Below are 288,358 nucleotides of genomic sequence, written 5' to 3' on the forward strand. Positions count from 1 at the left end.
TCATAACATGACGTTGGATTTCATTCATGTATTTAGCTTTATCCATCACCACTATGTTGTCGCCCATGTCCGCTTTTCGAATAACTATTGTGTTATCTTCTTCTAACCTCTTTGAAGATTCCCTCTCTCCCTTGGTCAGATTATTACGGTTTCTAGCATGGAATCCATTCGTGTTTTCCAGTTTGTATAAATCGTCCGAAACCTTTTCGCAAAATAGATCAATATTTTGATATGATCCATTTTGATCTGGGACGCAGACCACTGTCCAAATTGAGATTTTCAACAATATCCAGATCTTTTAATAATATCCCCATCTCCATTTCTGCCCCCTCTTCTATTGATAATAAACACTGAACATTTTGCACATCTGCCACCCTTAATGATGGGGTAGGGTTCACATCGATTCGTTTTGAGGCATTGCAACCTTGAGTACTAAAAAAATCTTTTAACTTCAAAATTCTACCAAACTTAAATAAATCCACATGAACATCAGTTATATCACCCCATTGTGAGGGACAAAAATCCAAACCTTTATTTAACAAGCTTCGTTCATTGGCATCAATAGTTCTTTGCGACAAATTGATAACTTCAACCTCTTTACTCCAGATCACAAGATGTACCGGCCTCCACTGCATCTGTATTACCTGAATTTATGTCTTTTTGGACCTTCTTGCCATCCTCTCCTGATCTGAAGTTCCACCCTTTGTGCTTTTTTTGGTATCTCCTCCCCCCTCTTCTTGTTTTACCTTTGCCTTTCTCTCCTGTTTGCTGCTGATACGTAGCTTCGCTAATTCCTTTTCGCAAGTAGAGGCTCCTTCCCCCAAAGGGGTCTCATTGGTGTTACTACTTGATGCGATACTACTCTTTGAGGAGATTGAGAAACTACTTAGAGATTGGGTCTCATCTACTTCCTCCCTCCCTCTTTTTCTATCCTCCTGTGACTGCACAGAATCATATTTCTTTGCAAAGGTACTGATTCTGCCTTCTTTGTAATCTCTGTCATCCCTCCTTATTTTTCGCATACTGTTGGTGTCCTTCTATAACCTTCTTTAAAATTTCATAATTTTTCTCGATCAAGTCACTAGCATCAATTGCATCTATTTCTTTTTCCACGGCCTCTATCTCAGATAAAAGTTTAGCTCCCTTATCTATTGCATGCCTGATTAATATTTGCATCATTGTCAGCGATGCTCCTTCTAAGTTAGCCTCCCATTTTTTAAGCAGATCAGGACTTAAGTCCTCGAATGTTGGAAATATCAGAATTCTTAAGCCTCTCGGGGTTTTCTTATTATCGATGTATTGTTGGAGTGTAACTCCATCCCACCATCGCCCCAGTTCCTGTTTTTTCAAACGTTCCAACTTAATAAACAGGGCGCGTAATCCCATTGCATCCTGTGTATTTTGAACTGAGGGCATGGAAGTTGAGCTACGTCCAAATAGATCCTGGGCTAGCTGTTCTCGTCCGTTATTGAAGCGTGGCATTTCTAGAATAATACACAGACTTAATGGTCTTCCCTAAACGTCATATTAGCGGCACCATATATTAGTAATTCTTTATAGATGCTGCGTTCTTTTGAAGATAAACTTTGGGCATTTGAATTTATTTGGCCCAGCTGCTAATATGACGTTTACGGAAGACCATTAAGTCTGCTTGTGTAATTTAAATAGGTGAGGTCAATTATTTATTGTTGATTGACTTCTCTTTTCTCTCTCCATCGCCTGAATTCCTTCTTGGTTCTGGGCCTAGTTTGTCTTCACTTTTTGCTTTCTCACTTAAGTTTAGTGGTTTTTAGCAATCGTTCAAGTTTTGAGAACTGGTGACTCTAATTCCCAAAATATAGGAAATGCCCACAGCATAGGCATTATAGTAATAGATATAAGTTATTGTTTTAATATTTAAAAGTTGTAGATGATGTTTGTAAGATCCAATGTTTTATGATAGCATTGTGTGTTTTAGTTATGTCATTTGTAGTACTGTTTGTCTCAGTTATATGATTTGTTGTCTTTGTAGTATGTCTATGATATGTTATTAAGGTGTATTTGTGTCTGTCATGATTGTTTTAGAATGTGTTTTGTCTGATACATGTATTTTGTCACTTTATCTGCAGCCCTAAAGAAGTTCTCTTGGCTACTCGCCGAACTGAATTTAATGCGTTGGCTGCGCCTTTGTTTTAAAATAGTGTGTAAATGTGATAATAAAGGACTGAAAGAAATATGAAAGGACTGTATAAGCTATTTTTGTTCACGTGCACTGCTCTATGTGTAAAAAGATTTTTGGACTCTGTAATCAGTGGCACCAAAAGACAACTGGTGCTGAGAAGTGTGCACGAACCAGTCATCTAACAAGACTGGAGCACAGTGGAGAGTTGCAAGTTGCTTAAAGTCCGTTGCCTAAAGCTTTCGTTGGATTCTGTTCTGTCTTTGGTAAGGTGTAAAAGTACGGGATGACACTGTCAACAATAGTAAGGAAGTCAGCTTCGTGTTTGGAGATGTGCCAATTTGCTTCGGCACACCTCACCACTCTCAATTTTTGCTTTGGGTGTAGGGTCAGTTGATAGTGGGGTGTAGTTCTTGGGGTCATTTAGAAGGCATCTGCATTCAATATCATAGTGGCCTTGTCTAAAATGACCAACCCCCCTCCTTTATCTGCAGGCTTTATAACGATGGTCTCATTATTTTGTAGATTTTGGAGGGCGAGGAACTTGGTAGCACTCAAATTCCTAAATGTGCCAGGGTCTACAAACTTTTCCATATTGTTAAAAACAGCTTGCTCAAAAGTCAAAACCTCTACCTGTACAGTGTGAGGGGGTGGGCAGAATGTGGATTTCAATCTCAAACCGGTTTCGTCCGTGGAGCTCAGAGCTTCTGCTGGCCCTATTTTCTCAAAGTAGGCCCCCCGAGTTTGAGTTTTCCCTCTCTCTCCTGATGTTTACGTATAGTTGTATTTTCACGACAACTTCCCTCCTTGGATAAAATGTAATCGTTCGTAATTGTACCACTCCGCATATGAGCAATATAGAATTTCGAAATAATCTTGATAAACTTTATTAATCAATACCAAGAGTCTGTGATTTATTCAAACAAATGATTAGATAAGTTAGAAATGTCATATCATTGCCATCAACTCTCCAACTAATTGGTCCATCGACCAAGTAGAGGAAAAGTTGAATATTTAAGGTAGATTTAGCTTTAGATGGCAAGTTGACTGTGAAATAATAAACAATATTGTTTTCTGAAATTATTGAAACAAAACTGACCCCTGCGCATCAGGGATACGGGTGAATAATCTCCTACGCCGACGACACTCAGCTGATCCTCTCCCTCACTAAGGATCCCCTCACCGCCAAATCCAACCTCCACCAGGGAATGAAGGCCGTCGCCGACTGGATGGAGGACAGCCGCCTCAAAATGAACACAGACAAAATGGAAATCCTCATCCTCGGATCCAACCCCTCCGCATGGGACGACTCCTGGTGGCCCACATCACTGGGGTCCCCCCCCCGGCCCCCACCAACCACGCACGCAACCTGGGAGTCATCCTCGACTCAAAACTCTCCATGACCAAACAAGTCAGCGCAGTCTCCTCCACCTGTTTCAACACCCTCCGCATGCTCCGCAAGATCTACAAATGGATCCCGACCAACACGAGGAAAACAGTCTCCCAAGCCCTTGTCAGCAGCAGACTCGACTACGGAAACGCCCTCTACGCCGGAGACTCGTCCAAGCTCATCAGCAGACTACAGAGAATCCAGAATGCCTCCACACACCTGATCCTCGACATCCCACGCCACGACCACATCACCCCCCCACCTGAGGAACCTGCACTGGCTCCCCGTCGACAAAAGAATCCCCTTCAAACTCCTGATCCACGCACACAAAGCACTCCACAAAAACGGCCTAGCCGATCTCAACAGTCGACTCTCCTTCTACGTACCCAACAGGAATCTCCGCTCCGCTGACCACGCCCTGGCCACGGTCCCACGCATCTGGAGAACCACTGCCGGAGGCAGGTCCTTCTCCCATCGCGCCGCTGTGAAGTGTAAATCCAAGGAACAACAAGCAATCAAGTAAGTAATGTCCACAAAAGTAATCCTTGGTTAACGCTGAAGTTTATTCTTCAATTCTTCTTGAATGTAAAGGAAGTCTATGGAGCACGTCTGTTGTGGCAGAAATCCAACCGAAGAATAGCATTCTTCAGTTTGGAATACTCCGCCACCACAGAGGCACGACACGAGCTCCACTTGAAAGAAAACCTTCTTTCAAGAAGCGCACGCTACAGAACTAAGAACGTATACAAATGACTGATCACAATGTACAACAGAATCACAATAACAACTTACGTACTCTACATCATCTCCCTTTCTTCACAAAAAACAAAATATTCTACAAAATCTAAGACAAATAAAAATCCTTAAATTTTGCAGGAAATGAACAGTTTCTTATAGGTCTGAATGATGTAGATGTTGTGGGTGTGGGAGAATCATAACTAATCTGTAAATCTAAGTTTTGAGAAATAGATTGAGAATTACAATAAGGATCCACTTGTGAAGATTGTACATGAAAATTGTCTGAAGGTGAACCAATGGGGAAATGTGAACAATAAGAAGAACCAGCGGAATGTTTAGACATCCTTATTCTATCTGCTTGTTCAGTGGAAAGTTTAACTATAGCTCTTTTATTCCACCACCCCTTTCTTTCCAAAAAAACGGATCCCTTGGCAACTTTTAAAACCTGAGTTGGTAAGGAAAATTTTGAAAAACCTTTAGTGACTTTACATGGATTTTTGATCATAAACCAATCACCAACCTGGAATGTATGTTTAACAGCACAATCAAAATTTCTTCTTTGTATCTCCTGTTGCCTCAATACATTACTTCTAAGAATATGTTTATCCTGACAAGCTAAGCAATAACTGTCTTTACTTGAAAGACTTTTTATCCAAGATGGGCAAATGTTTCCATTTGGATTTCTCCTTTTCAGTAATCTAAACGGAGAAATGCCCGTAGTTGAATGAGGGGTAACAATATACGACCAAATCTTCTTCCTTAGAAATTCTTCAACATCTACATTGGTGGAAATAGCAGACTGAATTCCTTCTTTAAAAAATCTATTCATTCTTTCAATAAGACCATTGGAAGAAGGAGAGTACAAAGCAACTCTTAGATGCTTGATATCATGTATCTTGAAATACTCTTGCATTAAGGAAGAACAAAAATGTGACCCATTATCCGTTACCACCTCTCTTGGTGAACCTTCAGTTCTAAAAATTCTATTTAAAAATTTAATGACAGCTTGTGAATTTGGGGTTTCGCAAAATTCAAAATCAACCCATTTTGAATGATAGTCAATGATGGAGATAATAAATTGTTTATGTTGAGGTAAAACAACGAAGGGACCCGCAAAATCCATTGCAAGTTTAGACCAAGGCTCCTCAGGTAAAGGAACACAATGTAAAGGAAGCTGCGAAGTCTTCCAATGTTTATCTGACACTAAACATGTATTGCACTTATTAATCCAATTTGATACGTCCCCATCTAAACCTGGCCACCAAAAATGTTCCTTTAGTTTCCTAGAAGTGGCACCTATCCCTAAATGTCCTTCGTGAGCTGCTTGAAAAAGTTTTTCTCTAAAAATGGATGGAGGAACACATTGGTCTCCACGAAAAATCACCTCATTGACCATAGACAAATCATTCGACACTTGTGCAAATGATTTTAAAGAACCAGGAAGGGAACGTTCTTTTGGCCATCCTGATATAATCATGTTCTTTACAGCAGAAAGAGTTGCATCATCACAATAAGCTTTTACCCAATCTGATTGTGATATACTGAAAGGAGACAGAACTAAATCCTCAATTGACGAAACAACACATTCTACATCATCACAATTCGAATCATATGAATTTTCCTTTAGAGATAATCTAGAAAGACAATCTGCTCTCATATTATGTCCTCCTGAAATGTGTTTTATGGTAAAGTTGAATTCATGCAACCTTGACAAAATTCTGACTAGCCTGGCTGATGCCTTACCAGTGCCATTACCATTTAGGAGATTCAGCAAAGGTTTGTGATCACTTAGGAGAATGAAGTGCGAGCCCCATATATACGTTTTGAATTTCTCTACTGCCCAGGAGCAAGCCAACGCTTCCCTCTCAATAGTGTTATAATTTCTTTCAGCACTACTAAGAGATCTTGACGCAAACCCAACAGTATGTTCTTTTGAACCTATCCATTGACAAAGTACCGCGCCCAATCCATGTTGGCTTGCATCAACAGATATAGTACATTTTGAACCTGGTGTAAAAGATGACAAAACAGGAGCTTCAATTATGACTTTCTTCACCAGATTGAACGCATTTTCAACCTCACTTGACCAAATAAATTTCTCATTTTTCTTGAGAAGGGCACGCAAAGGCTGAACAATTTGGGAGTAACCCTGTATAAATCGAGAATAATACTCCGTTAAACCTAAAAAAGATTTTAGAGAATCTTTATCAGATGGAATGGGAACATTTGATATCGCTTGAGTAAGAGAGAATTTTGGCTTTATTCCACTCTCTGACAGTGAGTGTCCCAAATAATCTACTTCTTTTGCAAAAAATTTGCATTTATCTTTCCCTAATGTCACACCAACCTCCTTGAAGCGAGACAAAACTGCCCTCAAAGTGTGTATGTGATCCTCTTTGTTTTTTGAAAAAATAAGGACATCATCCTGATATGTTTGTACAAATGGTATATCTTTAAGAAGATCATTCATGAACTTCTGGAAAACACTGGCTGCAGAAGCCAATCCAAAAGGAAGTCTTAAATATTTATATTCTCCAGAAAGGAGTGATAAATGTAGTAAGCTCGGATGAGACTGGTGACAAAGGGATTTGATGATAAGCACTACGCAAATCAAGCAAAGTAAAGAATTTTGACCCTGATATACCAGTGAGTAAATCTTGGATTTTAGGGAGGGGATGGCAATCAATAATTATATTCCGATTAAGTGAGCGAAGGTCAGCACATAAACGAATACTAGAGTCCTTCTTCTTAACAATAACTATAGGGCTGACCCATTGTGATGAGGTGGTTGACTCAATTATGCCTTCAGATACCATTCTATCTAATAATTTCCTAAATTCCTCTCTGACATTCAAGGGTATTGTCCTTAATTTGTGTATAACAGGGATTGCACCAGGTTTAAGTCTGATTAAGTGCTCATAGTTCTTAATTTTCCCAACAACCTCTTTGAAAACTTCTGGAAACTCTGAAATAATACTACCTGTTAGATCATTTAAGTCTTCTGACACTAATGAAACAGAAACATCATTAACCTGTACTGGTGAATCTGAACCTGGAACTAGCTTTAGTCCCATTTTTGCAAGATCTTGCCAACCACAATACATTTCCCTTCAATTGCAACATATATTTTCGTAAAAATGCACCTTCCTAGACATTTCACATCCCCCATAAAATAACCCAACATGTCAATGTCTTTACCACCATAACCCTTTGGAACAATATCCATAGGATGTAATTTCATAGAATGAGATGGCCAATGGAGATGAAATAAAATATCAGAAATTATGGTTACAGGTGCACCAGAGTCTGCCATCATGGAGAAGGAAATGTTATTAATCATCACTTCACACGTAGGTTCTTTTGCACGACTATTTTTTGATAACTCCACATCAGTTTCAATTGCCATAATTATCTTTTTCTCCAAAGGTTGTGATGAAATAGTAACAGTGTTAACATCCAAGTTTTGTAAATCCGCTTCCACAGAAGCAATATTTGCATCTGGATATGCTTCCATTGAAGAGACTGCACTAACTTGAACAAATCTTTTGCCCTTACAAACCGTGTAAAAGTGTCCAATTTTTTGACAATTTGAACATTTCTTCCCAAGTGCCTGACAAATTGGACTGTTCCCAAGATGCGTTCTTGAACCACATCTATAGCATGAAGACATCATTCTTCTTTGAAATGGCTTAACAAAAGGTCTTACAAACTTGCTTTTTGCAGCAATGGCATTGACTTGCGACTCATTCTGCGAACTTGTATTGAAGTTCATCTCTTGTGAAATACACTGTGATGACACTATAGATCGTTCAATGCTTTTAGCCATATCTATCACCTCTGACAACGTTGGATCACGACAGCTTAATATTCTTTCTTGTATCTTTTTATGATAACATTTGTAAACAAACTGATCCCTGATGACTATATCAAGATATGCACCAAAATTACATTCTGCTGCTAAATTTCTGAGAGCCGAAATAAACTCTTCCACGGTTTCGTTTGACTCTTGTTTCCTTCTCATAAAATTGTAGCGTTCGAGCATTACATTTGGCTGCTCCAGAAATGTTTTATTTAGTCTCTGGACTGCGTCAGAAAAAACATTCCACCCATCTCCAGTACCGGGAGGGGGAATACCAGGAGGAAGATTGTCAAAAATTTCTCGCCCTGCTTTCCCCAAATGACTATATAAAATTGCCAACTTTCTTTTAGCTGAATAGTCATCTGCATCAATTGCAACCAAGTAGCTTTGAAAACTGCGAAACCAGGTTTTCCATACTTCTTTTGGTTTTCCAGGTAAAGGAAGGAATTGCTCAAGTAATACAACTTGATGATTTGCTGCCATTTTCTTATATATTGTATTATATATTCTTTTTTTTTTTTATATTATGTTTTCAATAACTTGAATTACAAGATAGCGTTATTCACAACATGTATTGTGTAGCTATGAATTTTATAATCCTTTTCCCTTTTTTAAAACATATTCATATCCCTTTTCAGAAGAGAAAACAATAAATAAATTAATTTTAAAGTACCTTTTTTTTTTTTTTTATTTCTTCCTCCTTGAATGACACCTTTCTGTCACCAAATGTATCTTTTTTCCTTCGTTTCAATGTATTTAGCGTGTATATCGCTGAAGTATATACACTTTTTGAACGCTTGTTCAGCTTGTTCAACGTGATCTCCTTTCCGTAAGCCCCGTTGTCATGGAAGCAGGCTTGTTGTAATCCTAAAATGGCCGCTGGTCCGGACTGTGCGTAACGAAGCGCAACGTTGTTTTGTTTTAGATCGTTGCTAAGTAACCGCGTTGGAGCGTGTGGCGTCAGGAGAGTGCGTCTTGAAATCTCGTAAACCACTCAAAATTCCGCCGATTGCTCCCCTGTGCAGCTATTCGTTCACGGGAAGGCACAACCAGAACAACGCATTGTTGCCAATCAACTTGAGCTTTTCTTTGAGCAAAGGAGGGCGTGCAACTTTGGTGAAAACTTCCTTTCTTGAAAATCGTCGCCAAAATGTGAAGTGTAAATCCAAGGAACAACAAGCAATCAAGTAAGTAATGTCCACAAAAGTAATCCTTGGTTAACGCTGAAGTTTATTCTTCAATTCTTCTTGAATGTAAAGGAAGTCACTGGAGCACATCTGTTGTGGCAGAAATCCAACCGAAGAATAGCATTCTTCAGTTTGGAATACTCCGCCACAACAGAGGCACGACACGAGCTCCACTTGAAAGAAAACCTTCTTTCAAGAAGCGCACGCTACAGAACTAAGAACGTATACAAATGACTGATCACAATGTACAACAGAATCACAATAACAACTTACGTACTCTACAGCCGCCAAGACCGGGCACACCCTTCCCCTCTACCTGCGACAGACCGAAGACCTGCTGACCTTCAGGAGACAACTCAAGACCTGGTTCTTCGACCAATAGCAGCAGCAACCCCCCCTTGCCAATCCCCCAGCGCCTTGAAACCCTCACAGGTATGTAGCGCGCTTTACAAATTATGTGATTGATTGTTTGATTGATTGAATGTGTATGGGCCATTATTTGAGATTTTAGGTTGCGCTGGATCATGGTCCTGGCAGGGGTCACCGGGAGGCACACGTGCAGTAGTGGCATCTGAGCGTGTCATGGTCCTGGCAGGGGACACCGGGAAGCACATGCGCAGTAGCCGCCTCTGAGAATGTTGTGGTCCTAGCAGGGGTCACCGGGAGGCACACGCGCAGTAGTGGCATTTGAGCGTGTTCCGGACTGGTCCTGGCAGGGAACTACGGGAGGTGCATGCGCAGTAGCGGCCTCTGAGAACGATGTGGTCCTGGCAGGGGTCACTGGGAGGCGCACGCGCAGTAGTGGCCTCTGAGAATGTTGTGGTCTTGGCAGGGGTCGCGGGGAGGCGCATGCGCACTCCATCCAGACGCCGCATTAGCCGGGACAGGGTGGCGCAGAAGCGCTCGGCTGTGGTCGGAATAGCCCGGGAGACCGCCCTGACGCCCCCGGAGCTGCGGCAGGAAGCTAAGCACGGCGCGGTGAATGTAGGACACGGCTCGCCGGCTCCTATCCAGGCCTCCGGAGCTCGGCCCGCCGCAGCCCTCCTCCGCGGAGCCCTTGCATCTTCCCCCCGGGCCACGGACAGCGCGGCCTGAAGCTGGACGGCTGGGCCTTGCTCCGCCGGCTGGGCTATGATCTGAGCCCGGCGGCCGGGCCGGAGGGGGCCGCCTCCCCCGCGGCGGGCCCGGGTCGCTCCTCCAGGGCCGGCAGGATGCCGCGGGGCCCCTGCTGGAGCCAGCACGAGGTGGGCCGGCTGCTGGCGCAGATCGGCGGCTCCCGCCAGGTGCCGCTGCTCATGGCCTCCACCTCCCGGCCCAACGAGGCGCTGTGGCGGGACATCGCCCGGCGCCTGTCGGCCGAGGGCTACGAGCGCAGCGTGTCCCAGTGCCGGGCCAAGTGGAAGAAGCTCAAGCAGTCCTTCTACTCGGACTGGGCGGCCCGGCGGCGGGGCGGGGGCCCGAGCCTCTGCTCCCCGGGACACTACAAGGTCATGAAGGGGCTCTGGAAGGCGGCCGGCCGGCCCGTGTTCGGGGTGCGCAGGCTGCCAGGTAAGCGACTCGGAACACACCTGGGGACTGCTGGGGCCGCACGGATACATGAAATGAGTATATTTGGGGGAGGGCCGGAGAGAACACCTGCGAGCGCTGCTGGAGTCTGTGTTTACATTTGGCAAGATGACTGGAGGTGTGTCCAGGATCACACGTGATGTCGTAGTAACTTTATTGTGTGTACATCCATCTCTGTCGTGGAACGGTGTGAGCCAGCAGAATCAAGGGCTGTCATCCAACATGAGCTTGTCAGCGGAGGAACCGAGATCTGTATCAACCCCCCCACCCCATATCTTATAGGCTCCATTTATGGCTAGTCTTTGCCGCGTCTCTTTATTCTGGCTCCCTAGATGCTTGGCTTAACATAATGTTTGCGAAATGTGGTGGTGCTACTGAACCGCGTGTGTATACGTTTAATAGAGGTGTTTGGAGGCGTGTCTACGATAACACACTGTTCGTCGCCCGTGTGCCCTGAGAAGTTGTGGAGCTCTGGCAGGCAAGTTCTCTTGGCGCCAGTTGCCTTAAAGTTAGAGAGTTGAGAGTTCGGTGTATACCCGACTCCTCTATTGACACTTTGTGTGGCTTTGGCTATCCGACGGGTCAGCTTTTTTTGCAGTGCACTAACTCCCTCTTCTCTGATGTTCTGAGTACCTGTTTCTGTCAGTGCATGGAGCTGCTTCACCAGATGCATCGTTGTAAACCCTGTGGTACATCAGGTCTGCTCGGCCTGATGCATGTAAACCTCGAAAGTACGTGGGTGGTAAGAAGTTTATATGATTTGGAAGTTACATTTTTTGCTATAGTTGGGATTGAAGCGAAGACTGAACAGCACGTACGTAGGGCTCCCTGGTGTCACACTTGTCCCACATCTTGCATGTTTGGCCGCCTTATTTCATACTTCTAATGTTACTGCACACGCCCTTTTTAGGTCATGCATGCCAGAAAGTGTATGTGCTGTCTGTTCCGAAATGTATTATTGGCTTGCAGTGAGTTTAGAGCCTGCCCATAGCTTACTGTTGGTTGACTTAATTGTTCCTCTAGTATGCTTTGACTTTTCTCTACTGTGTGTGGGCCATGTGTTTGTCCCTTCACCGGAGTATGGATACATTACTGCATCCTTGTTTTTATAGGTCGAGCCTTATTGTCTACTGCTTGTAGCAAAAGTAAACAAGTAGAAAATAAGAGTGGCCCGCCTTTTTTTTCTACTTGTTAACTCTTGTTAGTTTGCTGCACCCCCACTTTACCTTTAAACATTTTATGCTAAAACGCGGGTGCCGTGATTGCTGCAAAAGTAATGAAATAGCAAAACAATCTATTTCTTTACTTTGTCAACAATCTCGGCATCCACGCTTAAACTTAACACATTTAAAGGTAAGGTGGGAGTTGCTGCAAAGAATTGTTTTCTGTATAGTTACCGATCAGAGTTTTAACTAAAATGAAACCAAAGTGTAAATCTTTTTTTAATGAAAACTGGTTGTGGGGGAAGCAACATGCAGCGCATGCTTTCACTTCCAAACATCTGACGTTCACGGAACTAAATGAAATGTAATATCTTACCTTTGGCAGAGACGAGAACCACACTGAGCACTGTAAGCCTTTAATTGTCCCAATATAAACAGTACGTGATCTATGGCCTCTTCACCGTATACTAATACGACATCCCGAGGTGTAGCCCCAGTTAGTGGCATGCCCACAGTGCAAGTGAAAGTAATATAGCAATTTTATTGCGCCTGTTAAATTCTTAAAGGAAATGGGTAATTGGAAAAACAATAAGTTCCTGAGCTATTTTTCTTGTTCCAAAATTGTCCTTTGAACGCCTTTTTTTGTTGAAATGGAACAGAATGCCTACTAGACCATGATTTTTTATCTATTGCTATTTTGGTTTATGAATGAGCCCTTTAAGTCCGTCATACAGCGCATGCACCACAACACCATTTTGTACGTCCTCCATAAACATTTACTTCAATGAATATTCCTGTTAAATTGTCCCTTGAGCCTACAGCTAATATTGTTCATCAGACCAAGCATTACATTGGATATTGCTGTGTTCGAGTGAGCATTAAGCACTGGCAGTTATTTTAACAGTGCAGAAGTGTCCCATGTCTACAAGCCAGCTCTGACTACAGCGTGAAATCTGTTTGTAAAGTTTGGGACCCTCTCTCGGTGTGATTAACAGGTGTTTATTGTTCCCTACTCAGTTGTACTCATTCTATCTTCCTCAGGAAGATTAACAGTCGCTGGTTGCAGTCCTATCCCAAAATAAGTCTGGACTGGCAGGAAGCAGAAACAACACAGTAAAGGGGGGGGGGGGGCGCAGGTCAACTCTAATTTTAGCTGACCGTGCACAAGCCACGGTTCTGAAAGTACAGGGTCTAACTCTATTTCTTATGTAGATTAACAACCCCAAGTGCTCTAACTTTTCACAATGCGAGACCTATTGCGTTACAAATGCTTGTTCTTTTGACCCATGCTGTAGTTGCTTTACAGCATGGGTACTCGCAAACATTTTTCCTGGGGGCCACAAAGTACTGTCTGTGGCCTACCGAGGGCCATGTCGATGCCAGCAGGGCGAGGGTTGGGGTGTTAAAAGGTGAGAGTAGTGGGACGTAAAGCAGATGCACGCTAAAGAGAAGTTGTCTAGGAAACAGTCTTTGCTCTGTACCTTTACCTTTACTTTAATTAACGTGCAACGTTTCACAGCTTTCTGAATGTTCCTGCTCTGTCAAGTGAACAACAGCCCAGGTCTGCTGTTCACCAGGGGGTCGCAATTAAAGGTTAGGAGAGCCGCATGTGGCCCTCGGGCCGTACCTGAGTGTTCTTGCTTTACAGCATATCCAAAAACCATTGGCAAAGCCACTTGATCCCAAATGTGAGACCGATTGGCTTTCAGTACTTGTTTTACAGAGTACTATTAATAGAACCTTACTGTGACCCTTTATGGAATCTCTTAACTTATGTGGCAAAAACTCTGTCTCTTCTGTCTGATCCTGGTAGTCCCAGGCTCTCCTGTCCCACCTGCACAGCTGTGTACATTTGTTTCCTCCTCTGGAACTTTGGGTTCCTGTTCCTATATCCTTATAGCTATGAAATGATCAGCTGCAGAGGTAACCTATTATGAAATGTGTTCTCCTTCAGATCTGAAAGTCCAGGATATGGACTTGTCTGAGTAAAGCCTAGAAATGATTTTAGGAGCAAATAGAAGAAGGCAAATCTCTTAATTTCATAAGTGTGCAGTTGAACGCGATGCAGTGTATAAGGTGATTTCTGTAGCTTGAGATGTACTTGCCCAGTGTTGGTAAAATGACCATGTTCTAACTGTACAAACTGGGAGATAGGCTTACTTTCACCTTTGTAGGCGTTCGATACAAATTTCCTATTCGTCACTAGTCCACCAAATCCTTGTTGCTTTGTATTTTTCTGTGTTCAAAATATGGTAGGAGACTGCCTCTGCAACTTAACCAGCACCGTGATTGGATATTCAAAAATGAGATTGGACACCACTTAATTTCAAATTTTATCATGCATTTGTTCTTTGCAGGTGGGTGAAAGGCAAACTGTGATAGTTTGTCCCAGGGGCTGCGGTGTTCCCTGTTCTCCCTAGTGTGAGAAGTTGGCCTGATATATGCTGTCCACTAGTTATAGTGGGCACCTTGTATCAGTCCAAACAACCCCTTATTGGTTATAGGTTAAAGTCAACCTTTATTGAAAGCTATCCTAGTGGTAGCTATGGAGAGCAGCCTTTAGGCTAAGCCTTGAAGGAATGTAAAGCAGCTTGTTTTACCAGTCTATAATCTCGAGTCACTAAAAGAAAGATTTCCACACCAGGTGTGTGTGTATGTATATATAGTGTATTTATTACTTAACACACCCTCCTAGTCTCTTTAGGTCTCGCCTGAGCCAGCGCATGCACTGTCTCTGCGAGACATTTAGTAAGGGGCTTTTTGGAAGTGCTCCCAAAGGCTTTTGCTGGCCTAGCGCTTGCGTTCACGCGCCATCTGTCTTTCCTCTGTCACGGGTCATTAAGTGCATCGCGATCACTTTCGCGGCCGGTGAAAAGTGATCGCGATGCACTTATACCTCTGTTACTTCTAAACGTAATAGAATTCTCTTTATAAGAGAGCCAGTTCCCATCTCTCCCCCCTACACATGTTTTGGTGATTTAGATTTAATGGGGTTCCCCACAGCTCGGCGTGCAGTTGTCTGCTCTGTTGCTCTTGGCGCCACCGCTCATGTCCTTCCCCCGCGTATTTTCAGAGATGATCTGAAGGTCGTCTGGTCCGGGTGCCTGCAGCTCCTTAACTAATCGTCTTGTACTAACAACTTAACGGGTGACGACGTGAGCATTACTTTCAACTTCTGTGCTCTTCCCGCTGTCAGCGCTTACAAAGTTTGATGTTTCAATTGTTAATGGCCAGTTGCTTTTCTCAGTGTCGGCTTTGCTACGATGCAGCAGCGCGAAGAGACAGCGTGCGAAAATTACTGTGTGCAATTTGCAAGCACAGCGTTATTCCATCTGCACAGAATAATCTTGCTCAGCACCCTTGCTGACGCCCTACTTGGCAGAGAGAGCTCCTTCTCTCTTTTTTTTTTTTTTTTTTACTTTGTGTGGTGTGTGACATGGTTGAGGAAATGTGAGTACTGTGCATCCATTGTTGTGACCGTGATTGATTTTATGTGATTTCTTGCCTGAAATGCTCCTGGAAACGGGTTGTGTTCAATACCCGCCAGGTCACGCTGGTTGAATTATGGAGTAGATCCCGCTTTTCTTTTCAGGAGTCAGTAGACAGCGCCAGGATGTCCTTGGGCATAAGAGCGCTTTATAAGCTTCTAAATAATTAAAATGGATGGGGTAGAACGCACATTACCGCGTTTATGGTACTCTTTAGCATGTGATAACCTTGACAGGCGTCAGGACCAATGTATTCTCAGTGAATTCCTTCTCCTCTTTCACTCTTCTTGGCTTGCTAGCCTGCGAGGAAACGTTCCACGCTTCCCTCTGAGATCTCCACTGCTCATCTGTCACTGTTCTTTAGAGCCAAGTTGATGTATCTGCTTTTCCTCCTGCCTTTCACAAATTCCTAAAGGAGTCACTTAAAGGTTTTTTGAGCACTGTAGTGATGATTAGGTGGTTTGTGGTCAAGTACTCCAGGCAAGGTACAAGATTTAGAGCTGGTTAGCTTTATAGTCCTGTTTGCAGTCAAATAAGAGAAATGTGGCTGTCAGAATTAGTCGGGATCAGTACCACCGTGGAGTGACAGCTTACAAAATAACTCAATCTCATTTAAATATCTGCTCTCCTCCCTCTGTAGATGAGGGATACCAGTAAAAAAGGCAGTATTTACGTTAATGTGAACTCAAAGGCCCTCCGACGTCTCTCATCACACCCCACTTCTTTGAGAAGCCTGTGCCTTCAGAGACCGGGAGTTTTAAAAATTGGACTACTCGCCTTCCGTGAGGGCAACGGCCATCGTTGGGGGAGAAAACACCACAGTGCAGCATCATCGCCGCCGTGAGGGGAACTGCCACCGAAACTACAATCCCCAGCATTCTAAGCCCCGTGCGCTTGCCGGTGACGGATTCTGGCAGCGCCTGGGACATACAAAAGGACCCCAGGTGCCCCGCAGCGCGGGCGAAGCCCGGGCCAAGGGCGGGCCCGTCAGGGGCCGGAGGAGGCCGGGTCGGGCCATCCCCTTAACATCGTTGGCGTCTACCCGTGACGGTCTGGTTATCTGTGTAAAGGTACTGTTGTTTGTGACTTATTCTTTGTTACCTGGACTCCAGAACTAAGGATTTGTAGACCAGGATTCACCCTATAGCCAAGCTTAATAATGGGGCAAAAAACAAAAGAGCCCAGTTCCCCGTCCCGTGACGAGGCAACAGGCAGCAACGGCATTACCCCTCCCCTCGCTCAAGGCCATCGATAAGATGCTACAAAAAACTATTGGGGTAGTGGTTAATGCTATCGAAAACACAGAGCGAAGGTTGTCTATTACTCCTGTGGCACCTTTGGTAGAGCAGGTTGGGGACTATTCAATATCTGTAACAAATCCTCCTGCCGTAAGCTCCTTTCTTACGTCATCATTTGCTGACCTACCCTGTGCCCAGGCTCCCTCGGATATTTTAGCAAGTCATATACCCCCAAGCCTGTCCCCACCTCCCCCAAACACTACTGCAAAAAAAAAAACCCGGGCCCCCGAGGAAAGAAGAGGAGACCTGTTAAGAAGCCGAACAAAAATATATGCCTTAAGTGCGATCCTGTACTAACTACCATCGGCTCCTCCCCAGCAAATATGATAGCTCCGCTGTGGGTTACTAGCTTAATAGCTGATTTTCAGATTCTCCTAGAACAGACCATTGGCAACCATATTAAATCCTTGGCATCTAGGATCGATAGACTAGTTTCCACCCTCAACAATAAGGGCCTGGGAAAATTATCCCCAATGATTCCACACGGGAATTCTGTCTCCAGTGGAGTAGGCTGTAGTGCTCCCCAATCTGAGATTGCCACAGTTGCTGACAGTGTTATAGGGAACAAAGATTTACGATTGATTACCACTAGCAATGAGCCAGCCTCGGAAACAGTTAGCCCTTTTTTAAGTTCATGTATAGTTGCTGACGGTTCCCATGTAGCTCCAATTCCTGTCTTGGCCTCTGTAATCCCAAAAGTCACTTCCAGCGAAGAAAAGACAGAATGTGAAAGATATAGTTTGGCAAGGTGGCCCCCTGCTGTTCCAGCTCCATCAAATTTAAACCCATTTCCTATAGGTACACCATCGGAGCTGCAAACTATTAATCTCCCCCCAGAGTCTTTACCATACGTTGTAGTTCTATCGGTGGTACCATCTTTAACCCAGGGGAAAAACGAAACCCATATTGAGTTAAAAAACAAGTGTGTACAGTGGCTAAGTGCTAATAGACCTCTCCCCTCTTACATCTCTGGGGAAATCCTCTCTGTCAGACGTATAGACTGGATCGGGAAGGGTCCCAAAACTATAGCAGGGAACTGTGTGGTTATAAATTTTAGGGATACTGCTGCCGTAGAGTATATCTGCGGCTTGTCCCCCCTCCAGTTTAAACACCCACATTTTTACTCTTCACCTGTCATACTTCTATCCTGTGACTCATTTGAGATCAGTTTATCTTAAAGGAGCTAAATATGACGAGGGGCGTAATGGCTGTCCTTCTGGAGTGCATCAGGGGCAAGCAAGTTGGGTAGACGTAAACGCCTACAATCCCCCCTGCCATCCTTTGTGCATAGAAATAGGTTCAGTATACTGAACCAGGTCGATTGACGCCCACATGACAAGGAGCTACCCTTGAATAATAACAGTGAAACATCTACTTTTTCAATTACACTGGAGGGAAATACTAAAACCCTCACCTCAGCAGTCACCACACCCCCTGGTGGTCTGGGCAGGGTGGTAGGGTGTGTCGCGGGGATGTGGGGGACGCGGTGTTCCCGCGAGGAGATTCTGTTGCAGGGGGGGAAGCACCTCGTATAGAAGAAATAGAGAAGAAAGCCCATCTAGAGTCTCCTACCTATGTTAGTCTTCCCTCCACGGCAACAGGAAACTTAAAAGTTTCTGGTAATGTAGCCGATGGTACCATAAAAATCCTCTCGTGGAATGTTGCTGGTGTAAAAAATAAATTATCTAATCCTGACTGGGGCTCTTTTATGGCAGTACATGACATCTGCCTGATTCAGGAAACCTGGGCATTAGAGGAAAGTCCAAGTCCAGGCTATGCAACATTTCATACCCTGGCAGTATCTAGTGGTAGAGGCCGCCCATCCGGTGGCCTATCAATTTGGATAGGCACCCACCTGGGCGTCAAAGCTACCCAAATACCAACTAACTCCCCTGATGTTCAATGTGTGTTATTGACACTACTGAATTCACCAAAAATAGCCATAATTAATATCTATTCAAGGCCAGTTAGGCATGGGCAGGAGTCTGATACGAATAAAGTATTAGATCTCTTTATCCAGACACTTGACTCTTCAGTTATAATTATAGTGGGTGGGGATTTCAATTGCCAATTTGAGTCCCTGGTTAACCCTGATTGGGATGAACAGGACGATGAAGACTCATTCTGGTGTATCCCGCAACCAAAGATCCCTCCTGTTAAGGCATGGACACGGCTGGTCCTCCAAATAAAATCATTCTCGCTTGCTACGTCTTTGCGGGCGTGCAATGGGAGACTGGCCCCTGACCAACCGGGAAACTCCACATTTAATAGGGTAGCACAAACATCCACCATTGATTATATTTAGGGCTCCTGGTTTTATGGTATTTATTTTTTTCACATTTCCGTCTGTATTTATCCATATTTATTTTTTGGTAATTTTATCTGTTTTTATCCACATTTATTTTTGACGCAAGAAAAAAACCGCTAAAGCTAGTATTTTTCCACATTTATTTAAGTTGGCATGCACACTTGCACTAGGTTGTTATAGCTGTTTTTTTTAAATGGAGCCTATGCTAAGTGCACTTTACATATTGAGAGAAAATGTCTTCCCTGTCCTCTAAGAAAAGCTGCGTGAATTAGTGATTGTGAGTAGGTCTCATTTGCGCAGCTGTCTTGCAAAATGTCAACGCATTACTACCTATTTTACTCACATTTAATCAGCCATCACAGAGAGTGTCTGCTCGAAGAATATCAGATCATTCTTGGTGTGCATTAGAAGACGACCTACCCCACAAGGCATTGTAAATCGCCCAAATATCTAAAGAATCCTGCATCTTCATCTGTACAGAATAGTGCTTTGATATGGACACTATGGAGAAAATGTAGAGGTGGTGCAGCAGTCATTTCTGTTCTTATTTTTATTTAAGTAGCACTTAAATAAACATTAAATGGAAAAATGAAGTCCTGCTAACTGACTTTCTCACCACTCACTCAGCCTCATTGCCCAACAGCGTGCATAGTCACTGAGAGATGCAGCTAATAGTTGTTGGAGGCATTTCTGCCCCTGTGCCCTGCCACATCAACCTCCTTCACCCTCCCATACAACAACAAGCATTTACAATGCAATAGGTCTCGCAATGACATTATTTTGAGCTATTGGCATTGTAAATGTCATTCGTTTTTTTTCCCTTCGTGAAGAATTCATCAAATGGTGTAATGCAAAATGGCAATAGCTCACTTTGTTGTAATTGTGAAATCTATTGCATTTGTACTAGTGTGAGTTTTATATTGTAAATGGTACTGTCTTTTATTAATGTTTTTTACACCACCAACACCCCCCATACATCACACTAGAATGCCCCACTGTGGCTAATAGCCGGACACAAGGGAGCATTCACAGTGGAAGTAAAGACACATCCACTTTTGATGCCACTACTGTAAAACAGTATTCACTGAGCGGTCACCAAAGGCAGCCCATTCTGTTTTTTACAGGGTCAGTGCTTTAAATGGGCCGGTACGGTCCGGTACTGAATACCAGAACTCTTTTTATTTTGAGGAAGAGTACCTGCACTTCAAAAAAAAAAAAGTAATACTTATAATTGAAGAGTACCAGCACTTCTCAGAAACAAGCAGGTACTCTGTTGCAGAGTATCCACTAAGAATAGGGGTACCCCAATTCTAATATAGGAAGAGCAATAGGGGACAAAGCCAATAACAAGAACAAAAGTTTTGCTCTACCTGTCTAGATAACAATAGATCGAATTCTTGTTTTGAGCATTTGTATATATATATATATATATATATATATATATATATATCAAGAGAATTACTGAACAAAAAATAAATAAAAAATACTATCTTCAATCACAATATATATTTTTCTGTGTGCTCTCTTTCAAATGGTGTAGCTGAAAGCGACCCCTTGGGTTATTTATCAGTGAGATCTATTCGATCTATTGTTATCTAGACAGGTAGAGCAAAACTTTTGTTCTTGTTATTGACTCTGTTTGCAGAGTACCTGCACTTCCATTTTTCCATTTCAAACACTGGGTATGCTCCACTCCGTGCAGATGTCTTTTTCAAAGCATATTCTACCTGTTACAACTCTCTTTTGCAGTTCCAATTTTATATTGGGCAATTCTCTCCCTCTGTGTACATAATACAACAAAACTGTCTCCCAAGATACATTACCACTGCACCTGTCACAAGGCACATCAGCCATGCACCTCTCTTAAGGATCACCAGCCATTTAGCTATCTTTCCAGGCACAGATCTGATTCACAATTTTTTCTAAGGGCATCACTCATTTTCTGCAGCCGTCTCTCTTAAGGCACATCCCACTACTTTTGGGTATCTATCTAGGGTATGTCACAGCCTACAGATATGATTCTCCCACTAAGGATGAATCTCCAAGCTTAGAGATTTCTTAGAGAGCACCAACCCCTGCAGCTCTCTCTCCCAGGTCACGCCTTGCCTCCTGCGTCTTTCGTTTCTAGCGCACGCGCAGCTCGCACCATTCAGATCTCGCTCCCAGGTTGTCTCACCCCTGGAGCTCTATCCCAAGCACATCAACCTTGCAGAATTGTATCTCATCGATGCGTCCACATCTCTTCGGGCCTCTCTCTCTCTCTCCATGGCACCGCACTTCCTCTGCAGCTGTTTCACATTTGGAACAACACTCCCTGAAGCTTTCTCTCCCATTGCACTTCACCCACTGCACCTCTCTCTCCCAAAAACACATCATTGCTTGCAACAAACCCAGCCTCCGGGGACATTCTAGCCAGCAGATGTCTCTACCAAGTCACCTCATACTTGCAGTTCTCTATCTCTGCCCAAATACCAGCAAGCATGTCTCACTCCTCCACTGAGCACAACACCGCCTGCAGCTTTCTCCCATACCAGCCCCTCCACCCTCCCTCAAGGAGCAAATTGCTCTCTCTGAACGACTCCCTCAAACCTATCACTGCTGTTAGCGCTCGCTCTCGTGTCATATTCACCTTGTACAACTCTCTCCAACTATTTAGCACAACAGTGCATATTTCCCAAGACATATTTTGCAAATTGCTCCCAGTGCACATCGCAGTTCCTAAGAATCTTTCCTACGGCATATGTAAACCCCTGTGGATTTTTCTCCCTTGGCACATCACCCCTTGCAGCTCTAGCTCCCAATCTCTGCGTCAAACGGCGATGACCTCACTTTGCTCTTCCCTGCCTCTAGTTCCTATGTGCCCAGGGCCGGCTTTAGTGCTGGTGGCGCCCTGTGCGACAATGTTTGTTGGCGCCCCCCCCCAATGACCACCTCCACCACGGATTCTCTCACTAGCACCCTTTAACAGTGACCAAGTCACCATAACCACACTCTCTCAGATGCATTGAATTAGTTATATAGCGCCACTCATACCAGTGTAGGGTGTCCGAGCACTTTGCATCACACACACATTACACAGAGACAATCAATCATACGAGTGTAAATCAGTGTATAGGAAATGTTACTTAAGCCAAAGGACTGAAAGTGTAGGAGTCACATGTCACCCATACTGGTAGGCAGTATAGTTTAAGAGTGCTTGGTGTGGAGAAGCACAAACGCAGAGTCGAAAAAGAAACACCATAGTTGGGAGTTTTCTTTATTAATAAGAATCGATTTCTAGCCAAATTAACCCTTTTTGCAACATTAATCAATGTTCTAATAATGTATACTTTGCAGTGTGTATGCAGTTCTGGGATGAAAGTTAATAGCTCACTGTTGTATATTAGGACTTTAAGTTATACATTGCAAGTAACAAAAGGATGTCTCTTTTGAAAGCAGTAATCTGCTGACCTGTTTACATCATATGTAATCTACTTGATAGAAGCTCTTTGCAGCAGGCATATTAACCCTCTGCACTAACTTCACCTAAGTCAAAACCTCAACTTTACAAAACACTGATCTCTCTCCAGGAAGATAATTAATCACGCGAGTTTTCTTGACATTTATGTGAGGCCTGGTAATTGCAGGCGGAAAGAAACGCTGCAGCAGGTGCTTCAAAAGCTTAAATTTTCAAACAGGGCGCCCCCAGGAAGCCAGCACCTGGTGCGGTGGCACCGGACGCACCGCCCTAAAGCCGGCCCTGTATGTGCCACGACACTTCGCTTATGTCCCCAGGCCTCCGTTTACACGTGATCCTCCTTTCTTATGTTTAAATGCAGTGCCCCTCCCTAGCTTCAGTTTAGATCACATCGACTACACCCACGGCCACCTCTTTCAAAAAACATCCTGCCTTTCATTAAGCAACCCACCCTTCTCACCGGCCCACTCCGATTTGTGGCAAAATACTCCCAATTCCAGTTGTGCCCTATATCCCCCACACGTGAGACCTAAAAAACAAAAGGTTGCTGGAGCTGCAGCCGATGTCCTGGGGTGTTTTCACACCTCTTAATGGACATCTGCTGCTGCCACTGCTCCAACAATTATCTTGCGTGAACTACCGCTTTGAGGGGGTGCTGGAGTGTCTCTGCAGACACGGAGCTCCCAGTCCCCCTCCCCCCCCCCCACCCCATCTCTGGAGCAGTTTCAGGGCAGCAGTTTCCCCTTTCTTTTGGACGCCCCTGTGCACCTCTGACTCGGATTTTACAGAGGAGCACAGAGGCAGGAGGAGCATTGGTTTTGTTAGTATTTTCCCGTTTTTATATATAAATACAGACAAAAGCTAAAAAGCTTTCCGTCTGTATTTATATGTAAAAATCCATTTAAACGGAAAACCGGGAGCCTTAATTATATTATGTTGGAAGCAAAACATTGGGACAAACTTCTAGAATTCAGAGTGTATCCGAGACACGACAGTGACCACAATGCCCTCGTACTAACACTTAACTCTGGGAGCTTTGGGCTGACCAACCCTGAAGCCGGCTTTACATCTAATAAGAACATGCCACTCATGATCTCGAATAACCGTCGTAGGGTCAACTGGCCTCACTTCCAAAATTCCCCGACTAAGATGCGTGAATTATACCAGCTTGCTATACCATGGTTAGCTGCGATGGCTGACCTGCCACTAAACGGTCATGCTGTAAAAATCCATAGCCAGCTGGCCAGTGTGTTGGGGGATGTTCTTTGCCCATTTCCTAGACCTAGGCGAGGTGGGGCCAAGATGCACCCCTGGTTCAGTGGCACCTGCAGGAAAGCCAAGAAAGATCTCCATATTGCGATTAAAGCCAAGGATAGCTTAAAAACTAGATTATCTCGCTCCCTCTATAAAAAAGATCATTGAGGGAGCCAAGAGGGACTGGGAGGAAGCAAGGTGGGAAGTACTGAGAAATGCACTCCTGACTGGGGACGCAAAGTTGTTTTGGGCTATTGTTAGTTCAGGCTCTAAGGGGGAGGGCAAGCTATTATCCCAAATATTGCGCCCCCAGTGTGGGAGGCTCATTTTGGGGCATTATATGCATGCTTGGAGCACGATGACCCATCCTGGCTGGGTTTAGGTCTAACCTCTGGGTCTAGTCAGGAGGGAAATGTGACATTTGCCCGGCCCCCTGCCCCAGACCCCCGTCAGGAGTATCGACTGACGGGGGGCCTCGGTCGGAGGCTCCGGACTGTGTGTGCATCTGCCTGACCTCCCCGTGAGTATTACCCTGCTATTTCCAGATTGCTCCCTAACAAGGCTCCCGGCCTAGAAAAATTGCCGGGGGATTTGTTTCGAGCCCAGCCGAAAATATGGGCGCCTTACCTAGTCACTCTATTTAACGAGATTCTTAAGGGGTCTGACCCACCGGACACTTGGCTGGGGGCCGAGATTGTTCCCATTCTCAAAAAACGCTGCCCACTTACCCCCTCAAATTATAGGCCCATTAGCCTGCTCGATACAACACAAAAACTAATGGGTAGAATCATTCTAGATAGGATCCAAGCCTGGATGGAGGAACGGGAAATATTGTCTACTCTCCAGGCTGGATTCAGATCCGGTATTTCGACCTTGGACCAAATCTTTCGGCTCCAGGTCCTTTTTTGGAAAACTACAAAGGTTGAGGGTGGCAGCCTCTACCTAGTTTTTGTGGACCTGCGGGCCGCTTTTGATCTGGTCCCAAGGGAAAAACTGTGGGTGGTATTGGCAGACTTGGGCCTCCCGCCCTATTTGCTTAAGATCTTGTCCCGTTTGCACGATGGAAATTATGCTCAGGTTAGGTGTGGGAGACACGGGGCTCTTTCGGACCGCTTCCCTGTTGCCAGGGGCGTCCGGCAGGGGTGTGTTCTGGCCCCTACTCTCTTTAGCCTGTTCATAAATGGTCTTGTCGATAACCTAAATGAAGTCAAGGATAGTGATGCACCTTGGTTAACGTCTGGCCGTGTACCTGCTTTGATGTTCGCGGACGACACTTTGTTGTTGTCTCGAACTTCCTTGGGTATTCAGCGTGTCCTAGATGGTTTCGTGAGCTTTTGCGCCTCGAGGGGTTTGGAGATCAATATGGATAAGACCAAGTTTACAATCTTCAATCCCCCGAGGCGCACGCGCCCGAACCCTCTTTTGAATGGTGTTTCATTGGAGCGAGTTAAAACCTTTGTATACCTTGGAATTACGCTGACGGAGGATTTTAGTTGGGGCCATCAGATTGCCAGATCTGCCCTTAGACTATCACAAATATCTGGTGGTATTGGCAAGCTCCAGAGAGCATCGATATTTAGACCGGTTGCGCCCGCCCTCGAGATCTATAGCCTGCAGGCTCGGTCTGCATCCTTACATGGTGCTGAACTTTGGGGTCACAAGAATGTATCAAGCCTCGTGAGGGTTGAACAGGCCTTTATGAGAAATTTGGTGGGATTACCGACCAGTACACCCCTTATCCCACTGCGAATGGACTTAGGTTTGGAGTCCATTGAGAACCTGGCAGACGTGCGCCCCTTGCTTTACTGGAGGAGGCTCTGGTCAGTACCTGAGTTGGTATCCTTTAGAGCTGAATTCCAGGGGACCTGGGAACAGTTAAAAAGCAAAAATATTCCCTGGCTTTCCTATATCAAGGCCCTCTCTTTAAAAATAGGTTTACCACAACTATGGGGGTCCCCTGAGATGAGCTGTCCGAGGATATCCAGAGCCCAGTTGTTAAACATGGTGAGACAATACAATCTGCATGCTTTACAAAGCTTAACTTCCTATGGCAGGCTTTCTACTGAGTTTCTCGCATTCAAACCAGAAAGGGGCTGGGAGAATTTTTTGGATGAAATTCAACCCCCTCTTGCGAGGAAATTATATGTTCAATTAAGGCATGGCTCTCTACCCATTAGATCATTCACCTCGAAATGGGCAAAAACTGAAAACGAAAACTGCCCATTATGCAACGATGTCAGAGAAGATGTTATCCATGTCTTATTTTTCTGTCCAGCATACAGTAACATACGTAAACATTGGCTCATCCCAATTTGTAGAAACTTGGGTTTTAGACATTGTGTACAGGCGTGCAGAGTCCTCAAGCATGACACGTCTCCACCCATTGTGTTTGCTGTCTCTCGCTTTCTTTACAGCATGTGGCGCCGCAGGCTAAGTCTCAAATCATCTTAAACTACCAAAATAGCCTTGATAACTCATGGTTTAATTCTCCTTTTAAAGAAATGTACCTATTTTTATTATTTTATTGGATGTGCTATGTATGTATGTATTTTATCTGCACTTTTATGGTCTTTGACCGAAATAAAGTTATCAAATGAAATGAATGAATGCAAAGTACAAGACACATACTAAAAATAAAATCAAACAGATTTATTTCTCATGCCTTCACAATCGACACTGTGTGATGTTTATATATTGTTGCCGTTTTCTGTAGCATAGCTCATGGACGTTGCATATACCACAAATACATTACAGAAACTACAGTTGACAAACATTTTTATAATGCAGTTTCAAGAAGAGCAATAGCAAGCATTGGCAGACCATATCATGTGAAATACCATACACGCATTTGCAATGCAATAGGTCTCGCATTTGCGACAGTTTAAGCTATTGGCATTGTAAATGACAATGCCTTTTATTTATGTTTTAAAACCCAACACGTAAATAAAAGGCATTGCCATTTACAATGCCAATCGCCCAAACACTCACAACTGCGAGACCTATTGCATTGCAAATGCTTGTTATGAGACTAGAGGTCAAAACACATAAGTTACACTTCAATAACCACAGTAAAATAGTACAAATACACGTCAGGCCCTAGGGGCGAGCCAAACCATATACTAAAATAGTGGTATAAGAACCATGACTTAACTAGACACAAGGCCTAGAGCCTGTAGAATCGCTGGGACCCCAAGGAACTACCCAAGGTAGTGACACAGGGGACCCACGGGGGCCGTGTGCAGTGTGTGAACACAGCCGGAAGCTCCCTTTAGCTTCTATAAGGGAAAGTCGTGGTTAGATTTTTAAAGATTAGGGACACTTAGAAATGAGTCAGGACCAAACCCTTTTGGACTTAGGAAGTTCTAGGGCTAGTACCCACTGGAGCACCTGAGTACTCGTGTTACCTCACCCAGGAAAGCCGGGTGCATAGGTGTCTTTTGGTGTTGGGTTGCGTCGTCGATTTCAGTGGGAGCTGGCAAAGAAGTGCTGCTGCCGTGAAGATGCGAAGTGTCCGAAGAGATCCAAGCCTGGATCGAAGATGAGAAGAACATGAAAGCAGAGGAGACAGAGTCTGGGTCACTAGCCAGTGACCAGGAAGGCGATGGACAGATGCCCACCGATGTCGGGTGATTTCAGGTAAAAGAGGTGATGCTTGACTCTTCAGCCATGAGGACCAGGAGGCGTCGAGTACGACCAGGAGTTGGATTCGAGCTGTCCCATGACGGATGTCGAGTGCTGCAGCGTCAGTGTCTGGATTGGACACAACAAGTCTTGGCAACCGCAACTCACGCAGAAACGAGAAAGATGCTTCTGTGCAGACCAGTAAGGTCTGTGGAACTCACCATTTGGTAGGGAGTCGGGGCACGTCTGGAGCAACCAGGGAAGCCCAAGGATATTCAAAGTTACCCCCTCAGGGACCCACTAGTCAGCAGACCAGGGATCGCGAAGGGACCTCGAGACGAAACACAAAATGGTGGCCCACGGGTCACTCGGAATGACCAGGCCGACAATCTTCGGTGGATTCAGTGCTCGAGCTGGGGGCTACAAGTCAGCCCAAGCACGACTTCAGGAGACGTCGAGAAGTCAATACACTTGCAGACATGTACAGTGACCAGGAGTTCCGGTTCCACGCTACTCACGAGGGCTGCGGGTCTCGGCTTTGCTGGGGACTCTGGTCGGCCTCTGAGATGTCTGGAAATCCTCTTCCTGGGCTGCAAATACTTTGGAGTCCGGCAGGAGCTTCGATAATGCAGACCGGCAAATTGCTTCGTTGGTGCCTGCCAAGCAGGGGAGTCGCTCCTTGACCCCAAGGGATATTTCTTCAGTCCTCTGGTCTTTAGCAGAGCGTCGAAGGTCCAGGATTCGGCTTCAGCGTTTCGTCCAGGGTAATCTAAAGTTCTATTTACAGAGGTTCCTTACTTATACCTAAGGAAGGGGTTGGACTAGCTCAGGGGACCCACCTATGGAAGAGTTTGGAAAGAGAGGTGGCTACACCCATTTCCTTTGTCCAGTTGCACACCAGAGCAGGGGCTGGAAGCCCCTGAACCGGTCTGAGCTGTACTATGCACAAGGACACCAAATGTGCCCCCAGTGCAGGACTTCAAAGCACTCAGAGAGTGCTCCCACCCAGCCCCAATACACATAATCCTGTCTGGGAGGTGGTTACACCTCCCTGTGACAGGAAACCTATTGTCCAGGACTCCCCTGCCCGAGTTTCGGTCAGCAGTAGGAGGACAGACTTGTGTCTGTGGCTGCAGCAACCATTTTGTGATGCCAGGGCTCTATTAAGTTTCTACCGGGTATACCAGTGCTGTCATGTCTCCCCCTTTAGAAGAGTGGGATCATACTCCCACACCAGTTACTGGTGTGGAGGTACGATTCCACGGTGTTTGACACCAAACCCAACATGTTTCCGTGCAGCCAGTCCAAAGTTAGCATTTACCGTTTGGTTTTAATGCACTTAAGAGTATATGGTCAGGCTGCACTACAAACCGCATCAGAGAAGGGTCTCCGAACACTGCAGAGGGGCTCTGCTCATGCAGGAGCACCCTCTCACATAAGAACCAAGCACTCTGCCTTCAGGATTGATAAGGCCTGCCATAGGAGTAACTTATAGGTATATATATATATATATATATATATATATATATATATATATATATATATATAACCTATATCACAGTAAAGGGTGCATGCACCACCTTACCCAGGCTACAGTAGCAGACTTTTGGTGTCATTTTTGGTGGCTTTCCAGGGGTGGCATAATACATGCTTCAGCCCCTGGTAGGTCTCTGGGGTACCTATGCCCTGGGTACATAGTATACCATACACTAGGGACGTATAAGGGCACCTCAGATCCAATCTGTAATGTACCTAAAGTACATGGAATCATTTTAGAGAGGAAGCGGCTAGGCTGGGGCCCTGATTAACAGGGTCCCAGCCAGACTAAAGTCGAAAAACAGTGAAACACCAGCAAAAAGTGGGGGTAAACATGTGAAGCAGATCCTACTCTCCTACACCTAGTCTGCTGAATAATTAGTAAGAGGTTTCTTGGAAGCAAGATGAGAATACATTGTGTTGTCACTTGCATTGAAGCAAATAATATTGTAGTGGGTGAATTATTGGTCTATGGTTGAAATTAGTCTATTTCTTTCTAAATATATGGATCCCTCCAGGTTTACTTCAGGGACTTAATAGTAGGGAGGGGACTGTGAGCAAATGTTGGAGGGAATGAAAGGCACATAAACTGATAGTGAGAGTAAATCCGACAACTATAGATATAGGTCTGATGGCTCCACTTATGTTGCTCACCAAATGCAGTTCTTCTGAAGGCTTGCCAGTTGCAGCTATTATCTAGTAGGCCATCTACTAGACGCCCATTGTTTCCCCTGGGAGCCAAGGACTGATTCATCACAGATTTTTAATATGCACCAAGTGTGAATTTATCTAGTGTGCAGGAAGCTTCACTTTTGTTGTATCCTTTGGTTTCTTGAATGTGGTGTTGCCTCTGCTGACGAGATGTAAATTATTGATTTCGCCATCTAAACATCGTTGAGACCGTTTTTAGACAGACTTCAGAGGATTCTCATTTCGTCCCTTGTCTTTCTTAAAGCTTTAGATAAATTTCAACCTTTGTTCAATCAAAGCTGTGTTGCCGCCTCCCGCGCCACTTGATGATGCTACATTTACGCCAGGTTTACTATGAGCAGCTTTCTCTGTGAGGTGATTTTTTTGCAAGAACACAGTGACTGCAACAAACCACATTCCTAAGACAAGGCATGGCATGATAATGTTAATGTGTGACAATAAAGGGAGAAACAGGGGGGGAAAAAACAATTCAAAGTAACATATTAACGTGCCACAACCAAATCAATCCAATGTGTGTAAAAGAACCCTCACTCACCAACATAGTTGGTGACATGCTTCATCATAGGGTTCCACCAGGGGTGCCTGCTGCAACACTGGTGTGCTTCAATGCTTTGTTAAGGCGGAGCGCAAAAATCAGACTAGGGGAATTCAAGTGAAAGGTAAGTGCAAAAATGTTTAAAAGATCAAGAATCATCCACAAGCAATTTTAATGGTGACGAAACTGGACCAGATTAAAATTAGTGGAGGATGATTATTGCTGACTTAAATTGGTCAGACGCATCCTATATGGGTCGACATGTTTCAGCTTCTTATCGTAATTTACAAAGCTTTCTTACTACTATTTAGGGGGACCAAGAGTGTGTCTCAACCCTCTCTCTCTTGTTGTTTGCATTTATGATAATGTTAATCACAGTACGCAGCATGTTTGTGCCCTTTAACCTTCCTGTGCCCGGTGCAAAATTTAAAGCCCAATGTGTTTTATATGTTTACGCTTTTGCTACTGTCATTGAACCATCTGAATTAATGATGGATGAACACCACAGCTGGGGTGCATTTGATTTTGACGGTTGGAAACTTGGTGCTAATTTTATGGCCATGGTCAGAGGTTGTGTTTTGAACCATTTATATACAATAACCTATGTAGTATCCTCCTCTTAGGGATGACAGTATGGCAAGGGTGGAAAATAAGTTGCATCTCTGCTCCACCACACTCGGTGATGTGGAACAAGGCAAACTTTTTCTTACAATCCTCACCCACTCTATTAGTGGCATGCTAGCTCCAGACTAACTACAGGCAGAAGGCAGCCCTTTGTGTAAAGGCAAGTCACTGCCTATTCAAGTGTAAATAGGTCTGTGCCCAGCTCCACCCTCCTGTCCTGCCAGTGGTGGCCCATCCAAGTACTCCTAGCCCCTATTGTGTGTGGCTGTCTAGGATGTATACACAAAACCCAACTGTCAGCTACAATCAGTCATGTGACCTAGAGACGGGCCGCAGGCACTAAATGACTAAGGCACGAAAATGCCAACTTTTTAAAAGTAATATTGTAATAATCCAGGAGTCTTCGTATCAGATGAAGCAATCTTTATTCTAGAAACCAGTTCCCACAGACGGGAAAACCGTGCGTGCAAGCACTTAGCAGGCAGTGGCGTAACTGACCACCGTTGGTTTCAACTGTCATCAACAGGCACGGGGTCTCGTGCGCCGCAGGCAGCGCGAGACTTTAAGAATAGCAATGCCCTTGTGCTGGGTTCGCGCGTGGGAACACTACATACATCTCCTTTCCTAAAGGTAAGAAAGAGGAAAGACTAAAGGACCAGAAGAGAGGGATAGAGAGAGAAAAAGAGGGAGGGAGAGAGAGGGAGAGAGAGAAGAGAGAGAGAGCAAGAGAGAGAGAGAAAAGTAGAATGAGTGACAGGAGAGACCCCTGTACCTGGCCGGTAATCTGGCCACTCTGGAACTCCTCCTGGGGAAAACAAGAGGGTTATTTGAAACATCAACATCAGTTTTCAGAAAAAGCATTCCGTGACAAGGCCACATCAGAACTTATACTTTGTCTCCCACAAACCTCCTCATTTACTTTTACAATCTTGTTCATATTCCACCAGCTATGCCCATTGAACTTGGACTCACCCTTTTTAACAAAGACCTGTTTCTTTACTTTCACTTTGTCACCTACAACAAATTTCCGTTTGGAGGTGTGTTTCCTGTTATCAAAATACATTTTTTGCTTAAGTTGTACATCATTAACCTTGTTTCTAACCCTAGTATCTGTCTCATGGAAAGTAGTGCTGGGTTTGAACCACTTTGACATCCATGCTGGTCGGAACTCCGTGGATGGTTTCCTACCTCTAAGTAGTTCGAAAGGGGAGAGACCCGTGGATGATGGGGTGTTGTCCTGTAAAACCATAACATTGTTCTCACACTGGTGGGTATGGCTTTGTTGTGTTTGATGGCCCACCTTATACAATCCCCAATGACTGTTGAGTCTCTCCACCAGCCCATTAGTTTGGGGATGGTAAAGTAAGCTTTTGAGATGAGAGATGGAGGAATCTTTGAAGAAATATTCTACATCTGATGAGACAAACTGTACCCCATTGTGTGAAATTATGGTCTTAGGAAAACCCTCCCTCATGAAAATTTCTTTCATAAATTCAATAATGTCTTTTGAGTCAGCTTAGGATACAAATCTGACTTCAGGCCACTTAGAATAGTAGTCTATTAGAATAATAGCAAACTTAGACTGGTGGGGCAAGGTGTGGAATGGTCCCAATACATCAATAACCAACTTTTTCCATGGAGACTCAAGAAGGGGTATGGGAGTGAGGGGGGATTGGTCGTGCGGAGGTTCTTATCGCAATTCGCACAAATGGTGCACTCTAAAACTAGAGCATCAATGTCTCTATCCATTTTGGGCCACCAAAAGTACTCACGAATTCTACGTTTGGTAAGTGTGGCACGAAGATGGGCCTTGGTTAAGATCGTTTTTCGAACGTTGACAGGAGGAAGTATTTTATCTACTCTGAAGACTAGACCATCTTCTAGCGATAGTTCATCACAAAAGGTTGTACATCAACATTGACATTTCTCTCTTTAGGGCACCCATGGACAATGTAATGTTTAGCAGCTTTCAATGTATCATCCGAGTCCATAGCAGCGTACCAGCTGTTTTCAACTACAGAGCACACATTATGTAACTCTACCCCAGCAATTATGCAATCTTCGTGTTCATCATCAATGTGCTTCTCGCCAAGGACAGACTCGTTGGGAGCAGGAGCGTCCGCTCAGACGTTTTTCCCACCCGCGATGTGTAAGACCTCAAAGTTGAATTGGAGAAGTTCGGAGGCTAGCCGGGCTAGGCGTGGCATGGTGTTGTGGTGCTTGGTGTTCCCCAATATGGCAACTAATGGTTTATGATCTGTTTGTAAAGTAAATTTCCTGCCCCATAAGTAACACTTGAACTTGTCAATGCCCCACCAGCAAGCAAGTAGTTCCTTTTCTATAACTGAATAGTGTGTTTCAGTGTCCCTCAGCACCCTTTAAGCAAACCCAATGGTATGTTCCTGAGGACCCACATCCTGGGTTAGGACTGCACCCAGACCAAAATAACTAGCATCCACTGTCAGGGTGCAAGGTACGGAGGAGGGTTCAAATGGTTTTTAGACTTTAACTGTGCTTAGTTGCTCCTGGAGCCATGAAAATGCTTGTTTACAGTCTTCATCCCACACAAATTCAGTTTGGTGTTTGAGCAATTTTGATATGGGGCGGACTCCGGTGGCATAATCGGGAATAAAACGAGAATAAAACACAGACAGACCTAACAGAGATTTCACACCAGCTTTGTCTTTAGGGGCAGTGGCCTCTACAATGGCTTGGACGAGACTGGGTTTAGGTGTGACACCTACGCTGGAGTTGGTGTGACCTAGATATTCCACAGAGTCTTTAGAGAATACACATTTGTCGCGCTTGAGCACCACTCCATGGTCTTGAAAAATGGTAAGAATCTGCCTCAGGATTTCATCATGTTCTTCCTGGTCAGCAGCATAAATGAGGACATTGTCCTGGAGGATTGCCACATTTTTGATCCCTTTGAGTAGATTTACCATGAGCCGCTGAAAAACTGAAGCTGCCGAGGCCAGACCGAAGGGCATTCAACAGAATTGGAACATGCCAGATGGAGAATTAAATGCAGTTAGATGTTCTACCTGGTGGTATGCTGACACCAGGTCGAGTTTGGAGAATATTTTGGCTCCTGCAACTACACCCAGCATCTCCGATATGTTAGGTAACGGGTGCGAGTCCACCCAGATTACTTTGTTCAAGCTGCGCAAGTCAATGCAGATCATCAAGTCGTTGTTTTTTTTTCGTGCAACGACTAAGGGCGACGTCCAGCCTGAGGATTCAATGGGCTCGATCACTCCTCTCTTGCGCATAGAAACCAGCTCTTTCTCCAAGTCTTCCCTTATACTGAATGGCACACGTCTGAGTTTGTGTTTCACAGGTGTAGCGTCATCTCTAACTTCTATTTTATGTTTGAACCCTTTGATTCTTCCTAATTCTCCCAAAAAGACTTTTGGAAATTTGTTAAGCAATTCTTCCAACATGTGTGGAGTCACGAATGGCCAACATCTGTTCTTTAGCACCAGGACATAGCATCATGTCAAACAAACCTTGATGAAACCACCCTAATATGTTCAAACCGTGTATAGTGACATATCTTACCATATATGTGCCTATTCTTGAACTCCATGACCTCCTCAAAATAGCCTAAGAGATCGATTTTTCATCCTTCATAGGACACAGGAGCGCGATCCGGGAGAAGAAAAGGCCTTCCACTCCAGTTAACATTAAAGAGGGATTCTGTGATCATGGTGATCCGTGCACCTGAGTTTACCAAAAGGCGTAATTTCTTATCACCACCAACTATGCTGGCATAGGGATCAACACAATCATTAGGATCACCAGTCTTATATCGCAGTCCTTCACAACCAGAACCAAGTCTTTCAATTCTCCTAAAGGATCCTCGTTTTCACTGTCACTGGAATCTTTGACACGTGCTATCCGCACATTGTCTTTCTTATGACTGACACACTTTGTCAAAGTGGCCAACTTTTGCCACAGGATCGACATACGTTTTTTGCTTGGCATGGCCTACCATTTTTTGTATGCACTGAGTTGCCACACCTAAAACAAATGTCAGTTCTTCTAAAGAAACTACTTTGTGTGGTTTCTTTCCTTTTCTTGAAATTAGAAATGCGCACAGGAGTGACTGTTTCAGTGTTCTTGTTTTCAAGTTCCTTCACAGATGCTTGTGATGTTTATATACTTTTTGCGATGCCTATAGACTCTTCAAGAGAGGGGTGGTCTAATGACAGGAGTTGTTGTCTGTTGGATCTGTCTGAGCATTGGCTTATGAACTGGTCGCGGACTAACTGTTCACTGAAATTTTCAAACTCGCAGTCAGCGATCATTTTCCTAAGTGCGGTGATGTATGTATCTACATCCTCATCACTCTTTTGTGCACGTTTGAAGAATTTGTGTCTCAACACCACTATGCTAGGTTGGACATCATATCTCTACAAATATGATAAGGAACCTAGCTACCATCTTTTGTGCTGCTATCTTCTTAAACAGACGAAGGGCCAATATGGTTATTTATTTAACCATTACTTCATCATTTCATTGTGCTAATTTTTAATTTCATCACAAACCTCTCTGAACACTGCGGTTAGACTGGTTACAGGTACCAAAAGAAACGTGCACATATCCCCAGTCCTAAAATCCTTTAAATGGCTGTCTTACGAAGCTCAAATTCAGCTAAAGATGGCTTTTCTGGCACACAAAGCTCCTCATTTCAAACCCCCCAGTTACCTAAAGCGAAAACTTGAACTATCTGGGGGTGGTAGACCCTCAAGAAGTGTAAAGTCTTTCCTCCTTGAAACCACAAATCTATAGCAAACCACCGAGCCTTCTCTGGCGCTGCCCCGACGATCTGGAACCCTCTCCCACCAGAAGTACGCAGAATCTCCTCCATGGCTGCTTTCAAACTGGAAGCCAATAGATTCGCAAAGAACAAGTTCTTGCCTTAAATGGGTTATGATAATCCACTCTAAGTCTCTGATCCTACAACTGTTAGACCACCATTTGATGCTACTCTTCTTTACCTCATCTTTTGCCCCCTTCTAAGCCCGCTATGTATTAGCTGTTTCTTATATTTTTATGTCAATATTGCATTTATTACCTTCCTGCCATTCTTTTGTAAAGCGCTCTGATATCCTTTGGGATCTTGTTCGCGCTATATAAAACTTAATAAATAAATAAAATGCTGCTTCATCGGGTTCAGCCTGACTCCTAAAGGTCTGAGTGGGCTCAACCGTATTTTAAGGAGGTCTTTAAAGAATTTTGGGTGGGGTGGGGAGTATACTAATAGATAAAATTATTCATCCAACCCAAGGTATCCCTTTATTGGTGGGGGGGAGGGGGGGAGAAGGATAAAAATATAATTATACGCGGCAAACAGGATGTTGGGGTCCCATGACCCTAATGTTAAAACATCAACATGTTTCTGCCCTATACTACGGGCCTGACATGGGTCCTGGGCATTCCTCAGGGTTAAAGAAGTGAAATGATTCCCCCCGTGGCGCTTTGCTGTAAAGAATTTACAGGTAATGCGTAGTATGCAATGATAAGCTTTCGCATGCATTTAAAAAGTGTGTACTTGCCTTTTTGGAAATACCCTACAGTTAGGTGAAGTATACTCTTCAAGGGGCAGTTGGGGTATGCGCTGTAGTCCTACTATCCTCAAGGTTGCCTGCCCTCAGCGGACCTGTTTGGTGCACCGATTTCCTTGGCTCTTTTTAATGCCTTGACTGCAGACCGCTTAAGCTATCTGCTATTCAGACTTATTGTTTCCGGCTTGGGCCTACGCTGATTTTGCCCTATAGAAAAGCTGGAATCTGCACTATTTTTACCAATTAAAATGTCTTCCGTGGACACTGCTGTGCCATCCATTTTTAGGTTGAGACTAGGCTGCGTGCATGCGCTGTCCCTCGACATGCTGTATTCTCTTTGTGGGGTTTAAGCCAACCCAAAAACATCTCGCAACCTAATGCAATTGTGCAAAACATTCAGAGGAATATTCCTGCTTCTCCTCACTTGTACAGACGCACGTATGCTCTTAAAATGCATGAAACAAACCTTTCCTCCCACCAAGTAGAAAAATAGCAGAGACTGCTTTTCCTGTTAATACAGATATGACGCTAATAAGGCAAGAATAAAAAAACTTTCTAGCATTCGCGCCAATAATATTCTATTAAGCACACAGAGGTGAGGATTAGTGCTTCTCTTTCTTTACGGAAAATTTCAACAGCCAATGAAAAACATTCAAACAAGTTATAAACTACATTTCCCATGATGCTATGTTGTCTACCACTTATCACATTATCTCAGTCCATATAAGTAGGATCCATTTACATATTGTGAGCCTCATTCTTTGCATCAAAACAATACTTAACACCAACATCTGTAACTTCCTACCGTCGACAGCTCTCCTTGTGGCCATCCTTGACTCCAACAATAGCTCAAACATAAACCAGAACACAAAGTGTCAAACTTGACCAGAAACTTGAAACAGTGTCACTGTCCTTTTTTTCCTGAACCTGAAACAAAAATGAAATGAGTGATATCCATGGAAAAACATCCAAAATATAAGGGAGGGTAATACATCATAACAGTCATGATAATAACAGAAAGGGAGGGATAATCCTCGCCTCAGTGTCCTTAATAGAACTGAAAAATCTTGGCACGAATGCTTGCAATTGTTTTATTCTATTAAAGGACCAGAGGTTTCAAATTATTGCTAGTGTCACGCTTATCAGAAACCACAGGGGAAGTACCACAGAGGGAATATCACCCACAGGTTTGTAATAAAACTGTTTAAAGGTAGATATGCTGGAAACAAAGATTCCGTCCCCCGAACTTGCCAAGTTTTTTTCCCCCCAGATCGATTTCAATTCAATTGTGTTGTTCCAATAATGATAGCCTTTAAGGGCTACTTGAGTGACCGACGAACCTGTATATATTAGCTTAGTTTGTGTATGCATGTATTTTTTTCTGTGTGGTAGGTACTAATTTGAAATAATGATATAGGACCTGAAGTGTCATATCCTGAAGAATGCATGAATTTGTCTTTGTATGTTTTAGAACTCTCAGAGGAATCAGACAATGTTCCCATTGTGTATAGTTAAAAGTTTGCATTGGACACTGGCCCTATGCAGGAAATGATGTCCATAATGGTGATAAAAGAACATATCAGCTTAATTAGCAGAGTTGAGGTACAGGTCCTCTGATTCAAAAACAGTGTAATATTTCAATTCTGAGAGCATAGAATTTAGTTTCAACATCTCAATCATCTGAATGTAACCCAGGTACTATTCGATCACCTGTAGAAACTTAGAACACTTATGGTATCGACAGTATCTCCTTAGGGCAAAATATGTCGAACGGTTCAATCTGTTACCGAAACAGTTGAAATATTCACAAGGGACAAGCCTCTTCAATTTATGGGAAGAAGAATGGGGAGCCAACACCCCATCTACCATTTCGTGGCAGAGCGTAGTTGATCAACAGTACGAAAACAATCACAAATCCAATCCACAGGAAAAGAAAGACCAAAAAAAGAGTGATCCAAACATATATCCAAGGTGGGACTAGATAAGTGCGTTTCAACCATGAAAAAAAACACAGATCCTTGCTGGCGGAGTGTGAAAAAACAGAAGAACTGTCTGAAGAAAAATCATCTTGAGCCATATAGTATCCAGAGGCACTTATTTGAAAAGCGGGAGTCTCCGGTTCAGTAAGAGGACTAAAAAAATCCCCAAAAGGTGGATTCTTATAAAGCGGGTCAGCTGGAGACGGCGTAGCAGTAAGAACGGTACGCACTTAAGTTGGACTGGCGAGTATAGACTTATGCCGTCCCTGTGCCCCGCAGCCGGGGAGCAACTGCATCGTTGTTGCTCACTGGCTGTAAAGGGATTTCTTGTGTCGTAGCACAGATATCCTGTGGTCTATTATTTAGAAGCAGTCACATGGTGTAATTTGACATGTTCAGTGGAGGCACAGCACTTGTCTTTAGAACCAGGAATGGTGGCAGGATAACCTTCAGTGTGCCTTGGACATCTAGGACAGGACAGGTAAAAGGGTCCACATTTTTCTTTCTTGATTGCTACATTTTCACGTGCTAGATCTCCAAGTTTAGGGAACCAGCAAGACAGTTCAGGTTTCATGTTGGCACTCGGGGAGGGAGAGTTATGCAGGTGGTCATTTGATTGGGCGTCACAGAACGTTTGTAGATCTTGTAAGACAGCACAATGATTATCTACGCCAAAGGTTGCGATATCCGCACCAGTATCTGAACCGTCCAGGTCAGGAACATACATCTTCATACCAAAATGTACTTCATATGGGGTCCGCCTATCCAGAGATCTTGTAATGAGGTTATTTAGAGCTCTTTGAACCCCATAGAGGTGATGGATCCAACTGCGCCCAGTGCCTAATATCCTAGCAGTTAAGGACTGCTTTAAGTCACAGTTAATAGTCTCAACAACAGAATTGCCCTCAGCCTATATAGAGAGGAATAATGCACCGTAACACCCAGGGGTGCCATAAAATCCCAGTACTCTTTTGATGTGAAAGCCGGACCCTGGTGTAAGTGGAATGTATGGCATGCATTTGTCCTGATAAAGACTTGCAGGTTTTTAATAACAGTTTGAGCTTCAGCCGAATACTGTGGCCAAACCCAGAGGAATCTGGAGCAAGAATCAGCTGTCACCAAAATAAATTTAAACGCAGTGTCTGAATCAGTGGACCACAATGATCCAAGTAAATGCAGCCAAAAAGTGTTTTGGAAATCAATAGGTGTGTTTGCTGTGGACGAGCCACTGTGGAAGGCTTAACTTGCTGACAGATATGACAATACAGGACATATTTTTTTAGTCTGTTGAGATAAACCGTGCCACCAATAACATTGCTGTAGAAGCGAAATTGTGGCTACCACACCAGCATATGCTGATGCAATACCTTCATGTGCAGCTTGCACTAGTGGAAATCTGTTGTCTTTGTTGGGAATCAAACTATCGTCAATCCCTGTAGTTGTTACAAAGTGAATGTTGCATTCGGGTAGCATTTGCCTGCCCTGCTGGGAACCCGATTATGAAGCATGCCACCAACTAGGTTGGTGGGTGAAGGTTCTTCTTAAAAACCCATGCGATTCCTGGCACTCCAATATTTATAGCAGAGTCGTCCTTGTTTAAGGATTCACCAGTGGGTCCGTCCACATTGTTCTTGAGCATTAGCCAAAGGATAGGGGCGTAACCGTTCATAGTCCTCATTCTCTTTTGTTTCTCGCGGAAAATAAATTACACCAATGGAAAAGGAATTAAAATGAGTATGAGCCCACAGAGATTATCACATCTATATCTAGCCGACAATAGTATCCACTAGTAAGGCATCCCAGTGAGTTATAGTGTCTGTTGCAGAGACACAGCAGCTATAAGATTCCAATTTGTGTAAAAAGACCATTTGCAACGCTACAAATACCAGACTGAAAGGCGAGTTAATTAACCAGGCGTGCTGCTGGATAACTCACACGAGACATTGAAAACTAGCGAGCTCTGTTCATCGAATACGGTGAAACGCCTGAAAAGAAGGTGGGATGGGCTATTAGGGCACAGTATGAGAGAGTACAAATAGAGACCATGGTCATGTAAAATCCACCGTCCGCATCTGCTGTGTCTCTGCAGAGATGTTGAAGCAGAGGCCTGTAGGCTGCATTTCAAATCCCTTCATCTTTTATCATTGTGAAATCTCTGCAGTGACTGCTTTAACCTCTTCGATGCCGATGACGGAACGGTTCCGTCATGCACGCCGGTTGGGCTGTGCTTATGACGGAACCGTTCCGTCATGGCCCCGCCCGCGCTCAGATCTTTCAGCACTGCGCGGGAATCCGCGCAGCGCTGAAGAGGTTAAAACATCCCTGAAAAAAGGTTTTGTTTGAGGGTTAAAGGTGGCCTGTCCACTCATGGCACAGATAGTTCCTTTTAAAATAGCACAAGCCTGCTGAAGCTTTGTAGATTGTGCTGCCCCACACCCAGAATCGCTCCTTTGAAATTTAGATGTTCCAGAGTGAGGAAATAATTAAACAAGTATGGACGTCTAGGGCGTGTAAACATTTCGGTGCCATGTTGTGCGACACGTAAAAGATTGGAATACCTTGTGTCTTGCTTCCACTGTTAACCCCTTCGGTGCGCATTATTGCCCCCGGCCGTCATGCGTCACGGTGGGCGTGTGCGGAGAATGGCCGGGGGCCGTCCGAATCCCGCCCACTATTTGAATTGCCCACACAGTAGGAAAATGTGCGCAGCGCCGAAGGGGTTAAGTAACCTGTAGAAAAGTGAAATGGCTCAAATATCAGTCTCTTCTGCAGTAAAACTGCTTGATTTGTCAATGCAGGCTCCTCGATGTTTAATCCAGTCATAGCATTTACACACACCACCTAATTAAACTCCACAACATGCCACTATGCAAAACAATATACTATTCCACATAATTACATTCCACGACACACAATCCCACTCAACATATTTTCAGAACACTCAAAACCACATCATTACTATCCACATAATTCCACTGCACATCATGCCACTTAATTCCACTACACACATCCACTCCACACAATTTCATGCCACACAGTGCCTCAACTAACAATTCCCATCCAACCCACATAATTCCACTCCACACCAAGTCCACTCCATAACACATGGACAAACACATTGCCTTTTACTACGCCCATACCTCTAACTCAATTGGCATTGCCAATGCTTTTTCAACACTGATAGTGGCAGCCTGTTACCTGTTTCCCTAATGTGGGTGCGCTAAAGCAGCATGAGGTAGACGTTCTTGCGACCTTCCACTAACGCGCCAGGAGACTTGTTTAGTTGGTTTAAATACCTGTTTCCTGTCCTTAATGTAGTGGTCCTCTATCTGGGTGTTGGTTCTGAAGAGGGCAGCTGATTCTGGTGACCTGCCACTGACGTTTGTTAGTGTCTTAAGTTCTTGGTTTGCAGTGTGTTTGCTGGTTGTGTGGTTGGAATGAATAGTTGAACAGGTGTGTTCCTTTCCTCATACTTGATGAAGAAAGTAATGGTTGTAGTGTTTCTCCCTTGCGTGGCCCTCGACGAGACCTGATCTGTTATCCCAGATACTATTGACCAAGTCTATGTGACTCAGAATGATGTTGAAAATTGACCGCAATTGCCATCTTGAAACTCCTTTTTCCACGTTGTAAATTAAAATGTTTTGAATGCTACATGGGAGAAGATGGCATTTATAGAAGTATTGGAAAATAATGCAACATCTCTGACCATATTACATATTTTTCAAGCCAGAAACCACTAGAAGCATGACAGCAGAGTACACCATATCTAACAAACCTTGGCAAAGTCAATAGGTCTCGTCTACGGGCGAGCTATTGGCTTGGGCAATCAGTTGGGTTTAAGTAATGGGGGTGAATTAAGGGATGATTTTTAAAAATTGCTGGCCACTTCATATTGATTTTTCCCTGCTGTCTGGAGACTATCGTGAAGAGATGGACGGGCTGGTCAGAGGGAAGAAGAAACCAGGATGGAGAGTAAGTAAAAATAAGCGTTCTGGCGTGGCCAGCCTTGATTGACTGTGTCATAGCGCTTTGTTTCAGAAGAAATAGTACCTGAGTCACAGGGCTAGCAACTGATGGCCAGCAGAGGGACATACATGAGACCTAATCTGTGCTCGGTCTATGGGGCACAGAAAGAAAGGGAAGTGACGTATTGCAAGCACTGACCAATTAGAAGGTAGCAAAAAAGAACGACAATGATGCCAACGAATGGCAAGCGATTGGCGGGTTCCAAGCCCATTACTAAGCACAAGAGTCTTGCAAGCAAGAGCACATGCGCTAGTGCATGCTTACTCAGGCAAGACCTAAAAAGGTGCTTTCCTGCTGTGTGTCTGCAGGTGAGCTGAGATAAAATTAAGATGTGTCTCACTGAAGTTGCCGGGGAGTTGGCATCCTTTGTTTTGTTAATCAGTGAAGTTGCGCTTGTTGGGGTGCGACTCTCTTCACTCGTTAATATTTAAGTCTGGCGAAAGCAGTAATAGTATGATTAAAACTGGCGCCTGCTTTCCCTTATAGTTAACTTTGCTATTTTCCCAAAAAAGAATATTGATATTTTATGCATTATCTTGTCATATTAAATCAATAAGAGATGGTTGGTTTTATTGGATATGGTGCTGTAAATTTGGTCATGAAATAACACCCTTTGTGGTAAAGAAAGTGATATTTTAATCTGGTGTCTGGTTTGCACAATATATAAAGTCCCAACTTCCCACTTGACAGACTGTGAGCACCTTGTTGTAGCTTGTCTGCGGGCTGGCAAGTAATGGAGAGCTGGCTAACTGGGTGCCTCTGGGGGGTAAAGAGGGGAGGAGAGTGCTGATTGTGGCTGACGAAGTGGCGCTAGTAGAAGGGAGGAGAAGTCATCCTATCTGAGGTAGCGTTTCTCGAAGAGGCGAGTTTTTAGGTCTCGCCTGAGCCAGCGTGCATGCGCGGTGAGGCTTTTAGTAAGGGCTATTTAACTCGCATCACACTCATGCGTGTGCTTTTTTCTTTTCATCTCACCTATTGGCCTTTGTATGCGTCTTTCTAAGAAAGACAGCACGCAATTGGCCAAAGGCGGGTACATGGCCCGCCTTCTCTCTGCCCTGGCCTAGGCAGCTCGGGAGCGAGCAGCTGCACCATCTGTTTCCAATTATCTTAATTGGAAACATAAGGTGGCCGTGCTGACCCTGGTGCAAATTCCTTTTAGCGGGCGCGCGCGCACCACTCCCGGGCTTATGTTTCTAATGGCATGAAACCTGTCGGGCAGCTTCTGTGTCTCCAAACTGGCAGAAGCCCTTGTGTGATTCCTTCTTCAGACCTGCCCCTACGGCAAATTCCCAGAGCGCCTCTCACATGCTTTCTAACCTGTTATCTGTGTAATGGAAATACCTGCCCGCCTCCCCTTACTGAATTTACTTCCATTAACCATGATCTGCGAATAAACATAATTTCACCAAAAATGAACCTGAACTGTTGCTGGCCAGGCGTCACCCTCGGGCTATCATGTGGAGGATAAAGAGCTGCACCCTGGGGCTGCAGTGATTGCCGTGTACCTGGTTCAGTTATCTGTGAAGAGAAGTGCTCAGACGCACTGAGCATTTCATGAAGCGCTAGGTAACAAACATGGTGGGGCTTTTCATCCTTCGCTCGGTATTAACTTACTCCCCCCACCCCCCCTTCCATCTGCTCTCACCTCTGCAGCGTTCACATGTTTGGGAATAACAATCCTGCCTATACCTTTTTAGCTTTCATACTTTCTCAGTGGATACATTCTTCATCTCTGTCAGCAGGATTGATGTAGGCAGAGTCACACTTGTTTTGTGTCAGATGCATTGAACGTGACGTTTCATTTCTCAGAGCAGAGTTTGCAGGAGTTCATTGCAGAATGAAAGCTGTGACGGCATCAGACGATCTGCTGAAACCCTAAATTAGTTTCACAGAGAGGTGTGCTACTGATTAGGGCTGGGTTAGAGCGACAACTGGCCGCCAGACCTGCTCGATGCAACAGGCGTGGTGCTAATCACACAGTGCTTATGTTTTGGGATCTGTGGGAGTTCCAGGGATCTCTCTGCTCACAAGGGTGGGGACATGTGGACAACAAGAGACAGAGAGCAAAGGGTTTGTAGCGCATCCTCATTTTGAAATGTTGCTGTGTGTTCACGGATCTGCGGCAATAATCTGTGTGCCATGTGCATGAATCTCTAAATTGGTGTTGCCTAACGGCCTCAGCTGCTGACTTTCGAACGGGGGAACCAGGTTTGAATCCCAGAGTCAGTTCAACATCCTGTGATTGTGGGCAAATCACTTTATCCACTCACCCCCCACCCCCCTCCACCGGGAATCCAGTGCTGAAGCCAGTCTTGAAAATAATGTAAAATATGATAACGAGTCTTTAAAATTCGCTAACGTGAATTTTGTTAACAGTGAGGAACATTTCACCTCAGCAGAATCAGATCATTTATAAAGACTTTATTAAAACCAAGTGCTTTTAAACACTGTCCCCGCCAACAAATTCTACCAGGCGAGTCAGTTGTCACGCGTGACTTAGATGTTGCTTAACTTCTTATTATAGAAGGGGCAATATTCTGTATAAGCTATTAAACACAAGACATTTTTTGTACAGCACTATCCTAAGCTCACGTATGTGAAGGTTCTGTCTTTTCTGATAAAGAACACGAGGGAGGCTTGGGGAAATCGAGCATTTGCCTACGATCACACAGTTTGATCAATTTGCGATTAATACCGAATTTTCCAGTTTCTCACACTGCAACTTCATCAATAGGTGGGTGTCTCTTTCTGGCATCAAAGGGTAATGCTTTATTATTGCTTATTTGAGGATGAGGTTTAGAGTGTGGGTAACAGGCAGACTCCGTGTTTTATTTTGGGCAGTTTTACATAACGGGATCTTGGCAAAGGGCATAACGGCGCTTGACAAAAGACACAGACCACGGTCCATTTTTCAGCACAGGGAGTTTTGCCAGGATTTGAACCTGTGTCCCTATGATATAAGATTAGCCGATGTGGCCACTAAGGTACATCAACTCCCGTGTTGCTGGCGGGGTGGAGCGGGGATGTCCGCCATGCGCCATTCCTGGCATCTGCGCTTCATATTACATGCTGCTCTGCCCGGTTGGGGGCGTCGTTTCTCTCGATTTGATATGGCCTGGGGTGCTGTTGCATAGCCCGGCATTTCCTAGCGAGGACAGCATTTTTTCTTTTACAGATGCGTACATTAGCGACCCCTTCACTCCTCCTCGCACAAATTATCGATGCAGCACAGACCACTCCAGGCGGCCAGATACTAGAAATACAGTGGTCGTTAGAAAAAAGATACAGCGACACCCCTCTCTCCCCCCCTCAATAAAAATATGCTGCCCTCGCTGACCTTTCCGAAGTCGTTCGCCCACCCCCCTCTCTGACAGGATTCACACCTGCTAACTCACGCACATGGTGGTGTGACCCACGATCAGGGCCAGCTTTAGCGCTGGTGGCCCCCCCCCCAATGACCACCTCTGTCACGGATTCCCTCAACACCACCCTTTAAGGTGCACCTCAATTCTCCATAACTACTCTCTCTCAGATGCATGTAATAGTTTTATAGCGCATCACATACCAGTGTAGAGTATCAGAGCACTTTACATCACACGCATTACACAGAGACAATCAATGATACATGTGTAAATCGGTGTATAGGAAACGTTACATAAGACACAGGACTACAATGTGTTGGAGTCACATGTCATCCATACTGGATTCAGTATAGTTTGAGTGCCTGGTCTGGAGAAACTCAGAATTAAAAATGGAACACCATGGTTGGAGGTTCACTTTAACTATAAGAATTGATTTCTACCCAAATAAACCCATTTTGCAACATTAGGATAATGAAAGGTTTGTGAAAAAGCATAACGCTTCAACCTATACCGTGCGGTTTTCATGCAGCTCTTTCAGGATAGTTAATCCCCAGTTATTCTATTTTTATTGTTGGCTGAAAATTGCTGGAGGCAAAGAATGCAGCAGCGGGTGCTTTTATAACCAGTTAGGCGCCCCCACCGGAAGTCAGCTCCCGTGGCACAGGTCCCACCACCCTAGAGTTGGCCCTGTCCCTGATATCAGCTCTTATCACTCTGCACACTCCACATAATACCACTCCGTGTGATATAGTTACACACACCACATAACTACACTCTACTCAATGCAACATAATTACACACCACATAGTGCCACATAATTACACGCCACATAATTTCACTCTACTCAATGCAGCATAAATACACTCCACATAATACCACTCAGTGCCGCATAATTACACGCCACATAATTGCACTCTACTCAATGCAACATAAATACACTCCACATAAATGCACTCTATACCACATACTACCAATCAACATAAATGCACTCCACACCATGACACAATTTCACTAAGCATAATTTCACTCAACACCACAGTTCCAGGACACAGAATTCAACTCCACACATTTCCAATAAACACCACATAATGACACACCAAACATATTTCAACTCCACAATTCATAAAGTATCTCTAATACACACTATATAGTGGCACCACCTGAGCACCAAACATCACTCACCACCACCATTTTGCCTCAGCGCACCACCTATGCTTCACCTAAGCATCACCTAAACATCATCTAAGCATCACGTCAGTCTGCCCTCGGAATTTGGCATCTGTTGATTCTCCCATAGTGTCCGCTCGCTGCTCGTGGTTATAATTAAATTACTGTTTTACAACCTCCACTCCCCCGTTATTTATGTCCTGCTCCCCCATAACACCTTTTTTTTTAAAACTAACAAGCATGAAAACGGGCAGGAAGAAGTTTCCAGCAGTGCACGTACAAGAAAACTAGAAGACATTTTTTATGTTAAAATCTTTTATCCGGTTGTTCAGCTGTATATAATGTCGTCGTGGTTTGTCAAACGGTTACAAAAATGCTTAACACTTTTTATTATAACTTTTCAACATGATGCACAGCAGCCACAATGCTCTACAACATAGCCAAAAGTTCTGGCTAAACACATGAATTGCAAAGGCAAGACCTATTGGCTATGCCAATGCTTGTTACTTTCATACTAACGTAAAGCCACAAGCTGCACAATTTTTGTAACACAATAACACTATTAGAACCTCATTCTAATTGTTGCAGTGTACCTTATTGCCGAAGCGTCTCAAGTTGTGTGTTTCTGGTTTTTGTAGACATTGGCTGATTACTGTGGTGCTTAGACAGGGTAAATAAAGCACGCCTTGATTTTGTAGTGAGGTTGTAAAATAGGTCTACCTGTAGCGGAGGATGTTACAGACCGCATCAGGGGGTATGAAGTGTGAGGACAGAATATTATCACGGTGATTTTCATTTGTAGGAGATAATGTGTCTATAACATGTATCTTGTTGGGCAGGGACGGGTGCTGTAGGTCTCCAGCTCTATGGACAGGGCCACTGGCATTATGCTTCAGGGGAAGACAAAATGATGCGGCAGAGCTGTCTAAATTATGCAGCACGTTTTGTGATAGTATCATTTCATTATGTTGCCATTTTTACATGTTAAAACTGTTTAGCAAAGATTTCACCTCCTAAGTACCAGTTCAACATCCAAATACCGCAATAAACAGAAAGGTGCCCAGTCAACCTTTGCACACAGCCGTCCGTTGTCCAGCAACATATATCTGTGCTTTTATTAGCAACCTTTGGGCCATTTGAGTTCAAACATTTATTTTGTAAAGATCTTCAGATGAAGGATTATATGGCATACGCGGCAAATACATTATTCAGTGGAAATGCAGTGTCCGCAGGATCTCATAATTCCAGGTTACGTAGAAAATATAATTAACCACAGATTGTTTATGTTGAACCGGAACTTCCGTGAACTTATAAGGACTCTTGTTAATTTCTTACCACCTTTTCCTGGTACATTCATGGTTACTGAAAAATTATTGTGCCTCATCTTTGTTAATGAACTAGTATCGTGACTTGTATTGAACTCAAACATTTATTTTAAATTGTGAAAAAATTGCGTCTTTGGTCTCCTATTGCCCTTACAGAACAATTAATATATTTAATTTTCCTTGTAAAGTTTATTCTTTAGGGATGCTTGAGACGAAGGAGGAGGAAGATGACGAGGATGAAGATGAGGTGCTAAGGCCTTCAAGTGCAACCCTGCCTTGGGATATGAGGTCATCTGTGGAACAAGAGGGACTCTCCTGCCCAGGTATTCAAGAAGACCAGTCAAATTATGCCATACACAACACCAGTATTGGAGTCGCTAGGGCAACGGAAGATACATCTTTATTGTTGCTTATATTGTATATCACATAATACACAAACGGTATTTAAATAAGCATGTAGCCTGACATCATGCCTGTTGGTTGAAACACTAAAACCAGTTAATACATATCTACATAAAATGTCTCTTTCCTAAATACCAGTTTCCATTTCTTCGAGGAAAGAACCTAACCATTTTCTTCTGTTGTTCTTCAATTCTTGGCAAATACAAATTAGATGTGTCAAGTTTTCACAGCCTCGCCCACACAGTTCTATACTCTGTCAATTCTTGTTTTCATTCCATGAAACCCTTAGTTAACACACATCCAGCATAAACCTTTTCTTTGAATATGACACTGGAGTTCTTAGTAAATTATGAAGTAAATCTAATGAATCCCTATATTTCACATATTTATCATTATTCGTATGCTAATAAAGGTTGTCTGAGGTACGCTTTAACCTGCTGCCTCCATTTAAGTTCTGAAGGATTTTAATGGACGGAAGACCTGTGTTTGGTGGGTTTTGAGCCTTTCAAAAATACCCAGAAGATGGTGAACTGGAAAGGAACCTTACTGGTTAATCTTGGCCAGAAACAGTCAAAAAGTGATATTTCCTGTTTAAATTCTATCGTAAGTTGTTACAGTGGAACTGAGTAGGGAAGAAAAAATTGTGAAAAACATTACATTCTGTTTTATCAAACCAGCTTAGTAGTCTGCCTGGGGCTAACAAGATCAGTTTTAACAAATATTTATTTATCTGAGGTTTATTCGGACACCATTTTTTAAAAAAGTAGTTCAGATGTTACTAATAATGAAATGCATATTGAGTGGTGTTAGATTCCAGTCCTTAAATCCACCACTAACCAGGGACATTTCTGCAGTAGTCGTTATTAATGATTACGTCAGTACAGTCTTAGGTTGTTGTGTAGCAGTTCCTATGCATATGGTCGTGTAGTGTCAAGTTGCTTTTAATGGCTTTTGTTAACATGGCTCCTTTCCATAGTTTGATATTGTTGTATTAAGTGCCACAAATGCTCGAAGACACTGACATCAGAAAATGTAGATAGCACTGAAAAAGCCTGTCTTGAAGAGAGGCCGAAAAGTTTTTGGACTAATCTCCGGAGGTATTTATAGGCCGTACAAAGTGCCTTAAAAGCCACCCATGTCTTCTTAATCTGGAGCCAGTGAAGATCAACTAACGCTTGTGACACAATAACATTTAGGCATCTTCTTTAAGAGACATGCAGCAGTATTCTGTAAAAGATGGAGTTTATTACGTGTACCTAAATGAAGACCCGCATACAAAGCATTGCAGTAGTCCAGCCTGGACAACACTAATGCAATGAAAAACTGATTTTTGTATTTCAAACGGGAATTTTGCTGATCTGGTATCTAAAAGTAAGGTTGGCATTGAACACCCCTAAATTCTTAACTTTCAGTGGTGGACTAGGGAGAGTACCAAGGGACGAAGGCCACCAAGAAGAGTTACAAAACGAGGTGTCCTTGCCAACGAGGAGAATCTGTTTTGTCGGAATTTAGCTTAAGACCAGCCTCATCCACTTGGCCACCTCACACATACAATCGTTCAAACTCTTGGCGACCTCCTCAACATTATTCAGAATGGACACAATAATTTGTGTGTCGTCTGGGTAAGCAATTGTGGAGAATCCAAAGGATTTAATAAGTTTTACTAAGGGGGCAACATAAATATTAAACCGCATAGTCCTCAGAGATCAGCTCTGGGGGACACTGCAGGGTAACAAAAAGGGTATTGACCTGAAGTCTCCAAGACAGTTCTGCTGTTCCCTGATAGAGAGAAAGAGTCCAAAAGTTCTAAAGCTGAACTGCGAACCCTGATGTGGGCTAACCAATCGATGAGTACACTGCGACTCACCGTATTGAAAGCCGCAGACAAATCTACGTGAATCACAGATGTTTTCCCATCATTATCTGTGCTAGTTGAGATCACTTCTGAAGCTACCACCAAAGCTGTTTCAGTCAATCAATCAGGTGTTTGTTAAGCGCGACTACTCACCCGTAAGGGTCTCAAGGTGCTGGGGGGGGGGAAGGTTCCAGTCCATCAAGGAGGGGGTCTGTCGAAGAGCCAGGTTTTGAGGTTTCTTGCGAAGATTGGGAGCGATGTTATTGTCTGAGGTGGAGCGGAAGGTCTTTCCAGGCTCTGGCCTCGCGCGCGGAAGGAGAAGGAGCAGCCTCCCGATCTAGTCTTTCTGGTGCGGGGGACTACGGCGTAGGAGAGCTGGGCTGATCGTTGCTTCCTTTGGGGTGCGTGGAATTTGAGTCGGCTGTTCAGGTATGCTGGTCCGGTGTCGTGGAGGGCCTTGTGAGCGTGGGTTAGCATCTTGAAGGTGACTCTAGCTTCGATGGGGAGCCAGTGGAGTGTGCGCAGGTGCTGGGAGATGTGGCAGTTTCTTGGCAGGTTGAGGTCAGTCTTGGGGCGGCGTTTTGGATGTTCTGTAACTTGCGGGTGAGGTTTTCGTTTATTCCGGCATAGAGTGCGTTGCCGTGGTCGAGCCTGCTGGTGACCAGAGTGTGAGTGACGGTCTTTCTGTGTTAGACGGGGATTCATTTGAAGGTCTTACATAGGAGGCAAGGGTGTGGAAGCAGGAGGACGAGACTGAGTTGATCTGGCGGTCCATTTTGAGCTTTGAGTCCAGGATGATTCCCAGATTGCGTGCGTGGTCCGTTGGTGTGGGCGGGCTTCCGAGGGCGTGGGGCCACCAGGTGTCTTTCCAGGCGTCTTTCCAGGCATCGGGGTTTGGGCCCATGATGAGTACTTCCATTTTGTTGGTGTTTAGTTATAGGCAGCTATTTTTCATCCATTTGGCGACGGCTTCCATGCCTTCTCGAAAGTTGTGTCTGGCGGTGTTGGGTTCGTTGGATAGGGAGAGGATGAGTTGGGTGTCGTCTGTGTATGACACAATGTTGAGTCCGTAGGTTCCAACGATGGGGGCGAGCGGAGCCATGTAGACGTTGAAGAGCGTAGGGCTGAGGGAGGACCCCTGGGGGACTCGGTAGGTGTAGGGTCTGAGAGGAAAGGGGGGAGTCTGACCTGCTGCGTTCTGCCGGAGAGGAAGGAGCGGATCCAGTCAAGGGCCTTGTCTTGGATCCCTGCATCGTGGAGTCTGCGTATTAGGGTGTGGTGAGAGACTGTGAGGGCTGCTGTTTCTCCTTTGTCCAGTAAGGTATGGATGTAGTCTGTTGCGGCGAGGAGGTCGGTTTCCGTACTGTGGTTTTTTCTGAAGCCGGATTGGGAGGTGTCGAGGATGTTGTGCTCTTCGATGAAAGTGGCGAGTTGGCTGTTCATGGCTTTCTCGACGACTTTCGCTGGGAACGGGAGCAGGGAGATGGGTCTTTAGTTTTTGAGGTCGTGGGGTCCGCTGAGGGTTTCTTCAGGAGGGGGTTGATCTCAGCGTGTTTCAAGTCATCCGGTAATGAGGCGGTTGCCAGGGTGCGCTTCATGGTGTGGGAGAGCATGGGTGCGATGGTGTCGGCAGCTCTGTTGAAAATGTGGTGGGGGCCCCGGAGTGGATTGACTTCGTCTTCAGTGTGTCCTTGGTGGTGAGGGCTGTCCAGTTGTCGATCGCTGGCTTCAGGGTGTCGGGGGTGGTTGGTGAAGGTTCAGTGTGTTGCTTGTCTTCATCAAAGTTGTCGTAGATGCTCTTGATTTTGTGGTGGAAAAGGGTGCTGAGTTTGTCGCAGAGGTCTTGTGAGGGAGGGATGTCGGTGGACTCGCTGGTGGGTTGGGTGAACTCCTTGATGATGTTGAAGAGTTCTTTGCTGTTGTGTTCATGAGTGGCAAATCTGTCTTCATTCGCTTTTTTCCTTGTTTTTTAGGTCTCGCTTAGGCAGCGCATGCGCTGCCTCTACGAGGCATTAAGTAATTTGTATTACTATTCAAACTCCATCCATGGAGTTTCTCTTTGTTTAGTTGCTTGCCGTTGGTGAAATCTGCCATTGCTGTTGTTACTTTGCTTATAATTGGCTGGATGGCTGATGCGTCACTTCAGTTTTGTTCCGTTTCTGGAGGAAGGAGCATCGACCAACTACAATTAACCTACGCTGAAGGGGGTATCTTTTAATGGAGGGACTACTTTCTTTTATTTTTTATTTTACATGACGCCTTGTTTGCGCATACTTTAATATGCACGCACCACTTTTCGCGGTGTTGCAGCCCCCACCACCACCCGCCCCTTGCTCTTTGTTTTTCATGCTAGGCGTTGGCTAGGAACCGGGATTCCCTTCAGTCGCGTCACCGCTGGAGTGAGGGGCCGCCCAGCAGGATGTGAGCGTTGAGCTGAGAGGTGCGCTCGAAACCGAAATGGCTGGCCCGCTCCTTCTCCATGCAGCTTCACAAGGAGCCTAGTGTCCCGAAGACCGGAGGAGCCCCAGGCCGGTGCCAGTCTTGCCTCTTCAACCTCGGGTCACGCTCGCTGCTCATATATTTGATTTGTTTTTCATGCCACGTGTGAACTCGCAGCATTAGTGGTGTTATGCTTGTGATTTAGATGAATTAGCTATCTGAGGCTCGCAAGTTAAATAATAAGTAAGGAGACAGCGCACCTGTGGCATGGAAGTTTGAAGACGCACTAGTGAGATGGATGCTTGGGTTAAGTCACAGCAGGTTTCGGAAGAGTCTGTGTGAGTTGCGTGTGAATTGGGATCTTAAGTGGTGTTAACGCTGTGAATTCAAAGTCCTGATGATATGCCAGTTGTGAAAATGAAGCTTTAGTGATGCTGGAGTAGCTCTCCCTCGACCACTAAGAAGCGCTGCTTTCCCACACGTAGAGACTGAAATCGATATGAAGAGGCTACAACGCAATACACAGTTGTGAATTGGGGGCTTTGATGACTACACCCTTGTTGTTTATTGAGCCGGGTCCGGGCACAATATTTCAGCAGGCGTTCGTTTTAATATTTAAACAAATCTCCAAAAGAGTGCTTTGACCGTCAGCTTTTTCTCTCTAAATTAGACCGCAGTATATTCTCCACGCACGCCACCCAGTTGTAATTAATTTGCTGGAAATAATGCTTGGCTCCAGGGAGACCGCCGGTGAGTTTGCTCGAGCTCTCTCCCGTGACTCGTTCTTCATTGCAAAGGGAAACTTTCATGGGACTCTTCTCAGCTCTGAAATCTTAACACTTGATTTCCTTCTGCAATCGAATGTCTAGCACGAAGTTCTTAAGATGACTGCTCCGACTATATTCATAATAGCTTTGCTTTACCTAATCTTGCAAATAGAAATCTAGCATTCCTTTTCGAGAGCATATTCTTGGTGTGCGCTGAATGAGGCAAACCTAGCAAGGGCTATTTTGAGTGTTAATCTGCTAGTCACAAACCAAAGATTTTGAGGCTGGACTATGAACACACACTCATCCAGGGTGCTTCGTGTTTATTGTTACCAAAGTAAAGTTCACTTTTGAAAAGTCTATTAGTGTTTTGCAATGTTTCAAGAGAGTCCTGTTCTCTTTCCCGTTATTGTAGTCATAAAATGTTATTTTGAAAATTAAAATGTTGATATCAGCAACTTTTGCTGATCTGTTTAGGAAGAAGAGCTTTTTGTTCTAGTAATTTTTAATCATTAATTTGAAAAGTTTTTGTACATGGACAATCATCATAAATGCTACTTGGAACCTCATTTAAATAAAAGGAATTGCTTTATTGCTGTTTTTCTGATTTTTTTTTTTTTTTTTTTTTTTTTCCACGTTTTATTCTGCTTTGAACTAGATTACGGCATCGAATTGGGCCACAACACCTCAAATGAAAATTGAGGTAGGACACCAATAAATTAATAAGCCACCCAAATCCTTCCAGATTCTCACCTCATTAGTTTGCTCAAAGTCCGGAAGCTTTTTGTTGATTTAGATATTAAGTTTTATTCTTTAACTTTTGTGACAAAGATTGCATACCATGAAATCCTCTTAAACCCTTCCAACTCATGCAAAGCACCAAGGTGTCTTATGCATTCCATAACTGAAGCTCCCAGTTTCATTGTAAAAGACTGAACTGTGTGGTTACTTTCTGTTCTGGGAGCAGCATGGAACAGAATAAAGGGTAGGAAAAAGCCAAAGTAAATGTGTTGACCAGAACTGCTTTCCTAAAGCTTGAGAGCTTACTTACTGCCAGTTATGCCGACTGGCATGTAGAGCAGCAACAAAGGACCTCTATGTGTCTTGGGCACGTTTCTGTACGGTGCCCTGGCTGTGGATTCAGGGTCTGCATTTCTGCAGCTCGCTTCCAAGTGTCCTTTGGCCTGTCTGCCTCCAATTTGCATTCTGGGGTCCTTTGGAGATCTGTGCTTGTGATGGAGTCTTGTTCTCTTCTGATGACGTGTCCTATCCATCTCCATTGTTTTCTTTTAATGATGATGTCCACGCTCTCTTCCTTGCATCTAGTGAACATTTCTTCGTTCGAGATGATTTGCATCCAATAAATGTGCATGATTCTTTTCAGATTACTGACGTGGAAAGCTGACACATGATGTTGCTTTTCGCCATACGACCGATCTTGGCTCTGGTAAAGCCTTAGCTTTGTATTACTGCTATACTGAGGTGACCTCCACACATTACTCAGAGTCCTGAAGCAATACCTAACCTTGTTTGGTCTACTCCTGATGTCACTGCCGGCTCCTCCATTTTGTCTGATAGTACTGCCTAGGTAGGTAAACTCTTCAGTGATGGCTCTGTCCTCCATCCACCTTGATAGGTGAAGGGATTGAAGTTGGCTCGAGAGGCCCTTGTACACAAAACTTAATGGCTGTAACAACCCCAACAGACTGCAGCGTACACCATCTTTTTTTTTTTTTTAATGTGACCAAAGACGGTTATGTATTCCAACTAGCTAAATCAGAATCTCTTCCTCTCCCCTTAAGTTATATGTAAGATTGATGTTGGAATCAGTAGCTTGTCCCTCATAAGCCCTAAATTTCAGTAGGTACCCTCAGGGCAAGTCCAAACATCTCACCTATGTACCACTCTGCATAATCTGCATCATTATTGATTCCAAATTCATCCGTTTTCAAGGCTGAGGCTCTTCAAACAGTGGCTGCGTGGGCAAGCTGTTTATCTTCTGATGTATTGACAAAGTCACATTCCAATTAGACGATGGCCAGTTAATGCCTTTTTTATACTCCATATTTCCCCCTTTTTTTCTTTTTACTAATGGTAAATGTATCTAGTCCTGCTCTGTAATTCTAATTCAGCAGTCGCTTGTAAAGCCCCCATTGGCATTCACATATCTAAATTTGTAGCATCCATGTGAGCAGTGTACCCGCGCTTTCAGCTGAGCATTTCACTCGGACAGCCTTTGACCCACTCCTGGTACATCATTATTGTTTTGTTTGCAGTCACAAATAGACTGTTGGTCAAATAGAGAAACTTCGCTATAGAGCATACCACAGAATCTCTGTACTTTAAAGCAGCAATCCACAGTAGACGTACATTGTTCTATTGCAGTCTTCTTTGTTGGTTCAAAAGTATATCCCTTGCAAAGTTGGGTTGTGCCATGTATTCAATGCAGGTTTCCTACTGGGTGAGACACCTATTACATGAATTCCATCTTAGTGCTGTAGCTCAATCCCTCGAAAAGAGCATAATGATTTATTTGGCCAGTCTGCTCAGCGTGTCCATTCCGCTACAAGATTTCTTCAAATACTTCTTCTGCTTTCCTCTATGATTTGCAAACTCCTGGCCCCCAAACGTGCCTCCCTGAACCCCCAAGTAACTGTACTAAAGTCTTCACATATTTCTCAGGTTGTTACAATTAGTGTCCAACTTCTGCATAGTGTCTTCGCCCATACACCTGTTTGCAACTCAGTTTATCTAGAGACAGACATTGGTTATTATTTTAAAACCTCACCTGCATCTAGCTGAAAAGGGGAATTTTAAGCCTACTTTCAACTGAAGTAGCCTTGCAAAGATAATACTTTGTTCTCGGTGTTGCTTTTCTTCTCACTCTTTGTTTCCCCCTGCCTACAGTATGTACGCTGCAGAACATAACCCAAGACATTAAACCCTATGATCTACTGTACCCTTCCCAAAAATAAAAAGTCTGTCGCTTCTGGACCTCCCATGCTTTGTTCACCATCTGACTCTACCTCAGTGTTTTTGAGGAAAGGAACAGCTGAAACACTTGTCCAGGACAACAGAAACTAACAGTGAGTTTTTGTACCAGCTGCTGAGTTGCATTAAACACTCATTGATCAAAACTTTGTACCATGAGTAGTAATGTTGTGGCTCAGAGACAGACCGATTCAAAATCTTTTACAGTAACCACTGCCTGAAGGCGCCCATAACTTCCCCAGGGCCCTAGTGCCTTGAGACCCTTACGGAAGATTAGTTTGCGCTTTACAAATACTGGGTGATTATGACTTACAATCAAGCTGTATGATATATTAATTATTGATTTAACTCTGACTTATATGTCACTCTAATTCTGCTGAAACTATAAAGGCGGCTTCAGTCGATTCAAAGTCTTGTAGAAGGTTCTAACACTAGTACATCAAATCAGACATGTTCACCCCTGGCCCTCTTCACTAGAGCCTTTAAAATGCTTCAGATATTTATAGTAAATGAATTCACTCTCCCTGAAACATTTTTCATTTACTTGAGCCCCATTAATCCCTCTGTGAGGTGAGTTTCAAGTGGTTTACAGTGAAATTCAGGCCACGGCCTTATTTTTGTCAATTATGGAATATATATTTTTCACGTTTCTACCTGGATGCGTTGATGTGTTTGAATCTGTGTCCCCTGAGCATACTGCATTAAAATAACAAGCATTTACAATGCAATGGTCTCGGCATTGGTAAAGTTAGAGCTATTGGCATTGCTCATGACATTATTTTTGTTTGTGTTTGTTTTTAAAACATTTAAAGAAACGGCATTGTCATGAGCAATGCCAATAGCTCTAACTTTAACAATGCCGAGACCGTTGCATTGTAAATGCTTGTTCTTGTTTCTGTTTTTAAAACATTTAAAGAAACGGCATTATTTACAATGTCAATAGCTTAATCACTCTCAAAAGCGAGATTTATTATGCGAGCATTATTTGGGAAGTTTGGCAAATCCATAATTATGAGGAAAACGCTGCAGCATCGCAAAATGCCAGTGGCCAGACTAATATGCATGATTAGTATTTGGATCCCATGCCCATTCCTTCTTTGTCCTCTCTGCTGAAACTGCTGTCTGAAGTGTCAAATTTTATTAATACTAAACAAAAATCGCACTACTGTGCCAGGGCCAGACTTGGCGTTGATAATAATTGTTTGAAAAGGGAACTTTGAAAGGATACGAACTTGACCAATTCTGGTTTCAAAATATAAGAGAACACTGTAGAGGCATGCGTCTACCGACTGTTATATATAATTTGGGATATATTTCTTAATCTGTCGAGTTCAGCCACTGCATGATTATATTGTTGTCTCTTTTTGAAACTCAGGAGCAGTAACATTGTCGTGGTGTCACTAGGGCATCAAGTGGATGCTTTTTCAATATTATATACAAGCCACAGTTACTGCTAATTTATCTTATGCAACTAACAACGATTGACAAAGCCAATAGTCCTAACTTGTTGTAGGTATCATGTTACTTGTTGTATTATTATGCCTAGATGCAATGACAAAAGAGACAGCAAAATACAAGTCGTATAGACCCCGCGCAACACCGCCTCCCACCCCCACCCTTTTTTTTTTATCCCACTTAAAGCCCTGGGTAGGATACTCAACAACAGGGCCGAACTGGAACCCCAAAGTAGGCCTGGCAATTATGTCGGACCAGCTGGAGGGTCATGGGGGAGGTTAACTGTGAAGCACTTTTGCTACAGGAAACGCCCGATGCCCGGGCAAGCCAGCCCGGCCCTGCTCCACAACCCCGTTCTCTCCCGCATTTACCTGTGATCAGGCACGCAACACCCATTGAACTCAAAGGGCTTCAGCCCCCCTTGTCGTGTGTGGCAGCCCGGGATGAGACCGCTCCCCGGCCAGACACAAAGCCGCGCCTGAGCACTTCACAGGTCTTTAAAAAGACCATTTGCATGTTAATGAGGCCTCGCTGTTGCTTCACCCCTTGTAAGAACCCCCGCAGCTCCACTCTGCCTAGATTCAGCCCCCCCACCCCCAAAATCAGCGCCACTCTGCCTACTGTTTAAAGATTCCGCCCCCCCCCCGAACATTAACTTGCAAGTGATTTCGCTGTTCGCTTTTTCACAAGCTCTGAACTTTGGCAGTGATGTTTCCCCTTGATAGAGAAGTTTCAGTTTGTGTATTTGGATTCCATGCCCATTCCTTCTTTGTCCTCTCTGCTGAAACTGCTCTCTGAAGTGTCAAATTTTCTTAATACTAAACAAAAATCGCACTACCGTGCCAGGGCCAGACTTTGCGTTGATAATGATTATTTGAAAAGGGAACTTTGATATAGATTATAGCTGCTGTACTCGATTGTTATGCTGTCTGTGAGCGGGTGTTAAACACTTTTGCCCGAGGACGCTGGCTCTTTAATTGAGCGACATCTTCTCAGGTAGCGGGGCCAAATGCGACAGCTTAAAGATCGGCGCAGCGAGAAGAGACTCGAAATTTGCCTTTATTAGCTTGGATTCCATCTGCGGTTTGTATTCTTTTTTTGCCGAAAGCCATCCGGCCCACTTCTTTCGTCATGCGCTTGTCTTGAGGCGCCACCCTCCCCTCCAATAGCACCAGTGGTTTACTGCTCTGTGATAGACATCTTTACTGCGGCTATCTGAAGTTCACTTTGAATAAGCAAGGGTGAGGCCGCCGTCCAGCCCTCACCTGGACGGTTCATCTTCCCCTTCTAATAACACCCTCTGCGTGAGCTTACGGGGCTGTGCCAGTGAGGTGGGTGCCATTTTAGTTTTTCGAGGGGACTGCTCGGGGATTGGTTTGATCGTATCATCTGCTTCCCGGGTGTGCCTATCGGCTCCCCTCCTCAGTGGGGGTAGATCTCGCTTGGTCCGCCACAGGTCTCACGGTTCAGTAGCAGTGATCGTCTGACTTTTTCCACATTGCTCCCCTTTGAGTAAAAATAATGCACAGGACATTTCGCTCCCCTCACCAAACCGATGCTCCCCTTTGAGTAAAAATAATGCACAGGACATTTCGCTCCCATCACCAAACCGATGTAACTCACTGAAATACTTTTTTTTAAAAAACTTTATCAGTTGTCACATCACAGACATGAGCAAACATCAAAAGAAACATCATTTAAGTAGTAATATAGAGTACACGCCTGAAGACTATTACCACAGGATCCCGAACGTTACAATAGTGAAGTAACTTTACATGTCAGACTTTCAGGCTGTACACATTGTGCGAAGCGGCGCCTCCCGCTGATGGGCCATTAACACTGATTCATGGCAGCAGCTGGGGGAACGGAGACACCAACGGCATTCAAACTTTTTAGGACAGGGGGAGGAGACCAGAGCAGCAGCCGGACACGGGAGCACGAGGCAGCCGAGAGCAGGGGAGAGGAAGCAGCTGGGGGAACTGGACACGGGAGCACGAGGCAGCCGAGAGCAGGGGAGAGGAAGCAGCTGGGGGAACTGGACACGGGAGCACGAGGCAGCCGAGAGCAGGGGAGAGGAAGCAGCTGGGGGAACTGGACATGGGAGCACGAGGCAACCGAGAGCAGGGGAGAGGAAGCAGCTGGGGGAACTGGACACGGGAGCACGAGGCAGCCGAGAGCAGGGGAGAGGAAGCAGCTGGGGGAACTGGACACGGGAGCACGAGGCAGCCGAGAGCAGGGGAGAGGAAGCAGCTGGGGGAACGGAGACACCAACGGCATTCAAACTTTTTAGGACAGGGGGAGGAGACCAGAGCAGCAGCCGGACGCAGGGGGAGCGGACGAGCACACCACTGCCTTTCTCCGAGGCAGAGCAGAGCAGAGCAGAAATGCCTCGGAGAAAGGCAGCGTCGTTTTCGGATTCGGGGGCGTGTTTTGCTGTTGTCTCCTCCCTGAGACTTTTCGCAAAAACCACGCCCCCCGATCCGAAAAGGACGGGGCCTGATCGGAGTGACTGACCTCTTCTCCAGTGGCTGGCCAGCATTTACGAGGCCAGCCAATGGAGAACAGGGGAGAAGAGGGGCTGGATCAAGCCCCTCTTCTCCAAGTCATTAAATCTCCGACTTCCGGTTCTGCCTTTCGGCAGACCGGTAGTCCTCGACCTAAAAAGGGCGTGCCAATGTGTTTTCCAGCTCTGCCTATGAAGGAATTGATGACAGCTCAGTATCTGCGTTTGATTGAGGCTCTAAATTCCTTATCGACTGTAGAGGCAGAAGGGGATCCTTTACCCCTCTTCAGCAAAGATGGGGGTCGAAAGAGGTAGATCTCAAAGTGAGGAGTTACAGCAGTGGCGGCTGGTAAGATTTAAAACTGGTAGGGCTTAAATTAGTGACCTAAATTGCAGTAAATTATCGAGTGTAATAATCCTGTCCGATTTTCCTTAAAGGCTTCGGTGGAGGTCCTTCTTAAGTAAGTTTTGAAACAATTAAATCAAATGGTACTTTTTACAGGACAATTTGCAGACACATTTGCAAAACAAGCATTGGCATAGCCAATAGGTCTCGCATTTGGGACCTTATAAGTGTTTAGCCATGCAACAGGTGCATAACTAAATACTTATAAGGTCCCAAAAGCGAGACCTATTGGCTATGCAAAGCGGCCGTGAAAGTGATCGCAGTCACGATCAAACATCAAAACGGCCGTGAAAGTAAAAGTAATCGCGGTAAAGCGCGGGCGCCCCCGCACATGCACTGTAGCTCTAGGCTGGCCTGGTAGCACTTTGTGGAGCCCTCTCAATAAGTCTCGCCAGACCAGCGCATGCGCTGGGTCAGGCGAGACCTAAAAAGCCACAGGTCTTATAGATGGCCCTATAGGGCAGGCATGAAAGAATTCAATTGGGGGATTCTAACGTGCTTAATTAAAAAAAAGAAAATACGTGCCACAACTTTTCTAAGGATGCCACCACAAAATGTTCGACCTCCAAACATCAAGCTGCTATGAGCAAAACCTTGGTGTAATGTAGTATGCTAATAAACCAACTGAAATGAAGTAAAACTACAATAATCAGAATGCTACTAACGTACTAAAGGTAGTGTAGAATCAATGCTGTGGAGTACACTATACTGAACAAGTGATCACACGCCCTCTGTGACCCCAGACAATTAAGACTTGTTCTTCTCACAATTGTTTTCACTGTAACAGGTCATTTTGTTTTCCTGCTAAATGCACGGACTCCCAATCCAGGCATTTATATTGTATTGGAATAAAAGTTCAGATTTGCCTGTGTGTCATGCATCCAGCCCCATAAACACGCAAATGGTCTTAAAGTTTTGTGATACAAAGGAGATTGTTCTGCCTTTAACGCACAATGGTCTTTGGATGTCAAAAGTACCAAATACCTCATGCGTCTCAAGTTGGCTGAAGAAATCGTGGATAAAATGTGGCTTTCTGAAAATTATGCATCTCACCAAAATGTGCAAACTGACCACATGTATGTGAGAATGCCCCTCAAATAGCCTGAGGATGCACGCCAAATGTCCTTCAAATTGCCCCTCACATATGCATCAGTGTATCCAACAAAATACAAGCTGAGTTTACAATAAATATCAGAATGTCCCTAATATGCACTAGACATTCCAAAAAGTGCATTAAGCTGAACCTCAAATTGGCTTAAACATTCTGAAAATGTGCATTACACAACCATGCGAATTGTGGACTGCCAGTTCCGGCCTATCCTTGCTGCTTTTTAGGTCGAGCCTAGCACCGCGCGCATGCGCTGCTCTATGGGAGGATTCTTGTTAGCACTCCAAACTTCTCTGTGTGGCTAGGACTTCCACCAGGCATTAGGTTGATTATTGCCTGTGTCATTTATTTTTCGTAGCCAGCAAATGGCTAAAGGCGGGCGCTTGTCCCACCTCCTTATCAAAGGTTCACTCCCAAAGCGTTTTGCTTGCGGGAGCGAGCAGCGGCGCGCAGGGTGGCAGCTACATACCTTACAGTGCGTGCGCGCCCCATTTGCGGTCTTTTTATCTTTCTCTTTTGGTTGCCACCCGGGGCGCCTCCGCCTTCATTGACGTACCTGTGTTTATTTCCGCTTGTGAACCCTTTATGTGAATTCAGAAGGCCAGTCCGGAGGAAGAGGTGTTTTCGTGGCACAAATGCCCAGCTGCCGCCTACAGCTCCCACACCTGCCGAGCGCGCTTCGTGCGGCAGACCTCGATATACGCATCTGACTGCCGAACTCGCCATAATCTCGATAGACAAATCTCGCTGATACTTTCCAACACAATGTAAGGAGGTAAAAACGTGTAATAAGAGTGTGTACGAGCAATTCACGCACGCCCTGCCACCAAATGATCAATGCACGTGCACCGAGAGATTTGACTGTTAAAATTACCTAATGATTATCCGAACCAGGCGAACAACTCCGAACTTTAAAGAACATGGGCGCGCTCTGAGTCAAGGCTCCACAAACACTCACCCTTGCCACTGTCTCGCAGCACTTTGGGCACTAATTAAAATATCGACACCTTCCATTTGCACCCCTGCCTCAGACGGGCTCGTGTATGATGCTGTATTCGGTTCGCCAGTGTTCATCAGCATTGCACGCCACCACTATACATCATCTGCTGGAAGTGCCGTAAAAAAGTGTGAAATGATCTATAATGATGTAATATTTACATTAAAAGGGTGTCTGGCTGATCAGAGTTTGGCTAAAAATGTAAAAGGGCTTTTTGATAACGCGCTGCTGTTTTTTTCCACCGAACCTGTCAGGGGCTGACACAGTGCTCGAGTTATTAGGGCAGAGAAGGGCAGACATAATTTTCCAACTTGAGGCAAAAACCGGCCTTTATTCTGCATGATGGATGGGCTTCAGTACGAGATACCAAATACTTCGTATCACCCTTAAATGTAAACCCATTTTTCGTGGCCATAATTCATGTTTTTTAAATGGAAAGTTCGAAATGCCTGCCTATATTTCACCCTGCTGACAAATTTATGAAGCGCTCTCTGCATGAAAATATAATTATTGAAGGCGCCGGGGTGACATATGGGTTTGAACTGCTTTGAACGCCTTTTTAATTCCTTCATTTGAAGAGTTAGAAATCTCGAGGCTTGTCTGCACTGATCAATAAAGTCGAAGGTGAAATTCGAGTGGTTCCTTCGCTGTAACATCCGTGCTCCACTCGAACTCGCGAGAAAGTCACGATGTGCATTCCGCAGCTTATGAGTCCACTACGAACAACGTGCGCCATATGTATCTGCTTTCCTTAGACCCCGTGCATAATACCTGTGTTCGATTCATCGTTTTAAATAATAACTTTACCCCGTTATAGCATCTTGTACGAAATTCGTGCCCGTTTACTAGAAAAATAGAGTGAAAAATTTAAAATATAACATGCTAGAGACATTCTTTCTGTGCGGAGGTGGTAAGCGAGCCCAACTTTACAACACAGACTGCCCACTGTGGAAGGGAATAGAGTGGCTATCCCCAAACACTGACAGTGGGTGCAAACAATGAATCCCTGAATGTTCACATAAAAACATTGCACATTCAGAGAACTCGCGTCATATCGTGCAGCTACCAGCCTGCCTCTGCAAGTATCACCATTAGTCTAGTCCTCAGATGCAGGAGACTATTTCTATTTCTCATCCCTATCTTTTGTGCTTCTCCTCTGACCCCACCCGTTCTTGTCTTGTCAAAGGCTTGAGATGGAATCAGAAACATGCCCCCACCCCAGCCCGTGACATAATAGAAACCAGTGGAGTGACTGTGAAAGGCAGTCTTCTATCGTAGACCCTTCTCCTAGCGCGTCCGTGCTGGAAAGCCCTATGCCCAGAGGAGTTTTTAGAATTCTGGGCTCTTGTGCTGTTTAGACTGCCTCCATTTCAGTAGCCTCGGAGGGAACAAGGTGTCTATATCCATCAAATAGTCCAAAACTAAACAAACCGCAGTGTAGCTAGAGAAAAATGCATGTTGTTTTGTGTACATGATGTGAATTGTCAATCCTGATCTATATCTCGACATATACACAGTGACCAAAGGCCTACAGAGCCACGTCTGCATCAGATGCATTTGTGGTAGAGTAATAATCTGTTGCATCACCGGCATGATGGATAGTAAGTAAATACTTTACACTCCTCTGGCTTTTAACAAGGCACCCACTTGCACACACCCAGAAGCCTTCGAGTAAGTGCTTTATATCCCCATGCACCTTAGTTCTCAACACGAAGCATGTTTGCAATCTGCATCAGTTCACGGTGTAACCTATACCACCTTTACTGAACCCTGAACAACCTGCCTGCCTGCAGGAAGAACAAGAGGACTGTGTTCTCAATTACGAGCACTGTTCCCTGTAAGGTGCACGCAGGCGCAGTGGAGTGTGTCAAGCGCGCACAGCGGCAGGTACGTTCAGCAGCAAGTGCTTCCTGCACTTGCTGCATTTCTTTTGTTAAAAGGGTGCGGCTGTGGGGCAGATTGTGTGCCTTTGTGAAAGTAATCCTGTTAATCACAGCCAGGACTGCGGAAATCGGGCTCTTCATTTTTACATTCAGGGTGAGGGGAAATAAAGCTTAACTCTGCATCCATCACTGCGTTTGATGTAACTTCAAATCGACTCAATTTTCATATAGCACAAAACTTGGAGAAAACATGAGTTACATTACACAAGGACATATTCACATTTTGAATCACAGGACGTTGAGCAGACGTGAGGTTAGAAGCTGCTTTCTCAGCTCGAAGGTCTGCTGCTCTAGCCTTAGCCTCAACCTCACCCACAACAATGGAAGCATTTTCAATATTATATGCAATGAAGTAATAGTTGTTGCTTATTTATCTTATGCAATCTACAACCATTGACAAAGCTAATAGTCCTGTTTGTTCTAGGAGTAATGTTACTTGTGTGTTATATCTGGATGAATGGACAGAAGCAGCAAAATACCTGTTGGGCAGCACACTACACTAAAGCTCTGGCCTCAGTTTCACTGTGTGGTACACAATGAACTGAAGTAGTCCATATCAATAGTGGGGAAGGCGTCTGGTCATTCTTTGACTGAGCTGAGTGGCAACGTGATTCTTTTATGAGACTGCAGGGTTTCCTCCCCACACAGACTTTCTGCAAAACAGGATGGAAATGTGTCATTCCAAAGCAGAGTTGGCAGAGGTCATTGGTCAGAGGCTGCAGCAGTGTGGCAACAAACAATACAGCACCGTAACTGTACACGTTTCGCCTGTCTAAAGACCGATTTAGCTTCACTCAAAAGCTTGTGTTATCAATCCTTAAACCATAAAAAAAAGGCTAGAGAGAGAGCGAGAGAACTTTAAATCAGCCCCTCGCTGCCAGTGATACCATGATTCAGCCCTTGTCAGCCATTGGTTCGTTAGGGTGTCCTTCCAATTCTGGACCAGCCCTCGCCATTTCCTCGATATTTCACTTTGTTCAATTGCAGTTTCGACTCGCGATTAGTAACAAACATTGGCAAAGCCAATAGGTCTCACTTTTGCCAGAGTTAGAGCTACTGATTCTGTACATGACAATGTATTTTACCTATATGTCACAGAGTGGATGTATCTGATATGGAGTAGAATTTTGTGTGTTGGATTGCAATTGTTAGTTGTGGAATTGTTGATTGGATTTGTGCAGTGGAATTGTGTCATGGTGTGCAGTTGAATTTTGTGGATAAGTAAGTATGTGGTATTTAGTGTATGGGAATGTCAGAAGGTACCTTAATAAGTTCCACAGGAGTTGAAGATGGACCCAAACTCCCACCAAGAGATATATCTACTGGTGAGGGCAACCGCAAGGGGGAATGGAGAAGTGGATAAAACAGAGACTGCCTTGAAGAGGAGGTATTAGTCTTCGATTCGACCTTCTATTTCTTCTAGCTGGTTCAGCTACGTTGTACATGCATAGGGGAAAAAAGGTCAAACAATCATGCCTAATAAATTCTCCTAACTGTGCTTCTTTTTAAAGCTCATCATGACTACCAAAAACATTCATTACCAAATAGTCTAAAGGCTTTTGCTTCTCTCTTAATACATCTGTAGATATAATATAGCTTGCATGGAGTTGAAGTTTTATTTTCTCTGAAACACTTTAGTTCTTTTGCTGATTCTCTTTGAGCACTTTTCCTCTGCACTCTAGTATTCAATTCTTTTCTTTTCAAAAATAACTCTCTGCTCCGTTCTTTTGTAGAGTCAAATAATTATATGGTTGTTCTCTTACCAGGACTTAAACTTCTGCCTGAAGTTGAGTTCACAAATAATGGTTAAAAAATACCTGTAGTTTTTGTTTGGATATTTCTAACAGAAATAAACCCGGCAATTCTGGTTCTTCGGATTGCTTGAAGTTTCGTAATTTCTCGCCTTGTCTTGGGTTTTAAAACTTAACTTATTCCTTATTCGAGCTCGACTGTGATGTGGCGAGACACTAGAATTTTCTAGAATTGGCTTTCTCCAAGTGATGCTCAAGCGTGATACTGGAACACTGACTTGTGTCAAAAGAACGGACGAAACGTTTCCTCAGAACTACTGCGCTGAGGTGAGACGCTACCGACGCCTCACAGAGTTCAGTTGAAGTGCGCCGTTTCTTGGCAAGGCATGCGCACTTAGATCTTCCGCATCCAAGAGCAAGCGAGAGCTAGACCGCTGACCCTGCTCATGATTAGGTGTACCATTTCCTGACTTATTCACCGGTAACAACCTAAGTAAGCGTAAGAACTGCCATAGTGCTGATTTAGTGGCTGGAGGGAATTTTTTCCTGTGAGGGTATTAAGCAGCCCTTCTAAAAGGTTTATTTTTACGGGCTGAATGATTCTTAATGCATGCACTGGCCACTAGGTTCCTGACAGGGAATTATGTGGAGTGGGACTGTCATGATGTGTAATTATATGGAATGGTATTTTACTTTGTGTTGTGGAGTGGTATGTAGTGGAGTTTAATTATGTGGTGAGTAGTTGAATTTTGTGGCATGATGTTGAATTCTATGGAGTGGTTTGGATGAATGTAGTGTGTTGTGTAATTGTATTGAGCTGAATTATGTGGTTTGGTGTTGAATTATGTGGTGTGGAATGGAAATGTGTGGATTTGAATTGTGTGGCGTGGAACTGTGTGGTGTTGAGTGAAATTATGCCGATTGGAATTATGTAGCATGGTGTGGAGTATATTTGGGTGGATTGTGCTATGTGGCATAGAGTGGTTTTATGTTGTGTATTTATGTGGCATTGTTTAGAGTGTAATTATGTGGAGTTGAATTATGTTGCATTGAGTGGTATTATGTGGAGTGTAATTATGTTTGGTGGCAGTGAATTGTATGGTGTGTGTCATCCAATTTAAAAGCTACATTTCGTATTATAGTAGTAATGATCATCGGATAAAAGTTAACTCCACACTTTCGGTATGATGTCCGATTGCTAGGTTTCACCTGGGGTCTGTAAAACCAGCCCCCTCCCCCCATATGAAATGTATCTGTTTTTAATATATTTGGGATGAAGCTCAAGACTATTGTATTTTCTCTCCCTCACCGTGAAAAGTGTTAAAGATCGCCATATTGCATTAGCAAAGTATGCATCTTTTGGCCCTGATGAAGCTACATATTCTCGTGAAACACGTGTTGGCTGATGAAGAGCTCTCAAATCGATAATAAAACTCTTGAATTATTAATCATTTTTGATTACGGAGTATTAACTGTTAAGTAATAAAACCTCAAAATACAGTTTGTGTTTATTAGAACTGTGTAATGTAGGACAGTTGTATGTAGTACGCCATCAGAAAGATGGATTAACGTGAATGAACAAGCTAATGTTTGGAGAAAATTATTGCATTTTCATAATATCCTTAAAGCTGACAGTGTAGTGAAAAAGGATGCGCTGTTTGGGATACTTATTTCTTTGAGCGCTTTACATGAGCACCAGTTACATTACGCAAGGGCATATTTTTTTTTTGAATCACAGGAGGTCCCGTCTTGAACCTGTTTTCTCAATTCGATGGTTGGCTGCTCTAGCCTTATGCCACACTTTCCCCCGCAAGAGTGGAAGCATTTTCAATATTATATGCAACAAAGTAATATTTGTTGCTTATCAATCTTATGCAATTTACAATCATTGACAAAGCAAGTAGCCCTGGCTTGTTGTAGGTGTAATGTTACTCGTTGTGTTATATATCTGAATGAATGCACAGTCGCAGCAAAATACCACTGGAGCAGCACACTATGCTAAGTACAGATTTTTAGCTAGAGCCACTCCCTTAGTTACATCAGCCACGCCCCTATGAGAGAGCTCCCGGTTTTTCATCCCACTTAAAGCCCTTACTACACGCATGACATGGCATCCCGTGGTGTCAACTGACTTTTTAACGCCTGTAACTCGATATGCTGGATAGCGGACGGACACAGAAAGAAACCCCAAATCCAGGGCTTTACGTGGGCCAGGCCCTCCCGGTACACAGCAGATGCTAAGACTGGTCCCTATCGGGCTCTCCATTTTTGCCTCACTCTCAGGGTGAAAAATAAATCTCAACTTTGTGGCAGTACCACCTTTCACTGCCTTTGATGTAACTTCAAAGAGACTCGTTCTAGTTCTTTTAGTCTCATCATGTCAGAACTGAATTATTTTCAATGTTACATACGAGGGCGTAGTTGGTGCTTATTTATCATATGCAGCTAAGAACCATTGACAAAGTCCACAGTCCTGGCTTGTAGGTGTAGTTACTTGTTGTATTTTATATATATGGATGCAATAACAGAAGCAGCAAAATACCAGTCTGGATGCCCACTATGCTAAGCACAGATTTTTAGCTTGTGTTTTTATGCCACACTCTACATTACATAGGCCACGCCTCTTTGAGAGACCCTCCAGTTTTTACATCCCACTTAAAGCCCTGCCCAAACCTATATGAGATTTAGGATGTTACAGCTAGACAACATGGCGAAGAGTGCAATGGCCCATCAAGTATTCCCAGTATTCATAGGTCGTACAGATGAGACCTGACCCGAACAAACCACAACCCAACTGCTGGCTACACATCAAATTAGAACAAGCATTGGCATAGCCAATAGGTCTCGCCTTTGGGACCTTATAGTTTAGCCATGCAACAGTTGCATAACGAAATACTTATAAGGTCCCAAAACCGAGACCTATTGGCTATGCCAACGAAAGTGACCGCGATCAAACATCAAAGCTGCTGAAAGTGAAAGTAATAGCGGTAAAGCGCGGGGTGCGCTCCCGCGCACATGCACTGTAGCTCTAGGCTGGCCTGGTAGCACTTTTTGGAGCCCTCTCAATAAGTCTCGCCAGACCAGCACATGCGCTGGGTCAGGCGAGACCTAAAACACAGTACGGAGGATGTAAGGGCCTATGGTTTTCACTGGGCGCGTAACTGATCGTGCCACGACCTGCAAGATTTTCAATGTAAACCAAAGATTAATACTGCAAGTCCTGGTTGCATTTGTATAGATTTTTAGTGGGAAAAAATTTGAATTATTTCAAAAGAGCACAATCACCCAGGCTGAATGTTGCACTGTGCATTTATTTATGTGGGGTTTAAGAGTGCAAATAGGCCCCTAGCTCCAGGCCGGCACATTATACAAACTTTAATCCACACCAGGTACCTCTAATGATATTTGCCAAAACTGCATGTGTTTTTTTTATTCTTCGGTCTCGCCTGATATTTGCTGATGATGCCTGATGATATTTGCCAAAACTGCATGTGTTTTTTTTATTCTTCGGTCTCGCCTGATGCGAGGGTCTGGCAAGACTTTTTGTGAGGGCTCAAAAAAGTGCTACCACTGTAGCCTAGAGCTACAGTGCATGTGCGCGGGCGCTTCACTTTCGCGGCCGCTTTGATGTTTGATCGCGATCACCTTTACTTTCGCGGCCGCACGGCCGCTTTGATGTTCTCCGTGAGCTAGTTTTTTTTTCCCCTGTTTATTACTTTTCTGTTGTAATGGCGGCACCCTACACTGGTATGAGTGGCACTATAAAACAAATTAAATGAATTTTAGAAAGAGTGCTAATGGAGACTTTGAGGTGCGTTGTTAAAGGGGTAATAGTGAAGGTATCACTGGCGGCGCCAACCAACATTGTCACACAGGGCACCACCAGCACTAAGCCGGCCCCGTGCTAGGCATATTGTGTGCTTTTGAGAAAGTATCCAAGTTAAATTCAGCGCGTTACTGACGCTGCAATTAACATGAAAACTCTCACAAACTGCACTGATATTTGTCGCTGCACCCACATCCGTGGTCGGGTTCCTAGCGCACATAGCTTTGGCTGAAGCACACAGAGACCTTACACTGCTGCACACAGAGGAAAAGAAAAGGCAACATTGATTACAAGGTGTGTTAAATCAAGATGTTCCATGCGCAATGAGGCAGGATCACACAGTAAAGTCACAACAGCCTGTTGAAATCTACAAAATCAGTGTCCATGGTATGCGTTTTGCAGTCCATTATGCCTTCTTAATTTCTCTCAATTTAGAAAAAAATGTCGTCTTTTCTTTAAGAAACTTGTTTTGACTTGAAGGACTTTTTCTCTCTTTTTCTATTTTTAGAGCTCTCACCAGTAAGACAAGCGGGAAGCATCCTGGGCGAGCACAAGTCTCCAAACTCTGAAGGCAAGGTTATCCCACCATATACCTTAAATGCTTCATCCTGCAGCAAGTGTGTTTCTTCTTTTTCCACCCATTGTAAGAGCGACTATAGGTAGAAAATCATTGCATTGTTAGGCTGTTGTTAGGCGTGATGTTTTAAACTGAGGGCTCCAGTGCTAGATTAAATAATTGTTACGCTTTGCACAGCAGCAAGGTTTTTGGTGGTACTTGTCATTAGGGTGGTTTTCAAATACAAAATGGTGCTTTGTGATCTATCTTGTTGGTCGTGGTTTGGACTCCCTGCAGATGGTGTTTCGTGCTCCTTAGCGTTAAAGGTTTGTGGTCACAAATTCTTGCAGCAGCGTGGGGCTGTGTAGGCACTAGCAGTCACTGGTGCTCCTCTTAGGACTGCTTGAATATTGTTGCGGAGCAGAGAAAGTTTGAAGCTGAGACTAACTAAGGGAATGATCCTCTGTGCTCCGAGGTTAAAGAATGCGAGCACCCACATTCCCATGCATAAGCTGCACCCATTGAAGCATCTGTTCTCAGTAGGAAAGATCAGATCCTGTGTATCCAAATACAAAAGGAAACGTTTCGGTACTGATGTAACATTGAACAATGGATACAATGTCAGATTAGTACAGCTGCGCCTTCTCGCATCTGGCGGCCAAGTCCTGAAATGGCCTGCACCTCCGTACTGACCCCCACATCCCCACCTCCCACCCTGCACGAGTTCAGGAAGGACATGAGGACCTGGCTCTTCAACGAACATCTTGAAGAAGGTGGTAATTATATGCTTGAGAGTGTCAGATATTGATGACTCATCAGAAAATATTAGGAATATGGCCAACAGCCAGAAATAGACAGTGGTATAAAGTGCTATTTTCTGGGTATCCTTGGTTATTGTCTAGAAATGGGAGTGTACCTACTAAATACATATCCCTAGGGTCCTAGGGCCCGATTCACAGAACTAACTTAAGACAAAATCCTAAACTTACTACCATTTTGGTATTCACAGAAGACACTTACTCATTTCGGTATTCACAGAAGTTAGGAGTCCTACCTTTAGGATTCCTAAATGCCTTCTGTGAATACCGAAAGTCTTAAAATTAGGATTTTTCTCAGTTTAGGAGTCCTAAAGTTAGGAGTCCTAACTTTACTACTACTAAACTGAGAAAAATCCTAATTTTAAGGCTTTCGGTATTCACAGAAGGCATTTAGGAATCCTAAAGGTAGGACTCCTAACTTCTGTGAATACCGAAATGAGTAAGTGTCTTCTGTGAATACCAAAATGGTAGTAAGTTTAGGATTTTGTCTTAAGTTAGTTCTGTGAATCGGGCTCCTAGCGCCAAAATGCAACAACTAGGATTTAATTTTGGTTCCAAAGTTAAGAAGTATCACAGGCTTGTCAAGGAGAGGCAACACTGGCGAGAATAGTTACATTTTGCTCTTTTGCTTAGTTCAAGCCATTCCTAGCAAGTAATAAGTACTGGGTCGAATCTGTCTAGGGGCCTCTTCTTGCGATGTATCATCTGTGTGCCCTGTGGGTCTGTGATATCCTGTTTGACTACCAGATGAGGCATGTGCAGTGGGGGCATGAGACCAATACTGTGTGGGCATAGTGAGCTTTGACACACAGGAATAGTAACTCAAAGTTGAGTGCCACGAACCCTCGCACTTTATATGCCAATGTTGGCTTGTCCCACTTTATTTATGGCCGTCTACCTGCTCAGGCCAGTCTAATCATGATGGATTTCAAGGTGTCAAAAGCTGATATGGGATGTGGAGGAAGAAATAAAGCATCTTTGGCAGGATTGTCAGAGGGAAGCAAATCCATCTGTTCAGAGTTGTCAGCAAATTATTTGTTTTTATAATTCTTTTTATTGAAAATACAAAGAAACAGCAGCACAGTAGTAGAGAAATACAATGCATCTATCATCTGCAATACACATATAGTAAATGTCAGTATTATATTGTAAGACAGTTTCATAGCTTGGACTTAAGAAGATAGGACCTCGTCCTCTGTTGGTACCAAAGGAGCCTCACATATATCTCCTCTGTAAGCATTCCAGGCGCCCCAAATTGAGAACCACTTTTTTGGACATCCCCGTGCAGTGAATTCAGTCTTTTTTTCTAAACATGCACCAGTCAAGGTTTTGTTTCCATTTTGACAATGTGGGTGGCATGTCAGACCGCCAGTTTTGTGCAATGTCCCTTTTTGCCGCTGTAAGACCTAAGGTCACCCAGGTTTTCTCTGAGGTGTTAAGGTCAGTAGGCTCCCATATGTTAAGGAGGCAGCGCTACGCTTCGGGGTGTATGTTTTTGTTCAGGACCGCCCTAAAGGTCTGATGTATCGCTTGCCAAAACCGCTGAATATGGTCGCATTCCCAAAGCATGTGCATAAACGTGCCTACCTGCCCACACCCTCCACGGCATTCACCCCCGCCTCCTCTCCCTATACGCAGCAATTGCGGTCCTGTGATATAAATCCTATGAAGGATCTTGAGTTTGACCAGTCTCAGTCGAGCAGAGATACCCACCTCCCGGGGGGACGCCACTGCCTCCCGCCACTCATCGTCCTCTATTTCAAGGCCGTCTGCCACCCAGTGTTCCCTAAGTTTCTCAAGGGGTCAGGGGTATTGTGTAGCAGTTTCTTATATGTAAGGGAGACCGTTTTTCCCGGCAAGTAGCCATCCAGGAGTCTATCCTCCAGCGGGGAGGAGTCGGGGAGCAAAGTGCTTTTTGGTATAGCCACATAGAGGGCATGGCGGATCTGTAGGTAGCAGAATAAATTTGTGTCCGCCATTTCATATTGTTGTTGTAATGTCGAAAATGGTACTTCCTCTCCCCTGGACCAAAGAGCACCTATACGTGATACGCCAATTAGATCCCATCTATCAAAACCCTTGGCGGTCCTTAGCTGACCTAGTTGTTCCGAGTCCCACTGGGGGGTGGCAAGAGTTAGCCTACTACTCCAACCCAGACTTTTCAGGACGTCGTGCCAAATCCTTACAGCATGTTTGGTTGGGCCAGTGAGCGGTAATATTTTGCGGGGGGAGTACAATGCTACTTTATAGTTCCTGCCCGGCAGGAGCCATCTGTCCATGGCATATCCTGGATCATGGGGGCCGCGGTAGGTGGCTTGGTTAATGCCCGCAAGTTGAGCAGCCCAGTAGTATTTTTTAATGTCTGGGAGGCTTATGCCACCGTCATACCAGTTGAGGACCACTTTTTTAATGTGCTATGCGGGGTCCCCTGTTCCAAATCCATTCCCTCTTGAAGACTCTCAATTTCCCTAAAATAACTGGCTGGCAGCGGATTGGGCGTATTTTGCAATGTATATAGGAAACAGGGTAGAGACATCATTTTAAATAAAGCTGCCCGTCCAAGGAGAGCAGGCTGGAATTTGGTTCCCATTGCTGGTTTCCAACTAAACAAACCACACCAACTTATGCTGTAAAGGTGAATACTAGTTAAATAGTTACTTTTGTTCTTTCTTTTCCTGAAACACGTGCCCCAGTCCTTAGGAGTTTCTCTTAAATCTGTTGCTCTTTTAATGTATTGATGCTGTTTCGTCCGGCCATCCATGGCAATGCCCCTGGTTTTATACCTTCAAGTTGTTCTTCATGTTCCTCTGCTCAGTTCTTATTGGATGTTCCAAAACTTGCTCTCTTCTGTGGCAGCTGCAAGAGAGTGCAACAAGCGGCCAGGGTTTGTTTACTTCCCTCTTTACTTCGTTTCCCCCCCTCTTTACTTCGTTTCCCCAAGTCTTTAAGCATTCCTTATTCATTGTAATATTCGTAACCCACCTTAAACTGTTCTTCTTACAGCACCACAAAACCTTCAAGAAGGATCTTTGTAACAAAGGGATTTTGTTTTCCGATACAAAACACCACCCTTGTGATTACTCATCTGTGAGATTTCTTTACTTTTACTTTGCAGATCGATACCCCCAGGATAATGCCAGGACCCCCCCACCTCCAGCTTTGCACCTTGTAAAGACAGATTTCCAGAGTTGTAAGTACACTAAACTGTCCAAGAATGGAAGTTTATGAATTTATGGAGAACTTTTTTGTTATATCGGCAAGCGCACTAATCATACACACATTTGTCTAATTCAGCCTTTCATTGGCTGTGGTGGCTCACTTCATCCAACCATCATCACCCAATCCAGCAGTGCCACAAAGTGAGCGAAGGCTGCTGCCAGTGTGCGAAGGGCACGAAGCCCAGTTCTTTTGAATTTTAGTTGGGTCTAAGAATGTGCAAGAATTTGAGATGACTCCTTCATTTGAGAATCACTTGCAACCCCTGATATGATGTACATTTATCATGCAAACTTTCTGCCACTACTCGGTCCCGTTATGGGGGTTTGCATAATCTCTGGTGCCACACCTCTCCCGCTTGTGTGCTGCCCTTTCCTAGTGGCACCAAACTATTGCTCTGTCTCCACACTACGTATTTTTGTAATATTCTGTCTAACTACCTCCACCCCTGACTGTGTAACATTAGACTGCTATGTACCAGAGACTTGAGATTGTTGATTTATTTGGATCTTATAGAGTGCACGATTACCAATAGGCGTCTTGGCGGGAATACTGGCCGGTCACTTAGTAAAAAGCCAGGTTTTGAAAGGTTATCATATCTGGAAGTGCTCATTCATTGAGCTATTGGCCATTAGGAGGGGAGTTTCAAATATTGCAAGTCAGGCAAGAAAAGGAATGACTGGCTTGTGAACCCTTCCTGATCGTAGGAACGGTAAAGTCATTTTAGAAGAATTGGCAGACTGTAGAGTATGGGATGGGTGAAAGAACTGAAAATGGTCAGATTGGAATCCGTAGTTGAAATTCTATGAATTTTTATGAGAAATGCGTTGACATTTAATGACTGCTCTTTTTAAATAGCCAATCACAGTTTTTTAAGACGTAGAGCGGTGGGACTAGTGTGGCGATTTAAGCGGCCAATGTCTAGCACCACAGTTTTGAACAAGCTGCAAGTGGTAATAAAAGGGCATTTTGGTAAGCCAAGATAAAGAAAATTACAATAATCAAGTCTGGGTCCACAGAGAGGGTATGTTTTAGTATGAAAGGCAGAAGCGTTAGTAGTAGAAAACGATGCTGAGAGGTGGTTTTATATGTACAAGTAGTTATGAAAGCAAATAGTCACCATGGCATTAGTGTGCCAGTTTATCCCATTGATAGTGTCACCTCTAGGTTCCTGTGTTTTGGTACTGTACAAATCCCCATGCCCTTTATGGAACTGATGACATAACATTGTGCCAGTGATGGCACAGAGAAATCCTCTAAAGGTTCATTCGTAAGTGCGGTCCCTGATTTTATTACACTATACACGTCTGTTTGGAAGCAGTCTTTACTTAATGTACGGTGGTGCTGTTAGTTACGTCTGATTTATTTTTTGGGGGGGGGGGGAGCCTCTCGTTTTCTCATTTTGGTTTTGCTTCATATTGTATTTTAGAGTTAAAAGTTGGGTCCAGCCCTTAGCAACAGTTGATACAACCAGGCTGATTTTAGGTGCAGGTCTCGTGACATTACTTTAAGATTAATGCAGGACACAGCTTCTAATGGATTTACCGGTCACCAGAAATGCTTGGCTACTAAATAGTCAGCTTTGTTTTGACTCCAAACTCTAGAAAGAAGTGCTATCCTTTACCTTATCATTTTTCATTTTCTTCAAGATGTAAACGCTTCTGTCTTAGTATCCCCCATAAATTTGTGATTATTCTGATTTTTCAATGCGTGACCTTGTGTACCTCCTTCTGTTGCATACAGTGAAAGTAGTGTATTTAAATCCCGTGATCTTCTTGCTTTGTCTTTCAGCATTGCTGCTTGCCGGAGCTCCGGACTTCCAAGCCTCCTCCTCCCCGCTTTCATGTAAGAAGCCTCCAGGTTTATATAAACCTTCACGAGTCCCGCTTCTAAGGAAAGAGACATAACTTGATTTATTGAGTTTGCCAGAGTGAGTTGTTCATCATCAGCACCAGACATTCAATGTTGTTTGGACATCTCTATGGACCAGCAGTCCATTGCTTCCCCTCTGAACTGCACGCTTGGGAGTTGTTACTTGCTTTCTGTGAGCTCAGTCTGGCTGTCAAAGAGCCTTGTAATATACTGTATTAAGGCTCACAATTTTCTGTTTTAAGATAAATATAGACAGAGAACAATGTTTTCCAGTCTATTTTGTTTTAAAAGTAGAATAATACAGAAAGTTGGTCTTTACCATTACTCACCATGCTGTCACTTTTGACATCCAGGTCATTACCTGTGCGCAGTGACAGCATGCAGAGAGAAAAAAAAAAAAAAAGTGAAATGTTCTTAAATAACTTTCTATGTGTTGTTTGTACTAAAATGCTAGTGTTGACACGGATGTATTCTGAAAGGTTATATGTGGCAGCTTAGATTGCTAAAACACCACCGGCATCAAAGTAAGAGTACACATTCATCAGATAATTGGGGTGCAACTTAAGTTGTTTGTTAAACACTAAATAAATACGGATAAAAAAAATAGTGGGAACAGATAAATATGGATAAAAGAAAATGTTTAAAAAATACCGTAAAACTAGGAGCTGTTTATAAACCATTTTGTACTGTAAGTTCTGTTCTTTAAATCTTGCTGTAACCCAGTGTACTCAGCAAGTATTCTGTGGTACCGTCCCATCGCACACTGCTGGGATTTGTGGACTTTTCACTGCAGGGACTTCGCTGACTCAAAGCATGCCTGTGATATCGCTGCTGTGCGATCACGGTTTAAGTGAAGGGTATCTGTTTTTTAATGATCCCTGTGTAACTTTTAGGTCTCGCCTGAGCTAGCGCGCATGCGCTGCTCTGCGAGGCTTCTAGTAAGGCCTTTCAACTCTGACCACACGCACGAGCTTGTGCTTTTTTTTTTTTGCTCACACGCTATTGGCCTTTGCGTGCGTCTTTCTAAGAAAGACAGCACGCAATTGGCCAAAGGCGCGTGCATGTCCCGCCTTCTCTCTCCCCTGGCCTAGTGAGCTTGGGAGCGAGCAGCAGCGTAGCCGGGTGCCAGGTGCATACCTCACATTCCTTTCGTGGCCGCGTGACCATGCTTGTTTTCTTTTCAATGGAAGAAAAATATATTAAAATCAGTACTTTAATTGGAAAGTAAAAGTCAAAATAATCGTTATTCCCCAGTTCAGGCCAGTTTGTCACAGTGAAGTGCCAGTACCCTCCAGTTAAAGTATTGCCCCGGTTAAGAAGAGCCAGTCCTTTCCCTTTCAAACTCAGAATTGCGGGTGCCTAGCACCCGACAGTGCCTGCCCATTTCAAGTGTTGTGCCAGCTTAAAGTAGTGAATTGTTCAGTGTGCCTCTCTTCTATGTGCATTTATGTAAACTCTGAAATAAAATAAGCTCACTAAATAAAGCAGTACAAGCGTGGCACACTGTGCGCCCTGGCTGCTTGATGCTATCTGGACGCCGTGTTTTCGACCTCTTAACTGCTCGTGCGGACTGCTAAGACGAGTTGCACTCTCCCAGTGCTGCCATGGCACCTGCCAGCTGTTGAGTGGTGCTCTCTCCTCCCTCTTTGGGTCAGTGCCCTCCTTCTCCGCTCATCTTCCCCTGACTGTTCCCTTCTCCCTGAACCACAGTCCCTGGGGAGAGCTTCCCCTCTCACCTGCGGTCACGGGCTTGAGCTCTGGAGCTCTTGTCCTGCCGCGCACTACCCCACTCACCACTCCCCACCTTCCCCTGCCAGGCTCCCGCCAGCCCGTGGTGGTGCTCATAAGGCTGCTGGTGGCGCCGCCCGTTGCCATAGCGACGGCGTCAGCAGATGCGAGGTCCATGATGGAGAGGTGTGAGAAGGAACCGGGTCACGGACGGGATGGCCCAGGGCTTGGACTCCAAAACGTCCTGCTCACTCGACTGCGTAGGGACCCTCTCTTGAGGGAACTAGGCAGAAACCCCCTGCTCCTCGTGCCCGGACCCTCTCTTGCAGCATCCAGGCACCTCATACCTCTCAATCACTGCACTTTCAGTGTGGGTTAAGACTGACTTACAATGTGAGCCTAGCTTGAAGTTTCCACTGGAATGCATTGGGCTACAGCGGTACTTGGAAGGGTCACAACTCAGCAATTGTAATTTAATAACGTGAAAGTTAGTCTTTGGATTTGGGATCAGTTGACTACTGTGATCACTTTGGCAATTGTCTATTCACCGAATTGGTCTGTAGTGATCTTCATTCGCGTGTTTTGTCCCTGGGAGTGGAGGGGTCTTATGTTACTGGACAGTGCCAGCGCTTCCCTGGAGGGCTACTAATAACGGGCAGTCTCCTAGCCCAACACTTACCATTTGTTTACAACCATATCATTTTTATTTGCTGCCTTAGAATTTGGTGGTCCGGTAAACCTTCACGTAAACATTCAAATAATGTACACCTCCACGCGATTCAGATTGTCGTTACACAATACAAGTTCATTCATCCATCCATTCATCATTTCACTCTTTCATAGAGCACATGCCTGTAGGTGAGTCAGTTTTCGGAGTTACACAATACATATTTCGTTAATTTCTCTTTCAAAGAATGTATGCCTCTGGGGGTGATGCAATTTGCAAAGTTAAGTAATACAAGTTTATTCATTAATTCATTTCACTATTCCATTCATTCATCTGCCACTCTTGTACATAGGTTCCGTAAATTGCCTTTTTATCAGGTCAGTGTTTAATTTGATAGCCAGCACGGGGAAAGCTGGCAAAAAATGTAATGCGTGACTAAACTCTTATAAAGTCCCAAAGGCGAGACCTATTGGCTCTGCCAATGCTTGTTTATTCTTGTTAATTTACTTTTGTACTGCCTCTCACTACATTTGTTCTGTTTGTTCCGGAGGCGCAGCAGTGCGGATTGCACGTCATTTGGACCCAGCCGCAGATTCAGTGTGGCACAGTGCTTGGTGTCCTCCACAGACAACCTCCTTGCGCCCTGCTTGTTTTCTTTGATACTTTGTAACCCGTACTCCTAGCGGGCTCCTTGCTGGGCCATGTTTAAGGGTGGGGAGAGGTTGTGGCACTCAGCTGTCACTACAGGCCATCTGCTTCCGGTCTCTTTAAGACTTTCTGCCTTGAGCATAAACCAGGTTTGCGTTGTTGGTGGGACTGCCCGAGCTGGGAAGTTTGCTTTATGGCAAATCTTTATTCAGTTTTTGTCTCCTCCGCGTTGCCCCTTTTCCTCATCATTTAAGTTCCAACGCCTACACTTTTAGTAGTAACTTGTATTCGTCTTTTTCCAAAGAACCTAACTGTAAATGGCCTGGATAGATCGGCTCAGTGTAGAATGTGTTCCTTGCTGTCACAGTGGAAATCTAAATGTAGTGTTTAGAGAGGTAAGGGCAGTGTAGTTGATACTGGGAAGATGGGGAGCAGGGGAACTCCATCAATAAGACAAGGAGTTCATATGCTGATGACAGTCATGGCTGCCGCAGAATCTCATCAAGTTTAAAAACCTTTAACCCGTCTGCGAGGATGCTAGCCTATGGCATTGATGCTCGGATTGGTATGAGAGGTGAACCCTGCCCCAGCGTCGTATCCTGGTGTGGGTGGAGAAGCAGGTGGAATGAAAGGTGCTGTGAATGTCTGCTACAGCTACAGTGGTAGCATCTGGCCTCCCCGCGTCAGGAAGGGCACAGGTGGGAAGTGATCCCTCTGCCCAGGTTACTGTAACGCCCCCACTGGCCCTGCACAGAATCTCCCCGATCCCAGGGTAATGCCTGAGAATAACGATGATATCTTGTGTTTCAGACTCCTCGTTCCCCCATTTGTTGACCATGAAGCAGGAAAGCGGGGAGGATGAACTTGGTAAGTCTAAGGTCCTTATATTTCTCTAAAAATATGAAGCGTAAGCATTTTCTCCACTCTCACTGTTGTTTTTTTCCACCTATACTGCAATCGTTCCCTGATACTCAGTACTACCTGCAGAGCAAGAGACCACCGCCACCCTTCCGGAAGACGAAACTTCACTGGACGAACAAGTGGCTACTGATCTGCAAGGCAAGTGCCCTGCCCCTCTATGATCATTGTGCTACAGTGCCACATGCTGGCTTTACAATAGAAACTTTGTTGTGTCTTCAGTCAACCGCGTTGATGGTGTGTGGCCTTTATTGTTAAATAGTCTCAAACTAAATAGTGTCATAGGATTAGGAAGGTTTAAAAAAGAAAAAAGTCAGGTAAGTTGCATCGGTCTACCACCCACTGGCCACATGTAAAATAATATTATCGCATGCTCCACTCCCCTAAATAGCTTAAACTGAGATACTGATTGGTTTTTCTAATTCTAACTTCTCCTCACAGCTCTGATCCAAGGAACATCACACGTATAAATTGAGTGGAAGCGTTCCAATTTAAAGGGTTACATCTTTCTTTCACCTCTACTAGTTCCTTTGTGTAATCCTCCTGTCCTCTACAGAGCAGGCTCTCCTGCTTGCGGTTTAGACTAAACGACAAGAGACCTGTTTCAAATCTAAGAAATTAGACGATCTGTACTGATAGTATTTGTTTTCAGAACATCTTCCGACTTCTTCCTGTACGTCAAAGGTTGTAAAAACTTGAATTTTTAATAAACTACTTGTATGCCCTGCCTTTCCCCAATTACCAGCTAGTAACTGGGAACAGACTCTAGAAGCTTGCAGTGTCAAATATGTACTGGTGGGTAATCTGTTGTCAACAGCAACTTTAGCGTTTCTCACAGATTTTTTGGAACAAGCTTTGGCATTAAGCCATGACCTGTGTTCAGTTCTTGATCTACAACCCACATTAGGTGTGATCAGACTTTACCCCGTTTAACTTGGAGAATTGCTTCTATCCCAAGCTTTAGAGATGTCTAAACGGTGCACTATATATTTTATTTTAAGTTCAGAATTTTTTTTATTGATAAAACATAAGGTGTCATAACATAGTTCACAATGTTAAATGCATTTCAAACCGGAGAAAACATTGCAATAAAATTATACAATTATACGCATCGGACTCGAGAATGAAACTAGGCATAGTAGAATGGTACGGGTAAGTCATACAAAATATTGGAATATCAAGAATTTTAGGAACGTTTTAGGGGAGTCAAGAGGGTTTTAAGACTTCCTGTTCGATCGGTTGCAATTGAAAAGACCGACTAGCACTTGCATCCAAATATACTGTAACAGGTGTATCCAACCTGTGATTATGGCACACAGCATACCACCATGCTCTGTAAGAAATTTTAGACAAGTCTTTCCAATTTGCCGTTATTTGCTGGAATGCAACCGCTAATAACAAATCAATAATTTTAATATTTAGCGTAGCATTTTCCCAGCAATTTGAGAGACTTCCTAAGAAGACATGAGTATAAGAGAAAGGAAATTTAGTACCAAAAATCAGATTGATTTGGGACCAGACTTGTTTCCAAAAGTTATAAACAGTAGGACATTAAAATAACATGTGAAACAAATCAGCGTTGGGGGAGGAGCATGTTCAGCAAGCATCAGGTACAGTCGTAAATTGTTTACTTAAAACACCTGGTGTAAATAAAAGTCTGTTATAAACAAAAAACAATGCGTTATGTTGGCAGCTCTGGATGACTTACGAATCTTGGACCATAAATTGTCCAATTGGTGCACTGACCAGGATAATACAAAGTCTCGATCCCACGCCTCTTCAACTTTGGATTTCTGCCTAACCGTGTCAGTACTATGTAAAAAATTGTATATGGTGGAAGCTTTGGGTTCAGTCTTTAATAAGGTATGGAGTTGCGAAGGGGAGGCTGGAATGGTGGAAACAGTACGTTTTAGCAGACAATTGGGTATGTGTGTCCATCACAGCATTTTTAAGTAAAAGTTATTTATGAATAAAAGAGGCAGGTAAATTGAATGATTGACTGAGTGAGGAGAAAGATATAAAATCTGATTGTGAAAATAGTTGATGGATCCAAATTAATCCTTTAGGACGCCATGTCTTCCAATAAAATGGTTTATTTCAAATAAGCAAGTTTGTGTTGTGCCAACTTGTAGAATTTAGGAAGGAATCTATTGTATTATTAGAAGAGGGGGACCGTGGTAGCAAACGTTTAGAGGTCAATTTAATAATGGGAGTCGATAAGGCCTGCGGTTTGCGTGAGAAGGAAAGGTATATTCGTCAAAGGAAAAAGGAGATAAAAAAAGATGTCTAATTGTAGTCCATAAAGGACAGTTTTCCATGTAATCACGTAACCAAAGAGAAGCTTGGCGTAAGAGGAATGCTTTTTGGTATGCCGGGAAATCGGGAAAATTTATTCCACCTTCTGTTTTGGGGCAAATTAGTTTAAAAAGAGACATGCGGGATTTCTTGTTGTTCCAAAGGAAAAAAGAAAGGATGGAGATAATCTTCTTAAAAAAATTAGTAGGAATAGGGACCGGGATATTAGAAATAGTTTATATAATTATTGGTGAAAGCATCATCTTTATAGTGTCTAAGCGACCGCACCATGATAAATAAAGGGGATGCCATTTAGTGGTTAGGTCTTTTGTATACATTTATTCATGCATAGTGCTACTGTGTCCGAAATAGAAGGCGTAACATGTAGTCCTAAATACCTAATGTGATGAGAGCTCCATGTAAAATTAGAAGTGGCAAAGTCTGGTTTAAAAGTGTACTTTGTTAAAGGTAAAATCTCACATTTATCGTTATTCAATTTGTAACCAGAGATGTTAGAATAAGCGTGTACCTCTGCCAAAAAGGCAGGGATTGATTCATTTGGTTTAGAAATAAAAAGCAAAATATCATCTGCATACGCTGCCAATTTGATGTGAGTTTAATGTTTGAAAGCCATGTAAATTCGAGTTCTGACGTAGCTTAGAGAGGAAGGGTTCCAAAGCCAAATTAAAAAGGAAGGGGTAAAGAGGACATCCTTGACGCACGCCTCTTCCTAAATCAAAAAATGGGGATATCAAACCATTGGCACAAACAGCCACGAGAGGATTGGAATAAAGGAGAGAAATTAAGGATATGAATTTAGGGCCCCGGCCAAACCATTTGAGAGTGTCAAACAAATAGGTCCATTCAACTCTATCAAATGCCTTTTCAGCGTCTAATGCTATTGCTGCAAGGGGTTGCGACGTTAAAAAGAAGTCGTGTTATCAGTTATGAAACGGCCTTTAACGAATCCAGATTGTTCTTTCCCCAAAATATCTGGTAAGTAGGAATCTAATCTTGTGGCCAGTGCTTTGGAGAAGATTTTATAATCGATATTAACCAAAGATATGGGCCTATAGTTCTTACAGTATTTAGGGTCTTTACCGTCTTTGGGCATGAGGCAAATATGTGCTTCTGAGAAGGAGACCGAAGAAGCGCCCAAAAAAGTTATTAGTGAATACAGTTTGGGCAGTAAAAGTTTAGAAAAATTTAAATAAAATTCAACAGTGATACCATCAGGTCCCGGCGCTTTGTCTATTTTGAGATGGTGAAGGGCTTCAGATAATTCTTGCTGTGTTAGATCTAGTTCCAATGAGGATAAATCTGGGAGAGTATTTTGAGGTTTTTGAATATTGGAGAAAAAGTGTAGTAAGGAATGATCAGTAGGTTGTGATTCAGAAGCGTATAATGGTTCGAGGCATGTGGGCTGCTGAATTCATATCTGTGCATAGATCGCCGCCTAGTGTTGGGTCCGGATGATTGCACATTGTTGTCCTGGAAGAGTCTTCGAAGTATCACGAGATAGGTGTCTCCTCCCCTGGACTACAGTGCGCATGGGCATCCTCTCCATCCTCCGATTGTTTTTTTCCGCCATTGGGTTCGGATGTGCTTATCTTAGCTCAAGTTAGGAAAACTTTATTTTAAGGCCAAAGCCTTTAGATATCGTCGGCATCGTTTGCGTTCGGTATCGATAACTGATTACACTTGTTTTCGAACTTATTCACCCTTATCGGACCGAGTTTCGGTCCGAACATCGGCGTTCGAAGATGGAATCGAGGACTCCCTTCAAGAGATGCCCTCTATGTCACGCAAAATATCCACACGTTGATGTCCATCCGGTGTGTAACAAATGTTTATCACCGGATCATGATGAGTCCAAATGTGTGGCCTGCGCCCGGTTCCGGTCGAAAAAGACCCTTCGGAATAGACGAGCGGCAAGATTGGAGGCCAAGAAATTGGCGCCTAACCCGGTTAACATATTCAGCACCGAGGATGAAGAAGTCAAGAGCGTCGAAGAGGTAGAACAGTTCGAAGACGTTGAAGAGCAGGATGTTCATGAACACTCGGGCCCTGCTTCGGAGCATGACTCCCAATATGACGACGAAGATGAGGAGATCTTCGAGGACGAAGACGTCGTCGACGAGGTAGGAGACGACGATGAGGCCCTTGGGGCCGAGGAAGATAGCTCAGGCGAGGAGCTAGGCCAATCCGTCGATGCGGAGGCCGAGAGAGGTAGTCTTGATAAGGCTCAGGTCGAGGGATCGCCTGCGGGCCTTACCCAAGATCGGTCGGATCGTTCTACAGCCCCGCCTGAAGGCCCGGCTTCGAACATTTCAAAAGAGCCACACATATCGAAAAAGACTGGAGTCGATTCCGTGAAATCGAAACCAAAAGCTGCACCGGTCAAATCGAAAACGAAAGTGCAACTGGTTCAGGTCAGATCGAAGGCATCGAAACCTTCCAATCCGTCGACACAGAGGAAGGACATCGGACCCGAACAACCAAAGAAGGACTAAGGGACCGAGAAACCAAAAAAGGACTTCGGCACCGAGAAACAGAAGAAGGCCCTCGGTCCCGAGAAGACGCAGAGGCCTATAGCACCAAAGGCCAGCACCGACCTAAGGCTTCATAGCAGAGTCCAAGCCAGTCAACTGCACCCTCTGGTGAATCCACACTGGTTCTCAAGTTCTCCTCGGAGCTGAAACACCGACTGAGATCGAAAGTGGCTTTGAAGCTGAAACAGACATCGGAATCCAGTCACCCTTTCACAGCAGACTCTTGAAGCCAGTAGCTTTCCACCTTAAAGTGCCTTCAGGAGGAGTTGGAGTCCCGGCAGCAAAGGATGTTTATTCACCCTGATGCGGACAAGATCATTGCTAAGCCCCCGCCACAGGTTCAGCAGACTCTCCTTCGTAAGAGGCAGCTTACCTTTGAGGAGTGACTAGCTTTGAATCCTTCACCTCTGCCAAAGCATAAAAATGACAAGGTAGGGCACCGGTTTGCTGCTCCCAAGGCCTGTTCTCCATTACTCCCTCTTCGTCCTCCTACCCCACCACCATTGCTTGCACCTCCTTCTCCACCACCACCACAGCGGCTCCTGCCCTCTTTGCCACAAGGTTCTACCCATTCATCCTATGGGGACGGAAGCCTACCACACTCGAGTCTCTATAATGTTCTGTATGACTAAGATCCCAAGGATGACCCCTGGGATGATTAGGGGTTGTCCCTCTAGGTCCCAATGACCCTGACATGTACCCTGCCAAACCCTCCTCACCTGAAGATAACCACCTAATACCATGAGATTACCCACAGAGCAGCCACATTCCATAAGATGGATCTACACACCATACCTGAAGTGGTAGATTTCTTGGCGGAAATGCTCTCCCACACTCAGTGAGCCACTCAATCTTGACGATGGTTAAGGACATGCCGAAGTCTATGCAGGAGATGTTTAAGGCCCCATTGAAGGTCAAAGTTGTCACCCTGGGGGTCTGACAAAAAAAGAGGCCAGCTCCCACCTGACTTGCTGGTGGTGCTAGTCATCCGCAAAGGAGCTAACGTCCAGGGCTCTAGGGATGCCCTGCTCCCAGATAAAGAAAGTAGAAAGATTGAGGCGATGGGGCAAAGGGTTGCCTTGCACTCTGCGACTTGTTGGTGTAGTGCCAGTTCTGTAGAGCTGTTAGGTAGGTATGACCGTGCCCAATGGGGGAGCTCATACAACCTCTCCATGACCAATACCGGCAGTGGGCTCAGGAGATTGTGTCGGAAAGGCAAACCATCTCTAACACTTCTTTTAGATGTGCCCATGACGCGGTGACTCCGTTGCCTGTGACATAAACTCCAGGGTCGTAATCCACAAGCATGCTTGGCTTCATGTCTCTGGCTTTAATTAAGCCAGAAGTCCAATAGAACCTGATCAACATGCTGTGGGAGGGGGAACACCTCTTCAGCCAACAAGTTGATCAGATGCTGGAGAAAGTTTGAAAGGACCCTGCTACAAGAAAAGTGACGAGGGCTCTCCAGTTCCCATCACCTAGTTCCACATTTCGCTGCACACAGTTTTGTGGCAAATCGAAAGTCACCTCCCCGGAAGTTTCCTCCTATCATTCGACGCAGTGACAGCAGCCCCAGGCCTCCCAAGGATACCCTAGGGGCACCTACAGGAGAAACAATTCCATGGGCAGGGGGTAGAGGTGGAGTGGCTATGGGATATGCCCCTCCCAAGCATTGACTCCCTCTCCCTTTCAGATCACACAACATTTGTCTGAGGATGTTGGCAGGGGTTCCTTCCACATTGGCAGCACATCACTTCAGACCAGTGGGTATTGGCCATTGTAGAGTACAGTTACTGCCTGGAGTTCACTGCCACCACCAAACATCCCACCACGCAAACACTACCTTTCTCCCAACACCAGTAGCTCCTCCAAGAGGAGGTGGATGCCCTTTTACGCATGGGATCCATAGAGCGATGGCAAAAGGGTGTTCTCCCTGTGCTTACAAATCCCCCCCGTCCCATTCTAGACCTTCAAACACTAAACAAGTACATCCTGTAGGAGCATTTCCACATGGTAATGTTTTAGGGTATCATACCACTTATGTGGCAAGGTCTCTCCCGACCGCCCTTGACTTGAAGGATGCCTATTTCCACATCCCAATCCACGTTGCACTTCGCCGCTACCATAGGTTCATGGTAAGTAAACAGCACTTTAATTTAAAATTTCTTCCCTTGGTGTTTCCATCACACCCAGAGTTTTCACGAAATAGCTGGCAATGGCCGCCGCTCATCTCCAGAGTAGCGACATCCACATCTTCCCGCACCTCAACAACTAGCCAATGTGGGAAAATCCCACCTACAGCCACTACAGATTAAACCCTTTCAAGGGGAAATACTGAATTCAGCTACTGGAAAGGCTTACCCCGGTCCTTCTCGAGTCCAAGCCTTTCAGTCCTCTCTGCCTCAGTTTCAACCATATCGTTGGCTGACTATGCACTGTGATGTGCCTTCTTGGCATAATGGTTTCCCGCATCACCGTCATTCCCCATGCCCAACTCCACTTGTGCTCGCTCCAAGTGTGCTTCACAGCACAGTGGTCACAAGTGGAGGGTCTATAGGAATGTTCAGTATTGATAAAGGCCAGCAACCCAATGCTTGTGGTGGAACAGCAACAGTTTGTTGCCGGGCAGGCCTTTCCCCAAGTGACCATCACCACTTACACCTCTCTCACAAGATGGGGGTGAATCTACAGGACATCACTCTTCAGGATTTATGGACTCTCCTCCAACAAACATTTCACATAAACTATTTGGAGTTGTTGGCCGTCCAGTTGGCTCTCGAACCTTTCTTCTGCCACGTTCACTACAAAACGGTCCTGATCAAAACCGACAACGTGACTGCTAAACTTTATCTACAGAAACGAAGGGGGGTGGGTGGGATGCACTGCTGCCGGGCTTGGGGCAGGACATTTGGCTCTGGACCAATCCACCACAAGCTTCATGTCTTAACGAGATACCTTCCAGGAGTGGACAACGACTTTGCAGACCTGCTTGGCAGAATATACCAACAAGTCCACGAGTGGGAACTCCACCCAGACATCCTGCTTCCCTACTTGCAGTGCTGTGGGTTTCCCAGCAGATATATTCGCAACTGCCGAAAATGCTCATGCTTCCTCTCTAGGTTTCCACACCCACAGTTCATGGGCAATACATTGTGGATGAATTGGTCAGAGATATTTGCTTGCCCTTTTCCATCCCTCCCACTTATTCTGTGCGTGATTCAGAAGCTTTGGCAAACCTCCCTTACCCTACTAGTGCCTTCCACGTGGGCCAGGCAACCTTGTTCACAACCGTCCCAGAGTTAATGGTAGTCTCTAACGAGAAGTGCCCCAGCAGGCTGGACCTTCTCACGCAACACCAGGGTACCCTGAGGCATCCCAACCCCAGGCAGCATAATCTGGCTCCTGAGGTCCTAGAGTTTGGTTACCTGAATTTTCCCCATGTGTGCATGGTCATCCTCGGGGAGGCCCATTGTCACTACTAGGGCCTGCTATGCCACAAAATGGAAGAGGTTTTGTCCACTACTGTCTACCCAAACACATTGACTTACTAAAACCAACAATGCAGGACATTGTTTGCTACCTGTTGCACTTGCAATGCCTAGGCTTACACATCCATTTGTTTACATTTAGCTGCAGTGGCAGCATAATTACAAAATGGGGAGCACGCCTCTCTGTACAGAATTCCTGTTGTTAATGATTTCATGGATGGCCCTGGAGTATCCCTCCCACGATAAGTCAAGTTCCATCCTGGACCCTCCATGTAGTCCTTACTAGGCTCTTGGGGGTTTGGGGCGCATTTGAGCCCCTTCATTCATGGCCTCTACAATTTTGTATCCTGAAAGGTGGCTTTTTGATTGCATCATTTTTATTAGATGTGTTGGTGAGATCCAAACTCTTGCGTTGGAGGAACCTCTTTTTAAGGTGCACGCTGACTGTGGAGTCCTCAGGACAAATCCAAAGTTTCTGCCCAAGGTGATCTCTTCTTTCCACCTTAACCAGATAATTGAACTACCAGTGTTCTTTCTGCATCCAAACCCAGTAGCAGAAAGAGCACTTAACACATTAGACGTAAAGAGGGCCCTCATATACTACATTGATAGGACAAAATATTTTTGTGAAGATGCAATAGTTTGTAGCGTTTCAAAAACCACACAAAGGCAGTGCCATTTCAAAAACCAATTGCTCACTGGCTAGTCAAGTGTATTGAAATAATACTGCGAAACAGAGGCAACGTTGTGCAATCCTTTATATGAGTTACATAAATTGTTCCCATTAGTTAAAACAATAAGGCTTACATTACCCTAAAAACTGTATAAGTTGTGGTTTTAAATTGCAAATAATTTAATGTTCGAGTCATATGATCTGCAGATCACACAGTTAGCATAGATCGCCATCTGGTGTTGGGCCCGGATGTTTGCACTTTTTTTTGTCTTGGAAATGTCTTTGGAAGTTACGAGATAGGTGACTCCTCCTTTGGATCATAGTGCGCATGGGCATCGGCTCTAGCCTTAGATTGTTGTTTTCCGCCATCGGGCTCGGATGTGTTAATCGCCCTCCAGTTCGGTGCTGTTACCGATCGAACTTTGGACGCGCAATCCTTCACCCTCTTTCCTGTATTGTTTCGATCGCGATCCCTACTCGTCGCGCATCTCTTCAAGTTCGAAATCATCGATTCTGGTCGTTGACTAAGGCCTTCAGGCCTACCTAGGCCATTAGATCAGGCTCATGGAAAGGACTCCTTTTAAGAAGTGTCCTCAATGTGGGTCGAAATTCCCGCACACAGATCTTCTGAGGTGTGTAACCTCTGCCTTTCACCGGAGCACGAGGCCAGAGACTGTCCAGCTCGCACCGCTTTCCGCTCCAAGAAAACCATTCGGGATCGTCAAACTTGAAAAACAATGGCTCGCTCGTCGACATCCATTCCCGACAACATCTTCCAGGAGGGCGTCAATGTACCAGAACAGGAGGGGTCGAAGAAGGCCCCATCAGCTCCTCTGAAGCCGATGACTCTGACGTCGAAGACTTCACTCCTGGGCAGGGGGTCGTAAGTAGTGACATCGACCCCGAACTCCTCCCCCCCACCACCGAAAAAGGCTTCAGTAACACCTTCACCTTCGGGTCCAGGTGCACACTGAGACAATACTTTTCACGCCCCGTCTTCGGGCCCGGCAAAGAAGTCGACAACTAAGCCTTCAAGCCACTCTGGATCGAGTCAGCCTGCCATCGGTGCCGAAACCCAAACCCCGGCAGCTAAAAAGAAACCTTCCTTCATCTCTGTGCCGACCACTGCCTCCACATCGACACACTTGGCACCGAAACCAACAGGCACGACCCCTCGAAAAAGTCGTCGGAACCAAGGAAAAAGAAACTACTGATTTTTCAGTCTCTGTAGGAGCCGGTTTCGCAGGGTCCTACAGAGACTGAAAAATCTCACGCTTCAAAACCAAAAGAACACAAATCCACCCCAGATTCGGTGCCATGCAAGCCATCTGAAGCGAAAAAGTTGGCGCCAAAACACCAGCCTCCACCAAAAGAGCTTTTTAAACCGGATCCCATCCAAAAAACTCTTATAAAAGACCCAAAAACTGGTCAACTGACTCTCAGTTCCAGGAAGAGACCAATGGACACGCCTCTACCGGCTCCATCTCCACCTCAGAAGAGACATTGCAACATCTCCTCTCAGGCTCCCTTCTCCACCTCCTCCTCCACCTCCCCCAACACACCACTCTCCTACACCATCTCCACCAGTGGACGAGGACACCTTTGACACTGGGGAGGGTGCAGACGACGAACCACTAGGGGATCCTAGTCCACCTTATACCCCAGACCCCTGGGACAATTACAATACACCAGATGTCCCTAATGTACCACAGGACGACATCTACCCCTCTAGACCTTCCCCTCCAGAGGATACCATAGGTTTCTTCCAGTTTGTTCACAGAGCTACGCAATACCACGGGGTTGATTTACATACAGACCCTGTGGAAGAGGATTTCTTATTGGACACTTTTGATACTTCACAAAAGTCCACCGCCGTTCTCCCTATGTTAAAAGGAGTAATAAAAAATGCACTCGAGGTGTTCAAAGATCCTGTTAGGGCTAGGGTTATTAATCCAAGGATAGAGAAGAAATACAAATCTGCCCCAGTAGACCCCGTATACATTAAGGGCCAAATACCGTTGGATTCCTTAGTGGTCTCCAATGCCAGAAAGAGGGCTAACTCACAAACGTCAGGGGACGCTCCACCTCCCGACAAGGAGTCAAAACTCTTGGACGCCTCTGGTAGACGTACTGCGTCACAAGCAGCTAATATATGGCGCATTGCCAACACTCAAGCTTTGTTAGCCAGATATGATAGTTCACACTACGACGAGCTAGAGACCCTATTGCAGCACCTCCCTGACAAATACAAAACCAAGGCCAATGACCTCATACAAGAGGGTAAGCTCATCACAAACACCTCCATTCTTTGCGCTCTAGATGTGGCCGACACCGCCTCCCGAGCCATCAACACAAGTGTCCTTCTGCGTAGACATGCATGGCTACGCGTTTCAGGTTTTAAACCTGACGTACAAACTTCCATCCTTAACCAGCCGTTTGATCAGAAACATTTATTTGGACCTGCCGTGGATTCATCTCTAGAAAAGATGAAAAAAGACACCGACACTGCTAAATCAATGGGAGCCTTGCAATCGCAAGCTCCCAGGCATTCTTTTCGTCGCTCCTCTTACAAGGGCACTGTCAGAGGATACTCCTCTGACAACCCCTCCATCGCCTATAAGACTCCCACCCAGACCACATTCACCAGAGGTTATCAAAGAGGAGGCTACAGAGGCAATAATAACAAAGGAGAAGGCAAGACCAACAATACTCTCTCTGTCTCCACCCCCTACCCTATGACTTCACTCCGCTCCCACCGGACCATTCCACTCCAGTCGGGGAAAGATTGCTACATTTCCTACCTGTCTGGAACAACATCACCACAGACAGGTGGGTGAGACAAATCGTTCAATCAGGATATTGTCTAGGACTCACCTCTACCCCCCAAACATACCACTCAGACAGCACCCAATATCACCAGAACATTTATCGCTGCTAAAGCAGGAGATAATTTCCCTATTCTATGCAGTCCCCCTGCTTCAGCAAAACACAGGAGTTTACTCACTATACTTCCTCATCCCAAAGAAGGAAGGCTCTCTCAGACCTATTTTAGACCCCTAAACCTGTACATACAATCAGAGCATTTTCACATGGTCACGCTTCAACAGGTCCTTCCTCTTCTCTCACAAGGCGATTTCCTTGTCACTCTAGATCTCAAGGACGCCTACTTTCATATTCCCATTCACACCTCTGTCAGGAAATATCTCAGGTTTGTAGTGGACGGTCAGCACTACCAATTAAACGTACTCCCATTCGGAGTCACCACAGTACCCAGAGTATTCACCAAGTGTCTGGCAGTTGTTGCGGCTCACCTAAGCAGACAGCACATCCACGCCTTCCTGTACTTAGACGACTGACTCATAAAAAGTCAAGTCATACAATCAGTGTGTACATCACGCCACAATCCAACAACTCCACGACTTGGGGTTTACAGTAAACCACGCAAAGTCTCACCTACAACCGTCCCACATACAACAGTTCCTCGGTGCCAAAATAAACACATCAAAAGCACTTGCATATCCCAGCCCAGCAAGGATAGCAAGCATACAAAGCCTCATAACAAAATTTCAGCCGCAATACACTCTTACAGCTGAGTGTTCATGCAGTTGATAGGGATAATGGCCTCTTGCGTATTTATAGTACCTCATGCAAGACTCCAGATGCGTGCCCTGCAGGAATGTTTGGCACGTCAGTGGAACCAAGCTCAAGGTCAGCTGACAGATCTGGTGTTGGTGGACGGTCGCACGCATCGCTCTCTGCGGTGTTGGAACACCAAAAACCTTTCCAAAGGGTGACAGTTCATCGAGCCGGTTCCACAGATTGTGCTAACAGCGGACGCATCGCTCTCCGGCTGGGGAGCTCATCTATTACATCACACCATGCAAGGCAGGTGGACACCTCAACAAAAGCTACTCCACATCAATCACCTGGAGTTACTAGCCATATTCCTAGCCCTAAAGGCGTTCCAGAAACCAATATCAGGCAAGGCTGTCCTAGTCGGCACCGACAACATGACAGCCATGTTCTATATACTGAAACAAGGCGAGACACACTCCCTACAGCTCTCTCAACTGGCGCAAAGCATATGGAGATGGGCTATTCCTCAGAACATTTTTCTCGTAGCCCAACATGTTCTGGGAGTCCAGAACCACATAGCCGATCTATTAAGTCGTCAAACGCAATAGACTTACGAATGGGATCTTCATCCGTGAGTTCTTCAACCATTTTTCCACATGTTGGGGGAACCAGAGATAGATCTCTTCGCCACACACAAAAACACCAAATGCCCAAGCTTCGCTGCCAGATATCCACACCCATTGTCCAAAGGCAATGCAATATGGATGAATTGGTCAGGCAGATTTGCGTACGCTCTTCGGCCTCTCCCACTCATTCCACTGGTGGTGCGCAAACTGCAGCAACACTCATTGACTCTTATCCTAGTTGCTCCAACATGGGCCAGCCAACCGTGGTACACCACATTACTGGAACTATCTGTAGTCCCGCACCAAAAACTACTCCTCTCCCCACGCCTCTTAACCCAGAACCGTGGAGAGATCGGACTCCCGGACCCAGCACAGCTCAACCTAGCGATCTGGCTACTGAGGTCTTAGTTTGGTTACCTAAACCCTCCCCCTGACTGTATGAATGTTATCAAAAAAGCTAGACGCCCCACCACTAGAGCCTGCTATGCAGCCAAGTGGAAACGATTTGTGATATATTGTCATAACAACACCATCAATCCTTTGAATGTGTCTATTAAGCTCATCATAGGTTATCTACTGCTTCTCCAAATGTGTAACTTAGCATACACCTCTATTAGGTTACATTTTGCTGCCATAGCAGCCTACCTACAACATAGACAACACTTGTTGCTCTTCAGGGTACCTGCCATCAAGGCGTTTATGGAAGGTCTCAAAAGAATAATTCCCCCCAGGGAACCATCCTCACCTGTGTGGAATTTAAACATAGTTCTCACAAGACTAATGGGCCCTCCCTTTGAACCTCTGCACAAATGCGAGATACAATTTCTAACATGGAAATTTGCTTTCCTAGTGGCTATTACTTCCCTTAGAAGAGTCCGTGAGCTACAGGCACTAACTATTCAAGAACCTTTTTTACAACTGCATCATAACAAAGTTCCTCCCTAAGGTTATTTCTCCCTTCCACCTCAATCAGTCTGTAGAGTTACCAGTATTCTTCTCGCAACCACAAACAGTCGCAGAAAGAGCGCTTCACACTCTAGATGTTGAAAGAGCACTGCTTTATTACATTGAAAGGGCAAAATCTTTTCGCAAAACAACTTTTTGTGTCCATCTCACCACCACATAAAGGCAACCCCATATCACAATTTGGGATAGCAAGGTAGATTGTCAAATGCATACAGATTTGCTATCATAAAGCAAAACGTACATTATCTGTTCCTTCTAAAGCCCACTCTACCCGAAAGATAGGGGCTTCAATGGAACATTCCCTTAGATGATATCTGCAAAGCAGCTACATGGTCCACACTGCACACATTCACAAAGCACTATTGTGTAGATGTGCAAACAAAACAACAAGCTAGTGTGTGCCAGGCTGTATTCAAAACACTATTTCAAACTACTGCAACAGATACTGGTGGTCGCCGCTAGGGATGGGTACTGCTATACAATCTATGCTCAGTGTGTGATCTGCAGCTCATATGCCTCGAACGGAAAATGCTACTTGACAGTATGCATCTGTTCTTGGCATGTAGAGCTGCAGATCCACACCGCCTCCCCGGCTACCTCTATCTGTTCCAGTACTATCTTATTTAGATACAGCATACATGGGCATCTTTCTTGTTTCTTACAAAACTCCATCATTTCCTGCTGGCGAAAAAACAATCTAAGGATGGAGTCCATGCGCACTACTATCCAAAGGAGTCGTCACCTATCTCATGACTTCCAAAGACTTTTCCAAGACAAAAACAAGTGCAAACATCCGGGCCCAACGCCAGAAGGCGATCTATGCTGTGTGTGGATCTGCAGCTCTACATGCCAAGTACAGATGCATACTGGTAAGTAGCATTTTCCTTTCAGTTTTTTTTGTTTTGTAAATTGCAGCCCTGATGAAGCTCATGGTGTATGAGCGATACGAGTTGACCATATTCTATTAAAGCAGTTGAAGGACTAAAAACGAATTGAGTTTTAAGAACACCAGTTGAGGGTATCTGGAGTCTTGTTGTTTTATCATGTGGGAAAAATTTCTGTAACTCTTAAGTAAATGGTTGTAGAAGGTTGTGTCTATCTTTTGTTGTATTATTTGTATAATTGGATTGTCGGGCAGCTAACCCAGAAGAGGTGGTCAATTTATCAATTTTCAGGGATTTTACTGGTGCTGCGGTTAGCTAGCCCTTAGCTGTCCACTATAGATTTCTTGTTTGTCAAATGCGAAAGACTGGTGAGACTGACTCTGAGGCTGCTGGGTCTCATGGCCTCCTGCATCCTGCTAGTGACACAAGCCAGATGGCGTATGTGGGCTCTGCAGTGGGACCTGAAGTTCCAGTGGGCGCAGCATCAGGGGAATCTTTCTGACATGTTCCAGATCGTCGAGAGAGCTGCACAGGACCTGCAGTGGTGGCTCACCAACCGTGATTGGGGTCAGAGGCAGACTTCTCTCCCTTCTCCAACCAGATCACACAGTAGTGACAGATGCATCACTCCTGGGGAGAGGTAGAGATCTGAGGACTCTGGTCTCCGGCAGCATTCGGGCTCCACATCATCTTGCTCCAAGCGATTCACTTGGCATTGAAAGCTTTTCTTCCTTCCATCAAGGGAAAGCTGGTTCAGGTGTTCACGGACAAAACCACTGCCATGTGATACTGCAACAAACAAGGTTGTGGACCCATTGTCAAGAGGCCTTGCGTCTCGGGGCATGGCTGGATCAGCAAGGCATATCCCTGGTGGTGCAACACTTGCCAGGTTTCCTGAACGCCAGGGCGGACAACTTCCAAAAGTAGTAAATCCATTCCACTTGGGGCAATCCTTCCCCTTGCCCACTTTCTATGCTCCTTTGCACCACTCTAAAGAGGAGCGACTCCACCGTCTTGACCCAAAAAGAGCATTGTCGTTCTTCCTTGACCGCACTAAAGAGTTCCGGGTGGTCGACCAACTGTTCGTGGGGTATGCTGGAAAAAGAATGGTTGCGTGGTGCAGAAGAGGACTGTCTCGGGATGGGTCATCCTCTGCATCAAAATGTACTACACTCTGGCCACGAAACAGCCTCCTGAAGACTCAAGAGCTCATTCCACCAGACCTAAGGTTGCATCCACAGTGTTGCAAAGTGGTGTTCCAGTCCTTGACATTTGGCAGGCAGCAACATGGGCATAACTACACACGTTCTGTGAGCACTACTGCCTGGACAGTCAAGTCCACAGGGACGGCCTTTTTGACCCCTCTGCCCTGCAGGACTTCCTGGTCTAGTCTTGTCCGCAGTCCCTCCTCCAGGTATGGTATTGCTTTGGTATCTTTCTAAGGTAAGGAATCTACGGCTACATGTCTCTATCAGAAGGACGTGTTACTTACCTCCGGAAATGCCGGATCTGGTAGAGGAATGATCTAGCCGCAGGTTCCTTACCAACCTACCCATCCTCCCGCACGGGAGACAGGTTTTTTAGGGTCAAGGATGATCCCTTTCACGGACCTAGTTGTTCTAAACACACCACCACAGTCAGTTCACTTCATGTCTCCATGCTCCTGGCGTGAAAATGTGTGAAAAGTAACTGGTGTATGCTTGCTGAGGTGGTGCCTATATAGGTGACGTGGACGTAATTACTGGCGCGGACACCAACGTCCCGTGGAGCCAACCGACACCACCTACCGGCGATCAAGTATATTGCTCGAGCAAAAGTCTTCCTGATCCAACCAGACGCCTGGAAAAGTCTATGTTAGGGAATCTGCGGCTAGATCTTGTCTACCAGATAAGGCGTTACCAAAGGTAAGTAACTTATCCGTTCGTGCATATTCAAGTCGAGCCAAGAAGGTGGTGGTGAAAGTTTTTTTTGTATTTCTCAGTTGTTTGTATTCATCATTCATGCTGCAGGTTTTAATTTCACAGATCGTAACTGCATAAATTACTAAGCTTACTTTTGGTTTGTTGTCTTTGCTCCTCAGCCCCAGCAGTGGTGTCTTTGCTCCAGAACATGCAGCAGATCTTGGCACAGCTCCTGCAGACATCCCAACAGCAGCAGGTGCTCCTTGAGAGCCTCGCCAGTGACACAGTCACTCACCTACACCTCATCTCTGATAACCTAGTTCATGTAGGGGAAACTCTGCATGAGCTCCTCATCCGGGTACATAACTGTGATGATATCCAGTAAGGACCCCAAGAGACTCCATTAGGATCTGATGGCGCAGATCTTCAAGAGGGGAGCTGGTGTTTGGGACAGTGATGGAACTATGACGCTATGGAAAGAATGCACCTAAATAGTATACAAGTCCTCGCTGAGCACTCACATGTAGTTGCAAGCTATGCATCCTAAAGGAATACCTAAAGAACTCAATCCTTTTATAGCTTGGCTGTCCAACAAGATGGGAGAAGATGTACAGAGAACTAACCTTACATTTCAAGCCTAAATAAGATATATAATTGTGTGAATAATAATTATGTTGAGGATACCAGTCACTATCCTCCCATTTCTGACTGCTTCGCCCTCTGACCTTTCTTCCCCCTCAAAAAAGGCACCTAGTCAAGTCCGTAAAATAAATGACATTTGCAGGAAATGCTTTCCAGTTTCTGTGGCATCACATTGTGCTTTGCGGCATAGAGAGCATAAACTGAGTAACTCAAGACAAATGATTGCTAATTAGACCATTGGCAGTATTGTTTCTCAAGAAAAACTAAACATCTAAAAAAACAAAAACAATGAGGTAATCTGGTGTTTCAAGAACAGAACTTTCATTTGTAAATACAGTTTAGTTGGAATAACTACCCCAATAATCAATCAATCATTTGTTTAGTATTAAACACATTTTTGTAGTTGTGGTGGTAACTAAGGTTTTAGGTGGTTATTAATGTGCATGCATTTGTCATCTTTTAACTACCTCAATCCACAGACGTTTTTTACATGTTTTCTTGTATTCATGCTTGACCGTCCCTAACAAGACAATTTGCATCTATGTAGTCTCAATTTCAATACTGTGAATGTGAGCCTCTGCTGGGCTGAGAAGCAGAAGAGCCATGGATGCAATCCACACCATGTTTTCTATGGTGGGTCTGAGAGTTGAGGTTAAAATGCTGCTGCGTCTACTGTAGCTCAAGGTGTTTGGATAGAGGAAAAAACTGCACGATCAAATTTAGCTAAAATGGGCTGCAGCAAAATAAATGCATTTATGTCTAATGTATAGTAAGAAAAATGCTGTCAATGTTTGATTTTGTGTCTTTTTACTTATAGGATTGCTGGAGACGTGGTCTATGTCTGACTGGGTTTTGTGCCTAAAGCTTCTCGCACTCAGAGAAGGTGCACAAGGACTCACAAGTAACTATCTGCTTCATGTTGAGTAGGTAGCCTGAGAGGCATAGAAGGTATCGCCCGTGTATACAAGGATTATACAAGGATCTCAAAGTTATGAATCAAAATAGCTTTCAAAAGTCTTTGGCCAAACACATCAACTTGAATTGGATATAATGTAGTAGCTAGTGGGAACTTGTTTTCCAGTGTCTTTTGTTGTGCATGTTTTGTATGGATTGATAACTCGCATGTTCGAGGCACGTGTGTCTGTAGATATAAATGCTTTGCATGCTTCTGCCATCTATTGTTAGGTCTGTATGTGTGCAAGTTTTTTCTTCGAAGAAGTCTTTCGAGTCACGAGGTAGAGCGGCGACTCCTGGTCATAATGCGCTTGGGCATCGACTCAATTGTTAGATTGTCTTCTTTCCACCATCTGGATCAGTCGTGTGTGCCGCACTTCTGTCTGACACTGTGGTGTTCTTTTTGGTTCATTGATAACCTTCCCCAGTATTGTTTCTGATCATGTTTCCAGTTTCCCTTGAATATCGTTGTATGCACTTTCTATCGAGCAAGTTAGTCTCAAATGCGGCTAGCGCAGGGCCTTGCCCTTCAGGCCTCCTTCAGTCTCCATCGCGTCTATCAAGAATGCCTTGCTGGTGATGGAACAGACACCCTTCCGTTACTGTCCTCGCTGCCATGCGAAGTTCCCTCGGACTGACTTACATTAGGTCTGTAATTTTGTCACCAGATCACAGTGAGACCGATTGCGGCATGTGCCGCTCCTTCTGGTCCAAGAAAACGCTTCGAGAATATCGCGCAATTAGCGCGAGATGTCGTGGAGGAGCACAGCGACGTCTAATCTGAGGATCACCCTCAACCATCGGCTGCACAGGAAGAGACTTTTTCTGTCGGTGGCAGCTCCAGATCAGACTTTGAAGTCACCCAGGAAATGAAGGGCATTACACCTGCTCAACATTCTGTAAGTACAGTTCCCCCTCTGTTGGGCTTGGCCCTTTTTGCAGGGTCAACCCTGAACTTTTTGACTTCCTCCTATATTTTTTCTGACCTGTTGGCTGTTTTATGACTCTGGCCACTTTACCACTGCTAATCAGTGCTAAAGTGCATATGCTCTCACTATTGTAAATTATTGTACAAATTAGTGATTCCATGATTGGTTGGTTTGGTTTACCTGTCAGACCCTAGTACAGTGCACCAGGAGTGCCCTGGGCTTGTAAATCCAAATACTGCTGGTGGGCTTGCAGCACTGGTTGTGCCACCCACTGAAGCAGCCTGTAAACATGTGTCTAAGGTCTGCCATTGCAGAGCCTGCGTGCAGTCTGGTACTGTCATGCTGACTGGGCAAGTGCACCCACTTGCCAGTTCCTAAACCTTCCCTTTTCTTCATATCAGACACCCCTATGGTAGGCCCAAGGACAGGGTGCATTTTAAGGATAAGGTAGGACATGCCCTGGTGTGTGGCATGTTCTAATAGTGAATTACAGCCATTTTAGTTTTTCACTATTGCATGGCTACCTGTTCTCCATAGGCCAGAATGGGCAGTTTGATTATCCTAACTGACTCTGGGAACATGGTAGAAATTCAAATTTAGTATGCCTGAACTCAGGATGATAAAATTCATCTTTTAGTAAAGTTGGTTTTAACATTCTGTGTTTGAAAAAGCCACTTTTAGAAAGTAGGCATTTTCTTGTCTAACCATTCAAACCTACCTCTGCTAGGCTTTGTGTATTCCTTTGTCTGGAGTTTGAGTGACAGGGCTGGGGAATTCCAGGAGACAGGGTGAGGTGTCCCAGTGGTGAATAGAGAGAATTGCATCCAGATGGGTGGGAGGAGTTGCACCTGGGACCTGAATAGGGCTGTGCCTGCCTACCACAATGCTGGCTCAACCTCCTGGGGAGCGGCTGATGTCTCTGCCCTGCAGTGAATGAAGAGCAGGAATCCTGTCAACAAGGTGCTCGAGAGCTGTACTTGCCTTCCACAATGCTGCCTCCGCCTTCTGTGGGGCGTCTAATGTTTCTGCCCTGCACTGTGAAAGGAAAGGAGAAGTCTGGTAAACAGAGTGCTCAGGAACTGGTTTGGACTGGGCAAAGGCCCCTCTGCCTTCAGAGGACAAAGGATTTCTGGGTATAAATATTGGGACCCTGATCCCAAGAACTTAGATCACTTTGGGGAAACAAAAAGAACCTCTGCTGAGGGAGGAACCAGAAGAAGCTGAGGAGGAAACTATCTCTGTACCTGGGGGATTGGCCTGCAGTGGTTGCTTTACTGCCAAAGAGAGGAGAAAGGAACTTTGTGTGTACATTTGCTCAACCTGTGAAGGATCTCCAAGGGCTTGGAAAAGAGCTTGCCTCCTGCTGAAGTCTCAGGAACAACAGACTTCACCTCCCAGCTCCCCAGAGTTCTTTGGAAGTGCCTGCTGCTGTTGTTGGGCCTTCTGAGGGACTGCGTGTCGCAAGGAGTTGGAAGCGCGACTCAAGAAGAAGCGTGCCGCCGTCGGAGCTGTTGTCGTCGCATCTCGCAGAAGCGTCTCGCATCATCCAGGAAGTGTCTCGCAACGCCGAAGAAGCGTGTCGCCATCGTAGCTGATGCATTGCACCGCATCAAGAGAAGAGCCTCGCATCGAGGAAGAAGCATGTCGCCATCATAGTTGTCGCATTGCTCCGCATCAAGAATAGCACCTCGCATCCACGGAGAAGCGTGCCGCTGTCGGAGCTGCTGTCGTCGCATCACGTAAAGGGGTGTCACCGCTGCAGCATCGCATCGAGCGGAAGCGTCTCGCAACATCGGAGAAGAGTGTCGCTGCCAAGGCCGCTGTCGTCGCATCGCGTAAAGGGTGTCGCCGCTGCAGCTGATGCGTCGAGTCTTCTCGCAACATCGGAGAAGCGTAACGCATCTGGAAGATCTTCACGTCTTTATTTCTTTGAGACAAAAACTTAATCGCATCGACATCGTTGCAACACTTTCGTTGCCCTGCGTGTCGCATCTAAAAGGTACATTGACTTAAAGTGTCGCATTTAAGAGAACTAAGCAAAATCCTACCATCCAAAAGTAACAGTATTGTGTGTTTTTGTCGTTAAATGGTCTTGTGGTAAATCTATATAAAGAATACTTATTTTTGATATAAAACCTGTGTGGTGTCTGTCTGTAGTGTTGTCACTTGGTTACACTGCCTCTGAGATAAGCCTGTCTGCTCGTGCCAAGCTACCAAGGGGGTGAGCAGGGGTTATTTTAGGAGTGTACCCCTTACCCTGACTAGAGGAGAGGGTCCCTATTTGTCACAAGTGCATACCTGTGCCAACTAGAGACCCCCCAAGTCTAACACCCTCCCTCTTCACTCCATTACAAGCAGACTTTTATTAGGACATTCAGCCCCTGTGCAGCACAGACGTAGGCTCTTGGTCTCTCTGCGCCAAAAAAGAATGCCAAACTGAAACCTTCGTCATCGACCACCTCAGTCTCAGTCCAAATGTTGCCCCCCCTCGCATCCACCCAACCCGACCTTCGGTGACGAGCCTACATCCAGCCTTTGCTTAGACACAAACCAGCGCTTTGGTACCAAAACTACTTTCGGATCTGAATATGTCCTAGCCAATTTTAAAGCCTGATTCCAGCAGACCAGTGGAGCCTATCCTCCATCAACTGCAACAATTGGACTCAAAGAAAAACAAATTGTTATCCAGTCATTCAGATCGAATTTTTACCCGCTGTTTGACATCAGCTCCTCTACCACCCAAACTACAGTTGTCCTGCCAAGAACATCTGGACACTCCAGTTCCTGTCAAAATTCGCAAGAAGGCAGACATGGCATCCAGTCCTTTACTTCTTGCACCACCATCACCTATACCACCTTCACCCTCCCCAACTCACTCTTTGGAGAATCTACGTGACATTTCACCTCAGGGGGGTCTCCACCCTCTTACATAGCAGGACCTGGTGGGGGCAGGACACTTTTAGCACTTATCCACATACCAACCCCTAGAATATCCATGACATAGGCCCCCTGGGGCCCCAGACCTCCATCCTCTCAGACTTTCCCCTCCTGGTGACTCTCCAACATATCAGGAGCTTATAGCGATAGCTGACCTTTTCCATCAGGTGGACCTTTATAAGGACCCCTACAGGAGGATTTTCTGTTCAAACCCCTCTCTTCCACTCACCGGTCCACATAGTTCCTTCCAATGCTTAAGAGCATGCTTAGGCATACAGCAGATATTTTTAAAGACCCTATTTGGGCTAGAGAGTCATTACACCGAGGGTGGACAAAAAGTTTGAGGCTTCCCCATCTACATTAGGGGCCAACTTCCACCAGACTCCTTAGTAATCACTACTGCGAGGAAGCAGGAAATTCCCACATCAGCTTGCACTCATCCGGACCCAACATTAGATGGCAGAAGTATGCAAAGCATGTGAATCTACAGCAGTACATGCCACGAACAGACGCTTACAGGGTAAGTAACATTATTCTTATGTTTATGTTGTCATCTTAGATAAAGCTTGCCCCTTTAGTGAAACTGAGTGCAAGCTTTCAATACAAAGGGTCACTCGCAGTATCCTGGTTTTAGATTTGTTAACTAATGCCGGGTCTTCTGCCTACTATCACTGGAAAAGAGTTTGGAGAAGCCAGTTGGCAGCCAGATGTAAGGCAAAATGAAGAGCAATGCTCTCATTCAGAGTTATCAGTCCAGGATAATAGACCAGTGCAGCAATGCACTCCTGAACAATTGAAGTAATGGGTGGCATACATCAGATCATCTATGTGGAACAAATCATAGTTTCTCCACATCAGATTAACTTCCTGGGTACTGCACCACTCCTGTATTTGCGTAGCGCCTTCCTATTGGTTATGCCTTTCATGTTGCCAAGACTATAAAAGGCATCAATTTAGTTCTATCCAAAGTCCTCCTTTGTGTCTGGAATCTGCATGGGCCACACCCTCTTCATGATCTAAGCTTGGAAGTTTTAAAGCTCAATCCTCCCAAGACTGAATTTGTGGTTGCTTCTTCCATGACTCAACTCAGTACGATATCACCACAAGGTTCATTGTGCAGAACCCAGTAATGTAAAAGTGCCAAGTCCAGCTCCCCAAAGCGGAGCTAGCAAACCCGGATTCTAAGGAGGGTTACAGGGGTAACAACTCCCAGGTAGAGGGAAGGGTGCTGCTAAGGTAGCCTCCCCTACCAAACAGTGACCCGTTTACACTTACTGATCCCACCCAACCTCAGGTCACACTACACCGGTCAGGGTAAGACTACAGGGGTTACATTCACGGTGGCTGGAGACCATCTCAAATCAGTGAGTCCTTGCCATCAGAGGCCAGGGTTACTGCTTGCCAGGCCACAAGCACCTCCTCCAGGAGGAAGTAATGTCACTCATTCGGGGGCCATAGAGCCCTTGCCGCCACACCAGCCAGACAAGAGAGTGTACTGTCTGCACTTTCTAATCTCCAAGAAAAACTAGTCTCTCAGGCCCCTACTCTACCTCAAGCCCTCAACAAGTACATCCCACATGGTGACTCTCCAGGGTGTCATCCCTCTACTGCAGCAAGGAGGCTTAATGACTGCCATTCACCTGAAGGATGCCTACTTTGCCATCCCTATCCACCCTACAGAACAAAAGGGGCAACTCAGGGACCTGGGCCGGACAAATTATTCACAAAAAATGGTCCCTGCGGGGGAAGTGTAGCCCTTGACTTCCACAGCAATAGTATCGCACAAGGGATAGAATAAAATTTCTCAAATGAATGAGTTTCAGTTATGCGTTAAGTGCATTTATTAATACATATCCCACTGTTAAATATATACACAATCCAATGTTTATATTTTTCTTAGAAACAAGGTGCTCCTAAAAGGTGATGGCGCAGTGAAAGTGATAGAAGGTGAATCAAAAGTGCATACGTGCTATGTTGAAATATATATACATGTTGCTGATCGGGATAATAGATTATTTGAAGTCGACACCCATAAAACAAGTGTTGGTATCCACCATCAATTTCTCAAAATATGTTATTTGTCGATATTTCGACCACTGCACATAGGTATTTATAGCAGGGTCATCCTCGGCATGCAAAATATAAACAGAAGACACCTTAAATGAATTGTGTGTGTGTGTGTGTATATATATATATATATATCAGTTATGGTGCCCATTCGTTAAGTAGGCACAATACAGTAATTGGTATAATCTTAAGTTACATACCACTGTGGGGGTGCATTTTCAGCATTTAGCTGTTCAAGGTATATGGGGGCCTCTTCAACAGGGTCTCCACATAAACTACTTGGAGCTGCCGGTGACTCGGCTAGTATGCAAAGCATTCATCTCTCACATTCGATATAAGGTGCTTCTCATTTGCACAGACATTGCCGCCGTGTTCTACCTACAGAAACCCCATACGCAAGTTCTACTCCTGTACTTGCGTTGTTGGGGATTTCATGATGGAGACCTCTTCACCACTGCAGAAAATGCAAAATGACTATGTTTTGCCTCCAGTACCCACAATCAATGGGCAATGCACTGTTGATGAACTGTTTGGGGGTATTTGCCTGTGCTTTCCTACCTCACGTTTCTCGTGTTCATAGTTCAGAAGCTTCAGGTAACATCCCTCACTCTCATGTTGGCTCCCACATGGGCTAGACAGCCCTGGTCAACACCCTGCTTGACCTGTCTCTAGTCTCCCACAAGGCGCTTCCCAGCTGACCAGACTCTCTTGCACAGAGCCAGGGCACAGTCAGGCACCCGAACCCCAAGCAGCTAAATCTTGTGATTTGGATGCAGAGGTCCTAGAATTTGGCTACCTCAACCTTACTTCCAAAGGGCATGACGACTCAGCAGAGACCTACCTTACTTGGCCCATATCGATTCCTATACTGCCGCCACCGCCAGGAGTCATAAGGGGAGCCATAAACCGTCGGAAGCAGCAGCGGGTGCAATCCACCGCGTCGCCGCCCTGGGACTCTAACTCCCGGCAGCCCCAGCGGCGGCGCATCGAGGTGCCGCCGTGAACGTGCCAGGTGGCGCCTACAAACACCGCGGAGGCCCGCTGCGCGGGACGTGCCGGGCCAAGGGCGGGCCCGTTTTAGCCCGTTCGAGACCGGAGGAGGCCGGGACGGGCCCACCCTCTGTCAACCACGACATCAAACACCACCTTGAAGGTCAGTGAAAAGATCATTTCAAGTCCAAGTCCAGGGAAGATGTCCTAAAGCTTGCCGGGGGGAAAGACCATTATAGACTCGTTGTGTAATGACTGCCAACTATTTTTGAAATACAAGCGAGCACGGAGTTATCTGGCTATTGCTGACTGTACCTCTACCTGGGCTGGTAATGCTGTAGTTCTCCTAAGCTACCATCAGAAATCTTGGCCGCAGTTGGATGGGTCTACAGCTCCCAGCGACGCTAGCGTTACACTAGACTGCCGCCCACTAACACGTCCGGAGGCGCATAAAGAGGAAAGGCTCGCTTTGCGTCGCCAACCCGAGCCTGGGCAAAGGACAGTTTCTCGGAGGCTCTTTTAGAAGCACTGGGACGCCTATAGATTAAGGTTTATTATCAGACAGTCCCGCACACCATACATTGTGTGGTTGGCAGTGATTGGGTACTGCTGAAGTGTTGTTTTTATGATATTCCGTCCTGTTTGTCATATAGTTATACATGTGTACTGTGATCCTGATTTAGTGTTTTGGGATAACTTGACTACTTTATACACTAACAGTTACATAATCTTTCCTCGCATATAGCCCGTACAAAATGACTATGCGGGAAACTAGAAGTAAGATCGTGACTGGGGGAAATAAGTTGACGGGAACACTTGATGATTTTACTGTACGTACTAATTCCCTGATAGATCAAGGGATAGTACTAATGGAGAGAAGGGTATCTCAAGATTTAGCCTTTGCCAAGAGATCATCGATGGGCAACATAGCCGCGGCACGTAGTCCTGAAAATGTTCTACCTAAATCCCCCCTACTGCAAGTATATGCGGAGGTACATAATAGTGTTGTTACTGACTTGGCCCCACAGAATCCAAGCATTAGAGGTCTTGAATTATAAAAATCTGCGGAAGAAACTATGATAGGGGTACATTTGGACACTCAGGTTGAGGTTATAAAAAGAAAACCAAAAGGAAAAAGGCAGGGGGCAATTTCAAAAAAATTTGCAAAAAACACTAAGTTAATATCTAAGAAAGTAAAGCCAAAACCGACTAAGAAGGGTGGTACTAAAGACCCTGCGATAAATGAAATTGGGATAGAATCTGAAAAAGAAGTCGCCAGCCGCAAGAAATTGTCCTTGCCTATGATAGATGCCACTCTACCAGATGAGTCATTAGCCGACGTTCTTGATGAGAGTACTATAGATAATAGTCTAGTTGATTATGCAGATAGGGAGGATTCTATGATACATACCCTGTCAACATTAATCAAATCCTTACTTGCTCCCATACAAGAGAGACTCTATGGTATAGAGAAGCTACTTTTGATGCTGCAGAAAGAAGTAAAGACACAGCAGTGCAGCCAGGAAAAAAGGGCAAATAATGAGATTATTTCGGTGGAAAAACCGCCGATCTTAAATGATAAACGACTGGAAGGGAACAAAAGAACCCGTACAATTCCTCTCCCAAAACCCATGCACAACATAAATGGCTCAGTGGTGACTGCAGACGCTCTGGGATCTATTTTGGTCCCCGAAGCAACTGCACCAACTACAGTTTTGCCCTCTGCACCCACTCCCAAACAAGATAAGGCACAACAGGAGAAACCTGAAAAGCGTAGAAGTATAAATTTGCCTCCAGATGCATGACGACTCTAAAGGAGGCACACAGATCTACAACGTGACTGCTATGCAGCTTAATGAAAACGTTTTCTGCACTACTGTGTTCCCAGGCTCATCAATCTGCTCAAGGCAGCAGTCCCAAACAGTCTATGTGCTTCATACGAAGTCTAGCCTCGCTTATACTTCCATCAGAAGTCATTTCTTAATTTTCACCTGGCCTTCTGTGTCTTCGCAGTATTTTCATCATCCCCTGCCGTGCGAAGAAAAAGAAATATCAAAAATTTGAGCTGATGCACATTACCAGTGATACACGTCCAAGCCCACAACTAGATGCAAGAGTATGCACAGCATGTGAATCTACAGCACTATTTTCCTTCTGTGTTAAGTTATTAATCATAACTGTTACTTAACCTACTACGTCTTACTATAATTACGTTTAGCAGAAGATGCTTGACCATCAAATTGTCTTTCCCACATTAGTATTGGTTTTAAGAAGTGTACAGTGTTGTCCATAAACAAGGTATTTTTAGACCAATTGCTTAATATACTTGCCTATTTGATAGTGGTTTCCAGTTACAGATTCCTTACTCTTACAATAGTCCCCAAGTATCATAATGTATCAGGAAAATGTGCAGTAACTCTGCGTACTGGACGGTGGCATGGTTCGGCTAGGCGTAGTAGGAATCTGCACTGGAAATGACATGCACGGTTCCTATTTAGGCGCTACCCCAGTGCGCTGACATCAGTTTCTTTCTGCATGATCAGCACGGATCCGGGAGAGCTACTTCAGGCTTTTTTTGACTACTTTTTCGTCCTTTTGAAAAAAAAATTTTTTGTGATTTTGTTCCGAGTGTGCCATAGTGATGTCCCCTAAGAAACCTGTGTGTTTTAGACATGAGTAAGGATGCTTAATATAGGCACTTTTGCGTGCTGGAGTTTCCAAGGCAGCTCCTGTTTGTAGACTCATTTTGTCTCGAGTGGGGCTCGGGTCTCCTATATGGCTTCCTGACGATACTGCTCCTACCCCAAGTTCTGAAGATCATCAGGAGTGAGTCATCTGAGTGGTTCCAGATTGGTTGTGGAAAGTATGGGATCCTGGCCTGAGAATGAGCATCAGTCCTCTGATCAGGCTGCCCTTTCAGGAGGATCTTCTGTCGCAGCAACAGGGCAGGGTTCTGCACCCGAACCAGCACACGCGCCACCTTCATGGATGGAGATTGAGTAGCGACAGCTGAGAGTCTTTGAACTTTCTCCCAAAGTCTGTGATGTCCTCTTGGCAGCCTGGAGTCAATCTGCTAAGACCGCGTACGCCTGCCGCTGGGACACGTGTGGGGCGTGTTGCACTAACACGTTGAACCTCTATCTGCGCATTTGTCCGAAGTGTTGCTGTTTGTTTTGTAGAATTCCAGGCAAGGTCTTCCTCTAGGCACAGTTTAGGGGTAACTTTTGACCAGCTCTGCTTTTGTGAGTTTGCCAGATCCACCCTCTGTTCAAGTCACCCATTGCGACACATTTTCTGAAAGGTCTTCAAGGTATGTTTCTCCCCAGACTTTTCGTTACGTCCCAATGGGGCCTTAATTTGGTTTTAACCTAATATGTTCACCCTTTGAACCTATGCATAGTTGAACTCTAAAGCTTGATCTTATTGGTGGCCATCACATCGGCCAGGAGGTTCAACGAGCCGCTGGTGCTTTCTGTTCCTCCTCTATACAGCACCTTCTTCCCAAACTAGTTCTCTCCACCTGTGCCTCCTTTCTGCTGATCGTAATGACACCTTTCCATGTCGAAACATTCTCATGCGTAGGCTGTCAACAGACAACGTCCTTCTGGGCGCTCCGTTGAATCTTCGCTAAAGCGAATTAAGAGTTGTAATGAAGTGTTGAAACAAAAAAGGTTGATGCTCTGTTGGTCTCAAAGTTTATTGGCAAGACTTTATAAGTAATCCATATAGTTGTATGCTGAAGACTTCCCAATGAAATGATATCGCTGTATAAGCTTCGTCTCAACTATTAGACGTGATCCCAATGCATTTCGGGCATCATCAGGCCCTTCATCAGGGGAATCTAAATAACAAAGGAATATATATACGTATGACTAAATGTTATAATGAGGGGTTATGCCATTTCAACAAAAGACAAAAGGACAATGCCTAGCAGGTAAATAAGAGTAAGAGCCCGTGGTGAAACGGTGCGTTAAAGTGAGAAGTCTAAAGATCTAGATCTGGTTTGGGCATGAATGTCAGTGATTCATCGTATTGGTGAACAATTCCTAAACATAAGATACGGTAAAAACACAGAAGAATGATGTAGCAATGAAAAGAAGTCTCGTAGACAGGGTCTTGTAGTTTATTCCTCAGTTACATCATACAGGTTCCTTTGTAAGTCTTTATGTAAGCCCCACCATGAGCAGCCTCCTGTCTACTCTGCCCATCATCTCCAACTGCCACCCTTCAAGTCCCAACATCCCTAATATTCTACATGACATCACATTACTAGGCAGAGAACCAAGGCAAGGGAAATGCACAACATTAGAAGCAGATCACTACATATCTTCCCCCTTTAAACATTAACAAAATGAAATAGCATACAATTCTATAAACGTAGGAAAAGAAGATAAATATCTTAGAATAAACACCATATAACAACAGTACTGAAATGAGAAAAACTCTTCTTTTGTTGTAATAATAATAATATTGTAAAAAGTAATAACAGTAATACAATCATAATAAAGCAAGAAATAGACTGTAAAAATAAATAAATAAATAAATATAATCAAATAACAGGGAATATCCCATGCCTTCTACTGCATGCACAGTAATATACCATTTACATCCCAGTTACGACCAGTTAATGTAAAGGGGGAATCCACCTCCCTATACATCCCAACCACTTCCGAACACAATGTAAAGGGGAAATTCTCCTCCCTAAACAAATAGCAGGACCAGGGAATATTACATGCCCTCTACTGCATACACACTTACACCTACTGCACAGGGGGAATCCTCCTCCCTATAAAACACATTAAACTACTATGCAGCGCATATGAAAATAATGACCATACGCTGCAAATAGCACTGGGGTCCTAAGTAATGGTTACACACTACAATCTTCAAAAATAGCACTGTGGGCCTAAATAATGGGCACACTCTAGAACAACTAAAATATAACACCGGCCCCCTAACCAGCCCACAACTTCACATAATACGCCGAAATATCAATATATGCCCTTCTATACATAAAAGAACTCATATTCACCCCCGCAGTGTTAAATAAGCATCAGACCCCAAAACACATTTTACAACATTTAAAATAATCAAATTACAAAGTGTTGCTCTAGTGAGCACGCTAACATTTCAAAGCATCACCATCTTCCTTCCAAAGCTCTTCAAATGACTCGTGTGTCTCTGGTTTCGCCGTGTTTCTTTTCTTTGCTTAAAGTGAATTAGTGCACAAAACGTGGACAACATTTTCTTTGACTCTCTGTGAGTCTCTGAATAAAATCCATAAGGTACCTCTTTTGACACTTCAGTGATGCTACTATTTGTGCTTTGGAACATCACCATCACAACCATCACTGCTCCGATTCTTGGCTTTCCAGATTGTGACCATTCACTACTTTATTCTACGAAAATGAGCCACAGATAATATACTTAAAGTCCACAAGGTGGCGCCGTTATCACAGATTTCACACTGTCACTGTGACATATTCACAAACAAGAGAAATGTAACCCACATCCGATCACCTGTAAATTCGTTTGTTCATTTCCAACAACAGTTTGCCATGAAGGTGTTAAATAAAACATGCCAACTTCACAGCAACTTGATCATGGACCAGAACAACAGCGTGTGAGAAACTGAATGCCAAATCTCACCTTGTCGCTGCATGAGTGCCTCCATTCATTTCTTGGAAATTTGCATTAAGGGAAAGTTGATGCGTGTGAGTTAGCACAATCCTCTGAACTGCCATTACAATGCCGCTGAAACATAACTGTCTGCGCCACACAAAGTAAATTAATCTTTGAGCCGAGGCATTACGATGTGTTTGAGTAACCATAGGAACAAATGACAATATGGCTGCATCACGTTGTGAAAAGCCGCGTGATGACGTGTCCACCCTGCTAATCCATTGTGCTTTGCACGCGTGGGTTTGAATCCCATCCTCGTCGCCAATGTAGAAATGAAAAGAAGTCTCGTAGACAGGGTCTTGTAGTTGTAGTTTATTCCTCAGTTACATCATACAGGTTCCTTTGTAAGTCTTTATGTAAGCCCCACCAGGAGCAGCCTCCTGGCTACTCAGCCCACCATCTCCAACTGCCACCCTTCAAGTCCCAACATCCCTAACATTCTACATGACATCACATTACTAGGCAGAGAACCAAGGCAAGGGAATTGCACAACATTAGAAGCAGATCACTACATATGCTATCCGCCATTACAGTATGAAAAAGAACCAAAGTATGTTACATGGGTGTTGATACCATATTAGTGAAAAACGAGGTTCGTTGGAAAGAAAGGTTCGTTGAAAATAACGCCGTTAATCATGCTCAGTGACTTGTTTGTTAAAAGAAAAGTGCCTTTAAAACCAAACTCTATAAAGGACGCCTATGCAGTGTGTGAAACGTGACTACGTTTGACCATTCCCGAGAAGAAAAACATGCCGGTGAGTGCTAGAAAGGCACATAAAGAAAACATGCTTCGGTTCGAATTGCTCAGAAGAGTGATTAAATGAAAATCGCCGGTTTTAAGTCGTGCTAACCAAAAGCGCTTCATACCTGTTGATTACCATGGTGTCAAGCAACGATTCTGTATCGAGTTTGTTGGTGCTTCAAGGGGCGTGCTCTTAAAACGGAGGATATCCGTAAAGACCGGATGTCGGGAGTGATAAAAAAGATGCTGGACCGCGAACGTGTATTAGAATGATTACTAACAACAGGCGCCATATTGCGAGTAGTGTGAAGTGTAAAAAGGTGATAGACATGATAAACCAAATCGGTAAGGTGGAAAAACATGCTGCGTGTTGAAACTTAGAAAAGATGCGGATGGTGGATGATCAGACTAAAGAAAAGAGATGATCTGTAATTAAAATATGTGGTAGACAATGAATAAACAAGAGATGACATGAGTCAGCTGCACATTAACCAGAATTGTCATTTTTCACAAATAACAAGCAAATTCCAAGCGGTCATTGAGACCCTTTGGTTTCAAAGATTCCAATTTGTAAATCCAATGATTTTCACGTTGTAAAAGAAAAACGTTATTGTCTCTGCCCTCCCTTCTCACCACAGTCTCCAATACCATGAATTTCAATTGTGCGATGTTGTGCTGATTCTCAAGAAAGTGCGCTGCTATGGTCGATTTCAAGTTGCTGGTGCGTATGTTGCTCTTGTGTTCATGTATGCTTGTCTTAATCTTTCTTTCAGTCTTGCCCACGTATACAAGGCCACATGGGCATTTCAATGAGTAAACCACATTGGTGGTATCACAAGTGGCATTTACTTGCAGTTTAATAGGGGTGCCCCTCATGGGATGTGTGATTTTGTTGCCCTTAATAATGTTATTACAGTTACTGCAATTAAGACGGGATTGTCCCCCGAAACTCTGTGATAGGTGGTTCAATGTTGGGTCGAATCAATTCTTGGATGTTTTTGCTCCTAGTATGTGCAAACTTCGGTGGGTTGCTGAAGATGCCATTGAAGTCTGTTAATAAGTTTGCCCTGCACGCTTTCTGCGCTTACAAAGTTAACATATGCCGCGCTCATTACCTTTTCATCCTTCCTAGGTCGATAACATTAGCTCCATTAATTCTGCGTCTAAGGATTTAAATAACCATATGTTTTCTTGCAACTTTAGGCACTTCACACACACATCCCCACTGCTCACACACACAGGCATCAAGGCAGCAACAGAATGCTCTGAGCCCCACCAGTGTTTGCCACACACACATGCCTCTCACATCTCGTGTTTTCTTCCAGCTTTGGCCCGTGTTCTCTTTGCCTTTCAGCACTCAGCTTCCCCGTAACCACTATTTAACTAACATCCTGCCTCACTCATTCCATTTTCATCCTCGCTTTCACTTTCATGCCCGTGTTCTCGTTGCCTTTCAGCACACAGCTTCTCCGTAGCCACCATTTAACGACCATCCTGCCGTAAACACCATTTAACTACCATCCTTTTAGTTAAAATAAAAGAATTGCCTCTAAGGGTTTAAGGAACCATAGAAATACAAGGCAAGGCAACATACACTCCGAATGCCACTCAGAGCCACATAATTACATTCCACACAACTACAATGCACTCAATACAACAGACACTCCAAAAACCAATCAGTGCCACATAGTTACACACCACATAATTACACAGCACTCAATGCCACATACACTTCAAATACCACTCAGTGCCACATAATTACACCCCACTTAATTACACTACACTCAATTCCACATGCACTCCAAATAACACTCAGTGCCAATTAATTACAATGCAAGATACTGTCACGTTGGTTCAGCCCTCGGGATCGGATTGTTGCTAATTTGGGTCCCCCTCTTGATCTACCCAAGCCTAGTTAGCCGTAATGGCACAGGTCATTAGGAGGATCAAGTGAGGGAAGGAAAGGATGGGGACAGCAGGGAGGGAGACCTGTAAGACATAAGGAACACGATTAGTACCCTACCGCTTGGTAAGACCTCCGTTTTAGCTCATACCCATAAATGATCCTATTCTCTATAGAAAGATGTATACCTGTAAAGAAAACAGAACAAACGGCTTCTTTGGCGTAACTCCTATGAGGGTGTTCTTAACAGATGTTCTCGTTGGTTTTGCTACATAAATGGATACACAGAAATAAGGGCATCATAGGATAATAATACAGTGTCAACAATGAGCACAGGTTCTCCCCTAGGCATTCAATACTACGGTGTCATTCCCTCCCAGCACCTACCCCAATCAAGGCTCCACCTTGCTTCACAGGGAGAGCGCGAAACCGCTACCTTAGGATGAATCCCTGTTAGAATGGAGTCAAGAACATACAAACACAACGACAGACACATACGTGTTAACATAGAGAGCTTTTTGCCATTGTAGAGCCCCGCCTCTATCTGAGGCCAGTTTTCATGTAGTAGGAATTTCGTAATGATATACCACAAAATAAAACGTAAGGCAAACCAGAGTTGTTACCAAATTCCAAGGTGTACAGGAGTACCGTTAGATACCAAGAGGTAATGTTAGGCTAAACGCTATGCACAGTTGCTGTGAGCCTGGGCACGTTTTCTCAAGGAGCTTACAAGGTTAGTTGTGGCAGCAATACTACCACTCAGGGAGACATTCGTTCCCCCCCTTCCTCCGCATGAGCTAGCTCCGAGCTCTCCAACGGAGTAGGGGCAGGGGAAATTAACAATGAACGGTCGCGGAGTTGGTGCACTGCACCCTTACCCGACCTTCGGGTCTCGTAGAGGTCCTTTTCTCAAAGGAGCGAAATAGCACACAAACTGCCGCTCTGCCAAAGACGGGACAAGACCCACTGTAAGCGTGCAGCTCTGCACCGGCCGTTGGAATGAATTTCCGACGCGTTGTGTTGTGGCTCTGGCGTCTAAGTAGCGGACGCGCTCGTGTGACGTCCGTTGTTTGCGTACGGCGTGTTGCGCTCATAGTGTTGCTGGGAACTGTAGTCTGAGGGGGTATTCGACCGTAACATATCTAGCGCGCTCGAGTACGATCCATACCAGATACACTCAATGCCACATAATTACACGCCACTAAAATCAACATACACTCCACACAAAACCACTCAGTGCCACATAATTATATTCTACATAATTACACTCTTATCGCCCTCACTCTCTATCTATCTATCGGACTATTGCGCTCTATCTATCGCATCACCACAGCATCACTTAGCACCACCACAGCATCACTCAAGGGCACCACTACATCACTATGCGCTACCACAGCATCAATTAACGCGACAGCATCACTTGACACCACCACAACATCATTCACCGCCACCACAGTATCAATCTGTACAACCATTCAACAACAACTGGCTCTATTATGTTCTCTCAATATTTAGGCTTTATTACAAATGGCACAAAAACAATGATAATATTTAACTTCTGTTCTTGGATTTTAGGCGCAATTAAATACACTAAACCTAATCTTCACAAGAGTTATTAACAAAAGTTTAAACGATTGCCATTATAATTTACATTAACTTTTATTTAAGTATTAATTATTTGCAAAAATTAAAAGCCATTGTTATTTGTAATATCAATACATCTAAGTCACGTAAATACAACACATATTGCATTACAAATGCTATAGGTGTCACAATTGCAACAGTTAAAACTATTGACATTGTACATGAGAAAGCTAGTAATTTCAATATTTTCAATACCAACACATAAATAAAAAATTAGTCAATTTACAATACAAAAAGCTCAAACTTTCCTAATGCGAGACCTATTGCATTGCAAATGCTTGTTCTACTTATAAGGGTCCCTTTAAGCTCTTAGTACCTGCACACTGGTCAATCAGCCTCCTGACTTGGCTCCATGCTTCTGGCATGGAAATAGTCACTTAAAGAAACTGATGTCAGTTTGCTTGGGTAGCACTTGTCACTTCCAGCGTGGCCAACGCAGAGCCAATCAGCGCCATCATCTGGCGTGCAGAGGTACTGCTCAGGATTTTCTGGATCCACTCTGACGCACGGGGAATATTCTAAGGTAAGGAATCTGAGGCATTACAGAATCTCTATCAGATAAGGCTGTACCAGAGGCAAGATACTTTTCCAACTGCTCTTTATTAACACTTGAATGATGTTTTCCTAGTGACTTGCCCCTCACCTATAGAACTTTGCGTTCACCTTTAGGGAGCATATTTACATAGGGTACAAATGCACAGAATAATTTACGTTTTTTTCATACTCCTTTCATCGAGCTCCTCAAATCAGTATATTATAGTCACACATCACCATCCGTAGCGCATATTTGAAGTTCATTGGTGTTAGGACACAGGCATTTTGTAGGTTCACCCCAACCGTATGCCCTTATTTTGACCACTAGGGACGTGTAACAACTCTAAAATGTCCGAGCCCTGCTAACCATGACACAGTGCATGTGCTCTGACTCCTTGAAACTATGTTTCATTGGCTTATACCCAAAGGGCATAGGCTAACTTGCTTATACCTGTAATTTATTTCCCTTAGAGACTGCATCACTTATTGTGCCACCCTGAGTGTGATGTAGCAAAAGCATGACTCCCAGTCCACCATTAAACTACTAACTCAACAAGGCAGAGCCCAAGCCTTCCTTTTTAGGTCTCGCCTAAGCCAGCGCATGCGCTGCTCAGGCGAGACATTTAGTAAGTGGTTTTTAAAAGTGCTGCCACACGCATTTGCTGGCTTAGCGCTTGTGTTCACGCGCGCAACCGCCAGCTTTCAGCAGCCGATCAGGTGCCATCTGGACTCGCCAGCCTGCTTTTACTTTTGCCATAACATGCGTGCCATTCGCTTGCTTTTTTTTTTTAAACCCCCAAACTTTCAATTTTCTATATACCCACCCACCTGATTAAACAATCCCCCTTTAGACAGAGCCAGAGAGTTGCTCGTGGCCAGGGACAGATCATGCACAAAATTGGACATTTGTGGGGAAATGGTTTCTTCAGGGGAAAATGTTTTCCCTTAGCGGAAAAAAAAAGGTTTTAAAGTGAAGCAGCGTTTTTTTTTTTTTTTTACACTAATTATGTTTGCATGCATTATTAATAAACTCCGAGTACTATGTAACCCTGGCGAAAAGGCACTTTTGAGAGTTAAAAACCAAACGTTGTCAAATAACTAAATCTACAGGATTACATTTTTAAATGCGTCAACCAATTATACACTTAGCTGCTTTTTTGTAAGTTTGCAGAGGGCCAGGTAGGTATTAGTCACCGTTACTCTTGACATGGCCTTACACCGGACAGTCTACGCCTCACCTACCGTGGCAGCTGCACACAAATCTTGTGAACACAAAGGAAATGCAGAATGGACTTTTACCTATATTAATTAATTGAGTGTTGTGTTTACCATTGTGTAGTCGTGGCTGGTGTGAGTAATCCATGTGTTAGCCATGACCCTGTGCCCACACTCTCCTCTTCTTGCTGGATGCCAGCCGATGTGTGAATGCTGTGCTTTGGGCCGTAAACAGTCCGGGTAGATAGATGGTTGTCTATGGCTGCCTAAACTGTCAACAGAGCACTGTTGACACAACATAATGTTATTGCAGATGATATTAACAGTACAAGGGCGCCCCCTGCTGTCCGCATCTTGTATGAGCTTATAGTGAGCACTACTTTGCAAGTTGTCAAGTTTACAGTTGGCTTAAGTTACGTGACATTTCCGTGTCTGAAGTGTGCTACTGTGGAACACTTGTGTGTCCTTGTGACTCAGCAGAACATCTCTGTGACCTCCGCATCATCACCGGTATGAGGTGTGCACTGCGTCTCTGCACTTTGTGCCGCAAGCCCCTAAGTGAACTTCCTGCGACGTCTCTGTTATGGGGCACTGCCAATGATCTTTGCCACTGGCTGCTCCACCCGACACCGCTGCCCCGTCCTGCTGACCTCATCTCAGCTGCCGCTTCTACAATCATTTCAGGATTCTGCTCCTCTTCTGGTTCCAAGATTAAATGGAGAAAGGATGAAGCACTTACCCATGACCTCATCTGCTAGATGCTCACTTGAAGGTCATCTGTTCATACGGGTCCCTAAAAAATGTATTAATCTTGAAAAATCTTTCTATACATAAAGGGGCCACTAATACCCATGTTGGCGAAGGGCACTTTTGGGTAGGAACAGAGAACACAAATAGAATCCTCTACCTGTAATGATGGAAATAGCATTGAAATGTAAGGTGCTGGATGAACAAAAAGCAGCGGTCAAAAGAGAGAAGGCGGGGTAGGATCACACATGCAGAGGGAAAGAAAATTGCCCTGTTCTCACACTTGTCTGAAAAGACTCAGGCATGCATATAAGAGAGGAGGAAGGATCAGACCAGATGGTGGAGTGGGTACAAATATAAATGCTGGAGGTGTAATGGGGGGGGGGCTCCGATAGGCTGGGGAGAAAGGAGAGGACCATATGGAGTTGAGGGATTATAGAATATTTGTGGGAAGCAGGGGAGATTATCAGCCAGGAGAGGAATAACTGGGCAAAGTGAGAATGGATGGACAGGAGCAGACAAGGAAAAGAGATTGTGGAGGTGAAGATTAACACCTGCACAAGTGAAGCATTTATGCAGCTTCAATTATGCACAGTCGAGAGCAGAGGTCTCCCATCTTTTCTGTAAGAAGAGCTGCTTAATCTCAAAGAAATCATCCTGCGCTACTAATACGAATATTATTAGTGTTGTATAGTGACCAGATCAAACTAGATTACATTAGTGGCCACCATATGCAAGATTACTACTAGTGATCGCCTGGGTGCATCAGGCAGGACTGCCAAGAGGGAAAGAACAGTCAACTGAGACTGCCTCCACATTTAGGGAAGAGGTGTGGCGCCGCAGCCAGGGCGACTGACTCCGGAATCTGGGGATCACGGTTCGATCGCTGGCGGCAGATTAGCCCAGCACCATGTGACTCTGGGCTATAGCTTGCTTAATCTTCCCGACGGACCCCAGCGCCTAGAGACCCGTACGGGTGATTGTTCGCGCTTTACAAATGTGGATTATCATATGGTAATGTATAACAGCCATAGCTGCAACTAAATGACATGCACCTGGTTCGTATAATTTCATCTGAACTAAACAGATCAAGTTCTTGTTCATCTGATACATACATTTATCCCCTTATTCACACGTGTGTATTGGACTAAAGAGGGCACTGACACCCATCATTAATCATGGTCTGTGTGGTTTTTCATTAAATGAGATACCAATTAGCAATAATATTGTTCTCTTATAGTACAAACTACTGTTTTCTGTAACCTATATTAGAACATTGGACCGTTGGAAGCTCCATTGAAAACAATGGAGTGCTCCGGGCTTATAATGGCTGGTAGAAGCCCGGAGCTCCAACATTCCAATGCTTCTTTGTTCACAGCTCGGGCTGTGAACAAAAGCTTCAGGGAGCCTGAGGGGATTTGAATCCCCTCGTGCTCCCTGAAATCTTTGTTTAATTTGTTAGAACATTCTGCCCTCTAGTGGCAGAATGTTCTAATCGCCTTATAGCCCTTCGTAGCAGGGCTATACAGGCTATTAAAGTCCCGCTGCTTTGTTAAAGGCCCTCGCCTTCGGCTCGGGCCTTTATTGATGCAGCGGGCCTTTAATAGCCGGTATAGCCCTCTACGGCGGGCTATAAGGCTATATTATGACACAAGGTCTTTATTAATTCTTGGAACTAGAGTCTGATTTCTGTAGGAGGTGAACTCTGGAAATAGAAACAGAAATATCCCCTTGCAGAAGTTTTGGGTGTGACAACAGTTTGGCCAGAGAGGCTTCCAGAACAGGTGTAATCCAGAGAACACCAAAAGAGCTAAGCTTTGATTCTAGAGGTGTGAAAGGGAAGTCACCAATCTTACTTGCCACTAACCCAGATGTCTGGAATGAAATCAACATTTATAAAGTTACTAAAATCTGGATGGGTGGCTTAAATCTTTGATAATACATTGCAGAGTTTGAACGAAGATTAAAAGCACTGACAAAGCCGGGAGGTCTGGCCTTGGCCAAGCAACTGTGATGATTATATTTTATACAGCAGCATATGCCAGAAAAAGAACAATCAAAAAAACATGTTGCTGCCTAAAAGTGTCTGCTATAAACTTGCAATTAAAATTCTGAATTAAAAACATGTTTAAAATGACAGTGCATGAACTTCCTAGGAGGCAGGTGTACATAGAACAGATACATAAATGTGTGTTGTTTTAATTTACAACAGAAGAAGAAATCATTCTTATTGATGCAAATAAATGGTAATGTTGGCTTAGAATTATTGTAATCTAAAGACCTAGTTCAAATAAATAAAAACAACTTTAAAAAATAAGGCTAACTGGATCACCAACCCTGGCACTAAAAGTGTGCTTCTTTTTAGGCAGATGTACACGTGATGAAGCAAAATCACCCAGTGCTAGAGAGCCAATGAGCGACGTGGGCTGACCCCGTCATTGCTCCATACTGTATACTGTGATGGATGGAAGCAAAACAGGCAGGGCAGATGAAGAGGCAAAGGGATGACGAGAGATGAAACAAAGCCCCTTTATGTATATATAGGTGTATGTATTTTTTATGATTTTTTTTTTTAATTACATGAGGCAAGCAACAGCTAAAGAGGTCTCTCTGCCAGTCCTAAAACAAGCATTGGCATAGCCAATAGATCTCGCTTTTGGGACCTTTTAAGTATTCAGTTATGCAGCACAATAGCCTTGGTGCAACAACATCAACTGTTGCATGGCTAAACACTTATAAGGTCCCAAAGGCGAGACCTATTGGCTATGCCAATGCTTGTTAATATTTGGAAGTCACCCCTACAGCAGGTCCACTGAGCCCTAAAAGCAGGGTGCCTTATATTAAAAGGCTGGACCTGTAGATTATTGTTTTTAAGGTTCTAGCAGTAAATACCAGCATTGTCGTTTTTACCTTTGGAAAGCTAGTAGACCCATTGGCGAATGCAAAGTTACAGGCTGACATCTTAGCCCTGCTAGCTTCTGAATGGGACTACTAAAGTTGGTGCTACAAGGAAACACAACCAGTGCGTTAAATCTGATTTAATAGTTACTTTGAATTTGTCACCAGCGGGCGAAGTGAACTTTTGTAAATTACCACTTTCTAGCCCAAGGTTTTCCAGTGCCCATTTATGGTTGGACGCAAAGTGTCCTCTAGAAGGCTCCTGGCATCTTGGGGAGAAGTGTGAATAACTAGGGGAAAAGCCTAAATAGGGCTTTCTGGGGAAGGAGGTGTTATCATCTCCTGACAGGAAACCCAAATGGGGTGTGGGCCCAAAAAGCGAGCTTCAATGGAGAGGCACATTTGAAGGGCAAATGGCAAGCACACATGAGGATGGCCTGCTCATATGTTTAGGTAGACAGGAGGGCATCAGGGAGAGGGGGAAACAGTTGCCAAACCAGTTTTCCTGTGGGCGTGTACCAAGCTGGTAGCCACTCCACTAAGCTGGGCTGCTAAGTTTCTCACACACAAGAGAGTTCAGTCATCTTGAGGGTGGGCAGAATAGTGCAGTCTGAGATAGTTGGATGCCACACATTGCAGGAAGTTATCAGGTGGGAGTGGACATGGTAGCCTATTGGCTAGTAACCGTCACATCTCCTGAGGGGATTTTGTGAGCGCCTCTTGCAGAGCAAAGAATGACTGCCCTTAGAACCGGCAAAGAGAGATTGCAACAAAGATTTGACTGTACCTGCTGCTCCTTGGAATAGTGAAGAGAGGACTGGGCCTGCCGTGCCCGGATCGTAAAGAAGCCATCCCGAGCCCCAGACAGAAGAGGTGAGTAATTTGACATGGTAATTTGGCTGTCTTCCTGTCACAGCACCCAGGCCACAAAAGCTGAGGAAGCCCATATCACCGGATAATCTCCCCTCAACGAAGTGAAACCGGGGAGACGAGGAAGCCCATATCACCGGATGATCTCCCCTCAACGAAGTGATACCTGGGAGACCAAGTCCCTATACTCAGAAGTTGCACCCAACTCTGCTGGACCTGTGAGAGTCATCGGAGTGCAGTTTGCTCATCCAGGCGGTAAGCTATTGCCCAAAAAAAGTGAATCACTGGATTTGCTGTAGCCAGAGACCAGCAGACCAGTGGCGACTGCAGAACGCTGGACTCATCAGTCACTCCTCTGTGTTTGTGGAGCGGGAGGTGGCCCAGGATGACCCATGGCAACCGGAGCATTGACGACAGCATCCTTGAACATCGTCTCCCTCCTGCATTCCTTGCATTAGGACCACTCCATTAGTCTTTGGCAATTTGCCATTGACCCTAGGGCTGGACCTACTACTGCTATCCTTTGGACCTCGTTGGTCGCCTGACCTGCTTCCTGCCGCGGTTGGTCGTCCTAAGTGACCGTATAAAATTTTGATACAAGTTTTCTTTAAAAAGTGTCTAAGTGTTAAATTCATGGTACTTGCCAATGCTTGTTTGTGTTTGCTGTGATTTACTGTTTCTTCAAGTATTTATTTTTCCGGAACCCTCTGATGGAACTTGTTTGTTTTGATGTCTATTAAATATCAGCTCACTTAAGTTGGAAAGAGACACTAAAAAAATTTTCAGCTAATAATACAAATATAAAGCAAAATAAACATTATGGTATGTTTTCTTGAGTTCTGAAGGGGCTCCCAGCTGATAACTTGCAGTAGCCCGATACGTGTATTAAGAGCTTCAAAGGAGCCCATTACACGCGCCAGGATTGTTACAAGCGCGGTAAAGTATCTGGGCCCAAGTACATTTCTGACAATTCAAACTAAACTTGTTAATAATTCTGTTTTGAGCAATACCTAATAAAGTTGCTTGTGGAAACCTGCTGCCTTTGTCTGAAAGGCACTGAAGTGTGTTGAGAATTGTATTTTGGACTTTTAATTATACACATTTGTGTATATGTACGCTTTGGTTCTTTGCAAACTGAATAAAGCTTATCTGATGGTGAAGTAGGGATTCATTTTATGGCAATTGTTTTTTGATAATGTTTCTCTTTATTTTTCTTTTGTCTTCTGTGGAAAAAAAATCTTCAGCTATTGGCTGCTGGAGCTGTCATTCACATTTTGGTTCACACCATAGTTGGCATAGACAGAGTGGGGACTCATTTCTCAGTGGAAAGGGTCTCACACATTTTGACTCGCCCACAGGATGCCATTCAGTAGGCTGGGGGGAGGTGCATCTGCCTTGAGCAGTGGCATTGAGAATAGTCTCTGTCCAGCCAACACCAGGGCCATGTTGAAGAGCATTGTGACCTCACTGAAGTAGAGCAACTCTATCAGTGGAAAATGAAAACACCAGCGCGTAATTTGTAAAAAGTACTTGCCAGCGCCCTCGTCAGGAGGGCAGTGCATCTTGCACCACCCAGTGCGTTCCAATGATTGCACCTGTGTGCAAGAGTGACAATTCAGGCTATTTGCTACCCCCAAACTATAAGTATTGTGTGGGCAGCAGGTATTAGTTGTTTTTTATAGTACATTGAATTAATAAATAACTGTTGTTCTGCTCATCTCTAAATAACACAAACCGTGCCACCATTTCTTTGCTGGGTCCTACTTTGTGGAATAACCTGCTGCTGAAGCTAGATGCCTCTGTTACGATGTGTTTTTCATAGTCGTGCCATGTTACTGACCAATATATGTGCCAATGGTATGTCCCTAAATCACCCCTACTGTAAATGGTTTGTCCGAAGTCCCTGAAGGTGACATTAGAATGTTGGTGAGGCAAATGTATGCTGGTGGAGAGAGGAGTCAGGAATAAAGGACATTACTCTTACCTTCTTGGAGTCTTCATCTTCATTGTATCAGCCTCACTTCCACCTCTCTATTCCTGAAGAAGGTGAAACATGGCTCTTCTTGAATAGCTAATTCTGTTCTTTTTCGCTTCCTACATTGTTAGTGCAGAGCGCCAGGACATACTACGGGAGTAGCAGTTGCGCTTTAGAAGTTACCTTTACATTACACCTGTCATGACTGGTAGTGTTGGAAATTAATTGCCGGTGCCGAGCACCAGAGACCACTGGCTCAAATTAAGCACTGGAAAAGACCCATCGAGCCTGATGTATGTAAAGTATGAAGTTATATGAAACCTTGAACCTCGCTAGGAAGGAATGGATCACTGTAGAAGGGTGAGAACTCAAGGGTATGATTTTTCAAAATGATTTGGTAAAGTGCACTGCTACCTAAAATGTCTTTGAGGTGTTGTAAAGAAGAGCTTATGCACAGACTACAAACAAATAGCAAACAGAAAATGGGAAAAATGAAGATTTTGAGTGCCATCCCAAGCTAGATAGCTCTCAGGTTTTGCTCTTAATGGTCAGGGAAACATCCAGAGCTGGGGAGCAAGTAACAAAAAGTGTTCCCTCTAAAGTGCTCTTTGTTTAGCCGACACAGCACAGAGGCAGACGGAGTAGGAGAGTGGAGGGCATCAGGGGGAACATACTGATGCAGCAACAGGAAAGGAGCTAGTTTTTCTGATGGAAACGTTCCCGCAGATTGGGTCGATGGGTGAGATCCAACCTTGGGTGGTAGGAAGTTCCTAATCCTTGGTTCTGATTCAGAAACTGAGTGTTTGTAGGTTGTTTGTTCTCTGAATCCCGTGGGTTCTAGCCTGAGAGAGTTTGCGCTTCTGAGGGAGCGGCTGCCTCCTGAGATTCAAATCTTTTCTGCAAGGTACCTTGGTTCATTGCAATGCAAGGCTTTGTGCGTGAGCCAAGCATTTTCAGTTGCGTTCTGGATTAAAGAGGGAGCTAGTTGAGAGACCTAAGTAATGGGGTAATGTGGTCACAGCATCTAGTGCCCGTTACCTTTCTAGCTGCTGCATTGAGGGTCGCTTTGGGTGGAGCCGGTCTCAATTTGGGAAGACCTTAAAAGGTCACAGATCCAGTCTAGTTTTGAGACCACTAACTATTCTACTGCTTGTTTGAAGTCTGGAGGTGTCAGGAATGAGTTGGAATAACGTGCTGCGTGTGGATTCACTGATGTGTACTAGCATGTTCAGATTCTTCTCCAGTGTTATTCCAAGGGATTTAGTGTTATCAATAATGGCAGGTTTGCAGTTGAGGGTTTCTAGGTGATTGAGCCAATGTTGGTTGCGTGTGGAGCTGTTATGAGAGGAGAAAAGTAGGAATTATGTTTCCAGAGAGCCCATTGAGGTTGTTTTGCGCTACCCAGGACTGAGTTTTGACCAAAGTGTTATTTACTTGGATTACATCCTCTAGGGAGGATATCTTTAAGTATAATTGTGTGTTGTCCACATACATGTGGTATGCAACGTTCGATTGAAGATTTCCGTTAGTGACTCCACGTATAGGTTAAAGAGTGTGGGGGAAACGGTTGACCCTTGTGGGACTCTACATCTTACTAGTGCGGCACCTAAGAAGAGTTGCCCAGTTAGATAGCAATGTATGGGTCTGTGGCTCTTTGGAGCCCTTGGCAAACAGATGGACCTCTGTCTTTGTTGGATTAACTTTGCGTAGCTCAACCCAGTTCTGGTTTACCTTGGCAGGTTGTGAGTCACTAATTGTTGTTTGCTTGGGTTTGAGGATAGAGCTGAGTGCTTCTAGCCTGTTGATGAATCTTGACATTGTCTGTGAATGAGGATCTGGGAGGTTCCATGTAGAGATTGAGGATGTGACTGGGGACTAATCCATATTTAAAACTATTACACAATTATAACTAATTCTGTAAAATATGCCTACTTTAAATTCTATTATTAAACATAATTGTAAAATAAACAGTTCACTACATAATTTAAGTTAATTAACAAACATTCTTATATTAACATTTCATACATAAACACCAAAATATGAAGTATATAAAATGTAATATATTTAGAAAATGTAATTTAAAAAATATTTTTGTTTTAATTTAATTTACAAATTTCTTAATCTCTCCCTAACCTTTTTTCCATAAACCCTACATCCCACTGTGAAATCAAATAACTTAATAAAAATGAAGATACATAACTTCATATAAAAATGAAAAATATTTTTAGATTATTGAATTTATTAAAAATCTTAAAAACCTGAAAGAAATATACAAAAGAACAGCTAAAAATTTAATAAAATATTTTAAAACAAAAATATTTAAAATATGTTACATTTATACCAGGAAATTATTTCAAAAACTGTATTGCTTCCAACAATAATTTTAATCACAATTCTTTTAACAATGGCATTAAAAAGAACTCTAAAAAACAATATTCTAACCCACGCTATTTCTGTCAATGACATTTTTTTTCAAACATATGTTTATTGGCATTTAGTAAAACATACATCGTTAGGTTCACAACAACCAGAGTATCAGTGTCATAGAATACAATACACACTGTCACGAGAAAAGCAAGGCGGAGGGCACTGGTGCGAACATTGCTGTGCCTAACCGCTGAAAAAAATAAAAAGGGAGTCTATAGTGAGCCGTACAGTGTCAGAAAGTTCACAGCATGTCATGATACCCCAAATAGGCGCTCATAGTCCATCGTGTTGTGACTGGCTTACGTTTCAACCTTCCAACCGGGAAGGCACTCCTAGGAAAAGATAATAATTCAAACGATTAAACCAAAAAAAAAGAAATTCCCTATCCCACCCCCTCTTCCCCATAGCACGTGGGTGATGGTGATATTGTGCAAGGAAGTTGGGTGGTCGGCTGGGCATAGGTGTAGTATGTTAGAATTGGAATAGATGCATGTCTCTGATTGATAGGGGGCACACCGCCAGAGGCAGGCCCTTTGTGAGAAAGGCGACTAAAGGACCCAATTTATATGCAAAATTTTATAATTGTCGCAGAATAGATCCGCCATTCTTTCCAGACAGAGAAGTTTCCATAGTCGTCAGTGCCATACAGAGAGGGAAGGAGCTGCCTTCCTCTTCCAAGCTGCCACGATTGTTATCTTTGCCACGCCTATACAAGTCCACATGTCGGCTTTATCGGCCCTGGACTGGTGTTCTAGGGAGGGATCACAAAGACCTAGAAGGATCCGCCGCATAGAGGTTGGTATGGGGTACCCCAATATGGTTTTGATTTGTGCTAGAATTTCTTCCCAAAATGGGCGTATGGTGGCAGTCCCACCAAACATTTTGGAAGTCCCCCAGTAAGCCACAACCCCTCCAGCATCTGTCAGTCGTGTTCGGGAAGATTCGCTGGAGTTTGGAGGGAACTAGGTACCAGTCCATTAGGGTTTTTAAGTGTGCTTCTCTAAGTTCTATGGAGTCATTGAATTTTGATATATCGGACCAAAGTGCCATCCATTCTCTGTCCTGAATATCACGTTGTAGTATCCCCTCCCACATAGACATGTAACGTGAGCTGAGTGTGTGTTGGAAAGCAAATAGTTATAAAGGAAAGAGATCACTCCCTTCATGGAGCCCACAATTCTAACATACTTATCGAATCCCGTTTTCTCCCTTGTGGCTTTGTCATGTATGTGAGGGGTGAGTGCCCAGTGTCTAAGTTGAAGGTAATGGAAATGTTCCTCTGGTGGTAAGTGGAAATCCCTTTTGCAACTATCAAAGGTGAGGATGTCGTGGTTGTTGAACAGGTGATCAGGCTCTCTCCAGGCATCGAATGGGTCTTCATGTAAGGCCGGAGGAAAGGCTGGATTGAAGTGGATTGGGGTGTATGGGGAGGGAAACATGGTCCATCCCTCGCCTCCCGACAGAGTCCCAAACTTTCAGTACAGTGCGTGTGGGGGTGCTAATGTATGCATTCGCGAGACGGTCTTTCTTGGTTTTCCGAATTAGATTGCATATTGTCCTCCCCGCCACTCCCCTATCCATATGGAGCCAATGCTTCCCTGACTCTCTTTTAAACCATTCTGTCACAATCCGCAATTGGGTAGCTTTGTAATATAGCCTAACGTCTGGTAATTCCACACCACTTTGCCCTTGGACGCCGCAGTATTGAAAAGGATAAACGAGCCCGCCCCTTCTGCCAAATGAACTGTGTAATCAGCGATACGATTTTAGGAAGGAAGGTAGCATCTAGGTTGATAGGTAGGGCTTGAAACAGATATAATAATTTGGGCAACAGTGTCATTTTAATAGCGTGAATACAGCCAAGCCAAGAAATAAATAGAGGCTTCCATCGTTTTAGATCGTTTTCAATTTGACGGAGTGCTGCTGGAAAGTTGGCTTTATAAAGCCCATCCACCCGTGGGGTTAGTTGGATTCCCAAGTCTTGGAGGGAGCGGTTGGTCCACTGCAAGGGGGATTGAGACTGGAGGCCCTGTGCCTCAGTGTCCGGCAGGGTGAGATTAAGGACATAGGATTTTTCAAGATTGGCGTTAAAGCCGACTACCACTTTGAATTTGGCTAGTTCTATTTCCAATCCTGGAAGTGACCGAGACGGGTCCGCAAGTGTCAGGAGTACTTCATCTGCAAAAAGTGATATTTTGTGGTCATCTCCCCTGAATCGCCAGATTGTTTCTAATGGACATTGCGAGTGGTTCAATGCTTAATGCAAAGAGCAGGGGTGACAAAGGGCACCCCTGCCGTGTGCCTCTCGTAAGAGAGAAGGTAGCCGACATCACTCCATTGACCTGTACCCGAGAGCGAGGCTGTGTGTAATTGGCCTGGAACATGCAAATTAATTTGTCTTCAAAGCCAAAGGATTTGAGGACGCGAAAGAGAAAAGCCCAGTCCACCCGATCAAATGACTTCTCGGCATCAAGCCCCACCAAGACCGCTGGTATCACCCTTTTGGTGGCTTTTTCAATTAGATGAATTGTACGCCTGATGTTGTCGTGTGTTTGCCGCTCTTGTATAAAGCCAGATTGATCGGGATGGATTAAGTCAGGCATTAGATCCTGTATCTGATTCGCAAGGATAGTAGAGTAAAGCTTTGCATCTAAGTTTAGGAGCGCTATGGGGCGGTAAGAGGCACAGAGTTGTGCATTTTTCCCAGGCTTAGGGATAACCGTAATCACCGCTTCAGCCATCGAGGGAGTAGACTCTCCAGTCTCCGCCATCTGGTTGAATAGGCGTGTGAGGTGGGGAATAAGGTGGGGGGCAAAGGTTTTATAGAAGTGGGCTGTGAGACCATCTGGTCCCGGCACTTTGTGTAGTTTAAGGGCTGCAATAGTCTCGCCTACCTCCTCCGTGGTTATAGGGGCCATAAGTTGATCATTCGTGGTTTGTGAGATACGAGGGAACCGCAGAGCCCAGAAGTAATTATCTTGCAATGTCCAGTCTTTTGGTTCCGCGGTATAGAGTGCCTTGTAACAGGAGCGAAAAAGGTCCGCTTTTTCGCTATCCATGTGGATCACCGCGTTATTCCCATCTCGGAGGCCTCCAATGTATTCCCTCTTGCGCTTCTTCCGTAATTGACGTGCTAGGTGTCTGCCTATTTTGTTCCCCTGCGTGAAAGAGGTATGGCGTAGGTTAGGGTAAATTCTGCCCTGTTATTGTAGATTGCTTTCAGCTTGCCACAAAGAGCCGTAAGGGGGCGCACGGTAATCTTAGAGGGTTTGTTTTTGTGTGCTAGTTCGGCCTGTCCTAGCTTCTCTAGATCCTCCCGTGCCCGTTGTTTATTTAGGGTGGAGTTAAGCTTGATACATTCCCCTCGTAGGACTGCCTGAAAGGCATCGCAATTGTTGCTCTGGAAGTGTCTTCAGGCCTGATTGTTTAAAAAAAACTCTGTGATCTCTTCCCACAGTTCAGTACGGAGTACCCTGTCTCCTGTGAGAGAAACTGGGAAGTACCATTTAGGGTTCGTAGTGGGGGGCCAAGCCCCACTGTAGGCAAATCCCTAACGGGCAATGGTCCGAGATGGAGAGGGGAAAGATCTTAGCCTCCTGAAGCGTGCCAAGTAGTCTTTTATTAATAAAGATATAGTCCAATCGGGAATAAGTGTGGTGAACGTGAGAGTAGAATGTGTAGTCTCTAGTCTCTGGGTACTGGGTCCGCCATGCATCTCGTAGTCCTAAATCGAGTAATCTCTGTTTTAAATCTATCGTGAAGGAGCCAGTGTCAGATCTGTGTGCGTGAGTGCTATCTAAGTCCGGTTGCCACGTGAGATTGAAGTCCCCCATCAGAATCGTTCGCCATTCCACAAAGTGGTCTATTTTGTCTAGCAGAATATTGAGAACGCTCGTTTGGCCCGTGTTAGATGCATACGTAACAATAAAGGTGCACAGTGTGCCCCGCAGGGTCCCCTTAACTAAGACCATCCTACCTTCATTATCAGATTGGATGTCCAAAGGTTGAAATTTCATTGAGGAGTGAAATAGGAGCGCCACCCCCCGGGTGTTTGGTATGCGCTGATGACCTATAAATAAGGGGATATTGTTTGTGTTTAAGCCTCAATTCGTTGGTTCTCTGGAGGTAAGTCTCTTGGAGCGCCACTATGTCGAAGTGGTGATCCGTGAGGTATTTCCATACTTTTTGCCTTTTCTGCGGGGAGTTAAGGCCCCTGACATTCCACGAGGCTATCTTGATTACCATCTTATCATTTGGGACTCATCCCTTCCCTTTCCGAGCCCGCCACCCTGCGCCCCCTCCATAGGAAATTTTAAGAACAAGATCACCCTGCAAAATTCATAGTAGACATGCAACTGCCCTAGTCTCCTTGCGTTCCCCCCACCCCAAAAACAAAGAACCCTAACAATATCAACATCAATGAGAGCCAGATCGGTGTTATGTTCTGACTACAAACAATATCACCCCTTCGGGCGTGTCTGCGGAGGTCGGGCTGAAGTCCCCCTCTACGTTCCCCTCGAGTGTTCAAACAGAAAGTTCGCCATCTTCTTATAAGCTTGAGAAAGTGTGTATGTGCTCCTTACCCCATTGTGTACAGACACTGACCTGTATTCCGCATTGTTCAGAGTAGCCACACTCTGTCCTTGAGGTATGGAATTGCATTCCCTTCATAAGCAGGCCAAGGGTAGGATGGAGAACTTCTCCCCCCTGGTCACTTGTGAGCTCCCCTTATGCTTGTGGACCATTGAGACCTTCTTGTGGTGCTGCCATCTTTCCTCCTATGTGGTCCCGGCGGTTGCTCTTCCTCAGCTGAGGGAAGGCCTAGCAGGCGTAGGCCCTCGTTGAGCTCAGTGACATGGCGGGTTTTGTTGTCATGTTCAAAGCTTAGGCCAAACGGATATATCCACCTGTATCCCACATGCGCCTCCTGTAGCTTCGCTGTGAGGGGTCGAAGTTGGAGCCTGTATTGCAACGTTGCTGGCACCATTTGTGGGTGCTTTTGTGGCCTTGAAACGAGACGTCTCCTTGCTTCCTGAAGAATCATTTCTTTGACCTTGAAGGAGTGGAATTTAACTACTATGTCGCGTGTCCGTCGCTTTTCACCACCGGCCTCCCCCCCCCCCCCCCCAACTCGATGGGCTTGTTCCATTTTGATCTTGAGCTGGCACGGGCTAACAATCTCGGCGAACACGCTTCGAGGAACGTCTCAAGGTCTGGTCCTTCCGCTCCCTCCGACAGGTCTTGGATCCATATGTTATCCCGCTGAGCCCTGTTTTCAAGGTCTTCAAGTTTGAACTGGGCCAGATGAAGCTGGTGGTGAAGGTTTTGTAGCTTTTTGCGCACCTCCATTGAGTGTTGGTCCAGTCCCTGGGATTGCGCTTCCAGGTCCACCACTCTGCTGCCTACAAAGTCAACGTCCTGCTGGAGCGTGGATATACGTGCGGATAAGTCAGTCCGTAGCTGATCGATGGAGGCTTTCATGTCCTGGTTCAACTCCGCTCCCATTTCAGCCTTAAAATCGAGTAGGGAGGACAGCAAATCATCCTTGGTGAGGGCCATTTCGATCTGAGGACCTCCCTGTTCAAGTAGCTGCCTTTTGTCCGATGGGTGGAAATAACTGGTGACCTTGGGTGGCAGCAGTGGCTTCTTTGGTGGCATAAGTGCGGGCTCTTCTGCGCCTGTTTCAAGTTGAGTATTATAGTCTGTTCTGGAAGGCAGGGGATGCCTTGCTGATGATGTTGGACACCTTCTGTAGTGATCAGTGACAACTCAGGGTCTCAAAGTCTCCATTTAATTTTTAGCGCCGCCTCATGGCACGTGGCAGACGAGGGGGGGGGGCCAGCAGGAACAGCATCAGCGATGCAGGGTTGCAGCAGGAGGCCTACCTGGGGGAAGCCCGCAGATATGAGTCGCCGCGCTGGAGGGACACAGTCTCTTTGCACATGTTGCGAAAAGCCATCAGGCGGTTTCATCCCTCGTCATCCAGAGCATTCGTAGTACACTATCTTGGAGTCCGGCGGGGATCAGACGTCGGGCTATGGGGTGCTGCACTAGCGCCTGGGGGCCCCAAGTGGTCACTGCCCGCCTGAATGTCATCGCCAGGTTTCCCGCTATGAGCCTTTGCTTTGAATCCCCTTCATCGGTGCACTGCAGCACTTCGGCAGCACATTCCCCTAAGCGCCGCTCACAGGGCTTTCCAGGCTTCAAATCCTGCCGCACAGTCTCGCCACCTGTGCGCGGCACGGGGCGTCCAAAGATCCGCAAACGGGGTGTGGCGCTGGGTGTAGTCTTCAGCAAAGAGGTACCTGCGGCTGATCGCCATTGCCGAGTTCCTCAGGTGGCCGCCATTTTGCGTATGCTCGTGGTCCGGGCCGGCGGGCCCCGAACAGGCTCCCCCTCACTCGTCTGCGGTGTTGTGGAACCCCCGTGCCCCGCTAGCAGTTCTGAAGTCGCTATGGCATGGGTGGAGCATGTTTGGCATGCTCAGACAGGACTCTACCTACTCAAGGCGCCAGCCTGGTTCGGGAGCCGAGACTGTTCACGTCCGTTCGGCCATCTTGCCCGGCCACGCCCCGTCAATGATATTTTTAACATCACAATACTGATGCAGAGATGCTCTTGTAATACAATACTTAAAACTAACTATTTTGTTGAAACACCCTTTAAGCACATGAAACACTGAACGAATACCAAACATAAATCAGTTTGAACTTTGGTAAGTAGACTAACTTGAAAATCAATATTTAGACACCTCTACCTTCATCTAAAACATTTCGACCACCATTTGACAGCTCAGCCTACATAAAGAATTATTAGCAAAGCCAACAGATCTGGCTTTGGCTGGCAACCTTTTTACTTTTCTAATAATTAACTTGATAATAAAAACCATCCCAAAAATGGCCAGTGTGCATGCTCATCCTGGTGCATGCATTAGTGGACAACTAGAATTGTTTTTTGTATTCAAGTTATACAAAAACAATCAAAAATGACTGCCTGTGAGAACCTATGCCAGTATATGAGCACACATGAATGACTGTCATTGAAGACTCGGAGAGATGACCACCCATGCATGCGGATTCACAAGAACATCCATCCATGGTTTTTATTAAAATGAAAACCATTAAAAGATGTCAATTCAGTTCTGTGGACTCGTGCATGGGCAGATAGTTTCTATTTTTGTAATACAATAATTATGCATGTGACGCATGCTTCTGCCTTTACACAAGCAGAGCAGTGTTCGGACAGCAGCCAAGCACTTGCCAGTTTAAAAAAAAAAAAAAAAAAATTTTTTGGGTTGCAAAAAGGACACGTCCCTGAAGGGAACTTTGTGAGCGGAAGTGCTCCTTGTGAAAGAACAGAATGCCGTCACTTACAGTGAAACCAGGCAATGGCTGAACCAAGGGGCTGACTCATTGCCCCATCCTGGCAATGCTTAGTAAATGGAGACCCGATGGGGCTTGGCTATCACTGGCTGTGGGCAGAAATGCCTGCTCTACAAAGAGATTAATATTCTTTTTCGTTATAAAGCAAAGAATGATGAATTGAATAATCCCTTAGAAAAGATTCTATTCAGCAGCCACAGTCCTTGCTTAAAAGAATTGATGAAATCCACTCAAATTCCACCTCCCACGTTTAGAAGTTTGAGAGGGTAACTTTACCATGCTAGAAAGTTATTCTAAAGTTAACCTCTATGGGGCATATTTACAAGCCCCTTGCGCCGCCGGTGCGCCACCTTTTTTTACACACCGGCAGCGCAGCATGGTGCTCCATATTTACAAGGCCACATAACGCAAGCCTGCATGGCTTTTCGTGGCCTTGTAATTATGGCCCCTTTTCACACATCACTTTACGTGAAATGGGTGTGCCACGGGTGTTGCTGTGGGTGTTCCCACGCAACACCCATAGATTCTGCCGCATTCTCCGATTTACAACGTTTCGTAAACCTGGGAATGCATCCGAATCCTACGCTTCCCCATGGGAGCCGTAAGGAGGTCCAAAAAGGCGAAATACTTATATTTCTCCTTGTTTCTTCCTCTCTATGCGTGCTGCATTCTGCGGGAACGCATATAAAGAAGAAAATACCTCATGTGATTGTTTTTGAGAATGAAGGTATCCCTTCCTGAACAAAAACAATCTCCCCTAAAACGCAGCTGCCATGTGCCTGCATTGGCACATGGCAGCTGTTTGTGCGCCAGCGCAGGGGAAAGCACTGGGATGGAAATATGTTGTAAATATGACGCATCCCTGTGCTTTCAATGTGACGCAGCGCGGCGCAGCCAAATGGCTTGCGGTGTCGCGCTGCGTCACTTTCTTGTGAATAAGTCCCTACATTTCTTAGCAGGTCAGAATGGCATATTAATGCTCCCCATGTTTGTTCTAGTTAATGTATCTTTATGGGTGAATGTATAAGAGAGGATGGCTGTTTCGAAAGTAACTTACACAGGTCATCTGGGTCAGTTCCAGTCTGGTAGTTCTCGCCTTGGGCAGTTGTGACACTGGTTCTTTTCTTGGGGTCTGGCCTGCAGTTAATCCTCAAAGGGATAAAAAATCAATCGAAACAAAATAAACGGCAAGAATGGTACTGGGTGAATGACAAGTTATCATCCAGCTCTTTCTAGAAGGTTTACTGCCTCAACAATAAAGGAAATAGGGTGGAATCAGAGAAATAGGCTCTGAAGGCTGTGGGAAAGCGTCCCTTGGACAGAGGCAAATACAAATCGACAAAACGTAACAAATGAAGAAAAATTCAAAGATAGGCTTTCTATAAGCTCTAAAGCAGCCAGGATGAGTTGCTCAAAGACGGTGGATGATGTTGGTGTGAGCCAAGTCCAAGTGATGAAGGGTAAGAGGGGAGAGTAGAGTGTGTGCGCCTGAGGGATGTGAGGTGCTGGGCAATGCATACATGAGTGCTTTAGGAGGGGTGGTGTCTAGCCCCTGCCTGGGAGTGTGCATCTGATTAATGGCTGTGTCTCTGCAGCCACAAGGGTTTTGGGTTCTGTGATGGTTGTGTAGGACTCAGAGCGGAGATGTGCAGGGTGTGGAGGCACGTGGTGCTGTGAGAGCAGGGGATGGGTGCGCGGAGGTTGGTATGTGTGGCTGGTCTTTCCAGTGGTGGTTACAGTAGTGATTGCCGGAGATTGGTTAGGGTGCAGACATGTTAGCATGTGTCAGGGAGGCGGTCTACCGGGTGAATATACGTGTACAGAACAAGCGCCTGCTAATTCACTCAATGCAGCCTGTGCTAAAGAGGAAATGGGAAATAACTGAGTGATGTTCACACTTCAACAGGGTAAGGATCGTTCGGGTGTCTCATCTCTTTGCTTTTTTTCCAGTTAAGTTCTGTATTTCTCTCGACCGCATAGATCTGTTGTCATTTCCCAGCAGCCTCTATAGACAGCCGGGTTTCTGTTGCGCTTTGCTTCACACACCATCAGCTGTGTGTGAAGGCTTCACTGCTTTTAGAGAGTTATTGAAGGAGACTCCGCTCTGTGCCTCCTGAACTGCATCTCACTGGTTCAGTGTTTGGGATATGATTTTCAACAAGGCCATGAACAACACTAAAAGTTACATGCTAAAGAGCACAGTACTTTTCTGCCATGCCTCTCTAACACTCCCAGTAGCTGGAGGGTGTCAGCCATCAAAACACTACGATACAGTCCCATGCCACACACGTGTTTGTCAGCTGTCTCTCTCCCTCACATGGGTATCTCTCTTTCATTGCCCACCACCGGCTGAAACGCTCTGATACCTTTATTTAAATACCTTTATGTCAGCTGCCTGCCTTAGATTCTGATTTATTGCTGCTTATCTTTCTGATTGCCTCCTAAAGCGAGTTTCTCAAACATTTTGCACTGGGTTAGCATCACAAAAGTGACACTGACCAGCACAAAATGTTTTTTTCCTGATCCACTTTCCAGTGCAAAACCTGTTGTGCACTGGAAAGTACCCAAGAGTAACGCAAAGCAACCTGAAAAGCTTCTTTGTATTAATTTGCGTCGAGGGGGCGTTACATGGGTGGTTCATGGCGTTCCCATGCACCACCCCTGCTTTTTGACCCTAAACCCGAACTACAACATTAGTAGACGGGGTTTAGCACCACAAATTAACGCCTCTGAAAAGCAGGCGTTAAAAGGAGAAATGTTTCATTTCTCCTTTCTTTTCCGTCTTTGCATGTGTACAGCACACATACGAAGTAGGAAACAGTTTTTTGCTTCTCTAGCCATAGTATTTTGTACAGGAAGGGTATCCGTCCACTACAAAACCTATGCTGGACTCAGGCAAACACCCGAGCACTATGGCGCTAAGATGTGCACTGATGCACTACAGCTAAAACCAGTGTCCGCAGTAGAGACCGAGAAGGAGAGAGCCGTATCTCTGTGAACATGGGGCTCTCCTGTTCTCTCCCTGTCACTCAACGCTGCATCATTTGTGGCTGCTGCGCTGTGTTCCATGACCCCTTTGAGAATTTGGGCCCTACTCTTTTTTAGTGATTGACTATAGCTCTCTGCAGAGGTGAGGGAACTCTCTTGATGGCCTTGGGAAATTGGCTGAGCTGTTGGAATGAGCTGCAATGAATTGATGTTCTTACTGTTTGTTGCATGTTTGCATGTATGTCAGTATTCTTGTAAAGTGAGGATCTAGCAGTGAAGCAATAGAGCACTGAAAGGAAGGGGAGGGGCAGAGATTGTATTTAGAATGTTTACAGCGGGGCAGGCAGAAGGCGGGACCTATTGAGTGATGTGATAGTGGTCTTTAGTGAGATGTCTTTAGATTCTTTCAAAATTGCTTCAGGATCAAACTAGTTCTCGTGTTAATAGTGATGTGATGGGTGGAACGTGGGTGTTCTAGTGAAACACTGTAAACCTGGGAATGCATTAAAATGTTACGCCTTCCCAGGGGTAGTGTAAAGCTGAGAAATATGTTTATTTTCCATGTTTTTCTTCTTTCTACATGTACATGTAGAAAGAAGAAAAATCCTCAGCTGATTATTTCTATGCAGGACACGGTCCTTTCCTGCAAAAAAAAAAAACAATCCTAGATGTAACATAGGCACTCGTGCACCATCTTGCAAGGGTGCCTGCGTTGGCGCTTGACAGCCACAAATGTGGGTTAATAGACTTTTCCATGCATGCCTTTACCCCTCATGCCTTTACCACGCGGTTAAGTACCATGTAGGTAAGCATTCCTACCTTTATCAAACATTACTTTACCACACTGGCAAGCACTTTTTAAAAAAATTTTTTTTTTGGTTTCATTGCGAGTAGAGGTAAAGGTAGGTAAGCGTAATCTTAGGGTTCAGGGGAGTGAAGAGGTAAAAAGAGATAAGTTTATAAAAAGGGGGGTAATGCCACACGTATATCTCAACGCGTGGTGTTATGTGTGTGGTAAAGGCATGTTTGGTAATGTCATACTGTGGAAATGTGGATTTTCCTGGTCAGTTATGTCCCCTATCTTGGACCCCAACGGTTCTATATGCATGTTACAAGTACATGTATGTTCCCTCCAGTTCCAGTTTCTAAGACGCAAACATATGTGTGTCTACCGTCGACATGTTCTCTGTCAGATCCGCCATCGATGGGCTGGATATTCGATTCCTAAGTATGAAAGGCCACCGACTTTATATGGCTAAATTACTCCATTTTTACAGTTCAGGCAAGTAGGCCCGATTCTGTCCTCAAAGCCTTTCCCTGCTCTCTGTCTTTGACAGCTTCAGCTTGAGCTCGCATCTGTATCCATGAACTTTGTCCTACTCCCTGTGCAGCTAACGGTGCCTGCCTCGGCCAGTTTTCGCATGCCTGCCAAGAAGCTGTATTTCACCTTCGAATTATCTATTTTGCTCTTCAGCCGATGCATTCCTGTCTAGTGATTTAGGTAAACATTTCCTTTAGCTCACAAGCAAAGGACTCAGCCTTTCCGTCCTCCTGCAAGTGATTCATAGCCCTGCTGCCATGGAAAGTTTTCTATCCCTCGCATCTCATATAGACACTTAGACGCTTGTACACGAACACAGTCAGTATAGAATAGATTCTGTCCGAGAGTCTCTTCCTTGTGGATAACATAGTTCTTTAAACATAGGATGTTAGATATGATTTGGGATTAGGTTGACTTGACCCCCAGACTTCTCGTCTCCACATGTAGAGCTAAATGTCAAGTCCCCTTCACCCCCTAGTTGCACGTCAATTACACGTCATGCTGCTGCGCGCGCATCTATGCCAAGTATTATCTTATAGATCCACCTATGTCTGATAATGCAAACCAATCATGTTTCTTTTATTCCTTATTACGCCTAGTTTCGATTACGTACCTGTTTTGTCACTCTTCTTATCAAATGTTACGCCTTCTACATTCGTTTCATTGTAATGTACTTATTATAAAAATACATGTCTGTCAATAAATTATTGTACTTCACTTCCTGAACCCTCGTGGTGACGGAACCTGAAGGCCGCGACTCGAGTCGGCCATTTTGAATGGAATAAAGCCCATTTAGAAAACCTCTTATACCACGGATTCTGCCTCTTGTTATTTTGAGCTATTTTACTTTATTTTAGGATTCCGTATGAAATTCAGTCCGGTATTTTTATTTACCACAGAATGGCGCCCGAACAGGGACACTTTCTCATCTCACGCGCCGGCGGTGCGTTGCAGGCCCGGTCTCCTGCCACAGCTGGACGGACCATAAACGCGTACCAGCAGGATTTCCTGTAAGCTCCCTCCGGTCAAGCGGGGGCGACTGAGGCTGCGATCAACCCAGACGAGGCGGTGAGAAGTGCGAAGTATCCCGACCAGAGCCTAGCTGAGAGAGCAAGATCCGAGGTATACAGAGGCCCACCAGGTTTTCCGAAATCCCGACGTCCAGAGGGTCCGCTGTCCGCAGTTATCGAGTCCTGTCCATTCTCTGAGGCCTTCCGTTTCAAGGAGCTACTCGGTGAGTACCATCGCCGGGGAGGCGTGTTGACGCGCACATAGGTTGTGCCGGTCAAGACGGATTTGGGTACACAAATCCGGTCTGCACTGTTTAGCAGTGTATATGTACTGTTTAGCAGTATATCAAGTATTCCGAAGTATTCAGTTATTGTCAAGAATTCAGCGTGGTGATTAGTTAGGCAGACTGTCATCATTGTCGATCATTGTTATAATGTTTAATGTTTAATGTTTAAAGTATTCAGAAAATGTCTTGCATATTGTGGTATGAATGACTGTTCATTGTTCACTGTTCATTTATTGTGTTTTTCGTATTAAGAAAATTCAAGAGTAAGTATCAGATCAGTTGTAAATATGCCGCTCTTCTCGAAGTTAAGACAGATTACTACCAGAAAAGGGGTGCTTGAAGAAGCAGTTCCTATTCCTCCTAGGGACACTCCAGGGCATTTTATGTACCATAAACATGGCTTAGATGCCATATTGTTTCTTGATCTATGGGTAGATTATACCAAGGGATTGCCGGAAAGTCAAAGGTGGCCCGTAGCGGGAACCTGGGATGCAGAGTGCATCATGAAAGTGGAGGAAGAGTTATGGAAAAGAAAGGTCAGACAGTCACAGAAAGACGCTGTTGAGTTATGGCGTAAAGAATCTCATAGACGAACAGAAAAAGCACGTAGACAAGAAGAGAGGAGTAAAGAAAGTTCAAATAAAGTTGAAGAAAATCTATTAATTGAGGAAGGTATCCGAGTGAAATCAGAACAAGTAAATAGACAAAGAAATGCTCTTATGAATGGTATGTATCCCCTTCTAGCCGAAGGACTACCTAAGGCTGCTCCAGAGATGCCAAAAGACTTGCCACCCCCATTATTTCCAATTAAGGTACATCCAAAAGGGCATCCCAGAACCGCAGAAGATGTTTTTCTTTCCTCATATCTAGACGACGCAGCCCCCGAGTATGCTAACGCCACACCACATAGACCGTCTGGCGGAGGGGTTCAACGTCAGGATCAGGTATCTGTCCCCGTGCAACAGCAAGTTCCGACACAAGCGTCGGCAAGCACATCTGTTTCCGCATCTGTCTCCGCAGTCGACTCTACAGAGGTATCGACGCCCATAGTTGCTGTGTCACGTTCGACGAACCCATTCACACCCGACGCCCCAGATGGGGCCACGGGAGGGGCTAGCAATAACTTCACACCACCCAGAATAAATAAACTTGTTTTTCAAGAGTCAGCACATTCACGTACACCTAAATTCGTAAGTGAACGTACGCTTAAGGAACTCCTTGTAAATTGTAGATATGACCCGGTGGTTGGTAAAGAGGACGAAATGGTCCTGGCATCATTACGTATCAGGCGAGCCGCAGAGTATTTAGCGAGGTTACCAGGGATGACTACGCATCTAGACAACATATATCATTTTGTTCAAACAGGACGAGATCCAGGATGTATTAACAGAGCTATGGAATTCCAAAAAGTAGAGATACAGGGGGAACTGTTACGTTTCCTCATAAACTGTGTAATCAGAAATCAAGATCGTCCGGGGGTAGACCCGAATGCAATGCTTATTCTTACAAGATGGAGTCAGAATATATCAGAAGGGAGACACGATAAGCAAAATTGTATAATAGCCATGTGCCGAAAAATACGTAAAGAAATAGAGCGTATTCATGAAGAAAGATTGGGAACAGACGAGTTTGAGCAAGATGAAGTGTCCGAATCAGGGAACTCCGCAAGACAGTCAGAGAACATAGCCTATGTAGGCAGAACTCCGCAAGACAGTCAGAGAACATAGCCTATGTAGGCAGAGGAAGATACTGTGAAAGTACTAGATGTTTTTCTGATCCCATACACTCTGTATGTCCAAATAATAGCAGAACGTATCCGACGCCTGTAATAAATCTGAAGTCTCCTGAACATTCGTTTCAAGCCGCAGACAAGATACTACGAGAACGAAGAGGTTACCACCTCCTCGATTCCATGGATGAGCAAGAATTAGCCAGATCAGCCGTTCACTGGATTGACAGTCCTGAAAAATACGGTGATGAGACCGTAGCACACACGTTTTTTAATCTCAGTACAGATGAACAACGTTTAGCTGGAATCTATATGATTCAGCAACTCCTCATATTATATAAGAGCCAACATGCTGACCCTGGTCCTTTACCTGATATATTAACGGAACTACTCACGAACAGATGGAGAGGTTCTAGTAACAAGCTAATTAAAGAGATATTAGTGTCACGTAAACAGTATGTCCTTTTTGTAAGTCCGGATTCTCTCTCGCTGCCCCACAGAGAAAGAACGCCGTACTATATGGATAGACAAAATCCTTTACGGGAAGTGCACCCAATAAAAGGCGAAGACAATGAGTTTCACCGTGTATTTGTTTACACACCCATATCAAAAATGGAATTATTAGAAATGAAGAAAGTAGTACCTAGTCACGACAAGGACCCAGCGGGTTTCCACCGAGAAATTAAAGACATGTTACTGATGGGAGAGTACACCTTTCCTGATATTATGACGATATTAAAGGTGCTTTTGCCTGCTGGCATTTATGAAAAACTGAAAGAAAAAGAGTGGGAAGTGGGAGACCAAAAGATAAACTGGACAGCATTAGCAGAGGAAGAAAGGAGCCGAACTGCAGGTTCAGGGCTCGGGGATAAAGTTAAACTGTTACCAGGTTTACTAGTACAGGTACTGCCACGTTTATTAACTACAAAAAAGGAAGATTGGGGTGCAATCACAGCCTGCAAACAAAAGCAAGATGAAGACACAAGCGATTATTATGCTCGATTTGAAAAATGTTTTGGTATAAATAGTGGTATAAAAGCAAGTAGTGACTCATATCCACATCTATTTGTGACAAAATTAGTGGAAAATGCATTGCCCCCAGTGAAGAATAGAATATTGAAATTCGAGAGTACCTGGCAAAGTAACACTCCGTCGCAAATGCTACAAATGTTACAGTATCATCACAATAGAATTAGGGATGAACAAGAACACGAGCATAGACGCATGAAGGATACAAAAATGAAAATGCTAGTTTCTCAGACAGTACCAGCAGATGGTCACAAAAAGGGTGTGACACATTCTGGTGATTCTGCAGTTCCTGTAAAAGGAACCTGCAATTACTGTAAACAACTAGGCCATTATGTACATGATTGTCCAGTCCTGAAACGTAATATAGCTACGGGTATTGCAAAAGAGAGACCACGATTAGTTAGACAAGATCAGAATGAACAAGGAGCTATGCAGCATGGACAGTCCATGCCAGTTCAGCAACAGTCCATGCCAGCCTCACAGCAACCCATACAGTTTGTGCCAGCTGCACCACCGTTGCCTGCTACTGCCACACAAACCACAACACGACAAATGTATCAGACTGCACAGTATGAATACCCTGAATATCAGCGTTACGCATGAACCAGCCTAGAGAGGGAAGTTGACTTACCGCTTATCGAGATTCCTGTAGATCAAGAAGGACCTTATGTACATAGTGAATTATTAGGTCAAAATAGAAAATTCTTACTCGATACAGGGGCAAGTCGAACAACAATAAAACGTAGTGAAGTTCCAGGGGCACCCCTCTCAGGCTCTCAAAATGTTTCCCTTGGTTTTTCGGGAAAACCTATTATTAATGAAGTATCACAGCCTCTACCACTTACGATAGGACCTTTGACACGAACTACAGATTTATTGCTTACTAAATCATGCCCAGAAAATCTGTTAGGAATTAAGACTCTGAAAGCACTAGGAGCCATAATATGTTGTTCTCCGGAAGGAGTAAGGTTGTTTTTGCGTGATTTTAAAGGTCACTATGTGTCTAGAGACATGGATCCCCGACTACAGACTTTACCAGTACATCTATGGGCACAAGGCCCTACGGATGTTGGCTGCATGAACATTACACCCTATCGAGTTACATTGAAAGCAGGAGTGGTACTACCACGAATGCGACAATACAAGTTACCGCATGATGCTGTAGTGGCTTTGCTGAAAATCATTGATGAGCTGATTGCCCAGGGAGTAGTTGTAGAAACAGACTCCAATATATGTAATTCACCGATAATTCCGATTCTTAAACGAACTGACCCTACTGCCCCACCAGTATACCGATTGGTTATTGATTTGCGTGAACTAAACAAGTGTATTGTACCACAATTCCCTGTGGTCCCTGATATATCATCATTGTTGACAGCAATTGATTCCGAAGCAACATTCTTTACTGTAATCGATCTCAAGAATGCCTTTTTCAGCGTCCCAATAGATCCGGAAAGCCAATACTTGTTCGGATTCAGTTTAAATGGGCGCAGCTTTAAATTCTCACGCGCTCCCCAAGGATTTACAGAAAGCCCCAGCATCTACAGCCAAGCACTGAAACGAGAACTTGACAGTATCCACATGCCAGTCAATACTGCACTGCTTCAATATGTCGATGATCTGCTGATCACCGCGAGAAGCGAGTCAGAATGTGAAAAAGCTTCTCTGACAGTTTTACATTTCCTAGCCGACAAGGGGCACAAGGTGTCCCCTTCTAAGCTGCAATTCTGTGTTCAGCGAGTTATTTATCTTGGTCACTCGCTGTCCAAGGAGGGAAGGCAGCTTACACCAGATCGCATCCAGTTGATTGCTAACATGTCAATACCCCAGACACAAAAGGAGGTGCGAGCTTTCATAGGCCTCACTTCATATTGTAGGCAGTGGATCCCTCAGTACGCATTTCTAGCAAAACCACTCATTCAGTTAACCACACAGGAGGCAGCCACATCGACTGTTCTCCCTTGGACTCAGGAACATACACAAGCTTTTGAAAGCCTAAAGAAAGTTTTATGTCAAGCACCTGTTTTAGCAACACCATGTTATAGCAAACATTTTACACTCTTTGTTACAGAACGCGAAGGTACTGCTTTGTCAGTACTCACTCAGGATCAAGCAGGATCACGCAAGCCATGTGCTTATTTTTCCAGTACATTAGATCCCGTAGCTCAGGCTTTGCCTGCATGCCTGAAATCAGTGGCAGCGACAGCTTTAGCAATCAGACAAAGCGATGCCATAGTATTAGGACACCCATTGACAGTTCAAGTACCACATGCAGTAGAGGTTCTTGTGAACCGAACACAAACACAACACTTGACCATAGCAAGACTTACCGGTTATGAACTGACATTGTTTCAACCACACATAGAGATCCGACGGTGTAATACATTGAATCCTGCTACACTATTACCTGTAATTGGAACAGACCCACTAGCTCATGATTGTGTTGAAATCATTGAAATAAAGACGAAACCTAGACAAGACTTGACAGACGTTCCATTGTTAGATCCAGACCTGACGTTGTATGTAGACGGATCGTGCATGAGAACAAGTACAGGAGATTTAGTGGCCGCGTATGCAGTCACAACAGACACTGAAGTTATTGAGACACATTGTATAGATACTTTGTCAGCCCAAGCAGCAGAACTTATTGCTCTAACGCAAGCCTGTATTCAAGCCACAAATAAGAAAGTTAATGTATACACTGACTCACGTTATGCATTCGGAGTTGTACACGACTTCGGCGTGCTGTGGCGAGAGAGAGGTTATTTAACCTCCCATGGTGCCCACATTCAGCACGGACCCCTCATTCATGCTTTGTTAGATGCAATACATCTACCCACTGCTATATCGATTATGAAATGTAAAGCACACACGAAGGTTACTGATACCATTTCTCAAGGCAATGATTTAGCTGACAGAACAGCTAAACAGACTGCTCAGAATCGCACATTAGACATGACAAAGCCAATAGTTCAGACACCAACACAGTGTATGACAATTAAGGATCCCACACTTGACGTAATTGACATACAGACACATGCCACAGCAGAAGAAATAAAGAAGTGGACTGAACTAGGAGGGATCCAGACAGATCAAGGGTGGATGACGAAGGAGAAATCTGTATGGTTTCTCCCTGATTCCATGGTTCAAGCCATTATAGCTACAGTTCACAGTCCAGCACATTTAGGAGAGAAGGCTATGCTAGACAGCATTCAGCACATTTGGTTCAATAAACATTTACGAGCAGCAGCTAAACAAAAAGTTCGTACCTGTATGATATGTTGTCAGTTTAATCCAGGAAAGAGTGTTCCCGTAGAGCAGGGTGGATTTCAGCCTCCTGACCATCCTTTTGAAGTCCTCCAGATGGATTATATTCAGATGGAACGTTGTCGAGGATTCAAATATGTCCTCGTAGTTGTCTGCGCTCTCTCCCGTTGGACAGAGGCGTATCCCGTATCAGATTACACTGCCCCGACTACTGCCAAGCAGCTAGTTCGAGAATTCTTCCCACGGTACGGTTTACCACGTGTTGTATATTCAGATAACGGTCAGCCTTTCTCATCCGAATTAATGAAACATGTCTCACTTTTGTTGGGATATCAGTGGAAATTCCACTGTGTCCGACACCCCGAGGCAGCAGGTCTCGTGGAACGACATAATCAACTTTTAAAAATCAGATTGTCTAAAATATGTCAGGAAAAAGGTGTGGACTGGATAGTAGCCTTACCAGTTGCGCTATTCTACATGAGAATGGTAGCACACTCTCGAACAGGGCTATCCCCTTATGAAGTGATCTTTGGTAGACCACCGAATATGTGGGGGACGCCTATACCCCGTAAAATAACTGATGTTGACTGTAATATGCTGACAGATTACCTGGCTTCTTTGATGTCTGCACTACAATCTTGTCGTTCACAGGTAGTCGCAGCTTTTCCCGACAACACCGAGGTGAAACCTCATGATGTAATTCCCGGTGATTATGTTCTCATCAGAAATTTTGATCGGAAAACCCAACTGGAGCCAAGGTGGAGGCTTCCTAAGTTGGTCCTGCTGACGACCAGAACAGCTGTGAAGATCGAAGGAAGAAAAGGATGGGTGCATTCCACCCATATAAAAAAATTTCATGGACTTCCTCCTGACACAAACAGTACTTCCCGTGTGTCTTCCCCCATTGACTCAAAGCTACCTTTGGCTGAGGCCAGTAGCACCGAACTCTATAAACAGAAACTCAGGTCCAGATCTAAACTGTCGGACGATTTGATTGTTTAAGTCCTCTCCAAGGTGAAGCGGTTGAATCTGTCCCGACATGTATCCCTTAGGTCTGAATCATGTAGAGTCCAGAATCATAGTGAAACGACATGCTTATTGTAAATCACTGCGTAACCACTGTATTGTGACTTTATTAATTTTGTTTTCCTTGAGTTTTTTAATAGTTACTGCAAGTATATTGTTGCATATGTATTATCCTGTTTCTAAACGTGCTTTCAATATAACTGATGAACATTCTTTTAGTGACCTACCGCCACATGAGTTGTCCTATAGACTTGCGCTGCGCAATAACACATTCATTAGTATGTTACATCATTCCCATCAGACTAGTAATGCCACCAATTGTTGGGTGTGTGGCCGACTTCCTCCCTATCAGAATAACAAAGGAGTTCTGCCTTTCTTTCCACATCCATTCACACACAATGGCTCCTGTGGAGCATGGTTTAGTTTATTAAATTCCATAGACCCAGACACAGCAGTTTATCAACAACATTGGATATGGGGAAATCTGAATCTAGTTTTATTCAAAGTCTGTCACCCTAATAAGGAGGGTCACCCCAGTAGAACAGGAACTGATTTAGAAAATGAAGTGTATAAATTAGGTAATTTTACGCCTAATCTTATGATTTTGAATGTCAAATCCGAAGTTGAACTAATTCTGCCCACTATGTCAGTATTTCCAGTTAAGGGTGAATTATGTGTGAGAAAAGTTGGTTCCATACATATGGGCCATAGCCAATGCGTTACTACAATAGAATATAGTGATCAAGGTAAATCTTCATTTAGAGCTTCTCGCCATTCTTACTTTATATGTGGTCAGACGGCATATATGCGTCTGCCTCTAGATTGGGATGGTACCTGTTACATAGCATTCCTTTTGCCACCTGTTTTCCTAGCTCCCCCTGATTATTATCGAAATGTTCATTTAGTACACAATAGAGAGCGAAGAGATCTCCCAGTTGTCGATTATACTGAGACGGCATGGGACAAGTATGTAGATTTCAATAAAGGTATCTTTCCCTATATAGGTACTATATCAAATAGTAAGCTGATACGCAGACTCACCAAGACTCTTGAAGCTGTAGTAAACGAGACTATAGCCGCCCTAGGCAATCTGACAGAGGAACAATCAGTGATGAGAATTGTTGTTCTCCAGAATCGTCTTGTCCTTGACGTCATCCTGGCCGATAGGGGCGGAGCTTGCAGGGTCATCGGATCCAGCTGCTGCATATTCATACCAGAAAATTCGCCATCTGTATATAAAGCTATAACACGCCTTCATAAGATTGTAAGCCAGATACACGAAAATCCAGGCACTTGGACGTGGTCCGGGTGGTTTTGGAGTGTGATATCAGCCTGGGGATGGAGAGTTCTATCCTTCCTAGGTATTGGCCTTCTTATGCTCTTCAGTTGTTGTTTATGCCTACAATGTGGACCAGTGATTTGTGGTCTGTGTGCCACATCATGCATTCCATATCAAAGTTCTCGTTCAAAATGCCGGAAGAAGAAGGAAGAAGAAATGATGCTCCATGAGCAAATCGATGGAATGATGAAGATTGATATCTCTTGAAGGGCAAGAAGGGGACAAGGAGGGAATGTGGAAATGTGGATTTTCCTGGTCAGTTATGTCCCCTATCTTGGACCCCAACGGTTCTATATGCATGTTACAAGTACATGTATGTTCCCTCCAGTTCCAGTTTCTAAGACGCAAACATATGTGTGTCTACCGTCGACATGTTCTCTGTCAGATCCGCCATCGATGGGCTGGATATTCGATTCCTAAGTATGAAAGGCCACCGACTTTATATGGCTAAATTACTCCATTTTTACAGTTCAGGCAAGTAGGCCCGATTCTGTCCTCAAAGCCTTTCCCTGCTCTCTGTCTTTGACAGCTTCAGCTTGAGCTCGCATCTGTATCCATGAACTTTGTCCTACTCCCTGTGCAGCTAACGGTGCCTGCCTCGGCCAGTTTTCGCATGCCTGCCAAGAAGCTGTATTTCACCTTCGAATTATCTATTTTGCTCTTCAGCCGATGCATTCCTGTCTAGTGATTTAGGTAAACATTTCCTTTAGCTCACAAGCAAAGGACTCAGCCTTTCCGTCCTCCTGCAAGTGATTCATAGCCCTGCTGCCATGGAAAGTTTTCTATCCCTCGCATCTCATATAGACACTTAGACGCTTGTACACGCACACAGTCAGTATAGAATAGATTCTGTCCGAGAGTCTCTTCCTTGTGGATAACATAGTTCTTTAAACATAGGATGTTAGATATGATTTGGGATTAGGTTGACTTGACCCCCAGACTTCTCGTCTCCACATGTAGAGCTAAATGTCAAGTCCCCTTCACCCCCTAGTTGCACGTCAATTACACGTCATGCTGCTGCGCGCGCATCTATGCCAAGTATTATCTTATAGATCCACCTATGTCTGATAATGCAAACCAATCATGTTTCTTTTATTCCTTATTACGCCTAGTTTCGATTACGTACCTGTTTTGTCACTCTTCTTATCAAATGTTACGCCTTCTACATTCGTTTCATTGTAATGTACTTATTATAAAAATACATGTCTGTCAATAAATTATTGTACTTCACTTCCTGAACCCTCGTGGTGACGGAACCTGAAGGCCGCGACTCGAGTCGGCCATTTTGAATGGAATAAAGCCCATTTAGAAAACCTCTTATACCACGGATTCTGCCTCTTGTTATTTTGAGCTATTTTACTTTATTTTAGGATTCCGTATGAAATTCAGTCCGGTATTTTTATTTACCACAATACAAGCCAGTCTGTTGCATTGTCCACCCAAGATGGCTAGTTGTTTGCATCCGTATGCTGTGGCTTTTTTTATGATGTCCTTGCAGGTACTACAACTGCTATTGCATATGATGCAAGTCTGAAAGCAGAGCTAGGGAAGTTCCATTAGCGTCAAGGTGATGTTTTCTAATGTCCTCTTTCCCTGATAAGCCTCAGCTAGTATGATGCCTTTCAGAAGTAAGAGATAGCAGTTTTGGTTCTGTGCCACTGTTGAACCGAGCATTGTATTCATCTAGATGGAGAAAGGTGCTTGCCCTGTTGATCTGAAGTCAATTTTGGCTGTCAAGGATTTCACTGTGGAGCTAGTACCATGTAGCCCTGGTTTCGTGATGATATGCCATGGATGGCAATCCTTTGTTGAGAGTAAAAGGTTTATAATATAGCCCGCCGTAGTGGGCTATACTGGCAATTAAAGGCCCGAGCCGAGGCGAAGGACTTTAAAAAGTAAGCGGGACTTTAATAGCTGTTATAGCACAGCTACGGAGGGCTATGAGGCTATTAGAACATTCTGCCACTAGAGGGCAGAATGTTCCAACAAATAAAAACAAAGGCCTCTCGGAGTTCGAGGGGTTTAAATTCCCTCGGGCTCCGAGAGGCCTTTGAAAACTACATTGGAATGTTGATTTGCGGGCCTTTACCGGCCCGTAAAAGCATGGAGCACTCCATTGTCTTCAATGGAGCTCCCAACATTGCAATGTTCTAATCTTATTTGCAATTCTTTTAATATCTACTTTCCTTCACCTAAAGCGACCACCGGCGGCAGATCGTTCTCCCACCTCGCCGCCAAGACCTGGAACACCCTCCCCATCCCCCTACGGCAGACCCAGGACCTACTAACCTTCAGGAGACTTCTCAAAACCTGGCTGTTCGAGCAGTAGCAGCACCACTCCCCCTCCCCCCTTCCACCCCCCAGCGCCTTGAGACCCTCACAGGTGAGTGGTGCATTTTACAAATGTTCTGATTGACTGTGTGTCTGCATAGATACTTTACACACTGCCTCTAAGTTAAGTCTGACTGCTGTTTGTGCCAAGCTACCCAGAGTTAGGTATAGGTTAATTTATTGACTTTTTGTGGTTCATCGGGAAAGGGATTGTGGCTGTTGCTTGACCAGGGCTCACATCCCAGTCAATCAACAACCCAATGTTTCACACATAAATATAATGTAAACCAAGAGATTTCACAGTAACTGTCTGCCTGGGGATGAAATGATTGAAACCTACAATAATGTTAGCCTCCATGTCTTTATTACATTCAGATTCTTCTAATGCTATACATTGGTGAATCAATACTTTATACCAAGGACAAGCCTATCATTATGCCTGCTCAAAGCTTCCTAAATATTGCAGATTGCTAGACCTGGCTCTTCCAGTGGGTTTATCCCCAGACATTTTGCTTTTTGGCCTTCTGTTATTGACCCTTTTTTTGTTTATTTTAGGACTCTGGGCACTTCACCACTGCTATTGAGTGCTAAAGTGCATATGCTCTCTGTGTAAATTGTTATTATGGATTGGTGTTTCCATGATTGATTGGCTATTTGATTTACTGCAGTCCCTAGTTCAGTGCACTAGTGGGCCTGCAACACTGGTTGTGCCACCCACAGAAGAAGCCCTGTAAAGGTATCTCAGACCTGCCACTACTGTGTCTGCATGCAGTTTTTACTGCCATGTCGACGTGGCAAGTGCATCCACATGCCAAGCCCTAACGTTCCCTTTTATTACATGTGAGTCACCCCTGAGGTAGGCCAAAGGAACCCATGTGGTCAGGGTGCAGGGTATGCGAAAGGTAGGACATATACTTGTGTGTGTGACATGTCCTAATAGTGAAATGCAGCGTATTTCGTTTTTCACTACTGAAAGGCTATCTGTCCCATAGAATAAAATGGGAGTTTATTTAACATCTTAGAAGTATAACTTCCCCATGGGACAAGATAGAAAGATAGAGTTTAGTATGCCTGAACTCCGAATATAAAAACACATCTTTTAGTTAAGATGATTTTTATAGTGTGTGTCTGACAATGCCACCTTTTGCAAAGTGGGCATTTTCTTGCTTAGCCATCCGGTGTGCTTCTGCTGGGTTGTGGATTGACTTTCTGGTTTTGGAGTAACAGGGCTGGGGATGTGCATTCCTTGCAGACAGCCACTGGGGAGGTTGAGGTGTGTTTTGCCTTTCCTGGATGAGTCAGGGCTGCGCTGAATAGACCTGGGCTGCATTTAGAGTAGTGGGAGGCGATTTCCTTGCACCTGAATGGGCCTGGTCTACCGAACACAATGCTGTCTCCACCTCCTGCCAGGAATCTGGACCAGGAAGGACAGAAGTGGCTTTGACTGAGCACAGAGCCTCTCTGGCACAAGAGAACAAAGAAAAATTGTGTTTAATTATTGGGGCCGATCCCAGAGCATTAGCATACTTCTGGACTCAAGAGGAACCTCTGCCAAGGAGAAGAGGTGGGAAAACTGAAGGAGAAGTACTGCCCCTTTGCTGTGTGCTACCCAGGGTTGGCCTGCAGTGGCTGTTTCTGCCAAGGACAGGACAAAGACTTTGTTGTGTGCTGTGTATCCTGCTTGAAGAGATCCAAGGGCTTGAAGTAGAGCTCCCCTGAACTTCATTGGTGGGAGGTCTGACCTGCCAAGAAGTGCCTGTACCTGTTTTGGGCCTCTGTAGGTTGTTCCTGGGAGCTGGGAAAATAGAACCAACTGAAGCAGCGTGATACATCCGCACTATTTTCAGACATAACACTGCCGTGCGGGAAGAATTCCCACACATCACCATTGTGCCGCTTAGCAAACTTATTCAGTGCCTGCCTGCGACTGGAAAAATCACCACATGCCGAGTCTCATGCACGACCTCTGAAGTCCAAGATTGCCACACGGACTACGACTCAGGCCCTGTTGTGAGACTGCAAGAACCAACACATCTGGGAACCGTGGCTGGAGAGATCAATTCAGCGTTGTTGCTGCTGCCGCATTGAAAACCGCCGCATCCCTGAATCCACACGCATCGCACCGGGGTGGCAAGTCTACAACAACATCAAGGCCCCAGTAAGAAACTGACTCATCACCTCCCCGCACAGTAAGAAACCAACACAACACCTCCGATTCAGTAAGGAACCGACGTATCACCTCCCCTGCGTGGCAGTAAGGAACCAATGCATCACCTCCCCCGGAGCAAGGAACCAAAGCATCACCTTCACTATGCATAAGTAACCGAAGCATCACCTTCCCTGATCCTGTTTTTGTTTGTGATTTTGATGCAGCCAAGGTACTTTATTATTATCCTCATTTGTAGGGCACAGTGAATCATCCTCAGGGGGATCTCTCGGCGCCTGAGAAGAGGTCACCCAATGATCCGTAGAATCTTAAAACAACCAGGGCTTGAGCAGTTTCTTGAAAACGTGGCTGGTTCAGGCAGGACCGGATTTCCTCAGGAAGACTGTTCCACTGGCTGGGGGCTAGATGAGAAAAGGCCCTACCACCTGCCTTTGCCTTTCTGATTCTCCGCTTGCAAAGCAGGTTGCGATTGCTAGGTCGTAACTGCAGCGCGGGTACGTACAGTTCAAGTTTCTTCTTAAGATAAAAAGGGCCTGTTCCCTGGAGAGACTTAAAGACAGTACATAGCAGCTTAAAGATAGTTCTTTTTTAATAGGAAGCCAGTGTAGTTGGTGTAAGAGAGGTGCAGATGGGGTCTATGCCGGTTTGTTAAGGGCAAGGTGGGCTGCTGTGTTCTGAACTACCTGCAATTTTGATAATAAGTCTTCCCTTATACCAACCAGCAGAGAGTTGCCATAGTCCAGTCGACTAACCAAGAGTGACTGGATAAGGGTTTTTCTTGCCGTAAGAGGGATCCACGGGAAGATCTTTCTAAGCATCCTCATTATTCCAAAACGGGTGCCTGATAACGTCCTCACCTGTTCTTCCATGGACAACTTATCAATTCTGATGCCTAAATTCTTGGCACATCCTTTGGGGGATGGAGCCTCCCCTAGTTCTGATTGCCACCAGTCTGGGGACCACAGTTCCTCAGCCTTACCAAACAGCAGTATCTCTGTTTTGATGGAATTAAGCTGGAGGTAGTTCTTCCTCATCCAGGTGGCTATATCAGACATACAGATCTTGAACTTTATTTTAGTCACTACAGGATCTGCCTCTATGGGAACTATCACCTGCGTGTCATCTGTGTACGATATAGTCTCAAATCCAGAACTTCTGATAATTGCAGCCAAAGGGGCTACATATATATTAAACAGGGTGGGACTTAGGATGGATCCCTGCGGTACACCCTTATCTACCCGAGTGGTCTGTGACACAAAGGAATCCAACTGGACACATTGAGTTCGGTCGGTAAAATAGCTTTGGATCCATGCCTCTGACACCAATCTATCGGAGCCTATCCAGAAGGATACAATGAGAGATGGTGTCAAAGGCTGCAAATAAATCAAGGAGAACTAACATTGATGGAGTCCCAATATCTAGAGACATCCTTATGGTGTCAGTGACTTCCAGCAGCGCAGCCTCAGTCCTGTAACTGGCGCGAAAACCCGACTGGGATGAGTCCAGTAGGTTATTCTGTTCCAGATAACCAGAAAGATGACGATTAATTAGTGTCTCCATGATCTTTGAGCAGCAAGGGAGAAGAAAGATCGGCCTATAGTTTTGAAGATCAGAATGATCTGCTAGCGCCTTTTTCAGTAATGGTTTAATGCGTGCCTTTTTCCACTTACAAGGAAACGTAGCTGTCGCTAACGAGATGTTACAGATTTCAGCCAGCACGTCTGCTAACCCCAGGGTGAGTTGTGACCTAACGAGAGGCAGAACCGGATCTAGTGGAGATCCAGATTTCAAATGCATTAATAAGGAGCCCACTTGCTCACCAGTGATGACCGGAAAGGATTCTAGGCTCGACGGGCAGGGGTTACCCTGGGGTGGCTCCATAAAGATCTGCCTCCTCAGGCCCAAAGAAGCAATAAATTATATCGATCTTTTGAATTAAATGACTGGCTAGGTTCTCGCATAACTCCTGAGTGGGCGGAGGTAGTGGATTATTGGTCTTCGGGTTAGTGAATTCTTTAAGAATCTTAAAGAGTTCGTTAGAAGAATTATTCGCTTCTTTTATGCGATAACCTAAGTGTGCTCTTCTAGCTGAGTTGCAGCTTTTTAAATAAGCTCTGTGTGCGATTTGATAGGGCACCCTATCTAGCTCAGATTGTGATTTCCTCCATTTTCTTTCCTTAATCCTGCATAGGGCCTTTTCTCTTTTGAGAGTGTCTGTATTCCAAAGGGCTGGGGCTGCCCTGTCCTGAACTTTTACTCTCTTGAGCTGTGCAATAGAATCGAGGGGCATCTGTAATTGAAGGCTCGAACCTTACTAAAGCTGTGTCACAATCTTCATGGCTCGTAAACGAAGGGGGGGTGTACACCTGTCTAAAGACAGAGGATGTCACCTTTGTGTTGAAAATGTCGCATCTATAGTTTGCTATGAACAAAATTGTTTTTACCTTTTAAAAGTCATATCGTGATAACTGTATGTTGGATGTTTGCTGTTTTAGTCTTGTTTGGTTTAGATAAAGATTACTTATTTTTTTTCTAAACTGGTGTGGTGTCCATTTGTGGTGTTTTCACTGTATTCCTGTATGTGTGCACATATGCTTTACAAACTGCCTCTGAGATAAGCCTGTCTGCTTGTGCTAAGCTACCAAGGAGGTGAGCAGGGGTTGTCTAAGGGTGTAACTCCCTTACCCCGACTAGAAGCAAGGGTCCCTACTTGGACAAAGGTGCAAACCATTGCCAACGAGATACTCCCATTTTTAACACAGATGCTGTATGTTCAACTGGTTTCAAATAGAACATGTCAAATATACTGGCCTTTGACTAATATGCAGCTCACAAAATGTCTTTCAAATGCCCTCCTGCCTAAAAAGACTTCCTTGCCTTAGCTCATCTAGTAGAATGAGGCACAAATCTACCTAGATCCACCCATGCCTCCTCCATAACCCAAAGAACCAATCTAACAATTGTAACTAGAACTACCGGCCTCTGAGGCCATATATGCAAAAAGAGTAATTGATCAACATCATCATCCCAAAACTCAATCATTTTCCTTTCACACTCCAAAAACACTTCACCACACATAACTTAGGCTTCACCTTAAACCTGGAATAAAAGATGGAAAAATTCATAATGTTTGTTCTACGCAAAGTAATAAGCAACACCCCCCTAGAAGAAATGAATTTACCCACATCCAAATCACAAACATTGTAAGCTCTTCTAAAAGAGATGAGAGACAACACTGTAGCAAACTTATAACTCAACAGCTGAAGAGACAACTCTGACATCCATGCCCAGTTTTCGAACAGCACAAAAGTCAAGCACATGTCATAAACAGAGTTAAAGAATTTAGCAAAAGCAGGTTTCCCTATACTAATACCCATCATAGTCCTACAAACCAGAGCCCCCTTTTCCAATCACCAACCTCTGGCAGGGAGCCACTGCTAACTTTTAGCATTTAATCATCCTATAACAGAATCCTCAGTAAAATGTATGTGATAAAACATTTCTAACACTACCACAGATGTCTCCAAAGAATCCAAATCCTTCTGCTTGCACCAATGAACTCAACTTCTCCACACTTCCCGATACCTCTTCCTTGTACCAGGTACCCAAAACACCCTCAGCAATCCTGAAGCCTCCTCCAAAAGGCTAATTAACTCTCTAGTTTCCTGATGCCCATCAAGAAAGAAGGCTCAGGGTGCCTGACTCAGTGGTGGACATTTCTCTGGTCCTAAAAGCATTCCCTGAATAGATATAAACAACCAATGCTCCTCCACTGCTAATTCCAACACCTGTGGAACAACTTCCTTAGAGCTCCTGAAACTATGCAATGCATAAATACTTACCTTCTTCTTTAGACAGTGTATTTGAAAATGTCTTTCCTGTCCTGCGACCCTAATGTCCAACTTATCCAATCGAGTCCCCCCAACCTCTTGATTTTCAAGGTGTAATCGCCCAACCATTCCATGCCTCTAAATTTTGGAAACAACATTCCAACTCCAACATTGCCTCCTTCGCCAGATCTACCTGATCACCAACCCGCATTCCCTCACAGGACATGGTTCACAGCCTTGAACCACAAAAGCGCACTCTATTGAAGCGGATCCAGAATAATTGCCTGAATGAAAGATGAAAGAACAATTACACAAGCTAAAACCTCCAGAGTAACCTCTTCCTTCTCATCAATTATTTTATTGCTGCCTTTTTTCCCTTACCTTTTGACTAAAGAATCTCAGCGCTGTCTGTCCTGTATCCACCTGGAAGCCCATGAAATCTAAAACGTGGCAAGGCATAAGCACTGACTTTTTCTCTGTTTACAATGAAACCCAAGCTTTCCAATAAATGCCATGCTATGTCCACTTGTTCTGCTAACATCTTTGGATCTTGAGCCATGAACAGGAAATCATCCAGATACATTATCATTATAATCCGAACCCTCTTTCTTGAAGGTAGCTTGCTCCCAGCTCCAATACTTTGGAGAAAGACCATGGAACAGAAGCAGGACAAAAAGGAAAAACCTTATACTTGGAAAGGAGATTCCCTTCTGCTATGGGTACCATGAAGTGTGTGTTGTTTCGAAACAGGTTTATTAACCAATCCCTTTCCTGCAAAAGTCTCTCAAAAGATAGATTCCCTCTTTCTTGAAATGATGATAAAGCACAAACCGATTTAATCTTAAATTCATGACAGGTCTCCAACCCTTGCCCTTTTTTGGGCCATGAATAAAGCAACCCTTTCTATCTCTCGCCCACTTTCACCACTTTTCCAACATTGATTTCACCGCTGTCTCCACCAGGCATTCTTCCTCTTCTGAAATATTTCAACTCTCTTAGCTCCTTCATTTCCATATGAATCACAAAACTACACCACATAACCTTGAACTGACCCCAAAACCCTGTCTGTTTCTTACTATCTTCATTCACTCATTTAGGAATGAACTCGACCTTCCATCCTCCTTTCCATGGATAAAACCAATTTAAATCCTTATACCAAGCTTCCTGTCCAGCTTATTCGAGTGCCCTGCCTCTATTGTGCCGACCACGGCTTTATTTTCCTCTCGGAGGGAAAAATCCAGTCGCTGAACGGAAAACATGAAACCCACCTCGTCCTCTTTCCCCGCTTTGCATAAACACTTATTGACCGCAAAAACACATGCATTGAGCTCTGGGCTTTTTCAAAAGCTGTGACCATAGATATGTATTTACTAACGTTTTTCACAAAGTCAAATCAAAATAATAGACCCTTTGGGTCGTTATTACTCTCCTGCTTAACTAGATCAGCTAACATGGGGCTGATACACATCAATATCCCCTTCCTTATCACAGGTAAGAGAGCTAAATTGGCACCCCCAAAAAAACTCATTGTCATTTGGCTCTATCCTTTAGAAGTGTCACATCAACTCCTTTATGATGGACTTCCTCAGCTATAGCTAAGATTTTAGGAAAAGGGCAAAAAATGTCAAATAATTTATCTTGCCAGTATTTCAAATCCTTTTCAATACCCTTTCTAGAATCGCAAGCATGATGGATTAAACATTCAAAAGGTCAGGACTCATATCTGGCTTGGAACAGGTCTTATACCAACTGCAGGCCTCAAACACTCCACCCTTGGCAAGCCCTTTCCTCCTGTTCTAGTGGTCTGTGAATCCACAGCTTTATGTATTGATCTACATGGTGCATAGGCCACTGGTCGGTGATCTGTGGACGGATCTAGGTAAAAACATTTCTTCCCTTTTGAGTTGTAACAACCCCTGTCTATACTGGCATAATGGTATACTGCTCATCCTGATCCAAATCTCCTCCATCTCACACGGAGAGGTCGCAAATGTACTCCCCATCATCGAACCTGCCCCTAGGACTTTCCAAATCATGGGTCAATCCTTTCCAAATGTCCTCCACAGCAACCTGGGACTCCTGTGTAAAGCCTTCTTTTTTTGCTCACCTCCTCACTAGTTGGACACCTTGCTTTTCCATGGAACACGTCTCTCCTTCATTGTGGCTCATGGAGTCTTTCCCCAAGTCATCCTCAGAGTGTTTTCTATTCTGCGTACACTTACCTCCTACATTTCCCACACGCATTTCCCGCTCATCTAGGTACTAGAACTCTTCATTTGAACTCTCATCAACCTTATGCCAAATACTCAAAGCCCCCTTTACTGGTTCCCTTGTGAAATCATCTAGCCCCTTTTACATTAGCTTCCTGAGGACCTCATTCCTTACCCCCACACTAGATTCAGAGGCCAGATATATTGGGAACAAAAATATCATGAGACAAAAGTATTGTGATACAGAAATGTTGTTCTCAAGAATATCGTTTTTTTTTCTTTTTTGTCCTACAGGTAATTAATATCGTTGTTAAGAATATCATTGTTGTTAATATTGTTTTTAATAATCTAGTTGTAAAAAAATATATAGATTCATAATGATTTTAATTTGTTTTAGTTCATATATTAATTTTATGTGCTATTGTTTGTATAATTGTTAATGATTTTTTTAAATAGAGTTTGTAATTTAAAGTGATTTATAATTTTTAATATAATGGCAAATAGTAATTTAGTGTCGTAGTGGGTTGCTAGGTTTGTAGGGATATAGGATGGAAAGTTAATGTTAAAAATGTAATTGATTATTAATTATGTACATTGTGTAATACATTTATATAAGTTATAGTTGAGGTGTGGACTGCTGGGTTCGCAAGCATATTGAGTGGAAAGTTAATTATGCTATAATTATCAATTATTTATTAGTAATTAATTATATACATTATATACATTATGCAATATTGATTTCTTTTAGTTATATTTTAGTTGCGGGTTGCTAGGTTTGTAGACTGAGTGTGAATAGTAAATCTTACCCCTCCAAAGTTCAACGTTTTCCCTACTGTTGCACAGACTGGAGGTAGAACAGTAAATATTACCCACTCCTAAATCCAATACTTTCCCTACCATTGACCAGTTTGGAATGGGAATAGTAAGAGTAACTCCTCTGAAAGCCTACACTTTCACTACTATTTTATAAACTGGAGTGAGAGTAGTATATACATTTATTTCCAGAGGTTGATATAACACAAACTTGACCAAAAGGTACCGGGTATCAGAGCGCTTTACATGAGCACCAGTTGCTTACACAAGAACACATTCATTAGGTCGAGCCTATAGCAGTAGCAAGCATGTGCTGCTCTCTTTGCGAGGCATGCACTAATGGAGTATGGAGTGGAAGATCCGTGGAAGCTCCGCCCACTCTGAGCCCATGTTTTTAATTGGCTCGTGTCATTGTCTTTTGTAAATGCTGCCGTCTGATTGATTATGATTTATAAACAACAAGGGCAACCTAGAACAAGAACCTGGGGTAATAAATGCTCTAATCCAAACTGGTTTGTGAGCCAGACTAACAAATAAAGTTGGTTATGTATAGGATATAGAAAAGAACCTAGAATAAGGAAAACCCAGTGCTATCTAAATTTCACATTACCCATGTACCAGTAATTATATAAAAAACTAGTATTTAATGTAAATTGAACAAACAAAACATAGGCACATTAATAATGGCGCTCATTCAGTTAGACAAACAATGGTAAAATTGTGGACAATGACAAGTGTAAACTGAACGGACAATGGCAGAGAAAAAACACAGAAAAACAGGTACAAAAATACACAATACAACAATTGTGTCCTCTCTTATTTAGGCCACGTTACAAGCGTCGACGGCGTTTTGACCCAAAGGTACTTTAAAGGTCATCTTCAGGACAAAAGCATCATATGTTGGAGTGTCCACTGTATTTTCTTGTGAACCACTCTGGCATACCAACAGATTGGGACTCGATCAAATTCCAGTTTGTGTTCGAGGCACGAGGTATGGTACGCCTTCTTCGTGTTCATTGAGATGATTCATTGAGAATATATAGTGGACGCTTCTACATATGATGCTTTTGTCCCAAAGATTACCTTTAAGGGGTATTTGGGTAGTTTTGTTTGCAAGGGAGGAGGAAGGATTGCGTCTTGTTCCGAGGCCCGAAAGGTCTACTGCGAGCCCGGGAGGGGGAGTGTAATGGCACCTTGGGAGCAGATGCTGCTGTGTATGGACGGATGTAGTCCACCAATAGGTTGCTTAGAAGGGCGCCTTTCGTTCAAGCGGAGGGGGATTAAAGGGTGTTTTGCATGTAGGATGGTGGTGATGTGTAGCCCTTGCACCCCACCTCTCATTTGGTCTGGGAAGTGAGGCTGGGCTGAGTTGCTATGGTCAGAATTAAGAACATTATTTTATCCGGCACGCACCAACCTATGCATTTTATACCACTGGACTGTAGCACCATTGGCACAAAAAGAGTAACGTTTAAATACTAGCAGTCACTCTTGGACAAGCGTGAAAATCAAGTCGCCCGGCGCCGTCTTCCATTAGCACAAGGAGCCCTAGAAAACAGAAGTTTAGTTTATCAGTGATCTTGCCAGATCCGACCGTAGGCTTACACTAGTGTGCTCAAGACACCACTACCTTAGTTTGGCAGTACCATTGGGAAAAAACACAGACCCTTGACGCTGACAAAGGCACTTCACACTTGCACTTTTGCTTTGTAGATTAGCATAACCTGCCGAAATGCATCCAGTTTACCACAGATATCACCTATTTTGTGTCCCACATCGGTCACAATAACATTGGCATCCTCCCCAAAAGCCCATAATTACGGTGAAGAGTGTATCGTTGATAGAGGGTCGTCTCCTTTGCACGAATATGATAGGCAATATACCATGCAATAACCGTTGACCTCTGAAATGCAACGAACTACCACCCCCCTCGGCAGTTTATTTACGACATCTGTGAGACCTGTAACGGTCTAGTCGTTCCCCCGTAGATAAACCCATGGCCCGGAAGGGCAAGCACACAATGTAACTGATGAAAAGACGAAGTCTTGACAGGTAAGAACGAGCTTTATTCTTCCAACTCCACTCTCTACCAGAATCTCTCTCCCAACTCCCAACATTCTAAGGTTGCCTCCCTGGAACCCCGGGGCCAACCAAGCTCCGAACAGGGGTGGCATAGAGGAGCATACCAAGTGTAATTAAAAGAGATAAATTAACATTTCTAATTAATTGAAAACGGAAACACGTTGTAACACATCTTCCCCCTTACGCAAATAAAATAAGTTGTGACATACTCTTCTAACATTAAAAATTATTTGTACATGACAAAATCCTTATGCCACTCCGGAGTCTTCCGGTCTCTTTGTGTGACCAGTGATTCATTTGAGTTTTGATTTTGTGTCTCCATTCTGCCATCAATGGATTGGTCAAGCGTGTGGTGAGATCTGACCAGTCTATCCATACTCCACATTTGGTCATTGTCCAATATGGCTGTGTTTCTTTTCACTGCTGTTATACACATAGGTTTAGAAAACTTCGTTTCAGGATTACTTACTCTTGGATTCCTAACACAAACCCAGTCCCCCACTTTCCACTGGGGGATTTTGGTTCCTTGTTTAATATCATAGCGAGTTTTATACTCATTTTGGTGTGTGACTATTTTGTCCCTGAATGTTTCTATGTCCTTTGTGACGTGAGACCCACCTCCCAACCAGTTTGGAAAACACTTTGTACAGGGTTTTCTTCCTCTTAAAGCCAAAAAAGGGGAAATGCCCGTAATAGTATTAGGGGTGGTGTGATAAGCCCACAACATCTCTTGCAATGCTTGCTCAGTGGGGATCCTGTTGACTGCCGCTAATTGTATGCAACCTTTGATCATGCGGTTCATTCTTTCCACCAACCCATTTGCTCTCGGGCAGTAGAGGGGCGTTCTCAAATGAGATATATTCAGTCTACTGAGAAAGTCTGTCATAGCATGGGATGTGAATTGGACCCCATTATCCGTTATAATGGAGGATGGTATGCCTTTTAAAACAAAAGTATCTTTTAGGAATTGGATGACAGATGCAGTTGTTATCTAGTTGACCATCTTGACTACTGTCCAATGTGAATGATAGTCGACCAAAACTAGCGCAAACTGTTTTACCACCCCCTTGAGTTTGAAGGGACCCATGATGTCTAGTGCAATTTTCTCCCACGGTTTATCTGGTACTGATACAGGGAAGATGGGGGACTTTCTGGTCATTTTAGACATATCACTGTTAGCACATGTAAGACAATATTTTACTCTTGCTTCCACCATCGAGTCCATATTGGGGAACCAATATTTCTCACGTAATCTAGTTTTCGTCAAGCTTCTACCTAAATGGCCCTCATGAACAAGGTCAATTATTTTGTTTCTGAGAACCTCAGGAGGTATTATTTTATTGTTCCTGAATAAGATGCCTTGATCTATGTTGAGCTCATAGCGTACCTCCCAGAACTTTTTTATGTCTGCACTTACTTGGTCAGAAGAAGTGGGCCAACCCTGTAAGGTGTAGGAAATGATTTGTACCATGGTGTTGTCTGTGTCCATGCATTCTAACCATTCTTGTGAAGTGATGGTATCCAGATTGAGTTGAAAGATGGGGTACTCAAGAGTTTCAAATTGCTCTTCCTTCTGAATGGGACTTCTAGATAGGTAATCTGCCGCAGAGTTTTGTATACCAGGAACATATTTGACTGTGAAACAGAAACCCTCCAATCCCAGTAACCATTTTGCTATGCGGGGAGTGTTACAGGAATTGTTTTTAGGATTAAACATGAAAACTAGAGGTTTATGGTCTGTACGCAAGCAAAATTGAATACCCCACAGAAAAAAATTGAAATGTTTCACCCCCCAAAAACAAGCTAGTGCTTCTCTCTCCACCACCGAATAGTTCATTTCTGCTTTGGTAAGAGAGCGGGAGGCAAATGCAACAATTCTTTCTTTACCATTAATGATTTGTGATAGGGTGGCTCCTAAACCCTTTCCGCTTGCGTCAGTAGTGAGATAAGTTTTGCGGTTGTGCTCAAAATTACACAAATATGGAGCCGAAAGTATGCCTTCTTTCACTTTTGAAAAAGATCTCTGATGGTCGTCTGACCATTTGAAATGAGTGTGGTTTCTTGTGAGCTCCCTGAGGTTGGCTGTTAAGTCAGAGAAGTGATCTACGTACTTCGCCATATATTCTGCCATGCCCAAAAATGACTTGAGTTCATCCTTATTTGTCGGCGCAGGAGCATCTCTTACTGCTTCAACCAGACAATGTTTAGGTTTAAATCCTTCTCTAGAAATACAATGTCCCAAGTATTCTACGTACTCCACACCTAATTGACATTTTTCTTTTTTCAGTGTGAGCCCTGCATCTCTGAATTTAGAAAGAACTTGTCTAAGGATATCATTATGTTCATTCATGTTGGCACCATAGATCAATACATCATCTTGAAAACATAACGTCTTCGGTACATCCTTCAAGACGTGATGCATAATTTTTTGAAATACTCCTGCGGCCGAAGCCAAACCAAAAGGCATGCGACAGAACATGAAGGTACCCATGGGTGTAGTGAAGGTAGTGAGCTCCCTAGAGTCCGGATGCAATTCCACTTGGTGGTAAGCCATGGAGAGATCCAGGACACTGAAATGAGTGGCCTCACCCATGGTACTTAGCATCTCATGGATACGGGGTAAAGGGTGCCTCTCTACCAGTATATTGTTGTTCAGGTCACGTAGATCGATGCACATGCGTATATCCTGGCTATGACCCTTCTTAGCAATGACAATGGGGGCAACCCACTCGGAACAATCAACGGGTTGTATAATATTAAGGCTTTCTAATCTAGTAAACTCTTTTTTTAAAGGCTCCCACATAAGATGTGGAATGGGTCTAGTTTTGTGAATTACTGGTTTGGCATTTTATTTTAGCCGAATTTTGTGTTGAAAGTCTTTAAGTAAGCCTAAATTTTCTGAAAAGACCTCTGGAAACTCATTTGCGATGTGCTCACTGCCATTTGTAGGATTTACTATCAAAACTTGTTCCGGATTATTAGGGTCTAATTTTATTCCTAGCTCTTTTTGATGTTGCCATCCTAACAAGTTTGACCCCTTCTCTACAACATAGATCTTGCCTACAGTGGAACGGTTTTTAAACGAAATCAGAGACTTGAATATTCCCTTCATTGGTATAGGATCTCTGTTGTACCCACTTGGGGCTATATACGCCTCACAAAGTCTACTTGTTTCTTCCTTTAAGATGGATTTAAAATCCGAGAAGTTCAGGAGGGTGAATGGAGAACAAGAGTCTGCAAACATTTTGAAACTTTTTCCCTCAATGGAAACATCACATTCAGGATAATTTTGACTTATTGCAACTTCATTAATTTGTAAAATTATCTTCTTGACTTGTGCTTTATCTTCAATAGGGCGATTACCCCCCATCTTCTTCGGGAAGCATCCGCAAACTCTTGCTAGGTGCCCTTTTTTATTAAATTTCCTGCACCAAGCAGACTTGGCTTGACAAATAGGGTTGTTCGCCAAATGATTGTTACTTCCGCAGCGATAGCATTTTAATTTGGAATTTTCTGACTCTATTGTTTGACTGCGCCAATTGTCATTCTTATTTTTTAAAGGTTCATTCTTAATCTTGCATACCTCTGCCTCTTCTTCCAGATTTGTTATTTCAGCTACCTTATCACTGGTGTCTAAGGAATGTATCTCTTTCATGCAAATTGCTGTGTGTTCAATCGATTTCGCAATTTTTTATTGCCTCCTGAAGATCGGGTTGTTTCTCTAATAATTTCCTCTGAATCTCTTTACTGTTGGTACAACGTACTAACTAGTCTCTAATTAATGAGTCATTGAGATCACTGAAGTCGCCTAGTTTGCTTAGACCTCTAAGAACTGCAACATAAGTAGAAACGCTTTCTTGCTTGCCCTGAGAACGGCTAAAGAACTTATGTCTTTCAAGTACTGTATTAACCTTGTCCCCAAAATGAATGTGTAACTTCACCAAGGTAGTTTCGTAAACATCGTCCTCATCCTTAAGTTCTGGTTCCGGTAGCGACTCAAACACTTTCCTCCCATTTGAACCTAGATTATGCAGCAATATGTGCTGTTTCCTGAAAGCACTGAATTTTTCTCCTCCAATGGCGACAAGATATGATTCAAATACTTTCTCCCAATCTTCCCATGGGATGTCCGGTTCACCAAACTCATTCAAAAACGGTGTTGGCTGTGACATGCTTGCAGCTGCCATGGTATAGTAGTAGTACAGCTAATTTGAATCTACCTACAACTATTAGCAAAGGGAATGCTCAAGAGTATGCTAACATCCCAACGCAGCATAAAATAAACAAAATAATAGGATATGTTGAAACTTTTCCTAAAACCTGCAAATGAAATCAGCGTATGTACCAATAGCACACTTAAGGTTACAATTTGAAAAGTCAATGACAATAAAATGATCCTATGATGACATAATTACATATAATTTGTTCAGAGATATACCGTGCATGAACGAGACACACTGTGTATAGAAATGTAGATTATTCTGAAGGTGCGCGTGTCACCGTAAAATATTGACACGCTGTGGAGTGCGTATCTCCGTTATATTGTAATTATAGAAGGTGTGCGTGTAACCGTAAAATATTGACACGCTGTGTAGTGCGTATCTCCGATTATATTGTAATTATGGAAGGTGTGCTTGTCACCGGGCATAAGTGAGACACACAGTGTAGCGAGATGTAGATTATCTTGAAGGTGTGCGTGTCACCGTGAAAGTGTTGCCACGCTGTGAAGTACATATGAATGATACTGAAGGTGCCCCGCTGAGGGCACGCTGAGGAGAGCGTATCTCCGATCGGCAAACAAGCAGTTAAACCCGGTGGGTTCAAGTGGCTGGGGCGCACGATACGCAAGCCGAAGGAAATCGGCTGACTACGGCTGAGGCGCAGTGGCGTTCCTGACAGGAAAGTGACCCGGTGAGGCTGACTGGGGTACAGAGACGCTCAGGTTCCAAAACAAACAAGGCACTGTGGCGTTCCTAACAGGGAAGTGACCCGGTGAGGCGGTGAGGCTGACTGAGGTACAGGTCCCAAAACAAACAAGTTTGCAGACCCGCAAGATGTACGGCTGAAGAGTGAGGAAATCAGTCAGAAGTATGCCGCAGCCCACCGGACAAGTGCTACGATCGTCAAAGAAGCGGCGCCTGGACGAGGTTCACAGGTAGGGATGGCAGGTTCCAAGCGCCACCAGTGATACACCGCAGGAACGCGGAGAGACCAGCAAGTGGAAAACAGTCACCCCGGCCGGGGAGATGGGCACATAACTACAAGTGAAACAGGACCACCCAGGAGAGCAAGAAAAGTCTCCGCCAGAAGTACAAAGTCAATGGATATAGCCGCACACAGCAGGTCCCCAAATACAATAAATTGCACCTCACCACTTCTTCAGATGGATGAGTCACGAGTGGAATCACACTTCTGCACTTGAAGTCTCTCATCCACGAGTGAAGTGAAGTCTCGCTGTCCTCCAGAAATTTCGGAGCAGTTGGTGGAGTATCAAACAGAAGGGGAGGAGCAGGATACTTCTGTCCCCTCACACATTGTCGCCAGTGATGAATAGACGAAGTCTTGACAGGTAAGAACGAGCTTTATTCTTCCAACTCCACTCTCCACCAGAATCTCTCTCCCAACTCCCAACATTCTAAGGTTGCCTCCCTGGAACCCCGGGGCCAACCAAGCTCCGAACAGGGGTGGCATAGAGGAGCATACCAAGTGTTATTAAAAGAGATAAATTAACATTTCTAATTAATTGAAAACGGAAACACGTTGTAACAGTAACACTCTCTGGCCAGGCATGGCCAGAGAACCTAAATAAACGGGCGGAGGTCGCACGTGACTTCCGGCCCAGACCATGACCCATGTGTGAGCATCTCTTATGTCTTGGCTGCTCCCTAACTGTCTAGGCTGCAGGGTAGGCGACTCTACACTGGCGACGAGGGTGGGCGTCTATGCCCGTCTGTTGCTGTGCTCCTACCTCCGTTGGCTTCCACCTGGTGCCGGCCGAGTTCCTGCTCACCACGCCGCAGCCTCGAAGACCGGCACGCTCCTGCCACCTCCTGATGCACATCTGCAGCTGCAAGTGAGTGGCGAGATCCTTCTGTTTCAATCTTCACATGCCACCGCGGACGAGACGTGGTGCCACCCTGCCGGCCTCTGCACGTCATCTGCTGCTTGCTCAGGGTGAGTGTGTGCCCACACACAGCTCTGACGTCACGTGCCTGCGCGTACCCTCTGGCCGCATCCAGTACCTGCCACGGCCTTCTGAACCTTCCTGCCTCGCTTCACGGAGATGAGCCACGCCACCTGCTGGTCAGAGGAAGCTACTGCGCGCCCTCCACATGCCGCGTATGCTCCTCTCCTCACTCGGACTAGCCCTGCACATGCCCGGTTGCTCTCTGGGAATACTGAGAGGGTGAAAAAGGGAAAAAAAAAGAAATACCAGCTTGTGGAGGGAGACTTTCATCACATTAATATCCCTATGAAAAATCAATGAAGAGGGAACAATAAGGAAGGTTCGACTAAGGTGGCAAGGCACACCCAGGGAGCACCTCTTCCCAGCTCATCTGACCCTACGGGGGAGACAACACTTTGCTGACACCTCCAGAAGGCCACCATTTCACTCCCAGCTGCAGCAGCCGTGCCCCAACAGAACGTGCCCCCTGCTCAACACGTGGCGCAGCCCACGTCACAGCACTCATAGATTGCAGCGCTGTCCCCGTTCAGCGAACTGATCGATCCAGCCACGGCATCGCCTAGGTGGACAGTTTGGATTGGCAGGCTCAACAACTACTTCACTGCGACTCCGGAGACAGACGGCGAAGTCAAAAGGTCGCTATTGCTCCATTTTGGTGGAGAAGAAATATATAAACTGTTCGCTCACCTCCCGAACACCGGCACTCCCACTGACTATGATGCAGCAGTCAGGGTGCTAAATGCCCACTTAGACCCGCAGCTCAACCCAGACTACAAGCGTTTTAACCTCTGTCAGGTGTGTCAGAGAGAAGGCGAAACAATGGACGCATTCCACGCTCGCCTGCAAGAACTGGCCAGTACCTGCATGGACGATGACCAGAATAAAGAATTGAGAGCCCAAGCAATCCAAGGGTGCCGCAACAAACACCTTCGAACCCTCATACTGCAACAACCAGGAATCACCCTGGAAGACATCCTTATCCTAGCAAGGTCGCACAAACTGTCCGATGCCAGAGCAACAGTCATGAACGCCACGCTTGCCAAACAAGCGGAAAAACCGACAACGATCAAAACAGAAAGAGCGGATGCCATACGCACCCCATCCAGAAGCACCCGAGGGCGATGGCCAACCAAGAACTCACGAGGGCCGCGCTGTGGCTACTGTGGGAATGAAGAACACCCACCAGAGGAATGCCCTGCACAGGGTCGGACATGCTCTAAATGCGGTATCCCCAATCACTATGCGAGCGTCTGCCGGGAAGGAGCCCGAAGCAGAGGAACTCGCGAAAGACGACCACCGTCCAAAGCAGTGCGACAGTTATCGCTCGACGAGGCCGAAAACCCCAAAGTGACGAAATCACCAGCTAATCTGAGGCAGTATGTAGAAGACTCATCCACTGATGATGAGGCAGAAGCCTATCTGATATCATTCGCAAGTAACCTTAAACGAAGCCGGAGGCCCCAACCAACGTGCGCCATAGAGATCGCAGAAACAGCAGTGACGGCCCTAATTGACCCAGGGGCATCTGTAAATGTAATGGGCTGCCAGCAGTACAAACAACTAAAGCCAAAGCCGGTGTTAACCACGTTGAACGTAAAAATCCTGAGAAGCCGTTACCTCTAAAAGGAAAGATGAAGGTGCAGGTCAAGTCCGACACTCACGAAGTCACTACGACGTTCCACGTCATAGACCGAGAGGCAGATATCTTAGTAAGCAGTCACACGGCTAAAGATCTAGGGCTGGTGGCATTCGCCACCGCAGTCAAGACGTTGTGGACCGACGACATCCTTGAACTGTTCCCACAACTCTTCAAAGGCCTTGGGAGCATGAAGAGGCCTCCGGTGAAGCTAAACATTGATAAGGCAGTGAAATCAGTTGACTTACGACACCGCCACATACCTTTTTACCTCTGGCCGCTCGTCGGGCAAGAGTTGCAGAATCTAGAGCAGCAAGGAGTAATAAAAAAGGTCACCGGACCGACGCCATGTCTGTCGTACATGGTCATTGCTGATAAACCGAAGCAGCCAGGGAAGATCCGTCTTTGTATCGACATGCGCATGCCGAATCAAGTAATAAAGCGGGAGCGACACCTCACCCCAATGGTCGATGACATCCTGGCTGATCGCAACGGCTCGAGATGGTTTGCTAAACTCAACCTCAACACCGGCTAACACCAGCTGAAGTTGGCGGAAGAAAGCAGATACATTACAACTTTCTCAACCCATCTAGGACTACGTCGCTACAAGACGTTGAATTTTGATATTTCTTCGGCAGCGGAGATATTCCAAAATGCAGTCAGAGAAATGCTGTCAGGAATTCAGGAAGTCCTCAACATCAGTGACGACATACTCATACATTCAGCAACGCTGGAAGAGCATCACCGTTGTCTCCAGGCCACCTTACAACACCAAGTTGACCATGGAGTGACACTCCACTGGGACAAATGCCAATTCGTCCAAAAGTCTATTGAGTTCTTTGGCTATGTATTCAGTCAAGATGGCGTGCAGGTAGACCCCCAGAAATCGCAAGCCATTCAGCAAGCACTGGCGCCTAACACAGCATCAGAAGTCCGGACTTTCATGGGCATGGCCACATACTGTGGTCTGTTCATACCCGACCTTGCTATAAAAGCCGAACCTCTAAGGGCTCTCACGAAGAAAGATGCCGCCTGGAGATGGGGCAAAGAGGAGGAAGAAGCATTCCAAAGAGTAAAGTCGGCCCTGTTGAGCAAAACCACCATGGCCTACTTCGACACTGCACGACGTACGGAAGTAATAGTAGATGTCAGCCCCGTAGGGCTAGGAGCACTCCTCGCCCAAAAGATAGAGCCAGGGAAGTGGGCCCCACCAGCGTTCACGAGCAAAGCGCTCACGCCAACCGAAGCTCTTTATTCCCAGATTGAACGAGAAGCGCTAGCCATCAAATGGGTGTGTAACCACGGCGATACAACAACAACATTACCAAATGGAGATAGAATACAGACCCGGAGCCAAGAATCCGGCCAACATCCGCCAGAGGGACTCTCAAGAGACAATGGACAGGAACAACAGACCGAAGAATACGTACACATGCTGTCACAATGGGCCTGTCCACGAGCCCTCACCATAGAAGAGATCAAAGCGTAAACGGATAATGACGCCGTACTTCAGAAAGTATTGGAAGCCCTACACTGTGGATCGTGGGAACGATTCCTCCAAGGCATCACTGGATGGAACGAAGCAGATCCGGCTGGGGAAAATGTGGAGGGTCCACGACGAACTAAGCACTACTGACAGTGGCATGGTACTACGAGGGTAACGGATTATCATCCCGGTAGGCCTACAGGAACGAGCGACAGTTCTAGCGCATGAAGGCCATCAAGGTGTGGAAATGTGGATTTTCCTGGTCAGTTATGTCCCCTATCTTGGACCCCAACGGTTCTATATGCATGTTACAAGTACATGTATGTTCCCTCCAGTTCCAGTTTCTAAGACGCAAACATATGTGTGTCTACCGTCGACATGTTCTCTGTCAGATCCGCCATCAAAGGGCTGGATATTCGATTCCCAAGTATGAAAGGCCACCGACTTTATATGGCTAAGTTACTCCATTTTTACAGTTCAGGCAAGTAGGCCCGATTCTGTCCTCAAAGCCTTTCCCTGCTCTCTGTCTTTGACAGCTTCAGCTTGAGCTCGCATCTGTATCCATGAACTTTGTCCTACTCCCTGTGCAGCTAACGGTGCCTGCCTCGGCCAGTTTTCGCCTGTCTGCCAAGAAGTTGTATTTCACCTTCGAATTATCTATTTTGCTCTTCAGCCGATGCATTCCTGTCTAGTGATTTAGGTAAACATTTCCTTTAGCTCACAAGCAAAGGACTCAGCCTTTCCGTCCTCCTGCAAGTGATTCATAGCCCTGCTGCCATGGAAAGTTTTCTGCCCCTCGCATCTCATATAGACACTTAGACGCTTGTACACGCACACACAGTTAGTATAGAATAGATTCTGTCCGAGAGTCCTTCCTTGTGGATAACATAGTTCTCCAAACATAGGATGGTAGATATGATTTGGGATTAGGTTGACTTGACCCCCCAGACTTCTCGTCTCCACATGTAGAGCTAAATGTCAAGTCCCCTTCACCCCCTAGTTGCACGTCAATTACACGTCATGCTGCTGCGCGCGCATCTATGCCAAGTATTATCTTATAGATCCACCTATGTCTGATAATGCAAACCAATCATGTTTCTTTTATTCCTTATTACGCCTAGTTTCGATTACGTACCTGTTTTGTCACTTTTCTTATCAAATGTTACGCCTTCTACATTCGTTTCATTGTAATGCACTTATTATAAAAATACATGTCTGTCAATAAATTATTGTACTTCACTTCCTGAACCCTCGTGGTGACGGAACCTGAAGGCCGCGACTCGAGTCGGCCATTTTGAATGGAATAAAGCCCATTAGAAAACCTCTTATACCACGGATTCTGCCTCTTGTTATTTTGAGCTATTTTACTTTATTTAAGATCCCGTATGAAATTCAGTCCGGTATTTTTATTTACCACATAATGGCGCCCGAACAGGGACACTTTCTCATCTCACGCGCCGGCGGTGCGTTGCAGGCCCGGTCTCCTGCCACAGCTGGACGGACCATAAACGCGTACCAGCAGGATTTCCTGTAAGCTCCCTCCGGTCAAGCGGGGGCGACTGAGGCTGCGATCAACCCAGACGAGGCGGTGAGAAGTGCGAAGTATCCCGACCAGAGCCTAGCTGAGAGAGCAAGATCCGAGGTATACAGAGGCCCACCAGGTTTTCCGAAATCCCGATGTCCAGAGGGTCCGCTGTCCGCAGTTATCGAGTCCTGTCCATTCTCTGAGGCCTTCCGTTTCAAGGAGCTACTCGGTGAGTACCATCGCCGGGGAGGCGTGTTGACGCGCACATAGGTTGTGCCGGTCAAGACGGATTTGGGTACACAAATCCGGTCTGCACTGTTTAGCAGTGTATATGTACTGTTTAGCAGTATATCAAGTATTCCGAAGTATCCAGTTATTGTCAAGAATTCAGCGTGGTGATTAGTTAAGCAGACTGTCATCATTGTCGATCATTGTTAAAATGTTTAATGTTTAATGTTTAAAGTATTCAGAAAATGTCTTGCATATTGTGGTATGAATGACTGTTCATTGTTCACTGTTCATTTATTGTGTTTTTCGTATTAAGAAAATTCAAGAGTAAGTATCAGATCAGTTGTAAATATGCCGCTCTTCTCGAAGTTAAGACAGATTACTACTAGAAAAGGGGTGCTTGAAGAAGCAGTTCCTATTCCTCCTAGGGACACTCCAGGGCATTTTATGTACCATAAACATGGCTTAGATGCCATATTGTTTCTTGATCTATGGGTAGATTATACCAAGGGATTACCGGAAAGTCAAAGGTGGCCCATAGCGGGAACCTGGGATGCAGAGTGCATCATGAAAGTGGAGGAAGAGTTATGGAAAAGAAAGGTCAGACAGTCACAGAAAGACGCTGTTGAGTTATGGCGTAAAGAATCTCATAGACGAACAGAAAAAGCACGTAGACAAGAAGAGAGGAGTAAAGAAAGTTCAAATAAAGTTCAAGAAAATCTATTAATTGAGGAAGGTATCCGAGTGAGATCAGAACAAGTAAATAGACAAAGAAATGCTCTTATGAATGGTATGTATCCCCTTCTAGCCGAAGGACTACCTAAGGCTGCTCCAGAGATGCCAAAAGACTTGCCACCCCCATTATTTCCAATTAAGGTACATCCAAGAGGGCATCCCAGAACCGCAGAAGATGTTTTTCTTTCCTCATATCTAGACGATGCAGCTCCCGAGTATGCTAACGCCACACCACATAGACCGTCTGGCGGAGGGGTTCAACGTCAGGATCAGGTATCTGTCCCCGTGCAACAGCAAGTTCCGACACAAGCGTCGGCAAGCACATCTGTTTCCGCATCTGTCTCCGCAGTCGATTCTACAGGGGCATCGACGCCCATAGTTGCTGTGTCACGTTCAACGAACCCATTCACACCCGACGCCCCAGATAGGGCCACGGGAGGTGCTAGCAGTGCTTTTACACCACCTAGAATAAATAAACTTGTTTTTCAAGAGTCAGCGCATTCACGTACACCTAAATTCGTAAGTGAACGTACGCTTAAAGAACTCCTTGTAAATTGTAGATATGACCCGGTGGTTGGTAAAGAGGACGAAATGGTCCTGGCATCATTACGTATCAGGCGAGCCGCAGAGTATTTAGCGAGGTTACCAGGGATGACTACGCATCTAGACAACATATATCATTTTATTCAAACAGGACGAGATCCAGGATGTATTAACAGAGCTATGGAATTCCAGAAAGTAGAGATACAGGGGGAACTGTTACGTTTCCTCATAAACGGTGTAATCAGAAATCAAGATCGTCCGGGGGTAGACCCGAATGCAATGCTTATTCTTACAAGATGGAGTCAGAATATATCAGAAGGGAGACACGATAAGCAAAATTGTATAATAGCCATGTGCCGAAAAATCCGTAAAGAAATAGAGCGTATTCATGAAGAAAGACTGGGAACAGACGAGTTTGAGCAAGATGAAGTGTCCGAATCAGGGAACTCCGCAAGACAGTCAGAGACCATAGCCTATGTAGGCAGAGGAAGATCCTGTGATAATGCTAGATGTTTTCCTGATCCAATACATTCTGTATGCCCAAAAAACAGCAGAACGTATCCGACGCCTGTAATAAATCTGAAATCTCCTGAACATTCGTTTCAAGCCGCAGATAAGATACTACGAGAACGAAGGGGTTACCACCTCCTCGATTCCATGGATGAGCAAGAATTAGCCAGATCAGCCGTTCACTGGATTGACAGTCCTGAAAAATACGGTGATGAGACCGTAGCACACACGTTTTTTAATCTCAGTACAGATGAACAACGTTTAGCTGGAATATATATGATTCAGCAACTCCTCATATTATATAAGAGCCAACATGCTGACCCTGGTCCTTTACCTGATATATTAACGGAACTACTCACGAACAGATGGAGAGGTTCTAGTAACAAGCTAATTAAAGAGATATTAGTGTCACGTAAACAGTATGTCCTTTTTGTAAGTCCGGATTCTCTCTCGCTGCCCCACAGAGAAAGAACGCCGTACTATATGGATAGACAAAATCCTTTACGAGAAGTGCACCCAATAAAAGGCGAAGACAATGAGTTTCACCGTGTATTTGTTTACACACCCATATCAAAAATGGAATTATTAGAAATGAAGAAAGTAGTACCTAGTCACGACAAGGACCCAGCGGGTTTCCACCGAGAAATTAAAGACATGTTACTGATGGGAGAGTACACCTTTCCTGATATTATGACGATATTAAAGGTGCTTTTGCCTGCTGGCATTTATGAAAAACTGAAAGAAAAAGAGTGGGAAGTGGGAGACCAAAAGATAGACTGGACAGCATTAGCAGAGGAAGAAAGGAGCCGAACTGCAGGTTCAGGGCTCGGGGATAAAGTTAAACTGTTACCAGGTTTACTAGTACAGGTACTGCCACGTTTATTAACTACAAAAAAGGAAGATTGGGGTGCAATCACAGCCTGCAAACAAAAGCAAGATGAAGACACAAGCGATTATTATGCTCGATTTGAAAAATGTTTTGGTATAAATAGTGGTATAAAAGCAAGTAGTGACTCATATCCACATTTATTTGTGACAAAATTAGTGGAAAATGCATTGCCCCCAGTGAAGAATAGAATATTGAAATTCGAGAGTACCTGGCAAAGTAACACTCCGTCGCAAATGCTACAAATGTTACAGTATCATCACAATAGAATTAGGGATGAACAAGAACACGAGCATAGACGCATGAAGGATACAAAAATGAAAATGCTAGTTTCTCAGACAGTACCAGCAGATGGTCACAAAAAGGGTGTGACACATTCTGGTGATTCTGCAGTTCCTGTAAAAGGAACCTGCAATTACTGTAAACAACTAGGCCATTATGTACACGATTGTCCAGTCCTGAAACGTAATATAGCTACGGGTATTGCAAGAGAGAGACCACGATTAGTTAGACAAGATCAGAATGAACAAGGAGCTATGCAGCATGGACAGTCCATGCCAGTTCAGCAACAGTCCATGCCAGCCTCACAGCAACCCATACAGTTTGTGCCAGCTGCACCACCGTTGCCTGCTACTGCCACACAAACCACAACACGACAAATGTATCAGACTGCACAGTATGAATACCCTGAGTATCAGCGCTACGCATGAACCAGCCTAGAGAGGGAAGTTGACTTACCGCTTATCGAGATTCCTGTAGATCAAGAAGGACCTTATGTACATAGTGAATTATTAGGTCAAAATAGAAAATTCTTACTCGATACAGGGGCAAGTCGAACAACAATAAAACGTAGTGAAGTTCCAGGGGCACCCCTCTCAGGCTCTCAAAATGTTTCCCTTGGTTTTTCGGGAAAACCTATTGTTAATGAAGTATCACAGCCTCTACCACTTACGATAGGACCTTTGACACGAACTACAGACTTATTACTTACTAAATCATGCCCAGAAAATCTGTTAGGAATTAAAACTCTGAAAGCACTAGGAGCCATAATATGTTGTTCTCCGGAAGGAGTAAGGTTGTTTTTGCGTGATTTTAAAGGTCACTATGTGTCTAGAGACATGGATCCCCGACTACAGACTTTACCAGTACATCTATGGGCACAAGGCCCTACGGATGTTGGCTGCATGAACATTACACCCTATCGAGTTACATTGAAAGCAGGAGTGGTACTACCACGAATGCGACAATACAAGTTACCGCATGATGCTGTAGTGGCTTTGCTGAAAATCATTGATGAGCTGATTGCCCAGGGAGTAGTTGTAGAAACAGACTCCAATGTATGTAATTCACCGATAATTCCGATTCTTAAACGAACTGATCCTACTGCTCCGCCAGTATACCGATTGGTTATTGATTTGCGTGAACTAAACAAGTGTATTGTACCACAATTCCCTGTGGTCCCTGATATATCATCATTGTTGACAGCAATTGATTCCGAAGCAACATTCTTTACTGTAATCGATCTCAAGAATGCCTTTTTCAGCGTCCCAATAGATCCGGAAAGCCAATACTTGTTCGGATTCAGTTTAAATGGGTGCAGCTTTAAATTCTCACGCGCTCCCCAAGGATTCACAGAAAGCCCCAGCATCTACAGCCAAGCATTGAAACGAGAACTTGACAGTATCCACATGCCAGTCAATACTGCACTGCTTCAATATGTCGATGATCTGCTGATCACCGCGAGAAGCGAGTCAGAATGTGAAAAAGCTTCTCGGACAGTTTTACATTTCCTAGCCGACAAGGGGCACAAGGTGTCCCCTTCTAAGCTGCAATTCTGTGTTCAGCGAGTTATTTATCTTGGTCACTCGCTGTCCAAGGAGGGAAGGCAGCTTACACCAGATCGCATCCAGTTAATTGCTAACATGTCAATACCCCAGACACAAAAGGAGGTGCGAGCTTTCATAGGCCTCACTTCATATTGTAGGCAGTGGATCCCTCAGTACGCATTTCTAGCAAAACCACTCATTCAGTTAACCACACAGGAGGCAGCCACATCGACTGTTCTCCCTTGGACTCAGGAACATACACAAGCTTTTGAAAGCCTAAAGAAAGCTCTATGTCAAGCACCTGTTTTAGCAACACCATGTTATAGCAAACATTTTACACTCTTTGTTACAGAACGTGAAGGTACTGCCTTGTCAGTACTCACTCAGGATCAAGCAGGATCACGCAAGCCATGTGCTTATTTTTCCAGTACATTAGATCCCGTAGCTCAGGCTTTGCCTGCATGCCTGAAATCAGTGGCAGCGACAGCTTTAGCAATCAGACAAAGCGATGCCATAGTATTAGGACACCCATTGACAGTTCAAGTACCACATGCAGTAGAGGTTCTTGTGAACCGAACACAAACACAACACTTGACCATAGCAAGACTTACCGGTTATGAACTGACATTGTTTCAACCACACATAGAGATCCGACGGTGTAATACATTGAATCCTGCTACACTATTACCTGTAATTGGAACAGACCCACTAGCTCATGATTGTGTTGAAATCATTGAAATAAAGACGAAACCTAGACAAGACTTGACAGACGTTCCATTGTTAGATCCAGACCTGACGTTGTATGTAGACGGATCATGCATGAGAACAAGTACAGGAGATTTAGTGGCCGCGTATGCAGTCACAACAGACACTGAAGTTATTGAGACACATTGTATAGATACTCTGTCAGCCCAAGCAGCAGAACTTATTGCCCTAACACAAGCCTGTATTCAAGCCACAAATAAGAAAGTTAATGTATACACTGACTCACGTTATGCATTCGGAGTTGTACACGACTTCGGCGTGCTGTGGCGAGAGAGAGGTTATTTAACCTCCCATGGTGCCCACATTCAGCACGGACCCCTCATTCATGCTTTGTTAGATGCAATACATCTACCCACTGCTATATCGATTATGAAATGTAAAGCACACACGAAGGTTACTGATACCATTTCTCAAGGCAATGATTTAGCTGACAGAACAGCTAAACAGACTGCTCAGAATCGCACATTAGACATGACAAAGCCAATAGTTCAGACACCAACACAGTGTATGACAATTAAGGATCCCACACTTGACGTAATTGACATACAGACACATGCCACAGCAGAAGAAATAAAGAAGTGGACTGAACTAGGAGGGATCCAGACAGATCAAGGATGGATGACGAAGGAGAAATCTGTATGGTTTCTCCCTGATTCCATGGTTCAAGCCATTATAGCTACAGTTCACAGTCCAGCACATTTAGGAGAGAAGGCTATGCTAGACAGCATTCAGCACATTTGGTTCAATAAACATTTACGAGCAGCAGCTAAACAAAAAGTTCGTACCTGTATGATATGTTGTCAGTTTAATCCAGGAAAGAGTGTTCCCGTAGAGCAGGGTGGATTTCAGCCTCCTGACCATCCTTTTGAAGTCCTCCAGATGGATTATATTCAGATGGAACGTTGTCGAGGATTCAAATATGTCCTCGTAGTTGTCTGCGCTCTCTCCCGTTGGACAGAGGCGTATCCCGTATCAGATTACACTGCCCCGACTACTGCCAAGCAGCTAGTTCGAGAATTCTTCCCACGGTACGGTTTACCACGTGTTGTATATTCAGATAACGGTCAGCCTTTCTCATCCGAATTAATGAAACATGTCTCACTCTTGTTGGGATATCAGTGGAAATTCCACTGTGTCCGACACCCCGAGGCAGCAGGTCTCGTAGAAAGACATAACCAGACACTGAAAATCAGACTGTCCAAAATATGTAGAGAGAAAGGTGTCGACTGGATAGTAGCATTACCAGTTGCACTCTTTTACATGAGAATGGTAGCACACTCTAGAACAGGGCTATCCCCGTATGAGGTGATCTTCGGTAGACCGCCGAATATGTGGGGGACGCCTATACCACGTAAAATAACTGACATTGACTGTAACATGCTGACAGATTACTTGGCTTCCTTGATGTCTGCACTACAATCTTCTCGTTCACAGGTAGCTGCAGCCTTTCCCGACAACACTGAGGCGAAACCCCATGACGTTGTTCCGGGTAATCTTGTCTTTGTGAGAAATTTCGACAGGAAAAATCAACTGGAGCCCAGGTGGAAAGCACCCAAGTTGGTCCTGTTGACCACAAGAACAGCCGTGAAGATCGAGGGACGCAAAGGGTGGATTCATTCCAATCACATAAAAAAATTTCATGGACTACCTTCAGATATAGACACTGTGCCCTGCACTCCCTCACAGACTGATTCAAAACTTCCTTTTGTTGAACAGAATGACTCTCAGTGCTATAAATTAAAGCTTAGGCCCAAACAGTCGAGCAATTTGATTGTTTAAGTCCTCTCCAAGGTGAAGCGGTTGAATTGTCTCCGACATGTATCCCTTGGACCTGAGTAGAGAAGATACCCGAGAAATGTTGAAACGACAGGCGTATTGTAAATCACTGCGTAGCTACTGTATGAGGACATTATTAATTTTGTTTTTATTGAGTGTTTTAGTAATTATTACGAGTGTAATTTTGCACATATATCATCCTGTTTCTAAACGTGCTTTCAATATAACTGATGAACATTCTTTTAGTGACCTACCGCCACATGAATTATCTTATAGACTTGCGCTGCGCAATAACACCTTCATTAGTATGTTACATCATTCCCATCAGACTAGTAATGCGACCAATTGTTGGGTGTGTGGCCGACTCCCTCCCTATCAGAATAACAAAGGAGTTCTGCCTTTCTTTCCACATCCATTCACACACAATGGCTCCTGTGGAGCATGGTTTAGTTTATTAAATTCCATAGACCCAGACACCGCCGTTTATCAACAACATTGGATATGGGGAAATCTGAATCTAGTTTTATTCAAAGTCTGTCACCCTAATAAGGAGGGTCACCCCAGTAGAACAGGAACTGATTTAGAAAATGAAGTGTATAAATTAGGTAATTTTACGCCTAATCTTATGATTCTGAATGTCAAATCCGAAGTTGAACTAATTCTGCCCACTATGTCAGTACTTCCAGTTAAAGGTGAATTATGTGTAAGAAAAGTTGGTTCCATACATGTGGGCCATAGTAAATGTGTTACTACAGTAGAATATAGTGATCAAGGCAAATCTTCATTTAGAGCTTCTCGCCATTCTTACTTTATATGTGGCCAGACGGCATATATGCGTCTGCCTCTAGATTGGGATGGTACCTGTTACATAGCATTCCTTTTGCCACCTGTTTTCCTAGCTCCCCCTGATTATTATCGAAATGTTCATTTAGTACACAATAGAGAGCGAAGAGATCTCCCAGTTGTCGATTATACTGAGACAGCATGGGACAAGTATGTAGATTTCAATAAAGGTATCTTTCCCTATATAGGTACTATATCAAATAGTAAGCTGATACGCAGACTCACCAAGACTCTTGAAGCTGTAGTAAACGAGACTATAGCCGCCCTAGGCAATCTGACAGAGGAACAATCAGTGATGAGAATTGTTGTTCTCCAGAATCGTCTTGTCCTTGACGTCATCCTGGCCGATAGGGGCGGAGCTTGCAGGGTCATCGGATCCAGCTGCTGCATATTCATACCAGAAAATTCGCCATCTGTATATAAAGCTATAACACGCCTTCATAAGATTGTAAGCCAGATACACGAGAATCCAGGCACTTGGACGTGGTCCGGGTGGATTTGGAGTGTGATATCAGCCTGGGGATGGAGAGTTCTATCCTTCCTAGGTATTGGCCTTCTTATGCTCTTCAGTTGTTGTTTATGCCTACAATGTGGACCAGTGATTTGTGGTCTGTGTGCCACATCATGCATTCCATATCAAAGTTCTCGTTCAAAATGCCGGAAGAAGAAGGAAGAAGAAATGATGCTCCATGAGCAAATCGATGGAATGATGAAGATTGATATCTCTTGAAGGGCAAGAAGGGGACAAGGAGGGAATGTGGAAATGTGGATTTTCCTGGTCAGTTATGTCCCCTATCTTGGACCCCAACGGTTCTATATGCATGTTACAAGTACATGTATGTTCCCTCCAGTTCCAGTTTCTAAGACGCAAACATATGTGTGTCTACCGTCGACATGTTCTCTGTCAGATCCGCCATCAAAGGGCTGGATATTCGATTCCCAAGTATGAAAGGCCACCGACTTTATATGGCTAAGTTACTCCATTTTTACAGTTCAGGCAAGTAGGCCCGATTCTGTCCTCAAAGCCTTTCCCTGCTCTCTGTCTTTGACAGCTTCAGCTTGAGCTCGCATCTGTATCCATGAACTTTGTCCTACTCCCTGTGCAGCTAACGGTGCCTGCCTCGGCCAGTTTTCGCCTGTCTGCCAAGAAGTTGTATTTCACCTTCGAATTATCTATTTTGCTCTTCAGCCGATGCATTCCTGTCTAGTGATTTAGGTAAACATTTCCTTTAGCTCACAAGCAAAGGACTCAGCCTTTCCGTCCTCCTGCAAGTGATTCATAGCCCTGCTGCCATGGAAAGTTTTCTGCCCCTCGCATCTCATATAGACACTTAGACGCTTGTACACGCACACACAGTTAGTATAGAATAGATTCTGTCCGAGAGTCCTTCCTTGTGGATAACATAGTTCTCCAAACATAGGATGGTAGATATGATTTGGGATTAGGTTGACTTGACCCCCCAGACTTCTCGTCTCCACATGTAGAGCTAAATGTCAAGTCCCCTTCACCCCCTAGTTGCACGTCAATTACACGTCATGCTGCTGCGCGCGCATCTATGCCAAGTATTATCTTATAGATCCACCTATGTCTGATAATGCAAACCAATCATGTTTCTTTTATTCCTTATTACGCCTAGTTTCGATTACGTACCTGTTTTGTCACTTTTCTTATCAAATGTTACGCCTTCTACATTCGTTTCATTGTAATGCACTTATTATAAAAATACATGTCTGTCAATAAATTATTGTACTTCACTTCCTGAACCCTCGTGGTGACGGAACCTGAAGGCCGCGACTCGAGTCGGCCATTTTGAATGGAATAAAGCCCATTAGAAAACCTCTTATACCACGGATTCTGCCTCTTGTTATTTTGAGCTATTTTACTTTATTTAAGATCCCGTATGAAATTCAGTCCGGTATTTTTATTTACCACAAAGGGACCGTGAGGATGAAGTCATGGATGAGGGAAAATGTGTGGTTCCCTGGCTTAGAAGCAGCCGTAGACACCGTTGTTAGGAACTGCCATGCCTGCCAACTCACCAGCAACCCAGAGGCGCCAGCGCCCGTGATAAGAGGATCCAGCGCCCTCTCCGTGGTCATGGGTGAGTCTAGACTTCAGGAGTTTCCCCGACGGGAGAGTGACTGCTGTCTTGGTCGACAGTTACACGAAATACCCTCTTGTAGAAGTCATGCCATCCACCTCATTCAACCATCTGCAACCGGTGCTACAGAAGGCGTTCGCTCTTTTTGGTCTACCTCAAGTTGTGAAAACCGACAACGGACCTCCGTTCCAAGGAGGAGAGTTCAAGGAACTACTAACACAGCTAGGAGTCAAATACCACTGCATCCCCCCGCAGTGGCTGCAAGCTAATGGTGAGGCAGAACGCTTCATGCAAGCACTAAACAAAATCCTCAGAATAACAGTGGCCGAACAGTCTGATCCTGAAGTGGCCCTTCACCCATTTTTGGGAGAATACTGCAGTACCCCACACTGCACCACACAGCGGTCGCCGTGGGCACTAATGCTGGCCGGGCCCCGGCAAAACACCCTGCCAATGGCAGACAACTGGGTGTCAGACCCGTACGATCCAGTCGGCACGCAAAATCGATGAATTACGACTAACAACAAAGCTAGCAGCCGAAGAAGAGCACGACCCAGAGTCATAACACCATGATGCACCGGCCTAGTGCGCCACCGCCGCAGCGGAGGGAAATTCCGCACAATGTATGAGCCAGGACTGTGGACAGTACTGAATATCAACGGGACTGCCCTCACCATCACCAAAAGAGGAGAAACCATCACCCGAAAACATCTCCTGGTTCAAGCAGGTACAACCGGACGATGCTGAGCTGTTGCATCCCAGTGACCTAGGTGATGAGGACCATCCAACTGGTGCTCTGTCACCGCGCTCAGACGACAATCAAGGCAGGAATAATGAACCTGTCACTCCACCCACGGAAAGTAGACAACATGCCACCATGGAAGCTGCGCCAGCCGCCAGTCCGGTGAGAAGCCAACGCGATACGCAGCACCGGTACAACTTAAGACCAAACCCCAGGCCGAGTCAGAGACTGGCAGACTTTGCATGTTGACCCATCGTTTGCATTCCTGTTGAATACTGATTTGGGATGGGATGTAACGGTCTAGTCTTTGCCCCATAGATAAACCCATAGCCCGGAAGGGCAAGCACATAATGTAACACTCTCTGGCCAGGCGTGGCCAGAGAGCTTAAATAAACTAGCAGAGGTCGCACGGAACTTCCGGCCCAGACCGTGAGCCATATGTCTTGGCTGCTCCCTAACTGTCTAGGCTGCGGTGTAGGCGACTCTACAAGACCGAAGTAGAATTTTAGACCTTCCTTTCCTGCGGTTTCGCATTGAGCAGTCTACCCATTGCCCCCCACTGTTTGCACAGCCTTGTTACTTCTATTCGGAGTCGACATGTTTGCGCGTGGCGTGTTTAACTAGCGAACCTCTACATCCCTCCTGCACTGAACCCCCTCCACCCCATTAGTGGATTGTAACGCGCTATGTTAAACCATGTTTCTTGCAACTAATCCCGCTCGGGCCACAAATTTCACTGCGAAATGGTAATTTATTTGATAGAAATCTGTTTAGTCTTGAATGTAAACTACCCTTTTTTGCCACTTAGTTTTGTTTTTAAGTTCCATTGTGAGCACGACAGCTTTCCTAATGCACGGTTGGGCTCTCGTTGTGTTGCCGTATGTTTTTAGGCAGGGGTACAGCATGATTCTTTTTCATGACCCCGTTGAATGCGGGTTGTGGCTGTTGCAGGCTCACGTAAAGAGGAGTTTGTTTACCTCAATGTCCACGACCCCGTCCACAACTACCAATGTAGAGGGATAACGAGGTACACTTCGCAGAAGGGGTGTGCGAGCAGGTAAAATGTGTGGGCTTTTTGGGTGCCACTTACAGAACGTGACTGGAGATGAAGCATTCAAGTCTTTCCACCCCCTCTAATATCAGAGGGAAGTGGGAGTCACTGAAATTATGCAGCATAATACGCCATATTTTTTGTTTTATGGCATTACTTCATTTTTGGTGCTATTTGTTGTCTTGGTAAATATTTCACATCATTGTCACAAGTTTTACCAACCAATATAGAAATAAGAAACTGGAAGCTTACTAGTTAATCTTTGTGAAGGACCTTCCGCTGCACACACGTTCAAAAGTTCTTGGTAACCGCTGTAAGGCCACTACTACTAAAGCTCGTGGGTGGTTTCCTATAATGTTGTGAAATCTTTTTAGGCTCGGCATGAGCAAGTGTTTGATTTTTATATATATAGTTATAACTTGTTGGAGGTTTTATGATCTAAAGTAACTTACAACTTCTCTCCTCAGACTGGGTGAGAGCAGCACAATGCTTCAGCACATTGATTCCAGGAAGCGCTGTACCTTGTAAGATGGTCGCATCTTCATTGGAACTTTCAAAGCCTTTGACAAGCACATGAACCTCATTTTGTGCGACAAGTTCGGGAAGATCAAGTAAGAGCATTGAGTGCTTCACACTAGTCAAGATATGCATAATCAAGGTCACCAGAATTAATCACATGTGTTGTCATATTCCATTGTGTGGCTCTCAAGCATGGTGCAATGGTAGGGGGACTCGATTGAACGCTTCAATAGTCATGTTGCTTCAATAGTCATGTTGCCTAAACTGTTATAATCCTTGGTGGTACACTGAACCATGTACATGCTTAATGGGACAGCTGATTTATTTAATCTAGCCTATATATTTGCAATTTAAAACTTTTGCTCCATTGTCCGGTTTGGGTATCGTGCAGGTATTGATAAGATCTTTTCGGGCCCAGGGCAAGAAATTTGTATAGTCTGAATAGCTTTTCATTTTTTTCTATTTAGATCGACCCTGCCGGACAGCATACGCTTGTCTGGTTATGAAAGACATTGTGGGTTTACCTAGTACGCCTCCCTCCCCAGCTCTAAAATTGGTTACCATTGGTTGGTTTAACAGTCAATCCTAATAGGCTGCTTCTTATTGCATGGCCTGCCTTGTCCATACGGTCTGTTCCTCCCCCTAGACCGTCCCAATTTACTTTTGTCCTTCCACTGCTCATTGGCACAGAATTTCATTTGTCTTGCATGCTCTGCCTGTTGAAACGTATTGTCAGCTTTGACCCTGCCCATTGCTTGCCTTTGGTTGGCTTCATTGTCATTAGTTTGCTTGTGTGGGTTTTACTTACCTTCTGTGTGTTTGGCCCTCCCCTGGTGCATGAACAAGTGGCGGCTCTTCCACTAAGGCAAAGAAGCGTCACCCCACTGCTTTGCAGCAGTGAAATAAAATGATAACTTGATGTTTTATTTTGTCCTGCTGCTGTTATGTAGACTACATAGGCCGTCAATATTGCAGTTTCACTGTTTTGTGCAGGTTAGGTGTCCCATGTCATCATGGCAGTCCCTTAAGCTCATCTGCTATGCTGATAACATAATTTTGATGGGCGTGATATTGCACATTTATTTGCAGCCTTTAATGTTTCCACACAGAACTATTTAAGTAGAACTAGCATACTCGAGGGTGAAAGGTGCAGTCATTATTCCTATATCTTCTGAGCCTCGCTCTTGATCCCTCCGCGTGCTGTCCACCAAGCGTCTTTTTGGTTTAAAATAAAAAACAGCAATTGTTAAATCTCTTTAAGCCACACGAGGGTTGCTGCCCGCCACCTGAGTCTGAAGAAAGTTGTCAGGCTGCTCTACTCCTCCACGTCAGTCTATAAATCCATTCCACGCTACGCAATTCCACAACTAACTAATTCAATCCAACCCACTACACACCACATACATACACACCATAGCACATGAGTAAAAGACATTGTCATTTACAGTGCCAATAGGTCTAACTCCAGAAAATGCGAGACCGATTGCATTGCAAATGCTTGGTTTTTTTGGGGCACGGGGAGATTACGTGATTTGCCCAGAATCACAGGATGTTGAGCGTCATTGCCGAGACTCGAACCCGGTTCCCCAGCTTTGAGATCAACTGCCCTAGCTGTTAGGCCAGACTTCAATACTTTTCTTAATATTGTTTAAATAGAGATATAAATATATATTATTATTATTTGTATATAATTTGTTTATATATACATATATTTTTAAAATGTATATTATTTTTTGTAAATATCTTTTTGGGGATTTTATAGTTTTTTAATATGTTTTAAAAATTTAATTAATTTGGTACTTTAATGTTTTGCAGTTGAATATTGTAATGTTTCATTTATATACCTATCTATATAATATTTATATATATATATATATATATATATATATATATATATATATATATATGCTTTTTATAGTGGTAAATTAAAAAAATACCCCCACAAATTTAACATAGTGTCAAATATATATTTTCAATAGTATCACATTATATATATGTACATATAAACATACACACACATGTGCGTCTGTGGTTATTTAAGTATATATTTATATATAGTATTGAATATCATTTAACTGTATTTCATTCAAATTATATTCATATTATATATTAAAATATTTCAGATTTTCTATTTATACCTTATACATATTAAAAAAACAATATTTTTGTATGTTCTTTCATGGTAGCGTGAAACTATATTTGTGGGATATTTTTGTATCAAATTCCCCGCGAGGAACCACGTTTGAACTAACTTTCTTGGACACATCACAACAATCATCCCCAGATGAAGGCTTATGGCCGAAATGCATTGGGCTTGAAAAATGTATGATTTAAAGCTGTATTCTACAAAATAATCTTTCCGGAAACAATGCTTTCTGGGATCTGAAGTTTGTCAACAATATTGCGATGGTACAACAATATTAAACAACATTAACATCGATGGATTACATTTGATTTATTGAACTCAATATAAGTTATTGAATCCTGTGACAAGGACCACCCCTGTGCCCGGGGGACGCACCCCATGGATTTGGGGGTGCAACCATAGATATATTTTTGTATCTATCATTATGAGTATAGGGTACATGATATTTTTGTTATCTATATTTTTGACACCATATTTTTGCATCACAATATTGTTTTCAATATTGTGTCAGTGATCCGTAAGCTTCAAAGTGCTGCAGGGACTGGCAAAGAAGGGGCTGCACTTACAAAGCTAGCCTTGCATATTATTCCGGTTTAATGTGAGTTTTATGGAGATGCCGAGCATCCAGTTTTGAGTTCAACAGAAGATGGTTCTAGGACGTTGCATCCACTGATGACATTTTGAGAGTTGTGTGCCATCAGCATACACCGAGTTCCACAGTAAAGCTGTGAGTTCTGTGCCATCAGCATACACAGAGTTCCACAGTAAAGCTGTGAGTTGTGTGCCATCAGCCTACACAGAGTTCCACAGTAAAGCTGTGAGTTGTGTGCCATCAGCATACACAGAGTTCCACAGTAAAGCTGTGAGTTGTGTGCCATCAGCATACACAGAGTTCCACAGTAAAGCTGTGAGTTGTGTGCCATCAGCATACACAGAGTTCCACAGTAAAGCTGTGAGTTGTGTGCCATCAGCATACACCGAGTTCCACAGTAAAGCTGTGAGTTGTGTGCCATCAGCATACACAGAGTTCCACAGTAAAGCTGTGAGTTGTGTGCCATCAGCATACACCGAGTTCCACACTAAAGCTGTGAGTTGTGTGCCATCAGCATACACAGAGTTCCACAGTAAAGCTGTGAGTTGTGTGCCATCAGCATACACCGAGTTCCACAGTAAAGCTGTGAGTTGTGTGCCATCAGCATACACTGAGTTCTACAGTAAAGCTGTGAGTTGTGTGCCATCAGCATACACAGAGTTCCACAGTAAAGCTGTGAGTTGTGTGCCATCAGCATACACTGAGTTCTACAGTAAAGCTGTGTGTCCGGTACCACCTGGAGACATTCTTTCACTGACAAAGGGGAAGGAATGGTATAAAGAAAAGGCCCACGTGCACCACTGTGTGGTTGACCGTAGGATGTAGCGGGCATGAAACAACAGCTCCTTGCAGCATTTAGGCCTGTAGGCATCGTAGGCCAGAGAGCTCTCAGCTCAAACCCCCACACTTCACAATCTGCATGCCCTCACACCAGTCCATGCAAGTGGCACGGGAATGCCAGCTTGGCACGTTCTGTTTCGTATTGCCTCCATTGCTGTCCCTTCTAGTTGGAGATGCTACCCCTCTTTGTCACTGTTACCTGCTCTCGGTTTGTGGTTGCTTGCTGTCCATCCCTCCCCCCGCCATTGTCTTGCTTCTCGGTCATTCTCCCTTTATTGATTGCCTTGTGGCTTTTCTCTCCCTCCTTCTGTTTGCCTCTCAGTCTTGGCCGCCTCTTCTCAATGATAGCTTTGTTCATGTGGGTGTTCTAGGCCTTGAATAGCAGATTGTGGGATCCGATAAGAAGTGTGAGAAGCATGTGGACATACACCCCGAAACCCCTCTTCTCACCCCTGCCCCTTCACTAGAGGCTTAGTGTCTCCTCAGGTCTGAGCGAGAGGATTCGAAGCCCCCCACCACAGTGCCAGAGGGGAGGGGGAGGATATATAATAATGCTAGCTCCCCAACAGTACTCTATTCTTTTGAGGTCTAGTTGTATGGCCCCTGATCCCCAAAACCCCATTGCCAAAGCAACCCTGAAAAGAGCTGACCTGTGGGGCGTGTACCAGCAGCCCAGATGTGCCACGGTAAAATGTAAGCATTCCTTGCCCCAGAAGTGCTTCCCACATCTAGGTCTGGCTATTGGGAGGTTTAGCTTTGTCACCGAGCTATCGCGTTCCATGAAAGGTATTGACACCAGCGCTCCTCGGGCAAGAGTCATGGATGATGTTTGGACTTTTGACGGTGCACTACTGGCCCAGCTTGGCTCCTTACAGCTCACACTTTACACGACTCCGTGCTACCCACAAAGATGCTGAGACTTGCCAATCTTCAGCTCCGCCTGCTGTTCCAGCTCCGCAGTCACCCCGTGAGGTAAGTGGCCGTTCAGTGGCTCTCGTCCTTCTCTGCCAATGACTGTTCGAGACCTTTAAGGGGGCGGGTCATTCCCCGAGTTCTCGGGCTTCTTTTGACAGGATTTGTATGTGGTGCATTGCGCGTTAGTATTCGGGATGCAAAGCGTTAATCATGAAAACTGCAAGCACGTGCCAGTATATTTATATATTTAAACTACAATGACATTTATCGATTCGCTGATTCAAATATTGTTTGGGATTTGGTGAGTGTACATAGGGTTAAGTTTTTCTTGTAGAAAGTACAAAAGTGCATATTATGGTGGAATGAAATGTGCTTGAAACACACGTGTCTCTGACGACCAAGGAGCGCTGGCGCGCGTCAGCATTCTGTGTCTTTCCAAGGACATTTGCCAGAAATACAAAAAAAAACAACTTCTCTGTTTCACTTCCAGTCACTGAAGTGTTATCATTTCCATCCTTCCTGTAGAGCAGCAGGGCTGGGTTACTGATCCAACCACGACAATGGACAGGAACTAGAGGTGTATAAGTACCACGGACGGTGCCATGACAAAGGGTGTATGTTCATTTCTGCCCTTGAGAAGAGGTCGGAGGCTGCACAAGGTTTGGGTGAGTATCACACTCTGTGTTACAAGAAGGAGATTACTTGTGCCTAGTGATGATGAGACCTGTGATGCATGCTATCTATGTTTAACACTCACTCCCTGACTCAATCACTCACTCACTCACTCACTCCCTGACTCACTCACACACACATACACTCACTTTAGAAACACACAGAAGGGTTATAATTCCATTCATTGTCTAGAGAAACAGGGCTGGGTTACTCATTGAACCCAATAATCATCAGGAACTAGAGATGCAAAAGTGTCGTGGATAGTGCCATGGCAAATGTTGTATGTGAATTTCTGCCCTTGAGAAGAGGTCGGAGGCTGCACAAGGTTTGGGTGAGTATCACTCTCTGTGTTACAAGAACGAGATTACTAGTGCCTAGTGATGATGAGACCTGTGATGATGAGACCTGTGATGATGAGACCTGTGATGATGAGACCTGTGATGATGAGACCTGTGATGATGAGACCTGTGATGATGAGACCTGTGATGTGTGACCTGTGATGTGTGACCTGTGATGTGTGACCTGTGATGCGTGACCTGTGATGCGTGACCTGTGATGCGTGACCTGTGATGCGTGACCTGTGATGCGTGACCTGTGATGCGTGACCTGTGATGCGTGACCTGTGATGCGTGACCTGTGATGCGTGCCTATTGATGTGTGACCTGTGATGCGTGCCTATTGATGTGTGACCTGTGATGTGTGACCTGTGATGTGTGACCTGTGATGTGTGACCTGTGGTGTGTGACCAGTGATGCGTGACCTGTGATGCGTGACCTGTGATGCGTGACCTGTGATGCGTGACCTGTGATGCGTGACCTGTGATGCGTGACCTGTGATGCGTGACCTGTGATGCGTGACCAGTGATGCGTGACCAGTGATGCGTGACCAGTGATGCGTGACCAGTGATGCGTGACCTGTGATGCGTGACCTGTGATGCGTGACCTGTGATGCGTGACCAGTGATGCGTGACCAGTGATGCGTGACCTGTGATGCGTGACCTGTGATGCGTGACCTGTGATGCGTGACCTGTGATGCGTGACCTGTGATGCGTGACCTGTGATGCGTGACCTGTGATGCGTGACCTGTGATGCGTGCCTAGTGATGCGTGCCTAGTGATGCGTGACCTGTGATGTGTGACCTGTGATGCGTGCCTAGTAATGTGTGACCTGTGATGCGTGCCTAGTAATGTGTGACCTGTAATGCGTGCCTAGTGATGTGTGACCTGTGATGTGTGCTAACTATTTTAACACTCACTCACTCACCTACTCACTTCCAGACTCACTCACTCTCCTACTCACTTTCTAACTAATTTACAAACTCAGTCACTCACTCACTGATGAAACTAACAGGAGCATTTTTTATTTGAAAATCTCCACACCAAAGTGCGCCCATATCTCTCAAGTTTTCACCAATGCTTGGAAGGTGAAGTCCATCACAATCCTCGTGTGTGGTAAAACTTAAAGATTTAATGAAGGGGCGCCATATCGAAATTATGATTTCAACTCTTCACCACCAATACAATTGTGGAATAAGTGATCAACACACACTATGGATACCGGTTAGGAAAAGGTGCCCTCAAACGAACCAATGTTGCTGAGTGACAGGATTTGATCTGAACGGAATCCGAGCGAAGGAAAGATGCTGGCAGGTTGTTAGATGAGTGACCGTACTAGCTGGGTGAATTGTACGATGCTTCGCGCGTCTTAAAAGCACATGTCCTTTACTGAATTGGCACCTTAATCGATGAGAGTATATACCCAGAGTGAGTGCAGCTCTATGTACTCCGAGATGGTGATCCTGTAATGAATGTTGGCTTCTGAGGCCGGGAGGGCAGGGGGCGTGGACATCGACTTGCCAGGCAAACGCGGCTGAGGGTAATGTGTTTGTACGGTTGTCCCTGCACAAGTATCCCTGATTGCAGTGTGTGTGCGGGTCCTTTGATTCTCTGCTTAGCCTGTGTTCATTGCGTTGGTTTGTCTGTCTGCTTGGGGTCTCAGTAGACCTTATGCTGTGTGGGACACACCTGCACTCGGTGTTAGGGAGATCTGGTGTGAGTCAGTGTGTGGGGTGGATGGAATTGACTGCATTGCTGAGAGCTCTTACGTGTGTTCTAATGCCTGCTGCTGGGTTGGTGTTGGGTAGCTCTCACAGTGGGTGTGAGGTATTCAGGACACCATTATCCTGGTGATCACACTCACCCCGCGTCCCCTGTTCCCGTGTTTCCATGCACCCACGTCACCATCTATTTGGATCTTCCTATCCAGCTGTGATCATCCTTTACTTGGCATCTTTGCACATTTCTGCCTGGTGGACAGATTCCCTCCATGAGGATGGGCCTCTTTATCGAGTCCGGGCATTCCTGCTAATAGTCAATCAATCAAACGGTACTTGTAAAGCGCAGCTTATCACCGGAGAGCATCCAGGCGCTAGGTGAGGTTTCAGTCGAAGAGCAGGTCTTGGGTTTCTTCCTGAAGTCTGTCAGCGAGGGTGATGCTCGGAACACTGGTATAGATGCAGCATCCTTCGTATCATGAGTGTGGGTCTAGAATTCCCAGCATGTAAAGCAATGGAAAAACCAAGAACTTGTTGAAGCATACGCGTGGGACATGACACAAGCGGGCATTTATGAAATTCTAAACAACCAGTAGCAACAATCAGTGCAGGGCTGATTCAGTAAAAGAAAAATGGTTGTCTCCATTGGTGAATGAAGTTAAGCTTTCAGAATGAATTCTGAAATCCTGATTCACAAACCAATACTTACAATTCTTCACTTCATTGATTGAGGATTTGTCCATACACACATGGTATTGATATAGTGATGAATAAATGGGTGTTGTGGTGTTTTACAGTGATACAATGCGGAGTTCCAGATATCGCGTTTGTCATTCAGGCCGTCCCTAGTTTAGGAATTGTTTGAAAAGATCAGCCTTGAACTGTGTTCTTTACTTTTCATAGGTTATTTATTTGTAAGGTTTTATATAGCGCAAACATGACCCACGAGGGTATCAGAGCGCTTTACAGTGTACAGTTATAAAACATAAAGATATGAGGTAGTATGAGGCATTTACGTACAAAACAGGTATATAATAAATGGGTAACATAGGTGACCCGTAGACGACACATGATGATCCTAGAGGGCAACAGAACATTCCACTAAATACAGTTTTTGACCATTGGGTGGTTGTAGTACTAAACATACATATAATATTCTCCTTCCAACCACAAGAGGTAGGCAGTGATAAGAGGTTCGTATAGGTGACTCGATGTCTGCCTAGAATCAAGTCTTAGGACATGAATTTGATAATTAGGAGTATTTTTACTTCTTTTTTGAAGGCGGTAAATTACGAGATTCCACGTACCCCTAGAGGTAAGGAGTTTCAGATCTTTGGAGCAATCCCTGAGAATGCTCTGCAACCAGTTCTCTTTTTATGAAAGGATTGTGGTTTCAGAAGTAAAGAACTCGCACTTCGTAATTGTCTGCATCCGCCTGATCGTTCTAGCTTTAGAGCGAAGTAACTGGGTGTATTGTTATGGAGTGCTTTATAGGTGTATTCTTGCCTCGTATGGCAGCCCGTTCAGAGCTATCAAGGTCGGAGAAATGTGGCTATTTCTTTTAGTTCCTGATACCAATCTAGCCGCAGCATTAAGTGATGCCCTCAGCTGCACTAGCTTGTATTTGTGGAGACCGCAGAGGGTGGTGCTTCCATAGTCTAATCTTGGTAGCACTAGGGTTTGCACTGCTGTTTTTAGGTCAGCCTGAGGGAGGAAGGGTTTGAGTTTCCTGAATATACTCATTTGGTGATTAGCTCCCTTGGTAGCATTAGTGATGTGCGTCTTCTTATTCAAATGTTTGTCTAAGGTGACTCCCAGGGATTTCGCGGAGTCAATGATGAGGGGAGCACAGTGAAAGGAGGTTAGGTGTTTCAGCCATTGGTCTATTTTAGGTGTGTGATTGGGTGGGGAGATAAGAATGAATTCTGTTTTTTTGGTGTTAAGCATGAGGTGGTTGTTAGTGAGCCAGTTTTGTGTGTTCTGTAGAATAGTGTTGAGGGAAATGAAGTCTTCTGGAGTGGAGATTTTCAGATACAGTTGGGTGTCGTCCGCATACAGTTGATAAAGAATATTTGCAGATTTCAATGTGTTCGCCAGGGGTTCCTTTAGTGGGTTGAAAAGGATGGGTGATTGGGCGGAGCCCTGTGAAACGCCTAGGGTGACCACGGAGGGTGGAGAGAGTGAGTTCTTCATCTTGAATCTTTGTGTTCTGTTACTTAGGAAGGATGAGAACCATTGTAATACCGTGCCCGAGAGGCCCATCCTTCCTTCCAATAGGGACAAAAGGTTGTCGTGCTTCACCGTATCGAAGGCGGAGGACAAGTCAAGCAGAATCATTAGGCAGTGTTAAAATGGACCTTGAGCTGTGAGTAACAGTTAGTATCCTGGGCCACATGTTGTTGGAGGACCTTCTTAGATTGGATGTCGAGCTCGATGGCCTTTGTCTTATAACGGAAGAAATTGGCAAGCTCCTCGCAGGTAGGTGTCACCGGGTCATTAAGTTCCACGTAGTTAGTCGTGTTGCGTGCTTGATGCTTTACGATTTCTAAAAGTTTTTTGGGGCGGTTGATTGCTTGGTTCAGCTGGGTTCTGAAAAAGTCTGCCTTGGCCTTTAGAATCTTCCTGTTGTAGGAGTTCCTTAACATTCTGAGGTGATCTAGGTGATCAGTGGTGGGTGCTGATTTCCATAGTAGCTCAGCAACTCTTAGCTTGCGTCGCTCCGAGTTCAGTGTCTCATTGAACCATGGTTTGGAAATTTTTGGGGAAACGCTTTTTTCCTGGAGGGGGGCTATAGAGTCTAAGGTTTCGAACATAGTGGAATTGTAAAACGCAGTGGGATCATTGACATCAGCCAAGTCAGTTGTGGGGGTCAGAGCGGAGTTGCATCGGTTTACCAGGGTGATGGGGTTGATATTTTGTAAGTTCCTTTTCCATTGCTTTGTTTTTGAGGGTTGGCCCCTTTTTTGGAATTACCTTGATATTGATGGAGAAGAGGATGCTGTGATGGTCAGTCCAGTCACATGGGGTAATGGATTCTAACGAGACGGTGTTAGTTTTTACTATGATGAGGTCCAGTGTCTCTCCCTTGTTGTGAGTTGGACTGTCACAGAATTGGGATAGATCATGGTCTGACAAGAACGCTTTAAGACATCCTACCCCATGATCGGTTGCGTTGTTCCAGTGGAGATTAAAGCCACCCAGGTAAATTTGTGATGCTTGTGAATTGCCGTTGGATGAAATGACTTCCATTAGCTCGTCTATGAAAGTCAGGTTGTCACCTGGGGGGTGGTAGAATAAGTGAAGCTTGCTGGCGAGGCGCTTATCATCGGAGATATTGATACAGAGATATTCGAAGGAGGATAGATTGATGGAGTCTGCTTGCTTGACTGAGATCGTGTTACGATAAATGCAAGCTAACCCACCACTGGTTTTCAGGGTGCTATCTAGGCGGATCAGGTCGTGACTAGGAGGAACCAGTAGGTCAAGGATGGGAGAGGAGGAGCTATTCAGCCATGTTTCGGTGAGGACCATAATGTCTAAATCATTCTCTAGGATGAGGTTGAAGATGTCAGGAGCATGTTTACTGGCAGATCTGCAATTAATGAGTGTGCACTTTATCTTGTTACTAGATGAAGTGCACACTCATTAATTGCAGATAGAGGGAATTGCAGATAGAGGGAAGAGAGTTTGAAGTGAGCCACCTGAACGTCAGAGCGGCAAGTATTTACTTGCCGGGGCATGCGTTTGCAATTGCATGCTAGGCAGGAGTTTCTAACAGCACAAGGATCTGCGTCACTGCAGGAGTGTTCCATAACTGAATCCACCCTGATGAAAGCCCAAGACCTTTTTAGGCCTGTCAGAGTAGGGCTGAAACATGATGGTTGAGTAAGGGTCATAGGACCATTAAATCCTACAGTCCCCTTCCATATTTTATTTTTTACTTTTCACATCTTCTCCCTTGGATACCTTAGAGTGGATGAGGGATTTGTATCTAATATTCACACCCCCTACTCTTCTTTATCTCCTAAGAGCTCCCTGAAACACAGTTGAACTCCCCCTGACCTTAAGGAGTCAGGGTGAACCTGGTGATGAAACATGAAACTTACAGAGAGTGTGAGGGTTATATATATATATATTTAAAAAAAGAAATTCCTTTGTTTCCCACTTCAAGTTGAGTAGAGACTAGGTGTAGCGAGCAATTTCTCTCATTGCGCCTAGCGCTGTAAAGTCAGGAGGGATACTCTATTGGTATTGTTATGAATGGCCTTGTGAACTAGACAATATGTCTCAATTTCAATTCTGGCTGGGATTGGGAGCAATTGTAGGTCACAAAGGATCGGGTGATGTGATCATATTTGCTTGCAGCGTGTAGAAGTCTGGCCGATGAATGGAAGACTGTTTCTATTGCAGTTATTGACAAAAGTAGTGCGTCATAATTTGACCCTGCATAAAGCAGCACTGCCTTCTGGAATGCGGTTTCTCTAGATTTAGGAGATGCATGTGGCCCGTCATCCACAACTGCAGTATGTAAAGACAGTTCCTTTGGATTCTTCTGTTGTTGAGGTTTTTTTAGGTACAGTTGGGTGTTGAACATTGACGCATGGTGATGTCAGAAGTTTCAAAAATCAAATCACTATGACTACATCTAAAGTTTAAACATCGTGACGGGGTTGCCGACTGTGCTTGAGGTATGATCTTTAATTTTTATCATTAGGTTTCCGTTTTGGAGGAATGATGTGAACCAACTTCCCAAAATGTTTGCCAAAATGACCACGTGGTGTTCCAGGATCATGAGTATCCTGACATGGTTGATGATAAAGGCAGCCACAGATCCAGTAATATTATTTAAAAAGCATTGCCCTTTTTTAGGGATATGAAGCGCTACATTGAGTATTTTTAAGGATGCTATTTGACTCTGTCAGATCGATAGTTGGTTATCAGACCTTCTTTGGCAATTAAGGTGTACAGTTGGTTGGCCAAGTTTATTTTCAAGGGCTCTTCTTGGTTAGGGGAGGGTGGAGGCTGAACAGTAGATATCTGGTTTCTAGTGCCCTGACCTTTTGTTCTTTTTGCCCAGATATCTGGTGGATGCTGTCTACATTAGAATTTCTGAGTACTAGTTTTTAGAGCTTGGAAATAATCCTTGGTTCATGGACCTCTGGCCAAGAAAATCGGGTGTTCTTGACAGTTCCATGTACTTTCAGAAGATTATGGTGAAAACTGAGAAAGTAGTTACGTTGTGACTATTCCAAAACATTTGCGATAACTTCACTGCACTTGCTAACTTTCCAAATTCACAATTGAGATCACAGGTGTAAATAGTACAAGAAGAGTAGTATGGTACAAGTACTTACCCAAACATCACCATTTTCAGTGGGTGTAGGGCAACAGATTTTGCTGGTATATGTTGAGGTGGAACAAATTTACTAATCTTTGTAAATATGTGTTTGCCTCCTAACCCATGGGTGGATAAACAGAAACACCCATGCAGCACATATGGAATGCCTAACGGATGCAAGGTGATGCAAGGTAATGCAAGGCTTCACTATGCACTGTTTTTTTTTTTTACGAAGCCACAAAAAGTCCTACACAATTTGGCATTTGCGTGGCTTTGTAAATCTCAAAATGGATTTGAGTCAGGGCTATGCCAAAAGGGCTGTGGTGCGAGCTCTTGCATTGAGATGTGTTGTGCTGCATTGGTTCCAATGAGGGCCACAGCTGGGCTGGTACAGCACATTTATCCACACTTCCAAAAGTCCAGGACTGGGGGCACAACTTTGCCCCAGGACTCACTGCAGGCAGAGTCCAGGTACCGGGTGTAAGGGTGTGGGAGCCTATTGTGTAGCTCAGAACAGGAGTCCAGCCAAATAGCCATTAGAGTCATTCTGGTGGTACTGGGTTAAAGGTGCAGGTCCTGTCTTTCTTCCTCGGGCAGCAGAGCAATCCTCCTTCCAGCAGAGCAGCAGGGCAGCAAAGCAGTCCTTATTGCAGCAGGGCAGCAGATCTGAAGAGTTGAGTCTGAGGGTTGAATATATATACCTGGTGCAAGCTTGTAAAGTAGGAGAAAATTCCAGGGTTTTTCCCCACAGATGTGTCTGGAATTCCCTTCCTCCCTGACCTGGCCCAAGATTGCCTGGGATCACAATAAACTAGTGTGAAATCCTTTGTGCACCCTTTCAGGTGCAATTGTGGTAGGTGACAGCTCCATGCCCCATCCTGCTTGAGAAGGCCCCTTCTGCCAACACCTAGTCCCCCTATGCTATACTCTCTGGTAGGAATACACAACTACACATAGTCATGTGGCCCAGGAAACAGGCTGCAGGCAACAAATGGTTCCGATAATAAAATGTTACATTTATATAGGAGGCATTTTCATAATTGTGACTTAAAATCTGAATTTACCATTAAAGATGGTTTTAGATTACAATTCTTTGAAAACCAAACCAGACACTCCTACCTACTCCCATTCAAAGGTTATCACTTATTAAATGTAACACGGTAACCCAGTGTTATCCTATGGGAGAGATAGGGTTTACAGTAGTGGCAAACAAATGTAGGAGTTTTTCACTACCAGTATAGTAAAACTTATAAGTACATGTCCACCTTTTTAAATGCATGGCAAACTGCCCATTGTGCTGTTTTGGGCCTACCCTATGAGTGACTTACATGTATTAAAAAGGAAGATTTAAATCTGGCAAAAGGTTTATATTGCCACGTCGAACTGACAGTTAACAACTGCACATACAGGATGCAATGGAAGCCCTGAGACATGTTTAAAAGGCTACATAAGTGGGTGGCAAAATAAATGCTGCAGGCCCACTAGAAGCATTTAATTTACAAGCTCTGGGTACGTGTAGAAACACTTTACTAGGGACTTACAAGAAAATTAAATGTGCCAATTGGGTGTAAGCCAATTTCACCATGTTTGAAAGAGAGAACCCAACACTTTAGCACTGGGTAGCAGTGGTAAAGTGTGCAGATGCTAAGGTATGCAAGAACAAATTCAGCAAAACAGGAGGAGTGAATGTGAGGAGTTGGCCTGGTATATGCTGTCCACTAATTATAGTGGGCACCTTGTACCAGTCCAAACAACCCCTTATTGATGATAGGTTAAAGACAACCTTTATTGAAAGCTATCCTAGTGGTAGATATGGCGAGCAGCCTTCAGGCTAAGTCTTGAAGGAATGTAAAGCAGCTTGTTTTACCAGTCTATAATCTCTTGAATGACCAAATGAAAGACAAACACACCAGGTACATATATAAAATATATGTATTTATTTCTAAACACACCCTACTTGTCTCTTTATGAGGCTAGAGGTCCAAACACATAAGTTACACTTCAAATATTACAGTAAAATAGCACAAATACACGTAAGGCCCTAGGGGCGAGACAAAACCATATACTAAAATAGTGGTATAAGAACCACAACTTAACTAGACACAAGGCCTAGAGCCTGTAGAATCGCTGGGACCCCAAGGAGCCACCCAAGGTAGTGACACAGGGGACCCACGGAGGCCGTGTGCAGTGTGAGAACACAGCAGCGAGCTCCCGTTAGCTTCTATGGGCGAAGTCGCGGTTAGATTTTTAAAGATTAGGGACACTATTGACAAAAGTAGTGCGTCATAATTTGACCCTGCATAAAGCAGCACTGCCTTCTGGAATGCGGTTTCTCTAGATTTAGGAGATGCATGTGGCCCGTCATCCACAACTGCAGTATGTAAAGACAGTTCCTTTGGATTTTTCTGTTGTTGAGGTTTTTTTAGGTACAGTTGGGTGTTGAACATTGACGCATGGTGATGTTAGAAGTTTCAAATATCAAATCCCTATGACTACATCTAAAGATTAAACATCGTGACGGGGTTGCTGACTGTTATTGAGGTATGATCTTTAATTTTTATCATTAGGTTTCCGTTTTGGAGGAATGATGTGAACCAACTTCCCAAAATGTTTGCCAAAATGACCACGTGGTGTTCCAGGATCATGAGTATCCTGACATGGTTGATGATAAAGGCAGCCACAGATCCAGTAATATTATTAAAAAAGCATTGCCTTTTTTTAGGGATGACTAGGCCGATAATCTTCAGTGGATTCTCTGCTCGAGGTTGGGGCTACAAGTGAGCCCAAGCACAACTTCAAGAACCGTCGAGAAGTCAATGCACTTGTAAATGTGCACGGTGACCAGTAGTTCCAGTTCCACATTACTCACGAGGGCTGCGGGTCTCAGCTTTGCTGGGGACTCGGATCGGCCTCTGAGAAGTCTGGAAATCTTCTTCCTGGGCTGCAGATACTTCGGAGTCCGGCGGGAGCTTCGGAGATGCAGACCGGCAATTGCTTCGTTGGTGCCTGCCAAGGAGGGGAGTCACTCCTTGACCCCATGGGAGATTTCTTCAGTCCTCTAGTCGTTAGTAGAGCGTCAAAGTTCCAGGATTCAGTTGTGGAGTTTCGTCCAGGGATATCTAAAGTCCTGTTGCCTGGGGTTCCTTACTTATACCTAAGGAAGGGCTTGGACTAACTCGGGGGACCCACCTATGAGAGGGTTTGGAAAGAGGGGTGGCTACACCCATTTCCTTTGTCCCGTTTTGTGCCAGAGCAGGGGCTGAAAGCCCCTGAACCGGTTTGAGCTGGACTATGCACTGGGTCACCAAATGTGCCCCCAGTGCAGGACTTCAAAGCACTCTGAGTGCTCCCACCCAGCCCCAATACACATCAGCCTGTCTGGGAGGTGGTTACACCTCCCTTTGACAGGAAACCTTTTGTCCAGGCCTCCCCATCAGAGTTTCGGTCAGCAGCAGAAGGCCAGACCCGTGTCTGTGGCTGCAGCATCCATTTTGTGATGCCAGGGCTCTGTTAAGTTGGTACCGGGTATACCGGTGCTGTCATGTCTCTTCCTCTAGAAGGGTGGGATCATATTCTCACATCAGGGATTGATGTGGGGGTATGATTCCAAGGTGTTTGACGCCAAACACGACGTTTTAGTTATAATGCACTTAAGAGTATATGGTCAGGCTGCACCACTGACAACCCCGGAGAAGAGATTCTGAAGGCTGCAGAGGGTGTCTCAGCCGGGCTGACACACATGACGGGGGGCGGGGGGCTGAAGCCCGGTGAGCCCAATGCGCCTGCACTGTAGCATGGATCCAATTACAAGCTAAGCTTGGCCATCAGACTCTATACTCCCCCAAACAACCGATCATTCAGTCCCCACTGCACTGCATACTGAGGGAGCGAATAACTGCTCAGAGAGTGTCGTGCTGGGGTATAACGGAGCTGGGTTGCCTTTTCCCCGATGGGCAGTTCTGTGAGAGATGGGTCCCCGGTACTGGTGAGCTGTTGGACTCGCTAGACCTGTTCACTTTCTTCAGAATCCGGGCAACGCCGAAATTTGGCTCTAGTTGCCCGCCTGCTACAGTGTCTATTTCACTGCAAGATTGTCGCGTGGTCTGTCCAATCTGGGACAGAAGAGGAGTCGGGGTCTGTCCAATCAGGGCCAGAAGAGGAATAGGGGTCTGTCCAATCAGGACCGGAAGAGGAGTAGGGGTCTGTCCAATCAGGGCCGGAAGAGGAGTTAGGGTATACTTGGCTGTGCTCAGAATCTAAGTGCACCAGATAGGGGGGAGGTCCAAGCCAGTAGTGAGCAAAGAAGCTTGCGGACAGGGATAATGGAGCTCAAAATCAGGGGCTGCCAGGCCGATCCGATGCCAGGGCACAGTTAGGGTTCCCAGCAGAGTCTAGGCTGAACTCCTGCCCAAGTAGGCCGTCCCATAAAGGTGTGCAGGGTGCGAAAGAAATGATGAGGTGGAAGAATAGGTATGTGCATAAAAAGATCGAGTAGCTGCGGAAGAATTACTCTTTTCATTATGGCACCCATCAATGAAAGAGGCCATTTATTCCACCCAGGGATCTGATCTTCCAACACAGATTTCACATTTAAGAAGTCCATCCATCGCCCAGCACAAAGGCAGCAGGGGTACAGTGAAAAATGTAAGATTTGGTTCAATTGATCGCTGTACCAGTCACAACCCATAACAGTGAAAATAAGTGTATAACTGGGTCAAGATACACATCCGGGTTATTCAAATAGAGAGTGATGTCATCTGCATAGAGCGATAGTACAATAGTACGTTGTGAGAAAGCAAGGCCCCTATGGCCATGAAGCTGATGAATGGCCGACCCCAGCGGCTCCATCGCCAGAGCATTAAGGTAGGGTGATAGAGGGCAGCCCTGACGAGTGCCTCTGCCAATAGGGCTGAGGTGCGAAAGCAAGTCATTTACACAGATCCACGGTGGTGGGGTGGGGCTGTGTACAGCAGGTGAATGAGATGCACAAATAGACCAGGGATCCGGATTCTGCATAGGACTGAATAGAAAAGGCCACTCAAGAGAGTCAAAAGGTTTTAGTGGCATCAAGCAAGGCGGCCCCCGTTTCTTCGTCTGGCTTGAGTTGGTGCAGGAGGGTGAAGAGCAACCTAAGATTATGAGAAGTGGAGTGGTTAGAGATGAACCCAGCCTGGTCAGGCAGGACTAAGCCAGTGAGTAGCAAGATCAGCTTGTTAGCCGACACTTTGATGAGTATTATAGCGTTGTTATTGATTATTGAGAGGGGGCGGTAGGAATCCGGGTGATCAGCAGGTTTGTCTGGTTATAAAAGCGTTACTAGAATGCTTTCCAATAAGGATGGAGGCAAAGCGCGCGCTTGAAGCACCTCACGAGAACACGAGACGCAAGGAGAGCCGGGCAGATCTTATGAACCTCGGAGGGAAGGCTATCCCTCCCTGGAGGTTTACAGGTAGGCAGCCCACGTATCGCTGCCGCAATCTCGTCTAGGGTTAGGGGCTACACCAGGAACACACTCCAAGGTCCCTCCAGCCAGGCCAGGGTCAGGTGACTGAGATAGGCAGTGTACTCCGCCAAGGTATGAGAGTGCCAGGAAGCATATAAGTGAGCATAATAATCTGCAAATTCTGTCATTATGCCCTCAGCATCAAATATAATAGTGCCCTCATCACTGCGCTTATGTCATAACAGGTGAGCTCCAGTCTGGCCAGGCTTATCATATTCACCATACGCACGCGCTGAAGTGTATTGATGCACGTGTTTGCTTTCGCTATCAGCCAGGGTGTAATATTTAGTTAGGGCAGTCTGGAGCTCTGCAACCAAGCGCAGACCGTAAGCTGTCTCTATATCACGCTCCAGTTGATGGAGCTGGTGTTCCAGTAATATAACTGATGCCATAGGTCTTTCCAGACGCAAAAAGTGTTCAGACATACACGTCCCCTAATGTACACCTCACATCCCTAATGTACACCTCACATCCCTAATGTACACCTCACATCCCTAATGCACACCTCACATCCCCTAATGCACACCTCACATCCCCTAATGCACACCTCGCATCCCCTAATGTACACCTCGCATCCCCTAATGTACACCTCACATCCCTAATGCACACCTCCCATCCCTAATGCACACCTCACATCCCTAATGCACACCTCACATCCCTAATGCACACCTCACATCCCTAATGCACACCTCACATCCCTAATGCACACCTCGCATCCCAAATGCACACCTCGCATCCCTAATGCGCACCTCACATCCCTAATGCGCACCTCACATCCCTAATGCGCACCTCACATCCCTAATGCGCACCTCACATCCCTAATGCGCACCTCACAACCCTAATGCACACCTCACATCCCTAATGCACACCTCACATCCCTAATGCACACCTCACATCCCTAATGCACACCTCACATCCCTAATGCACACCTCACATCCCTAATGCACACCTCACATCCCTAATGCACACCTCGCATCCCCTAATGCACACCTCGCATCCCCTAATGCACACCTCGCATCCCCTAATGCACACCTCGCATCCCCTAATGCACACCTCGCATCCCCTAATGCACACCTCGCATCCCCTAATGCACACCTCGCATCCCCTAATGCACACCTCGCATCCCCTAATGCACACCTCGCATCCCTAACGCACACCTCGCATCCCTAACGCACACCTCGCATCCCTAACGCACACCTCACATCCCTAACGTACACCTCACATCCCTAATGTACACCTCGCATCCCTAATGCACACCTCGCATCCCCTAATGCACACCTCGCATCCTTAACGCACACCTTAAGTTTCCCATACGGTACCCACCGACTCCACCGAACCCTTGTTTGTCATAAATAACTCTATTCATTCATGTTGAACATCTGAGCGGAAGGCTGGATCCAACTGTGCCTGAGGAGAGAGTCTCCATGCGAATGCAGTGTGTCTAGAGGCTGGGCGGTCAGGGTAAGAACCACTAGAGAGTGATCTGAGAGTCTCCATGCGAAAGCAGTGTGTCTAGAGGCTGGGCGGTCAGGGTAAGTACCACTAGAGAGTGATCTGAGAGTCTCCATGCGAAAGCAGTGTGTCTAGAGGCTGGGCGGTCAGGGTAAGTACCACTAGAGAGTGATCTGAGAGTCTCCATGCGAATGCAGTGTGTCTAGATGCTGGGCGGTCAGGGTAAGAACCACTAGAGTGATCTGAGAGCCTCCATGCGAAAGCAGTGTGTCTAGAGGCTGGGCGGTCAGGGTAAGTACCACTAGAGAGTGATCTGAGAGTCTCCATGCGAAAGCAGTGTGTCTAGAGGCTGGGCGGTCAGGGTAAGTACCACTAGAGAGTGATCTGAGAGTCTCCATGCGAATGCAGTGTGTCTAGATGCTGGGCGGTCAGGGTAAGAACCACTAGAGAGTGATCTGAGAGTCTCCATGCGAAAGCAGTGTGTCTAGAGGCTGGGCGGTCAGGGTAAGTACCACTAGAGAGTGATCTGAGAGTCTCCATGCGAAAGCAGTGTGTCTAGAGGCTGGGCGGTCAGGGTAAGTACCACTAGAGAGTGATCTGAGAGTCTCCATGCGAATGCAGTGTGTCTAGAGGCTGGGCGGTCAGGGTAAGTACCACTAGAGAGTGATCTGAGAGTCTCCATGCGAATGCAGTGTGTCTAGAGGCTGGGCGGGCAAGGGTAAGTACCACTAGAGAGTGATCTGAGAGTCTCCATGCGAAAGCAGTGTGTCTAGAGGCTGGGCGGTCAGGGTAAGTACCACTAGAGAGTGATCTGAGAGTCTCCATGCGAATGCAGTGTGTCTAGAGGCTGGGCGGTCATGGTAAGTACCACTAGAGAGTGATCTGAGAGTCTCCATGCGAATGCAGTGTGTCTAGATGCTGGGCGGTCAGGGTAAGTACCACTAGAGAGTGATCTGAGAGTCTCCATGCGAATGCAGTGTGTCTAGATGCTGGGCGGTCAGGGTAAGAACCACTAGAGAGTGATCTGAGAGTCTCCATGCGAATGCAGTGTGTCTAGAGGCTGGGCGGTCAGGGTAAGTACCACTAGAGAGTGATCTGAGAGTCTCCATGCGAAAGCAGTGTGTCTAGAGGCTGGGCGGTCAGGGTAAGTACCACTAGAGAGGGATCTGAGAGTCTCCATGTGAATGCAGTGTGTCTAGAGGCTGGGCGGTCAGGGTAAGAACCACTAGAGAGTGATCTGAGAGTCTCCATGCGAAAGCAGTGTGTCTAGAGGCCGGGCGGTCAGGGTAAGTACCACTAGAGAGTGATCTGAGAGTCTCCATGCGAAAGCAGTGTGTCTAGAGGCCGGGCGGTCAGGGTAAGTACCACTAGAGAGTGATCTGAGAGTCTCCATGCGAATGCAGTGTGTCTAGAGGCTGGGCGGTCAGGGTAAGTACCACTAGAGAGTGATCTGAGAGTCTCCATGCGAAAGCAGTGTGTCTAGAGGCTGGGCGGGCAAGGGTAAGTACCACTAGAGAGTGATCTGAGAGTCTCCATGCGAAAGCAGTGTGTCTAGAGGCTGGGCGGTCAGGGTAAGTACCACTAGAGAGTGATCTGAGAGTCTCCATGCGAATGCAGTGTGTCTAGAGGCTGGGCGGTCAGGGTAAGTACCACTAGAGAGTGATCTGAGAGTCTCCATGCGAATGCAGTGTGTCTAGATGCTGGGCGGTCAGGGTAAGAACCACTAGAGAGTGATCTGAGAGTCTCCATGCGAATGCAGTGTGTCTAGAGGCTGGGCGGTCAGGGTAAGTACCACTAGAGAGTGATCTGAGAGTCTCCATGCGAATGCAGTGTGTCTAGAGGCTGGGCGGTCAGGGTAAGTACCACTAGAGAGTGATCTGAGAGTCTCCATGCGAATGCAGTGTATCTAGAGGCTGGGCGGTCAGGGTAAGAACCACTAGAGAGTGATCTGAGAGTCTCCATGCGAAAGCAGTGTGTCTAGAGGCTGGGCGGTCAGGGTAAGTACCACTAGAGAGTGATCTGAGAGTCTCCATGCGAAAGCAGTGTGTCTAGAGGCTGGGCGGGCAAGGGTAAGTACCACTAGAGAGTGATCTGAGAGGGTCCAGGCAAATCTTCTATTCACGTAACCCAACTACAGACGTCATGAGTACGTAGTCTAATCCAGTCAAAGACTCGTGCACCATTAAAATGTGTGTGTCCTCTCTAATCTCTGGATGTTGGACCCACCAGATGTCAAGCACGGTGGGTTTGGAAGCTGGATTAGAGCAATCCACATCCCCATCCGGTACAATATTAAAATCAGCGCCCCATAGAACACTAACGTGGGGAATAGTTAAACCGTGCACCCAGATGGCCCAGACAAATTCTGGGTCACTAGTATGTGACCCAAAGGTGTTAGTGATGGTGAAATGTATCCCATATATTATTAGCTGCAGTAGGGCAAACCTGCCCTGAGGGCCGTATATCTCCGCCAGCAGGTGGACAGGAAGTTCTTTCTTAACCAGCAGGGTCGCTCTCCTTGTGCAAGATGAACAGTTGGCAAAAGTCATATCGGTGGCCTAGTTATTAGCAACAGGTACCTCCGCCTGCGGTTTGAGGTGCGTCTCTTGCAATAGTGCGATATGGATATTATGACGTGTCGAATAGTCTAGTATCTTCCGCTTGTTCTGTAGGTTGCTCAGGCCTCGCACATTCCAAGATATGAAGTTAATATCAGTCCTCATACTGATATGTTGTGCCATGTACAGGTGTGAAGAACGATATTAATAGGAACAAGGAGATAAGAAAGGGCCAGATGGGCTCTGTGAAATGCTTAGCAGTCAAATGTAAGCACCTTATTGGTGAAAACCCTAGGAATAGAAACAGTGCCATTAGTAAAGGAACAGCAATAAACCAAAACCTGTTGCTAATTTTAAAGATTGAATGTGCAGTGCACCGTGGTAAACAGTGCAGCCAACCACCCCGCCCACACACCAAACAGGGAGGTCTAATCCCCACAGATGAACATATTTGTGTCAGTGGCCCCCAGGGGGCGAGGCACGTCACCCGCTGACATACAACTGGAGGTAGTAGGTACCGATCTGTAAACAGTTTCATAACCTCAAATAATTCAATACCAAACAACGTTGCATGTATGATCTTGAGTTGGAGCCAAAGATATCAGCGCATAAAGCCCATTGGGTTTCATTCGCTCAGCCGAGAGCAGAAAAAGATGCGAGATACCCAGAAGACCAGATATCGGGACCCGTGGAGTCTGAGAGTCCAGTGTCACTGCAGGGCATAGAGGACTCGGTGTTGCGACAATGTTGGGTACGCACCCCAAGGGCACTCTTGATGCTTCCAAGGGGCATCAGTTGAAGAGAGACCCAGAAGACCAGATATCAGGACCCGTGGAGTCTGAGAGTCCAGTGTCACTGCAGGGCATAGAGGACTCGGTGTTGCGACAATGTTGGGTACGCACCCCAAGGGCACTCTTGATGCTTCCAAGGGGCATCAGTTGAAGAGAGACCCAGAAGACCAGATATCAGGACCCGTGGAGTCTGAGAGTCCAGTGTCACTGCAGGGCATAGAGGACTCGGTGTTGCGACAATGTTGGGTACGCACCCCAAGGGCACTCTTGATGCTTCCAAGGGGCATCAGTTGAAGAGAGACCCAGAAGACCAGATATCAGGACCCGTGGAGTCTGAGAGTCCAGTGTCACTGCAGGGCATAGAGGACTCGGTGTTGCGACAATGTTGGGTACGCACCCCAAGGGCACTCTTGATGCTTCCAAGGGGCATCAGTTGAAGAGAGACCCAGAAGACCAGATATCAGGACCCGTGGAGTCTGAGAGTCCAGTGTCACTGCAGGGCATAGAGGACTCGGTGTTGCGACAATGTTGGGTACGCACCCCAAGGGCACTCTTGATGCTTCCAAGGGGCATCAGTTGAAGAGAGACCCAGAAGACCAGATATCAGGACCCGTGGAGTCTGAGAGTCCAGTGTCACTGCAGGGCATAGAGGACTCGGTGTTGCGACAATGTTGGGTATGCACCCCAAGGGCACTCTTGATGCTTCCAAGGGGCATCAGTTGGTTACGTGAATACAGTAACTTTACCATTCAGTTTGTATTGGAGAGAAGCTAGGAATAAGCATGCTGTAAGGTTAATTGTAATCACGGAGCAGAGCTTTCATCTTCTGTAAGGCACGCTGTGCTTCCTACATCCTTAGGGTACAATCAGGGAAGATAGAGAGCTCGGAGCCCTGTTATAAGAAGGTACCATTCCTCCAGGGCAAACTAAGTGCAGTGTCCCAGTCGTAGTAGTTTAATAGTCTGACAATGATAGGGCTCGGAGGTGCACCAGGTGTGGGATGCGGGCCCAGAGAGCACTGAACCCGCTCAGCAATAAACCATTTGGAGACTGAACCAGCATCAAACAGTTCCATCTCCCCGGTGTTGGTAGATTTAGAGATACCCAGCAGCTGCAAGTTATTCCATCTAGAGCGGGGCTTCAAATCCTTAGACTTTGCAGCTACACTTAGTAACTCAGTGTAAAGTTTTTGATAGTTAGATGTTACGGCTACCTGCTCTGCCTTTAATGAGGAGAGGTGCTGTTCTGCATCAGCTGTTCATCTCTCCTGCCCTGTAAGGCGAGCCTCCAGCCTATCCAGATGGCTGGTCAAATTATCAATTTTAGAATCTATGCGTTGGGGGCTATTGCTCATCTGGAGCAGAAGGCATGAGTTTCAACATGCATAGTCACAACGCCAGTCTCTTCAGTTTTACATGCTGCGTCTTTGCAGGGTTCGAACCCCAGTTGGGTCGCTTGGGATCAGTTTTACCCATAGTTGGAGAAGCTGTGGGTGATGCAAAACCCTTCGTCTGTTGCGGCAGAGTCCCCCCCCACTCGAGCAGGGCAGTACCTGATGGGTTATGTACCAGGAGTCACAAAACAGCAGTAAAAAGGTTGACACCACAGGACAGGGGAGCAATGAGTGCTGCAAGCCACGGCCCGCTCTGAGCAGTATTCCCTTTGGTCTTCCGCTACACAATAGTATATAGGTGCATATCGCCACGGGGCCAATTATACATGCTGACGAGAAGCAGAGCGCTAAGGACAACAGCTGCAGGGTACAGGCAGGGCGCAGTAGACATCGGGCCATTTAGGGGGGCTAGCCAGAAATAGCCACATAGTAGTGTCCAGGACCCCGCTCCAACAGCCACGTGGGGCCCACAATCCTGGCGCCAGCAAGTTAACACTCGTAAGTTGAGACACACGTCTGGGGTTTGTCACTTCCCAGGACACGCGGGTACGAGCCAGGGTAGCACACCAGCTCTAGCAGGCACCCCAGGATCAGCCCCAGCCTGCACGATGCAGCGCAGGGCCAAGCAGACCGAAAAGGCCAGGGGTCCCCTTGCATCAAACAGCAGCTCATGTAGCCCCCAGGCCCTAGCCCAAACCGGCCACCACTTCACTGGCCACCCTCACACTCCCGCCAGGTCCCAGGCAATGGCTATTGTGCCTAGAGGCATGGTGGCTTAAAAATGCAGCCATGCAGATAATCCTTTTATTTGTTTTGTTTAAATATCTTTATTGGTATTTTTCCTTTTTTTGAATTGTGTAACAAATTGACATTTGCAAAAATAGCACATCTACACATACAAAATCACATCATGAACATAGTTATCTTGATAGCGTCGAGTTCCGGATAGTTAAAAGAACAATATGTAATAACTATTACGTCGTATATGCAGATGGCTCGTGATCATAAAATACTGCATGCTACTTCCCGCTACCATCCGGGACCCTATGCAGCATCCGATTAACAAACAGTTGCGACCTTTATATAATGAGTACATCTCATTACACCAGATGTCCACTATAGGTGTTTAGGTTCAAACAGTCACTTGAAATAACGGGCTTGTATTGCAACTAATCGTATTCCGGGAGTATATGTAGATGAAATACCAAGATGAACCAATAAGGCATATACATAAACAAACCTTCAAATTAACAAGAAATAAAAAAGAAGAAGAAAAGATTGCCATCACATTACAGCAGAAAGAATATACATAACGTCACTAGATCCACACATGCTCATCTCGACCTGGGTTCTGAAGCAGCTCACCAAAATGACGTTTGAAATCAGAAAGAATTGAAAACCTCTAACATCAAAATCTTGGTCATGTGTGCCGAGGGGTTAGGAGGGCGATTGGTAGTCCATTACGCAAAAACGTGGCAGTGTCCGTGAGTGCAGTGATGACTCCAAGTATGGCAGCAATCAAGATTAGGTTAGGTATTGGCAGGAGAAGTATTGGTGTTATTTTCTGCTATCCCATTTTTAAAGGTGGTGAAGATGTAATCCTAATATTGTGCAATGGGGTACTTGCGAAGTCCCGCCGTTTCCTCTCTATGTAATGTGGTACTTTCCGCCTGCGCCCAGACCATGAGCGATCTCTCCCAGCTTATCGTTTCCGGGAGTGTACTGTGTTTCCATCTTTTCGTAATTGAGCATTTCGCTACTCTTAACCCTAGATCCCAGAACCGAGAAGTGACTTTATTCTTTTTGGATCTGGCATAGAGCCCTAATATATGGACTTCCCACGTGTGCGGCAGGGGGATTTCAGTGCAGCGTGCAAGTTTAAATTTACAGAATGTGTTTGGCGGGTCGTTACTTGTAAGAATCCTATCATTGCTTTGAATGAACTCTTCTTTGTTCTTACCACAACACTCTACTCTAAGCCACCTGGTTTCTCCTTTCCAAATACTCATCTAAACTTAGGTTATGGCCAATGGGGATAAAAATATGGGCTGTCAGAGAAAAGGATATGACTCAAATATATGAGGCATTGTCTTGAAATATACTAGCTAAAAAATTAGATGATAAATAATTGGCATGACAATGGCAACAGGGTCATGAATTGGAAATTAAAAGTTGGTGGCAGAGTGCAGGTCAGGCATATGAGATGTGATGAATGGTATTTCTTAAGTTCAAGCACCTTGGTCATAAAACAAATATATTTAAAATGCTGTCAAAGAGAGATAGTGGAATGTGAATAAAATGTACTGTGCCATGGTGGTTGAAGCCCCTCCTCAGTCATAAAGAGCCCTTGCTATGGATGCTTTGTCCAATAAGAGAAGCATTTATAGACAAGAAAACAATATTAGATAAAACCTGTTTAGGTTACTGATTTTGTGGAGGGATTCAAATAATTTTGCTTCTTTTTATTATTTTAGTATCCCATATTGATCTAAGGAACGTATTTTTTCTTTATATCCTTGTTTAGTTGTTGTATTCCCTTATTACTTTCCAAACTATATGTATATATGTTTAAAGAAAACAATAAAGCCATGATCTGATCACATTGTTTTCAGTAGGTAGAAGAATGTTCTAGAAAGATATTCCATGATGCTCTCTAAGCGTCCACATGTAATAGCTGATGCTCCAGTTGACTTGATGCCGTGAAACTGAGAGGGCGCTCTTGGTAACTGAGTCGGTGTGAGAAATAAAGGCTTCATGCCTCTCTGGTTGTGTCTTGTTTTATTGGGGTTCGCAGCAATTGCACTTGGCTTAAATGGCAGCTCTGGGCAGAGCCACTAAAGACAAACTACAAATCAAGATTATATTGACAATTTTGAATTGATCAGCTGACAGTTGTTCTTTTTTCTTTCAGGGAGACGATTGTAACCAGTTTCATCATGTTCCGCATCGCACTGCTCCCGCTTGCGCTGAGCTGCTACGCTCTGGCGGATGCTAAAGTATTACTCAGGAATGCATTTACAAAAACATATTGTTCTGGTTTCTTCTACAGAGACACAGAGCCAACTGGTATTCTACCAACCAATAGAGCTTGGATATGCCAACGGTTCGCAAATCAGTATCGATTTGCCACAGTGTACGACCAAAGCAACCGCATTGCAACATATTCTGCGTATATCTACAAAGCCCAAAAGAGTGTCAGAACTAAATGGATGATAGAACCCCAGGTGAGGACCTGTCTACCTCCACATTAAGGCATTTGATAAATCTTCATGGTCCTGAATTAGAGAAGTGGAAACAAGCCTGTGCACACGTCATAAGAGTAAAGGAGAGAAATTTCTCTGTCTTATCACAGTCCAACAATACAGTACAGGTGTACATTTAAGACACAGTCACAAGCTTAAATGCGTTCTTCTTTTATTTTTCCCTTGTGTTTTAGAACATTAGATTACTATCTCTCCCAACTTAGCATGCTGCCGTACTTTTACTGCACTGACCTAGTGCAGTTCATTTAGATCACTACACGGTGCAATTACTGCATCTTCTCTTTCTTACTTTGACTCACTACATAACTCTCCGGCGCTTTGACACTCTCCTGTTGTCTCCCTTCCGTTCTCTCATCACCCCTTGTATTTCACTATGTCTATCCTATAGTCTCCTCATAATGTCAGCATTAATGTCTGTGTCTTTACTGACGATTGCAATACTGATTGACTGTTGTGTATTTTCCACCTTGTGTTTTACCACTTAGTTGGATTGTATACAAAACAAGGGCCCCCTGTATCTGCTAGTGGGCAGGGAAATAATTCTGAAAGTAATAACAAATCCTAGGCAACACAAAACCTGGTGAAAAACAGGTGATAAACATACCAACAAGGACTCAGTGTACTACCAAAAACATTTAAAAACAATGCATTTTATTCATTTTCATCAATTAATTAAAATAGAAGTACCAACATCAAAAAACAAATAACAAGACAATGATATGATAATCGATATGACCATGTATGTGTCAATGTTGGTTCACATACACGGAACCTTTTGTTATGAAAAACATATAAAAATACATAATATATATAAAAACAAACATAGGAGGTGGCGAAGTCTAGGTAGTTGAAGATGTAGATCTCTACGCGCGTTTCGGCGTGACAAAAACGCCTTCTTCAGGAGAAGCCACTTGAATTTCTGCATAAAAACATGACAATCCATGTGCATAACTTAACATGACATATAACACATTGTCCATGTGACATAACATAACAAGACATATAACATGTTTTAGTACATCAAAGTAATTAGAAGTGTTCCACATTTACATTGAAACCAAGAATTGGCCTCAAACCAATTATGTCAAAACAAGAGATGACAAGAAAATAGCTGAGAAAGAAAACGAAGGAATTGAACATATGTCACCAAATAGTGAAGTAGATAACTAGCCCGAAACAGTGTGTCCCAGGGTGTCTAGTAGTAAAAGAACAAAGGATGTAAAGCAAGTCTTAAAGATACCCTACAAGAGACTGGGCGCTTACCTATACAGCAAAAATAGACATTCAAAAGGTATTGTCCGAGATGATAAAAACGGAGAGAGAAACTAAAAAAGGGAGATTTGAGAAATAAGAAGAAACTGTAAGTGATATGTTCATAATATCATCTCGACCAAAAAAATAATAAAATATCTGGTGGTATTACCTGTCCTGATTTTTTTTTTTTTGTAAAATCTTTTTATTGGTTTTATGACAGAACATAACAAAAGCAGGTCACAAAAGACAGGTCTTAAAAGTGCATTCACGTCTGGGGTGTCACAGCACCGGGAACCTACAAAGACAGCAGGAGGACTAAACCAATATACTTGAAGTCGGACACCAGCCATTGATTAGACCGGAATCTCCAGGCCAGACAGCCGGGCCCTGTCCTGATTTTTACATGGCCCAAACGAGGATGTACGAAAGGGTCAAAATAAGGGTATATTGCGATGTCCCTTGTATTAATCTAAAAAAGATTATATATGAGAGTATATTTAGACTTTATATAACGAATGACTAGCGAAACTGGTATAAAACCTTAATCGCTAAAGTCAAAAGTGTACCTGAATCAAGTAAATTCTAATTGATGGTAGATATCCTCCAGACAAGTAGACGCTTGAGCCCAAGACGTCTATAGAATGAGATTCGCAAGATAAATGATAAAGCTGAAGTAGGTAAAATCAGAACTGGAAGCAGGCAACTATTTTATATGAAACTGAAAAAACATGAACAAGATTAATTTTTGAATTTTATCCTCATTTCAGAAGAATAGAAATATTCGAAAATGACATACACCTGAATGCCAATATACCTGATATCTTAAAATGTACAGTGTGTGGTCCGTGAACAATTTTCAAAGGAAAAAGCGTGCCACTCGGGATGGTGGAGAACCGCAGAGCGACATCATGCCTAATAAATGAAAAAAGTAATTAATGATATGAACTGAATCTGCCTATGTGTGAATAACTAAAACGCTTCCTCTATTGAGAGACTGCCATATGCCGCAGCGTATCTGTCTGTAGGAACAGATGTTATGGATAAAGGATAATTCGTCAAAACAAAAATAAGTTATATAAACATTAATAATGGTAGAGAAATGGACCCGGTTGGCTACATAAACAGTACTGCTAGTGTGTAGAATTTAATTAAGTAGAGAAACAAGTTCTCTAAAAAGCCTAGGTCCTATAACGTAAGATGGAATGCGGCCAAAATAGAATAGCGCAATTAACAAAAGATAGACAGAGGGCTATAGAGACACGCTAAGCACGCTAGGCGTACAAGATAAAATGTCCCAAGTAATGTAAAGATATACTTGCGTGTCGGTCGGTACATGAAGTTTCTATACTGCCTCCAAAGATGTATCGAAAGAGAGAGGCATCTTGACTGTCTATAAATAGGTGCTCACAAACGCACCTAAACGGGCCGATTACAGATTTCCGCGTCACCTGATAGGAAGTGTAAAGGCGTGCGCGGTAGCGGACTCTATGGTGTACGGCAATGACATGGGTTTAAAACCACTAGACTGCTAACCTCTAATTTTAGAAAGGGAACCGGACCAAAAACCAGGACAACCCAATCAAAAGGAAAAAAACGGGCAGAGAAAATAACTAAAACAGGTCAAATAAGTAATAACTGGATAACATAACAACGGCCATTAGTAGAAAGCAATAATGCCGAAAATAGTACATAATTTAAAAAATATTCTGAAGGTGAAATACACCTCATAGTCAATAATCCTGAATTTTTTGCCACGAGTGGAGGAGGAGAAAAAATACAAAGTGATCAATCCTCATTTAGTATTGTATTTGATAGCATTCTCCCATGGAGTATCGTTGTTTAAGCCTTTTTTGTTAGATGCCAAAGTGAAAATCCAGAACACCTCCCGTTTTTTGCGGATTTCCTCACTTTTGACAGTACCTACTGTATCCAGGTTTTCAATTATGAACCACCGGATTTCGTTGGATTTGTGTTTGAATTCCAAAATATGCTTTACCAAAGGGGCATTTGTTTTAGATGTGTGGATTGCTGAACGGTGTTCAGTAAGTCGGGTACAAAAGGGTCTGGAAGTCTCGCCCACATATCCAAGTCCGCACGGGCAGATAAGCAAATTACCACTTAGTTGGGCCAGTCACTGCAACATATCACCCTAAACTGTTGCATTGCATACACATGATAAATGTCATGTTTTTATCCACCATGGGTGTTGACCGTTCCACAGTTGTCGCTTTTGACAGTATCTTGAGATTACTGCCATACTCATGTAACTTAGACACTGTTGTTTTACTGCTTATCCTTTCAGCCCTGATGAAGTCTAGTGTTATTCACCCAGATGAAACACGTGTTGGCTGGGCAATCTCCCAAGAATAAAAGAAGAACGCATTTAATCTTGCACCTGTGACTGTGTCTTAAATATACACCTGTACTGTATTGTTGGACTGTGATAAGACAGAGAACTTTCTCTCCTTGACTCTTATGACGTGTGCACAGGCTTGTTTTCACATGTTTAAGACCTCGGGTCTTTAAGTTAGGGGGTTCTGGGTCAACCCCTTCCTGGATGCACCATCCTACTACTTTTGACCAAGCGACTCGCGCTTCACTCTGGGCAGGCGCCATTTTCCTATCTACAGACAAAAACCCTGTTGCTTGCTATAATCTGAATTAGAGAAGGGTCATCATAGAACTCTTTTCTCTTTTCTACTGCCCCATTTTGAGGGTTCCCGGCACATTTATGCTCTTGAAGGTCACCTTGAAGCCCATAATGTCCTGTACATCCAATCACTCTGACTGTGACCTGCTGCATCCAGCCTGTGTGGAAGCCCAGGCAGATCCTCCTTGTTTGTACTGAGCTGAAGCTCAATCAATCAATCAGTGACACTTATAAAGCGCGCTACGTACCCTTGTTTGTCAATTCATCACATAGTGATACCACAAGTTCTTTGACCCCCCTGATGAAATAACAGGATGGCCTTCTTGTCCCATCCTCATCCACCTAACTGAGGGGAATTGGGGAAGGCAAAGATCCATTATAGTAAGGGAACAAGGACAGCGCCAAGCGGTATCCCTGATTGACGCCCATGCCACCATACTGTTAGTCTCAATCCTTCCTCTAGCTGAATCAGTACTCAACGTTTTAAAAGAATGTTTACTCTTTAGGAAGAAAAATTGGTATGAAAGCTAAATACAGAATCAGAGGTTCCCTAACAACTTTTTCTATTTTACAGCTTGTGGGCCAATCATACACTGAGACAATGAAACAGGAGCGATTTACAAAAATTCCCAAAACACTGCTTCTAGAAAGCCAGGCTGTTGATGCGGACTACAAATCAGCCTCAAACACGTATGACCGAGGGCACCTGAACCCAAGCCTGCACCATAACAGCGCGTTCGACTCGAAGGCCACCTTCACCTTGACCAATGTTGTTCCACAGAACAGAGTACTCAACCAGGGGGCATGGAAAGAATATGAAGAGAATGAAATAAGAAAGCTATCTGCAGGTTGCACCAGAACGTACGCCATTGTGGGGGCGATCCCTGGTAACAACGTCATAGCCAATAGAGTCAATGTGCCTGGCTATATCTGGGCTGCTGCCTGTTGTACATTGGCAAATGGTACGGTGAAAGCCTGGGCTGTCATTGCTGAGAACAGTAGTAAAAATAAGGTAGACCGTATTACAACAGAAAACCTTGAGACCCAGATCAGCCACTCAACAGGATCAAGTGTCCGCCTCTTCCATGATGATTGCCCCAGAAACATTTAAGATCCCGACTCCTGCCTCTGAGATGCTGATGGTCCAGTCCCCGGTTAGTAGATTGCTAACTTCAGAGTTGACATTGCATTCCTTGTTAGTGAGTTTATTCGATCAGAAACATGATCATTACCTCTAAAAACCATCATTTCATACAACTTTACAATTATTATGAATAAAAAAGATTGTGATTTCCCCAAAAATTCGTTTTAGGAATTCTAAAAGCATTAACATAATTTAAAATAGAAACATTGAATGTCATGTTAATTAACAAACATCTCTTTTGCAACCTTTCGGCCCTTTTTCTAGTATGACTCTTTTATCATCGTCTTCTTTCAGATTTAGACCTTTGCCACCATGCATGAAGCAAATATCTTGACAATGTAAAAGCAGGCCAACTTGTCGAGTCTGATCTGAAAACACATAATGCATCCACGGGGCGTGAAAAAGTCAATAAACGGCAAGCTGGGATAATCCATTTTTTCCTCAAGTTGGCATAACAAGGGCAGAAAAATATAAAGTCCTCTAAAGTTTCCAGACAGGCATTACACATAGGGCATAGTGAAGTTACAGTCACTTTAGTCCATCTACTTTTCAAGGCATTCAATGGGAGAACCCCACATCTAAACTGTATATAAAGGGCTCGTGCCTGAGGGGGTTCAACATCATCCATATAGAATCAAACTTAAAACAATTTTTAAAATCAAGGAAACGAATGGTTAAAGTGCTCCGTGATCTGGTTTCAGTGCAAAATTGATCAACAAGATCTCAATACCTTTTTTTAAGCTGAGGACCCATTCTATTAGTGATAGACTGTGGATCATTCCACATGAATCCCAGCCCAAATTTATAGCACCATTGCCTTACATTCCTAAACCAAATTAGTCGTCCTGTTTGCCTCTGGAGCATTAGTAACTCCTCTACTGCCGTCTTTACTAGTATCTGAATGTTACAGGCCCGTATTCTTATCCAAAACATTAGCACTTTAAGGATAGCTGAATTGCTAATGGACCTTAACCAAAGATCCGAATAAAGTGGTATTAGCGAAGTGTTCCTTGGGAGGTGTAGGATCGTTCTTAAAAATGTGTTTTCGGCTACTTCTAGCTGGTTCAGGTGCTCCATCCCCCACAATTGCGTCACATACAAGGCTGCACCATGCCCTCTAGCCCGGTGAATTTCTAAATTTAGGGATATTGGGCGATAGGGAGATTCTTTGGCCTTCTTTTCTATAGTACTATCCACGTATTGTAATGAAAGGACACTCTTCTGAATTTGGGAAGTCCAATTCAGGTTCTCACTAATTCTAACCCCAAATAATCAAACACATTAAGCTGATCTAAATGTTGTATTCCAAGCCTTAGTGTCCTCTTTGTTGACTTGTAAGGATTGAAAATCATATATTTAGTTTTAGTACAGTTTATTTCCAAACCCCGCTCTTTACCGGCTGCTGCAAACTTTGTTAGCATTTTTTGAATTCCAATTGGGTTTTTCGAGATAAGCAAGGTATCGTCTGCAAATAAAAGACAAGGGATTTGTTTGCCAGCTAATTTTGGTGGGTCTCCACCACAATCGTCGAGATCATTAATAAGTCCGTTCATATATAGGGTAAATAATGTCGGCGCTAACACGCAAACCTGCTGTATCCGCTGGAATATCCTTGGTTAGGCTGTCATCCGAATTTCACCTGACTTTGGCATAATTTCCCAGATGTAAACGTACCAGGAGATGGAATAAACCAGCAGGCAGACCGAGTTCCCTGAGGGTAGCCCAGAGTTTTGCAGGGTCTATAGAATCAAATGCCATTTTTAGATCTACAAACACGACATACAGGTGACCCTTTTTGATGTTAACCTCCTTCCAACTGAGCAGCAGGAACCAGAACACCTGGTCTAGGGTACTCGTGGAGGCTCTAAAACCAGCTTGCAGGTGGAAAAGTATATTAAATTCCTCTATCCAGCTCTGTAGATGCGTCAAAATCATTTTGCTTAAACTTTTCTGTGAAACATCTATGAGACTGATTGGCCTGTAATTTGATGGGTCCCCCTTATCTCCTTTTTAAGTCTCAGCTGGCGTTGGAGCACGCATGCGCTCCTCGCCTGCGAGAGCTAGAGTGAACAAGTCAGTTAAGAGAAGGGGACTCTAGCCCCGCCCCTCATTTCCATTGGGTAGCGTCAGCGTTTATGGTAAACGCTGGCTTCCCATTGGAAAGGAGGGTTTTTCGTTGCCTCCCTTTCGCTTTTTGCCGGACTGGCTTGCCTGATTCACGGCTGTGGTGAAGACTTTTCTTATCTGCTTGTTTATTTAACAAGCAGATAAGAAAAGTCTTCACGACAGCTCTGAAGAGAGTAAACTGAATGGCGGGGGGTGGGGTTGGGGATGGGGGTGGCGGAGGCTTTATGGAGCGGTGTGGAATTTCTCAATTAGACGCTGATTTTGAAGTTCATTTTCTAACAGGCCTCACAGGGGATGGTTTTAGCCGATTAACTCTTAAGTTGAGGGGCAATGGTGAAGAGCCCTGGGGCTACCGTGTCCGTTGTCTGGGAATCACCCAAGGTGTGTAAATAACAAAGGGGCGGTGCTAGGGGGCTTTTGGGGCCCACCTGGGGGCCAGGGAGGGCAGAGAGAAGCTGGCGTAGGTGTGTGGTTGCTCCACTATCCCAGGCATCATAGAAATGTACATTTAAAAATGAGTATTTGATTCGTTCATGTAGAAACCTGACTTTATAAACTCTGATGTGTTTATTATTGGTGTTTTATAAAGCACTAGCATTTACTTTGTAGCGCTCTGAAGTCTTGGGCGCTATGGTCTCTGGTGGTGGCCCAGTTCAGGGTTGGCTGCCCCCGCAGTATATCTGGGGAGAGAGTTGGCTGGTCAGCTGGCGTTGTTTTGGGGTCTATTGCATCCTTATAAGAATAGGTGACCCTGGGAATGATTTAGTAGCTTGGATAGCTCCTTCTTGAAGAAGCAGGGCCTCGCAGAGCTAGGAACATTGGATTCCACCCAATAAAATACATCCAAAGACAACTTCTAGTTCACGCCCCATCCCCTTCTGTGGGTAGAAGAGGGCTGTAGCTCAGCTGGTGGTACGAGTGACACTGTACATAGAGGAAAACTGGGGCAACACTGTGAAGATGGAACTCTGTACCGAAGCCACTGAAAAGAAAGCTCGCCTCTGGAAGGCCGGCAGAGCTAGGGCAGTGTCAGTCAGATGCCAGCATCCAGTCCACTCCTGTTGTACTTCAGAGACAGAGGCCTCCTGGAGACTCAGCTCACACACGACCGGTGGCTCCAGGCAGCCTTCTAGTCGTCTCTTGTTTTAATCATTGACTTGGGTGACTCTTCCCCAGCCCTACCGACCCTCCAGATACACCAGCCTGCTGGGAAGCTCAGGACAACTCTTTAATACCACTGTATGTCTGTCTGCCCAAGGAGGCGCGTGAGGAAAGTGCTGGAACACCAGTTATCACACGTAGCAAGGTCATTTGTACTGAAGTAGTCAATGGATGAATGAACACACCAAGTGCGGGTCGACTCAGCCTTTCATCCTTCTGAGTCTGGTTCGCATAATCCTTGATGTGGGAGGTGCCGAGGGGCAGTTGTCAACATCTAGAGAAGCTTTAGCTAGTCATTGAAACTAATTTAATGGGCAGTGACTGTGGTAGGGGCGGGGGTATTGTGCAGCAACGCACACCTATGTGCACTACTCGCGCAAAGGCTCTAAAGGTTCAAACAGCAGCGCACACCAGCGTGCACTACTTGCGCAAAGGCTCTAAAGGTTCAAACAGCAGCGCACACCAGCGTGCACTACTTGCGCAAAGGCTCTAAAGGTTCAAACAGCAGCGCACACCAGCGTGCACTACTTACGCAAAGGCTCTAAAGGTTCAAACAGCAGCGCACACCTGTGTGCAGTCGCGCGAAGGTTAGCGGCGCGAATCCAGAGAGGTTCGGATCATCCACACGGGGACACTATTTAGGACCATATATTTTTTGTTTTTTATCTATAAGCATTATGAGTGAGTAGAAACGGGCTCAGTTAAGGCATTCATTGCTATAAAAAGAATCAGTGAGAAAGACACCCCCCCACCTACCACGAGGTGTGCAATGCACCAAGGTGGGCAGACACAAAACACCCAACCCCTCCCCCCCCACTCAACGTGATACAGTGGGAAAGTTTTAGCCATGGCACTAGGAGTCTTCATGGTTAAGGGAAACATTCATTACAATGCAGTCATTACAACGACCACCTTTACAACACAACTGTTACAGTGGCATTTCTTTGGTGACTGTAGTCCCAGGGTCTCACCATTAGAACCCCTCACACCACAGTTATGCAATGAGCAAAGGTGGAAACTATGAAACCAGAAGACATTCTTTGTATTAAGCCAGGCATCTCCTTGTGACAAAATGTGTGGATTTGGGCAATCAGTTTTGGTCATATTTTTCTCCAATTTACATAACTACTAAGTATTTTTGTTAAAATTTATTTTTATGATTTATATAGCGCTGAATCACCCCGAGGGGTATCTCTGCGCTTGTAACAATCCTACTGCCTATCTCATAAGAACAAGCATTTGCAATGCAATAGGTCTCGCCTTTGCGAGAGTTTGAGCTATTGGCATTGTAAATGACAATGCCTTTTATTTATGTGGTTTGAAAACCTGCAAGTGGTTAGTAAACACACACTTTGTACTTCTAGTCGTTGTTTACGAGAAGCAAGGCTGGAAGTAACTGTGCCTTTTTTATGCCAGCTATTAGTACAAAGTACGTATTTACGGTCCACTTACAGGTTTTCAAAACACATAAATGAAAGGCATTGTCATTTACAATGACAATAGCTCAAACTCTCACAAAGGCGAGACCTATTGCATTTCAAATCCTTGCTTAAATGTGGGTATTAGTTCGGCACCCTTCCACGATGCGGGGATATTCCCCCCCTTTTATAATTGCTGTGTATACTGTGTGGAGCAAAGGACCTCATATGTCGGGCTCTGAGCGATACAAATCACCTGGTAATCTGTCTAAACCTGGGGCCTTCCCAGACTGTAGTGATTTAATCGCATTCACAATTTCCTCTAAGGAGAAGCTAATTAAAGTTCCTACTGGTTGCTCTATATTGCAGCAGACACTATCTGACAATACTATCTCATTCTCCAGCTCGGGAACCTTCCCTGAGTAGAAGCTTTGGAAATACTCTTCCCATACTTCAGGTTGTAAATAAAAGTCAGTTTCACTAACTGACTGTTTTGCCCCTTTTGTGTGTAAGTGCCAAAATTGCTGGGAGTCCTTCAATCTAGACGCCTCCACTAAACCACCAGTAATCTACCTCCCAGGCGCTTTTTGTCTCACCCTGTACTCTTTTATAGATCCTTCTTCAGTCAATAATATCGGTCCTTGAGTCTTTTATGACTGCCAGGGATAGATTGTTTTTTGTATACCTACAGTCCTCATTATACCACGAAGCAGCATTGCGTGATGCTGTTTTTGGGCTGATTTTTTGCTAAAATAGGGCGCAATAGAGCTTACTAGGCATTGGAAGATTGACACAATGCTATCATCATTTAAATTTGGATTTCCCAAGAAATTTAAGGTCTGAACCACCTCTTTGTTTGGTAAAAGCTTCCCATCAGCAGTTACATGAGGCCATTTTATCCTCCTATTGTTGTTGGATGTGAAGACGGGGGCCGCCACTGGGTTTGTCTGAAACTGTTGAATGCTAATACCTGATAACGTCAGAATCAGTGCATTGTGATCACTGTCCTCTCGGTTAAGAACGACCATGTCTTTTATCAGTGCCCAGAGGTCAAAACCCATTTGCTAGGGGAATGACAGGACTTGGTGCCCAACCTTTGTGCTCTTTTTCAAGGCCGGTATCTGAAGCTTATTTATACCTCTGAATTGTTCTTCTTCCTGCACTAGTTCCTGGACATAGTCAATAGGTTCATAGGTCGCATTGAAATCACCGGCTACTATTAGATGATAGGCCTTGCCTGAGTTGTCAAGATAATTTGTAAGCATTGAAATGGTGTCGGAGTCCTTATGGAGGCTAGTAAAATGATTATATAGGTTAATTATCCCAACACGGAAGTCCACTTTCAGTGATATAAGATCCAATCTAAGGATCTCCGGTGAGCCTATATTTAGCTCTTTTATTGTACAACCCAAGGTTATCTTGATCCAAATTAACAGACCCCCAGCGGGTCTACCTGCTGTAGAAGGTCTAGCTTCAATCCTATACGCGGTATAGCCCATCCTGTGGTGCTATCCTGTAGCCCAAGTTTCTTGGAGCAGGCATATGTGGCTAGTATCCACTAGACTGCCCCATTCCGGGTCATTCAATTTCAATTTTAACCCTGCAATGTTCCATGAGATAATATTTAATTTCTGCTCCTCTTCAGAATTGTGTTGAAGCTGATACCTTGTTGTTATATTTTCTACTTCTTGGTCATGGGAACCTATTCGATGGCCGTTTGGAATGACCAAACATCGGGTCACTGGTTCACTTGGATTATTATTATTTATGAGAGCCCTCCTCTGTTGGCTGGGTGAAGGCATTACATGGGGCAGCATTCTTTCATCCCTGCCCATCCTTAGTCAGTCTGGGATAACCAGCTCCGAATTAGCTTGGTATCTATTGGTGGTTACAAGGGAGAATTGTTCCTTGGGGTAGTGGATTTAGAAAGTATTTAAAATATCAGACTCTGCACACACCTTTCCCCTCCTGAGGCGGAAGCCGGGAGGTCTCCTGCTTTTCTTTCAATTTTAAACTAATTTTCGTGATTTTACTCGTTTTTTCACCTGTGCTTGCTAATTGTATTTTCTAGCCTGCAGCAGTGTGTAGAGACCCCCCAGCGCTCAGCAGCGCTTAAAAACTCTTTTTTCCCCCCTCCCTGCAGCTCCGGTCCCACCCTCGGCTGAGTGTTGATGCCGAGGGCTGGACGCCGGTTTTGGCGGCCATCTTCGTTTGGGCTGGGTTGGGGAGGCCATAGACAAGGACTATAAAAACAGGCACTTACGGCTCCGCGCAGCGGACGCGACCAGCGGATGCGCCGGACCTGCGCCGGAGTCGTGCTAGAGTCCTGCCCGTCTGTGCCCGTCAGCGTCCCGGTAGCGTCTGGCGTGGCTGGTACCTCTGGCCCCTATGCTCTCCTACTCCGCTCAGGAGCTATACTCCTTGCGTAACTGGAATGCGTCGTGTTACACGGTTTTTCCTGGCCGATATAAGGGTAAACATATGTGCCCTGCCTGCCATTGGCACCCTGTTCGCTCCTTCCCTTCCCCTATCCCTGCTAAGGAGTGTAGCATAAAACACCTTTGTGTACTCCTCAATACGAGGTCGTTGCACCGACACACTCAAGAGATTTTTGATCTCCACTCAACGACCAGTCCTACCTGTCTGATGCTTACTGAAACATGGCTGAATGATTCCTCCCACCCGGACATTGTGGCAGCCATCCCCACGGACTATACCATCCATCGACAGGACAGAGACAAGGGTAGGGGAGGAGGAGTTGCCTTGGTTGTTAAAAAATCTTTTCCGTGCACGGTCACGCATACTCACACCATCGCAGGGGCGGACTCTTTAGCCTTTACCATCTCCCTATCGCCGCAACAAGCGCTGAAGGGTCTGATTGTTTACAGACCTCCGGGCCCAGTGGGATCCTTTTTTGATGATCTCCAGCAGGCCATGTCGATCCTTGTCCTTAGATCGGAGCTGTGCCTACTGGCGGGAGATTTTAATTTCCATTTGGACGACCATAATGACCAGGACGCCATCAAATTGCTGGATATTGCATCCACTCTAGGCCTTTCCCCCTATCTTTCTGGTCCGACCCACAACAAAGGCCACACACTCGATCAGGTGTTTTCCACCACACCTATCATGGCTGTAACTCTTCTGCCAGTCGTCTGGTCTGATCATTATCTTGCCCACTTTGAAATACCTTCTACTGTGACCTCTCCGGCCAGTGTCATGAGGCAGCAGGGCAGCAGCTATAGGGCATTCCACCGGGTGACCCCAGACATGCTAACGCATGCCCTGGCAGATCACCCTGTTTCCTGTACTGGCGACCTGGAGAAAGATCTGGAGAGCCTACAATCCTGGCTTCTTGCCAGACTAAATGAGCTCGCTCCCTCACAGCCACCCAGATCTGCGGCCCGGCGGGTCTCTGCCCCCTGGTTTACGGAGGATTTAGCCCACGCTCGTAGGCAATGTAAAGCTGCTGAGCGGGCGTGGAGAGTCCAGTATGAGCCTGAAGCCAAACAACGCTATAAAATCATGATGAAGTCCTACCACGATCTTATCTTACAGGGCAAGAAATGTTACTTCGCTAAAAGGATTGAAGACGCAGCTAACTCCTGTAAGGAGATTTTTTCAATTGTACGTGAATTTACCAGCCCCCGGACAACCTCTACTCAGGGTGCCCCGGTGGAGACCTGGGCTAACACTATTGCCAATTTCTTCACCACCAAAATCAGGCTAATTCAGGATTCTTTCCCGTCGAGAGCGTTAGATGATTTATCTACGATGCCGACGGAGACAGTCTTCCTGTCTCCTCCTGGCCCAGCTTTGCTAGACTTTCCTCCCCTTCCGGTTGCCGCATCCTTAGCCTTGATGAGGAACCTTAAATCAGGCTCACCATTAGATCCGTGTCCAGCAAAATTCTTAGCGAAAATGGCAGATGTCATTAATCCCATAGCTAATCCTATCCTCAATTTATCCCTGAGTCAGGGTTTTCTGCCCCAGGCCTGGAAGCAAGCCATGGTCATCCCCCTGATCAAGAAGCCCAATCTTGATCCAGAGGCGCCTTCTAATTATAGGCCAATCTCGCTCCTTCCAGCACTGACCAAGATCCTGGAGAAACACGTGCACAGCGTGCTTTCTAACTTCCTGGAGTCTAATGAGTTACTTCATGAATCCCAATTGGGCTTTCGTTCCAACTTAAGCACCGAGACGGCGCTCCTGGAAGTCTCGGAGATCGTGAAGGAGGTGCTGGACACAGGAGGCAGGGTGATGTTAGTCATGTTAGACCTGTCGGCGGCGTTTGACACCGTCCCCCACGAGGATCTCCTCACTAGACTTCATAACATCGGTCTAGGGGGGACGGTGCTCAACTGGTTTCGTTCCTTTCTGGCCAACCGCCGGCAGACGGTCTGGGTCCCACCCGGGTCCGCCGAGATGCCGCCATTGGGAGTCGGAGTGCCTCAGGGCTCTGTACTGAGCCCCACTCTATTTAACATCCTTATGACCCCTCTGGCGACACTGGCGGAGTCCTACGGGGCCCGGATCGTCTCTTATGCTGACGACACCCAGCTTCTATTCACCTGTCGTAAGAGCGAAGAGTTCGATGGAGAAAGGATCTGCGAGTGCCTTGGGGCTGTCTTTAGCTGGTTTTCACACAACAGCCTCAAATGCAACTCGGACAAATCCGAAATACTATTCTTCGGATGCCCATCAGAACCAGATTGGCAGGGATGGTGGCCTGCTGACATGTTCCCTCCCACTCAGTCCTCTAAGTGGGCTAAGAACCTGGGGGTTAAAATTGACAACGAGCTTTCGCTCAAATCCCAGGTTTCCACTCTTACGGGAACATGCTTTGGGATACTCAGAATGTTGCGCAAGTTCTTTCCCCTTCTCTCGGAGGAACATCGGAGGATCACTGTTCAGGCACTCCTAGGGTCCAGATTGGACTATGCAAATGTCCTATATCTGGGTCTGCCTGAATACCTCCTCCAGCGTTTGCAGGTTACTCAGAACGCTGCTGCTCGTGCAATTTTTGGCCTGCACCAGTGCCTCCAATCTCCTCGTATCCCTTCACTGGCTTCCGGTGCGGAAGAGGATACTTTTCAAGGCCATGACTCTCGCCCATAAGGCCTTGCATGGCAATGGTGCCAAATATCTTCAGAGGAGGCTGGACTTCTATCGACCTGTACGATCCCTCAGGTCAGAAGCTTTGGCTTTGGCTCGGGTGCCACGCATCAAAAGGGCTCGGCTAGGCGGCCGGTCCTTTAGCTTTCTTGCTCCGCAGCTATGGAATTCCTTACCGGTGTCCTTGCGAAACACCGCTAACCTGCTTGCCTTCAGAAAAGACTTAAAAACCTGGCTGTTCACTGGATAATCTGCCCCCTCTTTAGGCCCCTGCTCTTTTTACTATTATGTTTTCCAGCTCTTTCTTTGGTCTGGAGCACAAAAGCGCCGGGACACTCCTTTGGAGTAGCCGTTGCGCTATAAAAGTCCCATTTAACATAACATAACATAACATGACAAAATACTGGCAGGGCCCTGGTGCTTAAGATGTCTATAAAAAAGCCCAGGGGCATAATGCCGATCCCATGATCTGGGCCTCTCCCTGCATAATTCTTCCTACCACTGATCACTTTCTCGGCTAGGACAGAGACCTGCAATTGATCACCACACAATCACCCTGAGTAGATTTACGTGAGGGACCAATCCAGCTCACTCCTATTACATAGAGGATATCATCATAACTGTTGTTTGTATAGTCAGAATTTAGGGCTAGCCAGTGGCAGACTTTATTTTTCAATTGGCTAGTGGATTCCTCAATGTTTCCCTGTAACGTGGGAACGTTGATTAAAATTGCTACATATGGAGAACATTCTGGTGGAGGATCCAAGTTAATCCCTTGTGATTGGGAAAACAAGTTAGAGGTGCCACATAGATGTGAATTAGGCTGTCTAGTATGAACCGTACCCTTGTCATTGTGTGCAACTAGTCGCACCCTTGAATTACCCCCTATGTTTCCACCTCCCATTACATGAGTTGCATGTCTTCAGGGTCAGTCATTAGATGAACCTTGTACTTGACCATTTACTAACTTTGGGTTGATGGCTACAGGAGAAGGATGTACGAATTCACCATTATATCTATCTACTATGTAGGACTTCTCCAAGCGGACCTACCCCCACAGAGCGGATTGTTCCTGACCTATTGACCCATATTCTCCAATCCCAACCGTGAGTTTATTGATACACTTTAGGATATCACCCATATTAGCCTCAAGTTTGTCAAGTCTGTCCATGATTGATTAAGGGTTCTTTAGCAGTATATTGTCCAAAAATGTTTTTTTTAAGTTTCAAAATCTTGCACGGATAGGTCTGTAGATGCTACTGGAACTTGTGGTATAGGTTGAGTCCCTGGAGGAACTGTTGGTACAGTTTTGGTGCTTTTGACCCCCTCCTGTGTTGCTAGCTTTGTTTTATTTTTTGATCTAGTGCCTAGTGAGGGGGGGTCTGAGTATTTCGTTTTTCTCTTCCTTTTAAATGGTAGATCCGTTGTTGAGGGTGTGGTAGAACATGGTGGAGATGGGGGCTTCATAGAGGATGACTGGTCTGAAGATCTTTGTGTACTCGTTTGAATTACCGACTCAACGACCCTAGGTATCCTAATTGGGGTGTGATCAGCATTTATAGCAGTAAGTACTCCACCATCCATAGACAACCGCCGTTCCAACACTAATATATCTTTGTCCAGGGCTCTAGCAGCACGGGTTAGAAAGCAGTCAAGGTTCTTATTTTGTAGAGACTCTGGTGTCTTTAGTGTCTTGAGTGTGCTCTCCATATCACTCGTTTGCTTAGGTTTAGACATTTAGTTCCAAACAATCCAGCCCACACACAGGTGTAGCGTGACTTAGTCCAAGAGCAGGGGTAAGCTTACTTTGCGTCAATTATATCCAATTAGGCTCGAGGTCCTGTTTCTTCTACTTATTATAATCTGGTCGATCTCAATCAACTTTCCGTTATGCACTATTGTTCATAGCTGACCCAGCGTTTCACTCTATAACAGTCTCAGATAGTAACAATAGAAGTAGCGGTGGCAGTAGCACCCACTATTTTTAGGTCTCGCTGAGCCAGCACGCATGCGCTGCTCGGAGGGCATTTCGTATAGGGTTTTCAAAGTGCTACCCACATGATTTTGCAGGCCTGAAGCTTGAGTGTACGATGGCGAGCACGTGCACAGCTGCTGCTCACACTCCCTCCTCCCTTCTCCCCCTCCCTTTTTGTCAGATTTGATCAGGCTCCTCTGCTGCTGGCATTCCACCCTCCCTTCTCGCCCAGCCCTTCTTGTCACCTCGGCTTGCACTCACCCCTCCTTTCACCCCTTTCGGCTGCTTTGATGTTCTCAGTTAGCCGCGCAGCCAATGCTTGTTGATAAGGAATTCCTCACAAAAAACATACCTCCTAGATAGACAAATCATGATTTGAATTTCAAAATGAATTTTCCGTCGAATTGGTACTTCTGCATTTATACATCTTTGTTCTCAGAATACCAAAGCCTTTTTTTCTTTAGATTCAAATCAACAAAAAGTGGTCATGTTTAAGCTCTCGCACTGCCCTGTTTACCCTTGTGTCGTTTTTGCCGACAAAAACCCTCATTTAATCTTTTCTGCTCGAGTAGCATGATTTTTTGTGGCGTGCTTCTGTGACCAAAGTTTCAGGCACAATACATTCAAATCACATTGCCCTGAGAGATTTCTTTACACCCTGGTTATCCTTCAAGCACTGCAAGTATTTATGAAAAGTTTGTTATGGGCTTCCTTGACATTTGTAAACAGTGTAGCATTTGCCTAATGCATGCTGCAGGTATTTAGCTGTGGGAAGTATCGGAAGAGATCCAATATCCTTGAATACCTTAAACCTAGCGCAGAAGCACCTGGCTAACGCTGCCCTGTTTATGGGAGTTTTACTTCACCGTCGAGTCAGAGGGAACAGAACCAGCTGACTCTACCAGGCCACCTGTCAGTGGGAGTCCATGTACAGCAGTTGAGCCCCACCTGGTGATTGATTGAAAGGAAAACTGCCCCTTACGTTTCAGCATGTTCCTTGTCCTGACTAGCGTGTAAGAACACTCATGGGCTCCGTAGTCCTATTTCCTCCTATGATTATTATCTCTGTTTTAGGGCGGGCACTGAATTGATCCAGAGATGCTTCAAGTGCACTGTGATATTGCATGGTTTAATGAGGACCACTGGCCACTCCCATTGCGCCCCAATAGCACGTCACCATTTTGCTTCACCTTCTGTCCTAGAGTCGTTGGCTGGTAATGTCCGGTTACTTACCGGTAAAGTTCACTACCCCGAGTCTGACACCTCCCCGTCACAGTCCTCACAAACATGAATCAGGACTGATCACGGGGAGTTCGGATGAAGAGGTAATGTTGGTGACAGTGCATTGGTCTATTAGCTCGTTTAGCAACACTCAACATTGCCAACCACAGTATCCTTTTGCACCAAATGAATAAGATCATTGTTTATGTTTGCCACCTCTTTTTTAGTCCCACTTGCCACGATAATTCATTCTTTCCACTTTTATTCCTAATACATCCTACCTACAATATGTAAATATTTTTACATGCTTACTTATCACCTAAATCTCTCTCTTTCCGCTACAGCCTTTTGATGCAGAACTAAGAACGGACAAAACAAAGGTTTTAATAGTTGGAATAAACCTTCTCCTGGGCCACTGGCATTTGGCTGAAAGGTTCTCATAGGTTTTCTGCTAAAAACACTTCAGTCAGAAGCCTAGGGCTCTCCTGGTCTCTCCAGTTATACCAGAGTTCAGGCATGTTTGTGCTTTCTCCTTGATATTCTCTGCCTCTTTCTTGTCCCTTGCATAGAGAAGGGCCTTGGTCATATCATGTTCAGAATACTGTAGCTGGTCTTTTTCTAAGCAATCACTCAGCTCACATTACATGAGTAGTTCCTTTGATACACTGTCTTCCACTGTCTCTTCACATATGATTTAAATTCTGATATCTGTTAAGCAGTGCACTCCATGACAGTAACCCTACGTGGGTCAGGGGGGAATGTATACATTGTAAGCCTCGTTATCTGTAACTTGTAATCAGGGTCCAGTTCTTAATGACACATTGTTTCCAGGCCAGCACAAAATGTACGCATTGTCTTTGCACAAGGCAACCTGCTACAGAGAAGACGCCCTAATCCTCTGTAAGCCTCTGAAAGACAAAAAGAAAGTAATACACTAACATCTTTGGACGGTGAGTGACCTTTGTTCTCATGCAGCTTTGATGACGTGGCAGAAGTCTAATTGCCTACAAGTAGGGACTACATTGTGTTTATTTTAATGGTAGGATTCAATCATCGGTCTCTTCCCTCCGAACACTCTTTATACGCAACCCACTGTTTTTCTTCTAAGAAGCTCCTTTCCTCTATTTAGCTGTGACCACGGCAGCTTCAGCCATTTGGACTACCCAGTAGTGATTCTTCAAAACAATCCAGTACATAGTACAGGGAGACTGTTCTTTAATCCGGCCCTATGTAGCCATTGGTTTTCTTGGGTTGCCCTTGTTAGGTTGTTCTTTTATTCGAGGCCCTGGCATTTCCTGTATGATTGTGTTCCGTTTGTTCTCATTATGTTTCGGTGAAGGGGAATTATGTAGTCCCTTAGTTTTACAGCATAGTCAAGGTGTGGCTTGTAAATAAGACCCAGCTGATGAGACCTAATGTCTTTACTTTGATGTATTAATGTTGCAGTAAAGATAACATTTTATTTGCTGATTTACATGCAAGCGTGTGCAGCCTGGGTCAAAGACTGTTCATTGATCACGCGTGGATGCATTTTTTCACTTTGAGCGCAATAGTTGTATCAAATGCCATAAATTCAACATGTTGTTAGGACAGAGGTTTAAATGCAACAAAAACACAATCCCTTTGTGCAAAGTATTAACTATAATATTTTCCTGTGTGTGCCTTTTAAGAACACCAGACGTTACCTTCTTACTCGATTTTATAATACAACTTTGAGAGTTCTTCTGCCTCTTAGCTTACTTACGGCATTGTGGCCCAAGATATTTTGTGGTAAGATCTTTTTAGGACAGCTTTACACGTACTGCTGAACAAAACGTGCTTCTCTGACATAAAAGCAGACACTTTGACTTTACTGGTGCTTGTTTGAAATAAACTGTTAAAAATGTCCATCCATCCATCTATCCAGCCGTCCATCCTTTCAATCATCCTTCTATGCATCCACCCTTTCACTCATCCATCCTTTCACTCATCCATCCTTTCACTCATCCATCCTTTGTCATCCATCCTTGTACTCAATCTAGTCATTTTTCTTTTCACTCTTCATCACCCATTCTTTCACTCAGCCATCCATTCATCCATCCATTTGCTCTTCCTTCCACCCAATCACTCAACCATCCATCCACCCTTTCACTCATCCATCCACTCTTTCATTCATCCATTCTCCCTTTCACTCACCAACCAGTTTCTCATCCATTCGTTCTTCCAATTATCCTTTCACTCATCCATCCTTTCCCTCATCCATTTACCCACACTTGCAATCCATCTGTCCATCCTCCCTTTCACTCACCCACTAAGGGTAGAATGTTCTAAATTAAGCAATCATTGGCATAGCCAATAGGTCTCGCCTTTGGGACATTATAAGTGTTTAGCCATGCAACAGTTGATGTTGTTGCTCCAAGGATATTGAACTGCATAACTAAATACTTATAAGGTTCCAAAGGCGAGACCTATTGGCCATGCCAATGCTTGTTTAATGTAGTTACTAAATCACAAAATAGCCCTCAAAAACTGACTTGCTTGTCCCCACAGGTGATTCAGATTTAGAGCGCCGACAATAAGGTATGATAGTTTTAATTTCAAACTATCCAGGCACAAACAAAGGAAAAGGGACTCACCCCCGGTTACATGAGGCCTCAGATAAGACTCTTGAGAGGGGTTGCCCAGTCCAGTCTGAGACGGGCACAGACCTGCTCTTGGCCCAGGCTTGGCACGGGCCCGCCCCGCACGTCCCACGCTGCAGGAGCCTTTTCCGGTATTTCAGCGCCTCCTGGCGCGAGGATTAAACGTTGGCGGCGTACGCGCCGCTTGCAGGCTGGGGGCTGTAGTCCCGCTCCCACTGCGGTCCCGCTGGTCACACTGGCTGTAAACAAACAGTGAAACTGGCTAATCCCAGACTCCTCTTAAGAGTTCAAATTGCATTCCTTGCTATTCTTGGCACCCTTTGCTGTTTTACAAACTATAATGTATCTGTGAGACCAAATAAATGAATGCCTGATTTACAGATCGTATTAATCCTAACAAAGCAGGTTCTAATCACTCAACGACGAAAACCATCCTGAAGGAAACCACTGATCCGAGTAGGACGGTGATAACTGGGCTGCCATGTGATCTTTATCCTAGGCCCGTGAGTGGCTATCACAGTTCATCATCCTATTGGAAACCTCTTCTCTCCACTGAAAGGACCACAAACCCGCCAGCTCTGGTGTTATGACTTGTGTAATCACCTCTCTAATATACAGCTCACCCTGTAGGCACATGCATTCAAGCCCAAAACTCATATAATTGAGAACTACTGTAGAAGAAATACATCTACCACTGCTTCTTGTCTTGGAATAGTCAAACACATTTGAAAAATGAGATGATAGGTAAAATAGATACTGATAGCAAACATAGTGAGAAAATAAACAGATTGTTGTGTATATCCTTCCCTTTTTCCTGCACCTCATTGGGGATGCTCGATCACCCTCACTCATTTATACCAAACCAGTCTCAACAAAACGCACACACTATTCACAGGAAATAGTGCTTGTAATGCACACTCCGTCCCTCACGAGGTGTGATGATGTTAGGAGCTGTGATGCCAAAGCCCTCTACAGATGAGAAGACGTGTGAAGCCAAAGCCCTATACAGATGAGAAGACGTGCGACGCCAAACCCCTGTACAGATGAAAAGACGTACGACTCCAAAGCCCCGTACAGATGAGAAGACATGTGACATCAAAGCCCTGTACAGAGAGAGGGATTACACATAGCAGACCTTGCAGCCTGATGACTGGAGATGAATACAAAGAAGTGAGAGGTGGAATGTTTGAACCATTATCATTCACAGGTAGTTACTCAGGGCGTATCATAGTCCATCATTTTTAGCCCACCATGCCACCTCAGATACGAACCAGGCACTTGCAAATCAGCTTTGATTTTGCTGCAATAGTAACAGTCCAGCCCTAGCTGCCAGGCCAGGTGCCCCTTGAAGGGGAACACCAGCAACCTGAGACCGGTGTCAGACTATTTGGGTCTTGTCAGTGAGATGCATCCCGGTTCCAGTGATACTGTGACCGTGGGGCTCACATCTGGGCATAGTCATCACAACTAGGACATCGCATGGAGCAATACAAGAACTGATGGGTGTTACGCTTTAATTAATTTCAGCTACTGGTAATTACTGAGAGTGGCATCCCAGGCCATCACTACTTTTGCCCACCAGGCAACGCAGCCATATGCAAGTCAGCCTTGATTTCAACCCAACAGGAACAGTTTGACCACCAGGCAAAGTAAGAAAAGATACTGATGGTTAGCTATGTACAGTGGAAAACTGTCTAGAAATACAAAACAGGGTGCTATTGAGATGTCCTGTATGCATCTGGAAATAGCACAAACAACAACATTTTAAAAATGGTTAGATGATGAGAAAAAGCATAACACAAAGGGTTATGGCGTGGCACGGCCTGCACTCAAAATACACAGTGGATTTCACAGGTGTTTCCTCAAGGCTAGTGTGGCAAAGACCAGTACACATCTCTATCCTGACCAATGCTCTGCTAGGACTAAACTCTGGGATCCCAGCCCTCAAGTAACTGGGCTATCGGCCTAAAGAGATGTGAATGTGACAGGTGCCATTTTGAAATGCATTATGGTGGTCAGGAAATCCCCTGTGTGCTCTTATGCACGGGTATGTTTATAAACACCATACATTGTACGAGATTACAGGCCTCTTACAGATTCAATGATTCCAACTTTTTTTGTAACCCAATTAACAGGTGGTTTTTAGGTCGAGCCTAGTGCAGCGCGCATGCGCTGCCGTATGGGAGGCTTCTTGTGAGCACTCCAAACTTCTCCATGTGGGTCTCACTCCTCCCACATATTGGATTGGCCTTTGCGAGTGTCTTTTAAAAAAAAAAAATCTGTGATCAATGTCTTCAACATGATAATCTCATTAACCCTTTAAAGCACATTTTGTTAACCTGATTATAGTCACTAATTTCCAATGCGTAGTCTTTCTAAAAAGTTGTAATAATCTATTAATGCTAGAGGAACAGAAATGGGCAAAACATACAGTGAAATACAAAAATATATGTGTTTGCAAAAACTTTTCTTCAATTTGTAAATTTCAAAACAAAATAATCTGTTAAATCCGTCATGAATATGAAGATATCTTTAAAGGTACCAATCTCATGATTTACATGTTCTACTCCTTCCTGTTTACATCAAAGCTGCCTTCCAAATTTGCTGAAAGAAACGCTTGCATTTTAATAAACAAGCACTGGCAAAGTGACTAGTTCTGGCGTATTCTGTGTTGCTGTAGCTGGGCGTCGTGCTATGTGGGTGTTTGTGGCAGGGTTGAGGTGTGTGTGCACACACCATTGTGGTAGCATCTCTGTTAAGGGTGAGTGGCATTTTTTGTAAGGGAATAACTGCATTACATAGAAAGGGATAGCAACATACAACTGTGGGTCGCCCCTGGCACCCATCACCTGAAGGGAAGAAATGGTTGTTGCATGTGTGTTCTACAGCAAGCACTAGGAAGGAGGTCATTTCACTGCAGCACACAGACCTAGTGGAAAATCTGACACAGCCTCATGACCCTGGGGACAGAGCACTGGCTGCAACCAACAACCTCAAGGCACTGCAGCAAGCACCCTGTCATTAGAACACACACTTTATCACATACTCCATTGCACTGTTATACACAGCCTGGGCCATGGGTGAACTGCCACTGTAGGATATACCTGAGGAATGGTGCATACCTTGGGAAGAAAGGACACTACAGCTTTCATCCTAACAGTAATGCCTCACATTTCAGGACAGACTGTGCAGGAAGTGAGTTGCAGTGTATTTCCTATTTCCCTAATAGGCTCTGCGCATTGGAATAATATACCCTATAGATTTGGCATAGTACTCAGGTCAGTATGCCCCTATCGAGTATATTAAACTTAATTAATTTGTACCAGCTAACTCAGAGGCCACTAGAAACTCCTTGTAAACCAGAAGGGATTAGTTTCTGGCAACCGCATAAACATGACAATTTAGTTTCCCTTTAGAATCGGAACACTCTCAGAATCGTGGAAAAAACAGATAGCAGTTTCACTCAGCTAATCGTGCATGCTTAGTTTCTTCAGAGTTACACAGAAAGAATAGACGGGCATTTCAACAAAAGGATTTATTGAAGTCTTGTTTCGCATGTAAGAGATATGAGTTGTTACAATCATCAGACAGTATGCAAGATACATTATGTACAGCGTAAGTAGTAGAAAGAAATAATACTGCGCTAGCATTATCTTTTAACTATGACACATATATTCATATACATAAATAACATAAGCTAAAAATGCGAGTACTCATAAGATGATTCTCTAACTAGATCTACCCCAGTGTACCTAACCTAAGTGTAGTACAAGGTAAGAAGTAGGTGGTGTATTCTATAGTATGGTAGGCTATAGTATGGTATGCTAAGTTTAGTATGCCAAGAGTCCCTCTAGGTTCTAGCCAGCTCTATACCTTGAGAATGAGAGAGGTGGGAATCTCTTTCCGGGTCTCGAACTCTAACACCCCGCGAAGGGAGTCAGAACACTGGAAGCTGGATTCTCTGCGAGCAGGGATGACAGCGTCTCTTGTCAATGCGTCAGGCCGGGACACTACCTCCTCTAAAGTCGAGGTCTCCTCCTACTTTTTTGGGCAAGGGAAGGTATATTTATACCCGGTAGGTGCCTTGGAATGTTAGCATTGACGTAAAGTCGGGCAGAGGAAGTCGTCCGGAATGAACCCTTAAGGAGTAGCGGTTCATGCATAATAAATGAGTTCTTGGAGAAATCAATGATCCTGTGCTAGGGGAACTCCCAAGAGCTTAAGGGTCTGGTTTCTAAGTACTCTTTGTGATGTTGGGGTGTACGGATGTAGGTGACCATGCCTGTATTTGGATAGCATGGCTAATGCTTAAATAAGGACTGGGGTCTTATGCCTATATAAGGGAAATGCGAATTGTGCCTATATTAGGACATGTACCATGAAAACCTATATACGGACACCTAAAGCGGAATACAACACCCACTCCACTTTCGAATGAACGATAATACTAAATGCTAAACATAAAAATATGAACATTAAACTGAGTACCAGATGTTGCTTAAAACATTTCTAAAAGCATACTAAAGAAGTTAAAAAAAAATGTAGCTAAACATGTAATGAAAAGGTACTGTACATTTTAAAGCAGTTTTTCATTCTAAGCATATATCGGAAATAAATGCAATAGGAATGAATAGAAATATATACATATGACGAAATGGTTGGCAATTATTCAAAACCAAAGCCATTTCATAACATGGTACTAAATGAAATAGTGGTAAATAAGTTGACAATGTGTCTCTGGAAGTATTCAAAGAAGTCCGTTCTATATGAATACTGTAGATTGATTTGCCATGTATTATCAAATTTAGTAAAAAGTCAATTTTAGGAAGTGTTCCAAGTTCTTTTCTGTTATGAAAATATGGAGGTCAAATTCATTGCTTCCCTGGTAAACTATGAGCCGAATCAAAGTCAGTGTATGGGTCTGGAGAAAACATGAAATCATCAACTCTTGTAGACAAAAGATCGTATACCGATGTCGGTGACAGTTGGAACACATCGTTTAGAAGGTTAGAGATGTGAAGCAATGCCTTCAGCATGGGATGCCGCAGCAATCTTTGCGTCCGTTGTTATCTGTGTGCCTGTTGATCCATCTCGTACCTCAACAGCAGCTGGAAGCATCTGTGAGATCTCTCCGAATGCCGTCATCAGGATTGGTAGCCTCTGGGGACAACACAGAGCATGGGCCTTTATCGGGTCCAGCAGAGTATCGATATCCGTTGGCATGACTGATGGGAATGTTAGACATATGTCTAGCACGCATTCTTCACCGCAAAGCAGGCAGCGTAGAACAGGTAAGATGCAATCTTGCCAGATTGGTCTAAATGACAGAAACCATGTTGTATTAAGTTCCCGTAGACAAGGTATGCCCAAAAGTTGCACTATGCGCTCACGGCGCTTCCGTTCTAGGAGAGCTTTCTCCAAGTTGCTGGGAGTGACGCCGGTGGATAGGCTTGCCATAGCGTAGCAGTAGGAATAGAAACAGGATTCCTGCAATGAGTGCTAGAACTAATGGCAGACCACCAAACTCCAAATGCACAAAGTTTAAATGATTCCGAGGACTGCCTGAAAAGGTGTTAACAGTCCTGAACATATGGTCTTAAATACCTCTACAATCCCGCTCGTATCAGACATGTTTAAGATACGGCCCATCATTTCTACTAAATGTATAGGGCAGTTTGCACGTATTAGAGCCTGTATCTCAGCCGAAGTCCTTGCAATTTATAGATCAAAGATTTCTTTGGCCGAGGTCAAAGGCAAGGTCTGTTGCAAAAGCATGGCTTTCATTCTGCTTAAAGTATAAAAACATATAAAAGAAACATTAAATGAGGCCATAGAGGCGATTCCCTGACTGTGTATTTGCGGGAACAATACTTGCATACAACAAGTAACCCTGGAGCTAACCGTTACCAGATTTGGGATTCCTGGCAACCGGCCACAGCAACTTTGACCATTCAACATGAGGTAACTCCCATTAGAAAGTTGGCCAAATGTTGGATTAATCACAGCAGCTGGTGTACCCTGCAGGTGGCAAGACAAGTTTGCCACAGAACCATTACAAGCCCTGTGTAAAGAAATGTCCTGACATATGAGAGATCCACAGTGTGTACTGCTTAGAAACACTTCACGACCCCCACTCCAACATCTGTATTCGTAAGGTAAAACCCAGGATGTCTTAATGTATTCTTTACCCAACCTTTCATATTTGCCTGCTTGCATTTGTTTGAGGCAATACTGAAAATGAAAAGTAGTGACAGGCAGAGTTATTTTGCACTGAAAAGAAAAGCGGAGAACCTCCTTTTTAACACACAGCGCACTGCTTAAAGTCCCTAGGGTTTCTTTTACAATGTGAGTATCTGCTAATCTCCAGCATCAAAGATTAGACAAAGTCAACATGGTAATTCTAACATGTTCTTTCATTTGGTATCTGTTTTCAAACAAAATTTTGTATAAACAAGATTTCTATTGCACATAGAAAATCAGCGAATCCAAATGTAAATAATATTCAAATGTTTTCTAACATAATACTACAAACGATATTTATATAATTAAAAAAAAAACAAACCCAATGCATTTTGGGTTAAAAACCCTTCATCAGGGGCAAATAAATTGAAATATTCCGATATGATCTGTGGCCTCCTGTCAGAACTGCAAAAACACAGAGAACAAAAAAATGCTGTATCATTTTTTGTGTATAATACATGTATGTCAGACAAACTGAAGATCTGTATTTGCCACCACTGTGACAGAATGTGAACTCCCAAGTCAACACAAGATTACCGTGATTCCGGAAGGTATAAAAAGGTGATAAAATAAGTAAAAGTGTGAAAAAAATCAAAATGCAGAAACGTGAAAGTTACGATGTCTCATTAACCTGAGTGGGTAAAAATAGTCTTGTGTGGAAAAGTTTACGATGTGACCCTTAAAACCCCGATTGGGTTCAATGCTGTGAGCTCCCCACAAGTCGCCCTCTCGTTACCAAAAACGTGCATGATAAATAGAATAACATGCATAAAAAATTCTGTTGAGGCAACTGTGTGCCTTTACCTTCGAAAAAAGAAATATAATATATTAATATTAGACCCAAAGAAAGTCTCCATCTCGGGATCAAACGTACCTGCAAATTAACATATAGGCCTGAGTACACGCACCATATTTCTAGTTTTCCACTGCCCTCAACATGCCGGAAATCAAGAGAGTCTTACAGGTGTCATTGGCGCTACCCCATGAATCTGCACAGGATAATGCAACGACTAGTTACCCGTACTGATTAACGAATCCAGTGAAATGCACCTATTCCCAGAGCACCCTTACCTAAAGAACTTGTTCAAAAAGTGCTTGCAGAGTCCACTCTACAACATAAAAATCGCTTGTTAACAATCACTTCTAGAGCAAAAGTTCCCAAGTACTGTCTATCTGAAAATCCCAGTGTTCTGACTCACCCGTGTCTAGCGTGCCTTCGTCGTAAGCTGTCACATGACTGTGAGGGGCATGTATCGTCACTACATCTTTGCTCTGTTTGTATAATCGTGACTTACGAAGCTCTCATTTGGACGCGAGTTAACTTTATTGACAACACTGTCCACGTGAAAAATGAATGACAACCTCCTCCTGGTACGGACTTAATAGTCAAACTAATCCTAATCGTACCGTGTGCGGATTCTTCATGACCCGATCCTCTAACGGTCTATCCTAAAAGCATACATTGAAAATGTGCGGTGAAAAAGTGGATTAAAAAATGTGACTAATGCCACGTTCGTGACGTGAGCTAACTTTGTTAACAACAGTGTCTACTGAAAATCCAAATAACAACCTCGTCCTGGTACGAATTCATAATTAAACTAATCTCAATCGTGCTGTGTACAGATTCTTGATGCATCAAACCTCTAACGATCTGTCTCAAGGAATGTGCTATGAAAAAGTGAAAAATAAAAAATATAAGTAATGCCACATGCGTGACAGTGGATGCAAACACATATGTACACATTTTTACACACAATTATGTGTAGATATATTACAAGTATATTACAAGAAGCATTGTAGTTCATAATGATCATTGAGACCTTTGGGTATACTGGTCCCTAAATACATAATCCAAAAAGTCTCTCGTTGGGCTAGTAGATTGTGAATTTCTATACCAGCCCGTAATTGGGGGATGGTATGTGATGTGTCAATCCAGTGAGCTGCTAAACATGAATTACGGTTCTTGGTGCGTATCATACTTTTATGCTCTATAATTCTTGTTTTTATATTGCGGGCTGTTCTCCCAACGTATGTTAATCCACATGGGCATTGGATAACATAAATCACTCCCTCTGTGTTGCAATCTGAGGTGTGTTTTCAAATAAAAAAAAATTCCAGTGTGGGGGTGGTGAAAGACGTTTCCTGTGATAACGTTTCCACATTGTCCACAGTTCCAACATTTCCTTTGTGTGTTGTTCTGGTTTTTTCAATTTTTGATCTGAGAAGTTCTCTTAAATTCTTTGACTGCGTATAAGCAAAAAGAGGTTTATCAGGAAATACCGTGGTAAAATCAGTTTCTTGTTCCAAAATCTCCCATTTCTTCATGATGACTTTTTAAATTTTTGTAGCTTGTTGTGAGTGTTTTAATACAAACACTTCTCTTTTTTGTGGATTTCTGGGAACATTTCGAAGTAAGTCTTCATGTTTCTTCTGGGCGACCACTGTTTTGACTGATTCCAGTATTTCTGGTGGGTACCCATGTTGCATATATCTCTCCAATTGTTCTTGAATAAGAATTTCGGTCTGTGAATGATTGGATATAATCCTTTAAATGCGTATAAACTGTGAGGTTGGTAAATGTTTTTTTAAGGACATTGGGTGAAAGCTAGAAAAATGGAGTGCATTATTTCTATCAGTAGGTTTCCTGTATACCGATGTTTGCAGGCCCTCAGTTGTTTTCTGTATTTCAATGTCCAAAAAATGGATCTTATTGGGATGTGGATTGCAACAATTGAGTTGATGGATATTTTCTTCTAGTGTCTCACGATTACCTTTCCTGATGACTAGGATGTCATTTATGAATCTCATGCAAGTAATCAAATGTTGTTGCCACTGCTCGCTATTCAGAATATGCTGGTTTTCAAAATATGCCATATATGTATTAGCATACGAAGGCGCTCCTGGAAAGCCCATAGATGTTCCCGTTTTTTGTAGATAATATTTACCGTTTCTCACAAAATAACTGTGGTAAAGTGAAAATTGCAGCAATTCAAGCAGAAAAACTCCATTCAGGTCTTCTCGATGGCTGTTCAATATTCTCCACTCCACGGCTTCCAAACCTTCTCCGTGGGGAATTGATGTATATAATGCAACCATGTTATTGGTGCACAGTTGTATGTCGTCATTGAAATTATGGCGGATTAATTCAAGTTTATTTAAACAATCTGTAGTGTCTTTGACATAGGAAGTCCATGATTGAACCAATGGTTGCAAATAGAAAACTATATATCTTCCTATGGTTTCGTGAATAGAACCGGACACAATTGGGTGGAATGGGGGTTTTCTGGGTCCTTCTGTATCTTTCGCAGCATATACTTATGTGGTATCTGCGGAGTCGCGTTTTGAAGAGAGCGTCTGGAATACTGTTATCCAACCCATCTCCTCTGCATGATCTAAGATCCTTCATATTGTGGCCATAAATTCTGTGATCGGATCCGTGGGTAATGGAATGTATGTATCTGTGTTGTGAACATGAGCTTCTACTTTTTGGTCATAAAAAGCTTTGTCCATTACTACAATAGTGCCGCCTTTATCAGCTGGTTGAAAGATTAGGTTAGAATCCTGTCTTAGAGAGCATAACATTGTTTGTCCCTTACGAGTCATATTAGGAAGTTTTGATGGTTATGTACTTAATGCTTTGTGAATCTTTTTTGACTAAAAGTTCAAAATTATCCAACGTTTTATGTGAGAATGGTGCAGTAAACGTGCTTTTTGGTTGGGATTTTTCCAATGGTTCCTCTAAAGTTTGATCTTGTGTGATGGTATGAAAGAACCATCTTAATCTTAGCTTCCGCATGAATTTAAAGAGTGCAATTTCTGTTTCCAAAGCGTGAGATGTGTATGTTGGCACATAAGACATTCCTTTATTAAGTACAGCTATTTCATCCGGTTTAAGGGTTCTCTGTGAGATGTTCATGACAAGTTCATCGTGTTCTCGACGTTGCGTTGAGGTCTGGCAGATTTTACCACTTTTCTTGTTTTGTCCCATCCTTGTACTTTGCCTCGTGGCATCTCTCCTTTGTCCGGCGGATGATTTGATGTTTGACCCTGATCTAAAAAAGATTGTTTTCCACTAGTTGTGGGTGCTTTCCCTTCTTGATTCCTTGAGATCAAGTCTCTCTCTGTGGATACTGGTGGTCTCTGAAGAGATAAATCCTGGTCAGTAGCTATGCTTTCATCTGAAGACGTAGTTCCTGTTTTTCTTGAAAAACTTCTTTTGGGCATATATTCCTGCCCATGAGTACACCTCGTCCAGCTTATAATCGATGGTGTCTCTCTTGAATTTCTGCAATTTTTGGTCGTGAACTTCCTTGGCGTGTACATCAAGTTTAATGTTAATATCATTGAGCGTTTTGGTCCAATCCTCAGTTTCCATGCGGTTGGAAATTTCATCTTTCAGTGTAGCTATTTTGGTGTCTAGTTCTGCCAGAATCATGGATAATTCTTCAATAATCAATAGTATCAAATCCAAGGAACATTTATTTAAAATGGCATACCAGCGGGCCATAAAAGTTTTGTTGAATTTGAATAACATCGGCTATCCTTAAGCCCCTTGGTATGAGTTTCACCCTATGATATTCGATTAATGTTGTTGCATGTAAACGTTGGTTTATCTCCTTGTGCAGCGTGTACTCCAGGTGACGTAATAGTTGTTGTGCTGTTCCGGGGTGGCACTGAATGGCAAAGTTATTTTGCCATGGATAAGCCATTCTGCAGCTGGTATTTCTGGTACCGAAAATTGAAATATTTCCATTTTTTCAGTGCTCAGCACTGTATACTTTGCTCCCCTTTGTGCCAGTTCAATCTGTTTATCCGTGAGATTATATTCTGAAAACAGAGACGACGTGTTGATAAAATGCCACGGCACACAAGGATTGCAGCGTCCAGCCTAATAACATAATAGAACGTAACTGAGATTAGCCTTGTTGTAACATGGCAAAATCTTGTTCTAGTATGTTGGTAGCAGAGGATACAATGTTGTCCAGTGAATATATTCTGGATGACAAAGTTGTTAACCCAATATGGACCACAGAGAGAGATTTCTCTAAGTTAATACGATCAAGCTCATGTATTCTTTCTGTGGCCTCCGCCTGTGAAACCTTCCATAATTCATTATAAGCAGCTTAAATGTCGGCATATATGAAACGTTTTTGACTCGGTATTCTCGGTCCTCGAAAGAAATCCCTAAGGTCTGCGTCTTCTTTAAGTAAAGATAAGTGTTCTTTCTAAATCCTTGAGTATAGATTTTTGTAACCAGTCAAGGCACAATTTTCCTACACTGTATGTTGTTTCTACCCCCGGATGCTGTCGTTGAACATAACGTGGGTCTGGCCTATGGATAGTAAAGCCCTGTATTCTATTTAGGATTTTTTCTTGACAGATGTTTGTGTCCGTGAGCCAGAGCAACCATTTTTCCCAATCAGGATCTGATCTGTTGTTTTGTAGTATTGGTTGCACAGCGCCTCCACATATAGGAACTGGTACGAAGTGCGGCATAGGAGGTCCGCCGTTGCTGTCTTTTTGGTCTTTGTTTTGTAGTATTGTGTCTACTGTGACTGCTCCCTGTGTAGTGCTATTACTTGCAGGTGTTGGTACAGAAGGTGTGTTCATGTCTTTGATCTTGGCTAATCCAAGGCAAGACGTTTGTTACACAGTGTCATTCAAAAACATTATTTGCTGAGGGATGATACAGGCTCTAAACCAAGCTTCTATCCCCTGCACTTGTCAAACTTTAGAATCCCAGACAGATTTTGGGTCGATTGTGCCTTTCCAAAAGTCAAATCCTTGTCTAGATAGTTGGGCAATAAAGGCCTAAGAATAAATCTGTTTTGTAGTAGTTAACATATTTTTCTGTCCTGTATTGTTTACATTTCTATAGAAAAATATTTCTGGACCAGAATTATTGTACCCTGAAAAATATGAAAACTTATTAACAAACGTTTTTGAACTACCCTTTGGTGGTGTAGACAATGTTCCCATTGGTTAAACATAATACATTTCTAGGTGTTGCAGATCTATGCAAGAAATGATGACCATAGTGGGTGTAACAATAACGCTGTTCCTAGTCTGATAAACCCCCTAAGTTTTTATTGTTAGAGAACGCAGCAGACCTTTCTAGATCAGACATCATGTTATTAACAGTCTCAAAGTCCCAATCATCAGAATAGGTACTGGTGGTAATAAAGTCACTTAATGAAATTTTAAATAAATATGGAATCTTCAAAAGTTCCGTCGGGACAAATATGTCAAAATTGGTTTTGTCTCAAACTATACCATCCTGTAGAGGAACGGCGGTGATGTTCAATGCTGAAAAATCTCTAGCTTCACAATAGGAAGATTGGTGTGGTTTTAAAAGTAACTTCACATTTTTACTTTCAGTGTCCAAACAAATGTATTTGCCATTCATAACGCTCAGTGTCATTACCAAAGCTAGCCAAACCAGAAAGAAAAGTATTCCAGAACAATTCATAGTTCAATCCATGGTGAAACTAGATAAGTGTCTTTCAGAAAAATTCTTGTACTCGTTTGAAAGTTTTTAGGGCTGGTGTTATTTCAGGCTCACTTGGATCCTCAGAAAACTTATCAAAGTTAATGAAGTAGCCAGAAGCAGTTCGGTCAATTGTTGGAATTGCATCAGGATTCATCGAAATCGCTGGAACCACGTGTTACGTTTGTGTAGACAGGTGTATCTGGGCGAACTGTTACTTGAGTTTCAAGAGGGATGAGTTCCATAGCATTGTTACTTAGTCCTTCATCTCTTACTGCTGAATTCTCGATGGTTATGAGTCTTTCAGTCTGAACCTCTTGGATAGTAGCGAGAGGAGGGCCTCTGCTACTAGGTCGGAATCCACGAGGCCTACTATTTAGTATCGGCCACATGGTGTGGTTGATGAGGTTGATTGACACAAATCTTTTCTCCTTTTTTCTAGCAAGGGGCGGCAGAAGTACTGTTTATGTTCCGTGGATGGCTAGGACAGGTACTGGTTGTCTGTAAGAAGGTCTAAATTCCTTCTTGTCCGCAATCTTCTCTCTGACTAGATCCCCAACTTTTGGATCCAGACAGGCCTTGCTGGGACTGCCGGTTTTTCCCCAGTGGTGGTTGGCTTCAGGAACACGTTGCTTTGTTTCCATCTTAGTTCATTTAGATCCTGTAAAACAGCCAAACGATCTTTGATATCAAAGGGTTTATTATCATCAAGGCTAGTGTGGCAAAGACCAGTACACATCTCTATCCTGACCAAAGCTCTGCTAGGACTAAACTCTGGGATCCCAGCCCTCAAGTAACTGGGCTATCGGCCTAAAGAGATGTGAATGTGACAGGTGCCATTTTGAAATGCATCATGGATTCGATCGGTGGTCAGGAAATCCCCTGTGTGCTCTTATGCACGGGTATGTTTATAAACACCATACATTTTACGAGATTACAGGCCTCTTACAGATTCAATGATTCCAACTTTTTTTGTAACCCAATTAACAGGTAGTTTTTAGGTCGAGCCTAGCGCAGCGCGCATGCGCTGCCGTATGGGAGGCTTCTTGTGAGCACTCCAAACTTCTCCATGTGGGTCTCACTCCTCCCACATATTGGATTGGCCTTTCCGTGTGTCTTTTTAAAAAAAACAATCTGTGATCAATGTCTTCAACATGATAATCTCATTAACCCTTTAAAGCACATTTTGTTAACCTGATTATAGTCACTAATTTCCAATGCGTAGTCTTTCTAAAAAGTTGTAATAATCTATTAATGCTAGAGGAACAGAAATGGGCAAAACATACAGTGAAATACAAAAATATATGTGTTTGCAAAAACTTTTCTTCAATTTGTAAATTTCAAAACAAAATAATCTGTTAAATCCGTCATGAATATGAAGATATCTTTAAAGGTACCAATCTCATGATTTGCATGTTCTACTCCTTCCTGTTTACATCAAAGCTGCCTTCCAAATTTGCTGAAAGAAACGCTTGCATTTTAATGAACAAGCACTGGTAAAGTGACTAGTTCTGGCATATTCTGTGTTGCTGTAGCTGGGCGTCGTGCTATGTGGGTGTTTGTGGCAGGGTTGAGGTGTGTGTGCACACACCATTGTGGTAGCATCTCTGTTAAGGGTGAGTGGCATTTTTTGTAAGGGAATAACTGCATTACATAGAAAGGGATAGCAACATACAACTGTGGGCCGCCCCTGGCACCCATCACCTGAAGGGAAGAAATGGTTGTTGCATGTGTGTTCTACAGCAAGCACTAGGAAGGAGGTCATTTCACTGCAGCACACAGACCTAGTGGAAAATCTGACACAGCCTCATGACCCTGGGGACAGAGCACTGGCTGCAACCAACAACCTCAAGGCACTGCAGCAAGCACCCTGTCATTAGAACACACACTTTATCACATACTCCATTGCACTGTTATACACAGCCTGGGCCATGGGTGAACTGCCACTGTAGGATATACCTGAGGAATGGTGCATACCTTGGGAAGAAAGGACACTACAGCTTTCATCCTAACAGTTATGCCTCACATTTCAGGACAGACTGTGCAGGAAGAGCGTTGCAGTGTATTTCCTATTTCCCTAATAGGCTCTGCGCATTGGAATAATATACCCTATAGATTTGGCATAGTACTCAGGTTAGTATGCCCCTATCGAGTATATTAAACTTAATTAATTTGTACCAGCAAGCTCAGAGGCCACTGGAAACTCCTTGTACACCAGAAGGGATTAGTTTCTGACAACCGCATAAACATGACAATTTAGTTTCCCTTTAGAATCGGAACACTCTCAGAATCGTGGAAAAAACAGATAGCAGTTTCACTCAGCTAATCGTGCATGCTTAGTTTCTTCAGAGTTACACAGAAAGAATAGACTGGCGTTTCAACAAAAGGATTTATTGAACAGTCTTGTTTCGCATGTAAGAGATATGAGTTGTTACAATCATCAGACAGTATGCAAGATACATTATGTACAGCGTAAGTAGTAGAAAGAAATAATACTGCGCTAGCATTATCTTTTTACTATGACACATATATTCATATACATAAATAACATAAGCTAAAAATGCGAGTACTCATAAGATGCTTCTCTAACTAGATCTACCCCAGTGTACCTAACCTAAGTGTAGTACAAGGTAAGAAGTAGGTGGTGTATTCTATAGTATGGTAGGCTATAGTATGGTATGCTAAGTTTAGTATGCCAAGAGTCCCTCTAGGTTCTAGCCAGCTCTATACCTTGAGAATGAGAGAGGTGGGAATCTCTTTCCGGGTCTCGAACTCTAACACCCCGCGAAGGGAGTCAGAACACTGGAAGCTGGATTCTCTGCGAGCAGGGATGACAGCGTCTCTTGTCAGTGCGTCAGGCCGGGACACTACCTCCTCTAAAGTCGAGGTCTCCTCCTACTTTTTTGGGCAAGGGAAGGTATATTTATACCCGGTAGGTGCCTTGGAATGTTAGCATTGACGTAAAGTCGGGCAGAGGAAGTCGTCCGGAATGAACCCTTAAGGAGTAGCGGTTCATGCATAATAAATGAGTTCTTGGAGAAATCAATGATCCTGTGCCAGGGGAACTCCCAAGAGCTTAAGGGTCTGGTTTCTAAGTACTCTTTGTGATGTTGGGGTGTACGGATGTAGGTGACCATGCCTGTATTTGGATAGCATGGCTAATGCTTAAATAAGGACTGGGGTCTTATGCCTATATAAGGGCAATGCGAATTGTGCCTATATTAGGACATGTATCATGAAAACCTATATACGGACACCTAAAGCGGAATACAACACCCACTCCACTTTCGAATGAACGATAATACTAAATGCTAAACATAAAAATATGAACATTAAACTGAGTACCAGATGTTGCTTAAAACATTTGTAAAAGCATACTAAAGAAGTTAAAAAAAACTGTAGCTAAACATGTAATGAAAAAGTACTGTACATTTTAAAGCAGTTTTTTCATTCTAAGCATATATCGGAAATAAATGCAAAAGGAATGAATAGAAATATATACATATGACGAAATGGTTGGCAATTATTCAAAACCAAAGCCATTTCATAACATGGTACTAAATGAAATAGTGGCAAATAAGGTGACAATGTGTCTCTGGAAGTATTCAAAGAAGTCCGTTCTATATGAATACTGTAGATTGATTTGCCATGTATTATCAAATTTAGTAAAAAGTCAATTTTAGGAAGAGTTCTAAGTTCTTTTCTGTTATGAAAATATGGAGGTCAAATTCATTGCTTCCCTGGTAAACTATGAGCCGAATCAAAGTCAGTGTATGGGTCTGGAGAAAACATGAAATCATCAACTCTTGTAGACAAAAGATCGTATACCGATGTCGGTGACAGTTGGAACACATCGTTTAGAAGGTTAGATGTTTGCGTCCGTTGTTATCTGTGTGCCTGTTGATCCATCTCGTACCTCAACAGCAGCAGGAAGCGTCTGTGAGATCTCTCCGAATGCCGTCATCAGGATTGGTAGCCTCTGGGGACAACACAGAGCATGGGCCGTTATCGGGTCCAGCAGAGTATCGATATCCGTTGGCATGACTGATGGGAATGTTAGACATATGTCTAGCACGCATTCTTTACCGCAAAGCAGGCAGCGTAGAACAGGTAAGATGCAATCTTGCCAGATTGGTCTAAATGACAGAAACCATGTTGTATTAAGTTCCCGTAGACAAGGTATGCCCAAAAGTTGCACTATGCGCTCACGGCACTTCCGTTCTAGGAGAGCTTTCTCCAAGTTGCTGGGAGTGACGCCGGTGGATAGGCTTGCCATAGCGTAGCAGTAGGAATAGAAACAGGATTCCTGCAATGAGTGCTAGAACTAATGGCAGACCACCAAACTCCAAATGCACAAAGTTTAAATGATTCCGAGGACTGCCTGAAAAGATGTTAACAGTCCTGAACATATGGTCTTAAATACCTGTACAATCCCGCTCGTATCAGACATGTTTAAGATACGGCCCATCATTTCTACTAAATGTATAGGGCAGTTTGCACGTATTAGAGCCTGTATCTCAGCCGAAGTCCTTGCAATTTATAGATCAAAGATTTCTTTGGCCGAGGTCAAAGGCAAGGTCTGTTGCAAAAGCATGGCTTTCATTCTGCTTAAAGTATCAAAACATATAAAAGAAACATTCAATGAAGGCCATAGAGGCGACTCCCTGACTGTGTATTTGGGGGAACAATACTTGCATACAACAAGTAACCCTGGAGCTAACCGTTACCAGATTTGGGATTCCTGGCAACCGGCCACAGCAACTTTGACCATTCAACATGAGGTAACTCCCATTAGAAAGTTGGCCAAATGTTGGATTAATCACAGCAGCTGGTGTACCCTGCAGGTGGCAGGACAAGTTTGCCACAGAACCATTACAAGCCCTGTGTAAAGAAATGTCCTGACATATGAGAGATCCACAGTGTGTACTGCTTAGAAACACTTCACGACCCCCACTCCAACATCTATATTCGTAAGGTAAAACCCAGGATGTCTTAATGTATTCTTTACCCAACCTTTCATATTTGCCTGCTTGCATTTGTTTGAGGCAATACTGAAAATGAAAAGTAGTGACAGGCAGAGTTATTTTGCACTGAAAAGAAAAGCGGAGAACCTCCTTTTTAACACACAGCGCACTGCTTAAAGTCCCTAGGGTTTCTTTTACAATGTGAGTATCTGCTAATCTCCAGCATCAAAGATTAGACAAAGTCAACATGGTAATTCTAACATGTTCTTTCATTTGGTATCTGTTTTCAAACAAAATTTTGTATAAACAAGATTTCTATTGCACATAGAAAATCAGCGAATCCAAATGTAAATAATATTCAAATGTTTTCTAACATAATACTACAAACGATATTTATATAATTAAAAAAAAAAAAACCCAATGCATTTTGGGTTAAAAACCCTTCATCAGGGGCAAATAAATTGAAATATTCCGATATGATCTGTGGCCTCCTGTCAGAACTGCAAAAACACAGAGAACAAAAAAATGCTGTATCATTTTTTGGGTATAATACATGTATGTCAGACAAACTGAAGATCTGTATTTGCCACCACTGTGACAGAATGTGAACTCCCAAGTCAACACAAGATTACCGTGATTCCGGAAGGTATAAAAAGGTGATAAAATAAGTAAAAGTGTGAAAAAAATCAAAATGCAGAAACGTGAAAGTTACGATGTCTCATTAACCTGAGTGGGTAAAAATAGTCTTGTGTGGAAAAGTTTACGATGTGACCCTTAAAACCCCGATTGGGTTCAATGCTGTGAGCTCCCCACAAGTCGCCCTCTCGTTACCAAAAACGTGCATGATAAATAGAATAACATGCATAAAAAATTCTGTTGAGGCAACTGTGTGCCTTTACCTTCGAAAAAAGAAATATAATATATTAATATTAGACCCAAAGAAAGTCTCCATCTCGGGATCAAACGTACCTGCAAATTAACATATAGGCCTGAGTACACGCGCCATATTTCTAGTTTTCCACTGCCCTCAACATGCCGGAAATCAAGAGAGTCTTACAGGTGTCATTGGCGCTACCCCATGAATCTGCACAGGATAATGCAACGACTAGTTACCCCTACTGATTAACGAATCCAGTGAAATGCACCTATTCCCAGAGCACCCTTACCTAAAGAACTTGTTCAAAAAGTGCTTGCAGAGTCCACTCTACAACATAAAAATCGCTTGTTAACAATCACTTCTAGAGCAAAAGTTCCCAAGTACTGTCTATCTGAAAATCCCAGTGTTCTGACTCACCCGTGTCTAGCGTGCCGTCGTCGTAAGCTGTCACATGACTGTGAGGGGCATGTATCATCACTACATCTTTGCTCTGTTTGTATAATCGTGACTTACGAAGCTCTCATTTGGACGCGAGTTAACTTTATTGACAACACTGTCCACGTGAAAAATGAATGACAACCTCCTCCTGGTACGGACTTAATAGTCAAACTAATCCTAATCGTACCGTGTGTGGATTCTTCATGACCCGATCCTCTAACGGTCTATCCAAAAAGCATACATTGAAAATGTGCGGTGAAAAAGTGGATTAAAAAATTTGACTAATGCCACGTTCGTGACGTGAGCTAACTTTGTTAACAACAGTGTCTACTGAAAATCCAAATAACAACCTCGTCCTGGTACGAATTCATAATTAAACTAATCTCAATCGTGCTGTGTACAGATTCTTGATGCATCAAACCTCTAACGATCTGTCTCAAGGAATGTGCTATGAAAAAGTGAAAAATAAAAAATATAAGTAATGCCACATGCGTGACAGTGGATGCAAACACAGATGTACACATTTTTACACACAATTATGTGTAGATATATTACAAGTATATTACAAGAAGCATTGTAGTTCATAATGATCATTGAGACCTTTGGGTATACTGGTCCCTAAATACATAATCCAAAAAGTCTCTCGTTGGGCTAGTAGATTGTGAATTTCTATACCAGCCCGTAATTGGGGGATGGTATGTGATGTGTCAATCCAGTGAGCTGCTAAACATGAATTACGGTTCTTGGTGCGTATCATACTTTTATGCTCTATAATTCTTGTTTAAATATTGCGGGCTGTTCTCCCAACGTATGTTAATCCACATGGGCATTGGATAACATAAATCACTCCCTCTGTGTTGCAATCTGAGGTGTGTTTTCAAATAAAAAAAATTCCAGTGTGGGGGTGGTGAAAGACGTTTCCTGTGATAACGTTTCCACATTGTCCACAGTTCCAACATTTCCTTTGTGTGTTGTTCTGGTTTTTTCAATTTTTGATCTGAGAAGTTCTCTTAAATTCTTTGACTGCGTATAAGCAAAAAGAGGTTTATCAGGAAATACCGTGGTAAAATCAGTTTCTTGTTCCAAAATCTCCCATTTCTTCATGATGACTTTTTAAATTTTTGTAGCTTGTTGTGAGTGTTTTAATACAAACACTTCTCTTTTTTGTGGATTTCTGGGAACATTTCGAAGTAAGTCTTCATGTTTCTTCTGGGCGACCACTGTTTTGACTAATTCCAGTATTTCTGGTGGGTACCCATGTTGCATATCTCTCTAATTGTTCTTGAATAAGAATTTCGGTCTGTGAATGATTGGATATAATCCTTTAAATGCGTATAAACTGTGAGGTTGGTAAATGTTTTTTTAAGGACATTGGGTGAAAGCTAGAAAAATGGAGTGCATTATTTCTATCAGTAGGTTTCCTGTATACCGATGTTTGCAGGCCCTCAGTTGTTTTCTGTATTTCAATGTCCAAAAAATGGATCTTATTGGGATGTGGATTGCAACAATTGAGTTGATGGATATTTTCTTCTAGTGTCTCACGATTACCTTTCCTGATGACTAGGATGTCATTTATGAATCTCATGCAAGTAATCAAATGTTGTTGCCACTGCTCGCTATTCAGAATATGCTGGTTTTCAAAATATGCCATATATGTATTAGCATACGAAGGCGCTCCTGGAAAGCCCATAGATGTTCCCGTTTTTTGTAGATAATATTTACCGTTTCTCACAAAATAACTGTGGTAAAGTGAAAATTGCAGCAATTCAAGCAGAAAAACTCCATTCAGGTCTTCTCGATGGCTGTTCAATATTCTCCACTCCACGGCTTCCAAACCTTCTCCGTGGGGAATTGATGTATATAATGCAACCATGTTATTGGTGCACAGTTGATAGACTGAACTCCTGAGGCGGAAGCCGGGAGCAACGAGCGAACCCTTTGAAAAATTGATTTTACTGTGTATTATCCGTGTACTATTTTGTGTGCTTGCGCACTTTTAAAGAAACTTACTTTGGCAATATTCTCGCTATTACCCCTTCCCCGCACAGCTGATCTGAACGCTGTCGCGGGCCGCCATTTCTTGCCACGTCATTCCGGGGAAGCCTGGTGAGGCCACGCCCCCTTCATCACGGGCCACGCCCCCCCGCTTTAAAACGCGCCAAATTGCAGGCGCCAGCAGATAGACTGAACTCCTGAGGCGGAAGCCGGGAGCAACGAGCGAACCCTCTGAAAAATTGATTTTACTGTGTATTATCCGTGTACTATTTTGTGTGCTTGCGCACTTTTAAAGAAACTTACTTTGGCAATATTCTCGCTATTACCCCTTCCCCGCACAGCTGATCTGAACGCTGTCGCGGGCCGCCATTTCTTGCCACGTCATTCCGGGGAAGCCTGGTGAGGCCACGCCCCCTTCATCACGGGCCACGCCCCCCCCGCTTTAAAACGCGCCAAATTGCAGGCGCCAGCAGATAGACTGAACTCCTGAGGCGGAAGCCGGGAGCAACGAGCGAACCCTCTGAAAAATTGATTTTACTGTGTATTATCCGTGTACTATTTTGTGTGCTTGCGCACTTTTAAAGAAACTTACTTTGGCAATATTCTCGCTATTACCCCTTCCCCGCACAGCTGATCTGAACGCTGTCGCGGGCCGCCATTTCTTGCCACGTCATTCCGGGGAAGCCTGGTGAGGCCACGCCCCCTTTATCACGGGCCACGCCCCTTCCTGTTTTCCACCTACATAAACCATGTGCCTTCCACGGCCGCGCAGCGGACGGGCGCAGCGGGCGCGCCGGCAGCGCGCCGAAGGCGCGCCAAAGGCAAGCCCGTCTGCGCCCGTCCGCGCCAGGACGGGCCTGAGGGCATGCCATGCCGCCCAGCCTATTACATATTCCCCCCAAGCACTCAGAGACCTTCAGCACACCGTCACTCTACCATCCCCTACGACTTTGCATCGCATTACGTCAGCAGGCCTCTCGCGCCCTAACCAACTCCTCCCCAAGGGCCGTATACCCTTAGCATTGCCACCAGCGAACACTACATCCCTCAGGGTATCCTATCTTAATACCCGCTCACTGGTGAAGCACTCTGAGGATATTTTTATCCTGCTAACCAGCTCGAACCCTGACATGCTTTTACTAACAGAAACATGGCTTACCTCAGAGTCCATGCCGGATATTCTGGCAGCCCTCCCCCCCGATTACTACATCCTTCGCGCCGACCGCCCTGGCGACCGGCCTGGGGGTGGAGTAGCGGCCATTATCTCCAAGCGTCTGATATCCTTATCCTCTTACTCCCTTCCGTTACCTGAGGTGGAGAACCTAATTATCAGCGTGCAAACGGACGTTGGTCCCCTCACTTTCCTTCTACTTTATCGGCCCCCACACCCCATGCCATCTTTTCCCACCATTCTTAGTGAACAACTGTCTTCCCTTCTTATATCGCACTCCCACCTCGCCATTTTTGGCGATCTGAATTACTGGTTTGGCGACAGTCACGCCGGCCCTCATGCTACTGAGCTTTTTGAGACGCTTAAAAGTCTGAACCTTGTCCAACATGTCTCCGAACCCACTCACATCAAGGGACATGTTTTGGACCAGATCTGGACCTGTAACCTGGAGTTGTCCCCACCAGTCATACGTCCGTGTGCCTGGTCTGACCATCACTTGGTAGACACCATCATCACGGCTGCTGTTCAGGCCCCTGCTCCCTTGATGGCCGGCGGCCTTGCCCGCAAATGGAGTTCATATGACTCCCAGGGATTTCTTACTGCCCTGGCTGACTCCTGCCCGGCGATCTCTGACCCTATTGATACGGATAGGCTAGAACATAACGTGGCCACCTGGCTTGAGTCGGCCAGCGATCTGTTTGCCCCCTTGGTCAAATTCCCCTGTACCAGACACAGGAACTCTCACAGATGGTTTTCCGACGACCTCAAAGCCCGGAAACTCAAAACTCGCCAGTTGGAACGCATCTGGAGACATGATTATTCTGACCTAGCCAAACAATCTTACCTGACTGCCCGTAAAGAATTTAAGACAGCTATCCGTTCAGCAAAAACCGAACACTTCGCCAGTAGGATCTCTCTGGCAGCTAACAAATCTAAGGAGGTGTTCAGAGTTTTGAACGAGTTAACCACAGACGACAGGACCCTACCAGCCCAGACCCCTACTCAGGAGGCCTGTGACACCCTGAACTCGTTCTTTTTAGAAAAAATTTCCACAATTAAAAAATCCATTCCTTCACTCCCCCAACTGTCACTACCGGATACATCCCTTAACAACCCATTGTCCTTCACTTCTTTCCCGGCTCTAGACTCTTCTTCTCTGGCGGAACTAGCCACTCGTGTAAAATCCGGCTCCCCAAATGACTGCTGCCCACCGTCCGTTTTGCGGAGCATATGTCTCAATTTACCTGACAGTATCCTACATCTCCTTAATAGCTCCCTCAGTAGCGGCATCTGCCCCACTGCCTTCAAGGAAGCCATCCTGGTACCCTTACTAAAAAAACCTGGCGCCGACATGTTGGAGCCATCGAACTACCGCCCCATCTCCCTTCTCCCTTATTTCTCTAAACTTATGGAGGCTCACGTCACTCGCTGCCTGTCCAGGTTTATAGAATCCTCTGGCTACCTTGTACCAACTCAGGCCGGCTTCAGACCCGCCCATTCTACTGAAGCCGTTATCCTGGCAGTCCTTGACACACTCAGAGGCAACGCGGACGCGGGAAAACCCCAAGCCCTCATCCTACTGGATCTGTCGGCCGCGTTCGACACGGTGGATCATGACATCCTTCTCCACCGTGTCGGGCAGGCGGGCATCCAGGGCGTTGCTTTTGAGTGGGTCAGGTCCTTTCTTACGGGGAGAACACAGGCGGTCCGCCTTGGCCCCTACACTGCTAAAAAAAACTCTCACATCCTGTGGTGTTCCCCAAGGCTCTTCCCTTTCCCCGCTCCTCTTTAATCTTTACCTCCGACCACTTATTCAATCACTTCTGAAATGGGACATCGTCACTTATAACTACGCTGACGATCTCCAGATCATCTTCCCCCTCAACTCACCAAATGCCATCAAAACTTTTCATGGAGCCATGACTCATATCCAACTCTGGATGAACCAGAACCAATTGAAGCTGAACCCCGGTAAAACTGAGCTCCTACTTCCTGGACTCAGTTCCACCTACTGGGGCCCACAGTTCTGGCCTCCAGAGTTCGTCTCCCCCCCCGTCCCTGCAAAAACAGTAAAAAGTCTAGGTGTCATCATTGACACCGAGCTTTCTCTCAGGGCTCAGGTGGGAGCGGTGGTTTCCTCCTGTATGTTTCAACTTCGGAGGATCCGCAAAATCCGCCACTTTCTTCCCCCGGCAGCACTCACCCAAACTGTTATCTCGCTGGTACTTTCCCGTCTGGATTTTTCCAACGCCATCTATCACGGTCTACCACAATACCTGACTCAACGCCTCCAAATCGTCCAGAACCAGGCTGCCCGCTTGATCCATGGAACACCCAGATGGCAATCAGCTAAACCTTTGCTTGTGAATTTGCACTGGCTCCCGGTCGAGCGAAGGGCTGCCTTCAAGGTGGCTTGTCTTACCTTCAAGGCACTTCACTGCCCTTCCCCTGCTTTCCTGAAATCTACCATCCACCCTTACTGTCCTACACGCCATCTTCGATCCGCCCACCTTGACTTGTTGATCATCCCCAGGGGCAAAACTAAGAGATTCGGCGGACGCCGGTTCTCCCAGTTGGCCCCTGGACTCTGGAACTCCCTCCCTCTCTCTATCAAATCCTGCTCTTCTTTTCTCAACTTTAGGAAAATGCTAAAAACTTATCTTTTCCCTACCCTCACGTAGATTCTGTTACCTCTACCTCCTCCTCACTCTGTTCTGTCTACCAGCGCCAGGAAGCTTCGGTGTCAGTGCGCTTTACAAGCAACACTTAACATAACATAACAGTTGTATGTCGTCATTGAAATTATGGCGGATTAATTCAAGTTTATTTAAACAATCTGTAGTGTCTTTGACATAGGAAGTCCATGATTGAACCAATGGTTGCAAATTGAAAACTATATATCTTCCTATGGTTTCGTGAATAGAACCGGACACAATTGGGTGGAATGGGGGTTTTCTGGGTCCTTCTGTATCTTTCGCAGCATATACTTATGTGGTATCTGCGGAGTCGCGTTTTGAAGAGAGCGTCTGGAATACTGTTATCCAACCCATCTCCTCTGCATGATCTAAGATCCTTGATATTGTGGCCATAAATTCTGTGATCGGATCCGTGGGTAATGGAATGTATGTATCTGTGTTATGAACATGAGCTTCTACTTTTTGGTCATAAAAAGCTTTGTCCATTACTACAATAGTGCCGCCTTTATCAGCTGGTTGAAAGATTAGGTTAGAATCCTGTCTTAGAGAGCATAACATTGTTTGTCCCTTACGAGTCATATTAGGAAGTTTTGATGGTATGTACTTAATGCTTTGTGAATCTTTTTTGACTAAAAGTTCAAAATTATCCAACGTTTTATGTGAGAATGGTGCAGTAAACGTGCTTTTTGGTTGGGATTTTTCCAATGGTTCCTCTAAAGTTTGATCTTGTGTGATGGTATGAAAGAACCATCTTAATCTTAGCTTCCGCATGAATTTAAAGAGTGCAATTTCTGTTTCCAAAGCGTGAGATGTGTATGTTGGCACATAAGACATTCCTTTATTAAGTACAGCTATTTCATCCGGTTTAAGGGTTCTCTGTGAGATGTTCATGACAAGTTCATCGTGTTCTCGACGTTGCATTGAGGTCTGGCAGATTTTACCACTTTTCTTGTTTTGTCCCATCCTTGTACGTTGCCTCGTGGCATCTCTCCTTTGTCCGGCGGATGATTTGATGTTTGACCCTGATCTAAAAAAGATTGTTTTCCACTAGTTGTGGGTGCTTTCCCTTCTTGATTCCTTGAGATCAAGTCTCTCTCTGTGGATACTGGTGGTCTCTGAAGAGATAAATCCTGGTCAGTAGCTATGCTTTCATCTGAAGACGTAGTTCCAGTTTTTCTTGAAAAACTTCTTCTGGGCATATATTTCTGCCCATGAGTACACCTCGTCCAGCTTATAATCGATGGTGTCTCTCTTGAATTTCTGCAATTTTTGGTCGTGAACTTCCTTGGCGTGTACATCAAGTTTAATGTTAATATCATTGAGCGTTTTGGTCCAATCCTCAGTTTCCATGCGGTTGGAAATTTCATCCTTCAGTGTAGCTATTTTTGGTGTCTAATTCTGCCAGAATCATGGATAATTCTTCAATAATCAATAGCATCAAATCCAAGGAACATTTATTTAAAATGGCATACCAGCGGGCCATAAAAGTTTTGTTGAATTTGAATAACATCGGCTATCCTTAAGCCCCTTGGTATGCGTTTCACCCTATGATATTCGATTAATGTTGTTGCATGTAAACGTTGGTTTATCTCCTTGTGCAGCGTGTACTCCAGGTGACGTAATAGTTGTTGTGCTGTTCCGAGGTGGCACTGAATGGCAAAGTTATTTTGCCATGGATAAGCCATTCTGCAGCTGGTATTTCTGGTACCGAAAATTGAAATTTTTCCAGTTTTTCAATGCTCAGCACTGTATACTTTGCTCCCCTTTGTGCCAGTTCAATCTGTTTATCCGTGAGATTATATTCTGAAAACAGAGACGACGTGTTGATAAAATGCCACGGCACTCGAGGATTGCAGCGTCCAGCCTAATAACATAATAGAACGTAACTGAGATTAGCCTTGTTGTAACATGGCTAAATCATGTTCTAGTATGTTGGTAGCAGAGGATACAATGTTGTCCAGTGAATATATTCTGGATGACAAAGTTGTTAACCCAATATGGACCACAGAGAGAGATTTCTCTAAGTTAATACGATCAAGCTCATGTATTCTTTCTGTGGCCTCCGCCTGTGAAACCTTCCATAATTCATTATAAGCAGCTTAAATGTCGGCATATATGAAACGTTTTTGACTCGGTATTCTCGGTCCTCAAAAGAAATCCCTAAGGTCTGCGTCTTCTTTATGTAAAGATAAGTGTTGTTTCTAAATCCTTGAGTATAGATTTTTGTAACCAGTCAAGGCACAATTTTCCTACACTGTATGTTGTTTCTACCCCCGGATGCTGTTGTTGAACATAACGTGGGTCTGGCCTATGGATAGTAAAGCCCTGTATTCTATTTAGGAATTTTTCTTGACAGATGTTTGTGTCCGTGAGCCAGAGCAACCATTTTTCCCAATCAGGATCTGATCTGTTGTTTTGTAGTATTGGTTGCACAGCGCCTCCACATATAGGAACTGGTACGAAGTGCGGCATAGGAGGTCCGCCGTTGCTGTCTTTTTGGTCTTTGTTTTGTAGTATTGTATCTACTGTGACTGCTCCCTGTGTAGTGCTATTACTTGCAGGTTTTGGTACAGAAGGTGTGTTCATGTCTTTGATCTTGGCTAATCCAAGGCAAGACGTTTGTTACACAGTGTCATACAAAAACATTATTTGCTGAGGGATGATACAGGCTCTAAACCAAGCTTCTATCCCCTGCACTTGCCAAAGTTTAGAATCCCAGACAGATTTTGGGTCGATTGTGCCTTTCCAAAAGTCAAATCCTTGTCTAGATAGTTGGGCAATACAGGCCTAAGAATAAATCTGTTTTGTAGTAGTTAACATATTTTTCTGTCCTGTATTGTTTACATTTCTATAGAAAAATATTTCTGGACCAGATGTATTGTACCCTGAAAAATATGAAAATTTATTTACAAACGTTTTTGAACTACCCTTTGGTGGTGTAGACAATGTTCCCATTGGTTAAACATAATACATTTCTAGGTGTTGCAGATCTATGCAAGAAATGATGACCATAGTGGGTGTAACAATAAAGCTGTTCGTAGTCTGATAAACCCTCTAAGTTTTTATTGTTAGAGAACGCAGCAGACCTTTCTAGATCAGACATCATGTTATTAACAGTCTCAAAGTCCCAATCATCAGAATAGGCTGGTGGTAATAAAGTCACTTAATGAAATTTTAAATAAATGTGGAATCTTCAAAAGTTCCGTCGGGCCAAATATGTCAAAATTGGTTTTGTCTCAAACTATACCATCCTGTAGAGGAACGGCGGTGATGTTCAATGCTGAAAAATCTCTAGCTTCACGATAGGAAGATTGGTGTGGTTTTAAAAGTAACTTCACATTTTTACTTTCAGTGTCCAAACAAATGTATTTGCCATTCATAACGCTCAGTGTCATTACCAAAGCTAGCCAAACCAGAAAGAAAAATATTCCAGAAATAATTCATAGTTCAATCCATGGTGAAACTAGATAAGTGTCTTTCAGAAAAATTCTTGTACTCGTTTGAAAGTTTTTAGGGCTGGTGTTATTTCAGGCTCACTTGGATCCTCAGAAAACTTATCAAAGTTAATGAAGTAGCCAGAAGCAGTTCGGTCAATTGTTGGAATTGCATCAGGATTTGTCGAAATCGCTGGAACCACGTGTTACGTTTGTGTAGACAGGTGTATCTGGGCGAACTGTTACTTGAGTTTCAAGAGGGATGAGTTCCATAGCATTGTTACTTAGTCCTTCATCTCTTACTGCTGAATTCTCGATGGTTATGAGTCTTTCAGTCTGAACCTCTTGGATAGTAGCGAGAGGAGGGCCTCTGCTACTAGGTCGGAATCCACGAGGCCTACTATTTAGTATCGGCCACATGGTGTGGTTGATGAGGTTGATTGACACAAATCTTTTCTCCTTTTTTCTAGCAAGGGGCGGCAGAAGTACTGTTTATGTTCCGTGGACGGCTAGGACAGGTACTGGTTGTCTGTAAGAAGGTCTAAATTCCTTCTTGTCCGCAATCTTCTCTCTGACTAGATCCCCAACTTTTGGATCCAGACAGGCCTTGCGGGGACTGCCGGTTTTTCCCCAGTGGTGGTTGGCTTCAGGAACACGTTGCTTTGTTTCCATCTTAGTTCATTTAGATCCTGTAAAACAGCCAAACGATCTTTGATATCAAAGGGTTTATTTTCCACCACTGTGCCTTTACATTCGAGACCAGGAACCCACATTCCTGTCCCTCATATGGAGTGACACCCCCCCCCCCAGAGAACTTCTTGGCAAATTATTTAATGAGCGTTGGACCCCATAAAGATGTTTGACCCACCCATCACCCGAACCTAATACTCTAGCTGTTATAGACTGCTTTATGTCCCGGTTTTTCTTTCCACAACAGAATTTCCCCTGGATGAAACGGAGAAGAGTACCGCAATGCTACGCCCAAACTGGCCATGGCTTCTTTGTAAGCCCGAGAGCTAAACGCAGGGCCCTGGTCAGAATGTAGTGTGCCAATTGCCTATGTGCTGATAAAGACTCGCAAATCTTTTATAACAGTTCGAGCATCAGCTGAGCGCTGAGGCCACATCCATAGGAACCTTGAGCACAAATCCACTGCGACCATTATATATTTATAGTTACCGTCCCTTTGTAAGGGACTGCAGTGGTCCAGGTAAACACAAGCTAATGGTTTGTCTGAAATCAACAGGGGTGTCTGCGCAGGACGTTTCACTGTGGAGACTTTCATTTGTTGGCATATTGCACATTCCAAAACATAGTTTTTGGTCTGTTTCCTAATGGCAGGCCACCAAAAGCTTTGTTTTAGTAAAGGTGCTGTTGCAGAAACAACTGCATGGGCAGAGGGTATCCCTTTATGTGCTTCTAGGATCAGTCCTAATCTACGTTCCATGTTTGGAATTACCCTATCTCCCACTCCAGGGATTCGAGCAAAAGGAACGTTGTTCGCATCAATTTCATATAAGTTCTTGAGTGGAAATTTCTTTGGTAATGCTGCAGCACTGCCTTTGCTTGAAGCATTGACAGCCAACAATATCTCACTGTTTATTCTAATTTTTGAACGAGTGATCGCAGCTACGGAAGCCGTCTGAACAGCCCCCTTTGCGGCTTCATCAGCCAATGAATTTCCTGCAATGTGAACGCCATCATGTTGATGACTCAGCGTGTGTATCACGTGAGGTTTTGGTAGTTCGTTTCTCAACTGAACTACTTGTTCCCAAAGTGTTTTATGCTTTATTGTGCCACCTTTTGCATATTTGAATCCTTTTTTAAGCCAATTCTGTAAATATTCATTATATAACTAGACACAGTAAAAGGAATCGCACACTATAAGTGTGGGGAATTCGCGATCTGTATTCACAAGAGCCAGTTTGAATGCTTGTAGTTCAGCTCGCTAAGCTATACAATCTCCTAGAGATTGAGTTTTAGTGACCATTGGTCGGAAATTACCATTTGCGCATGTGACCTTTAACGATTGCGCATGCTGCACTGTAAGGTTGCTTACTCCCTGTAGCTGTGTTTTTAAATCAGGATCAAAAACATATTCAACATCTGTTGCAGAAAGAGAATTAACCCATTGTATCCATCTAGGATGTAAAGCTTTTGCATTTGGAATGCTCTCTTTTGTAACCGCCTCTAAGGCTGGTTCTGGAGCCACGACAATAATGCGCTTCCCCTGGGCTAGAGCTCCTTCTTTTGCTACAGCGGTTTGAACTGCTGTCAGTATCTTTTCTGTTGAAGTGAAGCGCATTTCTGCTTGTGTATACAAATGAGATTTGTATGCTCTTGGTACTTTTTCACCCTCATTAAATGTTAAATAGGTGAATCCGCATTTCCCCTAAATTATTCGGATCACTAAATTGCGTTTATTTACGCGTGTTTGTAAGTGATTTGTTGCTAACATGTTAGCTTGGAGTGAACGCAGGATGTCTGTGTGTTCCTGTGTCCAATGTTTTGTTGAAAAATCAGGTTTGATTAATTCATAGAGGTTTAACCCTTTCTGCGTAACTTAGAATGTAAGTTCTTCCAAAATGTAGGAAACCCAAGATGGATTGTAAGTTTTTCAGTGTTTTTGGAGGTTGGAGCAGCGCGCACTTTTCTAAAAGGTTAGCTGCCAGGCTCTTGCCTTCACTTGAAAGCTCATATCCTAGGAATAGAACAATGAGATGGGCAAATCTGGATTTTTTAAAATTGAATTATAGCCCTCAGAAGCGAAGCCCAGTATAATGGTATTCACCCTGTTCAGTGCCTATCTAGGTCATCGTCTGTCAGATAGATGTCATCGACGTATGACAATGCCTCGTTATCATAAATTTGTAGTAACTCGGTTACCCTTGCTAAGAATAACCCTGGGCTGTTTTTGAACCCTTGTGGGAGTAGACAAAATTGAATATGTGTCCCCATTATTGAGAAAGCTGTTAAGTACCTGCTTTCAGGTGCTATGTTTTGCCAAGAGAAACCATTTGAAATGTCAAATGTGGTTTTATATTTTTTATGCACAATGTTATTCATTAATGCTGTACTATGTGCATTTTGCATTGCAAATGTTTTGGAACAAGTGTTCAAGTGTCTGTAATCCAAAACTAGACGATATGTATTGTCTGGTTTGGATACAGGAAACAAAGGATTGTTCATTGAGGAGGTGCATGTTTCAATCACCCCTTGGTATTCAAGTTGATCTAAGATCTCCCTGACCTGTTTTTTAGCTTCTTGCTTTATTGGGTGCTGCCTTTGTGCAGTAGGTTGATTTTTTTTTTTAGCTGTATTTTGTGGTGAGGTGAGTCCTCATCCCATCCTACATGATTTTTGTATAATGCTGGAGCCTGGGCTACTGCCCAATTCCTAGCATAAGTATATTTTAGGTGAATTGGAATATGGTTGGAGAAGGCTGGCATAATGATGTCCTCGCCATGTGGGCACTCTCTGACAAATGTTGGTGGCCAGTCCTGTTCTGCTAGAAGTATATCATAACCCCTTGAAAGGTTCTCCCAAAAGAGTGCTTTCACCTTTTCTTGGTATGTCTCCCTCCATCCGGAGTGTTATTTCATATAACTTTGGTGGAGTACTAACCTGGTGTCTACAGTCTCTACTGTGATGTACTCATTCAAGTCCACTATCTCCAGAAGTTCCTTCAGGTTCTGGCAAGCTATTGTTACTCCTGCTGCACTGTCCAACATTGTCTGAGCTTATTCTCCGTTCTTGAGCTGTGTTCTCAGTATTCTCGGCATGTCTGATCTTCAGACCTGCTACCTTCTTTTTGGTGAATTGAGGTTTTGATTTATTTTTCTGAACGTGTTGATCGTCTTTTGACTTCACGCGTTCTTCTTTGTGATCTGACCGTCCTCTTCTTTCTGATGTCTGTGACGATATCTGAAAGGTACGAGAGGATCGTGTATCAGTATCTTGATACCTGTCAGGTTTTCTTAAAGTATCCCTATTCCTGAGGTTATACCTCCTTTCAGAGGGCTCCGTTTGAGGAGACCTACATCGGAATTGAGTACGTGTCTCTTTTGTTTATTAGTTTCCCACTTCTTTTTAGAAGATGTAGGATTTTGAATATTAGAGACCTTCTCAGGACCTTCAGACAGTTTTTCCACCCAAACTGTCTCTTCCTAATTCTGCATAAGATTTTTCTATTATTCTGGGTAGTTCATGTTGATGTTCTGTTACATCAAATTCCCTTAAGCGTTGGCGGATCACCACTGATGCTGCCTCCCCTTTAATATTAGATAATATTATTGTTGAGACCTGGTCGAAGTTTTCAGTAATTTCATACCTAAATTCAGGGCAAGCTCTGCCCCGTATTCATTTTGAATTTGTTTCAGGACATCTGGTATTACTGCAATTGACGGAACACCATGTGTTTTAGTATAGATGGCAGCAAAGACTGTGCTCCAAGTGGTGCAGTCTTCCAGTTGTGGTGTGATCCCCATTGGTAAACAGATTGTTAGGATTCTGTGTTTCTCATAAGGGCTAGTATTTGGAAATACTGCTTTGATTTGAGTAATTTGAGCTATCCAGAATGGAATTTGTTCACGTTTTGTGGGCATTTTACCCATGACTGCGTGTGAAGTTTGTGGAGTAACTTTTAGTGTATACCCTCGTTCAGGGATTTGATTTGGAATGGTTTTTGGTGGTTGGACTGTAAAAGTCTGCATGACATATTGGACTAATTGTCTGTAAACTTTTATTAACTCTTGTAATTGAGTAAGAAATTCCTTGTCTGATATGTTTTCAATGTCAGGATATGAGGTGTGTAGCCTGCTAGAATCGGCCATGTTGCTCCCGGTCTACCTAGTGGACCAAGCCTGGTAATGTTTTTGTGATGTTTTAGAGCGCCTTTAAACCAGAGATTATGCTCCTGGTATGTGAGTGGAATTTTAATATCCTCGAAAGGAATATATTCCTCAGGTGGTTCATCTTCTTTAAAGAAGTGAAATACTTTTGTTACTGGATTTGATTCTGAGAATACAATCCATGAATAGAATACCTTTGTCTGAAAGGATTTGTGTGCCTCTATCACGAAAACTGCTCTACCACCTCTTGGTGTTAGGCCGTGTTTTACAAGTTTTAGAGTGATGACTCTCCTTAAGTTTTGAGGGATGTTTATAACACCCTCATCGGTTTCATTTAAACCTGTAAAATTACAAGCTGTTACGACTGGGTCAGCCGCAGCGACACCATTCTTGGTGTTAGTACCCCTATTCAGGGACATTGTTTTTGAAAAATGTAGAACACGTTTCAAGGAAACAAAGATAAGGTGCACAATATTTTGGAACACTGTATCCTTCAACGTTGAACAAACCAAACCGCTAATATATAGGATTTTTGTCCTATTCAGCTTTGGCGGATACTTAACCCCACCCACTCCAGATGTCTTATGGAGTATGTGAGTAAGGATCTCTGAGAAAAGCACAACTGAGTTACTCAGTATCTAGCGTTAAATTAGTGCCTTACCAAATGCTGGGCGCCATGTAGTGTAGTTCCTATTTCCCTAATAGGCTCTGTGCACTGGAATAATATACCCTAAAGATTTGGCATAGGACCTAGGTCAGTATGCCCCTATCGAGTATATTAAACTTAATTAATTTGTACCAACTAACTCAGAGGCCACTAGAAACTTCTTGTAAACAAGAAGGGATTAGTTTCTGGCAACCGCATAAATATGACAACTTTTTTCCCATTAGAATCGGAACACTCTCAGAATCGTGGAAACAACAGATAACAGTTTCATTCAGCTCGTGCATGCTTAGTTTCTTCAGAGTTACACAGAAAGAATAGACGGGCGTTTCAATAAAAGGATTTATTGAAAAGTCTTGGTTCTCGTGTAAGAGACATGAGCTGTTGCAATCATAAGACAGTATGCAAGATATATTATGTTCAGCGTAAGCAGTAGAAAGAAATAACACTGCGCTAGCATTATCTTTTAACTATGACACATATATTCATATACATAAATAACATAAGCTAAAAATGCTAGTACTCATAAGATGCTTCTCTAACTAGTTCTACCCCAGTGTACCTAACCTATGTGTAGTACAAGGTAAGAAGTAGGTGATGTATTCTATAGTATGGTAGGCTATAGTATGGTAGGCTAAGTTTAGTATGCCAAGAGTCCCTCTAGGTTCTAGTCGGCTCCATACCTTGAGAATGAGAGAGGTGGGAATCTCTTTCTGGGTCTCGAACTCTAACAACCCCACGAAGGGAGTCAGAACACTGGAAGCTGGATTCTCTGCGAGCAGGGATGACAGCGTCTCTTGTCAGTGCGTCAGGCCGGGACACGAGCTCCTTTAAAGTCGAGGTCTCCTCCTACTTGTTTGGGCAAGGGAAGGTATATTTATACCTGGTAGGTGCCTTGGAATGTTAGCATTGACGTAAAGTCGGGCAGAGGAAGACGTCAGGAATGGACCCTTAAGGAATAGCGGTTCATGCATAATAAATGAGTTCTTGGAGAAATCAATAATCCTGTGCTAGGGGAACTCCCAAGAGCTTAAGGGTCTGGTTTTTAAGAACTCCTTGTGAGGTTGGGGTGGACGGATGTAGGTGACCATGCCTGTATTTGGATAGCATGGCTAATGCCTAAATAAGGACTGGGATCTTATGCCTATATAAGGGCAATGCGAATTGTGCCTATATAAGGACATGTATCATGAAAACCTATATACGGACACCTAAAGCGGAATACAACAGCGTGACACAGAGACATAACATAGCAGCTCACAGCAGCAGGAGGGTCCAAATGAAGGTGAAGGAGCCACAGCCAACACTTTTGGTCAATTGATACACTGCAGCACTCTCTGAGTGCAAACATGTGCCACACACACACGTGTGTGTGTGTATATATATATATATATATACATACACACACACACACACACACACACACACACACACACACACATAGTGGTTTACATATGAATTAACACGTTGTATGCATACATTTGCTTATGTGAAGATAATAACTATACCCATGGATGTATGAGGCAAGGTCCAAGGCCACACCAACAGGACACCTCCGTAGGCTCTGGGGCATCCGAGTGCACACATGCTTTTCGGTGTTGGGTGCCTTGTTGATTTCAATAGGAAACGGTGTCCTGGGACAAAGAGGCTGCAAGCTGGGACTGGAGGTTGCTAGTCCGGTTGAATCCACAGGGGGGGGGCTCAAACCTTGAACTGCTTGATCATGTAGGGACACCGTTGGTCCACTTCTTCTGAGACTGTAGGGCTCGAGTGTAGAGGTGTTGTTTGGTGTCCGGTCACGTTGCTGGAGACACTTGCCGTTAGAGGGGACCTGCACAAAGAGGCTGCAGGCGGCGACTGGGAGTCTAGTCAGAGAAAATCTAAGGTGGGGTTTGACTCTGGAGGGTCTCAGGACCTCGTTGAAACTGTTGGCCCACTTTGACTCAAGTTATGGGGCACGGGTGCAGTGGAGCTTTACAGTGTTGGATTTTCGGGGTCCGGCGTGCTCATGGTTCTTCTTGGGTGCCTGCAGGGTGCAGGGAATTGGATCCACTATTCCATGGGAGATGCTGGTTGATATTTGAAGTGCTGACAAAGGTTCTGGAGGCAGATCAGCTGCAGGATGGGTCGTCTTAGGTGAAATTGTCGGGGACAGCAGGCAGGTCGGCAGGGTTTTGTGACAAGAACGTTGTCGCCCCATCAGTTCTTGCTCTTGGCAGCTCCTCTTTGTCCTTTTTCGTATTAGCTCATCAGAAGATTCCTAGAGCCAGAGGCTTCCTGATTTAATAGATTCAGGGGGATTAAGGGGAGTGAAAGGTGGTAGCCAATGGGCTACTTACCCTTGGGGTCACTACATCCCCTATATGACCATTTCCTGTGGGAAGTGGGCATAACCCTGTCTCAGAGTTCGTAGTTCTGACATCACCAAGATGGTGGAATTTTCCTAAAGGGAGACAATTAGGCAGCTCACCTTAGGGATGTGACTGACCTGTAGTGCAACACGCCTACCTACATATCTAATACCCCACACGTCCTGCTACCAATTAGGCCCAGGGCAGGGAGTTGGAATTTCCCCTGTCTGGGGAAGCTGTGTTCACATATCAAAGGTGGCGGAGGCCTTTGAAGCCTCCTGCCTTGATATGCTGATTACCTAGCCAGCATTTGCAGGATGTGACCACACCTTTGGCCAGAACAGGTACTGTTTCTTCCCTCAGAGAGCGTAGGGTCTCACCTGCAGGGGGTCAGAAACCTGTCTGTGGTGGCAGGCTGGTTGACACCAGTTAGCTAGCACACTAGAGGCTGTTAGGTTTTTAGAGGGCACCTCTATGGTACCCTTTGAGTGCATGCATTTATCCCATCTGGGATGACCTTGAAAGCGCAGTAGACTACAATGAGGTTGCTGCTCTTCTTCTCTTGTACCTCTCAGCTGCCTTTGACACAGTTGTCCATGACACTTTAATCCAAAGACTCCACAAAGCCGGTATTGATGGGACTGCCCTCGACTGGATCAAATCCTACCTTTAAAACATAACAAATGTCATCCTTTCTCATCCAAACAGTACTTCACAAAAGCAGGGGTCCCTCAAAACTCTCATCTCACCCATGCTTTACAACATCTACATGTAGTCATTCCTGGCAATCATCAATGAATTTCAGCTCGCATGCTATAACTATGCAGATGACCCACAAATACTCCTTAAACTAGAAAGCCCCAAAGACACTGGAAACTCACAAATCTTTGGTTGCCTTAGAGCCATTGATCAGTGGATAACATGCAGCCATCTCAGATTGAATGCTTCCAAAACGGAAATACTCCAAAGGGGCATTTGGAAAAATGACAACTCACTTTGCGTCTGGCCTGACAAACTGGGACCGGCTTCTTAAATATCTAAGGAAGTAAGAAACCTTGAAATTACCTTGGATTTCAAGCTATCAATGAATGCCCAAGTGGACAAAATAGCATGATCAAGATTTATTTCTATAAAAAAGCTGCAACACAGCTTTCCCCACCTGGGATTTTCACACAAGGTCCAAGCCACTATCTCTCTTGTACTGCCTAAACTTGATTACGCCAATGGCCTCTACCACGGATCATCTTTATCAACTATGAAAAGACTTCAACAGATTCAGAACTCTGCTACCAGACTATTCCTACATGTAAAGCCACAAGCCCACATCTCTCCTGCCATGAGGGCCCTACATTGGTTACTGGTTGCCAGAAAATCCACATCCAAGCTGTTTTGTATCACCCACAAAGCGATCCGTGGAACGGACTGCTTTTCATCAGGAATAAAATCACCAAATACATTCAACTAATAACCCTCGGCTCCAGGTTGGCATCTCACCTCAAAATCTCACCATGCAAGAAAAAAAAAATACGTGGCACATCATTCACTGTTCAAGCAGCCAAACTATGAATTAATTACTCCCAAGTATAAGATCCACGGAAACTACTTGAGTTGGCTCTTTCCTACATAACCATCATACTAGCATACACAAATGTACAGCATATGCCTGTGTATATAAACATTCGATTTATTAAATGTGTGTGTCTAGATATGTGTATTTCCTGATAGAAATATGTATAATAAGTACTTATGAATATATATTTATTACTTCACTCCTACTGTAAAAAAACGTTGACACTCTCCAATGCACTACCCCATATTTCACCGTAAGCCTCTATCAATGTATCCTCTACCTCCACTTTTTGACTCATCCCAAACCTCATTCTACTGCTATGATCTTCAAAATAACCCTTTCTAGACTCTTTCCTCCTCTATCCCTCCTTGGATCACCCCAAACCTAATTTTAATACTATGAGCCCCCAAACAACCCTTTCTAAATTCTTCCCTTATGAATCCATCCTTTGACTCATCCAAATACTAATTTTTACTACTATGATCTCCCTAATCCACTTCTAGAGATTCCTCCCTCCTCCATCTCACCTTATCATCATCCCAAACTTCATCTTACTACTATGTTCTCCCAATAAACACTTTCTAGACTCTTACCTCTTCTATACCTCCAATTATCCTTGTCAATCAAACTAACAGACTCACTAATCCACCACTAATCCCTTTTGGGTTCCAGAGTAGCGTGTTTCTCGCCGAAAAGCTCTTCGACACCTTGTCAGGGATAGTAAACACTTTATAAATACACTTACAACTACAATACAATACAATGCACGTCAGTTTAGGCTGGAATATAGTCTTGTACCTTAGAAGTTAAATAGGGTTGTGATGTAACTGTCTGTCATCATTGCAATGTGTGTTAATCCCTCAGCTACATTCTTTAGTTGGAACGAGAAACTTCTAACAAGTTGGTGCAGATCCAGTTTTCACCTTGATGGTGGTGTTTCAGCAGCAGCACCATGGACTTTTCATGTAGCTCCACTGTGTGCATGGTAAACACCTACAAAACTACAACAACAAAACACAATAACAAAATGAAAATGAACAAAACAGGACAATAAAAAAATAGAACCCAAAAACTACACAATACAGCACCACAATACACTGCAAAACAACACTACTCTCTAACATTACTTAACACTGCACAAATGTTTGTGCTGTTGTCTTGGGTAAATGCTCCGTTGTATTTTGTTGGGATGTCGAGGTGTTAGTGTGGATTTTTGGCTTGTGTGCAGCTGTGGTATTGTTATGTAGCTTCTTGAGTTCAAAATAGTTTCTTGAATTTTCATAATAAATCAACAATCACAAGAGACAATACAAAAATAGTACTGTAAAATACCCAATAACAATAGAGAGATCATAAGAACATCATTTAACTTGCACTAGGTAAAACAGTAAATATAATATTCATAGAAAAGAAAAGGAAGGGGGAGGGAAAGGGAGCAACTATAAATGCATTATCATATTGACAAAAAAGAGTTACTAACATTTGAAAACAGAAATAATAAAATAACAATAGATATCTTGAAATATATACATATTTAGGATGATAAATAGATATCTACAGGTTTCCAAAAAGAATGATATGATTTGGAATTATGATTAATACCATTTAAAGATAACTGAGCTCCTCTTCTAGTAAAAATAACCCAAGACCACCAAACGTGAACAGATAATAATGAAACATCTTTCCAACATGTTGTAATGGATTTTAAAGTTGCTGACAATAAAAAATTGAAAAGTTTACCTTCTAATTAATTTACTTTTTGTAAAAGAATGGCAGATTTGCAGATTATCAATTTGAATGAAACATCTTCATGAATAATAAATATCTTTTTTATAATAACCCAAACTTCGGTACAAAATTTAAACACAAGAGGACAATCATAAAGCATATGCTGTAATGAACCAGTATGTAAATTACAATGCCAACAAGTAGAAGACGAAAGAAGTTTAGCTTGAAATAATCGTAATGGAGTCCATAGGCAATTATATCAAATATATGAGTTCGTTTGATAGAGCGAAACAGGTAACCAACCGGAAATACTGTTAATGTTAAAACAACATGTATCAATAGATAAAGAGATTGAAAGTTCACTATTCCAAAACGTTGAGATCACATTAATGATGGTTCCTTGAGAGATGGACATTTTTTTGTATAGTAGAGAGACACCATGAGGTAAAGTGGAAACAGTTTGAATATAAATTGATAAGTCTGATTTAACATTAGAGGGAATATTATGAGGAAATTGATCTAAAATAGAGTTACATAATGAATCATATTTGATAAAATCAGAAAGTAAAAGAAATTTTGTTTGCAGAACTTCAAATGATAAAAAAGCATTGTTACAATATACATCCTTAAGATAGAAAATACCAGCTTTAATCCATGAAGACCAATATCTAACATTTCTATTAAGTTTTATGACTGGGTTATACCATAGTGACATATCTTCGGTAGAAGATATAGGTGATTGAAAAATTAAATCCAAATCTTTAAAAATTAGTTTGGTGGATTTTAAGATAACACATTTATGAAAAATCCATTCTACCCCACCTTGAAAGATGAAGGGAAGACCATTTGGTTGTTTTAGCTTTAATATAATTTATGATGGAGTCACAGTTTAGCAATATTGTTGATTTCATAGATGAAGAAAACTCAATTCCAAGATATTTCAATTCATCTCTTTGCCAAATGATATCAGTCATGGGAATCATATCAGGAGTACAATAAATGTTTAAAGGAAAGAATTCTGTTTTATTAGTATTAAATTTATATCCAGAGACTGTGGAATAAAACAAAAAAATTTCAAGTAGGTGAGGGAATGAGGATAAAGAATCACTAATAAATAACAATACATCATCAGCATATGCTAAAGTTTTAATAATAACATCCTTGATATTAATTCCTGTAATATTATCACATTTTCTTATAGAAACAAGTACGGGTTCAATACCTAAAAGAAACAAAAGAGGGGAAAGGGGACAACCTTGTCTTGTACCTCTGAAAAGAGAAAATTGATTAGAAATGTGGCAGTTAATACATTAACAAGCAGTAGGATTAGAGTATGAAGCAGAAATCATACAGATAAACATCTCAGCAAAATTAAATGATAATAAAGTATGAAATAAAAACTGCTAGTGAATTTTATCAAAAGATTTTTCAGCATCTGATGCAAGGATTCCCGATGGTAGAGATAAAGGGGGTCCCTGTTCAATAACGTGCAACAGAGTTCTAGTATTATTAGCAGAATATCTATTTTTCATAAAACCAGATTGAGCTGGGTGAATAATAGATTCTAACACAGAGGATAGTCTAGAAGCAAGTATTTTGGCATACAATTTACTATATTGGTTTATAGGATGATAATTTGACACAAGGGTAGGGTCTTTATTAGGTTTGGGTAGTACAATAATTAAAGCCTCAGTAAAAGAACCCATAGTAGTTCTCGTAGAACCAAAAAAAGTAAAAAGTTGAAATGAATGAGGGATAAGCTGTAACTTAAATTCTTTATAAAACTCAGCGGGAATACCATCGGGACCAGGGGATTTATTTTTTTAAAGAGATTTTATGGCTAATAAAATTTCATCTTGAGTGATAGGTGAGTCAAGTTCAATTTTATCTGATTGAGAAATCTTGAGTAAACCACAATTAGATAAGAAAGAATCAATTAAGGAAGCATCGTCAAAATTTGGTTTGTTATATAAAGTAGTATAAAAATCTTAGGATTCATTAACAATATCATTTTGGGATAGAGTAATTTTAACATTTGAGCCATGAATTGAATTTATTTGTGCTTTATCTTTTTAAATGCGTAAATAATTGACTAAAAGCCTTCCAGATCTATTGGCGTTAAAAGCAAATTTGGCTTTAGAATTTGAAAGTTGAATACCAACTCTTCTGCTAAGGATTGAGTTAAACTCATACCTAAGTTTCTGTAATTTGAATCTGTATTGAGGATCTTTTGACGTAATAAAAAGTCTCTCAAATTTTGCAATTTGTTCATCCAAATTTTTAATATTTGCAATAAAAGTTTTATTTTCATGGGCCATAAGAGAAATAGTAGCACCTCTAATGTAAGCTTTAAAGGCATCCCATCTATTTGCCATAAAAGTAGAGCCTTCAGGGTTAAGAAGAAAGTAATCATGTATAGCATTTAAGAGTTTAGGTTTATTTTGATCTTTAAGAAAAATACTAGTATTCATTCTCCGTCTGGATTGCGTTGAGACATTAGAATTCAATTTCAAAATGAAAGAAATTAAGGCATGAACTGAAATATCAATATTACCAATATTAGGAGTCACCACAGAGTTAATTAATTGTCTGGAAATTAATAGATAATCAAGCCTAGAATGAGAGTTTTGTGGTTAGAAACAAAATGTAAACTATTTTTCTGTGGGAAAATGTAATCTGCAAATATGAACTAGCTTTTAGATAGAAGAAATGTTTTAAAAGCAAAAAAAACTTTAGGAGGTCGAAATTTAGTAAGAGATAGTCTATCTAACAAGGTGTCAGATATAACATTAAAATCTCCTCCAACTACGAGAGGAACTTTACCCAACTTGAGAACTTCAGTTGCCAAAAGTGAGGATCATCAGCAGTAGGACCATAAACATTTAAGAAAAACATAACTGAATCATGAACTTTAAGTTTAGCAATAACATATCTTCCATCTGTATCTGAAAATTTGCTCAGGATTTGGCAATGTAGTCTATTTGCAAAAAGGATAGCAACACCATTTTTTTGCCATTTGCAGGAGAAGAAACAATACTATCAACCCACCATTTTTTTCATATACTCTAAAATGCTGTCATCAATATGAGTGTCTTGTATAAGACAAATATCCGCTTAACAACCACCCAAATAATCTAAAATTTTCATACGTTTAACAGGATGACGTAACCCCTTAACATTTAAAGAAACTATTTTAAATATTATGAACACTAGCCATAGTGAAGAAGAAAGAAAAAGAAGGTCAAGCAGAGGAAACAAAGGTGTAGATATAGAGAAGAAAATAGTAACTCCAAAACAGGTGATGGAGAGAGAGAGAGGGAAAAAGGAAAACAAACAAAACATAGAAAAAACGACAAACACTAAATACTTATACCATGAATGAAATGCACACTCACACTTGACAAGCATGACCGAAACCGTTGGAGCCCCCTGTGAAAATAATCATGAAAAGTGTCAGAAAAATACGTAAAACTGATATTCGTGTAGCAGAATCTTGAGTATCCATTGAATGCTGTGAATGCTGATCCAGGAACGATCTAAAATCTTCAGGTCGTTGGAAGGATTTTGAGAAATTGTCTTTCCAAATGCGCAATGTTGATGGATCAAAAAGACCATATTTAAAACCAAGACTTCGGAGCTGAGGACGAAGAGCAGTAAATTCCTTGCGAATAGAGACAGTATCTTTAGCAAAGTCTTGGTGGATGAACATTTTATTTCCATTGACCATCAAAGAAGGAATTTCTCGTGCTGGTTTTCTTATCAAAACTAAGTGATGGTGGCAAAGAACTTTAGAAATCATTTGTCGAGGTTTTGTATGGCGAGGATTACGATGTGTTGGAATTCTATGCGCCTTATCAATTTCAAATTTTTCTGGAAATTTGATGTTTAGAAGGCCAGGCATCAGATTCTCCAAATATAATCTGCATTTGGAACCTTAAACATCTGCTGGTAAGTTAAAAATGCGTAAAATATATTGTCTATTACGATTTTTCATATCCAGAAGGAGAGCAGATATAGGAGATATTTTCGCCCCAAGTGGAGAGAAAGCGTTTAGTTTAACTTTATTGTCATGTATTTTAATTTAATTATCAGACATTTTTATTGATATACTAGCCATGTCTATGTGCACATTTTTTTATCTCTGTCGCAATTAAGTCTATGTTGGCACGAAGAGCTTGAATCTCGTCAAGAATTAGTGACAAAGAAGGTTCACTTGACTCAACCACCTTAGATTTAACAGGAGGAGGAGAAACCTTTTGCTTGCTTTTGTTATAAGGTGTTTGCGCATTTTTATGATCCATGCTTTGTTTGAAGAAGTAAACTTGCAAGGAGATATAAAAATTATAAAAATGTAATCATTGTTGAGACAAGCTTGTAATTAATGCAAGAATTCCTAAGAAAAGCCTGAAAAGATGAATGGTGCAGCAGTTAAGACTGCCTGTGGGAGTGGTTAGGCCAAAGCCAGGCCCTCTCCTAAGCAGTTACTCCGCCTCCCTGACAGACAAACCGGGCAGTACCTCAGAGGAAGGCTGGAAGCTGAAGCAGGAAGGAACAAAACACCACTTCCACCGATGAACAGACCTGGAAAAGCCTCACATCATCAAGTAAGTGCTTTAACAGTACAGTGACCTCATTTTGGCAGCAATTTGACTGGAAAATTGTCGTTAAAGTATTTAAAAACGGGGAAAATCGAGCTAAGCTCAGCGGGCGGCGGCCATCTTGTTTCGCGCGCTCACGCGTCTTCCTTGTTGTGTACTTTCTACCAATCTGTAGTACCTGCGCGTAGTTCAGACAACATAAGCTAAGGGCTTGGTGTCAAGACTGATTCCGGACACCCCCGCAATGTTGGCCTACAGGCCAGCTAGCTCACAGTGCCACCGTAAGCCCCCCTAACCTACCAGGGAGCGAATGGTTTCTAGCAACCACTGAATATAACAATACTGACCCCTCAAGTATCATGGAAACAGTACAGAACCTTTTGCTAAGTCAACCGTGCTCACTTATTTTCAGAGAAGAATACAGAGAATACACAGTGGGACGAATTCAATATATTTGTTGAACCAACGTTGTCTTGTATAAAATACGTGTGCTGCAATGTTCACTAGACAGAAGCAGATAAAAGTGATTTTGAGCACCAAAAGCGTGAATAGTAGCTATAGTTCTACCATGGTGCTAAAACAGTGTATACTTGCAGGCATTTAAAACAAGGTAGAAATCAAGCATACTCCTACTATGCGAATCCTAATCTAAGTGTACCTAGAGTGTGTGTAGATATGGAGCCAAGAATCCCCACAAGGGACGATCCAACCCTACTACCTGATGGGAGAGACTGAAGGACCCCCTCTTGGTCAGAACAGGACACCCCTCATGAGATGTCAGACAGCTGCATGGTGATGTCTCAGCATGCAGGGAACCCAGGTGTCAGCTGAAGGGCCTCCTCTGCTAGTCTATCGGGATGCTCATCTTTTATAATAGAAAGCAGCCGTGCGATGTGCGCATAGATTAGTGATGTTATGGATATTTAGATAGCCCTCTCGTCCCGGGAATGAAGATAGTGATGATATTTGCAGGTAGTGTGAAACATTGTGTTATATTGTTGCATTGTATGGGTGTGTTGATATAGTGTGTCATCTAGTTGATGGGTTGTATTGAAATGTTGTTGCATTAGTATGCTCATGTGTTGAATTTTCTTGTATTGTATTTCGTATGGTTTTGCATTGCTCTTTCTTGTGTTGCAGTTTTGATTCTGTGTTGTATTGCCTTGTTGTTTTAGGTTGATGTGATCATGTGTTAATGTTGTTTTACTATCTTGAGTTTTGCCTTGTTGTTGTGTTTTTATTCTGTCTTCTAAAGGTGTTGTGTTGAGGATTTCAGGAGCTGGTATGTTTGTGTTTTTTTAACTTGTTGTGGTTTTCTGCTGTGTTATTCCATATTGCTGTTCTCAAGTCGATGTGTTGGTTTTGTGCTAGCTGTTGTGTTGTGGCTTGTATTCTATTGTGCTATTATGTTGTCTTGTTAATGAGTTGTGTTGAGGTTCTTTGCTTAGATACTGTTCTGGTACATTGTGCTGTTTTTTGTGTTGTGGTGCTTTGTTGATGTGTTATTTTGCTCTGAGGTTGTATTGAGTCAAGGCACATAAACATTTTGTTTTGTTGAGGTGATGTTGCGCTCTGATGTTTGGATGTTTGGAACACATTGTTATTTTAATGTTTTAACATTTAAAAAATTTTATTCGTTCTGAACCAAATTACAAACCCTTTAATAAATAATCTTTACACAAGCACATTACAAAATAAAGCAAATGCATATCTATACAAAACATACACTTTAAACAGTCATGTTATAAAACAATAATGAAAGTTTTTACATCTATCTGCAACACTGGTACAGCATCCTGCCAGGGCCCTCACGCGTAGCCTGAGTGGTCGTTAAGGTTGTTCCTTCAGAAGACAACTTTCCTTGCACCCTCAACCAGCTCACTCTGGGATACTGAACTGGGCAGGTCACAAATCAGGAATTCAGTACCTGACAAAGCATGGCATTTCTCCAAATCTGTGTACAGAGGCGCGGCAACAAAGGATCCAACTTGGACAGACCCCCTACTTGGTAACGCAGCAGCTGCTGAAAGAGCTGGGTGGAGGTGTGTTGGTAGGGGGTGAAGGGTACTGGTGGGAATGGTGTCATCCCGACAGCATGTTGTGCCTAACAAGGAACCATGCACCTTGTAAAGGCTATTTGTGTTTGCATGGATTGTCCTACCTGGTGTGGATTCCTCCCCCATGTCAGTAACAGTGGCAGCTTGCCCATAGGGGTGTCTGGGTGCTGCCCTTCCAACGGATCTTCCACCTGCTGCCTTCCTCTTCACCTGCTTGACATTCTGTTAGTTCTTTCACATGAAAAGTATTTCCCAAATCATTTCTCCACACATAATAGCTACAACATCATGCCAGCAGTCTAGGATGTCTCCACTGGTGTCGTTGATATTGTGCATGTGCGTGGGCAGTCTGACACCGGAAGTCTGTTAACTACAGGGTAGTTTGAGCCTAAGCTTCCAGCATACTGTCCTGGCACCTATGTCACCCATGCCACCCGTGCCAATGCACAGCCGGATGATTTGGTGTGTTGAGTCCCTGAAGGGCACATGGGAGTTGCTGAAATGATGGGCACAGAGGTGGTATGACACAAGCTTGTACCGTCTGCCAAGTGCCAGTCCACATTTGGATGGAAACATTTTACTAACAATGCAACCTTAGTGGCTGAACCATAACCTTGGGGTACAAAGGAGGGAACAATGAAACCTTTTAATGCCCCACATGTCCAACTTTTCATCTCGCCCTGAAGCAGAAGAAAACTAAAACATTTCAGAAAATATCAACATGCACCATTCAGAATCCAACACTCAAAGCGCGTTCATCTTGACTGGTCCGGGACAGAAGTAGGCATCGAAAGACCACAATCCGGTCTCCTGTCGAGATCATCAGAATCGGATACCGGAGATGCTCTATCAGTCCCCGCACTTAGAGGGGGAATGAGTCCCATGAACTCTTAGCAGCAGTTACAGACAAAGCTACTGGAGTAACACCCGAAGAGCCTCAGAGGCGTACCCATCTTCACAAGAAACTATTGGACTCAAGCTATTCTAGCTGAAACCATCCTCAGGTCTTTGGAGCTTCTTCATGAATGCTCTTTTCTCCTTTCTGCCCTTTGCTATCAACATAGTTCCTCAGGCCCTGAACACAGTCCATGGCCGCAGATCAAAATGGAGGTAAAACGTGCTACCAATGGAATAGGATGGGCTGGAGATTGTGTGGATTTGGAGAAATGACCGAGAAGAATGTCACCAACAGTTCTCTCGATTCAAAATTGAGCATGGGACCACTTGGTAGTCACATGGGATATAATTCTCTCTACAAGAACTTAACACCACCACAGCGTCATGTTTTTTGACATTATAGCGGTTTTTTTTTTATCGCCATATTTACAAGTTGCCGCTAACTCCAATTAGCTCAATTTTCCAGAGTAACGGGAGTTTTCAAGATTGGCACTTCTGATAGCATGACTTAACAAAAATGAGTTGCAAGGTAGGTGTTCCCATGAAAAAACTGCCGCTAAACACACAACACAACATTAACAATGAAATCCCAGTACGTCGATAAACTCAAAAAGCTGCGGCCAAGTCCAATCAGAGGCACTTTTTAAGGCCAGAAAATAGCTGGTCTTAAAATTGGTGCAAACACTTGGACCCATATATATGATGTTTGCATGCTGGACAGCGCTGCATGGAATATTGCTGCGCTGCCCTGCGCCAAAACAAAAGGTCAAGAATGCGTACTATCAATAAGATAGGGCGTATTCCTGGGCCCTATTCATGAAAGTGTAGCATCACTGCGCCCTCCTTGTGACACCATGGATGAGCCATATTTAATGTATGGTGCTCCATGTCGCAATCAATGACAGATAAGTCTGGAATCATAATATATCTATCGGCGCAAAAGTCACGTATTGCTGCAGTTGAGTCACAAGCATGATGCAACTACAGCAATGTATGATGAAGAAATTCTTCATTTGGTTTTTCACAACCATATAGCCTTATAGCCCGCCGTAGCGGGCTATACCGGCTGTTAAAGGCCCGCTGCAGCGTTCGGCGAGGGACTTTAACAAAGCAGAGGGACTTTAAAGGCCGGTATAGCCCTGCTACGAAGGGCTATAAGGCTATTAGAACATTCTGCCACTAGAGGGCAGAATGTTCTACCAAAACAAAGCCCTTCAGGGAGCGCGATGGGATTGAAATCCCCTCAGGCTCCCTGAAGACTTTGTTCACAGCCAGAGCTGTGAACAAAGACACATTGGAATGTTGGTGCTCCGGGCTTATACCGGCCAGTATCAGCCCGGAGCGCTCCATTGTCTTCAATGGAGCTGCCAACGTTCCAATGTTCTAATAAAGCATAATACTAAAAATTATTAAAATACAAGTGAAAACAATTTTTCCAAAAAAGATCATCATTTTCAAAAAAATATTTCTTGGTTTATGCAAAGTTTTCCAACTCATTTGTTACCTTATTTGTTGGTTCAATGTCCACTTTTCTTAAAAGTGAGTCAATCAGAGTTAAGAGCTTCGCCCCTCGGCAAATTAAGATGTTTGATGTCCCCCCGTCCAGCGGTTTATAGTCTGCCTACACGTTACGAATATTAAGTTCTTTTAAAATTGACTTTAAAAGCGCCCTTCTTGCTTCTTTAACTGTAGGGCAGACACACATCACATGGCATAAGGATTCATTGTAGTATCGACATAGACGACAATTTGCATTTTGGTGTTTCCCTTTCCATGTTGATCGCAAATCCTTAGTTTCATGTTCTCCCAACCGGTACAGCATGAACCTCTATTTTTAGTGTCAATCGGAAGTGTGCTTCTAGATAAGCTTTCGGTTTAAATTTTACATAAGAATCTTTACAGTCCAAGAGTGTAGACGTTTTACCACTGTATTTTTGTCTTCAAAAAAAGATTGTTTCTTTGCGGCACCATTGCACACTCTGTTAAACGCCACCCTTTCCATTTTACTGTCCCATACCTCTTGGATGTCTAATTCCCCCAGAGCTGATCTTAAATATTCGCCCCATGAGTACGATGTTTTCTGATCAAACTGGGCCTTTATTTCTGTCCAGCATAGATTGTTCATGGAACCAGGTTCGGAGGAGCAAAGTTTCCAGCACAGTTTCACGAAAACAGATTGTCTCTGGAATTTCTGATTTTGAAGCCCAAATTCCAGGCAGATCTGTGCTGGTGACGCTGCTTTGGGAAGGTTAAAAACAGCTTTATGCACCTTTGTCTGTAGCTCGTTTAAGGTTTCAAATTCCCGGCCATGCCAAATTTCTAAACCGTATGCCAGCGCGGGAAGTAATTGTGCTGCCATTACTTTTAAAAGATGGCTATATGAAGGGCAACTCAGTTTCTGTTTCAGCTATTTATATACAAAAGTTAGTGTTTGGACCTTTGCTCTTATTGCTTTTTTTTGGTGAGGACATTCATCACCCTAAGTTAATGTCCAAATGCTTATAAGAAAGTGCCAACTTCCTCAATTTGTTCACCCTTGGCGAACCACCTGAATGTTTTTAGGCCTTGGGCCCGCTAATCTCACCACCTTTGTTTTTTTCTTGTTTATCTCCAACACTTGTTGGTCAAAATAATTTAAAACACATAAGATGATGGATGGAATGTTGCACATTGGCAAAACATTCACCTCCAGTCACAGATCTGGGTTTGATCCATCGTTATTTTGCTAACCACGCCACCCCAGTTCAGACATGGCCATATGCAAATCAGTCTTGACCCTGTGCCTCATGGGAACAGTCCAGCCTGAACTGCCAAGCCATGTCTTCCCTGGACCGGAATCAAGCATCCTAGGACCGGTTTCGGGGTTTCACCCCTCTTCAGCCAGTATAGCTTGACTCCAGTGGCGCAGTGAGCACGGGACCCACGTCTGGGCATACCCTTCCCACATAGGGCGAACAGCAAAACACACAAGATGATGGATGGAATGTTGCACATTGGCAAAACATTCACCCCCAGTCACAGATCTGGGTATGATCCATCGTTATTTTGCTAACCACGCCACCCCAGTTCAGACATGGCCATATGCAAATCAGTCTTGACCCTGTGCCTCATGGGAACAGTCCAGTCCGAACTGCCAAGCCATGTCTTCCCTAGACCGGAATCAAGCATCCTAGGACCGGTTTCGGGGTTTCACCCCTCTTCAGCCAGGATAGCTTGACTCCAGTGGCGTAGTGAGCACGGGACCCACGTCTGGGCATACCCTTCAGACATAGGGCGAACAGCAAAACACACAAGATGATGGACGGAATGTTGCACATTGGCAAAACTTTAACCCCTAGTCACAGATCTGGGTTTAATCCATCGTTATTTTGCTAACCACGCCACCCCAGTTCAGACATGGCCATATGCAAATCAGTCTTGACCCTGTGCCTCATGGGAACAGTCCAGCCCGAACTGCCAAGCCATTTCTTCCCTGGACCGGAATCAAGCATCATAGAACCGGTTTCAGGGTTTTGCCCCTCTCCAGCTAGGATAGCTTGACTCCAGTGGCGTAGTAAGCACGGGACCCACGTCTGGGCATACCCTTCCCACATAGGGCGTACAGCAAAGCACACAAGATGATGGACGGAATGTTGCACATTGGCAAAACATTCACCCCCAGTCACAGATCTGGGTTTAATCCATCGTTATTTTGCTAACCATGCCACCCCAGTTCAGACATGGCTATATGCAAATCAGTCTTGACCCCTGTGACTCATGGGAACAGTCCAGCCCGAACTGCCAAGACATGTCTTCCCTCTTTCCAGTCCAGGGAGGTCCTGGCCTGACAGTTCGGGCTGGACTGTTCCCATTGGGCACAGGGTCCAGACTGATTTGCATATGGCTGGGTCCAAACTGGAATGGCATGGTGAGCAAAAAAACGATGGATTTATGCCCAGATCTCTGTACTGGGGTTAATGTATGACATCGTTCTGCATTCTGTCCATCAATAGTTCTATTTGCATTTGTCACCCCGAGTGGGACAGGTATGCTCAGACGTGAGTCCCGTGCTCTCCATGTCACTGGAATCAAGCTATCCTTGCTGAAGAGGGGTGAACCTCCGAAACCTGTCCTAGGATGCTTGTTTCCAGTCCAGGGAGGACCTGACCTGGCATTTCGGGCTGGACTGTTCCCATTGGGCACAGGGTCAAGACTGATTTGCATATGGCTGGGTCCAAACTGGAATGGCATGATGAGCAAAAAAACGATGGATTTAGGCCCAGATCTCCGTACTGAGGTGAATGTATGTCATTGTTCTGCATTCTGTCCATCAATAGTTCTTTTTGCATTTGTCACCCCGAGTGGGACGGGTATGCTCAGACGTGTGTCCCGTGCTCTCCATGCCACTGGAATCAAGCTATCATGGCAGAAGAGGGGTGAAACCCCGAAACCGGTCCTAGGATGCTTGTTTCCAGTCCAGGGAGGACCTGGCCTGGCAGTTCGGGCTGGACTGTTCCCATTAGGCACAGGGTCAAGACTGATTTGCATATGGCTGGGTCCAAACTGGAATGGCATGGTGAGCAAAAACACAATGGATTTAGGCCCAAATCTCTATACTGGGGTGAATGTATGACATTGTTCTGCATTCTGTCCATCAATAGTTCTTTTTGCATTGGTCAAAATATTTTGTCAGATGGTCAATGACTCTTTCTAAGCCAATTGGGGGTTGGCTCAGGACCACTATATCTGCATATTGCAGATACTGTATATGGTCTTCAGCCAATTTTGGAGGATGGCCATTTATTTAACAAATGGGTGTGCAGGTCAGCAAGGTACAGATTAAAAAGGCTTGGGGCCAAGACACACCCCTGTTTCAGACCACTGTTTGTCTATCTTGGATGATGCTATGCTGCCATCTCCCAGCTTCACCCGGGCCCAGGTTTCACTGTAGAGGGCTACTATGGTTTTGATTAGCTGTTGTGGTACTCTCCATCCTTTCAGTTTTGTCCGAAGTCGATCTCGTGGGACTCTGTCGAAGGCAGATTTGAAATCGATGTAACAAGAAATAGACCTGATTTTTTAGATATCGCTATTTTTCCGTGAGGATTGCCAATGCTGCCAAGTTCGTACTTGTGCCCATTCCTTGCCTGAAACCGGTTTGATATTTGGGAATTATGCCTTTCACCTCCATCCATTCTTGTAATTATAATAATATACAGAATGCATAAAGTTTTGCCTCAACGTCCATCAGGGCTATAAGCCTTTAATTACTGGGCTCATTACAACTTCCATTCTTGTATATGGGGTGAAATAGACTCCCTCTCCAAGAGTTGGGGATCTTATTTTGAGAATACAGATGATTGAAGAGCGGCGTAAGATAATTTGCCCAAAAATCGGGTTCATGTTTAAAAAGTGCATTCGGGAGACCATTTGGCCCTGCTGCTCCCTCCGTTTTCAGTTTTTTTATTACTCCTTTTAATTGTGTGCTATTAGTTAAGGTATTTGAGCCATTATGATTTGGTTCATGTGGATTTTCTTCAAATAGTACTTTTTCCTGGAGGACTGAGATTTCTTCAAGTTGTACTTTTTCCTGGAGAAGGGGACTGAAGGCTATTTTTCTATGCTTTTCCTCCTGCAGAGCTTTCAGCCCGGTTTCCAACCTTGTTGTCTTTTCATTATTTATGTTATTATATACGTTTTGAATGTGTTGTGCCCATGTTGCCTCGCTTACTCCTGCTTTATGGAGCATTCCTGTTCCCTTTGTTAACTTGTTTATTATACCCCAAAATTCACAACTGTTTGGCAATTTACTGGCCCAAAGTAATTTTTCCCAGAGGTTTTCCGTGTGTTCCTTTTTAGCCTCCCTACACTTCTCCTTGTATTTCTTCCATATGTCTGTGATTTTATTGTTCTTAACAATTTTCCCACTCTTGCTGTGATCGCTGTTTTTCTTGCTTACCTTGCGATTTCCCTTTTCAGGTCACGGAGCTGCATATTGCACCATGGTTCATATTTTCTTCCTTGTGTACCTTGACGTCCCAGGAGTAACAGAAATTTAATTCATAAAATCTTCCCTAATTTCTCCCAAACGTCTTCTAGCGGTTGGTTAACCTGCGACCCGCTGTCATTTATGTATTTATGCGCAACGTCCATTATTTGTGTGTTGTTCGTTCTGCGCCATTTTAGTTTCCTCAGATTATATATTATAGGCATTTCTGCTGAAGCTGTTGTTTTCTTTTTCTGAAACAGCTTTGCGTTGAGAGACAGAACTTGCGGCAGATGGTCGCTTTCCGGACTGGATTGTATATGGAACGAATCAACTGTGTAGTAAAAATCTTTGCTGACCATGGTGCAATCAATGGTTGATTGTTTTTTCCCCGCTCAAAAATGTAATGCCATCTGGTTGTTCTCCCTTTGTTTTTCCGTTCAGAGTGTGTAAACCTAAGGTTTCCAAATCATGTTTCAGGTCTTTAACCTCCAACTCATTTTGACGCATTCTCTTATTTACATTACTCCCTATTATATTGGTGTTGAAGTCGCCTGTGATTATCATCTCACTACTTTGATGGCTGGTTTGCAGAACCTTTATCAAGTTTATCAGGCATACCAGTTTATCCCTTTTCCACTTTTTGTTAGGGTGGATGTATATGGTTAAAATCAATAGCTGCCAGGGCTTTATGTTTGCAAGATTATTACTCTCCAGTTTCACGACTTGAAGCCAATTTTCTCCCGTGTCAAGTTCTTCTATTTGCCAAACTAATTTTTCTGTAACATAAGTTGACAGCCCACCCCTTGGATGCCCGTAGTTGCAAATGTTTTCCGCCATGACATGACATTCTGCATATCCAATAATAGGTTTTGGTGTCAGGTTCCACGTTTCTTGTAACAAGATGATGTCGAAACTTTGTAAAAAGGCTAGGGTCTCTGAATCTCGGCCCATTTCACTAATTATTACACTTGCTGGATTTGCTACTTTTTGGCTTGTTACTATCCTTACGGGTCCTTGTAAAATAGGTGTTACAGTTGGTAATTTACAGACTCGTCCCTGTTTGTTAAAGAAGATTTTTATTTGGTTCCGATATCCCTTTTCCATTTTTTCCCTTTGATTTAGCTCCAGCAATGTATGGGGCCAGCACATCCCTATGGCACTGCATCACACTTCCGCCCGTCATGAGGCAGGCGAAATGTTTTGATGCAGTGGCGTCCTAGAATTGTCGCAGTGAAATCTGATTGATTTCACTGCACCACTCCTACGAGGCTTTGTTGCGTGGGAATGCCCACCCTGCTTACATCATACCTGATGCATGTATAATATGACACAGGGTTTTGCAAAGTCACGCATATGCCTAGATGTGTCACTGTGTAAATAAGGCTCAACGTGGTGCAAAATTTATGCTGCAAGTACGTCAAGAAAATGACGCACTGGTGGCGTTAAAGTGTCGGAAGGGGCTCATGAATAAGTCCCCCTCTCTTTTCTCCTACGTTGGCCCACAATGACTGCCATGCGCCATGGTGCAAGGGTGACTGTGTTGAGGAATTGATTGATGTTGTGCCAGAAGGGACACCTACTTGCGCAAAACCTATCAATCCAGGCTATTTCCTCTTTCTCTGTGTACTGCTGCTGCGCACAAAGAAAAAGTGAAAAAAAGAGGAGAAATGAAGACATTTATCCCCGTAGAGCT

The 288,358-nt window shown here is 44.2% G+C and overlaps 2 protein-coding genes and 2 long non-coding RNA genes across 5 annotated transcripts; 2 read left to right on the plus strand and 2 right to left on the minus strand.

Moving 5' to 3' along the window:
- The first annotated feature begins 10,111 nt into the window (after window positions 1-10,111).
- Window positions 10,112-99,573, plus strand: LOC146863786 (uncharacterized). The gene is made up of 8 exons (XM_085628071.1): window positions 10,112-10,880; window positions 48,514-48,648; window positions 71,277-71,339; window positions 75,258-75,332; window positions 77,150-77,203; window positions 81,084-81,140; window positions 81,249-81,332; window positions 98,332-99,573. The coding sequence occupies exons 1-8, from the start codon at window positions 10,544-10,546 to the stop codon at window positions 98,535-98,537; spliced, it is 1,011 nt and encodes a 336-aa protein (XP_085484197.1). The 5' UTR covers window positions 10,112-10,543; the 3' UTR covers window positions 98,538-99,573.
- LOC146863787 (uncharacterized) lies at window positions 73,167-233,790 on the minus strand. Its single transcript, XR_014969270.1, has 3 exons — window positions 233,675-233,790; window positions 77,083-77,247; window positions 73,167-74,998 (listed from the first exon to the last, which is right to left on the minus strand). It is a non-coding gene; the product is annotated as an uncharacterized LOC146863787 (long non-coding RNA).
- Window positions 189,593-219,954, plus strand: LOC146863788 (endonuclease domain-containing 1 protein-like). Of its 2 annotated transcripts, XM_085628057.1 has the most exons (4): window positions 189,593-190,029; window positions 190,498-190,637; window positions 212,643-212,955; window positions 217,473-219,954. In XM_085628057.1, the coding sequence occupies exons 3-4, from the start codon at window positions 212,668-212,670 to the stop codon at window positions 218,007-218,009; spliced, it is 825 nt and encodes a 274-aa protein (XP_085484183.1). In that variant the 5' UTR covers window positions 189,593-190,029; window positions 190,498-190,637; window positions 212,643-212,667; the 3' UTR covers window positions 218,010-219,954. The 2 variants fall into 2 exon arrangements, with proteins under 2 accessions (XP_085484183.1, XP_085484190.1); XM_085628064.1 differs by lacking the exons at window positions 189,593-190,029; window positions 190,498-190,637 and adding an exon at window positions 190,924-190,975.
- LOC146863789 (uncharacterized) lies at window positions 213,122-215,207 on the minus strand. The gene is made up of 3 exons (XR_014969256.1): window positions 215,063-215,207; window positions 214,258-214,319; window positions 213,122-213,913 (listed from the first exon to the last, which is right to left on the minus strand). It is a non-coding gene; the product is annotated as an uncharacterized LOC146863789 (long non-coding RNA).
- Window positions 233,791-288,358: the final 54,568 nt, after the last annotated feature.

Source organism: Triturus cristatus, chromosome 2_1 (assembly GCF_964204655.1).
Source record: "Triturus cristatus chromosome 2_1, aTriCri1.1, whole genome shotgun sequence".
Classification (NCBI taxonomy): domain Eukaryota; kingdom Metazoa; phylum Chordata; class Amphibia; order Caudata; family Salamandridae; genus Triturus; species Triturus cristatus.

Coding starts and splice junctions, on each gene's coding strand:
- LOC146863786 (XM_085628071.1), top strand. CDS start 10,544: ATGCCGCGGGGCCCCTGCTGGAGCCAGCACGAGGTGGGCCGGCTGCTG. Junction 81,141..81,248: donor AAGCGGGGAGGATGAACTTG/GTAAGTCTAAGG, acceptor CCTGATACTCAG/TACTACCTGCAGAGCAAGAG. Junction 81,333..98,331: donor AGTGGCTACTGATCTGCAAG/GCAAGTGCCCTG, acceptor TTTGCTCCTCAG/CCCCAGCAGTGGTGTCTTTG.
- LOC146863788 (XM_085628057.1), top strand. CDS start 212,668: ATGTTCCGCATCGCACTGCTCCCGCTTGCGCTGAGCTGCTACGCTCTG. Junction 212,956..217,472: donor AATGGATGATAGAACCCCAG/GTGAGGACCTGT, acceptor TCTATTTTACAG/CTTGTGGGCCAATCATACAC.